We start from the raw sequence: 256070 nt of genomic DNA on the forward strand, positions 1-256070 counted from the left end.
TATGCACGATGGAAGTTGCCGTGGAAGTTAGCGGCTCGGAGACTACACTCCCCAGAAAACCTGCTTCCGTACGGTAGTTCACCGGAAGAGCCTCACATTGGCTTGCCCCGCCCTTCTCCATGATTTAGTTCCTGGAGACGGCCAAGACGCTGCTTCTGTTTACAGCTACTACCGGTAATTAGAAGTTCCTACTTCAATTGCTATCCTCTTGTGTTCTTACGGTTTCGACTCGGATTGTTTACTGGACCTTCTATTTGGAATTCCCTTACCTTCTGATTTGCCTTCCCGTGTACCGAATCTGTTTTCTGTCTCACGGACTCCGCTAGGAAAAAACTATCTGTCTTGTTATTGCCTCCTGGACTCCTATTCTGCACGTTCTGTTATAGTCCCTGTCAGCCAGTGTACCAGACCTTGCCTGTTCTTGACATTCCTGTTTCAAGAGTAACCATTCCGACTGGCTGCTCTGTATCCTGCCAGACCTTACCTGCTTTCAACCCACTCACCTGGAACTACCATCCCGACTGGTCGTCATCCTTATTCTTCGTTCAGCAGTGGAAAGACTCTTGCATCAAACGGAACATTTTGCTTTGTGCATTCAAGGACGCTCTGCAGCTGTGCACCACCCCGAATCCAGCGCGACCCTCGTGCCGCCCGGGTATTAGAACCCTACTAACCTTACCCTTTTTCTTATTTTATCCCTGTCGTTGAGTTCTAACAATTCAAGTACTCAGTCATTTCCCACTGGTAAGATCCTACCCACCTTTTTGGTTTGTGTAATTATTTAAACTAGTTAGATACTAAATCTTGTCCTGCTCTTAGGTGATTCCCGGGCTAAACCATTCATCTATCCTACGGGGGGAGGAAAACAAGAACCCAGGTACTCCTCAGTTAGTAAGACTTATAAGGGACAACCGTTACTTTTGTATTACTTACTTGTTGTTCTTTCCTTTACAGCCTGGTTCGTGGCGGTACAATTTCTCTCCGCCCTTCTGGGTGATCAGTCCCCTTGTCTGGTTTCATACAGCAAGTGGTCGTATCATTTTGAAGGTTCTATTCCCTCACAGAGAGGAGGCTTAGGTAGAGGCCCTACTTAAGCTCCTTCAAGCAACTTTCTGGGTTGGATACTTCCGGGTCCTTCGCACTCATCGCACCAGTGAGTAACAGTATCCATCACATGCATCCAACATGAAAATCCATGACCACTTGCATGTACACACTTGTGACTATTGATGCACTCAGGTGTGTGTGTGTCTGCTTCCAGTCAGGCACGCACTGTGTGCATTTCCAGGGTTCATGCTTTGGGGATGTGTTACTTGTCATCTGGCCAGTCAGTGGGTCCATTGGGTCACTCCTGCCCTGCTGGGGGGGGGGCATTGTGAGTGGGTCCATTGGGTCACTCCTGCCCTGTTGGGGGGCATTGTGAGTGGGTCCATTGGGTCACTCCTGCCCTGTTGGGGGGGGCCTTGTGAGTGGGTCCATTGGGTCACTCCTGCCCTGTTGGGGGGGGCATTGTAAGTGGGTCCATTGGGTCACTCCTGCCCTGTTGGGGGGGGCATTGTGAGTGGGTCCATTGGGTCACTCCTGCCCTGTTGGGGGCGGGGGGCATTGTGAGTGGGTCCATTGGGTCACTCCCATTCACACTTATGGCTTTGTACTATGTGCACTTACCAGCATGTGCAGGTGGGCTCACTCCTGCCTCTGCCTCTCCTATGCCATGGATGCCTTCGAGGTGCATGACACTGCTGCAGCGCTCCTCCCACGGTTGCAACTTGAGAGGTGATGCAGGGCATCCACCAGTGCCAGTGCTGTGTTGGCGGTGTGCAGTCATGAGGTTGCGCACCCGGAGCCTGAGGTCATCCCACCTCTTATGGCAGTCCTCACAGAGCGTGTGGTCACACCGACTGCTGTGCACTTTCGTGCTGCCTCCGCCCACACCTCCTTGCGCCGTTGCTAAATAGCGCGCCGCTGATCAGCACTAAAGAGCATTTCCGCATGCTCAACAATGTGGTCCACCAGAACTGTGAGCTCAGCCTCACTAAAGCGCAGCTTTCGCTGTCTGCGTGCTGGTATTCTGGATGCCATTTGATGAGTTGTCAGACTCAGGGAGGTAATCCGACCTGTGGTGTCTGAGGATGGCAGTGGATTGTGCTTTATATAATGGCCGCCTCTCTGTTTCCGTTTTTTTCCCGCGGTCATGCTGTTTCCGCTTCCGGTGTTGGTGTTTCCGCTTCCGGTGTTTCCGTGTCGGCAGGGGCGGACACAGGTTTAGCACCGTTTCCTGTGGCGTAAAGTCCATGTGCGTGGGTGTTTACATGACGACGATGACCCCGTTTCCGCCTCGGTGTGTTGCGCGCGACCCAAGTGCCGTAATCGGCCCATCTTTCCGCAACCTTGCGGTCGCAGGAGTGGAGTAACCGGCGTCACGGAATCATCGGATTCCGGCACGGCCGACTCGTAATGAGGCCCTATGTCCCCGGAAAGTGTTAAATTCTGTTTTACTATCTCTTAATATCGTGCTTTCTAGCCCAGCCTCATATGCCTGCTCTAGGAGGCGTAGGTTGCATTCGCTGGACAGAATGTCCCTTCGTATAGTTTTAAGTATACCAGATTCTGTTGCAAGGGCGATGACTCAAATGTAAACCATAAAGGCTTCCCAAAGGGTCACAATGCTGTCCACCAAACCCGTGTTTATGTCAAAGTATTCTTTTATATGTTTACTCATATCGGATGCAAAAATAGGGTCCGATAACGACTGTGGCTTGAGACACCACAGTCTGTGTTGTTTAACAATGTCCTGCAACAACGGTGAAATGGTGATGGGAGAATGATCAGAAAACGTCCAGGGCAGGATGTCTGTTTCAGTTAGGTGGCAAATCAGTGTGTCTGATACCCACCACAGATCAATTTTTTTTTTATTATTACTTGACTTAATTGTTTTTACAATTTTTGCAAGAAGAAAGAAGTTATCCTTAATCTTTTACTTTTAGAATTGTAATCTAATCTCTAAAACATTCCATCATCAATGTCGCGATTCAAAATGCTACCAATTGCTAGGTACTTCGTATTAGAAATACCTTGTTAACTTTCGGTGGATATTCTTTCCACTGCCTGCTCAAGTCCTATATTTTGGAAAAACTGCTACAGCAATCAAAAATGGGGTGTTATTTCCGCTCAGCAGTCGAGACCACCAAACCTCCTCTTCGTAAATGTGGAGGTCTTTGAAGAAATGTCCCATATAGACAACAGATGTCGAATCGTTTCTGGTGTGTCTTTGCTATTGCAATAGCGACAGCTATTACAGCTTGTCAAGCCTCTTTTGGCGAGGATTTCATTTGTCTTCAACAAATTCAGACACACTCTTAGGAACGTAGCATGCAACTTTCTGTCTGGAAATCTAATCAAATATTCCATTGGTTCGTTCGGTTTTTGCCTGTTGATAGGTAAGCATTTAGTTAATTTGTGCTTAGCTGCTGCTTCCAGTGTTCCAGTCCAATCGCGCTCTTTAAGTCGTTTCTTTGTTTTTTTCAGGATTAGTCTCCAGTTCCTCCTCCGAACTACCAATCACCTGCAGTAGTGTTCTGTTCTTTGTTGCCCATGATGACAGCATTTTGTTTTTGCCTCCTTCCATTTCTCTGTGAATTATTTCAAAGATTTTTGGCCGTAAACCTGCTTGGATTTTCCTGAATAATATCAAGCTGTTTAGGTCAACCGTGCCTTGGGGTGAAACCAGACTTAGCTCCCTTGTTACGGAGGCCATTGGTGTGGATGATGGTAAAAGCCCTCTAATTTTAACCAAGTTTTTTCTGGTATATATGGCATTGCTTCTGCCCCGTAGGAAATTGCGGGAATGACTCTAGCCTTGTAGTAGTCAATTGCGGGTTTCGCAGAAAAGTTCCCACATTTTTTATCCATTGTCTTTGTTTGTGCACCCAAGATTTAAATTTTGGCAAAGAGGGTAGACTGCATTTCTATCTCACATGGGCTGTTATTGAGAGTTATTCCCAGATATTTTAAATCTGTTACCTTTTCCAATCGTTCACCCACGATATACCACTGAAATCTTTCTTTTCGCTTAGTTGTTTTTTCGAGAACCATTATCTTTGTTTTTTCCATATTGAGTTCCAAATCATTTTCCTTCAGGTATGTGAGCAAGCCGTTTAACTTGCGTTGTAGTCCTATGACGTTCTGGTCCAGCAAAATAATATCATCTGCATAAAGGAGGCGGCTGACTTTCTCATTGCCTATTGTTGGGGGGAAGGTTCTTGATTCTTCTTCTTGGTCTTTAAAGTCCCCCATGTAGGCGTTGTACAGGGCCGAGGCAACCCTGTTTGACCCCTCTTGCGGCCATTATTTCTTCTGAAATTTGTCCTGCACCGCTTAGTCTAAAACTCATTGTAGTCCCAGAGTAAAGTTGTCTAATGAGGTCCATGATGACAGACGGACAATTCCATTTGATCAATTTGGTCCACAGTTTCTCCCGGTTGACTTCGTCGAACGCTTGGACTAAGTCGACAAAAGCCAGGAACACTCTGGGACTACCCTCCAGAATTTTAGCTTTTAGGGTACTTAGCAACATGATGTTGGATATTGTTCCTAGGTTCTTTACGAAACCTGTCTGGTAGGGGTCCTGGCAGACCAATGTTTTAGCTCAAATTTGGAATTTGTCCAACAAGAGGGAACCAAAGAGTTTTTCTGATGACGTCCAACAGAGCTATCGGGCGATAGCTCCTCGGGTTGTCCTTCTGGCCTTTTTTATAGATAGGAACTACATTAGCCGTTTTCCACGAGGCAGGAATAGAGTGCGTGAGAATGCATTTGTTGATTACGCCAGAAATAAAGTATGCCCAATCTTTTTAATTACTTTTCAGGTCCGTATTTGTTATCCCATCAGGTCATGGTGCTCTGGAGATCTTAAACTTGTTTATTTTGTTTAAGATTTACTCGATATCATGGTCAATTTCACATGGTTTTGACGTTGCCTTTTGCGAAAAGAATAGATACTTTGTGCAGTTTTTTAAAAGGGCCGTAAAGTAACTCACCCAGATCTGTTCCCCTATGCTGTTTTGCAGAGGCATTTACTAACACCCAAAAATCTTTAGAGTGTTTTCTGCATATTGTTCGAAGCATTGTCTCAGAGCCCATTAGGTACAGGGATATCTTATATGATTTGAGACAGTTTTTATAGCGAATGAGTGATCATTTAGCTAGTTCTTTGTTTTTCCAGGTTGGGGTCATTTTTGCACGTCTTTATTTTTGGCACAGCTGTCTCCGCTTCATCACCAGGAGCAAGTTATTTTTGTGCAAATTTTGTTTTAAATGATGGTTACTTTGTTTTAGTTGTTTCTGAATCGGCATCAGTAGAGGGTGATAATCTACCTTTAGTTGGTTTAAGGCGATGTCACCTAAGGAGTTTGCTACTTCGTATTGTTTGGTTATTTGCTTTATGGATTCTTTTGTTAACCTTAACCTTAATCTAGTGTCACAGATACAAAGTTCCACTGAGCAATCCATTTGTTTTCTGATTGGTTCTGCACGCGTTGGCCATGCTGCGATCAGTATGTTGTGATCACTATGTTGAGATCCTGTCACTTTAAATAATGTTATTAATGCAAGTAGGCCTCTCGACACGTATATATGGTCGATTGTCTCCCCCTTTCCTTTGCTTTCCCACGTGGGTATCAGGGAGGCGTATTGGTCCAATAACGAGTGTACATTAAAGAGGTCACTCGCTTTTATTAAAATGGACCACTTTGACCCTCTTTTTACTGAATCCAAGTTACTAGAAACTTTGTTATTTTTTCCTTTTGTTATTTTGTGGTTGCAGTTTTGCATCTTGTCCATAGTCCCCACATATTATGGTGTAAGTAGGTTCTTTTTCCGTGTGTAGATCGTCCATAGTTTTTGCCATTTTATGCAAGAAAGATCAGTCTGGTTGTGTCTTTGGGTTTCAATATGTGTTAATTATCAGGAGAAGAACCGGTTTGTGCTTTCCTATAGGCACCGCTTGGTTATTCCAAGAAACCAAGGTGGCCAATATCGATGGAGTTGAAAGAAGTTTGCATCAGCTGTAAGCCACTTCCTGATTGAATTGCTGTAAGGAGGTCTGAGGTGGGTCGCCCTTTGGATCCTTTTGTGGCTGGCAATCTCGTAGCCATCCAGGAGTAGGGCGTCTCATCAGCAGGTTTCTTGGATGCAGAGTAAATCAAAATCACCCAGATTTACATTGCCTGGCAATGTAAGATCGATAAAGTCACGGGTGTTCCAAGATCCCAGAGTTATTTTATTTCTGGTAGTCTGACTTATTACTCTCAAGATCTTTTTCGGCTGGCTGCAAGATACCAGGTTTAATAGCTAAGGTCTTAAGTGATTTGACAGCGCTTCCGGGATCCATGCCCATTTTTTTTGCTCCTTTTCCTTTAAGCTTTTGTGATGTGAGCTCATCTTCGATTCGCACTGAGCTTTTGAGTGATCTTAATCTATAGTTATTTTCAAGTTTATTGAAGGACCTTGTGGTATACGATTTGGATCAAGGGAAGTGTCCAGCTCTGTTGGTGAAGAGGCAGGTTTTTGTTACTCTATTTGCACCTCTACTTTCTGTCTGAGTTTCGGATTGTTTGTACTCGCTTCTTCTGTCCGTGGGTCTATGTGAGACTGGATCTCTTTTAAATGTGTAGCTATTCGATCCTCGGGTCCCATCTCTTTTAGACTCTTTATGGGGTGCGGTGCTTGAAGAGGATGGGTGGATGTGTCGCTCCAGTCTTCTGTGGGGCCATATTTCATCAGGCAGTTGTTCCCAATTTTCAGTTTCTCTAAGATCATATCCTAAAAGTTGCAACTTTCCTACCGCCTCAAGGACCATTGACTTCACTACAGGAGATTAAATGTGCAGGTAAATGCTGTCTGTGCAGTTGCTGTGAGCAAACTCAATGACATTCATGTCATCCGTCTGGAGTTGTCTTAACATCAGATTTTGATGTAATAGAGACATGGTTGTTTTCCTGTTTAGGATCCGTTTATCTCCTTGGTCCAGTATTCTTTCGAGTTTGAAGGTTCTTGTAGCCCTTGTTTTCTGATTCCGTGAGGTGGCTTCTTTTGATGTTCGCTCCTTATCCGCTTAACACGATCTTCGCTATGCAACCAAGAAAAAAGCCCTTTGTGCGTGTAATCAGAGTTATATCGGGGCTTTTTGTCTGGCCGTGAATTCTGGCTTGAAACGTCATGCCTTCCTTTGTTTCTTGCATTCTCGACATTTTGATGTTGCTGGACTGGTGTTTCTTTGTCTCTTTTACTTTGATATCTCCTAGCCGGGCTGTGTTCATTAGAATATTTAGGTTAAGGCAGCCTTTGGTCCCTCTTCTCCTTACTCAAGGCTTGTCGACGCCATTCATCCAACGTTCGGACCGGGGGGAATCAGATTCCAAGATCTTAACCTTTTTCTTTGGTTCTGTAAGTGAGGGGTCCGACGCTTGTGAATATGCTTTCCTCTTTCCCTGAGGTATTTCCAACAGCTCACTTTCGGAATCTTCAATCGTTTATTGACTAATGTCTAATAGGTCCGCTGAGGCTTTGTCCTCCTCTCTGGTGGAAGCGACTTGCTCTCTTTCCGCTATGCTTTTAGAGGATGCTGGTGCTGGAGGAACGAGCTTTCGAATTCCTCTTACGATAGTTCTGTGCTCAAAAATAGGGGCTACTTGTCTTGTGTTTGCGCCCTTAACCTTATGTTTTTTGTCCTGGCCACTGTGATAGATTTCGGAAGAATGAACAGGTTTGGGCTTTTCTTGGCCACTGGCCTTTTGCGGTCATTTGGTGTAATTCTTTGCTTCAGGGTTTCTTGAACCCTTTTGACAGATCATCTCCATACCTGAAGGAGAGAGTTCTGAAATTGTTTGAAATTATTTGTTTATTTGTAGCACCGTGCAGCCATTTCGCTTTCCTTCCCCGTTTTCCTTCTGATAGAGGGCAGTGTGAATGGGCCCCAGTTGTTTTCCGAGCCTCCCTGCTGCAGCCTTGTTCTACTGTACATTTCAACCCTTTTTGATTATCGAAAGAACAGTTGAAGGTACATTTGAGACTGTCGAATGCTTGGAATCCAGTTTCTTTGGTGTTTATTTCAGTTCTGCTGTTTGAGTTGCCACGGATTGCTTCAATAGATTTTCTTTGTTGCTTACCCTCTAAGTATGGTGATTTAGTGTGCATTAGGGCCGTCATTGTGGAATGATCGCTTATGGAGTCCTTAAGAGCTTCATACAATTTGCTAAATGGAGCAAGTGCTATCTTGACCGCAGACATGATGGCAAACAGGTCTGGCTTCTTGTTTTTTTTTCTTTTCGTGAGTTTGTGGAATCTCACTAAGTCTTTTGTTTCTTTAAAGCGTAGTTAGAGGGTGATTTGGAGGTTGAAATATGTGAGGGGATAAGGTCTTGTTAAGGTTCAGGTGTTCCAACTCATTCTCCTTCTGAATGGGCGTGGATCCGTTTGCTAAGACTCCGTTGGTTGGTCCAGGTTTGCTTCTTGAAGATTCTTTAAGGGAGTCTGGTTCAAGCCCACAATACCAGTTGTTTCGGCCGATGAAGGGGCTGTAGGTTGTGACAGTAATGGTGTTTTTGTACTTGCTGTAACGAGTGGTGATTCCAGTGTTTGCTGATATATACTTATATAAAGGTCTTTACTTATGACATCGGTTTGATGGTTGAAGGTTTCCCAAAGTGCCACCTTTTTGGTGTTGAAGAGTATTCTGGTGTCGTTAGGTCTTTGCCCTTCTGCGGCGATGCAGGGCGATGATGCAGATCCGATCTACTGCCATTATTCTCTGTTACCTCTAATACTCCCTCCAACAATTCGGAATCTGAAAGTTTGTTTCTTGAGATTAAAGTTGGTTTGGTGCCTTTGCTAAAGAAATTCTCCAATGAACCTGTCAAAGGGTGAGGCGGTGGTTTAATTTTTAGAAACTTTAGTGGGGATTTCAATCCAGCTTGTGTTTGATTAACTGGGTGTTGCAGATTTTTAACTCGATTTATATGGTGTTTTTGTTTTTAGTGGCCGTGTTTTTGGGGCCCGTCCGGCCTTTTATTTTTTATCTACCGGAGACTACTTGTTTCTTCTCAGGGTTTGTGGGCAGCCACCTCCGGGCTCGTGCTGTCCATGATTTGTTCCCTTCACTTCGCTTTTAATTGAGCCCTGCACTCCAAGTAGATGCTTATTCGATGTTGCTGTTAGAACTGTTTCTGCGGCATTTGTTTCAGTAGTGGCGTTTAGCGACCCTTCCGAGGATATTGAGCCACCTGCTTCAATGTATGAGTCTTCAAGGATGGATAAGACATTGCATGGACTTACTAGGTCTTCTCTTGCTGTTACAGGATGGATCTCCATTTCTATTTGGAAAGCTGCGTTAGAGCCTTGTTTGGGCAGTATCGTTGTCGACTTCGGGAGTCTGACTGTTGTGCGTTGTGGGGACCTGTTGTTAAGGCATCGACCCATTTTTACTCCAGTAACAAACAAATTGTTCGCAGCGATCAAGTTGATTCCTATTCGATCGACACTTTGTCCGTCTCATCTGTGCATAGGGGGCTTTGTCTTTAAACTTTGATAGTTTGGTTGGTAACCGTGGGGCTTGTACAGTACTTTCAAGTGAGGAGAGAGCGTCCATGCCCCGCCCTCCCTCATTGATTTTCTCTACGCAATTTCTCCCAGTGTGTGACCCGCAGCCCGACTCCAGTGCAACAGCCCCTCGGCACACCAGAGACCGAATGAGCTCACAAGTCTCCGGAGAGGTCCGACCTCGGCTGGCCTGAGAGAAGCCTCAGACGTGTTCGGGTGAGAGAGCGGAACAGGATTAGGGGTCTTACCACGCCTCTCCATGTCAATGGTACTAAGGTATGGCGGAAACGCTTTCTCCTCAGGCAGTGAGGAGACGGCCTCCCGATTCAAATCCAAGTCTCCCTGGAGCAGGTTCAGGGTTTTTGGCTCCTCCCGGCGTAGTCGGCTGCTCCGTAGGTAGAGACCATCTTCCTCCTCCGATGTCTGGATCTTTGTTGCTGCCAGCGCTGCCATGACAGTCCGTGGCCGCTCCGTGGCCCAGAAAGGTTGATAAAATGGGTCCTCCCACTTAACAGACACAGTGGATAGACTCTAGAACTCAGGAACTCGCAGAGCAAAATCTCTCGCTAACTGCGAGGACTGCAGATCTATTCAGATCTATTCAGGAATGCGAGTCATGGATAGTGGAATAGAATGAATACTTGCGCTGAGTAGGGTTGAGTGTTCTCCAGGCTTCCGCCATACCCCTGTCGCCCATGGCCTGCTGTAACATCTGGCCACATTTCGTGAAATGCCAGGGTCTGGAGCCGGACCTATCAAGGGTAACGTCCATTGTTAAAATCGCCTCTGAATATCACCTGGGCCATGGGGTAGAGTGCGGGTAGACCCAATAGCTCAGCATAAAACTCAGGGGCATCAATATTCGGGCAGTACGCATTGAGCAATACGAGTTCGCATCCTAGAAGGGTACCCCAGAGTAGCAGATATAGACCAGGGGGTCCAAGTGTGAGTTGATAGAGGTGAAGTGCAGCTATTTGTGGACAATGATCATGCCACCCCCACTTGGGAAGAGTATGTGGTGTAATAGTGCTGCATCCCCCAGCTTTTAGCAAATCTTTCGTTCTGTGCTGTCAATGCATGTTATTCTTGCAGAAATAGTATGTGGACTTTGTGCCTTTCAGTTTAGAGCTGGAGACAGCGCATCTTTGTCAGGTTACCCAACCCCTGCACATTGCAGCTCATAAACTGAACGGGATCAACTGCCATCCGGCCAAGGTTTCTTATAATGTTTAGGTCCCGACAGCCCGGCTCTAACCCTTTCATTTGGGCTAGGTATACAAATCTTGTGTTTGCTGTCAATCAGTCTGTGTATGTCAAGCACATTTTCCTTAACCAAAACAAAACTCCTGTACCCACCCCGACCCCTCTCCCAAACAGAGAAGTGATCATTCCCCTTAACACAACCGAACATCGACTGCAACATTGCATGGCGGGGCTGATAGCCAACTGCAGCCCGGAAACCGTTTAATTTAAAGTGTGTATTAATCATGGTGTTAGGGCCCGTTCCAAAACTATGGCACGTAAGCACTTTCTTTGCATTCAGCACTTTATTTCCTTGTTTAACAATTTGATATTTAGCACTTGTTTGCAATTAGCATTTTATCCAATTGTTAACTATTAGCTTTCTCTATAGCAATTCCATTTTTTGAACGAAATTCAAAAATGAGACAGCGATGTTTTTACCTTGATCAATACAAGGTTATGAATTGTGGCAACTTAATTGCGATTGAATGTTTCGAGGCATGAGATTTGATAAGAATTTTATACAAGAATTAATTCATCTATTTTATGGTTGTTTTGATGTTTATATATATTATGCTATTTTATAATGATAATAAAATAAAAATGAAAATGTGAATATTTATGTCTGGGCTTCCTCCTCTCCTTTGCCTCTATTTTTCATAATTGAGTACTCTAACTAATATAGTACTTTTCCATGTGAACCCTTTTTCCCCCTCGGGATTCTTTGTGCTACGTAATTATTAATTGCCAATGTCAACAACTAAGGTACAGAGGGTGTAGCTCTTTCCTTGGCAGTATAGTGATGGGATCTACGTATCAAGGTTAGTCCTCTGGCATGATGAAGTGTGCCTTTTTGCGGTATTCGATGCTCAGGTTTTCCAGAATGAGCACACCGTACTTCTCGTTGTGTTCGCAAGCCTCTTTTGGTGGTAATAAAGGTTTTACGCATGTTTCTATCATGGTATTGGGTGTAGAATCAAAGCTGTAAAGCAACCCTACTTGCTGCAAGTGTCAACAACTAAGGGAAAAGTGGGCTTAGACTTGTAGAGCACCTTACACAGCATTTTGGTAGTAGGATCTGCGTATAAACGTTAATTGCTGAGAGAACACGTTGATGGAAGTCAACCTGGAAAGTGTTCATCCATGCATCTCATTGCCTCTTCTTTGTTGCAGTGTTGAATTCTCAGTTTTGCCGGCAAGAGCATGGCATACTTCACGTTGTGCTGCATATTCACCAAGAAGTATGGGTACAAGTGGATCATGTTGGAGCCCAGTAGCAGCTCTGGCTGCTGCGTCCCATCTAGGTAATTAAGCACCTGAGCCATAATTGGGCAAGGCACCAGGTTTCGGCTTAGGGGCGAGCATATGGTGGGCTCTCTCGATGGTGAAGTGTGGAGACAGTTTGGGATTGTCAAGCAATGACAGTAGGGGGCGCTCTATAAATTCCTCCAGTGGTTCAGTGATGTTATCCTCAGGGGCCCCTATAACCTGTAGGTTGTTGCGTCTGGATCTGGACTCGAGGTCATCATACTTTTTACCAATTGTGAGCACCTGCTTTGATAGAGAGCCACCATCAGCTCTTAGTGTGCAGACCTCATCTTTGGTATTTCCAACTCTGAATTCCACTTTTGTGATTTGGGCGTCGGATCTATCCAAGCGTGCCTTGATTGTACTAATTGTGCCACTCATATCATCTAACTTGCCGTGGAGAGCGGTGAATCCCTTGCGCATGTACTCAATCATCTGATGCTGATCGCCGGGTTTGTGGTGAGTTGGTGTACTACATGATGCCACACCTGTGCCGGTGCTGTCTTCAGTGGCTTGGACAATGTTTTCGCGAACATGTTGATGGAGCTTTGTTTTGTCATAGTGTCGGCCAATGCAGCTGACACATGGTGCTTGGTCAAAGTTACAGGGGGCCCTTCCTCAGGGACCCAGGGCAAGATAGCCTTCGCAGCTGGAAGGGCAGCGAGGTAGGTCTTTGGTGCAGTTATAGGGGCTAAGTTAAGCACTGTTACGCTCACCTGGTCTCTGCGGGGGCGTTGGGGCACGGTTGGAGCCCTTCCTCGGCTTGGCTCCCCTGTATCGGCTGTCTTCCCCAGCTTCTGCGGAGTATGCAGAGTATGTTGTTCTGGAGGAGAGGCAATGAGGATGGCGCAGAGGTGTTATGAATTCCCTCGCCCCTTTTGTGCCAAAACAGAGTGTGCAAGAGTCTTCCCATGCAAGCTCACCTGTTATTTGTAATGCTGGGCTCTCCGTCCAGCTTCCATTCAGCAGGGGCTCGTAGAATAGGCCTAGTTGCTTCACTGACCCGCAAAGTGGCAATCCAGACCGGCTGCGACCAATCCACTTGGAGGGTAAGTCTTTGGTTATGGTTATTGTTCGTTTTTTAATCATACCTTTAGCAATGAGTCGACTTGATGGTAAGAAATAATGATTTCTTGCAATGTCTCTGCTCTTCCCTATAGGTGTGAAGATGATAGATCGGAAGCGTGGAGCGGATCCAGGGATTCCCCTGAGGATGATGGACTCTCAAGGTCAACAGGTAAGCTGGCCGTTATAATGGAAGTCAAGACTCAGGTATGATGCGGCCAATAGTTTGTTATTAAGAGGTTTTCTTTTCCCCTTGTAGAAGCGGTCCGACGGCGTGGAGCAGAGTCCGGATGCTTGAAGACAGTTCAGTGGCTCTGGAGGAAGATACCACGTTGAAGCAGAGAAGACGCAAAGGCTCCCGCGTCGCTAGAAGTCTGAATCGGGTGATATTCAGCCCTGACTCCGATGGTGATGGTATGCAGGTGGGGTACGCGCACAGCGATGGAGTGGCTGGAATCAGCTAAGCGCGCCTTCAGCGATGAAGCGGCTGGAATCAGGTAGGCGAGCCTTCAGCGATGGAGCAGCTGTAATCAGGTAGGTGCGCCTTCAGCGATGGGGCGGCTGGGATCAGGTAGGTGCGCCTTCAGGGATGGAGCGGCTGGAATCAAGTAGGTACGCCTTCAGCGATGGGGCGGCTAGGATAAGGTAGGTGCGCCTTCAGCGATGGAGTGGCTAGAATCAGGTAGGTAAGATGGCCTTCAGAGATGGAGTAACCGGAATCAAGGTGAGGAACAGCGGTAAGCGTCACGCTGCAACGCAGAGTAACATGAAGCGAGGGCATGTGGATGGGCTGGCCTTATATAGGCTGGCTCCGGCCCCTCCCTTTAGCCACACTTGTGGCTCCACCTTGCCCCACCCAAGGACTCCGGCACGTGCCTCCCAATGCTGTTCTATGGCCAGGCCAGGCCATGATGCACGTGCCTTAGGCACAGAGTGTGCAAAGCACACATTTCCATGAGCCTGGTGCCAGAGGCGCCAGGACTGGGTCCATGTGGACCCTGGGGGTGATGAAGTCCTGGGCCCTTGCCCAATGGCCATGACAAGCACACCAGGGCTCGCGTCCACGGATCACAGTAACTTTTTGTGAGTTGTCACTGCTTGTACCATGTGAGGCGGTTACACCAGTGGTACAAGCAGTCTTTGCCACGAAGACAAGGAGAGTGGAGTAGCGGTGATCAGGTGTCTGAGGTGGACCAGGTTGGGGGATACTTTGGCACTGCAGGCTCCCGGAGGGATTGAGCCGGCTGGTGGTCGGCGTTAGATCTGTGCCAGTTCCAGGTTCCATTTGCTGCACTAGTTGCTGGTCCAGTTAGGTGCACAAGTGTCACTTTGGCCAGCAGATGCACTTCGCTCTGAGTAGGAGGTTGAAGGCCCCAGGTTGATGCCAGGGTTCACCCCAGTTGCTCTGTGCCAGTTGTTTTGGTAGACTTCAGCATTCTAGCACTGTTGTCCCTTCCCTGCGGCAAGGGTGCATAGGATGTTCCTAGCAATGGGGCGTGGTTTAATAGAGGTGGAGGCCTCACCTGTGCTCAAACTGAAAGGTGCGGTAGAGTTGGATAGGGCTACCTTAACACTCTGGGAAATCGTGCCCTGATGAATCCAGTTTCTCCTAAGGTAAGTTGTATCCAGTTGGTCCTGGCTCGGGGGCTTGGGGAGTTTGCTTTAGTATCTGCAGTGCCAAGTGTGCAGAAGTTGGAGTTGGGACTCCATTAAGGAGAGTTCAGTGGCCACTTGCTGTTGATCAGGGTGGAGGGGTCGCCTGCTTAGGGCTGGTGCAGTATGTATCTCTGGCAAGGAGGGGCACTGATGGAACATGCAGAGTGTCGGGCAAGCCGCTGTTGTTGAACGGCAGTTCGGGTGGTCACAGTCAGCAGTATATCAGGTCTGAGGAGAAAGTAGCTATAGTTGTGTGACAGGTCGGCTGCTGGCTGTGAGTAGCTACTGGGGCTTATAGCTAATACAGGTCGGAGTGCAGGCTCTGTGCCGGAGGACTTGCCGGGGCCTCTTGCGGTGGCAGGTGCCAGGAAGCACAGACACAGAGCCAGGGTGTTCCCACTCCTTCCCACTCCGGTCCGGTCACCGGGAAGCTAGCTGAGAGGAGCGTGCCACAGATGGGATGTCGGGAGGGGGTCCTCCTTGATAGCGGATAGTTGCCTCGCCACTCGGGACTCACCGGGTTCTTCTGCATTGTCTGGAGAGGGCGGCTCTGGATCAAGATGCTCCCTCTCTGGTCTGGCCCGGGGGAGGGAGCAAGGAAATGCACTCCATAGATGGGGTGCCAGAGTGGGAGCCCGCGAGACGATGATGCATCCGGAAACCGATCTCAGAAGTCCTCGGCCAGGGCTGCCGGATCCTCAATCTGTATGCCGTGGGTGTGTCACAGGGTATTGTGGCCAGCATCAGTTCTCCACGGAAGCGGGGACAAGGCCTCATCAGGCCGCCTCAGGGGTAATGAAGGAGCAACGTGTTGCAGCAGTCTCTGGGCAGCAGATGCGGGTTCTGTGCTCTCACCTAGGGCTTGCAGCAATTTTATGGCGGTGTCGGCACTTTTAAACTGGTATTGTTGTGCAAAAGCGGTGACGGGCTGCAGAGCTTGGGAATAAGGCGCCCATTTTCCCTGAGCGCAACATCGCCACCCAAATCCCACTTCTTGAAAAATTCTTTTTTAATATTGAACTGTAATGAGGAGAATGATGTCACGTTGACGTCTCCATGGTTACGGGGGGGCCGGTCATGGGTAAAGGGAAGTGACGTTGGGGAGAAGGAATATGACGGATGGTGGTAGGAGGGATTAGTTAGTTGATGCTGGAAATTAATAAAGAACAGACGTATGCTGCACTCCTCCATGTCTGTCCCTATTGGCACGTGGGCAGGGCACAGCGACTGAGGCCCACCCACGCCACGACACTGGCGACGAGGCAGGTGACCTCCTGCAGGGCACACGTGGAGCAGAGAGCGAGGCGAGGGTGTATGCAAGGCTACGGCCCGTCGCTTATATGGCGAATGAAGAAGACCTCCTCAGCCGCATGCGTCGGAGCACATATAGAATGTCGGAGTCCGGCCTGGGAGAGGCCGTCCCAAGCAGCAGCTCCGGATCAATCCGAACAGTCCATTCCGGGCCGCGGTGGTGAAAGCTGAGGCTGGGGGATTCCAGCAAGCAGGCACGTGCCCCGGAAGAGGGGAGGAACAGCCTGCACATGGTAGGCCAAGGCAGCAGGCCTACCAAAGGGGATATCAGAGCAAGGTCCCACCCCACATGAACGCAATCACTCGGATGGTGCTCGTGCCCAGAGAGACGGCCATCCTGAGGAACTGAGAGAGCAGAGGCATCTCTCTCAGAAAGAGTGAATGGAGGGCTGGAAGCCCTGCAGGGTGTGGTGCTCGTGCCCAAGAGTAGGCAACGTCCCAAAGACAAGGACCAAGGTAAAGAAACAACCAGGAGGTCAAGATGTTCGGTCAGGACAATGATCAAGGGGCACAAGCCCAGGGCCAAGGACAAGGCCCCCAGGTGGGAGACCAAGTCCCATGTAGACTGCCTGATACGCCGGTGGCCCAGATGCCAGGGGCATTTGATGTCACCGATACCAGCAACATGGGTCCCAGATGGAGCAAGTGGATAAGGGACTTTGACCTGTACATGGAAGCCACAAGGCCCATAGAAGATGCTGGCCAAATATGCCTATTGAAGCTGGCGGTGGGTTCTGCTACCAGCGACATCATCGACGAGATGCTCCCCAACTCCACTAACTCTATCCAAGACATGAAGTGTGCACTAGCAGCATAATTCACCCCCCCACACCAATGTGGACTATGAAAGGCACCTGTTCCACAGAACCAACAACATAAAGGTGAGACTATGGATGCCTATGTCATGCGGCTGCGCACAAAGATGAAGCATTGTGACTTCGCAAATTATTCCAACACTGAAGCGCTAAGGTCTCAAATGATAGCAGGGTGCGAATCTCAGACGTTTAGGTGGAAATTACTACAAAAACAATGCACCCTTGAGGAGATACTTGCATTGGCCAGCGCAGGGAGAGCCATAGACTCACATGTGGAGAGCGTCAACAATCCCGCAACAGGAGAAAGCATCCACAGACTACAACCCGAGAGAAAGTCAGAGGAACTCTTTTGCTATAAGTGCGGTTTTGAGTACCCCCATGAAGGGATTTGCCTCGCCATCGGGCAACGGACTGCCACATGTGGCGAAGAAGGTCACTTTAAGTCGGTGTGTAGACTCTTCAGAGACAGAGGAAAGGATTGTGCAAGGAAACGCCACCCAGACACAAGTCGAGACCACAACCCTCCCCAGGGAGCCACCCTGGTCCCTCATCTCAAGGGCCATCTACTCAGGTGAACCCTGACTCCCGAGAACAAGACTCAGGGGACGACAAACAAAGAAGAGAGGGGAGATATAGAAGAAGATATGTAATGAGAGCGAGACCTGAACGACGATCAAGGCATCATGTACTCTATTTGGTGGAGCAATCATCATCTGACTCAGACCCCAGCTCCTCGGGAAGCGATCAGAAGAAGAAGGTATACGTATATGCCTTAGGAAATCCCACTGCCACAGCACACAGTCCCACTTTGATCATCAAGTTAAACGAACAACCCACTGAATTCCTGATTGAAACAGGCGCCACGGTGAACGCCATCAATGATGCCATCTTCAAGGAACTCCCTGCAATACCGAAACTGAGCTCCGCCATAGTAGACATCTGTGCTTATGGTGCCAAGGCACCCCTTAAATGCATAGGACAATTTGAGGGCACAGTCGATATAAGAGGCATGAGAAAAGAATACCTGACCACATCCTCGCAACCGAAACAGACAGTGGATGTGTGCTAAGCTTCAAAGCAGAGGCCAAGATGGGATTCAGCCAGATCCTATACAATATAATGGTCCACAAGTACATCGACCCTGTGGAAATGATCTCCAACCTCTATCCCTGAATCTTCTGGGGCATCAGAAAACTGAAGAACAGACCCATAAAATTACACATAGACGAGTCCATACATCCGGTGGCCCAACACTACCGAGGAATCCCGATTAACATCCAGAGGAGAGTGGAGGACGAATTACACAAGCTGCTCGAACAAGACATCATTGAGCCGGCCACCGGCCCCACCACGTGGGTATCCCTGATAGTACCAGTCCCGATGAAAGGATCAGAAGTGATCAGGCTCTGTGTGGACATGAGGCGCCAGAACCAAGCCATACAGAGGGAGAGACACCTGGCCGCACACATCACCGATATGATCCATCTCCTGAGCGGGGCCAAGGTATTCTCGAAACTGGACTTACGGAAAGGCTATCACCAACTGGTATTAAGCCCCGAAAGCCAAAACATAACCATGTTTGTTACACATGTAGGACTTTTCCGCTACAAAAGTTTCGGGGTATCCTTGGCCGTGGAAATATTTCAGACCGAGGTACTCAATGTCATCAAGCATATACCCAACTGCCTCAATTACAGCGACGACATCCTGGTTTTCGGCACTGATGTCAGTAAACACGATGAAGCCCTCATGAAAGTGTGCAAAGCCTTGGAAGCAGCCAACCTCGCCCTTAATCAGAACAAATGCAAATTCCGCAAGAGTACACTGAAATTCTTTGGACACATATTTTCAGAATCGGGCATGTCTCTGGATCCCGATAAAGTGACTGCATTAAATGAGACGGCACCCCGGCCAATGTCTCGGAATTACACTCATTCCTAGGGCGATACATCAAAGATTTTGCGACAGTAAGTGAGCCTCTGAGGCTATTAACCAGACAATATGCCACCTTCCAATGGACAGACGAGTGCCAAAAGGCATTCGAAGCCATCAGGGAAAGAGTCGCCAAGGCCGAGAACATGTCTTACTATGACCCCAGTCATCAGACAGAACTAACGGTGGACGCTAGCCCGGTAGGGTTAGGGGCCATACTGGCCCAGGTAGACCCAAGTGATCCCTCGCGAATGCACATTGTCGCATATGCCAGCCGGAGCCTATCGACTAGGGAACAAGCCTACTCCCAGGCAGAGGAGGAGGGCCTCGCCGTAATCTGGGCGTGCAAACATTTCCATCTTTTCTTGTACGGCAAACCATTCCGGGTAGTCACAGACCACCAAGTGCTGCTGTTTCTGTATGGGAACGGCTGGTGCAGGTACGAGATGAACTAGCACTCTCAGATGACCATCTTCTGATCAAGGACCGCAAACTAGTAATCCCACTAGACCTGCGAGCAAGGATCATCGAACTAGCTCATGAGAGTCACAGAGGGATGGCGTCACCCAAATGCATGCTGCGCCAGAAAGTCTGGTTTCCCAACATGGACTCCATGCTAGACGAAACCCTGAAGACATGCCCCACCTGCAGCCTTATCATGCCAAATCATCACCCGGAACCATTGAGGATGTCAGAACTTCCACAAGGGGTATGGGAAGCCGTGGCGGCCGACTTCTTCGGGCCCATCGAGGGAGGAAACTATGTGCTGGCAGTCATGGACGAGTACTCTCGATATCCGGAGACCCAACTCATATCCTCGACTGCCGCCCATCACGTTATACCCGCTCTGGACCGCATCTTCTCTGCCTACGGCATTCTGAGCGTCCTCAAGACTGATAATGGGCCACCATTCAACTGTCACCAGTTCACCCAGTTTGCAACCTAGCTAGGTTTTCATCACCGCAAAATAAAAGCTTTGGCCTCAAGCCAACGGGATGATAGAGCGCTTTATGGCCAACCTATAGAGAGCGCTCCAGATAGCCAAACTGACGGGGCAGCCACAGGGACGTCATTTAGGGGTCGCCAGAGGTAGCAACTGTGACCTCTGAGGTCTCCCTTGCGACCTCTGTGGTCACCCTTGCGACCTCTAGAAAAAAAATAGAAAAAAACGTTTTTTTTAGGTTTTTTTTTTAATGCAAACTCATGGGCTGTGGCCAGCACCATGTGGCTCTTTAGTTCTGGGGTGGCTGGCTTTCTTATTAAAGCCCCTTAAAAAAAGAAGAAAAAGAAGAAAAGGAGTGACACAAGTCTAACACTTTCAGCACTGACCCTAAATAAGAAATATTAGGAATGCCAAAAAATGTGTCTTTCTGGAATTCTATACAATAATTGCTAGACTCCTTAGAAGGATGAAAGGCTGAGTTGAGGCGTTTTAGAACAGACTAAATCAGTGACTCACCCCCTGGAGTGTGCCTGAAATAAACCTTTAATGAGTCTAGCAATTATTGTATAGAATTCCAGAAAGACACATTATTTGGTATTCCTAATATTTCTTATTTAGGGTCAGTGCTGAAAGTGTTAGACTTGTGTCACTCCTTTTCTTCTTTTTCTTGTTTTTTTAAGGGGCTTTAATAAGAAAGCCAGCCACCCCAGAACTAAAGAGCCATGGTCGCATGGGAGACCTCAAAGGGCGCACTCGCGACCCCCAAATGACGGCCCTGACTAGAAATATAAAAGGAAATTTAAAAAATCAGGTGCGGATCACTGACAAGGAGCATGTCAACCCCCACCTCTGCGAAATAGCTGCCACCGGCTTGCCCCAGGTCAAGTGTGCTACAACTGGCAGCCGCGATGGCTTGTTTTTACACACGCTTTTGCCAGGCCCGTTTTTCCAATCTGGAGTGTGGACCTACAAGACCCAGCATGCAAAGCGCTGGAGGATAAAGCGTCAACAAGACCGGGTAAAGGTGATCCTGATCACATGCAGCAAGTCGCTAGCGATGCAGATTCGCGGTGTTGGCAAGTGACGCTTTATGGTGGCAAGGGAAGGGCTGAGAAGAGGAATACGTTTGGGATTAAGGAAGGCATGTATATTGTCCTTTATTTGGGGCCTTTTGCCAGCTGCACCTTGCCCCTGGGAGCAGGTGAAATAACGCAATGCTTATTGGAGTGGGCGCAAAGCCAGCTGGCCTGCCTCACTTAGAATTGGGCGTTTAGACGTCTTCGCGAAAATGGTACAGTAATGTGCGCTTATTTAGAGGGGCTGCTCACCTCTTGCTGAACCTACCGACATGGCCGCAGCTGAGAATGCGGGTGTAAAAGGCGGAGCCCAACAGGTAATAGCCATAGGAGGTGCCATGGCACGCCATTAAAGGTGGTCAAAATCCCCAAATCCCACCCGCCTCGTCACTGCAGAAACCTCTCTCCCCAGCAGGACATTTCAGTCTGAAAATCGGGCATTTGAAACATGCTGCTGGGGACGTTGTTGCACGCTGTGTTATGATTTACGATCCGAAGTTGCACTTTTTTTTGAAATTTTTTTTTTAATCAAATTATTTCGGTTTGTAACTGTGGCAATCCAATGGCTCTGTGTCACAGGTGTCTTTCATGTAACAACCTAATGCATTCTGGGGGACGTAGTCTTGGATTGAACTATACACTCATCATTGTTTGACAATTGGTTGTGTAAAGGGCAGGCGGCACTACTATGGAGGCCCATGAACTCCCTTGAAGCCAGGCTGAGATGATTCCAAGTCACAGGAACACGTTCTTTCTCTGGCTTCTTCTTGCTGGTAGCTTTTATCCATCAGCTGTGATTTTTGGATACTGAGACTTGAGCCTTGTTACTCCATCTTCTCGGGTTGAGTATGTAGTCGTGGGCTAGGATTCTTCGTGGTCTGTGTGGACTTGTCACAGCAGGGCTGGTTCCACAGGGTCTTCGCTGCGATGGGCCGCGGTTAGTGGTCGAACGTGCAGACCGATGTAACTTTTATCTTAAATGTACTTACTATGAGAAGGGTGAGAAGTGTGATAGGTGGTTGGCTTATAGACTGAGAAAGAGGGATGCTGAAAGGGCAAAACCGGCGATTCGTGATGGGAATGGTAAGATTACATATCATCCTGGTGAAATAAATAAGGTTTTTCAAGACTTTTATGTGAATCTGTACAAGAATGATCTGTACAAGAATGAACCTGAAGTGACCGGGAGGGGTGAAGCTTTGATGGATAGATTGGATCTCTCGAGGATAGGTGACCGTGATTCAGCGCTACTGGAGGCGGATGTTACGGTTGAGGAAATTGAGAAGGCTATTAGTAAGTTAAATGTGGGGAAATCCCCCGGCCCTGATGGGTTTCCAGCTGAATTTTATCGATTGCTCCCTCAATCAGCACTTTGGCTCTTAAGAGACATGTATTTGGAGTCGTTTGATAATGGTGTCCTACCAGATTCTACTAGGCATGCTATGATTTCTGTTTTTCGAAAAAAAAGGAAAGGATGATACTCTGCCCGCGAGTTACAGACCTATTAGTCTTTTAAATGTTGATAACAAAGTTCTGGCTAAATTATTGACAATTCGGATTGAAAATCTGCTCCCGACACTGATTCATGTTGACCAATCTGGATTTGTAAAAGGTAGGAAGACCTCTAGTAACATTAGGAAGGTATTGAATACTATTTCAAAATTGGAGGGACGTCAGGGAGATTGTGCTATGTTGTCGTTGGATGCTGAGAAAGCTTTCGACCGAATAAATTGGGGATTTTCTTTTTTCGGTTTTGTCAAGGATGGGTTTCGGCGAGAAATTTGTTTCTTGGATTAGGCTGCTGTATGCTGCTCCCAGGGCTCAGGTTAACACTAATGGTTTGCGATCTGGGAGGTTTGTGCTGGAGAGAGGAACTAGACAAGGGTGCCCTTTGTCGCTGCTATTATTTGTGATTGCCATAGAACCATTAGCTGAGGCGATTAGGGAGGCGGATGAGGTGGTGGGACTTTCGAGTTGGGGTTTGAAACAAAAAATGTGGCTGTTTGCGGATGATATGCTGTTGGCTCTGGTTGATCTGGAGAGGTCTGTCCCGGCGCTTATAGGGATTATGGCTGCTTTTCAGCTGTGCTCAGGATTTAAGATTAATTGGACTAAATCGGAGGTTATGCCTTTGACACCTTTTGTGGACAAGAGATTTATGGTGGGCCTGGGATTTCGTTGGTGTCCTGATAAGATGCAGTACTTGGGGGTGTGGTTATCTCCCGTGGTTAGAGACTTGATCTCGGAAAATACGAAATCAGTATGCAGTGGGTTGAGGGTTGAGCTGGACAGATGGGGTTTATTGAATCTCTCGCTGTGGGGCAAGGTGAACGCCCAGAAAATGATCTCAGCCCCAAGGATTAATTATGTTCTGGGTATGCTTCCTTTGGTGTTACCATCTTCATTTTGGAAGTATTTGGACAGGATGCTTCAAGAATTTTTGTGGGATAAGAAGCCTCCAAAATTAAAGTTGTGGAAATTACAACTGCCATTAAATGAGGATGGTTTAGGGGTTCCTAATTTCAGGGCCTACCACTTGGCCTTAATGTCTGATTTTTTTGGTTCCGTTCGTGGATGAATTGCAGGATGTGTGGGTGGAGGCTGAGACTAGCTTTGTTGGACCGTTGACTCCGCGGGCGGTCTTGACTTCGGTTTCAAAAAAGAAGTGTGGGAAAGATCCGTTGATTGAGAATTTGAGGAGCGCGTGGAAAGGTATTTGTGAATGTTTGGGTGTGGATGCATTTAGAGAACCTGGTGCGTCGTTGTGGTTTAATCCTGCTATTCGGATCAATGGTAATGTGGTTTTTTGGGCGGATTGGTTTTTGGGTGGAGTGCGGTGGGTGGCTGATCTGTTTGAGAATGGTATTTGGATGTCTGCAAGGGAATTGTAGCAGCACTTTGACATAGAACATTTTAAGATCTCAGATTATATGAAGCTGAAACAGGCAATTGGGGTTGTGGACTTTGACAGTAAAATTGATCTGTGTTTGTTTACTAGGAAACCGATTGGGAGGGAAGGTGGCCGGGCCAGTCGAATCTATAAAGAGATTGTCGCACTACAATGGTAATGACTTGCTGAGAGAGGAGTGGGGTAGGAGAATTGGTTCGGATATTTCTGAGGATTCGTGGCACAGGATGTGTGAAAATGTTAAATTATGTTCTTTGGGGCTCACGGAGAGGTCGAGACAGATAAAGATTCTTAATCGGATTTTTTGGACACCGGAGAGAATGGTGAGTAGGGGGATGTCAGAGAGCTCGGATTGTTGGAGGTGTATTCATGTGGCAGGTACGTTGGAGCACATGCTGTGGGACTGCAGGTTGGTGAGGTTGTTCTGGGGTGAGGTTGGTCGGGTGTGCGATGTGGTGATTGAGGGTTTACCTGCTTTGGATTTCAAAATGGTGATATTGGGGGGGTGATGAGTCTCTGGAGGATCTTAATCAGAAGAAGTGGTTGTTCCGAGGGGCAATGATCGGTAAGAAAATTGTTTTGCGGAACTGGAAGTCGGTATTGACTCTGAATATTGAGACATGGTTGACTGAAATGCATGACTTGGTGGCTATGGAGAGGACACTTTACATAAGGGAAGGGAAATTGGTTTTATTTGAGAAAATTTGGGGTACATTTCTTCACCTATACTACACTTGGTGTTGTACTTATGTAATTAGGGGCTGGGGGAGGTGACTGGGGATGTGGTGAATTAGGCTGGGGGCTATGTGTGGTTATATGCTTCAATGTAATTAGTTTAAAAAAAAATGTTTTGATGGTTTCAAGTACTTTAAATGTCTTATGGAGTGTATTGTAATGTATGTGATTTTATAGTTTTGTAAATAAAGTTTAAAAAAAAAAGAAACACCATCTTTCCATCCAGTCTGTGGCTTTCACAGAACTCTCGGTGCGCACTGGGTATTGCAGTCTTGGTCTGCTTAAAGTGATGTAGATGTGACACCAACCTGCCTTGGATAATTTAAGCAGATGCTCACCCACTCCTGTTGTTTCTTTGCATTCTGGAACATGTAGTGCTTTTTGACCACAAGAAACCCTGGATTACAGGTCCCCTAATTCAAACAAAAGGTCATCGAAGAGTATCTTTGTCATACAAAGTCACCTTTCTATTTCTTAATGTTTCCGGACATGGGGGGAGGGGGGTGGGTGCATCACTTTTCAGCCCTCTTAATCAACTCTGGGTGGGGAAACAATGGCACCTTTTTTGTTGTTTTTTATTTTTTGGACCGTCCATACAGAGGTCGAAGTGGATGGGAACTAATGATGTGTTGGGAACATCACCAATCATTCCCTTTATGTGGCTAGGATAGGAAACTGGGCCCTGCTGGTAACACTCCTCTGTCGCATCTGAGAGATCTCGCTGCCGATGGATTGCTTTTTCATTTCGTGTGTACTGCAGAGCGCCTCGAAGCCCTGCTCGCAGTTCTCTAGGTTTGGCTTCTGCAATGAAGCCTGCATTGGGAAGATCTAAGGGTTATTGGCGATGAGGGGATCCGGCCAGGGATGGACACAGGCACGGCTATATGAGTCCACAGTTCTGGGCATGTCCCTCAGGTGGTGGGTGATTGGAAAGGGGAAAGGGTGTCTGTCATACAGCTGCATGCTGTGGGAGTCAATGATTGACACGAAAGGTGGTGATTTAAATGCCTTTGCTTTCACCTGTGTTCTAATGTCTTGTGCAACACAGCGTTGTCGAGCGGAGGCCCCGTTTATGGGGTTTGAATGGGGGTACGGGGTTAGTGAGTATGGGGGCGGGACAAGGCAGAGGTGAACATGGTTCTTTTTTATTCGTAACTATTTTGCCCCCTTTTTGCAGCCAAATCAACTATAGAGATTGTGTTTTTATAAGAATATTGTATGAAGTTTTTCTTAGGTATGATGACTTTTTTTTATAAAATGTGTTTAAATTGACTATGGAACAATAAATAAATGTTTTTAGGATAACCACACAAAGTACATTTGAACATTGTGTATGTAAGCTGAATACATTTACAGTAGTTATCCTAAAAACCGGTGTGGTTCGCGGGGGCTGCTGAACTTGGAACATTCCCCCGCCCTCTCTCCGGTCTAAGGTGGCACCAGATTCAAGCTCCCGAGTAATTTTTTTTTGTTTGTTTTTTTTCCGTTTCTTTTGCATCTCATTGGTATTGGGTCCTTAGGTACACATAGTTCAATTAAGTTAAACCGACTATAGCTCGCAGAATGCATGGAGGTGTTAGATGAAACCCCGGGCCCGCTACATAGCGTGGGTTCATTGTTATTGTGATAAGTTATCATTAAAGATGCATCAGGATAGCTTTGCTACTGCACTTAGCCTCGGTATTGCTCTTGCAGATTCTTGATACACTTAGGATGTATGTAGAGAGCCAAGGGCTTGCACTAAGATATGTGGGTAGCCTGATCTTGCACTTTGGAAGACTAGACCGTGTAGGTTAGCACATGTGTTGCACTTAGAAATCTGTGTAGGTTATCACATTTACTGCTCTTAGAAGAACCGCGGAGGGTGGCTCTCGGTTTGCACTCGGAGCCAATTGTGTGCGTTAGCAGATGCATTGCACAGAGAAGAGCTAGGTATATCTAGCACTTGTTTTGTACCTGAACAACTGTAAAGGGTAGCAATTGGGTTGCACACTCAATCCACACACCACCCAGTGCACACTTAACACGCAACAGCCACCTAGCTTTCTTCTTAGCCTGGTGCGCACACGCATCCTGTATGTAGCACATTTTGAGGGAAGGCGGTATCTTCAGTGGTCGAAACGGTTGGGAGCAGTGCTCCCCTGCCTTTTTTTTTTTTTCTTCCCTTTTAAGTTTTACTGTTCCTATACTTATATCTGAATATTAAGAAACTGTTCCGGTCACCAGTACTATGTGGGGTTCCGCAAGGGTCTTGCATTTCCCTCACCCTTTACAACGTATTTACTAAGCCACTTTTTGATATCCTTGACTATTTGGGTGTCGCCTACACTAATTATGCAGATGACACCCAGATTCTCATCCCTATATTTAGTGACCATGTATTTGATTCAAACGTGCTCAACAAGGTCTATGCAGACATCCAGGCTTGGATGGCTCACCATGGGATCTGCTTCAACGATAAAAAAAACTGAGCTACTCATCCTAGGTTCTCACTTCAGACTGAACAAATTGGACCCAGCCTTTAAGGCATTCAGCATTGATGGGAATACCATCAATGTGTCCAATGTTACAAAAGCCCTTGGTATCTATCTTGATTCCACCTTCTCTCTCAACAGACAAACCAATGCTGTGACCTCAGCATCAGTTTAAACATGCAAACTGTTCACAGCATGCAGACCTTTTCTCACTGCCACTAATTGTGTCGCCCTCGCCAGAACACTCATAATGTCTAAAATAGACCATTGCAATGCTCTGTACCTTGGTACCAGCCTCAGGAATATCAATAAACTGCAGGTAACTCAAAACAACGCCATTAGGGCTGCATTTAACATTCCTAGGAAATCACACATATCGGATACCAGACGGAACCTCCTTTTGGCTCCCTGTCGACCAAAGAATAGCTCTAAAAACACTCACTGACTCATAAGTGCCAAGCGAACTGCGCCCCTGAATACTTATCCAACCGCTTTTCGGTTCACACGACCCCTTAGATCTACCCAAGTCCATTCTCTGCGCGTACCCATATTTAAGCTGCAAATAGCAGGGGGGGCAGCTTTCCATTCCTGGAAGCCAAATTATGGAACTCCCTCCCTACTACACAGAGAATTGAGCCTTCCTTCCACTCATTCAAGCACAAAGTAAAGACATGGCTTTATGAGCAGGATTTAGCTGCTGTTCATCCTTAATCTCCTCTCTCTGTATTTCATACCCCAATAAGTATGCCACTTCTGTAAATTATCTAACTGTATATACCTTTTTGTAATTTGCATTCCTCTGTATGCACTACCAAGAACTGTTCATTTCTGCTGTAATATACGTAACCAATCTAATCACATTATGCGCCCAGATGCCTACAGGCCCGGCAGCGCTATACAAATAAAACAAATACAAATACAGTTTACTTTTAAAATAAAAGTGTAGGAAGAAGTTTAAACATGCACTTCGGTGCGCTGCACTGAACTCCCTTAAACAGCAGGTGTTTGTTTGGGGGTGTGGAGGGGGCGTGGTGATGGGTTTGTGGGGGCTGAGGGCAGGCCAGCAGAGAACCTAGTTCCACTACTTAATTTCATACACTTCGACCACTGGGTATATTACTCAAGAAAGGTATTGGGATAGCCTCCCTAGGGCATGAAATATGTACTGGCTTATCCCATCTATTGCGCCCGCCTCGACTGCGCACCTACAAGTTCCATGCTGTTGGCCTGTCTACTGCTAAGGATTTTTAGGGTTGGAGGATGAATGCACTTTAAAGATATTTGGTGTTGGAACAAAGTCCAGGATGTGAGCCTGTTTTTTACGCTTAGAAGATTTATTAGGCCAGTATGTTCTATTCCACCTGAAGACAAAGCAGGCTCTTCCAGGTGACCTTAGCACCCAATTATTTCAAATACTAGGCCCCGTCCGAGCCTCCATATGCATGCACCTCTTCAGTGAACCTCGGCCATAGGCATGGGTACCCACCCACACGCATTGGAATACACTGATGACTTCAACAAAATTCAGTCTTGCTGGACGTATACCGCTCTCTCCGCCCCCGCCCCAGCTTTAAACACAACTGTAACGCTCACCTGATTCCCGCAGAGGCGCCGGTCTTGACTGGGCGAATACCGTATCTTCAAAGGTGATGTGTAACACACGGTGGGCTCTTTGGGCTGGACCTCTGTGCACTGTATGTCTGACTCGAAGAGTAAGATGTCTACAGATAGAAAATATGGGATTAAAGAACTGGGGTTATTGGGGTTATTGGGTGTCTCTCTCTTCTTCCCTTTCTCTTCTCCTGTAGAACCCCAAAGGTTAATGCTCTCACCTTAGGTAAGTGAACGCCGAGCTCTCCATCTGCCTCGGGGCAGGGTGCCGTAACCAGTTTCTTCACTGGATAAGGGTGCAGACCTCTTGACCTCAGAGGACTGCTGTCCGTCGTTAACTGCACGAACGGTAAGTTCTGGGTACTTCAAATGTCTTTAAAAGTCTTTTGTAATGATGACTCTTGTTTTGCAGGGTTCCGGCGATGGCGGATGGCGGGCTGAAGTGAGTTGAGGATGGAACCCGTGTGAGGAATAGAAGCGCCTGGAAGCACGTAAGTAAGCGCTTGTTGCCTGCTTCACGATGCGCACTAACTGTCCTTTTATGTTGCAGGTACAAGTTCGGAGCTGCTGAAGGGTGCCGGAATACCCACTGGATTCGGCGTGGGAAGGAGTCATGGCACGTGAGTAATAAAGTTACCCAATGTCTTTAAACGCACCTTCTTTTGTCTTTCAAATGCGGGATGCAGCGCTGAAGGCCTCCGGAGCGTGCGAAGAGTTGGTAAGCTTTTGTCTTTCAGATGCCGGAATGCAGTGCGAAGACCTCCGGAGTATGCGAAGAGTAGGTAAGCCTTTGTCTTTCAGATGCCGGAATGCTGCGCGGGGCGTTGGTGACAGCCGATGGACCAGGTAAGAGATGCGCTGTCACTGTAGACCGTAGTGCTAACCTGTTCTTTCTTGTCTTTTTAGGTGTTGCTGAAGACCGGATTCAGGATGGTAAGCCTTTTTCCCTTAGGCCCAGGATCAGATGCAGAAGACACGATGAGCGTTCTGCTGCAGAGGATGCAGAATAACGCAAAGCAAGATTCATCCATCGGGTGTGGTTTAAATAGCCTCCTGTAGTGCTTAGGTGTCTCCTTCCACAGCCACGCCTAGGTAAGAAAAGAGTTCCTGCTTTCCAGAAGAGTTCCAGTGTTCTGAACCTAGGGAGTGGCTCCTGCCCCACCCAACAGGAAAAGTAGTCCCAAACAGAAGAGGATCAGAGGCTCAACTGGCAGGTAAGTAAGCAGCATGGTCTGCTGCAGGTAAGTCCACCCAAGCATTATGAGCCCGGCGCTTCCAGCGCTGGGACTGGGCACATTTATGAGCCTGGTGCCACTGGCGCCAGGACAGGGTCCCAAAGGGTCCCAATTGGAACTGGTTGGCACTCGGAACCTGGGTTATGAGTCTGCTTCCAAGGGAGTTGGGTAAGTCCTGACCTTTTGGAAGCAGAGATCATGACAGCACCCCCCCTCAAGGCCCCTCCCAAACCGGGCTTCTCCGGGGGTTTGGGCTTGTCAGGAAATGTTCAATTACATTTTTTGATTAGACGAGGAGCGTGGACATATTCTGCAGGTTCCCAGGATCTTTCTTGGGGGCCGTAACCTTTCCAGTCAATTAGGTAAAATAGTTTAGATTTGGAGATCTTGGAGTCCAGGATGCTTTTAACTTCAAACTCGAGTTCTCCATCAACTAGGATAGGTTTTGGAGATTTAGTTAGTCGGGTTTGAGGTTGCACGGGTTTCAATAGAGAGACGTGGAAGACCGGATGTATCTTCATGTGAGGGGGCAAGTCCAACTTGACCGCTACTGGGTTTACTATGGTAGTGATGGAATAGGGACTAAGGTATCTTGGGTTGAATGTGCGTGGTCCTTTTAGAGGTAGATATTTGGTGGATAACCAGACTTGATCTCCTACTTGATATTGGGGGGCTTCCTTCCGATGTTGATCTGTTCCTTTCTTGTATTGTTCCTTAGCCCTTTGAAGGTGAGAAACGGCTTCCTTAAAGGCTTGGGTGATTGTAGAATGCAGGTGGTCTACTGCTGGTGTTCCAAGATCTTGGAGTGGATCCAACTCCGAGGTTCGAGGGTGTCTGCCGTATAAAAGAAAAAACGGGGTCTTCCCAGTTCCCGAGTGGACAGAGTTATTGTAGGCATATTCGGCTATCCAAAGGATATCTTTCCAAGTTTTTTCAGTTTGTTGCAGCATGCAGCGTAAATACTGTTCCAGAGTTTGATTGGTCCTCTCGGTTTGTCCGTCGGTTTGAGGGTGGTGACTGGTCGAAAGTCTCACATCAATTTGAGCCGACCGACAGCAACTTCGCCAAAAATGAGAAATAAATTGACTACCTCGATCCGAAATTAGAACTGGGAAAACCGTGCAGTCGGACGATGTTTTCGAGAAATTCTCGGGCCAGAGTTGTTGCTGTTGGTAAGCCTTTGAGTGGAATGAAATGCGCCATCTTGGAGAATAAGTCCACGATTACTAAGATCGTATTGTATCCGGAGCATGGAGGTAGATCGGTGATGAAGACCATAGAAAGCGTATGCCAAGGGCGAGGTGGGATGTCAATAGGGCGTAAGAGGCCGGCTGGTTTTTCCTTTTGACTCTTGTTTTGGGCGCATACTCCACAGGACATTATAAAGTCTCTGATATCTTTTTTCCAAGACGGCCACCAGAAGTAGCGCTTGATCTTTTCTGAGGTTTTGGCTATACCGGGATGTCCTTCCATTAAAGAATCGTGATAACAAGTGATTACCTTTTTTTGTAAATCTGTGCTGGGCAGGTATAATCGTTCTTGGAAATACAATAAGTTGTCCTTCACTGCAAAGTCCTTTCCCTGCAGATGCCAATTCTGTATGTCTGCTGGAGTTACAAGTTGCCTGGCTTTATCCTTAACTTCCTCTATGGATTGTGTGGCGATTACACCCAGAATTCTTTGTTCGGGAATGATAGGTATAGGTTTAGGGTTGATCAAGTGTTCTTCCACTCCCATCCGAGAAAGAGCATCAGCTTTACCATTTTTTTGTACCAGGTCGATAGGTAATTATGAAGTCAAACTCGGCAAAGAATAGTGCCCAACCGAGTTGTCTAGAGGATTGGGCTTTTGCGGTTTTCAAGTATTGCAGGTTTCGGTGATCTGTAATCACTGTAACAGTGTGTCGGGCCCCCAGAAGATAATGCCGCCAAGCCTTAAAGGCAGACTTGATAGCCACAAGTTCCTTATCAGTAATGGTGTAATTGATTTCAGGAGGCGAGAATTTGCGGGACCAAAATGCCACGGGATGCAACTGATTGGTTACCGGGTCCTTTTGTGATAGAACTGCCCCCATGGCAAGGCTCGAAGCATCAGTTTCAACGATGTAGGGGAGTTCTGGGCGAGGATGTTTTAAAATTGGTGCAGAGATAAATTTAGTCTTCAAATTCTGGAAAGCTTGTTCCGCCTCGGTAGACCATTCAAAACATTTGTTTTTCTTTAACAAGGCGGTGATGGGCTGGACTATTCGAGAGAATTCGGGGATAAACCTGCGGTAAAAGTTAGCAAAGCCTAACATGCTTTGAACACCTTTTATTGAGGATGGTGATGGCCATTTGAGAATTGCATCGACCTTCTTTGAATCCATACGCACTCCGCTAGGTGATAATATGAATCCCAAGAATTCAACTTCAGTCACGTTGAAAACACATTTTTCCAACTTAGCGAAAAGTTTGTGTTGACGCAATCTCTCGAGGATCATTTTCACGTGTTTCCGATGTTCAGATTCTGATGAAGAATAAACGAGGATGTCGTCAATGTAAACAACAACACACACATCTATGAGCTCTCTGAGGACATCGTTCATAAAATATTGAAAGGCGGCCGGGGCATTGCAAAGTCCGAAGGGCATGACCTGATATTCAAATAGCCCATACTTGGTGCGGAAGGCCGTCTTCCATTCATCGCCCTCTTTTACTCGTACCAAGTGGTAGGCTCCTCTAAGATCCAGCTTTGTATATATGCATGCTTTTCTGACTTGGTCCAGGAGTTCAGGGATCAAAGGTAACGGATATCTATTCTTAACGGTGATCTGGTTCAGGGCGCGATAATCTATACAAGTTCTAAGGTCCCCTTCTTTTTTTGGAACGAAGAACAAAGCTGAAGAAGCAGGGGACTTGGATGGACGAATAAACCCATTCGCTAGGTATTGATCCAGGTATTGTCGGAGGTGAAGGTTCTCAGGCTCGGTGAGGGCATAAATTCTACTACAAGGAGGAGTAGATCCAGGTATCGGGTCTATCTGGCAGTCATAAGACCTATGAGGAGGTAGAGAGTTAGCCTGATCCTTCTGGAAAACTTCTTGGAATTCTAGGTATTCGGGAGGTAACTGGGGAGTCTCCGAAGAAATTGCTGCCAGTGCAACACCAGGTGGAGGGTGACAAGTAGAGACACATTCTGGAAACTGAACCGTTCTTGCCCGCCAATCGATCTGAGGATTGTGTTTCTCTAACCAAGGTATTCCTAGAATAATCTGGAACTGAGGGGCCTTGATCACATCGAACACGATCTTCTCATGGTGTCCATCTTGACTTACTAGCGTCACTTCTTGAGTGGTATGCGTTACTGGTCCGCAGGCTATCTCCGTACCATCCACCGTAGTAATGACGTCCTTTACAGCCTTGGGACAAAGAGTTAGATTCATCCTCAAAACCATTTCATGATCCACATAATTGCCGATGGCACCGCTGTCGACGTAAGCTTCAATCGCATGTAATCGATCCGGATGATCAGGGCTAATGAGGACCATAGGTATCACGAAATGCGAGGTCACGGAACTGGTTTTAACGCTCGGCAAGAGGACCTCTATTCTTATCGGGCGAGGTCGTTTCCCTGCTCAGAGTTTGTGACCTTGGTAACTGCAGCTCCTACTGCCTTCTTGGCTGGTTTCACCGGACAGTCTCGAAGAAAGTGCCCTGAGTTTCCGCAATAGAGGCATAATTGCAGCTGTTTTCTCCTTTCCCGCTCCTTTTGTGTTAGTGGTCCTTTCAGGCCCCCTATTTGCATGGGTTCCCCGGAGTCTACTCCTTTGGAAGGAGTTGGTGGTTTGGAAAATACTCGAGCATCAAACTTGGAACGATCGGCCTTCCTGTTCGGCAGTCTGTGATCTATTTGAACGACTAAGTCTATATAGTCTGAACAGTCTTGTGGGGGATTCACTACTTGGGCTAACACATCTTTGAGCTCTCCACGTAGACCTCTATAAAACAGCGTAATCCTTTTGTCCTCAGGCCATTGAGTTTCCACTATCAGTCTGTTGAAAGACGCAATATAAGCCAAAAGGTCTTGATTACCCTGTCGCAAAGAAAGAAGCTCATTGTCCAAGGCCTGCCCCTGTGAATGTCTTGCGAACAGTTTTATCATACTGAGCTGAAAAGCTTGAAAATCATGGAGAACCGGATCATCTTGATTAACTAGAGGGATCGACCAGTCTGCCGCATTGCCACTAAGGTACGAAAGCACGAAAGCTACTTTAGCTTGATCAGTTGGAAAGGCTGCTGGCCGGCATAAGAAATGCAACCGGCACTGATTAATAAATACTGCAAACCTCTTTGGGTCACCGGAAAATCGTTCGGGCGAAGCCAGAGGTACATTCCCAGGTAGGTTGATCTGCACTGGATTCATAGAGGATGTTGAAGGAAGATTTGCCCCTGATGCGGGTAACGGGGTCTGTCCGGCTTGTGACTGTAGCAATTGTCTAGCGAGATCGTCTGTTCGCTCCTTGGAAATAATCAGTTCCCTTCTTAGAGCGTTCGTTTCCTGACGGGCTGCATGCACTTCTGCTCTTAGTTCCCCAAGTAACTGGGCTAGTTGGTCGGTATCCGAGGTTTCCATAGCGCCTGGGCGGGAGTTTTGCAGTAGGCTTTGCGTTCTGTAATGCTCACCTGATTCCCGCAGAGGCGCCGGTCTTGACTGGGCGAATACCGTATCTTCAAAGGTGATGTGTAACACACGGTGGGCTCTTGTTGTTTGAAAAATACCCTCCTCTTCCTCCTCACCTGTACTGGGTTCTTCTGAGGAACCGTCTGTGTCGATGGCTCTCCTTTCTCTCCAAAGATCCAGTCCCTTCCTGGTGAGTTTGGGACGAGCTCCACTGGAAGCCACCCTGCCCGCTGGCAGACAGCAAGGCAGAAGGGGCTCGCAGGGAGTCCGCCCCCAATTCCAGGGAAAAGCGTGGTTGAAAAACCCTGGCGTGCTTGGATGTAGTAGCACGATGGATGTTTAGTCTGGAGGCTTTCCGTTGAAATCGATGAGAGGACTTCAATTCCCAGTAGACAATGCTGGAGTCGGGCTAGCACAAGTATCCTGAGCGCTGATTGGATGGATACAGTTGTAGCGGAAAGAGGAGGCTGGTAGACAGCTACGGTAGAACTGGTACAAAGTATGCTCAACAAGGGAGAGAAAAACACTTGAGCCGAAGGAGCAAGGTCCACAAAGTAGGGAGCCACAGAGGAGAGGAGGAAGTACCAAGAGGGAACAAGGATAAGGTGCTAAGAGCACAAACTGCAGACTGACAAGTGGAAGCAATGGAATACGAAGGAGGAAGGAAAAGCACTAGCGTACGAACCTGACGAGTAAAGCAAGGTTGCAACGCATCGGCTACCGCGTGTGACGCCTATTTATATGTGTCATGACGGTAACGTGCTGTGCGTGGGAGACTAGACCGCAGATGGAGGAACGGAATCAGACCTTCCATTGGTTCCATAACTTCCATGGAGCGCGAGTCATGACAGGGCTAGACCTCTGTGCACTGTATGTCTGACTCGAAGAGTAAGATGTCTGCAGATAGAAAATATGGGATTAAAGAACTGGGGTTATTGGGTGTCTCTCTCTTCTTCCCTTTCTCTTCTCTTGTAGAACCCCAAAGGTCAACACGCTCACCTTAGGTAAGTGAACGCCGTGCTCTCCATCTGCTTCGGGGCAGGGTGCTGTAACCAGTTTCTTCACTGGATAAGGGGAGCAGCCCTCTTGACTTCAGAGGACTGCTGCCCGTCGTTTACTTCACGAACGGTAAGTTTCGAGTAATTCTAATGTCTTTAAAAGTCTTTAGTAATGATGTCTCTTGTTTTGCAGGGTTCCGGCGATGGCGGATGTCGGGCTGAAGTGAGTTGAAGATGGAGCCCGTGTGATGAATAGAAGCGCCTGGAAGCACGTAAGTAAGCGCTTGTTGCCTGCTTCACGATGCGCTCTAACTGTCTATTTCTTTTGCAGGTACAAGTTCGGAGCGGCTGCAGGGTGCCGAAATACCCACTGGGTTAGATGTGGAAAGGAGTAATGGCACGTGAGTATTAAAGTTCCCCAATGTCTTTAAACGCACCTTGTTTTGTCTTTCAGATGCGGGATGCAGTGCGAAGACCTCCAGAGCGCACGAAGAGTAGGTAAGCCTTTGTCTTTCAGATGCCGGAATGCAGCGCGGGGCGTTGGTGACAGCCGATGGACCAGGTAAGAGATGCGCTGTCACTGAAGACCGTAGTGCTAACCTGTTCTTTCTTGTCTTTTTAGGTGTTGCTGAAGACTGGATTCAGGATGGTAAGCCTTTTTCCCTTAGGCCCAGGATCAGATGCAGAAGACACGATGAGCGTTCTGCTGCAGAGGATGCAGAATAACGCAAAGCAAGATTCATCCATCGGGTGTGGTTTAAATAGCCTCCTGTAGTGCTTAGATGTCTCCTTCCACAGCCACGCCTAGGTAAGAAAAGAGTTCCTGCTTTCCAGAAGAGTTCCAGTGTTCTGAACCTAGGGAGTGGCTCCTGCCCCACCCAACAGGAAAAGTAGTCCCAAACAGAAGAGGATCAGAGGCTCAACTGGCAGGTAAGTAAGCAGCATGGTCTGCTGCAGGTAAGTCCACCCAAGCATTATGAGCCCAGCGCTTCCAGCGCTGGGACTGGGTACATTTATGAGCCTGGTGCCACTGGCGCCAGGACAGGGTCCAAAAGGTCCCAATTCGGACTGGTTGGCACTCGGAACCTGGGTTATGGGTCTGCTTCCAAGGGAGTTGGGTAAGTCCTGACCTTTTGGAAGCAGAGATCATGGCAACAACTCTCAACACCTTTTTTCCATCAGAATGCAGCGATGATAACAATCCTGGACACTGTGAGAAACCAAAGGGTGTCTCACCTAGTAGTCCCCTGGGATCTCTCTCTTTCAGGTGGCCAGGGCACAGCCACCGCCTTTGGATCCAGACCCTGGGCTTGTACCAGTGCAGGAGGATCACCTGGGTGAAATGTCTTCAGGGGGTAGGTGAGAGGCGACTGATGGTGGGGTGCGGTATGCCCCCCTTTACCGTACACATGACCCATCCTGTTTTATAGGATTCTCCAACATCCCAACTCCCTCTTCCCCCTTTTTCACACAAACACTGGGACGAGGAAGAGGGAGACTGAGAGTAAAGCGGCCGACCTGCCTTACATATTTTATTTATTTTAACTTCTTTTTATTGGCAAATCTCATTGGACATGTCCGGCAGAGTCAGGCACTTGACTTTAAGTGCATACATCTGATACCAATTCACTCTCCCCACACGGATAAAAGCGGAACATAGAGACACACTCTGAGCAAGGATGAACACAAGCATGAGCAGAACCTCCGGGGCGAAGGCAAACCTACTGGAGCAGAGCGATGGACAGAGGGATGAGAGAAAATGGTTGAGGACCCCAGGAGTTCCCTGCCAGAGGTTGTTGCTTCTTAAAGGCCGTGAAAGACATGTAGCCAAAAAGACTGCATTGTGCTTCAAGGATGCCAGCTACCCTCCCGGGTGTACAGCAGAGTTGGGGAGGCAAGGCCAAGCCTGTGGTATTTTCCTTGATTCGTGAAATCGCACTACAAGAGGGGAACACGCACAGCCAGTGAGTTGGTGAGCGACATAAAAGGCGGTGTGTGTTAAGCAAAGATTGAAGTGGCAGTAATATAAAGCGCAATTGAAGGCTGCACATGTCTGGCTGAGACGCGAAGGAAGGCAGAACGAGGTGAACTTTGAATTACTGATGACTGTGAAACCAACGATATTGAATGGCGCAGTGTTCCGGCGAAATCAAGTAGCCCATTCGATGGGGAAAGGTGAAATGTTTTTGTTATGAAGTGAAGGCACGCCCCTGAACACACACCAGAGAGAATACAACCTGCTATAGAGGAAAGGCCCAAGTCGATTTTGTAAGAATAACAAGTTTTAATCTCGCACAAAGGGGAGAGCAACAGCAAAGAACTCTGCTGCCAATAACATTCTGCCGTAAAAGGGTACAAGCAGAGGCTTAAGAGGAGACACATCGTCATTGGGACGCAATACCATACAGTAGAATCCCACGCGGTTGGTTGGTGTGCGCCTATACAGCATCCGCCTACTCCATAAGGGATGCCAGGTCATTGGTTCCAGCCAATTCTTATACTGTGCACCTGGCTGCTTTAAGACTGGCACAAAGGAGGTTCTGGGGTACTCTGACCTCCACACACACACATTTCACTTACTCCCGTTCGAGCCATATGTCCATTCTCTTTGAACATTCAAGACTTGTTACTTTTAGGGTTGATGGTCGAAGGTCACCTGGTGCCACGGATTTCCAGGATCTTCAGGCTTAGTCGGTTATATTGGCTATAACTCATGGTCGCCTGGTGGTGGGCCGGGTCAAGCTTGGGCCAGTGTGAGATAAAATGCACACCAGGCACCTGTCTATGATCGCAGCCTTGTAGGGCACATTCCTTTTGGGTAGAAAAACATCTTTGCAACACTGTTGAAACGATGAATGAGCTTTATGGCGGTTGGGGGCGTGGGTTGTCCTCATGGGAGCTCAGGCATGGCTGGAAGTTTACCTTGCCATGCATTTAGGGGCTAGAGTATGAAATGCCAAAATTCGCTGCGCAGGTCTTGTCTCCTAACTATGGATACTAACATCTCAGCAAAATGGCACTCTTGCCCGTGCCCTGCGCTACACTATGTGGTTGATTATATTGAGGTTGGGTCCTACCAATGTCCCCCGTGGCCCATCCTAGTGCTTCGGATTTCACTCACCTTACTCTAAAGCACTTAGGGGGAGCGATGGGGTTGCCCCCTTCCCAAAATTCCCCCCTTTCATTACTTCTTCAGTAACAAACTGCTTAATACCCTTTTGCTCTATGCTGTCTCATATGGCTGTGTTCCCTTTATTGTTACCAAAGCCCTGCATACTGACCACAAACTCTTCCCTGCCCCATGCGCATATTCTTCAGGTGAGCAAGTCATACAGATGCATCCCCCGCCACATCCACCCGTACCTCTGTGTAGTTCTCTAGATCCGGGTTTGCAGTAATGATGGTGTGGTATAGGTGGTCAACTTAATTTCCATATGGGAGGGGGAGAATTTCATACTTGCTGTCACTTTGTGGGATATCGGTCTGTACTTCACTATCTTTTGTCTCGGGAGGTGCTTTTGAAACCCCAATTGATAACATAATTCTTGCACTATTGGGTGCCAGTGTACTCCGGAGACCCCTGGCCGGCCCATAGAGCCGAGGTTTGCTCCAAGAGTATTTTAAGACGAGATGGTTGCACCTTGAGATGGATGGGGGTACAGATTTATTACTCCAACACCAATCAATAAGGACAACTCAATGGTTTGGCAAAGGGAGTCTGTTTAATGACAAGTACAAAAAACGGAGAGTCATGGCAATCGGCAGTGATGCGATAGTCCATCTCGCTTCAACTCCAATGAACTTCGTAAAAAAACACATCATTTATACTGAAAATTCATCCTAAGTGACGTGTAACACTCCAAAGTTAATAAGCATTTCTATTGGTTCGGAAAAGGTAACTTTGATATAGGTGCTATATCTGTATATGGAAACGGAGTGAGGGGATTGGGTAAATACTGTCAGGTGGGCGTCCAAGCCCTTCCTTCAAATTGACTACTATAGACGTCACTAAAAGTACGATGTCCCATTGGTTCCACTACTATAGGACCCTACATTGTGTGGTCCATTATGATTGGGTTGGCACCAACCCCATGCATACATTTCCACTTTACTTAGCAACATGCAGAATGGTCAGCCAGGTGCAGGGTGCCCCCTCAGCTACCCGGCCTTCCTCCAATTAAGGTTACAATTAATCATCACTTCAACAACAATGTGTCAATTATGTTACTTTGGTTGGCCTCGAAACTGCATCTTTTGTCTGGGAAAGTTCAGATATCTCCTCGAGACAGGATATTCTGTTAGATGTAGCTACTGTTCGTTCCTTCTATTGGTATGACCTTGGCATGAGTTGCATCTGCTGAGTTTCGATTCAGCCGTCTCTTCTTATTTTGCTAGAATATGAATCTTGTCTTGTTTGGCCTCTAGTCACTTGAGTTGTTTCTGCTTTTCGTGTAAGGTGGAATCGCACTTATAATAATGTGCTTCGGTTTAAGGTAGATTATGTACAATGGCGCTTGCCACGCTATTCTTCTACTTAGCATAGCAAGCTGCAATGTTTTCTTAGCTTTCTTGCGGTTTCAAGCATATGTACAGGCGTTAGCTGCTTGAATATCTTGATCCTGCTTACAGCTTAACTCTCTTACGCTTTGCTACCTTTCTATCACTTTAAGTTCACAATCTCTTTTCTCATGGCGGTTCGTCTCCTTGTGTCATTCTTGGTTCGTCATTTGTTCTATCTGTGAGGCCATCCGTACTTAGGCAATCTTCATTTCGTCTCATTTGTTGGTAGGGTTTTCTCAATAAATACCTTACTGTCCATGGTTGTCTGGGTATTGGTACTTCAATAGGTGTTGCTCTTCTGTTGCTCTTCTGATGGGTACTGGGCAGAGCCCTACTGCGGATCTCTGCTGGTTTTTGTTCATCATACGTCACATATTTTGGTGTGAACGTTCCTGGTACTTAAAAATGGGCGATGGGAGTGCAGGCTTTATTTGGGACCTCCTCTACACTAACCCCCCCCGCCACCCTCTGGGGGATTCATTGACAACTTTCACCTCCTTCTTAGGATGCAATTCACTCGATTCTTCTATATTTATCTTCACTCCATAACCTGGGTTCATTCCTTCTTCATCTTCTGGATCTATACATGATGGTTTGAAGAAGTATCTATTTGGAGTCTATATTTTTATTACTCCTTTCAGGCTTCTGGGAAACTGTCTATTCAGGTCACTTTTCGGGATCACCCGTGCATATGCCTCCCCAGTGTCTTGGCAGTCGGATGTATGCTTTGGATCCACACGCCCAACAATGATCCATAATCACTGCAGTTCCATGTACCATTCCTGGAGTGTCAAAAACCTGTCCACAGTTCTGATTCTCTCCCATCTTCCTTGTGCTGTTATTTCTGAAACAGAACTTAGTGCCACTAGAAAGCCCAATCTGCAAGGGTCCTCCTCTGTCTCTGACCCATGTCAGTAGTTTTGCAAGTTTTGGCCATAATGACTTGCATCCGTTTTGCACTATGTTGATGGTGGGCTCGTAGTGAACGAAGACCATCCATGCTCAGCATATCACTACTCCTTTCTCCTATCTGTCTGATGAAAGCACTGTTCCCCCAATTTGCATTTGGCCTCGATTCTTCCATCTCAGAGCATCTTCTGGAGTTTTTCCTTGGACATTTAGCTTCTGATTTGCTTCTCTTCTGATCTCTGCTCCTTTAACTCCAGGCTTCTCATATCTGATCACAATGTGTTTCGTCTTTCCATTGTTTCTTGTCTTTATGTCCTGGACATGATCGTCTTCATTTGGATCAGTTGTTTCAGTTGCCCATTTCAGAGAGGCATTACTACCCATGAACTGGCCTCTTACGTGTGACATACAATGTGCTGTCTGGACATCGATTTCTACAGCTACGAAGATCTTGGACTTCCCCATGCTGTATGGTGGGAGTGCGCAAACAAAGCATTCCTCTTCTGAACTTCGTCTTCCAACTTCTCATGTGCTGGTACCAAATGTTGTTTCCCAGATGTGCTGTGCTGACCAGGTAGTCGGTCAGTTCATTGTCATCTCCATGCATGCTTCTCTTGATTCTTAGTGTTTTCCTGTAGTTGGATATGACTACATCCCTGAATGCATCTGTATGGCTTTTTCTTGCTGGAGGATTCTCGGGTATCCTGCTCCATGGTGCATGCCTCCTCATCAGCACCATTTGAGTGGACAATAGCCTGGCAGCTCTTTCCCTCTCCTCATACATCTTTCTCCTGCTGGTTACAAATGCCCATGCCAACCAGCCTGAAACTGGTCCGGTGTATGGTTGTATTGTAGAACTGGCACTTGTCCCTTGCGTTGGAACATACGTGCTTGGTAATACAGTCTCTGCGGTTTTGTTCTTCAGTTCGTCCTGTAGTTTCCTTGCTCTGGCTATGTGCGAAACTAATGAGTCTACTATCAGTTGTGTCCATGCAGAGAGTTTCTCAGAGTTGGCTCTTGTTTTCTTAAGAGTTTCTGATATAACTGCTTCTGTTGGTTTTTGTTTTAACTCTTCTTGTTGTCTCACATCTGCTGTGGAGTTTCTTACGGCAGGCAGTCTCTTCTTCTCTACTGCTTTGGTTTGTGGTTCTGCATTCATTGACACTAGGCCTGTTTTGTGTGCATTCAGTGTTTGCATGCGTGTAGTTGTCAGTGATGTTACTTCATTCATTCCTTGCCAACCCTGTCTCTAGCTTTTTTGTTTGTTAGTGACCAAGTGTGTATGTATCATTGCTAATCGCATCCATTTCAAGTTCATTCACTCCACCATCAGATCTTCTAGGGACTGGAATAACTATATAAGATCTGGGTGCTTTTGTGGGTTTTATGCGTGCATCATTAGGTGGGTGCACTGAATTGGGACGCTTTGTGCACCAATAAAGAATTCAGTTATGATTGTTAATGACTGTAAACCAATAATGAATATGATGCATAGGTACATTATGCCCCTGTAGGTCAGGTGACAGCATTTTCTTCCAGAGGAGCTGGGTTGCCTCTCTTCTTGTGGGAGGACCAGATTGCTGCTCTGGACCCCCCATCTCGATCATTCGCTAAATGTCAATGTTATTAGTCCCTTAATCAATATCGTCTTCCGAGTTCTGAGTTTAAGTGTCAGATGTTCCACAAGTTTCCCCCCCTCTCGCAAGTGACAAATTGTCTCTTATGTCAGGATACAGTTCCTTTGCTAGACTATGGGGAAAAACTAGAAATAAAATAACATTTTAGTGAGTCCCTTTACTGTGCATGTTCAAAATAGGTAAGCTCCCAATCCCCTCCTCGGATTTGCTTCAGTCCTGAGGACATAATGTACATTGATCAGTGCGGAGGACTAGGGAGAAAATAGCAACAAATTGGACATGGAGAGTTCTTGACACTGCTCCCTTGATCTGTTCCTCGGTGGAAGGCTTTTAGAATCTCCTCCGATAGCTCTGCTGATGGTTGGAGAGTTCCACCTGGAGCACGATTCCGTGTAGGAGCATTCCCACGTGCGCAATATTAGCTGGGTCTCTGATGAAAGTGAGGATGTCAACATCGATTGGTCTCCCCACTAGATCTGGAAAATCAGTGACCAGGCAAAAGAGAAAATTATGGGCCAACCTGGTGTCTTCTGGTGACGGGGGCATCCGTCCTGTCTTGCTGAGGTACAGGAATATATGTTTTCTCCTAAATGTGAACAATGTCTGCACTGTCCGGTCGCATGGAGTTCAACTAGAATTATGATTTTATTTAAAAGACGGCTTAAATGTTCTGTATTTGCTGGGTTTCTGAGGAATGTGAGTGTATCTGTTGTTCTCCGGATAAGAGTTGGAGAGTCCTCGATTATGCGAAAGAACAGTGTGTTGATGAGCTCATCTATTTTCGCCTGTGTTGGGAACTTTTGATTCTTTCTCACTGTACTCGGGGAGTAGGATACATTGTTTGGCAATGACAGTGAGGAGTTGTCTTATTGTCTTTTCGTTTTCAGGATCTTGTAGAAAGTCAGTGACACTGGTGAGCCTCCCTAACAATGTCAGGTATGATCTTAGCACTAGGTCAAAATAGGATGTCGGGTATGATCTTAGCACTAGGTCAAAATAGGTGACCACATCCGTGGCGATGTCGCTATTGCAGGACACCATAAGTGATTCCGAATAGGGTCTTGGTGTGGAACGAGTCTGTATACTGTGTTTGCTTCCAATGCAAGTGTCCTCGGTCAAAATTGGGCATATTCTTTTCTCAAAGCTTAAGTATACCTCAGTTCAAAGTCATCAGACTGTGTGGTGGCTTGTGCGTGCAATTTTCTTCCTCACCCTGCAACTAGGATGCCCAGAGTGTCTGTTTTGTATGTCCTTATCCCCTTTTTTGGTTAGCGGAAGTGTCCAATTTAAGCCACAATTTGCAAAAAGTTCTTTGTCTTTGTCTGGCTGGTCATGCGTCCTTCTTCCGCGTCATGGATCTCGTCTGCACTTGCTGTGGTTCTCTCCTGTTGCTCTTCGATTCCTCTCGTTGGGGTGCAGGCAGGGGGGCCTTCTCCAATGTAGGGTTTTATATCGCCGAGAGAAATCCAAGCTCCCCTCCCTTGTAGTTTCACTGCGGACGGAGTGCAGTCCTCCACTGTAAAAGGACCGTTGATCCTCGGCTCGTCCCACTTTTTCCTTGTAAGATTCTTCACAAGTACGACGTCTCCAGGGAAGACGGGTGGAACACGTAGACCTTGAACTTGGTCTGTTGTAGTGTCTCGTTCTGTGTTCTGTGCCACTCTGCATCCTTTTTGTCGTTGCTGCAGCTGGTCTGAAATTAAAGTAAGGCAAGATGTCATGCAGTTCAGATAGATTTGCATTTCAGACCCTAAAACCTCTCCTGTTGTCTGGGCATCGTATCTAGTTCTATCTCAGGGTGTCAGAGGTGTTTCTCATTCTTCTTCCTGTGGCTATCTCATGTGGTGTAAGATGATGGTGGGACCCGGGTTGGTTCTGAAGTGCATACAGTGCCAGTGGAAGGCAGTGCAACCATCACTTCTTCAGAGTAAGCTTCAACTTTCCTTTAACAAGCCGTTGAGCTTCTCACAGACCCCATTACCTTGTGGATGATACACCGGCGAGAACTTGTACTTTATACCAAGCAGCAAGCTAATCTGTTTGAATGTCTCGTTTACAAAGTATCTGATCTCATGACCTCGCACAACCCCCACCTGGGGAACACTTCTCTCACTAAAGATTTGGCCGCACAGGTAGAGTCTGGGTTTGTACATGGCCCTGCCTCAATCCATCTAGAGAATGGACACACCACAACAATTAAGTATCCGTACCCGTTACATACTTGAATCATGTCAACGTAATCGACATGCAAGTGTTGAAAAGGCCCATTTGGCATTGGGATGACTCCTCTCATTACTTTTAATGTGTGCCCCACTGTGAATTGCTGACAAATTATGCAGTTTACCATAAAGAATGTAACGTGCTCCGCTAAATTCTTCTGCGAGTGTTGCTGCTAGGTTCTCTTTTGTCATGTGCGCCGGGTAATGTAACAGCTCCAGCAACATTTTTAATGGGGATACAGGCATTACAAAGGGGTTTAAAGAACACTCTCGATGTTTCCACAGGTTCTTCTCTTCCTGTGGCGCCTCCCCTTGGAGTTCCATTAGCTGTGTTTGACCCAATTTACTGCAACTTTCAGGTGCAGTTCGTGTAACCATCATTCGCTCATTGGTATGGATAGCTTCCACTTCCATGATTGTTTCACTTTTGGATGCCATACGCTTGGCTTCCGTGTCTGCTGCTTGATTTCCGCGTGAGAGAAAATCTGTCCCCTTCGTGTGGGCAGCGCATTTCACGACCGCTATGCCTACTGGGAGCTGTAGTGCCTTGATCAGCCTGTCCAATAAGGCTGCGTGCTGCACTGGCGTACTGTCTGCTCAGAGGTAGCCCCTCCTTTTCCAGCACACTAAGCCTGCGTGCACTGTTGATGTCACATAGGCGGAGTCACTGTACACTGTTATTTTCTGGTCTGCGTGATTCTCAATGGCTAGTATTAACGCCAATAATTCTGCAGCCTGTACTGAATAATTAGATGGTATTTGTGTACTAAGAAGCACTCAAAACTCTCCAGTTGTGTGTTTCATCACAGCAACGCCTGTGTACCTTTGTCCATCATTTTGGTCGATCCTCGAAGACCCATCAATAAAGACGATCTCTCCTTCTGCCAAGGCATTTTCTTTCACCCTGGGGATTTCATCATAGAATTCTTCATAATTTGCACAGTCATGTGTGGGCTCTCCTTCAGTGACTGGTTCTGCTATGAACATAGCTAGGTTCACTATCTTACATCGGACTATTTTAATCAATGGATTTGATATGATCACTTCATAAGCAGAAGCTCTCTGAGATGTCAATGTGCCCTTTGGTTTCTCTAGAATGGCAAATAGCGAGTGCTCAACGTACAATGTCATTGAGCACCCCATTACAATGGTTGTAGCCTTCTCTATGGCGAACACTGCGGCAGCTAAACTTTGTTCGCACGGGAAATGACCCCTAATAACTGGGTCCAAGTTCCCACTATAGTATGCCAGGGGCTTGTACCCCAAGGTGGTTCTCTGTGTGAGTACTGCCATCATAACGCTGCCATTTGTGTGTGAAAACAGGTAAAATTCCTCTGCATAATTGGGGATCTCTAGAACTGGTGCTGTGCAGATGGATCTTTTGAGTTCAGCAAATCCTTTCTCCATGGTCTCAGGCCATTCGATCTTTTCTTTCATCACGTGGGCCTTCTTTAGGGCCTGAAGTAAAGGCTTGGTTTAAGAGCTGTAGTCGAAGACCCATGCCCTGACATGGTTGCATAGGCCTAAAAAGCTCTGCATCTGCTTTATTGTGTGTGGCTTAGCCGTGTTAAATATGGCTTCAGCCCTTTCTGGGGTCACTTTCTTTCCCTCATGTGAGATCAGCTGGCCTATGTACGGCACTTCTTGTTGACAATATTGTAACTTTTCTTTGTCAACCTTTTATCCTTTCTCAGCCAGTATAGTCAATAGCTGAACAGAATCGTGCCTGCATTGTTCTTCTGTTGTGCTACAACATCAAGATGTCATCCACGTATTGCAGGACAAGTGCGATATTGCTCAAATCCATCTGCAGGACTCTGTTAAAAATAGGAGACTCACAGTACCCCTGTTGTAGCCTCGTGCTTTTCAGACGCATTTGTCTGAATGTGAATGACGTCAGATCTTGTGAGTCATGGTGTAACTGGATTGAGAAAAATGCATTTTTCAAGTCAATCACTGTGAAATATTTTGACTCAACGGGTATGTTACATAGAATTGTAGACAGGTTAGGGACTAGAGGAAACTCTGCCTCAACAATATTGTTTATTGGCCTCAGATCTTGAATTAGCCTCCATTCACAGGGTAAACTGGCGTATTACATGATGACTCTGGCTTCACTAAGATGCCTTGCTCTATCATAGCAGAAATTGTGTTAAAAATCCCCTCGTCTGCCTCTCTGGACATGGGGATATTGTTGGGTTCTTGGTAGAATTGTTCCTGGTTTCAGTTTAACTTTCACTTCTCCAATCCCAAGAGGCCTACGTGATGGGGGCCTGTAGTCCATACTGAAACGGGCACCTTGGTTATGTCGTCATCAAAATATTCAAGACGATTTAGTGCCAAAATCATTCTCTGAGGTACTTCTCTTTTAATCATCTTTACTCAAAAGGTGAGACTCACTTCCACCATTGTCTCTCCTATATCTGTTTGTTCTTCAAACAGATCGTCATCAGTGACGTCAGTCAATCGATATCCTTCAATGGCGATTACTGCGCAACATTGTCGGCCCTCGTCGTCATAACCATCAAACAAGGCCACTCTCCCTTTCACAGCAGCTGTGTGTCTCATCAAGGGAAATACTTGCCCCTTCTCCTCATGCACCGGTATTCTTGGTCTGAATAAGAACTCATCAGGGGTTCTCATGATTTTGTCTGCAAGGCCTGGTAATCCTGCCATAAGCACACGCATACCATATGCGAAAATGTCTGGCTCTAATGGTATGGCCCTCATGGCTTTTGTCCTGAGTATGCTCTAATCATTTTGCATACATTTAGTAGTGCTTTCCTGGAGTGGAACATACTATGCCCTTCTCCGTGAACGAGATTGTCATGTTGAGATTTGTCATTAAATCTTGACCCAAAATGTTTACTGGGGTCTGCCGAGAATATAATAAAGGTACATTCATTTCACATTCTCCTATGGAGACTGGAAGTGCATTTGTGAAGGGAACACGACTGGTATCTCCTGTAAAACTGAGTATCTATGGCCTTGCCGGACAAGGAAAACATGCCTTCACGTATGCACGAGCATGTTGCACCCGTGCCAACTAAGAAGGAATATTCTTTATCCCCTATAACGACATCCACCCTAGGTTCCCTGTGAGGGTCTGGTGTCACTGATAGGATAGAACACATCAGGGTTCCCAGTGAGCTGTCCTAGTTTATATACAAATTTGGCCCACCGAGCTGTCCTAGTTTATATACAAATTTGGCCCACCGTGTGCTGGTGAATTTCCCCCATTCCCATTGTGACTTCCCATTCCAGGGTTCGTTGTCTGCCCTGTGCTCATCCTCTGCGATAGTTGCAGCGGTGCCTGTTGGCATTGTCCTTGTGGAAAATTCCCCATGCTTTGCGGTTGCACCCCTTGTTGCGCTCCTTGCACTTGTTGTTGCACCATGTGATCCTGTGCACCACCCTGCTGTAAAACTGCAGGTGGATTTTCCATGCCTGCTCCTGTTCCTTGGCCACTCTGTATCATGCCTTGAGTTCTGCATGTCCACGCCAAATGCCCTGTCATTCCACACAGCCAACATACTGGTGGTGGTCAGATAATTTGCCCATTTGACATATCTTGGTTACCATTTTGCATATTTTGAAAGCCTCCTTGATTATTTTGGAAACCTCCCTGATTGCTTTGCCATCCTCTTCCCTTTGGATAAAACCCTGTATTGCCCTGATTATTCTGCTGTGGACGAGCCACCTGCTGCATGCTTGATTCAGCTGTGCTAGTTATCATGGCTCCCTCAAGAGCATATTTTGACAATTTTTCTTTTGCACCAATTTCGCTTCCTCGCCTTTTCGAGTTGCTTCCTTTTTGCGATTCTTTTCCTGCAGCAGTCTACAATAATGTGCAATGGTCAACTGTATTTCAGCCCAAGGCTTGGCTTCAATTCCCACCAATTTCTTGAGTTGTTTCTGTACCGGCTCTGGCAGCCCGTGGCACAATATATGGTAAAACACAGGTATATATTTCGTCCAAGATTCATGAGTCTTGAGCACCCATGCGTCTTGAAAATTCTGTATGTAAGTTAACGGATCTTCAGACTCCTTCATCTTTTGCGTCATTATAGGTCCCATATCGGAAGTATCTGGGTATAGTACTCGTAGCGCTTTCCATACTGCGGCTCTATAATTGTTAAATGGCGCTCTGTCGTGCGCAGTATTGTGGTTACACCAGGGTAGCCTGCTCGTGCCCACACACCGTCTGCTCTCTCACCAAGTATGGCAATTAGGAGACCTTTGATGCCCCCTATGGCTAACGTGTTTCCTCCTGTCATTTTTTTTTTCTAACTCATGTATCCACTTTCCGGCTCCCGATGTCAGCATTGGAAGCTTATTTTTCAAATGTTCTCGATCCATGTGTGGCCATGGAATATATTGCGGTCTTACTCCCCACTTCTCGAGCAACGGAAATTGGAATGTGTAGCCCTCTCTCTCTTCTCTCATTGTTCTCCTGTCTACTGCAGGGGTAATATTCCTGCATCACCATCTACTTGGCAATGTCCTGAGCCTGTCTACATAGGGCAGTGAAGACCCCCCCCCCCCTACTGACCATGAAATACTTCTTCATGTCGGTCAGACTGTGTAGCTGACTCTGATACCCTCGGTGCATACTCTCTAGTGTCTGACCATCTTATTCCATTTTTCCTTGGGAGTCGTATTTTGCTCCGTTCCTTGTCTTCATTTTCCTTAAGCTCCTCCCTTTCGGAGTCGGACATTGTCTGTCCCCAACTAGTGCGACTTCTCATGTCGTCTTTGTTCCTACTTATTTCCAATCTATCCAGGGATAGCTCTCTATTACCACTACTTCGGGTGACATCCTCAGTGTCATACAGCTGAGTGCTCTCCAGGCACTCGTCTTGCCCGTCCCCTCGGGGTATTTGTTCTAGCCCCATTTTATCATATATTCTATCGATCGTTTCTCTGATGCTTCTGGTGTCAAAGTCATCGTCAATATTTGCCCTAGACGTGCCTGATACTGAATCGTACTCGGGAACAAATTCTTTGTCTTCCCAGTCTACAACTGGAGCAGGTTTTTTAACCTCTCTCCCCAGATATTCCAGATCGCGTGCTCTCTGTGTTCACTTACGTTCTATGTCGTCATCAAATTCTTTGCGTTTCCTCACCTCTTCTCTGACCCTATCTTCTTCCTTTCTCTTTTCATTTCTACATTCATCTGCCTCTTTGAATTTCCTCATCTCTTCGTCTTTTTATTCTTTTCTCACATATCCTTTGCTCTTCCTCTAACCTTTGCTGTTTCTGTCTGTCTTGGTCTGCGATCAAGCAGTTTTTTTCTTGCTCTTCGCGATATAGCTGTTCTCGCCTTTGTATGTCTTTCTTTCTTATCCTTTCATCTCAACTCCTTCTCTTTCCCCTTTCTGTGTCTCATCTAACCTCTTTTTGTTTCGCGTCATCAGTGACTTTGCCATTGAGTTTCAATAAAATGTGCCCTCCCATCCATTCGTCTTTTGCAAATGCTATCTCATCAGTTCTATCTTTGTTTCCCTTCCATCTCTTCCCTTCTCTCTTTGTCGAGATATGCGCTTGTCTGTGCCTGATCTCTTCTTCCGTCATCATGTCTCCCTTTGTCCCGTGGGATTGTGAAGGCAATATTCTTATCCTTATCTTTCCCTTTATTTTTGTCACTACTATGTGTAGGTGACTCATATGCGTGATTGCTGTACCCCGTGACTGAATTGAGTTCTCTCAGTGGGTATAATCCCTCGTCCTTACTTTCTTCAATTTTCGGGTGGGGCAGGTGGCGCGGTAGGCGTTTCACCCCCCTCTGTGCATACATTAAATATTCAATCTATTGGCGGCTCTTCCTCCTTTTCCGGTTCATACATTTTCCAAAACACAAACAGCAAGGCATTTTTCTAACGTCTTGCCTGTATATGTGGCATGCAAATATGTCATCATATGTTGTAAGACGGCTTTAGATAAAGACCCATTTTGTGGCCATGGAATAAACCTCTTTTGGGCAGTACCTTTAACCCACTCTGTACTATATTTCTTTAGCTTGGGTGCGTGTTTTGGCAACTGCTTGCATAAGTGTGCCAATGGAGTCATATCTTCCATGCTTAAATCTTTTCCCTTTTCTCTTATATAACACTTCAATGCTTTCATGTGGCTTAAACAACTTCTAACAAAATGCGCGAACATCAAACACTGCAAGCTCCAATCCAAATGTTCACATGTGGTGGTGCGAGTTATGGTTGCTTAGCTTACCATAATTGGGCAATGTGCAGTGTTTTTTGGTTTCAATGTAACATCCCTTTAACAAAGTTATTATTTTTATTTTTTTACTGAATGGACCTCTATATGTATGGCAGTGAACGAAAACAAAGGGGATAAACATGTGATGTCGTCAGTGATGTCATCTATGACATTTGTGATGCCATCTTTCATGTTCTGGGTGTTAGTTTTAGCAGTGCACAGTGGTGATGGCAGGTGTGGTGGCTTAGTTTACCATAACTGGCGAATTTCAGGGTTGAGGTGGAAAAGTGTGGGTTTTTTTTAAATTTTTAAAAAAAATGTTTTTAATTTTTTTAGTGCACAGGTTTTTGGTAGGGCAACTTAACCATAACTTCTCTTTAAAAGTTTTTTTTTTTTTTTGTAGTCAACTGTACAGGTTTTTGGAAGAGGAACTTAATCATAACATTGTGTTAATGAAGTTGATGTGCTGAATATACACTGTCATCATGTGATTTCGGGAGATGTGTAGTATAATGGACGTACTTGATATACATGTAACATACAGAACCCCCTCCCTAGTGATATTCGAAAGGGACGGACTGAGCGCCTGTTTGCGGACGGGGGGGGGACGAGGTCAACAGTACCCAAAGAGGCAGGGGGTATCTGAAAATGTACTATTCTCTTACACAAAAAAATGTTCAACGTAGAAAAAGGACACAAAGACATAAGTATTAATAAATAAATATGGAAACCTAAACGTGTGAAATGCAAATGACTAATTTAATAACCATGTTGTCAGAGCCTTCAGTCTTCTTCTCCTGGCGCAGAGGCAGCACAAACGCCTCCCTTCCCGTTAGGTCTTGGGGCCTGGAGATTACACCATCGCAGGCTTCCGCGACCTTTCGGGGAAAGAGGGTTAGGGTCCGTGGAATGGGTAGGCTGAGGGTTTTAGGATCACCGGAAAGAGGTAGAGGAAGGAGTTGTGGATAGGAATGGGGGAATTAGGGTAACATGCTCCTTGGCTCCTGCTTCCTTTCAGTGGAGTTGTGACCTGTCACTCCAATGCTCTTTACCACATCTGGTAAACTCGGGAGCCTTTGTGCTGGAGCTCCAACCAGTTTGGCCAACTGCTTCTGCAGAGCCTGTGAGGTTACAAATGTTATTCACAAACACCTACAAAACATTTCCCAGGTTATTGCATGCAAGATTCCCACATTACTGCATGTAGAAATAAGCGTTCCCCACATTGCTTCATGTGAGGGGCAATTCTGCTATACGTGACTCATTAGGCTCACTCTGTCATTAAAAGCTACAAGAAACATAAACTTGAACTTAGCTTCGTTTTCTGATGATCTGCGGCGACTGCCGTCTTTTCTGTCCTAGCACCGTTCCGCGGAGTCGTCTTCCTCTAGAAACAAACAAGGAATGTCAGAACGGATGCGTGCGCTAGTTCTACCCTTAAAGGGTTAATTGTTCTGAGATCGAGCGGCCCGTATCTTTCGTTTTCCCCACACGGGTCTTAGTAGTCTGGACCATGCAATGCCCCCCAAGGTGCATGCGGTAGTTATGCAAGCACTACCCATGCAGGATTAATAGTTTGTGCCCCAAGAGTTAGTTTCGTTTTGCACGCGACTTGGTTTTCGTGGTTTTCTTGTTAGTTTTATGAGAAATCTCTTCCATGCATTTAGCCGCTGCGCTTAGAACCTTGCGCTACTTATCTTAATTGTGACGCGGGGCCTGGGGTATGCTTTCAGGCGGGCTGGTGCCCCGCTGATGCTTGCCGACCGGAGCTCATCAGATACACGTCAGCTCAGGTTGCCGGTCAGGATTGCGAGCAGCGCTCGTGGGGCACGGCTCGCGCATGCGCCCTCGCGTGGGCGCGGTTCTCATGTGTCCTGCCGCCGGGGCCGCTGGGAAACGTAGTCTCTTGGCTGTTCTCCACCCCTGGCCACACGACCTGCTAAAGGGGTGGAGAACACGTCTTGAGAAGCCAGTTGGGTGCCGCAGAGGCCCCCTCCTCCCTCCACAACCCAACATAGGGGCCCTTTTCCCTGCCACCACCCCAACACTTGCCAGGGTCCTGACACATGTAGAATGAAATGGATGGAATAATTACTTCACAGAAACTCTGCAGCCTGGACCAACAGTGGACGCACGCAGTAGGATGAAGGGAAATAACATCAAAATATAAAAAAAAAAAAAGACGACCTTTTTACTATGTGTACTTTTTTTGGCATGTGGTGCAGAAATAATAATGCCTTTCTGTTGTTTTGACACAGAAATGACAAGTACTTTGGAGTGGTTGGAAGAGTACTTTCTGCATGGGGGAAATGTCGGAAGATGGCGATAACAATGGTACACAGCACTCTGCGTATGCAAAGTAATGGCCAGTATTTTATGGGCATTTAATAGATGTATAGTTATTTTTTACAGACCAGGAAAGAAAAGAAGAAAGGGCAACAAACGACACATAAGAAGACTGGCTGAAAAGGATTGAACTGAAAGTGGAGACACTGAATGAGAATTTTAAAATGTTAAGAGAATTTGTGGAGGACTGTGTGAGAGGAAAAGTAAGTTACCACTGTCCCACCTGTACCTGCCCCCCTTCTCCATTCCCTAGTGAACCATCCGCAAACCTTCAAGAAGAAAATAGACATTTTGACGACAGCCATCCCTTCTTCCCCTCACAAATCTTCCCCTCATAACCAGTCCGTGTTGAATCCTAATTCCCCTATATTTGTGTCAGTATCTGCTTCCTCCGGTATTTCTTTGGAATGAATTGTGCGTGTTTGTGTGTTTGGAATGTTTTTGTATAGTAGTTAAAGAGTTTGAGTAATACATTTTTTAAAAAAAAGAAACTTAAAATGTTCGCGAACAGCGCGCCTGTTCGACCTATCCGTAAGGAACGGAATGTAGATGTTGTAATGGCAGTACACCTACCCGTACTAATGTCAACTAAGATGGAATTGATGTTTGACAGCACCATCTGTGCAAGTTGTTGTGCGTAAAGATACAGAAAGCAGCGTCCTAAGGACATTATACCTCGCTGTACCGCTTACAAACGACATAAAACATGTTCGTAAAACACACGAGGTGTCCGGGATGTCTGTAAATGAGCAAAATGGGAGCGTGTTAAGGACACTATAACTGTCCATATCGTTCACAGCCAAGATGGTACCATCCGTAGAAAAGGCGCAGTGGCCGGCATGTTCGTAGTCAAACAAAATGGAGTTGTCCTAAGGGCACTGGACCTGTCCGTACAGTGAGCATATCTTGTACGCACATGCGCAGTACAACCAAAGTACAGTGAACATCGCGCCTGTCCCTAACTGTCCGTCTCACTTGTGTCACACTTTGAATTAGTTTGAGAACCCGAACACTGTCCGTAGGTCACTTGCGTGCATGCGCACGTTTGTTAGTCTGCATTTGCTGTCCAGCGGACACCCATTTCTGTCGCGAATGTGTTCAGGATGTCATCATGTGACCGCACCCACGCTGAGCGTGTAGACTAATTTGCACAGTTTGTGTGCTTCCGCAACAGTAGAAAAGAACTTGTACACACAAGGCAAATTATTGTACAGTATAAGAATATCATTTCACATATCGCAGACAATAGCTTACCTGTTGACGTGGTGTGTACAATATTTGGAATGCTTTTCATTGATGAAGATGGTGATGAGGCGCATCCCTCCACCCCTATGAATGGCCACACCCCCGAGTGCATCTTCATTGTATTCTGGCTATAGCAGATTGAGTTGTGCTGCCTTTACTGCTGTAGTGACCAATAGGAAAACTAATTGTTACGGCATCCATGGCTACTGTCGCTTCATTAGCCTCAGCAACACCCCCAAACCCTCCACCACCAGCTCCCCAAGGGCCTGTAGAGGGATATACGGGTGAGGATGTAGAGATCGATGGAAGAGGAGGAAGAAGAGAATGAGGTGGAGGAGCTGCGCACTACAAGCACTCACCGGGAGTCGTGGGTGTGGCGGTTGTTTTCCGTTTGTGGGAACGTACCAAAAGCATGTGCGAACCGGGTCAGGTGTTTCCAGTGCCAGTTGGTGCTGAGTCGCGGGAGACCTGGTGTGTACAGCTTTGGTACTACAACCATGAACAGCCACCTAACTTCGTTCCATAGTGCAGATGTTCGCAAGGTGGTGCCATGTGAAGAACGTAGTAGATTAAGTTCCTCCACAGCATCTTCTGTGTCCAAACCTCTCACCACAAGATACACTCCTGTGGGAGAGCGCCTCCCTCCAGCTGCCTCACAAGCCATTCGAAATGCTATTGACCCTTTTCTTTCAAAGGTGACAATAGTATGTATGTATGTATTGTGATGCAGTACTCTGCAGGGGGAGAGTTTTCGAAGTGCTTATACGGCTATGGTCGCATCAGAATAACTGCTTCCTACCCAAGTAAAGATCACCCTATAGCTTTCTCTCTCCAGCTGCCCCTTCTTATCCCCGTGGTTGGTGTCCCTTCCTTACCCTCCTTTGCCCTCCTCTCCTAGTGTGTTTTGTGCCCAAAAGCAGGAAAGTGGAAAACCAATAACAATTTTAAAAAAATGGCTCTTTTCAGAGCCGCCTTTCTCAGTTTAACAGTAGAACTAGCAAGTGACTGTTGTAGGGCCCCGCGCATTTTTGAAAAAGACCGCAGACAGTCGTAGGACCCAGAAATGGAGGGTGCACGCGGAGTAAAACCAATGGACTTTACGCTGCGAGTAAGTGGTGGCTCTGAAAAGAGCCTTTGGTGTTGTCTGCTTCAAAAACTGTACATTGGGAAAAACGGAATGGCAAATAGGTTCGTGTGATACCAAAAAAGGGCGCAATGCATTTTGTACATTGTGAAGAAAAATTTGGTTGCCACATATGTGAGATGGACCCCATCTCAGCGAAAAATGAAGGCGCTCCGAAATAAAATGTTTTCATTGTGGAATGAGGACATGCCAACATCTCTTAGAATAGCACAAACAGCCTTATTCACATTGTGTCTCGCTTTCTCCATTTGTGGACCAAATGCAGAAGATCGCAGCCATATTTGTCTTTGTGCAATACTGGGAAAATCTATGTGGCAATTGGGGAACATGTCCATGATCTGCGCAAGTCCTTCCTTCATTGCAAATTACAAAGAAATTCCAGAGACGTGGCCTAAACTGTTTCCTCCGTAATGAATGATAAGTATATCAGGATGTCACTCTGTCAGTAAAGTAACACAGAGAGGTACCAAGTCCAGCCATCTCATTCCATGCACGCCATGCCAGTGCAATTCCGCATGAGGCAATCCAAGATCTGTAGATACGACGGCAACTTTCTGCATGCACCTTCAACCAATGTATCCATGAGCCTTCCAAAATCCAGATAATCTGTTTTCGAGCACACAGAGCCATAGCTGAGTGGTCTCCTGTCAGGGAGAGGACGGTCTCACTAAATCTCGCAGTTCAGAACACACCTACTGAACTGTATTGACCAATCCCTAGCTGCGCTCCTTCTCATTTGCATGCGTCTCCACCCCAGAATCCCCGTTGGTGATATGCGCTGCCTGCAAACTACCGCCATGTCCGCAGACAAGTACAGAATCTGAGCGTGACGACTGTAGAGTTAAGTAATAATCCCATTTTCTCCTTGAAGGTGGGCTCTGAAAAGAGCCATTATTTTATTTTATTTTTTATTTTTTGGGCAGATGCCTTACAGACACCAGTGTGGTGTTTTTTTTGTTCTTACTTTCCTCCTACAACCATTACAGAACCTTCTCTAAGGCAAGCCGTACATTCCAAAAGAACATGGCATTTCCCAAAGAAGACAGTGCAACACCATCTGCTGCAAAATGATCCGCATTACTGAGATCAATGTTGTCGTGGCTGCAGAAAAACATACCAGCTCGTAACATGAAAGCACGCATGCCGCGATTGATGTTACACCTCCCAATACTTTGATCTGGACAGAAAACAGGACTGTTGTCCCATTTTCCTCTAGGTAGTAAACCGGAAAAAATTACTTTCGCAGTTGAAAAGATGTTCATGAGTGCTTGAACCAACTCTCTTAAATCTTCCAACAAAGTACGTGAACTCACGTACCCCAAATGGCAAGCACCATAGTGCAAAAGTACCACATGAGGAGAGGTCATCGTACGCATTTGTCTGCAAACTTGCAGAATTGGCGCAACATCGCCATCAGCCTCAGCACTCCACACCACCTCCACTCCTCTCACATCGAAATGGTGTGCCACATGCTTACTCTCGGCATAGTGCTGTAATGACAAAAATACCTCCAAGCACCAAAAACCTGACCCTCTCCACCTCTGCCATCTTCAGTATACGCACCGTCTTTCAACACAAAAGAGCAATGTGAATGTCTGATTGGCTCATGCCTACAGTCCCATTTTCCTTGCTGGATTTGCTGTAGAAACCCGTATGTGACACGCCCTACCGCGGACAAGCGTTGTCTACGTGCGGCACGTAACTCTTACCCATTCCTTCTACCCTTTCCACATCAGTCGCAAATCCAGTCCCTCATTGGACACAACTAAGCAGTCACACAACCATCCACCAATCACATTAAACATCACTAAATCTAACTCTGTCAGCAACATTGCACACTTCAAATTTACTATCGATGACTCTGAATGGAAGTCGCATATTGTTGAAAAGCACCTACCTCACAAACGACTGCAAATGTTGCAGATTTCTACGTACACACCCATGCATGTGCACATGCATGAGTATAGAGTACAGGTATGCATATTTTAATCAGAGAAGATGTGCAACCCTTATGATTTAATTTAAACAAATTAATGCCGCTAAATCTGCATAGGCAATACATACCAACGCTTCCCATTTTAAGTGCAAGATCTCCGATTTTTCATTGGCAAACCGCACTACCTCTTTTTGTCTCCCGCATAACCTATACATACGTTACAGGCATGCCTATTTAGCGCGAAACTCGAGTTTTCATTACAAAATGTCTGAGTTGTGTACTGTGTACGGCTTACAGTAATGCTACTTGCAATGCAATCGTATGGGAAAAATAAGCGCTCCCGATTGCTGTGGTGACATCTCCCGTTGAGGGTCTCCCGATTTTTCGGCATCATACTTATAATTTGAAAGTAGAACATTTTTTCCCATCTACTGTAATGTCCTATTGCTTACAGACCTCTCTCCTATAGATAAAATAGCTATAAAAAACAAGGCATTTTCATAACCTTAAAATTGTTCTCTCTTCTGAAGGACTTGGAAGTAATGTACTGCAAAGAACATACAAAGACAGCACATAGTGAAGTGAAATGCACACATGCACTGTGTTGCAATACGAAAGGAGAATACTCTGACAAATGATGCATAATTCATGTGTACAGTATCATCACTGCTTTAAACGCACAAAGTGAATAATTTTTCTTTTCTCCATCACAGTGAAGACTTCTCTCCTGGGAAGCAACAGCATCTACACTCCAAATGACCTATCCGAAGAAACCTGTTCTTTTTGCAAAAAAAAGTAAGTACAGTACTACCTTTATTTTCTAACTATTCCTCAATGAGGGTGCGTGGGTTATTTGTTAACTTTGGGAACCAAAGCAAACATTGATTTCTGCACCATTCTACTCACAAATCCCCATTTGTTAAACAAAGAACGGGCAGAATGGCTCACAAATCCCTGTGTTTTTGGAACTCAAATAACATACGGAATCTTTAGAATGTTAGTACTAGGAAAGAAATAGCTGTTTCAATTTTATGCCATTTCGTTTACAAATAATGCTTCTCGTCACCAATATGCCACTTTGTACTGTCATCTGAAGCACATTGTAGTGCTATATAAATAGAAAAATAGCCTTCCCAAATCATTGTAAGAGTCCAATGCACATTCACACACCACAACAAACAGCTTCCCCATCAAAAACATGCACACATGCATACAACACACACACATACATTGTACAACAGACCAAAGCATGCCTTCTTTTTTTCAACAGACACCAAAGAATGCCTACCATAAAGCAAGTCCGTAGAAAGGAACACAGAATTAGAGCAAATAAAAAGAAAAGTGTCCAATCTAAGCATCCATCTGTAGTAGAGTTTGTAGAGAACGTAGGAACAAACCAGCTAATACAGGCGTTTAGCAAAACAAAGGAAGTGTCAACTACCGAAACTTTACCTCCTCCATCAAAATGTGTCACAAAACACAAAAATCTTGGCAAACAATCGGCTACCAGTACAGCTAGCAATGCTCCTAATCATCCTGATATAGTAACAAGAACCCACAGTAAAAAAGTATTTTAGCAAAAATGTTTCGCCACAGAGTCCTTCAGAATCTAATAAGAAGAGGTCCGAAATCATCCTCAACCCATAAAACCTACCGTAGAAAACTCATCTTACAAGCTCTCGTGGACAGTGCAATCCTTCTCAAATGTAAGTTGTTTATATTAGTGTCAAGTAGGATGAAAGCACTAACAAAACTAAGAACCAAACTACAAAACAATAAACGGAATGTGAACAAAAATAATTTCTTAAATGTTTGTGTAGGTGAATGGAGTCACACGACAACCACATAACCATATTTTAATGAAGAAGCATACAAACAAAATCAAACAAACACAATTGCATCCATAGCAGTGGACGAGGGTATGAAAAAATCAATAATACCATCATGGAACAAGAAACACTGCTTACAAAAGTATCCCCTGAAAACTCAGAATTACCTCTCGATTTGACAAAACCACACCGTCCAGTATACAAATGGCCGTGCACATCAATGTGTGCCATTCAAAACAAATCTTTCAAATCTTTACGTCAGTTCCTCAATCAGTATGTAAAAGGTAAAGACAAAAGTAAAATGGAAGTGCTGGAAAATATGGATATTTGTCCAGTGTGCAAATGCACAGGACTACAAGGACATTCATTAGCCTGCATTCTGGGCCTATTTGTAAAAGCACCTTCCATGATATCAAAAGTATATCAGTACATCATTCAAATGTAAGAAATCTAGTGTATAAAATATACTATGCAAAAAGTCCAGCTTCAGAATTAGGCAATTTTAAATGATACTCTTCTGCATGGTACACACAAATACTTACAAGAAGAAATTGACCGTATTCAGAGAAAATATTTTGGAAGTGAAAGCCACTTATAAAATGCAATAGTTTTAGAACATAGTAGCAACAATTCTACACATAGCAACCTTCTATTACACACATACAGAAAAGAAATACTAAAATTTTAAAAGGGCATCGGCTGAAGTACCAAACCATGTGTGTGTGTTGGCGCAGAACATTTTACAAAAGGGACACAAAAAATATAGACATAGCATACAAAATAGAAAACAATGAAGATTCTAAATGGTTTGAATTAGCTGTCTACCTTTTAGCAGAAAACAAATGTGAACTAACTGAACGCCTAATATGTTGCAGTTACTGCAATACAAAATTAGACAACAACCACACTCCTTCGCGTGCTATTACAAATAATTTGGAATTGTTCCCACTACCAAAAATCTTGCAACAACTCAATTTGTATGAGAGCATCATAATTCAAACAGTTCACCCATTTCAAGCAATTATACGCCTTCATCCAAAAACGGCAAAATTACCTCCCTCTGAATTGGTGAAAGGCATTTGTGGCAAAGTAGTTTATTTGCCATTAGATCTAACCGAAAATGTACACACTCTAGGAGTGCAACGTTCAATAGAGCATTCTTTAATAGTCTTGGTAAATGGTGTACCAACAAAAGACAAAGGACTTACATAAAGTTAGACAAGCATTGCAATATCTAAAAGACAATAACGAGTACTACAAGGAAATAAATATTGAAGAAAGCTTAAGGGAAACGACTGAAATAATTCAAGAGCCATCAGAAACTGGACAATTCAAACTTCTGGATCCTGCTACAGTATCCACTCTTTTGGACCAGTACACAATTCATCCATTGCATTCCAATGAAAGCATAGATGATGCACTAGAAACTTACCAAATGCGACTAACCAAAGGTTCACCAATGAGTATATGGAAAAAAAGTATAGAAGCACGTGCTTTTCCACTGCTATTTCCTACTGGCAAAGGTGGAAGCTACGATGATAGACCCACTCAGATTGGGGCATCAGAATACCGCTCATTTCGGATGTATTTGCAAGATCCCAGATTTAGACAAAATGTGGAATATATATTCCACCTACTCTATGAAAGTGAATTAGCAAAGCTATGTTACAGAGTTGCACACATTTTGAAATCTGGAACCCACTTTCATAATGTCAGCTATGCAGTTAATACAAAAAGTACAGGAAAAAGATGAGGTTTTACAATCATGTATAACAAATTTGTTTGCAAAAATGAGTGGTACAAAGGAATACTGGTTCCGATGGCACGGAGACGTGCGTTGTATGATAAGAAACCTTGGACCACTGACTTGGTTTGTTACATGAAGTTGTGCAGAATATGCATGGAAAGGTTTAAATGAGTTCCTACGTATTCCAAACGGCAACAAAACCAAAAACAACATAGATATATTAACACCTGGGGAACTTTGCTCTCTAGATCCAGTTAATGTGTCAAGATATTTCCATCATCATTTCATTGCCATACTACACTTTATTTGCAATAAAACTGTTCCTCCCCTCGGAGAAGTGCAACACTTCTTTTGGTGAAAAGAATATCAGCGAGAGGAGCACCACATATTCACATGCTGTTATGGACCAAAGGTGCACCTAAATTTGGTCACAACAGTGATAGCACTGTTTTGCAGTTTATCCAAAAATATGTCACTTGTGAAATCCCTTCACAACAGACGCATAGAGAGTTGCATGGGCAGATTTTACAATTTCAAAGACACAAATGTGGCAAATATTGTCGCCGCAAATACAAAAGCAAAGGTAAATACTACACCAAATGCCACTTTGGTTTCCCTAGACCAGTTACAGAAACGGGTGAAGTAAACAACTTAATGTCTTCAGTTCGACATAGTGTTAAAGGTAAATCACCTAAGAACACGTGTTACATTAAAAGAACAGAAGAATCAAAATATATCAATGATTACAATGCAATCATTGCTCTCTTATGGAATGCAAACATAGATGTGCAGTACATTGCAGACAATTCAACTGCTGTTGCACGATATGTTACAGCCTACTTAACAAAAGCAGAAACAACAGAGCTTCAAGACCTCTGGGATGACCTAGCATCAGACAAAACATTATTACAGAAATTCTCATAGAGAATGTGGCACCTATGAAGCAACAGATCGTTTAACCGGTACTGCTTTGTATGGAAATTCAGACAACATGGTATGGCTAAGTCTTGGTCCTGCTAAATCTAGGAAAAGAGTGCTGAAATCATATGAGGACATAGAAACAATTACCAGAAATGATCCCAACAGCCAAGACATTCTAAAAAACAATTTACTGGACACATACTATCCGAACAGGAGTAGCACTTTGGAAAGCATGTGTCTATACCACATACCTCAACACTTGTGAGCATGGTCTCCAACCTAATGTTGGCTTTGATTCACCTCAGATTGCAGGAAGTACTTAAAAATAACAATGAAGAACTCTTTGCAGGGAAACACATTGTCGTTTTCAGAGATCTTCTACAATTGACACCAGTGAAAGGTGAACCTATTTTTGAAACCTTAGGCCACAAACTCTGCTGTAAAACTGTTGGCAGCATAGGAAATGTCAACCTTCGGCAACATTTCCAATACAGAGAATTAACAGAGAACATGCGGCAATCTGCAGATCTCACTTATGCCAACATCTTAAAGTATTAGATTTGGTGTACTATCACAAGAAGCACAAGTAGTATTGAAAAACCGGCACATTCATGCACTTTATGGCGATAATGCATGTGCAACTGATGTTATGGAACAATTAGTGCACAAAAATGTCAATTGTATGACCTTAATGCCAACTCTTGCAAGTTGTTTCAAAATTCAATGAAACAAAATAAAGAAATGCAACCAATAATGGAAATTAGGGCTACAGACAAACTACACGTACATGGTATGACAGTACCCATGTGTGAGCAAGACTAAAATAGTTTAGAAAATTCAATCTTCAACACAGCTGGGTTGGAAAAAATATTAAAATTATCCTTAAATTGTAGAGTAATTCTTAAACGTAACCTTGATATCGAGCAAGGGCTAGTTAATGGAGCACTAGGTACAGTTGTTGGCTTTCAGTCATACCCACGTGATAGCAATATTCAGTTTGTCAATATTCGCTTTGATAAACGTTCCTAGACAAAGCATTGATAGATATAGGAAACAGTCTTTAAAGAAGGCATGAGCTATGTAGCATTATCACGCTTACGTACACTTTAAGGGCTATTGCTAATTAACTTTGATGCAAGTAAAGTGAAAGCTGATATTCCTTGCATTCTAGAATACAATAGACTGCGTTCACTGTACCCCCCCCCCCCATTTGAAACAATATCCTGTTCCAGATAAAGTAAAACGTGGTAAAAGAAAACTAAATCAAACAGAAATGCAACAAAATCCAACACCAAATCCCTCAAAGAAAACAAAAGAAGCTAAAGATTCATCAATTACCACAAACAAAGAAGAACCTATTAGGGAATGTGAACCAGCTACGTCTTCAAAGAAGAAACGGATACTCCGAAAAGTGCACTCAGATGCAGAACTAGCTGGTCCATTCAAATTTGCAAATTAAACTGGGGTAAGTTGCTATGCAAATGTAGCAATGAATATTCTATTTCAATTGCCAATTGTTAACAATATTTACTTACACAGTACAGACCAATTGTGTTTGCAAATGTTAGTGCTTCATAGAAACGCAACAAACAATCCTGGCAACACGTACAGTGTGCATGGAATAAGGCAAGAATTGGACCACTGTGCTAGAATGGTGAGATTCACTATAAACTCACAAGAAGATCCACAAGAATGTCTAATGTACTTACTGCTAGTATTGGAAAACAAAAGCATACCTGTAAATGAAATCTTCCAGATTTCGTACATGTGGAAACATACATGCACTCTCTGTAGCAATGTGATACAGGAACAAATCCCAAATGAGCGTTTTGTGTATGTTTACATACCTAATTGTGAATCTATTCCATTTCAGCAACTTGTACAGAATGGAAACCATGGCAGATTATGTACGATTTGCAATTCAGACAATCGCTCCACCTTACTGATACAATCACATAGTGCCTACATAATACTTGTGCTTCTACGTTATAATGCAGATGGTACTAAAAACAACTGCAAACTGACTGGATTCACACACGGTCAAGTGGGACTTGGAAAGAAAACCTTTACAACAATAGGTATTATCTACAATGCAGGAGCTACAACCAATGCAGGTCACTACACTGCATACGTTAAAAAGAAATGTGGATGGTTCGAATGTAATGATAGCACCATTACTCTAAAGCAGAAATTGCCAGCTAAAATTACAAATGCATATTTAATCTTCTTAAAGCCAAAATTTAATAAATAATGTGTACTTCAAGATCACCCAAAAATTATGTGAAAGACTACAAACAGTTAGAATACGCCTGCAGGTATCGAACTGCCCAAGAGGATATAACAATGGCACAAATAAATGAATATCACAGATCTGTAAGAACAAATGCACAGTTAGAATACACCTACAGGTATCTAACTGTTATTAAAAATCAGCAGCATAGCAACAAACATAACATTAATCAGAAAGAAGAAGGAAGCACTCAAAAGAAAACAAGGAAGTAGTTGGTACCATAGCAAATAAAGTTTTTTTTTTTAATCCGGCAAGGATTTTTTTTCCCCACACCCAATGATTAGAAAAGCAAACACAGAAACTGAGCTGAATGCACAGTACACTGGTTTGTAAACTAAATATGAGGGTAAACAAAAACTGTCTATTATGCAATGTAGTAGGTTTTCATAAAATGCAAAGACTAACATACCTTTTTCTTTTATCACAGAAATTAAGAAGGGATACTTTCACAAGTACTAAAGGCATTTTAAACATATATGGATTCTGAACAAAGTAAGGCATAAGTATATTAGCAGTCATTTTGTACACATGCGAACCTACACGTCAAATCTATGGTAGAAATATGCTGCTGTGGCTGTAGGCTGGCCCTTGCATCTTGGTTGTGTAACCTACCACCTACACCTTACGACCAAGGTACAAAGAGTATAGTTCCTACCCACAACCATCGCTGCATATCAAAACCATGATCCTTGTAAATTAATTACTTTTTAAGTTAACTTTTGGGACCATCGTCTGCAGCCACGACGCTAGGACGTGTACACAACTACCGCATTACACCACACCCATATTCACTTATAAACCTACTGCTTATGACTTCAGTCTTGGGTGTATGGCCTTTGGGCATGCAGGCAACACTCTGAGTCCGGGGCAGAAACACCACAGCATATCGGAACCATTGTGCCTTGTATAATTTCACTACATATAAAGTTGGTTTTTGGAGCATGGCCTTTGGCCATGCTCCCAAAACGCTACGCCCTCCCCACAACCATCTTAATGATGTTGCATAGTACAGGTGTACCTATAGCTGTGATATGCTGCAGTAGTTTGTAGCCACAGGCGTGAGTGTGAGGCCATAGATTTATCAATTAATGGGTATACAGTATATAAAATCCATAGGTGCTTACAACTGCAGTGCGTATTACTTTGTTCAAATACTCTACATCCTGGGGGCATATAACACTACGTACAAATTTGCTTTTGGGGGCATGGCCTTTGGCCATGTACCCATAACTGCAGCCCTTCCCCACAGCGTCCTGAGTGATGCACTACCACACCATATCACACCCATTGTGCCTTGTAAGTACACTACATATGACTGCAGAACCTCCCCACAGCCACCTGAGTGATGTTCAATACTAGGGGTGTCTCTGTAGCTGTGAAATGCTGCAGTGGTTGTGGGCAGGGCCTAAAATCTTAGGTTGATGTCCATACATTTCAATATATGGATGTGAAGTGGCATATAACCCCAGTGCTTAGAAGTTTCTTCTTGGGTGCATGGCCTTTGGCCATGCAGCCTAGACTGTACACACTCCCCACAACCATCTGATCAATAATGAATACTACAGGTGTACCCATTGCTGTGACATGCTGCGGAAGCTGTGGCCAGGGCCTACAGTCTTGGAAGTATGCCGTCCGGCCTACGTCCATGCACCCAAGACTGTAGGCCCTGGCCACAATCACCACAGCATATTACACCCATGGTTGCATAAAAATCAGTAGCACACCCATAAAAGGAAACATTGTAAATGTAGCATGTACTGAATTTGTACCCAAAACTCTGGGAGCTGGCCACACCTGCCAGATACGTAATCGATTGTGTGGGTGTGAAGTATAAATGTGATAAGCTGCAGTGGTTGTGGGCAGTGTGTACATGCTTGGGCGTATGGCATACAGCCTGCAACCATGCGCCCAAAAGTATACATCTTGGCCACAACCACCACACTAGATAAAACCCATGTTGGCTTGTAAGTGAAGAGGTTATAACTTTGTTGTTGGGTGCATGGCCTGTGGCCATGCACCCAGAATGCAGGGTCTCCCCACAACCACCTCAGTGATGTGTGGTAGTTGGGGTTTTTTCTATAGGTGTGGTATCCTTCTGTGCTTCTGGCCAGAGGCTGTACTCCTAGCTGTATGTCCATAGATATTACATGGGATAGGTGTGCAGTGGCTTAGACGTCCATTGCTTATAACTTTTGGCCATGCACCCAAGTGTGTACACACTCCCCACAACCAGGCAATCGATACGCAATACTGCGGGTGTATTCATGGGTGTGACATGCTGCAGTGGTTGTGACCAGGGCCTGCAGTCTTGGAAGTAAGGACTTCGGCCGACGGCCATGCATCCAAGACTCTAGGCCCTGGCCACAACCACCGTAGCATGTCGCACCCATGGCAGCGTACTAATGAATACAATGCCCATAGAAAAAGTAATGCAATAACGGCATGTTGTCAATTTCAATGATTGCTAACACCATGCGTGTCCTTACAACAGTTACAAGTTGCCTATGCACTGCATGGACTGAAATACTACCGTTATTGGACCCCTCATTTTCTGTACGTACAAAGTGGCCATACAAAATACATCATGAAGACCGACCGCCAGAACAAATGCACTGATCACCCATGTCTTACTGTCTGAACCTTTTCCAACACCCGCCTATCGGCGGATCCAAGATGTCGGGCACATCCAAACAATCTGACGCAGAACACGTCTCGCTGCAGCCAATCGGCAGAGATGTTGCGTGTCCGCGGTCATGACGCCAGCCCCTTAGCCAATCGGTATCTTGTCCGTGGACCGAACAGGGAAGTGTGACCGTGAGGCAGACATAGATATCACTAACTTTTTCAGACCTACTTTTTGGTCATTTCTATGAAAAGTACTGCACGGAAGGTCACCAAATTTACAAAAGCATGCTTTCTGGACCCAGTACTGTGAAGTTTGGTGAGGATTCGTGCAGGCGGATATATATATTACACAGCCACTGTAGTGCCTGTGTAGTTATGGTAAAGTTGCTGTTTCCATAGGAAGAGCACTTTTTGGGCGGCCTATAACTCCGCTCTCCCTGGACGAATCCTCACCAAACTTTGCAAAAAAAACGTATATGGCCACTCTGATTATTTTTGCAAAGTTTAGTGATGTTTGGTCCAGGGGGGAAAAGTTATAGGGGGGGTCCCAAAACGTCTTTTTTTTCCCATAGACTGAATGGGGAAAAAACTTTGCGCACGCCTACAGCCCAAACCACTGGATGGATTTTCACCAAATTTGCGGCAGGAGCTTGGTCCCAAAAGGGTGTTTTTGTAAATTTGGTGAGAATCCGTCCAGTAGTTTTCTTTAAAACGATCAAAAAATATGTCTAAAAAAAATTAGTGATATCTATGTCCACTCCGCGGTCACACTTCCCTGTTTGCTCCGCGGACAAGATACTGATTGGCTAATCTGTAGCGTCATGTCCACGGACATGTGATGCGTTCACTGATTGGCTGTTGAAGAGCGTCAGATTGTTTCGATGCGCCCACCATGTTTCATTCGTGTTTTGGTGTACACGGCCATCGCTGCTAAAACATATAAAACAACACAACATTGCACTTGTTAAACTTATGAAATACTGTCTCGGAAGGTGAGGGTTAATGAGGCTGGGATGGGATGTGGCAGCAGGAAGTCAAAAAGTGGTGTTTTTTTGTCACCAAAGTCCTATGGTAAATTGGAAGTTGTTGCTCAATATAATGTCCGTAAAGTACAGGCGAAGATTTACTGTGTCTGTGTTACAATGTATTTAAAATAATATTGCAATCAGACTGGCGCCCTGGAGTTTGAAATCTGAGGCAGCCACTTGCAGTGTTTGATGGAAACAGCGGGTCTGCAAGTGTATGGAAGTATCAGTTCTCATGAATGCGTTGAGACATGTTGTTGCAAGTGAGAATGTATTTGGATTCTGAGTGAAGGTCACTTGCTTTGCTTTTTTTGGTTGCGAGCTCAGTAGGCCCACGCATCCGACTGAACCCATAAGAGTCAATTGTTTGGTTTGCGAAAGGGAAAATTCAGTAAGAATGCAGAGAGTGAAAGTTTGCAAAAAATACCATTTGATAAGGTTATGCATTCAAAACTTTTGTAATATCGGTTTCTTAATATTCTTTGGTGCAAGCACATTGGTGTCTGAGTTTCACAAAGACAATGGAGATGGTGAATATTGTGTAAGTTTGCTTTTGACGACTCGACACCGGAACGAGATTTAATTTTTTTATGAACATTAATTTTGGCAATGTAACTGAAGTATTATCTTTCTGTGTAGTTGTCATTTTTTTTATTTGTGGAGAGTACAGATTCTCTGCGTTTGTAGGCTATCACTAGAATCACCCATGTTCAACGTTAATATTTCTTTAAAATGTCATGTATGACTACATCGCTTTGTTTACCAGTTTCCATGTTCTTTTTGTCTTTTTTGAAATTGTTTGCTAAAGTTTGGGTGTTGATAGGTATTTTCTGTTATGTTTTCGAAGCAGCTACATCCTGCCTTAATACGATTGCCATGGATTCCAGATGCCAAGTGATGGATTTTTTACACGCCAGATGCACGTACTCGTGAACGGCTGCCTAACTGTGACTGTTTTGTGGGATGATCGCGCAGGACACATTTGTCCCTACGCTGCAGTGGCTATTAGGAGTAACATAACATCTTTTATGGTGGTCTAGGCCCAAGTTCATACTGACGTCTTGGAATTCACTGTGCGACCAAAGCGGTTGCTTTATCATAAACAAATATGTTGTGTATGGGAAAAGAACGTGTGCCTCATGATTAACATTTTCGATGAAGACCGAAGAAGCAAATTTACTATTTGATTGAACATGGGAATAGTCCGATGGGCTGGGAAAGTTTATTGTGAAATAAAAGTACTTTACAAATTGTAAAGTGTTAATGTTTTCTTTTAAAAACCACAATTATTTAAAAATGTGACATGCTACGTTGTACGTCGCTGTGTGTTCATTTTCAGGTTCTGCGTCACGGCACGTAGGTGCTTATGGGTGAATTTGGCTACGCTGGAGAGGAACGTCGTCCATAAAAGGTGTAGAATATCATTAGGGTTGGTTATTTGACGAGATGTGGGAGTGTTTTCGTATTCGACAAGTGTCGTCATGTAGTTAAAAGAAATAGCGATATACCTTTACTGACTGAGGGGTAGGCTGTAGCCATGGGGAGTGGGCAGAATGTCGGCGTCACGATATAAGGTCATGATCCGCACAATGTGGCTACTGGGCATGACCAGAAGGGAGAAAAGATAGGATTAAAGTGGCGATGTCCACCTGGGACTGGCTTTGTGGTAAAGTTGTTCGACATTAGGATACATTTGAAAGGGAAGAAAAAAGTGCTTGTGATAATATGTCAACAGGGTTTCCTTTTTGCTTTTTGCAGGCTGCCATGGAAAGCGAAGAGGGGCCCTGTATGGAACACCTGCCTTCCCTTTCTATGGTGGCCATCCTGGAAAAGGATTTTGTTTCCTAAACCGGGACGCCACAGGCATCCCGGTTTGGGACTAAAAATCCTCTTTTTTAGTAGCACGGGTTACTGCTTTGGAAATCTAGATTGTTAATGGCATTCATCCCCCATTTCAGGGGTAGAAGGGGTGGGGTAATCCAGTGATCGCGTTATGCACTCTCGCTTCAATTGGGCTGATAACTTGACCTGCTGGCCCTTTATTCACCGTTCAGGTTCCTAGAATGGAGGATGAACGCTACAATATTGCCATTAGCATAACACAAACTGCAAATGGAAATGTTGGAAAATCTTATTGCGTCTATGTACTTTACTGAGAAATATAAAGTAGATGGAGTCAATGCAGTAGCAGTGGTGCTGTTTCTTGGGGAGGAGGGATGGACTTAGCTCATGTCGTTTTCAGATAAATAGTACTTTTGCTAAAAGTATGTACTGTGTACTAGATTGTTAATGGCTGAGTACGAATAGGTGTTGGAGCTGTGCAAGGGAAATGTTGAAGTTGCATGTTCCTACATCAGTCCCATTTGTCCACTTTTATTTCCCCAATCTATTAATTGCAGACTGATTTCTAAATGTAATGTTACATTCATACTACTTTTATCTATTCTGCAAGTTAAAATATGTATTATGTTCCAATCTGTTTAATGAATGATTTTGGTTTTGATTTTCTTCGTTGGTTAATTATTGTCAACTTCTGTTCACTTCCTATTTAAACCCAAATTCTTCTCTAAGTCTGTAAATGATCTCGGACACGTCACTGTGCTGTGCGCCAGCATATGGTCATGTGGCATTCTCCGGAAGGTGTGCAATGAAGTCAGATGTTCGTTTACATTATGGTTACGTGCCACTACTAGAAACCTATGAACTTCAGTAAAAAAAGTTGTTAAAGGGACGTTATGGTTAACACCTATGAAATTCACTGAAAAAACGGGACGTTATGGTTCCAAGTAAAACTGAAAAACCCTTGACATTCGCCAGTTATGGCAAGCTAAGCAACCATATCTCGCGCCACCACTGTGCTAAGACTAACACCCAGGACATCAAAGATGACATCACATGTCTGGCTCACTCTTTTTTCCTTTACTGATATATCTAGGCCAGTAACAGTCAGGAACTACAAATTCACTATACTATAGTACAAAGTACTATATTCGTAGACTTATACTTCAAATATGTTCTTACAGTAAGTCACTTGGGGTCCACTCACAGCATATGAAACATATACAAAGGGGAAAACACAGCCTTGGAAGACAGTAATGCTTTCTACATATGAAGATGATTAGTAAGGTCATCAACACTGTCTTATAGTTCTGTTGTTTTTTTATTACTGTACTTTCCCTGTATATGCTCATATTTGTACACATTGCACTTACACTACTTTCTTTAGGGTCTAGTCACAATATGCGATAGTTATACATAGGGAAGTAGTAGCTTTGAAGCAGAGCAATCATATTCTGTGCATGAAGATAATCAGTTAGATTATGAAGATTGTCGGTTAATACTGCTGTTTTTTTGTTTACTTCACTTTCCCTGTATATACTCGTAATTGTATGTGTTTTCTGTTTGTGTTTTGTGTGCAGTAATGCAATAATGTAGTAAGTGGGTTTGATTAGGTACTTATTAAATGTTTCACAGTATGCAAGACTAAAGAAAGCATTTATAATTTTAGTATTTAACATGGCAAGATTATTAATATTGCATCTCCATCATGTCTGCTGCACACTATGCCACTACATGTGTACCTTAGTATATTGGAAACAACTTCATATTACAATGCTATTTGGATTAATGCATTACTTAATGGACTACGAACCTCATATTTATTCCAATGATCCTTGACACTTTTTTATTAACATTACAATAAGAATCCCTTGTACAGACTTTTCATGAAAGGTAAATGCACATGTGATGTCATCAATTACATTTGTGATGTAATCTTTGGTGTCCTGGGTGTTAGTCCTAGCATTGCACGGTGGTGGCGCAAGTTATGGTTACTTATCTTACCATTACTAGCGAATTTCAAGGGTTTTTCAGTTTTACTTGGAACTACGTTAACAAAGTTTTTTTCAGTGAATTTCATAGGTGTTTAGTAGCGTGTCATGATTCCTGCCCCTCATGTCCCCAGCCCTCCAAGATGTCAGGCTGGAGCCAGGCCACAATCACCTACATGGCCTCAAGGGCCTCTCCATCCCTCTAAGGACCCACTTGGAGTCAGACTTGGTGCTTGTGGCACCAGACTCACTCACTCCCATAGGATAACATTGGGGATTTGACTTGTAGTGCATTGATGGGGACAAGATGGATGCCCCCACATAGTTTGGTTCCCAGAACTGCATGTGCAGTCTAGTCTTTTGGGTGTGGTTCAGCCCAGAGACACCTGGGATACCTAGAGACTATTTAAGCCACGCCCAGGCTGAGAAACGTGCTTTGTGTTTTCTGCACCTGCAGCGTGACACTCGCCGTGTTCGGATCGGTCTCCAGTAGGCCTGCATCTGTCTTCTGCGCTCAGCTCCTGCAAGAACAAGAACACCCTTAGGAACAGCCTTACCTTGCGGCGCTTCTGCCCATCATTCATCGCTCCTTCTGTTCTGCGGGCATCTTCGGCGGTGTCATTCCCATCCCGCCATGCCGCTTCCTAAGGAAAAGGGAAAAGAACAGAAAAAAGGCATTAGTAAGCATTCAGCAAATTTTCGCTTATTTTTTAAAGACTGTACGAGCTTCAAACTCTTACCTGAATCCCAGCCGCTCTGGGGGAACTCTGTCTCTGGAACTTCTCATCCATCTGCAAGAGGGAAAAGACACTCCAGGTTAGCGTGGAAACATCTAGAGGCGCTGCATACCGCGCTTACTCACTGCAATCCTTCTTCATAACCGCCATCCATGCTGAAAACGTCACGGCACCTAAAAGACACATAAAAAGAACTCCATTCAATACAAATACGAAGGGTCGCAATACGCATTGCGCTCTTACTCACCTTCAGCACTACTCATCTCAGCAGCACGTCGCCATCCCTGGACGCCGGCCATCATCTAAGGAAGGAAAGGAACGAAGTTAGAGAATTGTTGTTATACTTACCTGTCGCACTCTTGCCAGTGAAGTAACTAGACAGCAACGAGCCCGCATCAATCAATGCGCCCCTGCGCTGAAAGCAGGATGGAGAGCACACTTTCCAAGAAAACCAGGCCCAGTCTCCAGTCGAGTAGACTCCAGGGAAAGGTTTGAGGTCGTAAGAGGTCAGAACAGGCTGAGTGACATCCCCGTGGATACCAGGTGAGCGTTACATAGCGGAACTTAACCATAATGTCCATTTACAAAGTTTTTTTTTTACTGAATAAATATATATTCTCTTCTTCTAACTATATTTCGTTTTTTCTTTTTCCTGCCTCCCTCTGTTACCTTTTCCCTTTTTCACTCACCGTTGGAATGGTTCCTCTCTGGACCCTCGACATCACTGCCTTTGTTACCACCTTCTTCGGTTTTTCGCCCATTCAGCTGCCCATAGGAATGGGAAGGGATGCATGGGGAACACGGGTCCCTTCAGGCCCTGTCTGCAGTCTATTTACACTACCATTGTCTACGTGGAGCTTCACAGTCTACTCAGCCGAATAGCAAAGGACCCGTGATATTGCCGAAGACCTAGAGTTACTTTATGTTGACCATCAATAGGTGTCTTATTCATATCAATAATCGATAACCATCAAATCTCTGCTACCAAGTGTTCTCAGGAGACCCCCCAGCCGGCCCATAGAGCCAAGGTTTGCTCTGAGTACTATAAGACGAGATAGCTGCACCTTGAGATGGATGGGGGTGCAGATTTATTACTCCAACACCAATCAATAAGGACAACTCAATGGTTTGGCAAAGGTAGTCCGTAAGTACAAAAAACGGGAAGTCATGGCAATCGGCAGTGATGCGATAGTCTATCTCGCTTCAACTCCAATGAACTTTACAAAAAACACATCATTTATACTGAAAATTCATCATAAGTGACGTGTAACACTCAAAAGTTAATAAGCATTTCTATTGGTTCGGAAAATGTAATTTTAATATAGGTGCTATATCTATGGTAACGGAGAGAGGGGATTGGGTAAATACTGTCAGGTTGGCGTTCAAGCCCTTCCTTCAAAATAACTACTGTAGACGTCACTAAAAGTACAACGTCCCTTTTGGTTCTACCAACTATAGGACCCTAGATTATTTGGTCCATTGTGATTGGGTTGGCACCAACCACATGCATACATTTCCACTTTACTTAGCAGCACGCAGAATGGTCAGCCAGGTGTAGGGTGCCCCCTTAGCTAACCCGCCTTCCTCCAATTAAGGTTACAATCAATCATCACTTCAACAATGTGTCAATTATGTTACAGTGGTTGGCCTCGAAACTGCATCTTCTCTCTGGGAAAGTTCCGATATCTCCTCCTGGGCGGATGCCAAGCATAGGTGTGAACTCGTGCTTCTCCTCGCTTGGATGGTCATGTGATGCGGACACCATGAATTTTCCTAGGTTCTCTCAATTTGTGCATTTAATTCTGATTCGGCTTGCCACCTGCATACACTTCCTTATCTTGACCTTTCAGAGACAGGATATTCTGTTCTTAAGTTTCAATTCGATGTAGCTACTGTTCGTTCCTTCTACTGGTATGAACTCGGCTCTCTTGGCATGAGTCGCATCTGCTGTATTTAGATTCAGCCGTCTCTTCTAATTTTGCTAGAATATGAATCTTGTCTTGTTTGGCCTCTAGTAACTTGAGTTGATTCTGCTTTTCGTGTAAAGTACTTATGTGCTTCGCTTTGAGGTAGATTATGTACAATGGCGCTTGCCGCGCTATTCTTCTACTTAGCATAGCAAGCCGCACTGTTTTCTTAGCTTTCTTGCGGTTTAAAGGATATGTACAGGCGTTAGCTGGTTGAATATCTTCATCCTGCTTACAGCTTAACCCTCTTACGCTTTGATAGCTTTCTATCACTTTTAGCTCACAATCTCTTTTCTCATGGCGTTTCGTCTCCTTGTGTCATTCTTGGTTCGTCATTTGTTTTATCTGTGAGTCCGTCCAGGCTCTCGTGACATCACCATTCGTCTTCCGTTAAGACCTTTTTGGTTTCTTCCGGGACGGTACTTAGGCAATCTTCATTTCGTCTCATTTGTTGGTAGGGTTTTCTCAATGGATACCTTACTGTCCATGGTTGTCTGGGTATTGGTACTTGCTCTTCTGATGGGTACTGGGCAGAGCCCTACTGTGGCTCTCTGCAGGTTTATTTGTTTATCATACCTTACATATTTTGGTGTGAACGTTCCTGCTACTTCAGAATGGGGGATGGGAGTGCAGGCTTTATTTGGGACCTCCTCTACACCACATTGGCAGAACATCGGAGTCTCAGTTGGCTAGTGCAGAAGATCACTAGGGTGAACACGATAATGGGCATCATCTTCATGATTGCTCTGAGCCAAGACTGGGCCCAGTTAAATGTTAAGATGAACCAGTAATTCTTCTGTACTCCTCCCTCCTTCATGCGAACACCCAGCTGATGGATGGCTGCAATGATGTGGAATAACACGTTCTCTGCATCCTCTGAAGGCACAAATGTGCAGCAGGAATCGCAAACCTTTTTGCAAACCCTGACTTCCATTGCTGTTAACATGTCCAGCACTTAGCGGTTTTGCATAGTCATAAGTCTCAATGCACGCAACTCAACCTTGATCATGTTGAACCCGTTCCCTGTGTCATTCGCGAGCTGGACCAGCAAACAGCGCACAATCTGCAGCCATTTGGTGGTTGGTGCGGCCTGCACTCCCTGCAACAGTAGAGATGCGAAAAAGGATTCTGCTGAGCTGAAGAGTCGGTGCTCCTGCTGGTTCAGCAAGTAATGTGGAGGAATCTCTGGATATGTAATTCAATCTTTTCTTCCTCTTTAGTTGTTGGAAATGTCCTTTCCCAGGCAGGATGTGGACCTCTTGTGGGGACAACAGTTTCTTTTCTTCTTTTATGAATACAGGGGTAGGGGCAGTTGGCTCCTCAGCATGCAATGCTCCTTCTTCATTTGTTCTTCTGAGATTACTAGTAGTGCTGAGTGCAGCGTGGGCTGGCGAACAGCCCCTCCATGATGGTGGGAGGTAAAAGTAAGCTTGTTTTCCACAGACCCAGCAGTAATCCAACACAGCTGCCATTCCTTTCTTCATGTCTGGAATCAGGAGTGTCTTATTGCAGCATTCGTTTGAGCCAACAAAGACTTTACCCTTGCTGCGAAAACAAAGTCCATATACTTCTTCCATGTACACTCGCACCAGCTTTTCCATTATTGCAATCCACGTCGGCTTTGTGATATGATCTGTCCATATTTGTGCACAGAAATTGTACACCCGTGTTATCACTTCATTGTTATATGCAGTCCTTCTGCCAAGCAAGGTAGTGTGGTGTCTTGCCATTTGTTGTTGACATGTTTATGCCCTTTCACCATCAAATGGGGTAGCTCCACACACTTTGTTTTATGGATCATGGTTGCACTGCACAAGATCTGGACCCACCATTTGCAGTTGCACACTGTGTGACTGGAACGTTCCTTGTATTTTGTATAGTGCAAGATTAACTAGGCATTGTGCTTCTATAATTGGGACTGCTTGCGGTACTAACACCTTGGCAGGCCCTGATGCATGTGGAATGAGCAAACGCACAACTTCCATTCACAACGTTTCTACCCACGCCACTCATGTCAGCATACTAACTGTTAGTAAACTCAGAGTGGCGTATATCCTCAATCTCATCCAAACCAGCCCTTGTTGTGTATCGTACTTCTTTTGTACTTCCCTTTTCATTATTCTATACACGCTCTCAGGGGTGTAGGCCTTAACATTGCTATTGAAAATATCATCCTATTGTTTTGAATTATTAAACAGTACTGGAATTACTGGAAACAAACTCTTTACTATTGCCAATTGTGCACATACGCTCGCTGTCATGTTGTTCCTGCTATAATCATCACTAATACTTGTATGAACACTATTGCTACTTCTATATGTATTTCCATTATTATTGTTAACTTTCATATTGCTACTAATATATGTAAATCCACTAACATTAACATTTATATGTACTGTCCTGTTTAAGTATACAGTTCCATTTTTTCCTCTTTATAGGACCTCCCCATAACATACTCTCCCCAACAAAGCCCCAACAATACCATCAATATCATACATAAACCTGCAATAACGGTCATTCCACAGAAATAGGCATAGACCCGTATATTATCATTTGTGCATCTACACTTTGGATCCTTACTTAACAAAACATTTTTTATTGGTGAGGTTCATCTTCTCTCCTGAAATGGAAGCATAACACCCAGAACAACGAAAAGGAGAGAGTGAGAGATCCCAAAAATAGAAAGATGCATAGCTAGTAGCTGAGTTTTTGCCCATTAGAGGAGTGTGCCACCACACACTTGCTGTGCCTGCACGGGCTGGTGAGGTAGACGGGGCGCGGGCACTGCTGCCACTCCTTTAAGATAACTGAGGTGCTGATGTGCTGTCTGGCACCCTGCAGACATCGGAGAGGTGGACCCAATAGCACAAGCCCTTTACCTTCACAGTGAGGGGGAGTGCAAAACACCATTTTGTAGGGCCAGTGGAACCAAGGGTGGTTCCACCTAAGCACAAAATTGTGATACAGTCCCCAGGCAGCAGCGGTTCTGTTCCAATGCACTCCGGATCAGTTGCCGTCACGGTTGCTACATCTGGTATGTCTGCTGTCTCAATTCTGGGAGGTGCAATCAGTCGGGAGACACATTTAATTGACTGAATTAGTGTGGTGAAATAATCTTTGAACTCGTCACCCAACACCGCTGCTGCCCTATGTGCATCTAAAGCTCTTCTTACAGGAGATACAGGGGTGTGCATCTGCTGACCAGTGACCACCTTGTGAGGTGACAACTGGCGGTCTTAGCTGGGCTGTGTGCATAAACTAAAGAGGGCTAGGGGCAAACAGTTTACCTAGTTCTTCTTCAATGTGGTATAGTTTGAAAAATGTACTTTTGTGGAGGCCGTTGATCCTCTCCACAACGCCATTGGCCTGTGGGTGGTAAATTGAAGGCATCCAGTGTTTAATGCCAAACAGTGCTGTGACGTGCTGAAACGGTGCATCGAAAAATGTGTGCCATTGTATGACCTTAAAGTCTCGCACACCCCATCTAGGGAAAACCTCACGTACAAAAAATCTAGAAGCATATTTGGCATCCGGATGTGCGCACAGTCATGCTTCCACCCACTTTGAGAAAGGACAAACCACGACTGGGATAACTGGAGCCATTGCAACGTTCCCCCATGTCTGCATAATCTACGTAGTGTCATCCCTGTACTGAAACTTTGTCATGTGTTGCAATGTATGACCATTTCTGTGATGCTCTCCTGAATGTTTGGTATGAACCATTCCTGCTGTATATCTGCTGAGATGTACTGGTTCTGCGAGATGGGTAGTGTAACTGTTCAAATGCTACTGCTAGCAGTTCCTGGGGCATTACTGTCTTACCAGACCTCTCCTGTCTCCAGAATAGATCTGTTGGGGATTGCTTTCATCCCCTTCTTGGCCTCAATTCCTTCTCCCTTTCTGGTACCCTTCCCTGTAACTCTATTACCTGGGATATATGCAATATGGGGTAAGGTGTTGGATGTTCACTTGCTGGTGAAGTGGTCAAGATGTTCTCAGCAGGCACTCAATTTGGCAGATCCGGCACCATTTTGGCTGTTGTGCCGGCAGCTGCGTTCCCCACTGATATTTCGTCAGTCCCGTTGGTGTGGACGGCGCACTTGGCGACCACCACAACAATTGGCTGGGATAATGCTTCTATTAGTGTTTCTAGCAGTCCAGCATGCTACACTGGAGACCCATCTGCCCTCTGAAACCCCCTCCTCTTCCATTGGGATAGACAGGCATGCACAGTTGTTGTGACGTACGCAGAGTCTGAATATATTGTGACATGGCACCCTTAGGACACTGAGCGCTAAGAGTTCTGCCGCCTATGCAAAATAATGCATGGGCAATTTTTTTCATAACCACTGTCTCGTAATCCCCTTCTTCAAGTCGGACCAGTGCTTCCCCTGTATGTCTCTGTCCACTCTCTTGGTTAATTGTGGATGACCCATCAATGACCAGTACCTCACCCTCCGTGAATGCACAATCATTCGCTTTGGGGATGTCATCCTCCTCCTCTCATATGTGGAACAGTTGTGCACTGTTAGATCTTCGGCAGTGGGCACATCTGTTAGGAAGGTGGCAGTATTGACTGTTTTGCAATTAAGCACATGAACGTGGGGATTTTAAATAATCTTGTACGCCAAAGATCTCTGTGTAGTCCGGGTGGATTTTGAACTTTCTAGGATGGCAAATAGTGTTCTGTATACAGCGTAACTGAGCACCGCATTACAATAGTAGAACATTTTTCTATTGGAAATGCAGCAGCTGCTAATGCTTGTTCGCATGCAAACTGCCCTTGTATCACTGAATCCAGTGTGCCACTGTTATAGGTCAATGGCTTATGGTCCATAGTTCTCTTCCGTGTCAACACTACGGTCATGAGCTGGCCATCTGAATGTGCGTACAAGTAAAATTCCTGTGTTTAGTCTGGGGTGGGGTGGCCAGTACAGGTGCAAACTAACTTCTTTTGGACGCTAAAACTGTTTGATCATATCTGCAGTCCACTGTAGCTTATGATCCTTTATTATGTGTGCTTCCTTAAGGGCCTGCAGAAGTGGTCTTGTGTATGTTGCATGATCTAAGATCCATGCCCTACTGTTACGCTCAGCTGGTATCCACAGGGACGCCACCCAGCCGGGTTACTCGCTGGTATGCTTCTCAGCTTTGCCCTGATGTGGTCTGCGGGGAAGGTTCTGCCTGAAAATACAAGAGGACTGTGTTCAAGACTGAGCGACTGGGGTAAGTACCCTCCCTCCACCCCCGTATGATTTAAGTCCCTCTGGCACCCTCTCCTCACCTTGTGGTAGAATTAGGCACGCTCTCCATCCTGCCTTCTTTGCAGGGGCGCGTTGTCTTTCATGGGCGAGTGCGGTCCAGTTACTTCACTGATGCCAGGCCCATTTGATATTGTTCAGGTAGGTCTTATTGCTGTTCTTTAGTTTTGTTGCTATCCTGCATGCCTTTCTTTGTTTAAAATGTCTCTTTTCTCCGTTAGGTAAGCGAAGCTTCAGGGCGGCAAACTGGCTTGGTTGAACTCCGCTGGTAAATGATGGCGCATTAAGAGCGCTATGATGCGGTAAGTAAGCGCTATGCACAGCGCAGCAAAGTCTTGCCTTTGCTAACCTGTGTTTTCCTTCCTTGTAGGTCGCAGTGTTCTTCAGCGTGAGTGGAATGTCCGGAGTGGTGCCAGCCGAGAGGCGACCGGAAGCTGTTCTCAGGAGCTGCAAGTGTTTAAAGATGAAGACTGCAGGTAAGATGATGATGCTGCTGCTGCTAATGATGTTCCTTTTGTCTCCTTGCAGGCTCTGCTTCTCCGAGGTTCGAGGGAATAGCTGGACACGGTGAGCGTCAAGTTGCAAGCTGCAAAGTAACGTGAAGCGTGTTGTCTTGCTCGGGTGTGGTTTAAATAGCCCCAACAAAATAGTCCCGGTAAAGTAGTCCCTAGGCTACCACACCCAAAATACTAGACCGCATAGCTTGGTTCTTAAGAACCAAGCTACGTGGATGCCTCCATGTTGGCTGACAATACAATAAAGTAGTTCCCAAGCACATTGTTTTTCATGGTGTATGAGCCTGGAGCCATAGGCGCCAGGACTGGCCCCATGAGGGCTTTTGAAGAGTATTGCAACTTAGCCTTGACAGTATTGCAACTTAGCCTTGTTGACTTTGTACCCCTTATAGCCAAGTAATTGTTGGAGTATAATGGAATCCCTTCGGCTGGGCTGCTCACTGGCACTACACACAAGCAGATCGTCCACATACTGGATAATTGTGCTGGGTACCTGAATGTTCCCTAAATCAGTGTGTGGTATTCCGTAAAAACACAGTACCCCTGAGGTAATCTAGTATGTTCTGAACAAATTTGGCCCTGTGTAATTAGGAACAACTGGAAAATCTTTCTGAACCAAATCATTGAGGTGGCGTAAGAATCACTCTTCAATTGCTCCCTGTGGATTTCTTGATGGGGTATATTGCCATGTTACATGGAGACATGGACAACACAATGATCCCTATGTCCAGTAGGGCCTGTAGTGTAGTTCTAATACCCTCCTCCACCACCCTTGATAACTGATACATTTTTACGCTAGGTAGCACCGCACCTGGCTTCAGTTTTAAACGTACTGGGGTCATGTCTTTCAGTAGTTCCACATCATGTGGATTTGTAGTCCACAAATGCGGAGGCACATGTTCTAAGTCTTAGTCAAAAAATGGAGGTGGGGATAGTACTGCCATCAGGGGCCACTGCACCCTTTGGTACTATACCTTATGCCATGAGGAATACAAATCTGTAATCTAGCTCCCCATTTTTGTCATTGTTCTCAAACCGCTCATCATCCGTCACTTCCTTTAACTGTTCTGTTGGATCTATTCAGAGCACCATGCGCCACTCACACCCTTCCTTGTCTATTCCGAGCATGACAACTCCTGTAAGTCTAGCAACACTATTGTTCCCGCCACCACCTCCGGCAACCCAACTGGACGAAAGATTAATCTGTGGGCACTCGCCTACACTGTTTAGCGATCTGAGGCACTGCCTCCGCAAGCACATTAATATCATAAATGAACATGTCCGGGTCCACGGGAGTCCCACGAATCACCACCACCTCCCTTTTCATCAGCATTGCCTTTATTGCGCACATCCCAGGCATGGAGCAAACTATACCATGATCTGTAAATGATGGTCCTGTTTAATTTGCTGAGCAGGTCCCTGCCCAGCAAATTAACTGGGGAACTTTCAGAATATAGTAAGTGCTGTGACCCATAATTATACCCCATTGCAGACCTGCTCCTGCATTCCCTTGCAATATGCCCCCGACTCAAACAATTACAACATTGTGATGGTCCCAACTCACCCCTTCTGGGTCCTAATCCCCCCAACCCCCTTGCTCCTCAGAAGCCCCCCCTTCTTCGCTGTGGTCCTCCTTGCTGCCACTGTGAGCCAGGCTACTTGTGCCTCGCTCCACTGTCCTTGTCCTCCTTCAGCCCAGAGTGCAGCAATGGTGGCGCTCGTGACCTGTTGGGTGCTCTCTGTCCCTTCCACCCGTACTAGCGTCAACACTGGTGCCTGGACATTGGTGCCTGGACAACAACTTTTGCCAACTTCTTTTCTACCAATTTCACTTCTTCCGTTGGACACCTTTGGGCTGTTTCCCTGTCCGGCTCTTTGATTCTTTTACAATGGTGCACTATTATACTCTGTATCCCTGGTCACACCTTTGCTTAGATACCCACAATCTTATCTAACACCTTCTGCACTTCCTTTGGCAAGCCCCTCTTAAATATAAATAGACAATTTGTATTGAATGACCCCACTGTAATTTAAGAATGAATTTAGCTGGATCCTCATCACCCATTGTACACTGCATCAGGGACTGTAAATTTGGTTTATCTGGGAAAGCCCTTCTTAGCGCAACCCACACCTGCGCACTAAGTCCAATGAACGATTCTCTATCGTGTGCATTGTCCCTAATTACAGCAACCATCAAGCTCTTGATATCACCCACTTCCAGGGGAACAACTGCTGTTTTCTTTTCAAACTCGTATGTCTATTTACTCGCCTGTGCCGAGAACTATGAGAGCCTTAATTGTTTTTAGCCATCTGGGGCCAGGGCACATACTGTGTCTTCCCTGCCCCCTTTATTTATAAAGGGCATCTGCACCTTCGCACCATGTCTCAATCTTCTCCATAATTCCCTTCTCTTCACTAACGCCATCTGGCTGACCCTGTTCCTCAACCTTCCCCCCCCCCAGCCACAAGCCTTCTACTGGGGGAGAGGGATGGGAGTGGGTTACTCTCAGCCACCTCTTCACCCCTTCCTCCTTCACCCAGTCCCTCATCAAACATTCCATTGTCATCTGTCCTCTCATTGTTTCCCACCACCGTACTTTCCCACCCCAAGAGTATCCACTCGCCCTTTCTTCCCCCCTTAACACATACACTTATTATTCCTTCATTATCTATCCTGAGGAAGAAGTCCCCTGATTTCCATTCTCCTGATCCTTGTTCTGACACCCTTGCACCTCTTGATGATGCCTGCATCTTGTCCAGCTCTGCTAGCAACTCTGCCAACCTTTCTTCAAACTCTCGACCTGACACCTACGGATTCTGATACTTCAGGCGGGTGTGCATATGGGGGTAGGGGGGGCAGTAGCCTTTGGTGTTACTGATGCTGAAGGGGTCCCTATCATGGTGGATACATACGTTGGATTTGTGTACCTGTATGCGGGACACACTGTCAATGTAATCCCCTGCGTTCTGCTGTCGCCTCGCCTCACCTTCTCCACTCCTGCACTTTCCTTCTTTCTGCATGTATGCCCCTGCTCTGTCCCCTTAGTCCGCAGTGTCCTCAAACAATCACCAGAGGTCTAAAATGTATTTTCTCTTTTGTAGCTGTTTCCTCTTATACTTGGCTACTAAAAAGGTAGAGGTATATTCCAGGACGCTCTTATTGTGCGAACCCTGCTCTGGCCACGGGCAGGGCATCCCGTCTCTGCGCTCTACTGCATATGGTATTTCTCCACCCTGCCACGATACACTGACAGGGCCTTGTACATATACTGTATTGGTGTTTCTCCCACCATGCTGGTGTTGTCTGTCTTACCGACCCCACAAAGCCCAGCTAATGCGCTGCGCACGCTACCACTGCTTGTAACAAAGAAAGGTAAATCAAACCTGCTCTTTTCTGTTCCCCCCCCCCACACACGCACACACACTACTTCACACAACCATCCAATTGTAAACCACGCCGCAACACACACTCTGAACGCCCCTCCTAGGGCCTGTTCTTCATCCAATAAAACATGAATACAATAAACTAAAATAACAAGCCCTCGGAAAGAAGAGACTTTGAAAGGCAAAGAGACTTGGGCACATAAGTCCCTGATGATAATGTTTGAACTGCACCCTTGGGCAGAAGAAGCCAGAGACTGTGCTAAGCTTGAGTGTGCCACCTTACCCTGTGCTCAAAATGCGGTGAAGGGAGGCCAACGGTCTGAATATCCAGACATATCAGTTCATGAACGCTTCTTTCTTTTACATAACATTGTTTCGCACCCTATTTATATTTAGGGGTAAGGATTGGCAATTGGTTTATTAGTATTGGGCCTTTTATTTTGATAAGACACCACTAGGGCATTCAATCTTTTATTTTTTTTGGATTACATGGGTGTTTTTCAAACCCTTTTTGAAGCTCGAACTGTGGTCACTTTTGTCAGTCTTACTGTTGATACCATGCCTTCCGTAAATGTGCTGTCAGAAGTGGGATGTTACTTAATTGAGACAAATTGGGGAACCCTAAAATTCCAGAAGCTTAGTCATCGATCCTCAGATCCCTCTATCGAAGGAATCCATGGGCTTTGATATCTTTTTTTTATTTTTAATTCATATAGCAACACAGATCTTTGTACAAAAACGCACACAACGCATAATTAACTCATGTACATACGGCTTAGAAATATCAACTTTGAGGCTAAAATATGCAATACAACTAAAAATCTTTCATCATTGCCACACGTCAACTTAAACCACATGTCTGCTTGTAATGGATATTGACCCATATTTGCTTATGTTCGCAATGTTCTTGTTCTCAAGATGTCCAACCTTTCACATCTACATAAAATTCCAATTAATTATTTCTGCTTAAATGACAATGGCGCTCCTCGCGTTTTAAATGCTTATATACTCCTATTTTTCAATAACCTCAGCCCGATTAAATTTGCACAACAGGTAGTTCTCATGCTTTCACTATTAATATAGGCATCATCAACATATGTACCTCAATTTGGTCTCACTAGCCAATATGCCATAAAGGTTCCACTATTAGACAACGATGCTAAATGTACTATATCTCTCTCACAATAATGCTCTTGCATGATGTTTTTACAGCAGTGTTTTTTTTAGCTAAGTGACATAGTGTATATATATATGTTCTGATTTTCAGTGACCCATTTCTCATGTTTCACGAAGAGCTGACCCAAGGTCCCTATCTGAATCGGGTTAGACATTTTCACAAAACTATTAATCATCCCACTCATAATGGTCTTTTTATTAAGACATTTTAATTTCTCGTACATCATAGACATTTTCAATTCATAGACTCCAGTGATTTTCATAAGAGACAGTTCTAGTATGAGGAATTCAATGGGGAGAGATGCAGACATACAATACAGCAGTCTCATAATCTTTGCTTCTAATTTACCTAGTTGGTTTGTGAATTTGTGAGCTCATACGTCCACACCATATAGCATACATGACGCTTTGTGAGGTGCAGGGGCGTTGCTAGGGGGGGGCTAAGGGGGCTATAGCCCCTGATCTTTTGGTTGTAGCCCCGGATAGAATATCAGGAGCTACAGCCAAAAGACTAGCTAGCCCCCAGTCCCAACAGTTCCGACATCAGCTTAGCCCCGGGTCTTTTCCAGACCTAGCAACTCCCCTGGTGAGGTGTATAACAATAGTATCATCTTAATTGAGATACCACTTTGTCAACATATTAAAATTGCTCAGTGTATATGCAATTGCCAAACATTTGCTCTCTGTGGCTTGCAGTTGTTTGTAACCTCTCACCTTTTACAATACCCAAGTAGCGATGGCTTTTTACTTGTTCAACATCTTTCCCATCAATTTTGTTTCCATATCACATTGGATTATTTTTCTCAACATACCTTTATTCAGAAAGGCTACATTTCTAGTTTTTTCAATATTAATTCGTAGCCCATTACTTTACCAGGTCAGCATTCGAGCAGTTGAAGATTGTCACCAAATTGTCAGCGAGGTATAGATTAAAAAGAGTAGCTGCAAGTATGCAGCCCTGTTTGACTCCCTGAACGGTTACAAAAGGGTCAGAGAGATGGCCAGAGTGGTCAGTTCTTACTCTCAATGTGGTATCCGAATACAACTGAATCATTTTTAACAGGCCATGAGGAACATTTCATGCAACTAGCTTGTTCCATAGTTTGTTCCTCATGACCGTGTGAAATACTGAACTGAAATCCTCAAAGGCAGCATACTCGGGTAGTTGACGATGCTCCCACGCATATTCTATTGTGGATAGTAAACATATCAAATTATGACTAGTACTAGATTTCGTTCTGAAACCTGTCTGATTGGAAGAATGGAATTATTTTCAATCCACCGATTTAGTTCTTTTAGTAAGACGCATGCAAACATTTTGGATGATTGGTGCGATGGCTACTATCTCTAGCATCACACGTTGTGGCAAATGATCACTTTCTGCGTGAAAGATTACCGACATATCTATAGTTATGATCTTAGCAGGTTCATTCATAAACAGTCTATTGTCGTAGCAGATTTACCACTAGTTCTAGTAAAAGCTCTAGTTGAATCACCATAACATTTACCATTAAGCATGGTGAGATTAAACTGGTCATCAGTGAGGACCACGCTTTTCCTTGCTGATCAGTTTTTTTTGTTTTAAGTACTGGACCAGTCTGTAGACTATTGTCAGAACAGACAATGTCATATATTTTCATCAACTATGAACCCTGGGATATTACGCTTATTAGAGTGCAATATTTGCTTCACTAAGCCACAGTTACCTTTTTGTGTACACTCGATTTGGAGGATCATATAGATTTATAATGATGATCTCTGGTGTGGTTGTGTTCTCTTTTCAGCTTAAACAGCTAATATCATTGCAGACAAGTGCAGAGTTTTTATTGACCAGGAGTGCCGTACAGAAGTAAGCAGTCCTCCCTTTGGTCTGCCTTTCTGAACTTTGGTCGCTAACACTTGTGCACTGCTGCGCCCATCAATCTCACATATATCCAAAATTCATGTCTCCTGCAACGCAATTATTTGGAAGTGGTTGATATTCTCTAATAATCCGTCGTCGGCAGACAGATGGTTAAAACCTCTTCTATTCCATTAGCACAAAAAGCAGCACCTTATGCTAATGTGCCTGCGAAGTGAGATTTTATTGCCAATACCTGTGTTTTTCGCAAACACAACTGCAGGGCTTTAAGTACTTGTTTTCAAGCTCGGAGGATGCTGAGGGGGTATGTTCTTATCTACTCCTTGTTTTTATTTTTAACTGCTATTTTATCTTTTATGCTTTCAATCGGATATTTATTCCTCAGCATATCAATTTCTTTACATCTATAGCCTATTTTATCGGCTCATTTTCATATTTTGATATATAGGCTATAGTTAGGTTTGATTTAAACCAGACTCGCGAGGCCACTTGATGTTTATCTTCAAGCTGATTGACAATCGAAGTGTCGTCTGATGTGATCATTCTGAGCGGTATAATAGTATGTAAAATACGCAAGAATGTTGTTCTGTTTAGGGGGGAGACGACTCTCAATGCCTAAATCAGATTTAATCTCTAGTGCTTTGACTTTGTCAGGTTGAGTTATTACTATCTTTATTTACAGTTTCTAGATTCAATGTGGGATTGCTATCTTTCAACACTGTGCTCTTCGCATTAGCTATGGAAGCATTCAGTGGAATGGTACTCTTTGTGTACTACAAGCTACCCTATAATAGCTATTTGAATACCTGTGTCAGTCTTGGCTGTGATAGCGTCGCTGATCTCAATACGACCAGGTATGTCTCGCTACTCCTTCAGATCTCTGTTCAATATGTTGGAATTGCGTTTCATCAACTAATGCACGTAAGTAATTACGAATATCCTTTTGATTAAGAATATCTTTGTCAAGATTTTCAGAGCAACATTTCCCAGGTGATCTATATCCATGTCTTTGGTCGAATCATCTCGTAATTTACTATTGGGGTGTCATCCCCCACTATGTCGATATCATTTGTCTCAACAGCAGGATTCAGTACCGCTTTGGTAGTTTCTTTTTCGGAGCTACCAATTGCTTTTCCCCTGATTTTTCTTGTGTGGAATACATGAACGCCTGAGAGTTTCGATTTGGGCTTCGTTTCATGGCCGGTTTTACTCTGTTCAATCTCTAAAATGGCCACCGCTATTTCCTCCGGTAGTGGGTCCGTGTTAGAAGTTGCATCTTTGCATAGTCTTTAAGACCGATTTAATGCTTTTGTGCAATAGTATGGATAGTATACCATTTTTTTTTTTCAAGACTTTCACGTTTCTCATTCAACCAGTAAAGAAAGTTCTTAATGATTTTAAACATACCATCAGAGGAAATGCTATCAACACTATTATTAGTGACATTTAGGTCTACGGTGGAATGACCAACCTGCATAATAGGTGGTGTCTCTGTTACCATATCATTTGTGGATTCATCAATCTCAACAGTTGCACCATATGTTTTCGTCATCACTCCCAGTTAAACTACTCTCAGTGTGACATCTTATTCATTGGTAGATTATCATAGGCATTACTGTCCAACATAGGTAATTTGCGCTAATGTGTTCACATTATTAGTTGGACCACTCAAATTCTGATGCAATATATTAGCTGGGTATGACTCCTTATAGGTAGCTGGAGAACATTCTAGATAAGCGTGCTCGTTAAACATGGCAGCTTTGCATTAACTCTTGTTCGATTTCTCTGGCTGCTATAGCTTTTTCCTTATTTGTCATCGTTTTGCTACGGTTTACTACATTAGGTGGGGATTCTATTACCGCCTTTATCATTTATACTTGCAGTTATGCTCAGATTATTTGGTAATAATTTGTCATTACCTTCATCTTGGTGGAACCACCTTCTGACATGGCCATTCCTCTTTTTTCTTCTCTTCCCCCCCCCCCCCACACTCCCTGTGGTGGTTATAGTCTTTGGTATACAGGTCTGGTTACCACGATGCTGATAATGTCTAATAGGAGAGGTAGCTGGAAACGAATTTGATGAGATGGAAGACAATTTTGGTATGGCTCAGTATTTCTTGACACACAGGTGTGGACAACCGTCTACTGCACCACACGGTATATCAATAAACTGATCTTCAAATGAGGTATTTTCTATTACATTCCTGACATTCGATTGTGGTATACGTATAAACGATTCTACTAGGTTGCCCATGGACACCACTAGAACTTTGGTTTCCTTGTTTAAACGGCTTCAAAAAACCAATACAGCCCTAGAACAGTTACTTGGCTTTTCTCAACTTGGTATAGGATGTACAATTCAAGACACTATTTTATTGTGGTGTTTATAATAGCACTCACTAAGGACACCCACACATATGCTCTGCAGTGACTATTTGGCTAAGCCAGTGTTGCTGTCATTAGTAGCTACCAGTGCCAGTGTTATCTTTAGGCTTATTATTGGAACAATCTGCTAAAGCTGCTCAGGCAGCAATATATCAGACTCCGCTAACTGCTACTATTTACTTCAACAGTCTGTATATTTATTCAAGACTTTGAGAGTAAAAAATCTGTCTTCAATATGAGGCCACGTAAAATTGCTCTCAAGTATTGGGTGCAAACAGGGACACGCTCACACCTTACTAGTCTGCTAGTGGGAATTATGAGACTAACACATAATGCACGCTCTGAAAATGGTACCTGCCGTTAACAGCTGTTTTCTCGCTGGTTTAATATCACTCAATGCATGGAAAAGTTCTATGTTATCCCGCACACAAATGGTGCGCACCAGCAACCTTCTTGCTAATATTAGTATCGACACAGCGATCCAGGGAACAACTCCTTGGCGCGCAGGACAGCAAGACAGCACTTCCATGCATGCGACCCCAGGATTATGTAGCTGTGATGTAGTAGATGGTGCAGGGCTTCACAGTCTGCTAATTACGCATGATATACTCCCACAATTGTTGTAGAGTTAATTCCACAACTCTATTTAAAGTCCCAAAAATTCACACACTCCTACAACTGGCGTTTGAGCAACACTTATTGCAACCCTCAGTTTGCATCAATCTCGTATTGTTGAAACATTCAAATTGCGGTCTATCAATTCCACCGGGAACTCTTCAACCCACTTCAAACGCCCTCAATCGCCATCTCAGTTGCTCTGTACGTTCGCCTCAGTTGCTCTGTACTTTCACAATATCTGTAGCAGCAGAGAAGCTGCTATGCCTCCAGAGAAAAGAGGACTAATTCCCACAGACTTAGTTTTGATACCCCCCCCCCCTTGGGTGTTATATAAGATTGGTTCCAAAATCTGGCCTGGACGTTTGGTCTAGATGTCCTAGATCCCGTGTTCCGGGGAGACATAAAGTTTCACTTACAGACCATGGTGCAATTCAATTTGAAGTACATTGTGGGGGCAAAATTGCACAGGGAATTCTTGAAAGGGCTCCATTTCCTCATTTTAGAGAGGGTGAACTGGTGGATACTGAGAGAGATACCTTAGGCTTTGGGGAAGCTGATGAACCTTCTACCACTGATGAACCTTCTACCACCAACGCAAAAAGGGAAGCAGAACCTACCATCCTTCCCGACCCAGCCTTCGTCCAGCAAAATGAGCACTCGCAGAGGCTTTCTTGCAGGTGATTCCTAAAGGAGGATTCCTGAGACCGGGATTACTGTACAGAAAGGAAGCATCCACAGAAGGCCTAATTAAAATTCAGTAATCCCCCAAACCCATCAGAAGATCGTATTAGGGATTGCACATTCAAATTTGACAGGGGGACACTTGGGACAATCTAAGACCCAGTCGCACATCATTGGGAGGTTGTACTGGCCAGGTATCCATGCTGATATAAAGAACTTTATTCAGACATGTAAAATATGTCAGAAGACCAACACTCGCATTTCCTTGCCCGCCCCTCTGAATCCTTTATCAATAATAGAAGTCCCTTTCTCAAGAATTGGGATGGATATCATTGGACCGTTGGAAACCTCTAGACTGGGTAACAAATATGTCCTCGCAATCGTTGATTACGCTACCAGATACCCCAAGGCATTCCCTATGCGGAACACAACCCAGCAGATTCTGAAACCTTTATCACCAGGGATGGTTTTCTTAAGGAAATTCCAACAGATCAAGGATCCAGTTATATGAGCAAACCCGTGGGTGAAGTGAAGAAATTGTTCCTTAACGCCACCTCAAGAACCTCAGTTTACCACCCTCAAACAAACAGATTGGTAGAAAGATTCAATAAAAAACTCAATCACCTAAGAAAGTTGGTAGATAAGGATGGGAAGGCCTGGACCGCATGATACCCTGGGCCCCATTTGAGGTGAGTAAAAACGCCTTAGGCATCCACTGGATTCTCTCCTTTCAAACTACTTAATGGTAGAGAACCCAGAGATGTCCTGGACATGCTCCGGGATACCTGGGAAATAAAAGGAGCGCCCATTCTGCTTTTGCAAAGAGCTACCAGATTGTGAGAGCATATGAAACTTGTTGGAGATCTAGTATATACTCGTATGGAAAAAGCTCAAGGGCAACAATGTCAAGAGGACAAAACAAACTTGTCTCAAAGTGGCATGTGCCATATGAAATATTAGAATTAACAGGGAACTGTTCCTATAAGGTAGCCCAAATTGACGGGAAAGAAAAGACCCATCTCTACCACAAACATCTCTCAAGAGTGAAAGGAAAATCCTTACCCCACCAATGCCACAATACTATCTAGTTTCGTACCAGAAGAAATAGATAACTTTGAATTCATTTCCCAAGAGCTATCTAGTCAACAACAAGGAGACTGAAAAGATTTAATTATCGCAATATTCCACAATGTATTCTCTGAGAAACCAGGAAGAGTGTGAGGCACTTAACATTATATCAGAACACCAAAGGGAAAAGTGGTCCATCTGAAACCATATAGACTCCCGGAAGCCCGTAGAACAATAGTGGCCGAGGAAGTAAACTCAATGCTAAGGCGAATATTATTGAACACCCTTCAAGCCCATGGTCCTCCCCTATAGTATTGGTCACAAAGCCTGACCATTCCTGGAGGTTTTGCATAGATTTCCGACAGGTCAAGGCCGTCTCTGACTTAATGCCTATCAACATGCCGCTCATTGACAAATTGATTAATAAACTCGGAAATGCCATCTTTCTATCAGCCCTAGACTTAACAAAGGGGTACTAGCTGGTCCCAGTACATGGACCCGATAAGGAAAAGACGGCTTTCTCAAAGCCCATGGTACTCATTCAGTTCAAAGTCCTCCCTTTTACTTACACGTGGTCCCTGCTACTTTTCAATGACTTATGGACAAGATATTACAGCCCTACTCCGATTTCTGTAGGTCTTATATTGACGATAGTCATTTATGGTAAAACTTGGGAAGACCATCTTTTGCGTCTCTTTACTATTATACATGCCCTCAGAGAAGCCAGCCTAATGGCCAATCCATCCAAATGCAAGCTGGCTCAATCGGCTGTGAAATACTGCAGCTTCGTTGTAGGGAATGTTAGTGTCCAACCTCAATGCAAAGAAGTTAAAGCCATTCTAGATACCCCCACGCCTACAACTAAGACCTCCATGCATTCCTAGGGTTAATTGGTTATTACCATAGTTTTATCCCTAACGTCGCGGACAGGACAGCTAGGCTGACTGACAAATTAAAGTACGCTGAACCTCAGAAAAACCATTTGACTGACGAGGATGATGTATGTCAGAACAACCTAAAACACCCTGTGCCAGAACACAATCCTAAAGACTTCTCGAAGGTGTTTGTGCTGGAAACAGACGCCTCCCTTGCTGGGCTAGGTGCAGACTTGTCACAAATCTGTGATGGATTGGAACACTCTATTCTATCGACCCTAGCCGCAAACACTTCAGCGTGAAAAGAATTACTCAGTGCTGGCATTAGAGGCCCTTGCCTTCGGGCCATCACCCACCTTAGATACTACCTCCTAGGAAGGAAGGAAGTTCACACTTGTCACCGATCATTCTCCATTAGTATGGATTAGCCAGTGAAAAGATTCTAACCATAGAGTCATGTGATGGTTCTTAGACCTGCAACCCTACTGTTTTACTGTGGAGCACCGAAAAGGCAAAGACCAAGGAAACGTAGATTTCCTTTCCCAGTTTCCGTGTGAAACAGATGTGGCTACATTGCATAGGGGAAGGGCATGTAAGAAACCTGAAGGTGTCTCATGCACTGGTCCCTGGGCATCTGTCATCCAGGTGGCCAGGACATGGCCATCGCTTTTGGATCCAGTTCCCAGGGGTGCATTAGTGCAAGAGGATCCCCTGGGTGGCGACTCTTTGGGGAGTGGGACACCGTGACACGCGGTATCCCCTTCCCTGTAACATATTTGCCCCATCCTACCAGGTAGGATATTTAGGAACTCCATTTCCCCCCCCTCCTTTCACAACACAAACACTTTCTCACAGACAGCTTGCTATGAGAAAATGGATTACACCCAAGCCATTTACCTAACATGTCATAATACAATGGTTGGGCAGGGGGATCCGGCAACAGCTAACGCACACGTGACTTCCATTGTACTTCCCTTTGTGGATAAAAGGCAGAGCATGAGAGCCCACTCTGAGCGAGGCAAAGCACACAAGGAAACAGAAGTTCCAAGATGGCAGTTTAACACGAGGAGAAAGACCACGAAACAGAAGGGGATCGCGAGGAGGGAAGTGCCCTTCACCTTTTTGATAAGGAACCGTTAACTTTAACAAAACCTTGAAAATACAAAGCGTAAGACCAGGAAACCAAGCTGAAGAATCCTGCATGTGTGTCGGAGGTACCCGGGCCCTCCCGTGTCGGTGATCAAGGTGGGGAGGATCGCCTGCTGCTGAGGTACTGTCCTTGGCTCCCACAACAAAGCAGCACCGGAGAAATTCAGTCAGTTATTTGGGGAGGTAGATACCAGACCGGTCTGTGTTGAATCCAAGGTTGCAAGCAGCAACATTGTATTTTGAGCGCTGAAGCGAACCGTGTATGACATGCATGTGATAACCAACACAAGTAAAATTGAACAACAGATGCGTGATTGAACTTTGAAACCAAGATACTATACCTTTTGACAGAGTGCTCCGGCACTGCTTGCGTGCTCATTCCAAGGTCTCTGTAAGGTATCCAACTGAGATGTGGCAAAGGATTGTGAAACAAATTGGTCCTGCATCAGGTCAAACAAAATCCTGCGCGCAATCAAGTCTTCGATCTTAATATAGTAAAGCAAGTTGATGACAAAGTAGATAAAGTTGGTCCGAGCCCGAACGAGGGAGATCAGTTGAAAGCTTTGGGTTAAAGCAAGTTTGTGTTTAAGTGAATTAAAATGGGTCTGAGCCCGGCAGAGGGAGACTGATTGAACATTGTGTTGAAATGGATCAGAGCCATCCTGGGGGGTGGGCGGTGTCCGGAGTGAACCGCGAATCCAGCAAGAAATTGGATACATGGAAATCATATGAGCATTGTGTTAAAGGGGATCTGAGCCCAGCTGAGGGGGATCTGAGGTGAATAGGGAATCGCCTGAGAAATTAAGTACGTGTGAAATCCTGGACTTCTTTATTATTTGTTTGTCACATCAAACCCTTTGAAAGGCAAAGAGAGCTGGGCACAGAAGGCCCTGATTCTAATGTTTGAACTGCACCCTCGTGCTGAAGAAGCCAGAGACTGTGCCGCCTTTTTCTGTGCTGTGTCGATACTAATATTAGCAAGAAGGTCGCTGGTGCACACCATTTGTGTGCGGGATAACATAGAACTTTCCCATGCATTGAGTGATATTGAACCAGCGAGAAAACAGCTGTTAACGGCAGCTACCATTTTCAGAGCGTGCATTATGTGTTAGTCTCATAATTCCCCCTAGCAGACTAGTAAGGTGTGAGCGTGTCCCCGTTTTACACCCAATACTTGAGAGCAATTTTACGTGGCCTCGTATTGAAGACATAGATTTTTTACTCTCAAAGTCTTGAATAAATATACAGATTGTTGAAGTAGATAGTAGCAGTTAGCGGAGTCTGATATATTGCTGCCTTAGCAGCTTTAGCAGATTGTTCCAATAATAAGAAACATGCGGAATGGAGGCCAATGTCCTGACATATTTCTTGAACACTTTTCTTTTACATAACATGGTTTCCCTCGCTATTTTTATTTAAAGATAAGGATTGGCAATAGGTTTATTAGTATAGGCCTTTTTATTTTGGCAAGACTCCACTAGGACTGCATTATTATTATTTGATGGTCATAGCTTGCTCCCATCTTTAGATTTAGGATTAGATAGGTGTTTTTGAAACCCTTGAACTGTGGTTACTGGTGTCTGTCTTACTGTTGATACCATTCCTTCCGAACACTTACCTTACCTTTGCCTTACCTTTATAATGCCTTACAGAAATAATCTATTTACAATGCAAATACCAATAAAAAATAACACAAACCATACCCATGGCACATCAACGACCTCGCTCTCCATGTGTACACACTTCTCATACTTCCCCATGCATCTGTCCCCTACTTGTTATCGCTTACAAGAGTCTACTCACATCCTAGCAATAGGGCAAAGTAGGAGTTATTCCAAACCCTGAGAATTGAATAAGGTTTTGTCAAATTGTACCTTTTCTGTCAAGTGTCACTGCCTCCCTTGGACCACTCAACAAATCTTTCTTAATAGCACACATACACCCCGTCCCATCCCCACTCAGCACCCATCCATGTGCTTCACTTCGTGGTTAACCTTTTGAAGCCTGGCCTGCTCTCATAACGCCTAATATTGGCCAAATGTACAAATGCATTCCAGCCTTTACACAACTGCTTACACCTTGGACTTCGGCCCCCCTGAGGGCGTTCCCACATGCACGCTGAGGCCATATTAATGGGTTAAAGGCGCTAAACAAATTACTACTACATGTTGCCCCATTCTTTTTGGGAAATGTTGGTAGTCCTGCACTGACTTGTTCTTTCCTGTCTGGGGATTGTAGCCCTACACTTTCCCATTATAAACCCAAGACTAGGAGTCTCAAAATCAAGAGAAAAAAGGAAGGAGTACCTCACTACTATACCCTAAATGTTATGGGCCTGTTGACACGCATGTGTTGCCCCGGTCATGAATATACTGGTATAGTAGAAAGCACAACCTGATAGAGTGGCTGCATCTCCGTTTAGACTAGGTTTCTTTAAGTGAGTGCAAATCGACAGGCTAACGTTTCATGACTAGGAACATGGTCAAAGTGCCGTTATCAACTACTAGCAAAAGGTACCCGTATTCGGCATGGGTTCTGTAGACCGACAAGATAACACACTTAACAATTGTTGAAATTCAATGATCATATGGATCGCTGTTCAGAAGTCGATTATCGCTTGATGTGCCTTGTACTCTGAAGTATACTGCACTGAGAGAGTTCCTAGTGATTGCCTCGACATCCAAAGCAAATTAATTTTTTTCGAGGCTTTTGCATTCAATGCTTTGTATTCGAGGGAATCACTGGATACTCACTGAGAATGGGTGCATGTGGCTGGCTGACGTACCCTGGAGCAGACATGGAGGGGAGGCGAGAGCTGGAGTGCTGCAGCATACTGCGACTTTATGTGCGTTCTCCCCAGCTGTTGCCTCACCCCCCGGCACAGTCCATTGCAGTGCAAAGATCTCAAACGGTGCGTCCTAGGTGCTTGATATGTGGTTGAGTTTTGTTCCTCACGTCAAGATGCTTAAAATCAGCTTTGTCTGGTCCTTCTACGACCACGTTGATGTGATGTTTCGCTGATTTCAGGGAATAGTCTCATGTGTGAAGGGGCCGAGATTCGGGGTGAAAGGGTGGGGTGTCCAAATACATGTAGCCAGTAATGTCTGAAGGGTCCTAACAGGTAACTGCAAAATTCAGTGCAGATTGTTGGAACGGTGTTCAATTGTATAGGGAACAAACAAACAGATTTTCGGATATATAGAGAGATTATTAATTGCAGCTTCCTTAATCAATTTAGATTTGCATGATGCAATTTCACGGTATGAGAGGAGAGTTTCTGCAGCACAGTTTCCTCTGACTTCATTTCTTAAAATGTGAGTGAAGCTGTGAGAATTGAGCTGACAAGGCATTCTCATTGTTAATGCAACGTTTTGTGCTGTTTAACCTGACTTGCATATGGAAAGTAATGTTGCTTATCCTGTTTTTGTTTTTGTTTTATTTATTTTTTTTACAGGTAGATTTACAGTACTACAACTCCTTTGTTCTCTCTAAAGATGGCTGAAGGCGACATGAAAGAAGAGAACCTGTTTCCTGAAGAACTGGTCAGTTTGTGGGGTGATTAGACGAGTCGGTGTCATTGGGACAGAACTTTTCCAGTTGAGATTTCTTTAGTTTACATAATGTCAGTCCTGGGCTTTGCTCTTACTTTAGTCTGGGTTATGAACTGAACTGATCCACAGCCACAACTCCCAGAAGGCAACCGATGAGGAAATGAAAGCCCAGGGCTGGGGTTTGGTGTCATTGGATAGAATTATTGTTAAAGTCACTGATAACTGGCATTTGTCAAACCCTTTTCATTTTCTGTTGAACCAACACATACAAGCCCCAGAAACCCTAATTAATAAAATGGAAGGGCAGGTTGGAAAGCTTTGTGTCTTGGAGACGCCTGGTCTCCCTGCTTTGTATTCTTTCCTCTTGTCATCTAAAGATGACCGCTTCACAAATTGGCCCTAAAATAGAAACCTGGGATTAGCACTGATATAAAAAAAAATTGACTCTGTTTGGTGCTGGGTACATAGCTAGGTAGTGGGGTAGGCCATTAGAGTTGTCAGTATCGGCTGTATATGCAAAAAAGAGCACCACCTTCCTGTGTACTGGGATTACAATATACCATTGTCGTACATGTCCATAATGTTCAGAACTGTATGGGAGACACAGGAGGCTATACAAATATAGCGAGTACCAGAATCCTTCTCATCCCAGTATTAAAGATGCAAGAAAGTAAAAAAGTACAGTTAATTACTGCCACAATCATATTGATCTCAGTAAGAGAGACAACTTGATGAATGGTGTGACAAAATGCATGAGTCCTAGGAATGAATATAATGATTTGCCCGCACATCCTACTAGTCCCAGTGAGGGAGTGAAAAGTCAAGAGACTGAATCATTGCTGGGGCCATCCTACTCTGTCCAGTAAGGCAGCAAGGGGCCAAGGAAGTGAGAATCATTACTGGGCACTTCTTATTCGTTCCAGTAATACAAGTGACCTGGAGAGTGACAATTATTAATGGGTTAATCACACTTAGCCCAGTGAGAGAGGGGACATTGTTACATAAAGCATCATCCTCATCCCTGTGAGGGGGGTCAAATAACCAGAGAAAGACTGTGAAATGGAACAATAAGAAGACTGGTGGTTCTATGTCTCAGAAGGTAAGTTCATACTAGAGAGGCTTTCAAAGTCATTTGAGAAAGGTGAAGTGAAGAACTCAGGCATAGAATCCTGGAAAACAGGATCTTGCAAAACCAGGAAAATGGGGTGCCAGGGAGTTGGAAATATCCCCTAAGTTAACTGAATGATTTAATGCAATGGATGGCAAGGAACTATTTGTCGATTCTATATTACGGCCGAGGAAGCCACTCGAAGAGAAGGGATTAATTCCCCTGCTCTTAAGTGGTTTTGCCTTAGGAGTAGGGTCAGTGTAGTTTGGTTTTGGACTGAGGACACACTTTACTTTTGGACTTCACAAGTTGACAGCGAGCACCCCAGTTAGTTTAGTTAGGCGGGGAAATCCATAGATTAGGGACAGTGAGACATTTTGCTTATTATTTAAATAATATCAGTAAGAATTACGAGATTTGGTCAGTCTCCCCCCCCCCCACTTTCTGACCGGCCACACCATCGACATTCAAATGTCTTGCTTTAATATAAAAAAAGGTTCGTAAAGAACCGTACCATGCTATATAACAAACTACCTGGGTGGTACGTTTTGAGGCTCTTTCTCAAGACACCAACACCAGTCAAAGCGAACCGTGTACGATGGTCCCCAACGTAAATGAATCCTTAGTCTTAACATACTCACCAGAGGGAGTAAAGGCAGCTATTTTAAGCCAACAAAAGGGAAAGACTCCGGGGCCAGATATGATTCTGGTGGATATCCATAGAGAAACATGAGTACCAAATCTGTGCTGGTTGTTTAACACTCTTACCATTCTGGGGGAAGTTCCAAATTCTTGGACAACAGAAAAAATGATGCCAATTTATAAACCAGCATTGACCATGCCTATCGTTTGGCGTTGACTGATGTTTGCATTTTGAATTTTTAGGCACCGGGGTGCAAGGAGAAGAGTGCAAAGTTTCAAAAGAGGATGTGATGAGGGGTGTAGAATGAGAAGGGGAATAGACCGAGGGAGGAAGCCATTGCTAGTGTGGGCCATCGATGATGAGCAAGTGAATGAGAAGGGGAATAAAGCAAGAGAGGAACCCATTTCGAGAGGGTGCCATTGATGATGAGCAGGGGAATAGAGCAAGGGAGGAAGCCATTGCTATAGGGGGCCATCGAAAATGAGCAAGGGAATGAGAAGGGGAATTGGGAGAGTGCATTGAAAAAAAATGTTCGATGAAATTACTAACATGCTGATCGATTTGTCTAGTCTTCCTGATCACAAATTTAGCTGCCGGCTTTACTTGAACTGTTTCACTTTCACACAGTCCATTTGAGATCCACCCTGCGCTCCACCATTTCACTCGAGCGGGCCCTCCACGTCTGAAATCATCTCCGCTCAAGTCCCATACAAATTCAGTAGCTCTGCCGTCTCTGCCTCAAAGCGTGATACAAACACACCTGCAGACCATGTACGATAGTAATGTAAATGTTGTTTCTGACACAATACCACCTGGATCCACAGATGTGAACAAATGCATTCCAACCTTACTGAATAGGCCAACTGTTGGCAATCTCTCACCCATTTGCATGGCCCACCCCTGTCCAATTGATTTATCACAGTCTCCCGTAATGTTCCCTAACTCCACTTCTACTCTTTCCATATCCTTCACTCACCCAACACCATGCAGAGCCATTCTCTCCCAACCACACTCCCTACCCCTTCTTGAATTCACACTTGAATCCGGCCCTTCTGTCCCTGTCAAATTGTTTGAAAACCTAGATGCAAAAGTTAATAACCAGACTTCCATGCTGACAAAATTATTAGATCACTGTTCACAAAACTCCCAGATTCTTTGTCCCCAGGCACAATGTACACAGACATTGCCCATTACTGATGAACTGCCTATTATTCCCATTGAGGACATACGGGAGGCACGTACGGAGGATGTCATCACCTCCCTGGCGCCTCTGAGGCAGCATTCTATCATCATAGTTTCTGATTCCCACCCTGCGGCTGATCTTTTGTTTCCATCTTTCTCCACAAAGCCCACATTTACAATCTTTACTAAGCCGAAGACCCTCGACAAATCTTCTAATTCTAAGAAAAAAACAAAAAACATGGAAGGGCACCTGGGCTCTATTCAATCAGGCACTCGTAAATTCATCAAGTCGCTTTCCTTACCTAGCAAACAAAGCGTAATAGCAAAAAACGCCATAACAAGGAAATATGTTACCATAAGCTCGTTCCAAAGAAGTTTTTCAAAAGTCTTCGGCGCCTGCCGACTACAAATGTTGATGAGCTAAATTATGAGCCACTAAATTTAGTAAAAGAAGTAGAGCTTTTAAACAGCAAGGTCGCTGTGCCTGTTTCTCCAATCTCCGAGACCCAGTCTGACATCGCACCCAGGGGTGGACCGGAGCCCAGTAGCCCTAAGAACTATACGTTTTTTACCCTAGAGCAAAGGTGCAATGAGATTGCAAAGTCGTTTGCCATATACGCTGCCTTGCCTTCTCCTTCCTGACAAAGCAATCCTACTAAACCTCCACCCTGCTCACAAACTAATCACAATCATTATTTACTGGATATGGAAAATCGGCAGCGGCAAGTGGTAAACTTTGGTGCTACCTTCAATCAAACTTCTAATCTGCTTTTCAAGCCACGGGAGGTGAGTCAACACTCTTTCCTGTTGTTGTTTACACAAGACAACCACCTCAACTGGTGGTTAGATCAGATGATGCAACTAAACCATCTCCTTCAGGAGCCCACCATCTTATCTGACAGTGTAGAGGGGGGGGGGGGGGCATTTCTAGTCTATGATCTAAACAAGACCAGTGTCCTGAACATCATTAGTGACATAGACGGTCTTGAGGACTTATGTTGCTCAGATATAGCTCAAGTAGAGTTTTTGCTACATGATGATCTATCAACTGTCTGATATGGATTCCTTCTGGATTAGTTCTAAATGTCCTCTGGCATGCAAAATCGCAATCATCAATTGGGCTTTGTACTCGCTTAAGAGCAATCTTTTCTCACCTCCACCATGCAACCAAGATCATGTGCGATCACTCGGATGAATGTTAACATTGCTATGAATATTCCCATGCTTGTCGCATGCACTCAGGGGGCATTTAACACCAATCGACAGGTAGACATCATGCATAAATCCAAATGCGCTGATCAGACCCAATTATATAAAACCTGAGCTAACAACTAACCTGCACTCTTGCAAGTTTGCCAGCTGGAACATTATGGACTTCAAGCATCTCCTGAACCCTACTAACAACTCACTCAGTGATTTCGACATAGTAGTCTTACAAGAAATTTGGTTAACGCAAGCCCCTTTGTAGGATGTTTACGCCATCTCACTGCTGCCAGCCAGTGGTCTTGTTGCTGCAAAAAATAACGAGGCTTACCACCCCTAACCTGTACATCTAACTGGTCAAAATTAGGATCCCCCCCCCCCCCTTGGCAGTGTTGGCCCTAGAAAATATATACTGGAATCACTCCAGCATTGATGCAGAGTCTTTCCTTCGAGACATGGTATATACACTAAATCTTGATGACCGCTCTATAACTTATGTGATTCTGCCGAGCGACTTCAACCTTCATTGCTTTACTAAGAGGTTGTACAAATTGCTGACCTTGTGCAGCGCTGGTTTGCCCTCCTGGATAAGAGGCAATTTATAATGCTCAATGGTGCCATTCAGGGAGATCTAACTCCCCAGAGTACTTGGAAGAGAGGACAACAGTCTGCTATTCTCGGCTATATCTTTACCCTCTTAAATGCCACCGACGAGCCGGCTCGTCGGTAAAAACCGCTCCAGGTTGCCACCGACGAGCCGGCTCGTCGGTGGCACTTAAGGGGTTAATGACGGGGGAAATGTTGGGCTGGTTTTGCGGTGTTTACTGCGATTTAAAAAAAAAAAAAACGTGGCACTGGGGGGGGGACAACAATGGCACTTAAAGGGTTACAGACTGAAATCTGTTCGCAAGTATTGAATCTTTTCAATTCATTCCCCAGCAACATATTGACCATGAACTCCTCTCCCTCACCTGGCGCTCCTCTTGCTCCTTCTAATTGCTATAAGTCTATTGTATCCCTCTCTGGTGGCAGAAATAGGTACAGGTGGTCCCCAGAATCACTGACACTTTTCAGTACTGTCATGCAAGATCATCACGATTCATTAGAGTCTAAAGTGATTACATCTGATGGTCTATATGTGGCTGTGTTACAAATCTCTAAGTCGCAACCGTTCATTTCAACCAAACTTACATATGTACACGATCATACTTATGATTATGAGCTGCATAAAAGGAAGACCTACCTGCACCTTTGTTTGGGAAATTGGATCAGTTTACCTCTCGTGTCTTAGATTTCAGAAGCCAAACACCTTAGAATACAACATACAAATTGGCTGAAATCTTGCAAAGCACTACTGTAGCAGAAAGACGCTGAGCAAATGCTTTGTGCTTTAGTTTAGAAAAACACTGCGTCCATTTGGGCTTTATTAAATCGCGACAACCATGCTACTCAGATCCCAATACAAATCAATGCGGTGCAAGAAGACCAATGGGAACAATATTGGATACTGTACGCCCAACAATTCACAGGTAGCTTTGTTGTTAGCAAGATGCAACATTAGACAGCCAGCAACCAAAGGCACTGTGCTCCATTTTGATAAAGGTGATTATCTATCGGATATCTAAACTGAGCAACTCAAGGGCCCCAGGTCCCGATGGGCTAACCAACATTATGCTAAAAGCCACCCTGATGCCTGGGCGTCTATTCTACTAAATGTTTTTGCCAATGTTACCGAAAATCAGATTCGGCCATATCATTCCCATCTTTAAAAAAGAGGACCGTGCAAGACCTGAGAACTATCGGCCCATAGCCCGGTTAGATGCCACAGGGAAGTTATTGGCTTGTTTGCTATTGAGAGCTCTTAAAGAAACGGATTATTAATGACCGGCTACATGATAAATTCCAAACGGGTTTTGTCCTGGTGTTCAGCACTGCCGTTAACATGCATGCATGAGCAGCAATTCAAACTACTACCACTACCACTCTATATGGATTTTGTGGATTTTAAAACTACATTCGACTCTTTATCACACCAATTGTTGAAAGATAAATTAGAAAGAGCAGCCTGCCCATCTCACATCCAGGCTCTGTTCTCACAATTAAATTCCAATACCTCAGTTCAAATACGCATGTTCCTCGACAGAAGATTGTCAATCAATTCCTACCTATATAGGTCTCAAGCAAGGCTGCATCTTAGTCTCTGCACTCTAAACATTTTTATATCCGATGTGTGCCAGCATCTTTCAAACACTGTTTCTGACTCTCCCAAACTATACCTTGGCTTCTTTATGCAGATGACCTGGTTCTGTTGTCCAAGACTAACAAAAGGTCTACAAAATTTTGTAACAGCATTTGAGCATTATGCTACCACAAATGAGTTGATATCATTTGACCAAAACAAAAATCATGATTTGCGCTAGTTCTCGTCAAATTACTAAATGCTCTTATTCATGGGAATTGCACGGTTCACCTTTGGAAGTAGTTAACGAATATCGCTAACTAGGCCTCAACACCAACAATCATCCCTCTGACTTGCTGTATTGTGTGGGACTGAGGCGTAAAATCTCAACAGCCATTGCCCAAGCAATCATTCAAAAGAAATATGGTAAATTTTCCATAGCACAACTAAAAAAGTGGTGCCCATTATTCCCTATGGTGCATAGACCAGGGCCTGGAAAAAATACTTTTGGCTAACATTACAGGGTCTTTTTGTTTTGGAAACGGTGGCTTCACTTGTCTGCCAGCCAACCAAAGAGCATAATAAGACACAAGTTTGGGGCTGCTCTCACTTGGCATCTCGTCTATTTGGAAATTGTGTAATCCATTCACGAAATGAGTATTTCTGAATGTGTTCTGAATCACTGAACATTTAGTAGTCCTTTTTGATAAGTCGAGAGCTAAGTCAGCTTTATTACAATTGAATGTTACCTGTATCTTAAACACATACCTCTGATGCAGACACATATGCTAACCTATAAACAGGATTTGAACTAACAGGTTACACAATGATCTCTGCAGCAGGGTTATTGACCAGCTGAGCTACCTTTCCCAACAGGCTGTTGACTTGGAAAGTCAAATGGGGTTAGGGCACTGGCAGTTCCATGTGAGGCTTGCCTTACATATGGCTTGTCAAAATGTCTTCGCCTGTTTGGACTATCCTGAATGAGTCAGTAGATTCATATTGAGGCTTTAAAATGTGCTCGATTTTTGGTAGTGGGACTCAGTAATGTGACATGGGAGAAGCGGAAGTTTTGAAAGCTCAAGACAGAGTAGGAGAGATTGAAGTAGGACAGCATTGCCATCACACCAGCTGAGGAGGGTGGTGGGAAGGATCTACATGAAAATGCCACTTTTCTTTACTGCAAGGTCAAAAATACCATTGTACTGCGAGGTTGGAAATCCTGTATATAAAACAATACATTTTTCTATATTTTTAAAGCAGGGGGAGACCGCTTGCAGCATGCCCCTCCCCATCTATTCTTTGGGGGCCATTTTTCGTTTTCCATGCAAGGTTTTCTACATCGCAGTAATCCAATTCGGGAACTTTGTAGTGAAACCGTTAAAGAGCTCAAACTGTTCTTGCTCAGTACTTTATCTAGCTGCAGAACATGCCAACACATATTCATGCTTTGTCATTACAGCAGCCCTTTTAAGAAATTCAGGTACTGTCCCAACGGATAGCAGTCCTGCAAAGAAATGTGGGAATGATGCAATCAGCCCTGCTGTGAATAATTGGCACTGTGCCATGACATGCGTATAGCAGCAGTGCTGATAAATTAGGCTACTTTGCCTGAATATATAGCAGTCCTGTTCAGAGATACCTGTACAATATGTGCCACTGAAAATCTGTATAGCACTGCTTCTACCTGCATCCATTATACCTGCTTGCTGTGGGTGGGTGGTCAGAAAGGGAGTTAAAGTAAAGTTCAGACTAAATGCCCAGCTATTTCTTGCTCTCCAAGACAACAAACTATGTACAGTGCCCTTTCATACCTGCACATGCACACACATACAATCTTAAGATTAAATAAAACGCATCTTCATATAGAACACCGAAAGCTTTTCCTTCTCACAAATGCCAAACAACTGCTTGCTGGGAGACTCTTCTAAAACTTGGAGACATCAAACGCAATTGGTGTGCTTCTGTGATAAAAAGAAAACAAAGTATGAAATGCCCATGCTGCTGCAACTGCACTGCCTCTATTATAGCTGATCAAACCAGAGGAAAATGAGGCAGAAATGCAGCACTAGTTTAAGACCATTTTCATTTTACAAAATACTACGTGTCCTAAAGCATGATCATGATTAAAAATGCTTCAATAACACTGTAAACTACAAAATGCAGGCAGTTCAGCAAAGTGAACAAAACACAAATTCCCATCTACATTACATCTTGTTAGAATTATTAACAGAGAGTGTTAAAATAAATAGACCAGTACTCATCCCACTTGCTTCTTTCAAGAAACTGTGTCCATGGCTAAAGTAAAAAGTGAGTTTGCAAGCTGGTGCTGCTAGCCTGTCACCAGTGACCGCCAAGATTTATGGGGGTGCTGCTATAAATGGCCTGTGTAAACTGTGCAAGGAAGAATGAAAAGGGCTGTATTGACAAGATTTCTGTGCGTAAAAAGGCCTGATACGCAACTTATGTGAGTGGCTGCCTGCTTGTACTGTGTGTTTGACACAAATATACATCCTGTCAATAGGCATGGTGTGAAGATGCACAAACAAAAAGGCATCCTGAAGATGCACTAAACGGTCTTAAAAGGAGTTTTGTGTCAGTTTGTCTTGGAAGCACTAAGGCACTCGCATGCACCTACATCTGTAGCAGTTCTACTCACACAAACCTTCACACTTCTTAAAGGAGCTTGCCAGTGACAATGGTCATGTTATTGATGGGTTCCCTTCTGCTACCACCAACTACAAATGAAGAACTACGCCCCCGCCCCCACCCACTATTATAAAGGCTCTGTCCATAAAAAGACATTAAACAGATGGGCAAGGCTCCCATGGCAGGCCATGCGGATGGTGCTGTGGAGCAGTGTTTGGGAATCGCCCACTGGTCCCTTTGCCATCATGACTCTGGCGTCGATTCACTCGGCATAATGGCCATTAAAAGGCAGGCGAGTTAGCCCAGTGGGTTAACTGGCTACTGCTGAAATTACTTAGCAAAACATAAGTACAGCGCTTCACCCTCCTGTGGTTGATGAAGGAGAATCGGGGATTTGAGGTAAAATTCCCACACTCCATTTATAGAGATTTGAAGCTGGGACCCTGTGGTGGTAAACGCTATACAAAGGAGCACATTGTTAAAAACGTCTCCACCAAATGGCCAATGCACGCACAGAAGGCTAGTGCTACAAGCCAGGACAGTAATGACTATGGGCATTCATGGGGTGGAAGCAAAGCAACCTCTAGCGATGCAGAGTAGTGCCTGGGCTATGCACAGCAATATGCAAGATCATACTGGGATACAGCTCTGCTTTCCCAGGTAGGAGCAGGAAATAATCCGGCAGCCTGGGTAACGAGAGTAAGCGAGGCAGCACTGCTGTCACAGGTGTTAACTTGAGAGATGACAGCAGTACAAGATGCAGAAACCTGCTAGATCAATGTGATGAGAGAGACCTGGACATGCTGTCACTGCAGTCAGCCAGCCACCCAATAGCCACAATTGCTGCCTGTGAGGAATCCGTAAAACCCAAGACTAGACCGACTCGCTGTCTAAATCCTGAGCATGAGCAGTCCTTGCAATGTGAAATTAACACGAGGGAATGATGGCCAGAGAGGAGGGATAGATTGCTTTTCTTGCAGTGTGTGGTAGTGTGCAAGTTTTTTGTGTGTAGTGTACAACAGTCCATGCCAAGTGTAGTCTACCCATCTCGCCGTTTGCTAGGGTCCCGGCGGGAGTGGGGTCTGTGCATCCAAGAAACACTAGGTAAATTGTGATGTGTGCGGCATTGCCTTTGTACTGTACATGCCTGAAATATAGAAGTGCATTTATACCCTTGTGAATAACTTTAAAAGTTGCTCAAGTGGTATTTATGGCAGAGGGATTCATAAGTTATCCCGCTTCCCCTACAATCCCATTCATCTAACGGTTGGAGAGCATACGGGTGCACCCATTTATCACAGTGCCCGCTGTGATGGGGCTTCCCGTGCCTCAGGCCGCCCTGTACTAGCATCCAAGCATACGCACACAATGAGACTCGTACACGCACGTCTGGTCGTTCCAGGGTCCCGGCGGCAACTGCCTCGCGGACCGGCTTTATTCATTACGCGCATGCGTGGCCACAACGAGGCTAGCGCATGCGTACATGCGTTACGGGCGTAACATCCCTTTTTTTTCTTTAAACAAAAGAAACAACAAATTACAACTGCAACACATTTACATGTCAACCATAACCGTTACCAACATTAACATTCTGAATAGTGTCTCATTGACCAAGGACAGTCACCTGTTCAGTCTCCTGAGTCTAGAATGTAATCTTTGAGCCGAACAGGTATGGCGCAGCCTTGTCCCGCCGGGTACCGCCGTTCCGCCTGCGAGCTGAGCGGTGGGGTTCCGACTGTCGGTGGTGGACCCACTGATGGGTCATCTTCCGGCATCTCCGTATCTTCCTCCTGCTGCGTAGGCCTCGTCGGATTAGCGTCTGGTGGCCGGCTGTCAATTTTTTTGAAAAAGGACTGATTGCGGGTGATGGTTCCCCGTGCATTCGCCACAGTAATCATAGACCCCTTGACATGGGTGACGACCCACGGTTGGGGTTCAAATGGCAGTGACAGTTTTCCCTCTGGCCTGCGGTTGCGTTCCAGTACCGAGTCTCCAACCACTATGTCCTTTTCTCGCAGTCCTCTCCTTTCGTTCTCCCTGGCATTGTGGGCTTCTCGTTCCCTTCTCACCCGGTCATTGTCTATGATCCCTGGCTCACGACCTTCCACCTCCGAGATGAGTCCCCTCAGACATCTCCCAAACAGAGCCTCGGCCAGAGCCACACCTGTGGATTGATGCGGTGTCGACCTATATTCTCGAAGAAACTCAAATAGGGTTCTCTTTAGTTCCACACCACTGTTGGCCACTATGCGGAATACCTTATTCAGTGTCCTCATGAGCCTTTCGGCCTTTCCATTCACCCTGGGCCACAGCGGCGACACCTTCCGATGTTGTATGCCCCTTTCTCTTAGGTATTGTGCAAATTGGGTCCCAGTGAATGGGGGCCCATTGTCCGAGCAGAGGATTTCAGGGAGGCCATGCGTGGCAAACATCTTTTCCAACGCAAGGATCGTATGATCTGTGGCTTGTGAGTCAACTAGTTCCACCTCTGGATACCTCGACCATTGATCTACTGCCACTAAAAAGTACATGCCCCTTCCAGTTGACCCAAAGTCAGTGTGGACTGTGCCCCACGGCTTTTCGCTCCGTTCCATGGAATTTATCGGGGGTGCTCTTTCTACGGGGCTGGCCGCCTGGCACGGCACACACCCTTTTACATGCAGCTCAACTAGGGCTTCCAGATCTGGGAACCAAACTTTTGTGCGCAGCCTCGCCTTAGTCTTCGCCACTCCCTGATGTCCGGTGTGAGCCAGTTCCATGACTCGGGCTCTTAGCGACCGTGGTACAACTATCTGCCGACCTCTTAGTAGCAACCCATCCTCTGAAGTGGAGAGTTCATCACAGATTTTCCATAGTGCTTGAAGATCCCTCTGGGCTCTATCCTCCCTCCTTGTGTTATTCTGCAGAATGCTTCTCCAATCGCCACTCTGAATTGCAGCTCTGATAATTTTAAACACGTCGTCGTCTGCCGACTCTTGTGCCATCTGATTTCTGTCCAACGCCACCGGCATGGCAACTGCCACGACATTGTGTATGAACTCTTTGCACTCTGCCACATCTCCCTGATCACCTTCCCTCTCCATATTGGGATGACGAGACAAGTAGTCAGCCGGACTGTTCGTCCCTGGCCGGTACACCAATTTGAATCCGTAATCAATGAGGGCGAGCATCCACCATTCTGTCCGGGGAGGAGGTTTCGAGGATACACCTGCTAGGATTGGAAGAAGTGGCTTGTGATCCGTGATGAGTTACCGGTTTCCCAAGAATGTAGAACCTGAATCTCTGCAGCCCCATAAAATGGCCAGGGCCTCTCTCTCTGAGAGTAGCGACGTTCAGTCTCCGTGAGGGCTTTACTCACATATGCGATCGGTAGCATTTCACCTCTCACGTCCTTCTGCATCAGCACAGCTGCTAAACCCACCGGACTTGCGTCTACAACCACCTCAGACTCGGCTTCCGGAATCAAAATGCGCCACTGTGTCCTGCTCTGACAATGCCTTCTTGATCTCATCGAACGCATCTTTGTTCTTTGTTACCCCAGACCCAAACCGCGTCATTTTTCGCGAGGGCCCGGAGGGGTTCAGAGAGTGACACCAACCCCTTGATGAAGCGGCCGCAGTAATTCACCATCCCCAGAAAACTGCGAACTTCTGTCGGCGATTGGGGGGGTGCAGCCTCGCGGATGTCTGACCTTTTCCGGATACGGGGATACACCGTTGCCATGAAACACAAAGCCAAAAAAAACAATGCGATCCTGAAGAATTCACATTTCTCCCGGTGTAAGGTGAGTCCAAGATCTTTCAGTCTCTGTAGGGTTGCTTGTAGACGCTTCAAGTATTTGGCATGTGTAGTGGCAAAGACCAAAATATCGTCACTACTCCCCTTAGACCTGCCAAAGCACCCCTAATGGCATTCTGAAACACCTCTGCTGCTGAGGATATCCCAAAGCTGAGGCGCTTAAACTGGTACAGACCCTCGTGCGTTGTAAAAGTAGTAATGTACCTTGAGTCCGCGTGCAGCTCCAGCTGGTGATATCCCGCTCTTAAATCTAGTTTCGAGAATATCTTGGAACCCTGCAGTTCATTGATGATATCATCTATAGTGGGTGTCAGGTGTCGTTCTCTTTTGATAGCAGCATTGGGCAACCGCATGTCCACGCAGATGCGAACCTTGCCCGGTTGTTTGGGCTTAGGTGCCACTACGATTGGCGAGACCCATGGAGTCGGCCCTTCCACCCTTTCAATGGTATCCATGCTGATCAGTGCTTTGAGTTCCTCTTCAACCTGTGACCGAAGATGAAACGGAATTTGTCGGTGTTTCAGTGCTGTTGGGCGGATAGTTTCATCTATGTGCAGTCGCACTGGTTCTGCTTTTAGTCGACCAATCCCGTGAAACGTACTCTCAAATCTCTCCAAAAGTGAGTTTATGTCCCCTTGGTAAACTGCACATGCAAAGTGGACCAAATCTAATGCTTCCTGGGCCGCACAACTCAACAGGGACCGCAGACTTACATCCGTGATGAAAAACCTTGCCTTAATCGTCTTTCCTTCACGGGCTACAGGAGCTACAAACACCACTTTGATTGGTAGGGGAGTGTCACCCCCAAACGTGAAGATCTTCGCCCTCGAATGGTCCAATGTAGTGGGGCCTGGGAGGGCTTCGTAATGTTCGGTAGCCAACACACATACTGAGGCACCAGTGTCTATTAGTACCTGCGTAGGGACCCCTTGAATGTTAACAACACACATCGGTTGCCTGCGTTTTCTCGCCCCGGTAGCCAAATCTTCCTCCTCCTCTGCGATATTGTCTTTGGACATCCTGTTCCACAGTAGCGACACTGCGTTGTTTTCTATATCCACCACTTAACCTCGCGGGTCCCCGCTGTGTGGCAACTGGGGCAGCAGCTCTGCACATTCTGGCATAGTGCCCTGGCATGTTGCATCTTCCGCAGGTCCTCGATTTGGCTGGACAGTCTTCCGAATGCGGCAAATCGTACCCACAATACTGACAAATGACTGCATTGCCTTGGAGATGTCGGTTCCTGCCTCTTCTGGCTCCACCTCGACTTTGTCTGGGACTGTCTCCCAACCGCAAAAGCTTCCTCGAGCTTGCCTGGGCATGCAGCAGCGTCCATTTTAGCCCCTCTACTCTCGGCAAGTTCGTATACCCTTCCGCTGTCCAAAATCTGCGCCAGCGACATACCTGGCTCTCTCAACACCTGCCTCCGCAGTTTCCCTGAGCTGCACCCTTGAATCAGTTGGTGGCGGACCATTAACTCAGCATCCGTCCATCTGCACGTGGTGGCTAGCTGTCTCAAACGTGCACAGAATTGATCTAATGTCTCCTCATTGTGCTGCTTTTCTCCACAAATGACAAACCTGTCAAAGTCCACGTTGAATAAGGGGATAAAATGATCCCCATGCGCGGTTTTGACCGCATCGTAGTTTACCACAGGTAAGGTGAGACTCATAAATGCGCAGTACCTTTGTGCCCGCCGAGTACAATAGCGTTGCCGCTTTGGCATCATCATCTGTTTCTCCAGTGGCGGCAAAAACATGCCAAGTTTTTTTATCCAGAGGAGCCATCTCGGGCCTAGTTTTGAATGGGGGCCCGAGGTGTCAAAATCTTGCATTGGTTGTAATGAGCCATGCTGCTTCCTCACCTCCGTCGCTGTCCGTCATGTTCACAGGTCGCATAGGCACCTCAGACCGTGTTAGAGGCCGCAAACCTGGCTACATCTGTGTCAGACGTACCTGACTTGGCGAAAGGGGCAGTCTCCCTTCCTAGTAAAACTGCAGAATGTCCAAAAATGTGGGGATTGTCTACCTCAGTGTTTAGACAGCGCACGAGCACCCTTGCAGGCCGCAACCGCCTTAAACACCATAAACCAAATGGTCGCCGTCACTCGTGTGAGGATCGTGACACACGTGAGATTAAATGCCCATAATGACACGTTTGTACGCCAGTGTGATGGGGCTTCCCGTGCCTCAGGCCGCCCTGTACTAGCATCCAAGCATACGCACACAATGAGACTCGTACACGCACGTCTGGTCGTTCCAGGGTCCCGGCGGCAACTGCCTCGCGGACCGGCTTTATTCTTTACGTGCATGTGCGGCCACAAAGAGGCTAGCACATGCGCACATGCATTACGGACGTAACGCGCGCCAGAAACACTATAGCCACTGGTGCCAGACAGTGGCTAGAAATCTCATTGCAAACGGAGCTGCATTTAAGTGTGAAGCCCTGGCTTGGAGCTCCACAAACGTTGCAAGTGTGCAGTGCACCAGCAACACACAGCCTCCTCAGACACATAGTGGATCATGTCTGATATTTCCTGGGAAGAGAAGCCTCTACTGACTGCCTTAGTAATGTAATTGAGTTGTTCGCAGCTATGCTGAGCTCAGAAGTTTCTTGCCTTTTTTAAATTCTAACATACCCATTGTTAATGTAGTAAGTACATCCAAATTTGGAACGAATGTTCTCAGCCTATTTGTGGCACAAAAAACTAATTTCATCCATCTATACTATCCTGAGCTTTTTTGGTTTCTAAACAGGCACACTTTTCACCTATGCTCTGTTGCAAAAATATATTGTCGGTGATTACTCCAGATCTGGGTTCCAGCTCTGTAAGAACATAATTGTTGCCCACTACTGTCGGATTGGGAATTGACAATTGACCGCCCCCTCCCCCCCCTTGCTTCCAAGGGGTGCCTTGATGTGCAAAGCTGCCCTATCAACAGGCGTTACAAATCACACATAGGGTGGCGTCATGTGCTCAAAGTGATGGATCTGTCACTCCCAGCTGGAACTCATTAAGCACTGAGCATTGTTGTTTTCAGGCGAAAAACGGTCAGGTGAGCTTCTCTGTCCTGCATGATGACATGTGTCCTTGTGGTATCCTTGTGGAACTGTCCTTGTGGAAACTGCTCTGTGGCTGGAATGTAGGGGTTGGTGGCGTTGGAAGCATGAGTGGTCATGCCTGGGGTGGCAGAGAAGGGACCTGCCTGACCTATTGCAGGAAAGGAATGCCTCGAACTGCTTGTAACAACCGGCACATAGAGTAGAGAGGCTACCAAAATAGGATTGCCCTGTCTGGTTGCCAGCAAGGGAGGCGTCCTCCTCCACCCCTCCCCAGCAAGACTAAAGCATGCCCAAAGATGGTCTGCGGCAGAGGGGGCGTTTGCACGCATGTAATGCCAGCAGCCTGGCTTTAATAGCAGCAGCACATCCATGAAAACGTAAGCCTCCAGGTATAACAAAAGCTGTGACAGCACAGTCACAGGAAAAGTATACAGGAATGCCTACAGAAAAGGACCGCACAGTCACAACATGGCTATCCCTCTTCGGTTCATCCTTCTGCAGCAGAGGTAGACCGGAGAGCCCACCCTTGGTGTGCTTTCACATGCTGTCTCTGGGCTTTCGTCTTCAAAACCGATAACTCTGCGGAGGACTTTAAAATTAGTCTGACAGGAGTTTAAGGAAAAGCAAGCATTGGTGCTTACAAATGAGAAAAATAACCGGCATATACTGAAGTGCAGTCATTTTGCTCCTATTCCGGAGCTTGCACAGCTTCCCCAACAACAGCAGCAGCAGGCCTGCAGACGCAAGCAAGAGGGGGGGGAAGACCCAAATGGTGCTCTAGCCAGGCATTGACAAGCTGCCATGACAACGCCACTGCTCCTAAACTCCCCTTTCTTTTTGACATTTCCAGTGCAATCCCTGCAAACTATAGGCACATTTCTTTGCTTGACTCCGCAAGGAAAACCTATGCAAGGGCAGTATTACAACACCTGCTACAGTGGGTGGCGGAGAACAACAACATAAGTAGTCAGGCTGGATTTAAACTGCCATTGGGTAAAATCTATCAGTGTTTTCATCTTTTTATCCTAGTACAAAATAACAGTATTCTTAGAAAAATAAACATCTATGTTGTATTCGTAGATTTAAAGACCGCATTTGATTGGGGGTATGTAGGCACAGACTCTGGCAAGGTTAGTCAAGGCAAAGATCCCAACTGCAATTTTAAACACCATTATATCCCTATACAAGGAGAATAAGGCAGCAGTTTGGTGGAACATTGAGGGTGGCACTTCTGCTGCAATTGATATTAAGAGGTATTACACAGGTGGGTGCTGACGCTGACACACTTCTATTCTGATGAATAAACTAGTTAGCCAACTGTGTGCCAGTGCTACTGATGCGCCCAGACTGGGAACTGATAAGATACCCATCCTTCTATCTGCAGCTAATGTGATTCTAATTTCAATGTCCCCTATGGGCTTAAAGAAACCAGTCCAGATCTTTCATTAGAATTGTAAAAAACGAGGTCTTGAAAGAAACCTCGAGAAAACTTAGACCCAAAAATGCCAAACCTGAATACTCATTGGAGGAAGTGCAATCACCCAGGTGGACAGCTTTCACTCCTTGGGCTTTGAGCTCAAAAGTGATTGCACAGGGGACGCCCCATTTTGAAAAAGCCAATGTGGAATATATTGGAGGATGTAATGCAATAGCTCGCTTTCATGCGAGCTGAGGTTGTTTTTTCTTTTACCCTAGCTCTTCAAGTTTAGAATGGGCACATTAAGCTGGTGATTATACAGTGCTGAGATATGGGGTTACCGCCATGAACTGAGACTGGTTGTAGTGGAATAAATATTTTTTTAAAATTGGATTGTTTAGTTGGTTTGTTTGTAGAGTGCACCTAACCCTGAAGTATCTGGGCGCTAGAGCTTAAGTACAGTCGTTAGAGGTAAAATGTACAGGGTTGGTTAGGCAATCAGCTGCTGACACGTGTTACATATCGGTCAGCAGGTGGGCATACATAAAGGAAATATGTACAGAGAGCCAGGGGACAAGATGCAGTTGAGGTACATAAATAGACCGACAGAGAGCAGGCAAAAATTCAAACGGAGCGGCATATTGAACTGTATTAGTTGTGCTGTTCATAAAGCCATGATTTTACTTTGGATCTTAAGGCCCAGAACGCAGGTTCGGCCCTGATGGCAGAGGGTAGTGAGTTCCAGAGCTTAGTGGCTAACACCGGGAAGCTGGACCCTCCTGCGGTTTTCAGATTGAACTTTGGCATGTTCAGGCAGTGAGAGTGAAAGGATCTGGTAGGTCTCGAGGATTGCTTCCTGGAGAACTTGTCGGCTAGATAGTCCGGCGCTGACTTTTTTTGTGTGATTACTGTTAGGGATAATTCTCTGAAATGTGCCAATTCCCTCCACCTTAGAGACCCCCAGCAACTTTGCTGGATTTTGAGGACTTGATTGTTTTAACCTAGAGAGAGTGAGTGAGACCCTTTTTCCCACTCTCATGTGTTTTATGTGAATTTTACCTCGGTTTCTTTTGGTTATGGAGTCTGACAAACTCCATAGGCATCATCTTTTACATTGCAACACACAGCACCTTCAGAGCGGTAGCACAGGGAAGTCTTTCAGATTTACCAAAGGTTTGACTACCTTCTCTAGGGAAAGTGAAATTGACTTTAATGACCATTGTAACTTTCTAAACCCAGCACACACTATCTTACAATAGAGTGCTGGAGGGGTTACTTAGTATCCCCTGTGTCCCCTGTGTCTGGTTTCTCATATAACATTATGTTATCCTGTTTTCACTGAATGGCTGGTAGCAGTGGTTTCGTTTGATATACCTTGGTATGTCTTTACCGTGGGCTGTGTTCGCAGCCACAGTAAAGCAATCGCGGGCGCCATCTTTGTCAAAATGTAGCCCAGTCTTTTTTTATTTGCCATGCCTGTGAAGAAAGGTCCTTCTAGAGATTTTCTCTGCGCGCAGAACTAGGTTTGGTCTCTTTGTTCATTTTTGCCTTTGGCAGGATTCACAAATGAAGCCCGCATCTGGCTCCAGAGTGTCTGGGGTAGGCAGGAAGTGAGGGCGGTGCCCGAAACTCCCTGTGCTTAGTCTCCTAGAAGACCCAAATACTCTCTGTGGTGATTGGCTGGCTGGCTGTCTGGCAAGGACAGTCACCCTGCTGGGTAACTGACAGCTAGGTTGGAATGAATGGTAGAGAACTGAATAAAAGGCAAGTCCAGACCACTGGACCGAAGGAACCAAAGAAGAGCTTGAAGAGGACGCCTGCTGCAACTCCTGGACTGTTGGTTTGCCCCGTGAAGCCCTGCCGCAGTTCCGAAATGCCAAGTTCGCATCGACAGAGAAGCCCCAGCAAGGACGACTTCTCCCTTTGAGTTGGTGGGGCCAATCGGCTCTAAAGTAAGCCACCTGGACATCCATCTCGGAGCTGGTTGAAGTTCCACAGAGTGCTGCTAGAAACCGAATAGCCAGGGAGAGGAACACCAGATTGTGTGCGTTGCTTTTAAGCTGCCCTAGAGCTTTTGGAATATCCTCCGGACTCCCAGGAAGCAGGACTGACCACGCCTGAGTCCCCTCAACAGAGTACGGGATCCCAGAAGCAAGGAAGGTCCATCTTGACAGCCAGGAATCGCGGTGTTGCTATTTGCGGTAGACGCGAGGAGCTGAAATACTGGACAGCCATTGAAAGTGAAGTTTGCGGGTTTTGTCCGTCCCAGTGCATTGCAGGAGTCCCCCTGACGTTCTCCCTCTTGTCCCCACGACTGAGGCCCAGGAACAGTGAGATCGGCAGAGCTGACAGGAACAGAAGTCGCCAGCTGCATCTTCTCTTCATTTCTAAGGTAGTGTAAAACAAGTCTAAGAGAACTCTCCTCTTACTGTAGAACTGCTTGAAACGTCTGCAACTCACAAGTCTAATCAGCTTGTGGCCCTACATTTGATTCTTCTTTTCATCAAAGACTCCTAAGAACTTGTGCAAAGACTATTTCATTTACTTACCAGAAGTGCTTCATCCTATCCAAGACTTTTGTCCATTGACTTTGGCTTAGCCTATTGAATTGTATGACTCTTCTTGGAGGGTCTAAAAGTATTTGCCTACTTAAGATATTTGTGATTTCTTGTATTTCTAATAATCTTTGCCTTTTACCAACTTTTAAAAGTATTCAAAATACCAACAGTAAGATATTAATGTCCTCAGTACCCTTATCACTGAAGTCTCCTGTGGGTGTAGGTTGTGTCCGTGGGCCATCCCAAATTGGTCTTTACTGATTTAGAAACGAAGAGTGTACAGTATTGAAGTGTATTTAAGTGTTACTGTTCCCTTCTGAAGATGGCTTTATAACTTACTGAATAAATTAATAATTGTTTATGCAAGAAACCTTGAGTGTAAGAGTTTATTTGAATACTTGTGACTGTAAATCTCTGTGTAACTCCACTAAAATTCACATTTCCCCTCTTGAGATCAGCCCGGCTGCTCAACACACTAACAAAACTGTGTAGTACAAGTGTATACCAAAGGTTGGGTGCCTATACCTGTAGTCAGAGTGGTTTGTAGTGTTCCCAGATGGTAGTGCATTCAAACTTTGCCTAACAATTACTAGCATGCGTAGGGAGATTCTATCTCACACTGGGAGCCAGAGAGTATCCCATCTTATGGCAGAGATGTGGTTGGACCGAGGGATGTTTAAGGCTTATCTGAGGGCATTATTCTATAGGATTTGTAGTCTATTCAGAATTTGTTTGGAGGAGTTTATGACCAGCATGTTGCAATAGTCCAACTTCGATAGGATCAAGGCTCTGGCGAGTGAGAGACAACTATTATTGGATAGGTAAGGTTTACATGAATTGATGACGTTTATTGGTGTAAGCTGTGGCCGAGGCTGTCACATTGACTTGTCTTTTGAGTGAGAGAGTGGAATCTAGATAAACCTTAAGTGTTTTGACATCACTGGCAACTTTAATAATATTCCTATAAATGTTGAAAGCTTTGTACAGAATGTCTAGTTTTAGGCGCACTTGTGAGCCTACGATAAGAAGCTCTGTTTTATCGTCATTTAGACAAAGGCAGTGGGAAGCCATCCAAGCTTGAATGTCATGGTATATTTTGTTTAGCATTGTCTTAGGAGCCAGTGAGAGGGATGAGGACTTGGGTGTTATCTGCATCATGAGTGTAGGTGACACCCAAGCTGTCAATGTAGTCGAAGAGGAGCTTCGTAAATATATTGTAGAGAGTGGGCGACACACACGAGTCCTGGGGGACTTCACAGGTAATGGGTACTGGGTCGGCAGATGTTGTGGGTACAAAGACCCGGGTTGTTCTGTTCGAGAGGAAGGATTAAATCCAGCTGGCGGCGTTCTGAGAAAATGAAGCAGCAGTGGTTAGTTAGTATTTGGTGATCCATGAGATCAAACGCTGCTTAAGGGTCCAGCAGTAGGTGGAGGTGGAGGTAGAGGTTTCCATTGTCTTTGGCCTCGTCCATTTGGATTTTTAGATGGAGGGCTGTTTCAGTGCTGTGCCTTGGTCTGAAACCGGATTGCCGCAAGCCTAAGAAGTTATTGTCCTGCAAGTGATTTTGTATTTGGAGATAGGCTGCTCTATCTCGAATTTTTAGGAGGAATGGGACTGTAGTGATGGGTCTATAATTAGTTGGAATTTTTGGATCTAAATTTGTTTTTTTTAAGGAGGGGCATAACCCAAGCCTTTTAAGATTGTTAGGGAATGAGCAACTTTCAAAAGAGGAATTGATTAGGGAGGCAATGAACGGCGCTAGCTCTTTGGCTCATTCCTTGATGACTGGGGCTGGGCAGATGCCTCCCTGACGATTGGATGGTTTTAGGCCGGCAATAACGTTTTCTACTTCAGATTGTGCCTCCCACCACCCACCTCACACTTTGAGGCATATGTTGCTAACAGAACTTGGCCAGAAATGTATTGTGGAAGAGGTATTAATATAGCTTTATAGATCTGCAGTAAGGGCCGTACCGGGCGTTATGGGCTCTGAATACCAGTTCACCTTTAACCAGGGATGAGGGACCATAATGCCCGGTACGGCCCGACAGCAGGTTTTAAAGCTATTAGACCCCACGGGCAAAAAAGAAAAAAGGTTCATTTAAAAATGTATCGTACAAAAATGTCACCCTCATTTGTGCACACCTGCAGTCACTGCAACTTTAGAGGCGCACAAAATGAGGGTGAAATTTACTGCGCCCAAGCAGAGCGGGGATTTCAGGGCTGTACCCTGCTTTACTTGGGTGCAGTAACGGGGGTTGCAAGGGTGTCCCCTGCTTACCATTTTGGAAAGCGGGGGACACTTAAGAAAAAAGTAAAGCACCCTGCAGCGTCGGCTCTAACCCACGCTAGTGGGAGGAGCTGAGGCCGAAGGGTTCGCAGAGTGCGGGCGGCACACGCAGAAGTGTGCCGCAGTAAAGGTAAGTAGGGTGGGGGGGTTGGGAGGGCTGGAATATTTAAGTTTTAAAAAACATGAAAAATAGCATGATAAAAAAAAAATAAGACATGCTTAATTATAGTAAGCTATTATTTTAACTAACAAACTATCAAAGGTAAAAAAATGACGGTATTCATGGGAAAATGTAATTTTCACTTTGTCCACTTGAGGGGGGCGAATCACTGTTAATGCTAACTTTCCATCTTGAAGAAAGCAATTTGCGGGCTATAATGGAACTGCAAGCTATGCCAGTTCTTCTAGCATGCATATTGGCCAATGGGAAAGTGTTATTCACTCGCCCAGGGTTCTAACAAGACACGCACTCTACTGGATTTGACTTTTGTCATTGCCCCATTTGGAGAAATATAGGGAGGTGGCTAAGGACCTAATAGGCCAACAGAGAGGGGTAAAAATCACATGGTGTAAACAGTCATGCGTAAACCTAGGTCTAATGCATTTCTGGACCAAAGTGCATGAAATAGATGGGAATGATATATGATATGGCATTTATAACTCGCCTATACACAAGTGTTTCAAGGCGCGACGAGGCAAGGGAGGTGAACAAAGGGAGGACGGTCAACAATCCTACTAGGCCAGGTGTCATTCAGATCGCGCAAGTGCATGGGAAGGGGGCAGGGACAGTGCAGCACATGGGGGTGGGGGGAGATAACAATAAGTAAACGGCCAGCAAGTGGAAAGTGCGGGCATCAGGTGTCAAGGGCTGGTAGGGGGGCTGTAGGGATACAGAAACAGCCCCAAAGTGCAGGGGTTGCCAGGTGGGCAGTGCAGGTGTGTGACGCTGGTGGGGGAAGGACCTGGGCCCGTGATCGGAGAGTGTCCAGGTAGCCAGTGCCGTTCCGGTTACAGCCAGGAGGTCAGCGAAGAGGAGGAGAAAAAGGAGGCCAGCAGAGAAGAGGAGGAGAAAAAGCAGAAGTAAAGAGAAAGGTTTTGAGGTGTCTCCTGAACCGGAGATGGTTCTCCTCAAGTTTAAGGGAGGCAGGGAGGCTGTTCCAGAGGGAGGCACCAGCCGAAGAAAGAGATCTACCACCAACTCGTTGCTTGGAGAAGTGACTGACCCTGAGAGAGTTGGAGGCGGATGAGCGAAGAGCTCGAGAAGGAACATATTTAGGAAGAGAGTTGAAGGTATTGAGGCCCCAGGCCCCAGAAGGCCTTGTGAACGATGCAGAGGGTTTTGAACGAATCCACTGGGAGCCAGTGCAGAGATTTCAGTCCTGCAGAGATACAATCCCTGGGCTTGAGGCCAAGGACAAGTCTTGCAGTCCTGTTCTGGATAAGATGCAGAGGGCGGAGAGTAGAGGCAGGCAGATTTAGAAAGAGGCTGTTACAATAGTCCAGCCTAGAGAGAACCAGAGCTCTGAGACACTGAGCTTCTGGGGGAAGGAGAGGAAAGGAAGAATACCTCTGAGGAGGTGCAACTGGTAGTGTGACATCTTAGAGACATCAGAGATGTGAGGAGCGAAGGAGAGTGTGGAGTCGAAGATGACCCCGAGGTTTTTGGCCTTACAGGAAGAGGGCTAAGAGAGGCCGGCCAGAGAGCTACCGGGAAGGAGGGAGCGTAAATGCAAAAATCATCACAAAAGAGACGCATGAACACACTAGAGGTTGATGTTTGACTCCTGGACTCCTAAACCTACCCTAGGAAAAGTAAGATATGCACATTTGATTGACCATCCTTCGGCTCGGATGTTGTATTTGGAATTTTGCAGATGGAGGCTCTTTTGAAGAAATTGAATTCTGAGACCTGTCATCACTGTTCAATATGCTCACAAACTAATGAATCCCTGGCACTTTTCGTATTCTTTTGTACTGGCTATGATAGACTACGATCATTTTATTTGAAACCCTTTAGAGAGGGGAACATCAGGACAGTAAGCAATGCAATTGCTCTTTGTAAATCTGCTGTGGATGGCATCGTCCTGTTAAGGGTAAGCATGTACATCCACAGAGCACGGCTTAAAAGGAGATGTGAGAAACTAGTAGGTGTCCCACACACTGGTCCCCGTAGATCTGTCATCCATGTGGCCTAGAAACTACCATCGCTTTTGGATGCTGTTCCTGGGGTGTGGACCAGTGCAGCAGGATCACCTTGGTGAGTGGTCTTCGGGGAGTGGGACACCGAATGGTTAGGCGCGGTATCCCTTTCCCTAGAACACCTGCACCCCTTCCTACCTAGTAGGATTTTTGGGAACTCAAACCTCCTCATCCCCCCCCCTTTTTACAACACAAACACTTTCTCACAGATAGCCCGCTATGAGAGAAAATGACCTTACACCTGAGCCGTATACCTGACGTGTCCCAATACAGTGGTCAGGCAAGGTCAGGAAATTACTGACCATCACATACACCTGACTTCCATTAAGCTTCCCCACACGGATAAAAGATGGAGCATGAGAGCACTCTGAGCGAGGCAAAACACACAAGGAAACAGCAGTTCCAAGATAGCAGTTTGAGAGGAGAAAGGCAGTTAAACAGAAGGGGATTGCAAGGAGGGAAGGTCCCTTAACCTTTTCTATAAGGAACCGTTGCTTTCATGAGCCCTCGAGATGGAAAGCGTAAGACCAGGAAAACTGGCTGAAGAATCCTACATTGTGTATTGGAGATACCCGGGCCCTCCCACCTCAAAATCAAGGTGGGGAGAATCACGAGCCGCCGTGGTGCTGTCCTTGGCTCCAAGAACAAAGCTGCGTCAGTGAAGTCAACCCAGCCGGTGAGTTGGGGCGACTGATACAAGACCGGTCTGTTGAAGCCAAGGTTGCAACTGGCAACATTGTATGGCCAGCGCTGGAACGAACATTGTTTGAAATGTGTGATAAAAGATGCAAATAAAGTTGAACTGCTGATGTGTGATTGAACTTTGAGTAATAGAGAATTGTGAATCGAAGTGGTCCTGCGACGAATCAAGCAAAATCCTGCACACATTCGAAAGGCTTAGATGTTCATAAAGAAAGTTTGTGGCAAAATGGATAAAGTTGGTCCAAGGCCGGCAGAGGGAGATCAATTGAAAGCTTTGTGTTGGTGGGTCTGAGCCTGGCGGAGGGGGAGCTGGAGTGAACAGAATCACCCGAGAATTTGTATGTGTGAAATCCTAGGAAGAAAGGAGCTTGGATGTTTGTCTTGTTGCATCAGGCCCTCTGAAAAAGAGACTTTGAATGGCAAAGAGACTTTGGCACAGAAGGCCACGAGGTTGAAGTTTTGAACTTTACCTTGTTGCTAGATAAGCCAGAGATTGTGCTAAGCTCGAGTGTGCCACTGTGTCCCATGCTGAACATGGGGAAGGGATCCTGACGTATCATTTGTTGAACACTTTTCTTTTGCATAACATTGTTTCCCACACTATTTGTATTTAGAATTGGGGTTTGTCAATAGGTTTAATAGTATAGGCCTTTTTATTTTGACAACACACCACTAGGACAGCAATATTATTATTTGATGGTTGTAGGTTGCTCCCATCTTTAGATATACGATTAGATGGGCGTTTTTCAAATCCAATTGAAGTTCAATAAACACCCTTGAACTGTGCTCACTTGTTTCTGTCTTACTGTTTGATACCATGCCTTCCTTACAGAGAGCAGTACTGAAGCAAACGTTCAGAAACCGACCACTCGAGTAAACAATGCAGATATCCATACGATGTAGATACTAGCAAAGTGCTTGCTTAGGAAGCCTTTCAAACGGTTGTGGGTGCCTTGAATTTTCGATTCTAAATGCTCTATGGTAGATGTAGCGCTCGGTGAACCTTGGGGAATTTTACTGTGTAGTAGAGTTTTATCAATATCTTGTATTCCTAAATGTAATCTTGCACATTTCCTGTTTACATGATGATGTTTTATATGAAATGTGTTTTATTTGTATTGATTTATATTTTAGAATTGGCTGCAAGACGTTTTGTCGAAATAAAGCAAAAAAATGTTAAGAAGAAATATGTCCATAGTTTTGTCAGGGTCCCTCAAGCTAGACCTAAAAAGCCATCTGGTTTACCCCATGGATTTCAACCTTTCCCTCCTTCATCAGCCCAACTGTGTGTCTCCAGTGCCATGCTGTGTCTTCTCTGTCGCTGATGTCAAATTGTGCTCTTAAATACTTCCCTTGACGGGGGTCCTCTAATAGTGAGCAATGTCTTCAAATGAATGGGGTTGTGGACAAAAGCATCATAGTTGTTACCAAAGAAACACTAACTGCATATCAAAATGTCCAGCCTAGTTAAATATTTATTTGAATATCTTTGCTAATGAAAATATGTCAGGCAATTGGTTTACCATGGAACAGAAAAATGAATTTAATCTAAACCGCTTTGCTTGTGTAATTTTGGTCTTTTTTTTTTGGACTACAATACGTCGCTTTGTCCTGTCATGGTGATGTATAGGTTGCCTTTTCTTGTGAAGCACATGTTATTGCTGGGTGGAGATGGGTGTCTGCTTGTTGTACTCGATTCGATTAACTTTATTTCCATGAAGGACCATAAAACTGATATCACAAAAAGTTCAAAAATCGAAAACCCTCAATTTTCATAATAGATTTTCAGAACCGATGTAGGCATTACATGTCACAATATTACACCCCGTAATCCACAAAGCAGAACGGTCCCTGTATGCAAAAATGGCACAAATTGAGCAAATTTATAAAAATTCATATAAAACTCCTAGAACTCAGCAGTTCCAGCCATCGCAGCCCTTTAAGATTCATGTTGCCATAACAATGCAATCACAAGAAGTGCCTTATGACTTGTGATTTAAGGCACTTTCCTCGTATTCCAGAGAAGGGTTAATCCCACCTGAGTCTCCCTCCTCCTCTGCTGCTGGAGTAGTGCAATTCCCTGTTTGGCGACCTGTATGACACTGGGCACCTGATTTGTCTACGCCTGTCTTGTTGAGTTCATTGTGCAGTTTCTCAGTCTCTCTCCCCCCCTCTGCCCTCTCCCTTCATGCTGCTTCTCCATCACCTTTCCCTACCTTTTTTGAAGCCTGGAAGGAAAAAGTTCAAGAACGATCTCCTGGTCTCTAACCCAGGCCTGCCCATCGCTGACACCTACGTCAATGCTTTGTCAAGGCAGACTGTCACTGACATCCTCTTTGTCGCTCCCTCTCTGGGCCTATGGACTCCCATTGTGGTTTCAGTCCTCTCCCCTTTCTCTTCTTTGCCCATTAATGGTGGAACCATATGTGAAGCACTTGGCACGCTTCCCATCCTCTAGATGCATCCTTAATGTCCACCAGAATGGCACTGTCACGGCCCAGGGCTCTCAGCCCAACCCCCCTCCTTCTTGATGGGCATCTTCTGTCTCATCTACTTCCTCCCCCCTCCTTCTGCCACCCCACCCCCCTGGCCTTTTCACCACCACCAACAGTTGTACCACATCCCTATACCAGCCCTGTCAATATTTTTGAAACACTCCTCCCTGAGGACTACAATTTCCTCTCTAAGGCAAGGCCTAACCGGTCTGGAGGCAGAGTGGCCCTGATCTTCCCTGAATGGGTCCCTGCTTCTATCATACCCACTCAGTCCTACTTTTCCTTCAAATGCCTCGTCTGCAGGCTTTGTGTCTCTCCTATCCTCTTGCTGAATTTTGCCACCATCTACAGGACCCTTTGTCCAGTCTCCCCCTGCGGAGTGGTCTGACCTCACCTCTTCTTTCCTGGCCTCTACCTCCAAGCTCCTCCTCCTCAGAGACTTCGCTATTCACCTTGAATCTCCTGATGCAGCCACTTGACTTTTCTGCAGCCTATGTGACTCTTTCCCTCACCATTCTTCCCTCCGGACCAACCCCCTCAGCCAGACACACCTTGGATGCGCTCAACTCAGCAGACATCCCGATTTCTAACCCTCTTGCACACCTCTCGACTAGTCTGACCATGCTCTCCTGTCCTCTCATCTGGATCTCTTGGGTCACCCGGCTAAGCCTCTGCCCGCACTGCCAGTGATTGCTTCCACTTTCATTCCCCCTCACACTCCAGCCACTGACTCCTACACTGATAAAGCCCGTACTAACTACTAACCTTCACCTCTTATCTCCAACACCCTAGACATCCTGGCCGCTCTCATGAGGATCTGCATGAAGCCTGCCTCCAAACTCAACACCTGGTATGACTCTGACTCTATGAAACCCAAGTGCAGAGTTGCAGAACGGATGTGGCAGGCTTCAAGCACATCCACTGACCAACTGGCCTGCCGCTTGGTCCAAAGGTAATACAGACTCTCCATTAATTTGAAGAGGAGGGCCCATATCCAAGCCTGCATCTCTGCAGCCACCAACAACATGGCTGAACTGTTCAAAATCTGCAAGGAACTCGCCAATACTACTGCAGTCTCCACTTCTCCTCTTCCATCCCAGGCCCTCTGCACTGCACTGGCCTCCCACTACACAACCAAAACATAGGACATCCTGTCCTTGCTCTCCTTTATTCTCCTCCCTCACCTGCTCTCAGGCTTCCCTTCACCCCCCCCTCTCTCTCTTCCTACTCTCCTCCTTCTCGCCCATAGCTCCAGATGAGGTCTCTAATTGCGTCCCCTCTATGAAAGTCTCCAACCAGATGCTCCCCTGCTCCTCAAGATCTATCAAGGACGCTATTGCCTCCCTTGCTGCAGTCTTGGCTGATTTCTGAAATCACTCCTTTGCCACTGGCTCCTTCCGACTACCACTCAAGCACTCACTTCTGCACCCTCTCTCTAAAAAGCCTTCTGCCGACCTTTCCTGCCCAGCTAACTACCGCCCTACCCCCATTACTTTATTATAATTCTTTTATAATGCGCCTAATACCAAGATTGGTTTCTAAGTGAGGGATCAGGATTCAAACCAGTGTTGTGCTGCATTGACCACACTGAATCTGTTGGCTGTCTCCATGACCACAAGTCTGGCTTCAGAGCAGCCAAAGGCATGGAAACTGCTCTCCTGAACACCTGTGAAGACTTGCTCTCAGATCTCGATTCCAACTCTCCTTCCATTCTCATCCTTCTCAATCTTTCCTCTACTTTTTTATACACTCAACCATGTCACCCTCATAAATCGTCTCTGTGATACCCTTGGCATCACAAACCTTGCAGTGGACTGGTTGACCTCCTTCCTTTCTGACCGACCATCCCAGGTTCAACTGGGCCCTTTCCTCTCCTCCCCCACACTCTCCACTTGTGACGTCCCTCAGTGCTCCATTCTCTCGCTGTGGCTCTTCAACATCTAACTTGCCCCTTTGGCCCACTTGATCGCCACCTTCTTTCCTGACTTCCAGTGCTATGCGGACTACATGCAATTCTCATTCAAGCTTCCCTTCACTGCCTCCTCTTCTTCCTCTCTCATTCCTGACTGTCGGAGTTTATGTGGCATGGTGTGCTGCTAACGATCTCTGCCTCAATGCCAGTAAGACTGAGATCCTTCTCATTAGGACCCATGTTCTTTCCTTCCCTCCTCCCTCTGGCCACCCTCCATGGGTCCCCTCACCCTCTGGCGAGGCTAAGAACATTGTCGTCCTCTTTGACTACTCGCTCTCCTCACATCGCAGACTTTGCCAAGAAGGCCGACTTTCATCCGCAGGACAATTTACAATTTTCATTGAATCAGTGAACCGAACACTGGCGTAATGATACTCGTTAACTTGCTCAACACGCTCCCTTTTTGGGTCCACTTTTCCAAAAAACCCTAGTTTAAAAAACATTTTTTATTTGTTTTCAACAATTATAGATCCAGTTTTTATCACAGAACTCTTAAAGTTCCAAATATTGCTTTTGTAGGCCAGATGGAGTCAATGATAAAAGTACAGCATCATCCGCAAAAATTAACATTGGGCACTTTTTTTTCCCACCATCTAAAACCGCTGCATCACATGACAAGGTCTTTAAGTTAGAAATTATACAGTTAATAAAAAGACAAAAGTTTAGGGGCCAAAACGCACCTTTTTTGAAGTGCTCCCATTTGAATGGCAATTTTCTTGGTGACCCTACCATCTGTACTCCATCTTACCGCAGCCTCATTCCCTGTATATCTACTTTGGATTCCCCCAAGGAGGGCTGGGCAATGCTCCTATCAATCGGAGTATTCCATAGCCTTGACCATGGCACCTTGTCGAAAGCCATTTTTAAGTCGACAATTGTGACATATAATCTCATTTTCCTCAGAATTACATATTTGTCACACAGTAGACCCAATCTGAGGCATTGATAGATGGAGGTGATATTGGCCCGGAAGCCAACTTTCAGATGGTATATGATATTCTTGTCTTCCATCGAGGGTTCCAGGTGAGCCAGCTTTTTGGCTATTAAGAACAATTGAAACTTAATTTAATGTTAGACTAAGAGGGACAATATCATCTTCACTGTAGCATAGTGGAAGGTATAATATGATATGGTATTTGTAACGCGCCTATACACAAGTGTTTCAAGGCGCGAGAAGCCAAAGGGCTTGTATCTGCAAAGACTCTAGATTCCGCATACAATAATGAAAAGTGCAAATACCAGACTGATTACGGAATGCTAGTTTGGATTTACTTTTGGGCTTCAGTACTCCCCGTCCCTATGAGACTCCAAAATCTCTAAGATGCATTTTAGGGGGGCATCCCATGTATCCCTGTTGTATTAGCACAACGGTTGGGTCCCAGCCAATTTCTGTAGAGCTAAAACTTGGCAAGCATCACTGGATTTCCTTGCTCATGTGTAAAAGCAAAACCTCGCTGTGTGAGATCCAGGCAGGGATCCAGGAATGATAAGTGAGACAACGGCGATGAATGGGGCTGCCTTTGTCATGCATTACGAGTGCATATAAATGTGCCGATCAGCTATATTTGTACAGCATTCGTTTCACATTACACCTCGCATGCAAATAGTTGCTTTGTATAGGATGGATTCAACAAACCAACAAAGTCCTCAAGGCTGGGAGAGCTGATCATTCAACATCTATTGTATGCAGATTACATTATTTGTGATCTAACCGCTATTGGTCTGCAAAGAGCTTTGAGGGCAGTAGGGGATTTCCTATATAGGCTGGAATTGTCATTAAACACAGTGATACTAAAAGGAGGCAGACAAAAATGCAAACTGATACCTTGGAAACTAAAAGCTGGTAAACTTGTCTGGTACAACAACGTTCCGAGCAGCCGGGGTGTTGCTAGCTAACGCCCCATCCCTTACCCGCTCCTCATTCTCTTCCTCGCATCCGCCTCAATGCTTAGCACCCGCCTGCAAATGTATTTTTTTTAAATGAAAATCAAACTTGCATTGCTGCGCGGCCCGCCATCCGCACTGAAAATTAAGAAGGTATTGAATAGTAGATTTAAGTATTCAGCGGATTACCGAATAGTTGGGCAAGTATTTAGCTGGAGCCGAATAGTTGCCTTTTTAATCAGTTTTATAGACAATAACAAGTTTGTAAATCAAAAACCCTTTAAAATATGTATATTGCTTTTCTTTGTTGTCTACGAAAGATGTTTGTGTAAACCATGAAAGGAATATATAATCAGAAAATAAAAGGTTAAATAACAGCACAATTTGTATTTTGGTGCATTCATAGGTGGCACTTGTTGCGCAGGGCCCAAGTAACTAAGACTAGCCCAGCAGTATATTATGCATGTATGCAATCCTTGTGAGAGGAGTGACTGAGATGTGTCTACTCGTGCATTAAAATGTCCCTTTTGGGCCTGCCCATCTTTAGTCGACTGGCTCCAGCAAGTCACTGAAACACAAAAGGAGTGATTACATCAATAAGCACCCTGCTGATTGATGAAGTGCTACTGAATACAAACATTTGGGGTGCTAAAGTTGTGCTTTCTACCTGCGTTACTGAGTGGGAAGGAGGCATTTGAAAAATGTATTTTCATTAATAGATAGTATTTTTCTATCTTTTCGGGTGAGTATGTTTTTGGTGTTTTGCGGCATAGTGAAAGACACTAGACAAAAAATGCTGAGTCCTCCACAGTTGTTGGCTGACCCTATAAGGTGCTGATTTTCAGATCTTTAAGTGCATGCGTATTTTCCCTATTTGTTTCACTCGTATATCCGTTTAGTCCAATGTTTCTAAATTGTAAACTTGTACCTCCTTGTCTTTATTACACAAATATCCCTAGTTTTTAACTATTGTTGGGAGGAATATTTCTGCTGCCGCAGAAGGGGGGAATTTTGTTTAAAAAATTGTTCTTCAGTAATCTCTCACTTTTACTCAATTCAAAAGGACTCATTTTGGCAACACGAGAAAGTTGGAGGGCAGGAATTGTTTTGATATTTAAAAGCACATCTCTACCAAAGGCAGATTTCCCACTGAGTTATCTCCACTTGCTTCATAACTTGGCCTCAATGCAGTTCTCTGCTGCAGGCACACTACAGCCAGAGCTATTTTACTCAGGTGCTGTCACTTACCGGGATCTCTGCAATAGCATATTAATCCACTTGATTATATTATTGGGATTGGAACCTGTAACTTTCAGATTTCCGACACGTCATCAGCAAATCCATAAGCGCCTAACACAAATACCATTTTACAATAGGGACTTCATAAACTATTTTTCCAGCTCGTTGGTTTTCAACTGCAAAATACAGGGGAGACCAGAAATCCATTCAATATATTGAGTTTTGCTTCATCTCACCCCTCAAACCACCAGATCAAAGTCTGTCCAGCACATGAAGGGCAGGGTCTTTGCACTTTAAAACCTCTGCTCTGCAATCCTCTAAAGCAAGAAAGTGACAGCAGCATTCTTTTAGTGATCCATTTAAAGGATAAACATGACATGCCTGAATGTTTCCAGGCACACATTAAAAGCAGTACTTAATGTATTTTGTAGGGGTAACTATTCGTGTCTTCGAGTGATAATTTAGAAAGTATTTGGCCGAATATCATTTTTAGCCAGAATTTGGTTGAATACTTACTCCAAGCCGAATTTTGGGAACCATGGTGCAGCGCCGGACAGCGCAGAAGAGTATTTTGTTTTTTATTTTTTTAAATCCCCCACCATTCGAACCGTGTAGGGAACTACATGGGTGCTAATGCTGATATAACCCACAGTGGCGGGCGGACCCTGTCGGTAACGAACTGCCCGTGTTCAGGGACGCTTGCTTCGCTTGGGCCCTTAGCACACCTGTTACCGACGGGGCCGGCCCACTGCCTTGTGTCATATCAACCCTGGAGTGTCGTGGCACATAAGGGAACAATGGCATTTGGGCAGTGGGTGGGGACACATGATTCTAGAACGCAGTTATCACAGTGGACCTCCTGAGTTTGGTGGTGACATTAAAAACATGCGGTATGTCATACCACCCGTTTACTGACCGTGGGATTACAATATGGATATTGCATGCAATATTTACTAAATGCAGATTAGATAATCTTTTGCATAAAGTACTTCCAAGAGGCTGCATGGGGAAAATGGTTCAGGTCGTTCCCTGAAAACCGTATGCAGTATTTACCATAAGAGTTTGAAAATGGTCTGGATACTGTCAAAATACGTTACAATTATTATTTTTTTTTAAAGTATTCAGATTTATGAAATTTACAGAATAGCAGGCAAGAACCTGTACACCGTCCTACCCACCACCCCAGTCCCCTCCCACAGTATCACAGATGTTATGATACATTTTTCACTAGCCAAATTTTGGCGGTAAAGGCATCCAGGTGATACTGCCAACCAAACTGATTATCTAACTGATGCATGGAAAAAGAAGGCACCCATCACCACAACCTCTCGAATGGCCAATCGGCGAGGGGTTGAGAGAGCCCAGTGCCCACACCAGTTGTACAAAAAGATCGATGGCATTCATCTGAAAGTTAATGAAGACCTACACAAAATGCAACAAGCAACCACTGGAGCCAATTCCTGCTATGCAAGATCAATCGAGGGCGATCTAAGCAATCTCATGAAAAAGGGCAGAGACCAAGAAACACTGTAGAGAAACTGATATGGGGATGGACTCCTGCACAGGCATGTGCAGGAGCGATGATGCTCTTTGATGGATCCATGATGGACCGCATGGAGGATGAGCGGAAACGGCTGGCCCTGCGGAAGATGAGTGAAAGATGGGGCCCCTTTTCCAAGACAATCAGCATTGAGAAAATCCTGACATGATAGACTGCACAGGAAGGACATCCCAACCAACCTCTAGAGGTCATGGAAATCACCATTCACATACAGACTACCATATCCTCCCCAAAGTCTGCTGCCAGTCCTGAACCTGTGGCAGGGGCACAGTCCAACGTACCACCAGACTACTGCATGGAATCTGACTGCCTGCGTTCTCTGTAGCTCTCGGCCTGGTCTTCGATGCCCTCTTGCCACATGTACATCTCTCCTCCCTGTGGAAATTTTCCACTCCAAAATCCTTGGTCCACTAATCTGCTGGGGTCACTAGAGCGCTCCCACAAATCCTTAATCCTCCAGGCCGCCCTGGACATGGGAGCAAGCTATCCCAGAAATGAAAGCAACAGCATGGCCTCAGTGACAGATCCCCTGCAGTGCTGCCCCATGCGTCACTCACTGATGTGCCTAGTTCCTCGGATAAACCCATGACTCTGTAATCTTGTACAATAGCACCCGGTCCCGGTTCATTGGGTTACTCGGCAACAACCCAACCTGGCTTATTGACAGGTGAAAGGGGCAACTCCTTATGATGTACACTTCCACACACCATTCCTCTCCACACTTGCACCCGCATTCTATGGTGTGAAATCTATGAGCAGGGATGAGGGGGTCTATGGTAAAAGACAGCGCCCCTGATCGCAATCTCATGTTAATCTCCCATCCATGACCCCAGAACCCAACATGAGGAGAACTATACATTCAGACATAGTCTGACCCATGCCACTGACATTTTGGCTTCTGAAGGTTTTGTTCTGTTGTCTATGTTTTACAGAAGATGTCCTGCAGTAGAGTTCGACAGGTGGTAAAGCTGGTCCTCCTGTGCTGCATGCTGCACGATAGAGCAATCTGGCACTGTGTGCCCATGCTGGACCTGGAGCAGCAGGATCCAGAGAGTGACCAGGAGGAGGAGGAAGAGGAGATATGATAGGATAGGTTATTTATAACATGCTTAATACCCAGAGGTTTCTAAGCGCGGACCCGGGGATCGAACCTGTGTTGCTCCATGTCGTCTTGCTTCCAAGACGATCACGTTGCCCCTGAGCTATCCTCCCAAGCTAGGAGGGTCCACCTGGTGCGAGGAATGGGTGACTTGTGAACAAGGAATTGTATGTACTCATGGAGACCTCACAAAAAGCCAATATTTCCCCATAGTGCTGCCCCACCACCCTCCTTCACTTGAAATACCCCCAAGCACACCAACTTAAATATGATTTCATTTAAAACCCAATCCCCAAAACTTTTCCCTCATTCAAACCCCCCAACACCCATACCCATACCCATACCCATCTAGAACCCCAATAACAATCACCTTGACCCATAAAACACACACCACCCACCTCCTTGCAGGAGGACATGACCTTTCGCCATACATATCCACCTAACTTCCATGGGCATTCCTTGTTTAGCCAGGTAGAGTTTCAAGGGGGAGACTGGCGGTCATCAAGGACCACTGGCATGGATTGGTGGGGGGAGTACTCTGTTAGTGAGACTGAGGGGGGTGGCATGTATCTGGCTAGGCTAGCCCAGGTCTGTTCAATCCTCTCGGTGGCCAGAGGGCAGGATGAAAGCAGAGTTCATGTGATCTGTGGCCTCCCTCCTCCTCTGGTACCAGAGAACTGTAGCATCCTTTGCATTCTCCTGAACCTTGCACTGCCCGGAAAGTTAATAGCCTACCTTCTTCAGTCTCATCACTTGCCTTAAGATGCCCAGGATCACCTCCACTGTCTGGCATTCCATCTGTTCATGTGCAGCTTGCCTCTTCTCCATTGCCTAGAGCATGTCCAGAACTGCTTGGGGTGGATGGTAAGGGGTAGAACCCAAAGCAGCACTAGTACGGGAGCTGCTGTGGTATCTAGTGATATCGCCAACAAAGAGGAAAAAAAATAAAGTACAAAATATCAAAACTGGTTAATGAAGAGGACACAAACCATCTACTAGACGTAAAAAATGTCAAAATACAGACTGGAATGTACTATTAAAGGTGTAAGTGTAAGTGAGGGGAAAAGTCCAATTAGACTTCGGTAAAAAAAAAATACATAAAAGGGAGGACAAAAAAGAGGGTTCACAGGTATAAGTGGTCACAGAGGTTCCGGGGGTGTCCCTTTTAAAGGGTATTTGCAAGGCAAAAGTAGGTCAAAAGTAATATGGGTTAGTGAAAAGACATGTAAAACCACAAAACCAGCATTCGAATTATTAAAAGGTCCACTATATGGCGGTCACACAATAGAAGCAGACTGCATGTAGCTATTGGGCTTGATGTAGAAAATATGTGGTTATTTTTTTAAGTTATTTAGGTTTCGTTATATATGTATTTAGATGCAATGTCAGCATTAAAAATACATATAACCGTCCGCTGTCTGGCTGCTTAATCTAGTGGCGCTGTGAAACAAGGCACATGAAACTGCATTCTCCTCCTCTGTGGTATGCTAGCCCTCATGATGATGAGGGGAATGACCTTGGATTCTGGTTCCTCAATATTGGACTGGCCTGTTGAGTGCCATTCTCTTCGTGCACTGGCTATTTGAAGAATTGCATCATATTCTGTTAATGGCTGTTCGCTGACGGTGCCTCCCCATCGAACGGAGGCTCCGTTGGAGACTCTATTTGCCGGCGCGACAGTGGCTACAGGCTACATGATCTCATCCAGCAACCAATCACAGGACATGTAACCATCGACTGGCAGATGAAGGCTTTCTGAACTGCATCTCGGGGCTTCTCAGTCTGTCAAACTTTGCATCTGATGTAAACTTCAGTGGGGTGATCTTTCTTCCCACCTGCAACAAATAGTGAACAAACAATGCACACTTGAAGTGGGATTAGGTGGAAGGTATGAGCGGCATACTGCCTGGCTATCTTCTGGATGAAGTACCAGCGATACACGCCAGACCAAACACAAACATCCAGATTCCTGTCTCAATACCTGTAGCTTATGAACATACGATACCTGAAGCAGTTTAACCGCAGGTAGGAAACCTAGTAGATCAAGAAGAGACCAGGAATACAAAAGGTAGAACTTCAGGGAAGCTGAGTATGCCAACCAAGCGTCTAATCCATTCATCCAGTAAACCAAAAACAATCCTCAATCCAAATCTGGGTCGACCCCAAAGAATAACTGTTCCAGTTCAACACTTATTAGGACAATCCAAAAAGTCCAGCTACACAGTTACACAACTGCAGTACACGAAAAGCATCCAAGAGGAAGATCACTATTCAAACGAAAAAACAAATGAACCCAAGGTAAGCAATCCAAGTGCAAAGTCTAAACAGCCCCACACGCAAAAGCAGAGTATTCGAAGAGTTGAGCCAAGGGTTAGAAACGGGCAAAACACTAGCTGTGGTTGAAGAGCCGGGAAAACAAAACGTTTTCACTCAAGAGGGACCAGAGCGCGGCATACACAACAAAGCTATGGCCAGCTAACCAACCCAGAGCTGTGGTTCTGAAAGCCTTGTTGATGGTTGCACATCCTGTGGTTGGATGCTCGCTGCCGCAAGCTTGTGGCATTGTCTCATGGGATCATGGGGACCTGTTGCACTGGTGAGTACTGAGTCTCTAACGGAGCCTCCATTTGGGTGTGCAGCGTCGGGGGTGAACGGGCACTACAGCATGGAGGCGCTGGGTTGCTGGTGTTCTCTTCCGTCGGACTGGCCATGTGGAGACTGTCACACTGCTTCTGTGGATCCTGGCCTTATCGCGGTTTACTGATCATTTGAGTATTCTCTTTTGTTACTGGCCTTTGGAGACTGGCATTTCTCTTCAGCCACACCGACAATGTGGGGACTGGCATTAACTTGTAGGAAAAATAGATATCCATCTCAGAAGAAACCTAAATTAAAAATAAAATGTCATGAATAGTAAATACTTCTCATTCCATTGGGTTGGTTTTTGGAGCAGTGTGAGGCAGTTTGATGACTAGTGCACCGAACAGGTGGTACTTTTAAAAGTGCTACTAACTGACGTTCTTTAAAATACACCGTTTCCCACACATTTTCCATGAATGCACCTGTAAGTAGCACTAGTTTTGTTTTCTTTCCGAGTTCAATCTTGCCAAAGCCTGTTTAGACTCCTCCCGTCTCCCAATAATGTCCACCCTACTAAGTCCTGGAGTGCCTCTTGGTTCTGTACTGTACTAACATGGAGAGAAGTCTCTTTGACTGCAGTTTACTTATGGTTGGCCACTGCCGACATGTTGTGAGGCTCACAACCTTGGCTTGTTCGCACTATTTCGAACCACTGTGCCGCCAATGATATCCACAGTACGCTAGCTTCTGTATGTTGTCTATTCCTATAATGAATGGACAGAGGTTGTGCTTTCTCTTTACTGTTTTTACTCTCATTATGGACGCAGTCAATGCTGTTAATTATGGACGCAGTCAATGCTGTGTATCGGAATGCGGTCTAGTGGAATCCCAGTTAGATATGGCAATGCACAACCAAACACTGTCCATGCTAGAAGGCCGTAACCGTGGACGTTTGGAGCTTCACAAATAGTCAAATTACAAAACAACCCTTTACCTACTGGGACTTCTATGAAAACACTTTTATTGCTGAAATGCCAGCCTCCTCATGAAATGTGTTGTAGGCTCCAAAGTCTGGTCGGGAGATTATATCTCTAATGGCGTGGAACTATTTGGCAAATATGCAAACGTTTCCCATTAAATGCTTTCTTAGTAAATAGATTTGTACTTATTTCCTTGATGCCTGACCGAATACTTTTTCTTCTCAGCCAAAGGATGAATGTGACCTAAAAAGCTTGGTAAGGACCATCACTGCTCGTCAGCAAGTCTTGCTTGAAAATCTCGTCACCTGTGATGAAATGCTAGTCCAGTTGTCCCGACTCAGGCGTGCAGTAGCAGTTGAGTATTGCTCAATTACTCTTCCTAAGGGCTATTAGTGCTGGCCAACGCAGCAGAATGAGTATGGTCCACTACATTCTCATTCATCGACTGGTGTTCACTGTGACTTTCTATGATTCTCTCTCCTCAAATGCACTGGGAATTGGTGTCTGTGGGCGAAGGTTATGGCGATAGATTGTTGTCTATAGTGAATCCAGTTGTGAATTTAAAATTGATGAACGGAAATGCTTCAACCAGTATTTCATAGTGAGAGAGGCTTTCTTCAAGTAGGAGTCCATACGTTCTTAGCTTTGTTTTGCCATTTTAGAAGGAGGCCAACAGTACTCCTATTAGTCTTGCCTCTGGTTTAAGAGGGAACAGCCCAGCCAGTTGCACTAGGGCCCATCCGTTCTATGTAGGAACGCAGGTAACCAGAGACAGTGTCTTGTTCAGCCTCATAGTCCCTTGCTGGGACCAGAGACACAGCAAGTTAGGGATCCGTGTCTGAAACAAGATCAGAGTGGTTTGTTTCTCACTTCGTGTCTGACGGTAACCCACAGAATCGATTATTGATGTGGCATTAACTGGTTGGAAAAAGCACTGCTCCAGATTCCCACAGTTGCGAGGACAGCTCGGGGGCATCGTCCCTGTCTTGGATAGAGGCTGGAATCTGTCATGAAGCACGATCTAAAATCCCCTTTTTGTGGTCTGTGGCACTGTGACCATCTATGGGCATAGAAAATATGACCCTATTTCTATGGAGCACTGCTAGGGTATATAGTGTAATGACTGAGGAACGTATGATTGAAAACCATTTTGATAATTTCTGTTAAATGTATTCTTTATTACATGGCTCGGAAATGTAAAACAAACCATAGCAAAGTTAGTGCATATATAAGAGGACGAGTTTCCTATCCAATTCTCGACTCCCTTAGGACCATACTCCTTAGTCCTTCTTTCACTCCCTTAACTAGGGTCAGACGCATGTAAAACCTGTTGTGGTCCAGTTGGACTCGGCTACCAGGTGCCACCACCCCCAGCACCGTTAGGCTCTCCCTTTGTGGCCTGACTCTGCATAAACAATTGAAGCCCTGGGTATGTACACTTTCTTCCTCCTTTTGGATTTTGAAAAAAATCCAAATTCTTTTTTAAAAAATTCGACCATTTGGTTTTCGACCAAATTGTTTCGACCAAATGTCCTGTGACCATTTGTTTTCGACAAAATGTCGGGTAACCCTTAGAAACCTGTGGGTATTAAGCACGTTCTAAATATCATATCAAACCTCTTGCCTAGTTTAAAATGGCTTTTCACACTTTTACTTCCTAAGGGTATGGATCCTCTTCCCCCTGGAATTTGCCCCTTTTGCCTGACTTCATTTTTCTACTTCTAGGTATCTTGGTGCCCACTATTTTCCTTCTCCTTGCGTGGTGCTTTGCCCTGACTTCTTTTTCACACTTTACTGGAATCTCCCGTCCACCTGCTTTTCTATTTCTCTATCCCTCCTCAGCCACCCTCCGAAGATGTTCCACCTCCTGGTCTTTCCCTCTTCTCAATTGCTCCTCCCCTATTCCTGTTATTCCTCCTTAATTCAATGTTCCTTCTATGCTCCTCTCCTACCTCTTTCCTTTAAAATTCTCCTCCCTCTCTTTTCATGCTTCTGCATTACCTCCTCTCCACCTTCTCATCAATTCTTCTTCTTCACCTTCTCACCCACCCTCGTTCTCTGTAACCTTCACCGCCATTCTTTCTTGCCCTTGCTCTTACCTCTCTCCTCCCACAGCTTATTTTACTTTACTTAAATAATTAATTTTGGCAAGCAAGCCCTAAATTACACCTCTTTCCTAAAGCAGCACAAAATATAACTAAAACACAGATGGCAATCCACAGATCAAATTGTTAGCAATTTCCATACAGTAAATGTAATTAGGGAGGGTTAAACAATTACCCTAAAATTGGGAACTACTATGCAAACTGGATAAAAGTCTCAAAATAAAAATGTAATCTGAATATAGACTATACACATGCATACAAATCGGCAATCTGAGAATTGAATATCGTAAGTTAATTAATCACATACAAGCCAACTAAGAAGGGGCTTTAGTAAGAAACTGAATCGCAGATATTGGACCAGGAAAAATTTAATTTAAAAGGGGCTAGCAAAATACAAATTGTTTACCAAGCAGCACCTAGGTACTTTACTTCCTTAGCTAGGCCTTATAAATATATCTAGCTACTTTAAAAACAAGTCTGTCCTCTTTATTCCGGGAGAGAGTATTACTGACTGGTTCCACCATTTCTAAAACATGGTCTTAGCCAGCTGTGCCTACTACGTGTATGGAGGACTCAGAAGCAAACCTTGCATTTCAGAAGCCTCCAAAGTTATACAACCTTAACTACCATTTGACCAGCCAGCTATTTTGGTGAAGTAGCGGGAGTCAGCTGTGTATGAAGATAATTCCTAAAATAAATTTGAGATCAAGTGGTTTATTGCAGAAAGCCTCTATCCAATTGAAATAATTTACCTAGTGAAAAGATGATTTGGAAAGTAGGTAAAACCGGCTGAGTGAGTGACTCCTACCTTTTAGAGATCATGTCTTGGATGATTGCCTGACTTTGTATCAAATAATTCAACTTTTTCTGGTTCATGAATCAAGTCTCTTTACCAATATCATGTCAAAAAGACTTATCACGTCTAATCCGTTGCCAAGAAAGTCAATGCGAGTGTGTCGAATACATAACGTAGGATTTATGTTTGGTCTACTGAAAGTTCCTTGGATTTTCAGAACCTTATCCAGAGTAAAACCCAGTTACTAATGTTTGTTTGTTTATTCATAAAGTATTAATTGCCAATAAAACCACACTCAAATATTAAAGCATTCTTTGGGGCTCCCCTGTGGTAATTGATAAAGTTGTCGGGATATACACTTTTTGTGTGCTCCAAATTTCGACCCCATAAACCTACTGTAACTTGTTCTTGAGCATAATGGACTTATTATCACAGAGTTTACAAAAATGCACCAGATTTCCTTTGGCAACACGATGGTGACACTAGTTCTATTAAATATAAACTGACTTTTTAAAATTTGTACTTTGACCCTTGGATAATCTTAAACTGGTGTGGTTCGTTTTTGTCCCTCCGCCGATAAGTTGTCGGGCATTGAATTGTTATTTTTCGGATTGAGTGGTGGCAGGCACAGAGGGACTTTTAAGTTCCAAAATTGCTGTGGGGCCGGGGGGTACTCCTGGTTCAAAAGTAGTAATATATCGTAATCTAAATAAAACTACACGTTCTACATGTCTGCTTGTTTTGCGTGCCACCTTGTGGGTCTCTTTACTGAGGGGTCATAAACATAGTTCACATTCTAGGAGGCGGGGCAGCTGTTCCTCCATGGCAGCCTTATCACAATACACAGAAAAGAGGCACTCTGTCACACTAAGAACTAGAGCTTCCCCATTCATAGACCCAAGCCTTCAATTTCTTTATTTGTAAAGCTTCCTGTGCAGAGTTTGGAGGTTTGGGTAGAAGGATAATTATTTATTTTTTTATGAAGTTCCAGGTTTTTGATATAAATACTAAATTGGTAGTGGTTTAGAATGGTGGAGAAAGGTGTATGTATTTAATTATTTTTAGTTTTTATAAGGAGCTAAACAGGTTTGCATTGTGATTTCTCCAGAAACTTTTTATTTTTATTTTTAGAATTATTTTTTTTTTTAGCTCCATTATCTTTACAAGGAAACATTTGTCGTTTAGGTGGGAAGATTAGTTGGGGCACACATGTTGTGGGGAGTGATTGTCGCCAACTTGGCATCTGTTTTTCTGTGTAGTGTCTACCAGGACAGTCGCGCTAGTTCTGTTGTGCTATGTGTTTGGGTCAGCTGTCGGAGCTGAGAAATCCCTCTGTTCAAGAGGGCACAGATGATGAGCCTTGCGGTATGTGTAGACGGTAGGGTAAGACTTAAAGCAGATGGTGTAGCTTGGTTCCATATGGATTTGCTCATCTCTAGGAAATTGAGGAAGGGCATGCATAGATGGGGATGGACAACCCTTGCTGGCTCTGTGGCCCACCAAAGAAAAAGGGTTGCTGAGCAGATTTGACTGTAGCAGTGTAATTTGCTGCAGAACAATGAATGGCCCGGGACATGGTTGGAATAATGGATGATTGAAAGGATCTTAATTTGCTTTCCACTCATACAGTGGGGACCAAAGTAGGATTCTGAGAGCAGGCTTATACATAGTTGTACAGTTGGTACGGTGTGCAGGTGAATAATCACTCTGTACCCTTGTCTCTTCCTGTCAAGACACCAGGCACACATACTTACTATTTGTGCAGCAGCTACATAGGATGGTGTTGACTTCAGACCACTTGTTGAGAAGCAGCAATGCTGGATGTGTTCAGAATGTTCAACTGTTCAACAGCTGGGGTGATAAAAAATAAAAAAAGAAATAGTACCTTCCACCTGTTTGACATGCTATGCCAGGAAGAGGCTTGGGCCGGGATGTAGATCAAGTTCACGAACATAAGTAGATAGGGCATCGACCTAACAGTCGGAATGGGTGCGATCATTGAGGATGGCTGTTTTAGCCAATTCTTCTTCATATTGTCTATTTGTAGCCGGCAACGATTTAGGTTTCTGGATGAGGGGCAGGGAATGGCAGGAACGAATTGTGAATGCAGAGAATACCTGAGTTGATTGATATAGAAGGAGGATTACTGATGGAAGAAAGAGCCCAGAAATCCTGTCTTCGTCCATCGGGTTCTTGTTGATCAAAGCTGCTTGATGTCCTTGGCTAACTGCACCAATTAGACTAAAGAATATGCGCACCAAAACCTATTTTTGTTTGTTTTAGGAGAATGAGGGGCCGCAAGATGCATGCACGCCAGACCAGGAACGCGAGCCCCCTACGGTGGAAGAAAGCATGGAAGTAATTTCAACAAAACACCCCTGAGGTCTACCAATGCCATGAACTGTAATCCAATGCATCACACAGGACTAAGAAATGTTGTAATTTTCATATGGAACCTCAAACATTTCAACCCGATCTGTTTAGGAAATGCAATCATAATATTGTAATACCAAAGTTTATATATTTACATAAAATTCCAGCAAATCCACGCTGAGAAAATCTTTACTTTGTGTGAATACTTGATTTCAAATGCGCTTTAAAAAAAAAATTAAATGTTTGTACTGTCAGATTTTGCCATGCTTGTGTTCAAATGGACATCCGCAATGTTGATAGCAGACACTATCTCAGTATCTTTTTTTAATTGACTGAAACTGCCATCAGACTCACTCATTTTGCCAATTGATCTGACACATGCAAGACTCCTCCTTCTGAGAAGCTGTTTATCAATTAATCATAAGAGGGCTTCTTGTCATTCAACGGGTGGGTTAGGGCTGGAGACCGGGCATACCCTGGCCATAAGGTACACAGATGAGGAGAGTGGTGTTGGCCTGCTTGGTGTACCTGTAATGAATTGTAAAATAGTGTTAAATCCTGTTGAACCTCCCATCAACTGGGTGAACTCCCCTCCAATCTGTTAGGACCCAGGGTCGATCACTCTGTTATGACCTTAAGTAGGGTCAACAGGTTAAAAGGATACTATCGATGTCAGGTTGAAATCTTCAAGTAGTTCCTTTAATTAGTTGACATCAAGGAGATTAGGGGAATCGGTTACAGGGAAACGGGGGGGAAAGCCCACTGGCTCCCACCACCCAGGCTACATCATTCTCAACTACCCGGGCTGGAATCTCACCCCACAGCATGCTACACAGTCACACCTCAAACATTCCATCCAAGACCTCATACTTCCAAGCACTCAGCATACATACAGGTAAGGAGACAAAGCAGATAACTCGGCAGCTTGATAGAAAGGACGACACCAATCCTAAAATACTCCCTCATTCCCCCATGTTATTTTGTCACTGTGTACAGTAGTAGGCACTTGTGAATGTTCTGTGGTTTGTGATTATCTTTTGATATTTATTAATAATTTCATGTTTTTAAAAAGGTAGTGGCGGCTTGTTTATAAAGGACGAGGGGGCGTTTACGCCCCAGAACCCTTGTCCATTATGGAGGAGTCTATGAACCTAGACAGTGCAAACAGTGAGCACTCCCTCTGCTGCTTTTTGCAGCAGAGGGAGCGCTCCAGGGCTGAAAGGGAAATGGGGGTTCTCTGACAGTTTTTGTTCCCTAGAGGGCATGTCCAATGCACCATGAAAGTCCTCAAACCTAAGAATGGTTATTCCCCTAACTTCACAGGCACCTGGGGCTAAACTACATCAATCTCACAACATGGTGCCTCGCCAGTACCAATTAAAAACAATGTCACAATAATTTCTCAATCTGGGCTAGAAAAGTAAACGCTGATCTGAGCAGGAAAATGTATAAATATTATTCTTTTATATTCCAACAAATTGTATCATTTTAAAATTACAATATAGCACACCATAAATACAACATATTTCATCAAAGAATGTGCAATAGTCGCATAAATCTTTTTTGGTATGGGAGCAATCCTAGTCTATAAACATTAAGCAGCCAAAAACCCCTTGTTTTTGACTTAGTCTCGACTGCTCAGAGTGATTAATCTGTATCTTTATAAATGTGTTTGAATTTGGTTTATATGGTGATTGTTCGCCCTGATGCAGTTGCTTTGAAGACAGACTATGAGTTTGTATAAGCTTAATGTGGATGGACTAGAATTACTTCCATAGCAAAAATATTTCTTGTAATATTATGTTTATTTGCGCACTGTATGCTTGTCTTTTGCACATTTTCTGACTTATGCGACTATTGCACATTCTTTGAATTTTATGAAATATGTTGTACTAGCTGGAGTACCTAGCGTTCCACGTGTCCTAATCGAGTGGTGTCTCATGTGCCCTGGAGGATGTTGCTCTTGTCAGCAAGTCTTGCTTCAGTTTGCTCTGGTGTCTCATGTGCCCTGGAGGATGTTGCTCTTGTCAGCAAGTCTTGCTTCAGTTTGCTCTGGTGTCTCATGTGCCCTGGAGGATGTTGCTCTTGTCCTCTTGTCAGCAAGTCTTGCTTCAGTTTGCTCTGGCATCTCATGTGCCCTGGAGGATGTTGCTCTTGTCCTCTTGTCAGCAAGTCTTGCTTCAGTTTGCTCTGGCATCTCATTTGCCCTGGAGAAAGTTGCCCTTGTCCTCAGGTCGGGAAGGCGTGCTGCTGTTTGTTGTTGTGTTTCAGAAGCTCTTGATATTGATTTTCGCTTTGCATCAGAAGGAGCTTTTCCAAGTGGTGATAGTTTTTTGTGTGGCATGTTTCAGTCACTTATTCTCTTCATCAGATTTGAGAAAATGTCCAAGAAAGATTGATTGTGCTCTCATCTCGTGAATGACTTTAAGTAAACTGTAACCTTGACATTTCCCATAAAATGTTTTTTTTTAATTCCCTTTAAAAATGCTTTAATAAACACTTTCGAACTGTATACAGTAGTGATACATTTCAAAGGAATACCAAACGCATTGAACATTTTGCTTCAGACACTTTTCCAAATTTTGCCTCTTGCTAGTACCTACTGTAGTGAATCGGGTGAGCATCAGTAAATGAGGGTGTTTACACAGTGCATGTTTTGCATCCAAATATAGACTACAATCTTTCCCCAGACAAATGAGGAATCCATGCACAATCTGGTAGACATGGGTTTGTATAGCCGGACAAAACATACACACATTCAGCTTTATATATAAAGATTTATGGTGTTCTTTTGTAATTTTAGAATTATAAAGTTTGTTAGAATATGTTAATAAAGGAATACTATTTATACATTTACCTGCTCAGATCCATCCATGTTTACTTTTCTAGCCCCGATTGAGACATTAATGTGACATTGCTTTTGGTTACTCACAAGGCACCATGTTATTTAATCAATGGACTATGCAAAGCCATGGGTGCTTCCCCAGCCTTAAATTGTTCATTGGGAATGCAAGCTAGGGAATTACATGTTTGTATGTGCTAGGGGGTATTCCTGCACCTCACCACACGTAAGAACATATTAGGGCTATGGCTCCTGGGTGCATCCCTGACCTGTTGTGTCGTTGTTCACCTCTCTTGATCAATCCCTTTGTTTCCTTCTTGTCTTTTAGTTTTCCTCCTAGCCAGTCACTGAAGAGGTAAGGTCTATCCTGACCCATCGCCACCGTGTTGTCTGAAGGGACAGGAAATGGCAACTGAAATGAGTAGACGGGATGAACCACAAAGAGGAAAAAGCCACAAAAGCGGGAAAATAACCTTAATGGAACTTGACTGAAGGTGTTGGTAAATGAGGATCCAGAGGACCGCAGTCTAGAATGGTATGCCATGAATGAAGGACGTAGCAGGACAATAACAAGGCATGGGAGCATTGGGGGGAACACGAGAGAGGCAAAGGTAGCAGAGCAAAAGGCTAAAGGTCGGCAGACGGGAACCAGGAAGAAATGGAAAGCACAACCAGAAGGAATACATTGAAGATCGTGTCTTATCCAGGAGCTGAAAGGGTTGCAATGCGAGGTGACCGTGTACTCCACTGTCTAAATGCTAGACAGGAAGCGTGGGTGCCATTTTGAAAGACTAGACTGGAGAATGAGCTACCGGATCTAGCGTGCATGTACATCACTGTTGCAGACGTCGGTGCTTCCACAGCAACCATTGCGGCGACATGACAGCATGAGCAAGAATGTATCTTTGCTTCTTGGTAAATGGTCGTCCTGCACGGGAGCTGGAGCACTTTCAGGGAGGAGGCATGCAGTGAGGAGTATCTGGTATGAATGAATTTTTTGTGTGTGTGTGTGTGTGTGTGTGTGTGTGTGTTCGTGTGTTCGTGTGTTCGTGTGTTCGTGTGTTCGTGTGTTCGTGTGTTCGTGTGTTCGTGTGTTCATGCGGGTTCATGCGGAGAAGATTATTTGGATGGGTGAAAGAATCATATTTATACTGGGAATCTATGATAAAATGAGCATGATAGTGCTGATAGAGCATGATAGTGTTATTGTGTGTCTAGACAGGCATTTTGGTGAAGCCAGTTTGGACATGTTTTCATATTGTGACATGGCATTTTTAATGACGAGGCCAAATGGAGTATGTTCTTAAATGGGATACTGCCATATATTGGCAAAACCTGCGTGGACGGGTTTTCCTGTAGTATGATTACTGGCACTATGCACAAAGCAAACAGTGTCCTTATATGGGGAATACTTACATATATTGGTGCAGCAGGCTTGAAAAGGTTTTTATACTTGCATACATTGTGGGCAAAAGCATCAAGAACATTCATTGGGCAGTGACCCTGTGCACTGTTGGTGACTCGCATCTATTGGATTTATTGATTTTTTCCACGTTGTCATTTAGTGTGCTGTAGAATGACCCATTATAGCCCACCGTTAAAGACCATGTTCTGTTGCGGATGACCGCCCCACCCAAAAATCCCCTTGGTTGGTTTAGGCTCCCTTGATAGGTTCAGTGGCCTTGGCATATTTGGGTGAAATATTTACGCACCTCCAATTAAAACAATTCACACTGTGCCACTGTTAAAATGTATTTTATAGTACAAAGTCATATTATGTACAGAACTCAGTTATCCTTGTTGCTTCAAACTGCATCTCCTGTCCCAGAAAAGGTTGCATCATGTGTTTACAGATATTACAAATATTGACTATCTAAAATAGATACCATAAGAATTTTAAATTCGAAGGCAGGACGGAGGAAGTCACACTAAGATACAAAAGAGGTTGAATGCTTGTTTGAAACTCGTGCTGTTTTTGTGGGGAATAAAGTTAGAAGGTGGACACGCTAGACCACCAGGGTGTGAGGCAAATATGACTACCTGAAACATGAGCTGTGTCTACATCCTCATGAAATGAGCTTCCCTACACCCCATAACTGGTGTAGGTGGGGGATCAGTTCCATAGGGCTGTGTGGGGTCTGCAAACTGAAACAAATGGGCAAACCCGCTGACTGAGGTGTGCAGCCCTGATGTGATAGCCTGAGCAGATGAGATGCGTAATAGAAGATCCCGCTGGAAGTGGGTGTGTGATGCAGGAGTTCACATGAAGTACTTGCCAACCAGTGGAAGAATATAGGTTATGTTATGTTACAAAAATGTATAAAGCGCACAGTCACCCGGAGGCATTATGGCGCTAGAGAGGGAGGCAAACGGTTAACAGGCCAATATAACTAGTAAGACTTTCAAAAAAGATATGTCTTCAAGGCCTTTCTGAATGCCAAATTATTTGACAGGTTTTTCAATGCCAAATGGCAGTCATTCCATAATTGGGACTCAGCCACCGAAAAAGCCCAGCATCTAATACGAGAGCAGCAAAAGAATGGTACCGCAACAAACCACGAGAGGCTGAACGTAATGTCTGAGTAAGAAGATAGCGGGTAAATTTGGCCTGGACATATTCTGCCCCTAGGTTGTGCAGCGCATGGTGCACCAAACAGAGTGCCTTAAACTAATGCGTTGAGCCACAGACAACCAATGCAGAGAGCGCAAAATGGAGGTCATAGGAGCCCCATAAGGGGATTCCTTTGCCGCACATGCAGCCAAGCTTTGTAGGTGAGACTGCTCCCACCAAGTGAACACCTGCTGCATCGGTTGTCAGCCAAGACCATAGCCCAGTGATCCCCCAAAGTGTAGCTCAGGAGAAACATGTTGCTCATGGCCAGAGGCTTGCTAGGTCGTCTAAGGGGCCTATAGCCCTTGGTCTTTTGGTTGTAGCCCCGGCTAGAAGCTCAGGGGTTACAACCAAAAAGCCTGAGTACTGACAGTCTTGACATTAGTCTAGGCCTAGCAACACCCCTCCTCAATTGTTGCTTGCCAATTATTATTATGGTATTTATTGAGCATGGACCTAGCTTTGAGAAGCAATGGAGCATTTTACAGAGGTATACACCAATAACGATATGTAACGGAGCGATTTATAGAGGCGTAAAACATTACAGATGCATAACAAAGAGATTTTCAGTGGTAACAGAACAGATATATGGCGGTGACAGGAGGGGTACAGCTGTACTCTGTGGATGGGAGAGGAGGGGTGGGCGGCGTCTATCAAGTCTGTGGGCGTGAGGGGCGACACGATGGCCTTAGTGTTGAGGAGAGACTCCTTCAAGTGGTGTCTTGAGTTCTTTTCTGAACTGTAGGAGCGTGGAGTTGAGTCTGGTATCGATGGGGAGGAGGTTCCATAGTCCTGGGGCATAGGCAGCAAAGTCTTGGTTTCTGCTGCTTTCCAGCAGCAGCGGATTTCAAGTCTGCACGTGTCCTGCCTTCTGGCGGTGCACTGTTCTCCGCATATGCAGCGTTTTTCTGCTAGGTAGCTCAGTGACTTGAGGGTGACTGCCTTATAAATGATGCAGCAAGACATGAAGGTCATTCATGCGTGCAGTGGGGGCCAGTGAAGGACGATGAGGGCTGTGGTGATGTGGTCGTATCTGTATAGACCCTTGATGAGGTGTGTGGCTGTGTATGGCACTTCTCAGGGGCACAAGTGTGGATGACAGAAGACCTTTGAGGAGTTAATTGCCCCCATCCAGGTGGGATAGTACCAGTGCTTCGATGTTTGGAGGGAGGAAGGGCTAGACTTTTCACAGGAGCGAGAGCTGTTACCAAGCTGTCTGAGTTTTCTTAGCTATGTGTGTCTTGAACGAGAGGTGTCTTTTTCGATGTAGAACCTGGGGGGGTGTCTTGGCGCAAGAGGCGAGCTTGGAGTGAAGCCCTCAGAGTTTATGGTTGATAGCCAGGTCTGAATGTTCAGTGTTGTTGTTAAGGAGTAGGTATTTGGTCTTGGAGGGGTTGAGCTTCAAGTATGCACTGGACATCCAAGAATGAATCGGCGAGAGGTAGGTTTTTAGCCTATGGATGTCCTTGATGGAGTTGATTTTGAGGTATAGCTCTGCGCTGTTTGTGTATTTGTGGATGTTGTGTGTGTCTAGGAGGGCCCCCAGCAGCTTCATGTATAGATTGATGATCGCTGAGGAGAGGCTGGACTCCATCTGAAAAAACTGCTTGTGGTTGGTGAGGTAGCACTTGAACCAGCATAGGACAAGGTTGCTGATCCCCATGCGCCAATTTAGGCTGTCCGTAATCTCCTGGTGGTCTACTGTGTTGAAAGCGGCGGAGAAGTTGAGTAAAACCTGGAGGAATGGGTGATTGCCATCAAACATGTTGAGGGCGTTGCCAACCACCTGTGTGGTTGCTGTCTCCGTGCTGCATCTGGGTCTGAATCCGGATTGGTAGGTTTGGAGGAGATTGTTTGTGTCGCTGTGTTGCTGCTGTTGTGAAGCTACTGCTTTCACGATTATCTTACCTAGGAAGGAAAGATGGGCGATAGTTAACTAGATTGTTGGGATCCAGTGTGGGTTTCTTTGGTAGAGGGAGTATTTGTCCTGTTTTCAGAGTCAATGGGAAGGTGCCTTGAGTTAGGGAGCTGTGATGATCTCCAGGTAGGGAAGGCAAGCTTCTGCTGGCTTTGAGTGTGGCCAGGGTTTCTACCAGGTCCTCTCTCTATCTCTCTCTTACTCTCTCTCGTGTCTTGAATGTTGTAGAGTGTGTGGAGATTTTGTGAGGAGTGTTAGGCAGAATCATATGCAGTTACCTTTAGACTACAAGTGACAGTACAAATTCACCTTTGTTACAAGCCTATACTACACAGTAAAGTGGTAGCTGAGCAGCCAGACTTATCGCAAGAGTAAAGTAAGCAGTATCAATAGTTACACAAAGGACAACAATTACTATGGTTCAAACAAACACTGACTCAAGGTTTGAGTAAAAGAATATACATTTATTTAATCATCAGTTGTGAAACAATTCACTAAAGTAAAGCAGTACAAAAATCACACTCTTGATATACTACACACCACCCGATAGATTCTGGGCAAGTTAAGCTCAAAATTAAAATGGCACTCCAGCAATTTAAAAAGGGAGGGAAAGAAAAGGTTAGACAAAAATTAAGCAGCACCAACAAGTAAGTAATCGGGGCAATCTAGAAAAGGCTACTACGGTGAGGAAATCAAATCAAGAGGCCTGAGCAAAAAGTCAATGGACCAGAGTCTTTGCAGAGGATCACACAGTTCAGAGTAGCTCAAGTCTTTGACAAGAGTTTGGAACGAAGTTGGTCGGAAGAAAAGTTACTTTAAAGAATAGAGTAGGACAAGCCCTTGGATTGGCGAAAGATTTCAAACATTTTCACTGCGGTCGAATGGATCGAAGAACCGGGTTAAACAGTAACTTAAATGAAGAAGAATGCTGTAGCTGAGGCAGAAGTCTCTGGCAGGTCCTGCAAGCTCATGGTTCCTGAAGCGACTGTCGGACTGACATGAAGTAGGAAGACTGGAGGGTCCTGCACTGCCCAGGGAAGAAACCAGCAGCAGTGCTAAGCAACAAATAAAAGGGGCGCTCCTTAAAACCCAAACCGGGTCCGGTCCTCCTGGCTATCCGGTTCACTGCAGCTGTGCACCGGAAATTCGACCAGTGGAGGGAGGCCTTGCTTTGTGTTTGGCAAACTGGTTGGTCCCACCAGTTCAAGGGAAGACGATTCCTTGCAGATCTTCTCTGTTGTTGAAGTTTGGAGATTCTGACCCGCAGCAGGGCTTCACCGGGAGGTTCAGTCGTGGTAGTGGTCCTCTTCTTCCAGCTTCTCTTTGGTTCTCTCGATCCAGTGGCGACTCTGCCTTCTTAGTCCCAGAGACCTGCTTTTTATGCAGTTTTCCCCCACTCACACAGTCTGGCTGTCACTGACACAGCAGGGTGACAGTCACCACAGCCAATCATACAGAGTGCGATATGGGTCTCCAAGGAGACCCTGTGCAGGGAGTCTCAAACCCCTCCCTCACATACTGTCCCCCTCAGACATTCAGGTGCCTAAGGAGGGCTTCTGTGCAGAAGCCCACCAAAGGACGGCGAACAAAGGAACCAAACCTGGTTTGGCGCGCAGAGTAAAACACGAGAAAGACCTTTACAAAAAGAAATGGCAAATAAACCCAGCCAGACCAAATAAAAGTAAATGGGGTCCAGCGGATTTAAGCTTGAGGCTACTAACTTAGCCTAAAACAGTACCAAGGCTATTTAAATAGACAGCGGTAGGAAAAATAGGGTAGATACCACTGGCACCAGCCAAATCTTAAAGGGGAACAAAATAATGTTCGGTGAGAAACAGACAAAAAGGGATAACTATTAACCCTTTCCAGAACTCTATGTAAGATAGTTTGTACTGGGTCTGTGAATTTAAAAAGACTAATAAAGTCAATGGCAACTTTACATGTTCTGGGAGACATTAGTCAGTCCCAGAAAATGGAATTTAAAAAGACTAACATTACTGAGATTAGTGTCCTTTCTAAAGGTCTGTCTTTTGTTCCAACCACAAGGGCTAAATCCTTTGAGACCGAAGTGGAACTACAAAAGATCTACAGATCAATACGTCTGAAATATTTCTTTAGAAATCCTACACCCTCAAGTAAAGAACTGACTATTAAAGGCTTGAAATCTCCTTCTAAATTCACTCCTACAAATGCAATGTTAAACCCGGCAATTGTAGCGTTTGAACAAAGAATCTCCCATGAAATCCAGGGAGTGATAAAAAACCAAAAATAATTCCAAAGACAACCTCACAAAATCTTAGAGAGAGGCTCTCAAAACCTTGCAGTTCAATGATTCTTTCATAATTAAGCCCGCTGACAAAGGGGGTGGGATTGTACTGTGGGATAAAGAAGCATATGAAATAGAAGTCATGAAACACCTTAAGGACAGAACTGCATATAGGGAACTGGTGTGGGACCCCACACCAAGGCTCCAAGAAGAGATTGAAAGTCTCATGAAACATCTATTTCAGTGATCACTGTTGACATAAGTGGTACACCAATCAAGGGCCGAAACATATGTCGACTGATGAGGGAAAATCTAATTTCTTTTTCCTATGTCTTGCACGCATATTTACAACAACTGTTGTGCAAAAAAGATTCATCAAGTGAGAGTACCCCTTTGATAGAATAGGAGCATGGTGATTGAATGGTATGATTGATGATCATTAGAAAATGTCTGTAATGTCGTCTAATGTGTTTTTATGAAAAAGAGATGTATATTTTGCAAAGTTGCTTTGCTTCAGTAATTCCCCCTATAAGGGGTTTACCCTGCTAATGAATCAAACAGGTTAACCTTTACCCTTACCTGCGTTACATACAGGACTTGAAGAGAGGGGTAGTCAATCTGTAATATATATTTTTCCTGTCTTCTATGTCTACATAACTCTGCCTGCATATTAATTTAGAAGGCAGCTTATGTATATTTTGGATATCTGCCTCTCTCCCCATTGGACAAGCCCTTGCTTTAAGAGCTATTTTGATTTGATCTAATGTGCTGAATTTAGTTATAGCCCACCCCCTACCCAAATGAACGGTGCCTTAAAACCCCCACAATCCTCGAGTATTTTCCGAGGCTGCAATCACACTTAAACTGAAATTCACTTTGATTAGCAGAAAATCCCAGATGTATATTTAAAAAATAAGTTACAAATCTTGATGGGGTCAACACCTTCAAAATGAACACCCCCATTTCAGCTCAGAAGGTTGCTACCTGGTGTACCTGGAGGGATACCTGCTATTTGACACGATCATTTGTTTTGCCGCCTCTCCAGGACATGATCATTTGAACCACCCTAGATTTTGCTGCCATAAAAATCATGGAACAGACCTTTGCCGTACATCCCACCAGGCACTTGTCCAATCTGAAGGCCCAAACTTGATCTAAAATCCCTTTTAATCATAGTTAATAAAACCCTTTCAACTGTTTTGTTAAAATGATATAACCAAGCACCGCTCTTGGAGAAGCGTAGGCTCAAATGAAAATGAGACTGCCTTCTCACCTCTACATTCATTTAAAAGCCAGCTAAAGTTTCTTGCTTTTCCCAAATGCCATCATTTTTGTTTTTTTTATATTTAATTTCAAACTATAGTTCCCAAATAGTATTTGTTTATAGCAGGCCGTGTGGCAGACCTGCCGGGGTTAATTCCAAAATAGCCATGTTATCGGCATAAAAGGCAGGCTATAAAATGCACCCTTCAGAGAGGGTGGATTAACTTTCCTAACTGTCCTCAATCAAAGTCTGAAAGGAATAAATTGGGGACAACTAACATCCCTGCTTTTCACATTTTATTGGTGGGGAAAAACAATGTACAATTCCCAGAGCTTGTATATCGGACAGACGCTGAGATGTCTGTGTATCATAGATGGATAAGATTTAATAAGAAATTGGGGACTCCAATAAAATGTACATTACAACACAATATGTTTCTATCCATGAAATCAAAAGCTTTCTTCAAATCTGAAGAAACCCCACAAATAATCTCCCTCCCTTAACCTTACCGTATTTCTCCATGATGATGCTTAGAGTGAAGCATCGGTCCACTGTACTAAGCCCGCCCCAGAAACCCGCCTGGGAGGGCTTGAAGATATTGTTACTTTGAGCCCACTCCTCTAGTTTGAGCAACAAACACTTGGAGAATAATTTACTGGCAATGCCCAGTAAGGAAACTGGCCTGTATCTGTGTGGGGCTGGGGTCCAAGGACTGCTTGTCCAAGGAGATGGCATAATGCTTGTCTCAATGCATTACAAAATAAAACAATTTGGTGTCATTCGAAAACGTGGCCTTTTAAAACTATAAATCTTCACAGCTGTGTACACACCACAGGACGAGATACCTTGTCCTTGGTACTTAAATGGCTAATTGAATCATGGTTATGTTTTCATACCACATCGGACCATGGGGCATTCCTTTCTATAACCTGGACCACCTGAACTGGGGGATGCCATTTGCCAACTGTAAGTGATTTCAATCCGGCACTTCACCTAAGTCAACGGCTGGCGTGTAATGCACAACTGAAACCCTTATTTATCTGTGTCTAAAAGTTCTTTTATTCTGAACGATGTAGCACTCATATCACGCCCCTCCCTTGGAACCCCCCACCCCCCGGTCACACTGAGCCAGGAATCCGGCTGGTTTTGCAAAGTTAAAATATTTAATTATGTATTCACAATTCAATCACACTGGGCCTCATTACGTCCCAGGCGGTAAGGGGTATACGGCAGCGTAAACAGCGCCGACCCTTACCGCCTGATTACGAGGTCCCTTAGCGCCATGGAGGTTTTAACACCTGCTTTTAGCAGGTGTTAAAATCCATGGCGCTAAGGGACCTTGTTGTTAATTACGCCACCGTAATTTACGGTGGCGTAATTAACGCCTTCCCCACTCCCATTATGCCCTATAGGGCAAAAATGGGAATGGGGAAGGGTAAATGAGGATTGGGGACTTACCGCCCCGCCAACCTCGGAATGGGGCGGTAAGTCCGCCAACCACCATGGCGTAAATGTAGTTTACGCCATGGTGGTAAAGGTACGACCCAGGCGGTAACTTACTGCCTGGGTCGTAATGAGGCCCACTATGTTTAATGGGTATACAATAATCACCAATGGGGTGATGTAACACTAAGCAATCTCTTTAATCATAAGGAGTAATAATGAGCAAAACAATTCAGCACAGAAATAATACTTTTGTGTGTGTGTGTTCAAATCTAATAGCAGCGTGGTTACTATTCCCCCCCCTGCACATCCCTCAACCCCCCAATAGGCAATGTAAAGAGATAGGAGGAGAGAGCAGGTATTCAGGAATGGCCGAATTCAAACAAAATAACAATCCCAATTTCCCCCCAGCAACACAAGAGAAAAACAGAATTGATTGGCAAGCTGTCAAAATGGTTTTTAAAGTTACCCAATCCATTCTCTAGATAAAACACTAAATATGGTTTAAATTGCTGAAATTGTTTAAATTCTTATGGGAGCCACTTTAGATAGTTGCAGACAAACCCTAGCAATGATTTGGCACTAAGAAGCAATGTGAAATCTTAAAACTGAGGTTGAGAGTAATCAAAGCTGTTTTACACGTGTCAAAATTCCCTTAAACAAAACAAAGTTTTAGGTTCTATGGAAAGCTGAGGATGTTAGCTACAAGCACACGTTGACATTTCATTTCTAGCACAACATTTGAGAAAGTTATGGACGTTTTAGTGGAGGTCGTTTTTCTGAGATAGGCGCAAGAATGGGAAAACAGGGATGCGCTTTTAAAAGACAAACGGGATTTCTTATACTAGATTATGACTATAGAAAAAAGAGAATGTCACACGTGAATCTCCACAGTCCTGGCCAGGGACCCTTCACGTGGTGGATACTCACTTTCTTTCCGGGATTCAATTGATTTATTCACAACACTAATGATTTATGATTTTAGAAAACAAATAAGAGAAACTTAGCGCAAGAGCAGTTCTGATAATTCAAAAGTACTCCTAACAATATCAGGTTCTGAAGACAAGATAGGATGGATTTAAGATTGGGATTGACTAAACAAGGTACATATGCTGGTAACACAGTTATATCTATTGATACTCACTATATGGGTTTCAAACGGAACCTCAGGGATTCTGGTCAGGGATTGGCAGCGTCAAGGCGAACTGGACACCGCACGGCACAACTGGACTGGATCTGATCTGCAATGGTTCTGGTCACAGCACAGGACTGGATCCGGTCTGTAATGGTTCTGGTCACAGCACAGCACAACTCGATTGGATCTTTTGGTTCTGGTAATAATTATTTTAGCAGGAAAGCAGTTACAGCACCGCCCAGCTGTTTCTTTTGTTCCCCTTACGTTTCTGGGGTGGGTTCTGGTTCTTTAAGGCCTGGCTGAAAATGGGTCAGCTATGCAATGAGCCTTATTGCTTGCCAAGTTCTTGGAGTCTTTAGCAAGGAAGATGGATGTTTCTCTAGCAGGGTGCTCCCCCAGCAATCGGTTAGTGGGTGAATCTGTGTGTATTTCTAAGTCCTTAGCTGTCTCTGTTTATGCTTATGATGAAAAGGGTGTGTGCTGGTGTCACGACCCTCGCCCAAAACCCCCTCTGGCAAACCCATTGGCCAGGTGGAGTCAGGACTCGGGCCTCTAGAGCCTGGCATCCTCTTCAAAAGCCCTCATGGGGCCAGTCCTGGCGCCTATGGCGCCAGGCTCATACACCATGAACAACAATGTGCTTGGGAACTACTTTATTGTATTTTCAGCCAACATGGAGGCATCCACATAGCTTGGTTCCCTAAGAACCAAGCCATGCAGTCTAGTGTTTTGGGTGTGGCAGGCCTGGAACTACTTTCCCTAGTACTACTTTACCTGGGCTATGTAAACCACACCCTGACTGCAGAACATGCTTCGTCTTACTTTGCAGCGTGCAGCGTGCAACGTGACGCTCACCGTGTTCAGCTATTCCCTCTAACCTCGGAGAAGCAGAACCTGCAAGGAGACAAAAGGAACATCATTAGCAGCAGCATCTTACCTGCAGTCTTCATCTTTAAACACTCACAGCTACTGAGAACAGATTCCTCGAATCTGCACGCCTCCCGGACAGAACAACCTGCAAGAGGAAGATGGAGGCAACATTAAAGAAGGCTGTAGAGACATTTACAAATTACGAACTGCTCAAAAGGCTTACCTGGCTGGTTGCCTCTCGGCTGGCATCACTCCGGACATTTCACTTCGGACGGGACATTCCACTTGTGCTGAAGAACAATGCGACCTACAAGGAAGGAAAACGCAGGTTAGCAAAGGCAAGACTTCATAGCGCTTACTTACCGCATCATAACGCTCTCAATGTGCCATCTTTTACCAGCGGGGCTCAACCAAGCGTGTTCGCCGCGCTGAAGCTCCGCATACCTAAGGGAGAAAAAAGAGACATTTTAAACAAAGAAAGGCATGCAGGATAGCAACAAAACTAAGGAACAGCAATAAGACCTACCTGAACAATATCAAACGGGCCTGCGTCAGTGAAGTAACTGGACTGCACTCGCCCATGAAAGACAACGCGCCCCTGCAAAGAAGGCAGGACAGAGAGCACGCCTAATTCTACCATATGGTGACTGAAAGCATACGGGGGTGGAGGGAGGATACTTAGCCCAGTCAGTCAGTCTTGAACACAGTCCTCCTGTATTTTCAGGCAGAACCTTCCCCGCAGACCACAGCAGGGCAAAGCTGAGAAGCATACCAGCGAGTAACCCGGCTGGGTGGCGTCCCTGTGGATACCAGGTGAGCATAACAGCTGGTTTATCGTAAGCGCACCCCTTAGGCAGGTGATTGCCTAGAATCTCTTCTCTACCTTGATGGGAGGAGAGAACTAGTGTGTCACCTTGATGGTGTGAGTTTGAGTCAGAGAATCCTCTCCTTGTCCCTTGGACACAAAATCTACTTTTAGTACTATATATATTTACATGTGTGCAATCTCTATAACACTAACATATATAGATTACATATTTTGTGTAGCAGATACTCCTCCAAACCTCGTCGCTGTAGGATCTTGTGTCTGCTTTCGAAAGAATTCTGCCCTTTTTGTCCAGAACACAATATCCAGTTTATCAGAAAATGTGTACAAATGTGCACATTGAATATGGGCATACGTGTATGAAGTTTCATGCTTTTGGCATAAATACATTTGATGTAAAACCATATTTTCCACAGTTACTTCCCAGAACATCTCAGAGTTCTGGCGCCTCTTAAAATGTGCCGCCAAAAATTAGATTCACAAATCTGTTTACATATTTTTCACAATTTTACACATTAATTTATAAGTCATTTAAAAATGTGCTTTTGGCCTTTGTTAAACAGCAAATGGTGGTTTGTCTCCGCCTCCTTCTTCTCCTGGCAGCTCAGAAGCAGTCTCCTCCCAGTTCCTTCGGGGAGAAGCCATTTATGACCCTTCACACTTCGCATTTCCTTTCAGCCAGAGGATGTTCATTGTCTCCTTCCCCTGCAGCCCCAAATTCTCCTCCCCTGATCTAATCATCACAGGGGTGTGATTTCCTGGCAGAGTGAAGCAGAAGGGAGATGCCTGGCCTCCGTGGGGGAAGCTGTTGGACTGCTTTGATTGCTTTTAGGCAGGCTTAATTTCAGTTTCATTCTTATACATTTTTTTTCTTGGTTTAAAACAAACTTGTAATTTCAAAACAAGCAGTTAGAACACTTATTTCAGCTTCTAAACCATGGGATTAAATAGTTACAACCTAGGTTGCTCTCAATAACAGGTCACTTCGTTTTCAGACATTAGATTTCAGTTGTACAAGTTTAAATTCTATGCAGGCTTCTGACAGCTGTCATACAGGCGGCCACGGGTACTGCGTCCAGATTTTGACAGATTTCAGAGGCAGGCACATTTTTGCTGTGAATGTTTTGATGACAAATTCAGCTTTTCAGGACATTATATGTTCATAATGATTTCTTGAACTAAGTGAATTGTAGCACCCAGCAAGAATATTGGATGTTTGCAGGTGCTTTGTACCGGCATTCTGCAGTTTCAGCAACCAACAAAAAGGATTTAAAGCAAGATTTTGGAATTCTTTCAGCAAAGCACCGCTTTTTCCCTCTGTGCTCCATTTTTACTTCTTGTGAAGCCCAGTGACATGTTTCAGGAGTGAGATCTCCGTTCTACCACTGACAACATGCATGGTAGATTTGGCAGCCATCTTTTCGTGTTGTAAAGCGCGATTTCCATGGGTTTTGGCGCGCATGAGGGTTTTGTGGCCATTTTAGGATTTTTGGCACCATAAGAACACAGTGATGCCGCAGGGCAGAGCATAAGTGGGTTAATACATCCCACGCAACAGCTCTGTCCCAGATAGTTTCAACCAAAGACTCAAACAAACTGACACTTTCCTTTTTGGCCTCTGAATTGTTTAACAGTTTTAAGAGAATATCTTTTAATTTCTTGTGGATTGGTCATTCTTTCCAATGCCTCACCAAGCATGGGCATCGCCAGCAACTGGCTGTTGGACATCGTCTTCGTAGTTGCTATCCCTTGTCATTGGAAAATTAACTCAAGAGGATAGTGATCACTGTCTATTCAATTGGCAATGCAAAGTTTCATAACATTCATGAAGAAAAAACAGTCTGCAATACTGTAATCAATGACTGAGTAATAGTATTATGGGTCTTGTATGCTTAGGAATGCTATTTACCACTAAAGGCCGCACATAATTCCTGGTCAGAACTGTGAAACACACCTGAAAATCAGTGCTTCGTTTGTGGCTCATTTTACTGTCATAACATTTGCACTTACTTGCTTTAAAATATTTTGCTCCAGAACTTGAAGCCCATTGTAATGTTTATTTAGACCTATTATATTTTTGAACAACTTGACTGGCCCTATCTGTCTAAAAACGTTTAACTGACCACATTGCCTGTAAACAACCACTTAATGTCAAATGTTAAGGGCCTTTACTAGAATTGCATGTGGTCTAGATAATTGAAGTACTGCAAATTAAAAAGTTCTATTAGCAGTCAAGTTTATTACATTTCTACTTTGTGTTGAAATAATTGTTCTGCCAATTGAGTGCCTATATTTTCCATTGAAGAACGGATGATGCTCACTCACCATTTCATTTGTAAATTTTGATCATTGCACAGAAAAGGTTGGGGACACCTGCGTAGCCTACCTCCATGATATTACAGAGGAGTACAGTTAGTTTAGGAATGGCAGTGTAGGCAAAGCAATAACGGCGGTGGTTTGGCCAGACAGAAGTATAGAGAGTTTGAAACACTGAAAATTAAACATGGCTATGTGGACTGTGGCAAGGTCTGGGCATAATGGGACAGCGTGAGTAGCCTAACTGAATTGGCACCCTAGCATACCATAAACACTTGTGTATAGGCGCATTTATAAATACACAATAAATAAATAATGAGATAGCTGGTGGTATATCTAAGCCACCAAAACAGTGGAGTACCAAAGCGCCTCTGACATCTAAACTAAAGTCAGTTGATGCCGTATTTGATGAACAACGAAGGGCAGGTAGATGGCTGGAAGGAGAAACTCCTTAAATGTATATACATGCCAAGTGGAACTAGTGGCAGTGAAGAGTGCAAAGGCTATATCGGAAGAATTCTTAATGCCACAAAACGGGACACCAAGGATACTTTCAATGAATTCAGAGCGATGTGGACTGAGATACAAGCCTAATTATCAGAGACTAGAGAGAACATTTTAAAAGTGGAAGATAGTTAAGGCTTTAGAGAATAACCAGTTATCCGCAGTTATTTGAGCTGCAATACGAGAAGTGACTGGATACTTCAAAGAAACAATATATAAAGTTGATGCGTACGCTCGATGTAAACGGAAATAGGGAAAGGTGGTGCAATATATATGTATTTGAGATGCCTGAAACACCAAATGAATCCCTGGCGAGCATGTAAAAGTCCAACAGTTTGTGGACATCATGTTTAAAGATATGGCTGTACAAGTGAAAATGGATTGAGCACATAGAGGAGGCAAACCAAAGGAGGGTGCACGCAACATATCTGTACTCAGTCAGGGATGAGATATAAGGTAAAGGAGAAAAAATTGAGGAAATTCCATTAAGTGGGATCCCTCGAGTTAAAGGGAGTAAAATACTCCTTATCCAGCAATGATCATCTTTCACTGTAGTGAAGAGGAAGGAGTACAAACTGCTGAAAATATGGCTTCAACAAAACCAGGTGAAATATCTATGGTTGTATCCATTTAACCAATAGGAGTTGATAGATATGCACTGAGGGACCTTGATGAAATTGTGCAAGCAATGGACAAACCTCTTGTTTGGGGGTGTTTGATCGAATTAAAAGAGTTGCGGCAAACTGATCGGAAACAAACAGCCCCCATGTGATCACTTTTCATATGATCAAACATGCTTAAACAACCCACCCTGCACCCACCATCCCCCTTCTCTACTTACCTCTTTCCTGCCTGCCTGGTGCACTTCAGCCCTGCGGCATCAGATCCGTCCCTCTAACGTGGGTCGGATCCGACACTGCAGGGTCCCTTTTTCTTTTCTTTTTTTTTCTTCAGTCCCCCGCTTCTAATATTAAGGAAGCAGGGGACACCCCCAAGAGCTCCCCAAGGTGATAAATAACAAACATAGGGAGCGGGGGACACCCCCGCTCCACATGCTCGATATGTATTAACCTAATTGTTTGGTTTAACTTGATCAAATGTTACTGACCAAAGTTGGTCAATGTAACATTTGGTCAAATAAAACCGAACAATTATACTAATACCTCTTGGGCCCACATGCAGAGGAGGAAGTATTAGAGAAAGAGACTTGCATCCGTACTAATTCGATGGAATCAGTGGGTCAAGTCAACAAACTGTAGATTGCAGGCTCCAGAAAGCTTGTGAAGTTGACCTATTCAGGAATGATGAAAGAAGTAAGGGGGAAATCCTGCAACTGAGTTCATTGGAGAAAACGGGAGGAGCGGTGATCCCTGAAGAACTTGAGGGGAAGGTGGTGCATTGGAACTGCTGAATAGATGTAAAGATGAGAGACAAAGTGAACTCCTGGTATAGATACGTACAGAGAGTAGCAAGTGGGGTGTATATCCCTGTAGGTGATGATGGGTGTGTGGTGTTTTTGGCTGTGGATATTGTGACTGGATTTGTAAAGGAGGGGAAATGACTGGATGGAGAGAGGACTGCTCCCGTTGAGCCTGGGGTCATGGCAACATGATCAAGGAAGTCTCCTTCATAAAATCCAGAGTATCATACTGGAGCAAGTCGAGATCAGGCCTATCATCATCTTAGAACATCAAGACACAGACAGGCAGCGGCTCACACTGGACAATATGTTTATGCATCCAATCACTGTGGGAGCGGTGGGTTATGGGTTTTAAATAAATAAATGCAGAGGAGAGTTAGATTGCATCTGACATTAAATCCTCTCTCGGAGATCTGTCGAGAGAACAGGGAGACTGAGAAGCTATCCACATGGGTATCCCTGTTGAGCTATTTGTGGGTGCTGCCTTTTTTGGCAGGCCGTGTTGGTCCCGACAGGTTTTAACTTTGGATTGAGGGTTGGGAAATTCTTAGATAGGAATGGGAGCAGGGAGGATCTATGTGTTTATATGTCAACATCCTGCACCTTGAATACTGCATCCAAAAAAGGCTGCTTCTTGCGGCCAATTTGGAACCGCTTTCTGTGAGCGGGAAATACCAATTTCTGCTACCTGCCCTCCGCACCCACCTTTCTCCCACATTGGTAGGAATTTCTTAGAGAGGTTTTTACAGCCTGGAACAATGCCCCCAGGCCCGTTTCACTCCCCTGCCTCCTCTCGCCCCATCACAGAAATTGCACTCCATACACACAGAAATACAGACTCAGTAACATACATGCACACTCTGCGCCGCAACCATTGTATCCCGTCCCCCCACTAACACAAACGCATACTTACCTGCTCTGCGCCTTCCTTCTTCCAGGCCACTGAGGAAGGGCCCATCAGCGCCTGTGTGCACTCAGGTGTCTTTTGCCATCGCATGTAGATCGTGGGCAAAAGATTGTAGACAGCTGGGAATAGGGAAGCTATACTTGCAGCTGAAAGGAATTCTTATCACAAAAGAAGTGGGAAAGGAAGATATTTATGGCCTCTACCATGCTTTGAAAGGGTATTAGATCAATTTTGAGGTAGCATGTAGCTAATCTCGGCAATGTATACATGTAAAAGGCTGGAAAGATTTAATCGTTAAATGGGGAAAAAGTATGGGGCTCGCTTTATCAGATAGGTTGTGGTCACTCAGGTGCGGTGCAGCGTACACGTCCTCAATCTGCAGGCCCTTAATGATGGGTAGTGGGTTAGGTTGTTAGTTGTGGCTGTTGTCTGTGTCAGCCTATTTAGATATTGTTCGGTCCTGAATAGATTGATGCTCATGGTTGGTTCAGCCTTGGATTGTCTTTAGTTATTGCGCGTGGTTGCCCTTCTCTATTGGTTCTCAATCTGTTAGATCTTTATCCTCTGCAGGTGCCTCCTTCTGGAACAGCCTCTCTGTCTTGTGCCAGAGCACCTTCAGTTCTGGAAACTCCTCAAGACCTTCCTCTACCCTGCTAACCTCTGTTCTTTTTTCCCCACCCTCCTTCCTCCTTCTCCTCCCTAACTCTGCTCAGTTTTTGCTGACAGGGTACCTGGTTCACCTCCAGAGCATTACAGGTCCCAGCCCCCCGCCAGTCTTTACACTTGCTTAAGAGCCACTGCACTATGTTCAGCACTACTGCACTTTCTGCCTACACTCTGAGCGAGGCAACCTCTTTGCACTTAACCCAGGGCCCTGTTGGACCGGACGCGTTTTTGCGCCGCCCCACCCCCACTTCCTCGCACTTCCGCCAGTACGCATCCATTAACTAAATGTACTAGGACTAGTTTTCTATTTAGATCATTTGGAAACTTCAAGGCCTAAGAATGATTACTGTATTCCCTTGTTCCATTCCCACCTTGAAGCGCTTTGAAGCACTCCACACATGTAGAAGCACTGTATAAACAATTACAAAGGACTTAGCAGCCCGCTCCTTGGACCGGCCGGGTGAGGCATGACTCTGCTTTTCTGCTTTGGGCATAGAGCAGAGGCCTTGGAGCTTAGCCACGCAGCTAGTCTACTGTGACGATCCTTGATTGTGAGATCTGCCGTGGGTTCTCCAAGAGAACAATCTCCTTCTCTGTGATCCAGGTGAAGACAGTAGAGGCATTGAAGGTGTTAGTCCTCCACAAACACGATCAGCAGTCAGCATCTGGAGCAGAGCTTAAAGGGGGAACTTCCCTCCCTCCTCCTCCATTATGGCTGGAGGTCAGGACTAGGCCTGATGACCTTCTGGAAACTTCGATGAAAACTCGTCGATCCTTACCCTTGGGGGCGCTGGAATTCACCGACAAACGGATCCCCGCTTGTCAGCCGATGGAGAGAAGAGCACACAGACTAATTTGACAAAAATAGAACTTTTCCCGTTCAAAAACTGTAGAATAGGTCACGGAGCAAAACTCGACTCTCAAAACTTGAACGTGCGGTAAACATCTGAAGATGGCTGCCAGAGGAGGGGCTTAGGGAGAGAGCAGCCATTGGCTGGGGGCAGTATGACCCACAGTGCGTGATTGGTTTAGAGAAGAAATACAGTTAAGTAAAACCTTTTTTCTTTTACTGAGGATTCCTGGCCTGACTGGGAATATTCATGAGCATGTGAATCCATGACAGACCCCATACTGGAGAACACTAACTTATTTTAGGATAACGGTTATACTCGAGGTAAGCAAAACAGACCAGCCTTTTCTGGCAAAGCCTTAAGAGAGGTCCTGTCAAGCTGGGGTTGGAGGAAACCGATAAAACAAAAACAAATGTTCTTAAACGGTCTTGAAACATTCGGAACGTGCAAGTGCTATAGTGTGAGAGCAGGGAGGCATGGGGACGAGGGGAAGTGCAAAAAGGGGAGGAAGGGATGTGAAAACAACAAAAAGCATTCTTAATAGGTTGTGAGATGATTTGGATCAAGCAGGTATTGAGACATGAAAAAGGGTAGAGAGGGTTGAAGGGGAGTGCAGGAGAGGAGGAAGGAGAGAGTTACAAAATGCAAAACCAATTTTTAAAAAGTGCAGGTTCAAGTAGGTAAACTGCATTATGGAAAAACCAGACATGCAATTATGACAAGCAGGTATGAATGAATTCAGACAGCAAAAGCCTTGCCTCTTGGCATGAGGGGCTACATCAGGCATGCACACAAGCAATTATTACAAGGCAGGTATAAATGACTGCAGACTGGGAAAAGCCATGCCTCGTGGATCGAGGGGCTACATCAAGTCTACAGAATTCAAGTGTGAGAACAGTCGGGTAGAGCAGTGGTTCAGTACGTGAAAACCAGTAAGGTGGAGCTGCAGTAGAAATCCAAGAAACAAATGAAAATTCCAGAGGAAGCAGGTATGATCACATAAGACACACCGCGTAAGGCTGAAGAAGTCAATCCAGTGGGTGTAGGTAGGAAGAATGCGAGACACAGCACAAGTTGCAGCAAGTCAAACAGGTGGTTACAGCTCACCAAATGTAAAGCGGCACCTCAGGGTGCAACAAACAGTATTAGTTGACGTACAGCAATGGGGGGTGGAGTGCTTGCAAGGCAGTAGATAGAACAACGAGTAGTAAGGTGGCACCATCAAGAAAGTTAACGTGTACTAGGTCAAGAGTAGAAGGTGGAAGTGGCTGGACAGGCAAGCGGGCAGGGGCAGGTGAAATGAATGGAGCAACGGCATCCCCAGAAGCCTATGAATGCCCCGGCTGCACCCAGAATGGAGAAGTGAAGCGGATAGGAGGGGGAAAGCAGGGGAGCGATGAGAAGACGTTGTAAAAACACATCCCAACAACGTGTGGAGGCGGCAGGCTGAACTGAGGGGCATTGATGAAGAGATTGTGAACTGAGAGGTGAAGTGAAAGTAAGCGGGACAGATTAGAGAATAAGGATAGCAGATGACATACAGGTTGCATGCTAAGTGAAGTGAGAAAGGAAGGAGAGAGAGATAAAGGAAAGTACAGAAAAGGGAACAGGGCGGCACCCTTACCATACGAAGAGGAGAAACTATTGCAGCAACATTGGTGTAATGGGAGAATCAAGAAGTGAGAGGGGTGAAAGACATCAATACCGGAGCTAGTAGCAGAGACAATGTAGATGACGGAGCACCGCCGTCCCCGCTGGAACCGGCCGAGACAGCCGAATGGCTTTTATGGGGGCCTTCTCTTGGGGGCGCCGGCAAGCTTTCTCATTCAGGCATCCTCCCATCGATGGCGCAAAAGGCTGCATTAGATGCAGCAGATGGTGAAGGAGTGTCGTGGGCCTCATTCTCCTGTAGGCTCGTTGGTAAAAGCAGGATCCGGTGGCCATCTTCAAGGGGAGCAAGTGCTCTAAGGTTTCATTGTCATTTACAGCATCCGCCTCCTCCTGCAATGCGCTGCAGGAGGGGCTCGGATGCCTCACTCCTGATGTTAATGGATAACGAAGAAGCTCTTGGACCATGCTACAGACCTACTGTGAAGGTAATGGAACTCATTGGCTCAAGAACAGACGTCCTGCCAGCCCTGCCTTCAAAAAGAAAAGGTATGGTCATCAAGTCTTCGTAGAGCACCTTAAGCCAGCCCCAGATGGTCACAATCCTGTTCCTGAGGGAGGAGACTCTCTATCTTAAAAACCTGACAAGCAGGCAAGAGTAGATGGACACATCATATTATTCAGTAACGCAAAGCGCAAGGTCCATCTGAAGGATTTTTGACCGTACCTGGTGCACCAAGAACTGTACAATTTTTATCTGAGCAGTAATCCTGTTCAACACTATTGATCACCACTATCAACTAACACTATTGACCATGTGACATTTCGTTTTACTTGTATTCATTGGCATTTGTGGTTAAAACAACAGTAAACATTATTCCACCGGCCCCAGCTTCTACTCTGAACCCCCCTCCCTCCCTAGAAACAATAGGAAGCCGGTTGAATCTTGCACACAGGCGCACGCGGGGTGGTCAATTGATGGCCAATAGTCACAATATCTGAGGGCTATATGATTCCCTATAGTCATCATGCAGAAACAATAGAACCTGCTCCCAGTCCGATGAGACCTTAGTGCCATCTCCTTGCAGTGAGTAAGTCATCCATTCCACCGCTTTGAAGTTCCAGACTTTTATGAACCTGTCTTGCTCGCTTGGGGGCTCTTTCGCTCTCCATTGGTGCGTTATGACCAAGAGTGCTGCAAGATTAAGATTAAGAATTACATATGCCTTCCTCCTGGGCTTAGGCCACAGTCTACCTTTGGGGGACCCCAGTCACAATATACATTCTCTGACCCCTCTCTTTATCTGAGTGACAAACATTTGTGTCATATTGCTGTTAACAGCTTTCCAAAAGTCTGCCAGATTCAGACAGGTCCACCATATATGAATCCAATCCCCTGCCCCTCTGCATTCACGCCAACCCACCTGCGATGTTCCCTCGCCCATTGAGTAGAGCCGCACTGGCCACTGAGTCATGATCTTGTACCACATTTTTTGTCTACACGGTCCATGCAAGCTTTGGGATATCCAGCCACAACTGTTCCCATTCGTCTGGTAGGTTTACCCGCTACCCCGTCCCATCAAGCCATGTACGCATTCGGTGGGGTGAGCATGCTTTATCAGTCAGCAGCTTATATATTGTAGAGACCAACTTTGTGTCGCCTAGGCTAGCAGTAAGGTCTTTCTAAAAATTAGTAAGAGGTCTGCTTGCGGACGCCTTGTTACTGGGGGCTAGCAGCCAGTGTCTTAGCTGGAGGTATTGTAGCCTATCCCTTTTGCTCAACCCCAGGTCCAATTTACATTGCTCAAATATTTTTATTTTTTGGTCCAAAAACATGTCCCCTCATTTAGTACAACCCGCGCCTTCCAGCTGGAGAATGTCCCCCTACACCATTCCCGTGAAGAATTGGGGATTGTGGAAGAGAAGGGTAAACTGAGATGAAAATGATGTTCCTCCATGCAGTTTAACAGCCTTGTCCCATGTGTCCCCGAGCAATCCTGTGATAACACTTTTATGCATATTCTGTTGGCTTTCCCCTTTGTTCAACCATAGGGCTTCACTCAGGGATATACCTGTTACCGCTCAGTCCATTTGGACCCACATTTTGTCGAGGTTCCCTACAAACCAATCCCAGATTACCCTCAGCTGAGCTGCTGTGTAGTAGAGAGAGAAATTTGGCAGCCCCAGCCCCCTTTGTGTAGAGGTGTCATGAGTATCTTGAATGCAACTCGTGGGGCATTGTTGTTTCACATAAAAGTTGTGAGCATCTGGTTCAGTGAGCATAAAAACTATTAGGCAATAGGAATTGGGAATGCGTGTAAGTAATACATAATCCATGGTTGGATCACCATCTTAATGGTGTTAAGTTTCACTAGCCATAAGACTGACAAGAGGCCCCTTTTGCGCTTAGATGGATTCCAGCAGGGAGCAGTAATTTGCCCGTACAGTCCCGCCAGCTTTTGGTAAGCATCACCCCTAATAGTTTTATACCTTGCGGGGCCCACCAGAACAAGGTGACCTGCTGAGCCCTTATCAGGGTGTCCCCAGTAAGCAAGAGATTGAGGATTTCTGATTTTGTGATAATCTGCCACTTTCCCAAATGCCTCTACTTCCTGCATCGTTGCTGGTAGGGAATGCTCCCGGTCTGTAAGGGTGAGGAGCATGTTGTCTGCAAAGGCCATTACCTTGTGCCCCCCACCCCAAAAGGGATACCCCAGATTGCCCCTTGCAACCTAATCCTAGTGAGAAAAGGTTCTAGGTGAATAGCATACAGAAGTGGGGACAGCCCGGCTTGGTGCGTTGCCTGAGCTGATGAGCTGCAACAGTTGCCATTGATTTGAAATTGCATGATAGTTATTGTAGTTGGCCCGTATCTTACGTAGAAAGGATGGCCCCGAAGGCCATCATCTCCATTGTGCGAAACAGGAAGGACCACTCAACGCAGACAAATGCTTGCCTGCTTACCCTTCAACTGTATGTTCTCAATTATGTGGCATTTCCTCAGTATGTTATCGAATCCTTGTCGCTGTTTAATAAACCCTGATTGGGCCGGGTGTATTAATTTTGGCATGACGTCTGCCATCCTATTTGCCAAGACTTTCGTTCATCCTCCTTGGAGCAAGCGCCCGGCTGCCCCATGGTCGGGTGGTGGTTCCTACATCGGGTCCTGGGCACTCACGCCCTTTCCCAGTACTTCCCCCTCTGGGTTGGATCAACACAACTGGAGCTTTGGGCTGCCTGCAATCCTCTGTGAGGTGTAAGATGTGCTTGCCTTCTTCGCAAGTAGTGAATCTATGCTGACGCCCGTCCCAGGTGAATAAGAGGCCAAAGGGGATTTGACATGTGGATGTGTGAAAGTGGTTTTGGTGTGGTTTGTGCTCGCATGTGGCAGATGTGAGACTCGGGAGTGGCAGTCCCGAGTGTGTGGTAGTTTGGCAGTTTTGTGTTGGAGTTGGATTGTTAGTTAAATGAATGTTGTTATGCCATGAGGGTTATGAATGTAGTTTGTGTTTGGTGGTTGATGTATGGCTGATGGTCATTGCGTGTGTGTTGAGTTTGATGTGGGATTTGGAGAAAGTGTGTTTATTGTGTGATGATGGGGGGGGGGGGCTGTGCAGTATAGAACTTGCAGTAGTACACCTATGCAAGCCATAGAATGTTAACCTGGCTGGAACCTTGATGTGCACTCAAGGTTCCAGCAGTGAAAGTTAGGGATAACAGGATGAGAGATCAACTAGAAAGGATGTGTTCAGTGTAGCTCCCTACCTCCCTTTCGATTCTGTACCATGCAACAATAAAAAAAATCACTTATTTATACATACCTGTGTCTACAAGTCTCCTGCTTACCTGCTCACCACCTGACACCGGACACTACAGGCCTCTCTATCCTTCTTGTCATATTCCTCTAGCATTTTGACCATTTCCTGTTCAATAGGATGAAATTAGTTTTCTCTCTCCATGTTGTCCTTTTGAAGCGTTTGCATCTCTAATATGGTGTCATCCTTGTCTTGCCTAATTATATCTACGACCCCCTTTTAATTGTATTAGTTCCTGGTCACGCTCCTCAAGCTGCCTCTTCTTCTGAGACAGCTGTTTTTCCAACTCACTATATTTAGACTGCATCCCTGTGTTAGACTGCTCTAATTCCAATTTTAGACACTTTACCTGCTCACTTGCCTAATGCAAAATGATCTGTAGTTTACTAATTACCTTAGAATCATTCTCCTGCAGTCTTAAAGACCGATTTAAGAGAAACCAAAGCTTCACACACAACCTTATTATGCAATCTCTCTCTGCATTTTTGTCTGAAGCTCTCAAAAGTCTTAATAGGCAGACCTGTATGATACTGCTCTCTTCAAAAATGTTGTATAATGACTCCTTTTGAACCTCTCCACATATGCGATCTCTCCACAAGACGGCATTGTCGGAGGACCACACCCCATGGGCAAATAGCTTTGCATCCAGGTAGTTCACCAGCTCAGAAAATGTGCTTCAATTTGGGACATAATGACACTTCGCGCAGCGCCACACTATCACCTCCCAGAATTAGTTCCCTTTTAAGTGCAACAAATGGCTGTGCTGGACACACTTACCATGCCCAGTAACTGCTTTGAATTTTGTTCCCACAGGCCAAGGCACCAAATTATGTTAGAGATTTTGTCAGAGAGCTATTCCATAATTTGGTGGTATTTTAGTACAGTGGTAAAATAGTGGTAAAATGTGGTAATGGTGATGCCCTATATGAGGTGACAACCTCCCACCCCTTATAATATTTGTATTTTTTTTTAATTTTTAATTTTTATTTTGATTGGCTGAAAGAATTCAACCTTACAAAAAAGACTTTGTTACAACATAATTTAGATATTAACAAAAGAAAAATGACATATTATTTACAAATTTACATCAGTTGCATAAGTTGCATAAACATACCAAAATACAATAACCCCACTATTATTATTATTATTATCATTGACAGCATTAAAACACACTAAAGGGAGAAACCAAAAACTAAAAGGAATGTTTAAAAATAAAATTTCAGTTTGGACCGATGTGTATCATTTCATAAAAAAGAATAATAAAGCACTTTGTATTTAGTAAACTACTTGTTAAAAAGAGCCTTAACCGAAAATGTATGGGGTTATCTTAGGACCAAAATTCATATGGCAGAATTGTTTTTATAAATTGCGTTAATGCAATGTGAATCACAGTTCGATTGCTTGTGATTAGAATCGTCCATATTTCACAGGTCGATCGATCGCAAAATATTTGCAATAAATTGCGAAAGTAAGGTTCTTGGAGCCCAGACAATGCACAACATTCAACTACTAAATGAGATAGTGTTTCCACTTGTTTGCAGTTTTTACAAAATCGGCAGTAATGATGATTTTTGGGAATTAATCCACGCCTAGCTAAGATCTGGTTTGTTGGATGAAGATTCAACCGTAATCTTAGCATTTCTGCACGAACATAATGTGCTGGACACTTCATGAGGTAATGGGCCATTTGTTTAAACTTTTTAGGGGGAAAAAGGTTTAAATCAAAATCTACATAACTTGTACACAGTTGATGCGTCACAATCCAATCATGCCAATAGATTTTTTTCTTGGCTTTGACGGGATTAGTAATTAACAGCTCAATTGAAATGTCAGCATCAACTAGCGAATTCAGGCTGACTTTTACCCACTGTTTAGGGAATGCATCATGAGATGAGCAAAGATATATTGCCACTGATCGCAAAATGTTGGTGTTATTAATTCCTAGCAAACATTTGCGATAGAAGTTACACATCTTCCATAGGACCGAAGCAGAAAGTGAGATCAAACCTAATTCATACCTTAATAGACAAATCGGGGTACACGACGGTAAGCAGAACACTGCTTTCCAAAATTTACCTTCAAGGTGATCCCAATATAATCTGAGCTGTGGTGTAAAAGTCTCAGCTCCGTAAGAAAGAATGGGGACGACTTTTTGATTGTAAAAAGTGACAACATGAGTAGATGTGAATTTTCCAAATTTGTGCAGTTTTATTCTTGCTTGAGATGTTAAAATCATAGTTTTTGCCTTTAATGTGTCTGCATAAATTTGATTTTTTACAGAGCCTGAAAAGGGAAGACCTAAATATTTGTAATTAGTTACAATTTTTAGAGGTACTTTCTGCAAAAACCATTGAAAGTTGGACATTGTTGTATTCTTTCTTTTTAGACAGGTCACTATCTGCGTTTTACTCACGTTGATAGATTGTTATTGCCAACATACTCTTCTAATTTATTTAGTAGTTCTTGCAGTCCTTTTGGGGTTTGTGAAATTAAGACTAAATCGTCGGCATACAAAAGCCATGTGATTTTTTGGGACCCTAACTTGGGAGCATCAGAGAGTGCTTCCTCAAAGGAGATTCCTATATCTAATAGGAAAAGATTGAATAATGTTGATGCTAAAATGCACTCTTGTTTTAGGCCTCTCAGTGTCGCAAATTTCGCAGTTAATAAACCCTCAAGAGATAGTCTCACTTGCATCGTTGTGTCTGAATGAAGCTTTTTGATTATGGTTAATACTGATGATGGGCAGCCATAATTTAGAAGTTTCTGAAATAGTAACATTCTATCCACCCAGTCAAATGCTAAACGAAAGTCTACAAATGCCATATATAGTGGTTGATTAATCTTGGCATATTTCGACTTTAGCATATTTAGCGTAATTAGATTTATCGAGGTCCCCAAGCCCGTCACAAAACCAGATTGAAACGGGTCTCGTTTAAGATCAGCTGAAGTCCATCTGTTAAGTTCTTGTAATATAATGCGACAATATAGTTTTCCAGGGGCATCTAATAAGGCGATGGGTCTGTAGTTCTCAGGTAGACTCCGGTGTCCTTTTTGATGGATAGGAACAATTAGGGAGTGTTTCCACGAGACAGGAATCCCTTGCGTATCATTTATATGCTCAAAAATTTGATACAAAATCGATGTCCACAACTCAGGATGATGTTTAAAATTTTTATTGGATAGGCCATCTGGACCCGGAGCTCTGGAATGGCTTATTTTGTTGATAAAATATAATATATCGGACTTAAATATGTCAATGTGAAATGGTTTATAAGGAAGTGTCCTAGGATATTGCATAGAGTTCGGTGGAAGAGCATACATTTTGGAAAAATAATTTACCCAACTCGCTTCAGGAACACTCTGAATTTGGGACATCACCTGCACAGGAGATATGGCGTTCGTTTAAGCTTTCCAAATTTGAGCCGAGTTCCTGTCTCAAGTGATTTTTAACATCAGCTCTCCATCGCGCTGGAAAAGTTTGCTACGATGGTGGCGCCGCCAGTTTCTGTATGTAGTTTTAACTTTGTGTAATGTTTCATATCCAACTCCCAGTGGAAGCTTTAGCGCATTCCTTTTTTGAAGTCGAAATTCTGTTTTTTTATTTTGCGCTTCTATGTCAAAACAATGTGTGCGCCTAGGGGTCAGTGTTTTATGAGTTCTGATGTCTGGAAAATATTGCATCAAATCATAATAGGGAGTATCAATGGAAGCTGGAGCATTCCGCGAGTGGCAAAAGGCAACTCGCAGAGAGTTGTCAAAGTGACTAAGACTAATTTCATTCCAATATAGACGATTTAGCTGGTTTGAGACGGACAATTGTATGGGGATCACCATGGAGTTATGTTTAGTGTGTGTGACAGTGGACAGCCATTTGATAGAGAGAATGCAATGGTCGCTATTTGCATTTGAGTCAATATTAAAGACTTGGATTTTAGAGAACAGTCTATCATCTGTGTAAATATAATCAATTGTGGCTTTTGAAGAGTTTTGTTGCCACGTATGATCAAGCACACCTATGTCTAGTCTGCTCCCATTCAGCATACAAAACCCTCTATTTGACATTATTTTTTCCCACAATCTTTGTCTCGAATTTTTCGTGGCCTGTTTTTCTTGTAGGCGGTGCAGATTGAGGTCACCAGCAACAATAGTATGCTGAATATTCGGAACTGATACAATAAAGTCCAGCATGGTGGAGAAATCCGTCAAAAACTTTCGATCTTCAATGCCTTTGGGATTCCAGTATAAGTTAACTATCGCGTACAAGATTTTCTCGATTACTATGACCATTAGTTGGATAAAAGAATTTGGAGAATATGTAAATAATATGCTGGTATTCAAGGTCAATTTGGAGCCCGTCAAAAGGCCAGATATCGGCCGACCTTTCTCTCCCTTCATTGCTGGCAAGAAATGTATGCAGTGATTTTCCCAGGAGGGAGCAGACATAAGCCAGGTTTCTTGTAAAAGAATCACATCATAGTTAATAAAGGGGTCTTGCGTGTTATTAAGTAGGTGGCGGAAACCCCTCGTATTCCATGAGGCAAGACTAATGGAACGTTCATTATTAACCCTGTACGGAATTTAACTTCTGGAATCACAATTACAATGGCATTTGACGGAAACATTTGTCACTGTTTTCGTTTCTCTATCACTCATAGGGTTCTTGATCTCCTTCAAGACGGATTCAATCCAGACATCTGCACTGTAAGGACCCTCAGATGGATTTGTAGGGCCCAATAAAAGAATGAAACCTAGCGCTAATAGTTGATCTTTGGCTTCCCATATGAGGTTCCTAATAACTCGGGATGTCAGCCATATGCACGCCGTGCTCACTAGGTTATCATTAAAGAACTCAACTTGAGCTATATCTGCAGACCCAATGTCTTGTAAGAGTGGTATATCAGAAAATACCTCTAAAATGCTATGACGATTTAGTATGTATTGAGGATGCGGCGCTGGCCGCCAGCCTAGCACTAAGGCAACATGATTCTCTTTGTTCACTTTCGTTTTCAGGATGGACTTTGAGGCAGAATGCTTCAGAGGAACTGAGACCAAAGAAGGCTCCGGATTTAGTGGCACAGGGCGTATCGCATTTAGCAAGGTGGCAATTTCTGCATTGTGACTAGGAGATATGGGGGAAGAAGCTACCGGTATCTTCTCGTGGCTGCTCTTAAAAGTGACCGAGTGTCTAGGCACAAGGGACTGGGTTGTAGGAGATTTGCACTTGCCTGAATCAAGTGTTGGGGCTTTGAGGGTCGGTTTAGATACAAATGCACTCATATAAGCGTCAACTTCCTTTCTGATTTCAGCTCTTCGGATTGCCAGCAAATCTTGCTCATAATCATCAGATGTATTAGATTGGGAAGTTAGCGTTAGATTCTTTTTAGAGCTTTTGGAAGTTCGATTAACAGTTTCTCTCAAGGTAGTCTTTTGTGGTTGGCTACTGACCACCCGCTCAGGTAGTTGAGTCTCGGAACGTTCTTCCTGCGTTCCGAGGTTTTTGTAATCTTGGGCTACTTGAACTAACAGGTCTAAAGGAGCATAAGGCGTGGCTGCTGTGATATTTTTGTTAGCACAGTTAAGCTTCAATTTTCGCATTTGGTTCAACTGAGAGTACTTTTTTGTAATGGCACTAGAAGTTGACTGGCTATGCTTTTTAGGGAGGGTGAGCATGTCAAAAAAGGGTTTGGAGCTTGGGGGCTCAGTTATTTCCGATTGCTTAACATTTTTAGATTTTTTACAAGCAACAACACCCTTTTTTTTTTGTTTAGCATTCTCACCAGAATCAGATTTGGATTCTACCAAAGCAGGATTTTTACGGAAGATTGAATAGGACACTTGAGTAGTAGCATTATTGGTAGAACCAACTAAACACTTATTATTATCTGGCATAATTTCTCTAATAATTTGACCAATATACGAAAGTGAGCACAAGATGCCTGAGTTATCTACCGTAATTGGTGACATTTGACTCTCAGCATGTTGGTGCAAGATTGAGTGTTCGACCGCTATTGGTAATACATTGGGAAAAGCAGGATTCGTGGCCAGAGTTAAGTCGATCATAGGTGCGGATTTGATAGGTGATACGCACTGGTCGACTGTCGTCTTTACAGGTATAGATATTTGATTTGTAAGTAACAGAGACTTTGCCCAAAGTATTTCTTGCTTCGCCTGCCAGGCTAGAACCGATAATAATTGGGCACTTTGGACATCCAATTTAGTGTTCAACGTATTAAACAATTACATATTGTTTGCATAGTTAGATTCATTGCTCCCAACGTTAATTCAACTACCTTAGACCCATTTTGTGGCAACTGCGGTTTCTCTGCTAAAGAGCATTTACGCGGGGTCGGAAGTAAAAAGGAATATGTTAAATTGGATTTTGTGCAACCTCCATTCGAATACAACTTTGGCGAGAAAGACAGATTGCCAAGAGTTTGTTGCAACAAGAAATCCGAGTCAGAGGAAGGTAAATCAATCACCGCTACATCTTCAGGATTTCTCACTGACGATGAGCTGTGTCTGTTTTCAGAGTTTGGAGCCATTGAGTCTCCTCTTAACACTGTGCTATCAGATAGAGATACATGCAATGTCGTACAACACTCTTGATCACTTATAACTATAGGCAGAGCAACCGGAGAATTTTCTTTAGTAATCTGCACAGTTGGATTTTGTGTCGCATGATCCGGGTAAAATGAACGTATATCCTTTGAACTTACAGATTGTTTCTTAAGGTCAGTGGCGTGAGAAATAATGCACTTATTTGGTTTCAGGGTAGGCTGCGCTTTAACACCTAAGTCTACCGCACGAGGAGTCGATACACAAGGAACTGCCTTCACTTGCATGTTGTTTGAGTTCAGGTTCATGTTCGTTGTGAGCAAAGAAGGCATTCCAGTGCGTAAGGTGTATAAATTTCGTTTCATGGTGCCTCCGGAAAGCGCAGGTCACAGACACTTGACCAGTAGAGATAAAACCAAAAGTCTTTGTCACGTCTACCACTGCACAGCACCAAGATCAAATATTTCTAAGCAAATAAATTGGTAAATCGAAAAGGGAAACTAGCGGATTTTCCCCAGAACTCGCTTTGCTCGCGCCGCTGCGGCAAAGCGGGACTTTACGGGACTTTGCCGGTGCGCGCGCGCGAGTCCTCTTATATAGTCACGCCCACAGAGGAGCTACAGAGCCTTATGGTTATTTGAGTCCGTAATGGTCCGTGGAGTAGATGGCGATCCAAAGCAAGCGTCAGTTGCAGGAAAGCAGCACAGAGCAGCGGGCAAAGTGGGACTTTACGGGACTTTGCCGGTGCGCGCCCTATAATACCTGTATTCTAGTTAGGGTCAACTCTAAACACAAGATAGCAAGCCTTTTACATTCAGGAACTCGAGGTGCTAACTGTATCTCCAGTCACTTATCTACAAGACTGGACTACTGTCTTAGACAGATTTGTTTAAAGGAGACTTTTCACATTACGAAAGATTCACCCATCACACATGGATCATACGCTCATAAACTTACTTGCTAAAATTGACAAACTTTGCCTCCTGTTATACCACCCATGGTAAATTGAGTTACCTCTTTTAACACACTGGGGCTCTACCCTGTTTTTTTCACACCCTCTTTGTCATTGAGAACACTTAGACACAGAAAACACAATCCCACTGATTCCGTTTTTAAAATGCTTTTCTTTTATATGCACAATTGTTTGAAAACATGTTATGCGGTAGAAACGTTAATACAAAATATCACCTCTACATTAGATTACATGACCAGCCTGTGTTCATAACAAAACATCTGCATTTCATAACTTACCCAGACATTGGGTCTCAAAGCAATTGGCAGACTACCCAGTCTAAGACAAGAAACAAAAAAAACAGCACGACAGTCTGCCAACTTTCTTTTTTTTAATGTTTGGGATTTCAGCGTTTATCAATTTCAACTGCTAAAATAAATACTGTTCATAAAGTGACCATTTAATCCTAACTGACTGTAAAGATAACTCAGTTATTCGTACATACTCCTCACTTTGACAGATACTCACTTCCAGTGTATGATGCTCTTGCGCGGTTATCATGGAAGTCCCTTCTCTGAAGTGGATTATCAGCATATGGGGTGTCATGAATTCCCCAGAGCTCCGCCACCCACGCAGCACAGCTCATGGCCCCAGCTTCATGGAAAGTCTTGCACTGCACGATTCTGCTCTCTGTCTGCCCTTCTGTCAGCTGCACTCCTGTTCTCCGCAGAACCACATCGCCCCCCACCTCTTCTCTGACTCCTGAATGTATATGCTAGCCCTGTCACTCTAACTGAAACCTACCTTTTTTTCTAACTTATACACATCATCCGAAAAACAGCCTTCTGCACTCCAGAGAGCCCTTTCAGTTTACCTTCCTGCTCTTTTGACTCCACCGAGCCCTGGACCCCTTCCAGAGGCTGATGGATCAAGTGCTTACACCCTCTGTGGTAGTCCAATACTAACCATGCTGGACTTTACCAAATAATTAATTCTGTAGACTGCCTCTACTGGTGGGCTATGAGCAGTCCTGTCTCAGCTCAAAATCGGGGAGGGAAAAACCAGTTCTGTATATTAGGTGGAAACTCCATCCCAGAGAGACCAACTAACCACTTAATAGAATTAGAGGCCATTGCAATAAAATGGGCTGTATACAGTTTGCGGTACTACTTTGCGGGAAGTCAATTCAGATTAATTACTGACCATGCCACAGTAGTCTGGATGGCACAAAAGAAGGATACCAATCCCCCCCACAACGCCCCCCCACCCCCGAGTCCTCAGGTGGTTCCTGGCCTTACAGCCTTTTTTGCTCAGTGTGTAACATCGAGCAAGAGTCAAACAAGGTAATTTTGACTATCTATCCCAGTATCCCTGGGAAGTTAGTAGATGCGAGGAGGAAGACGAGGAGGAGCACTTGGGAGAAAGGGTGGAGGTTTGTGACAAGCCAGCAGCCTCCGGCAATTAATCAGGTCTAACAAAACCCTAGGCCACAAGGCGAAATTGAAAGGATTAAAAGAACCCTTCCACCAAAGACAACCTACCTAGGGGGGCCAAGGCCTAGATGGCCAAGAGCAGATTCAGACACCCGTCTTCTGGGCTACAGTGGTACATCTGTAGCTGTTCAGTGTGGAGATCGTAGGCAGGGCATAGTCGTGTATTTCAAATCTCTGCTACCACATACATATCCCAAAAGAGGAAACTAGATCAACTTGTGCTAGGGACAGAGGAAGATTTAAGGGGGGTTAGGAAACAGGAAATTACCTGGGTGAGGTCAGTGGAGTTGGAGGTTGAGGACCAAGAGTCAGGCAGGAAAAAAGAGGAAGTGGCAGGTTCTGGAGGCACAGGATAGAGAAGGTGAGTCATTGGTTTAACAAGAGCAAGGGTTATGTGGTGTGAGGGAGCATGTGTGTAAAATGATTTACAGTCCAGTCATGGTAACGAGTGTTTGTGACGTGACAGAGTGAAAGAAGGGTGTCTTGTAGAGAGTTGGTAGAGTAATAGATGAGTAGCATTTGGAGGAGGAGATTATTAGTGTAGTGGGGGAGTAATGATGTGGAGGAGTAGTTGATTGGTGTGGGAGGAGAAGTAACATCAAAGGGCCGAGACAAGAGCTAGGAGGAGTGAACAACCGAGACAGAAGAGGGGTGGGTGACATAAGAAGGGTACGACAGTAAGAGTAGAAGGGAAGAGGTAAGCATGGGCATAAGTGAGCAAGCATGCATCCAAGTGAGCAAGTGAAAAGCCCTTCCCAACTCCCTTAGAACACTAACAACTATCTACGATAGGGACAACTTGGAAGTCCCTGGCGGGGTTTAGAGAGCCAGCACATTACGGAACCACCATTAGCCGAAGGTAGAGATTAAACAGTAGGGGTTACCGTTGGGTAGCACTAAACAGTGTTATGTACGCCATGGTAGAAGAGAGGGCCGGACCCAAACTTTAAATAAAAAAAACATTGAACTATCCATTGAGACAGAGTATTTTCTGTACCATCTATGACACCTTTTACATTCCAAGAAACATTACAAGTTATCATTGACTGTTGCAATCCCACGTGTCATGGCCTTAATCACTTATGGACGGCTGCACTTCCACAAGATACTTTCACTATTGAATAAAAATGCAACAGGCCATTGCAAGAACCCGCTATACGAGTAACTGAAAGAGTTCACTGCTTTTCTTTGCACTATCCTGCAGCTCTGTCCCAAGAAAACAGATTGGAATAAGATAAATGCCTGCAATGAGGCTAAAGGAGAAAATCCTGTAGACTACATAAAAAATGAAGGGATGTTTTGATCAGTTTTCAAGGATCCAGAATGCAGCAATTACGGCACAGCAATCCATGCTTTCAGCATTTATTTTGTGACTGCAGCCCAAGATTGCTGATGGAATGAAAGGAGCACTCATAGGTTGGAAAGTAAAAAGTTAAATAAAGTATTGTTAGCTGTGCAGCATTTTCATGGAAAGACAGAGAGGCCCAAAGAAAACACTGAAGCTAAGTTAATGGTGATACAAATTCAGCAGCTTCAACCCTTGCAGGGAAGAGTGGTGTTGGTGCAATCTTCAGAGGAAGAGGATGGTACAGGGGGAGAGGACAACACCCGGCCCATCAAGTCAAGGAGTATTGCAGGATAGCCAGACTTAATACATATAATTACCTTTGCAATTACTGTAATGGGTTTGGCATTTGACGTCCAACTGTCCAAATCATTCGTCTCTACAGTTCCCTCCTTCTTTCTCTCAGTCCTTCCTACCATGTAATATGTTGAACACACAGTAGAACAGATAGGGGGCCTGTAAAGTGGTTACTAATACTGCTTGATCCTTCTGCATTTTATGTTAACTGTGCCATCAGTGTCAAGAATGGTTTATAGTCAAAAAGTCGAAAACTTAATGTCGAATTGCAAAAATGTCGAAAAAAAAATGTCGAATGTAAAAAAGTCGAAAACACATACATATAATAGGAAAAGTCATAATTTCGAAAAAAAAATGTCGAAAAAAAAATCGAAAACCCAAAACACTTTTTTTTTTTTTTTTTTTTACCCAAATAGTAACATTTATTATGGGGGGGTCCCCCCCAATCCCCCCCCCCCCTCCTCCCCATCCCCCCCACCCCCCATAGATATACCTTTTAATTATTTTAAAAAAATCTTTATTATAATATTAAATAATTAATTATTTAAAAAAAACATCCCCAACCCCCCCCCCCCTCCTCCCCATCACCCCCACCCCCCATGGATATACCTTTAATTATTTTAAAAAAAAGTTTAATAAAATATTTATTATTAACACATAAAATCGAAAAAAATCGAAAAAAATTCGCCATTTTTGTTTTTCGACATTTTTGTTTTCGACTAAATAATTTCGACATTTTGTCTTTCGAAATTATTGCATTCGAAATTATGACTGGATACCGTCAAGAATGTTTCCCATCTTGTTGATACTGCAGTATTTTGCTCCACTTTGTGAGCCTCTGACGTTTCTTGTTCAGATGACGCGATAAATGCTGTAGAAACCATCCTGTAACTCTATTCCCATCTCCAAAAACCATACTTTCCTATTGAGCCCCTCTACACCTGGGAATTTATTGGGATTGGATTTGCTGTTTGAATTGGACCACACTGTATATTGTTTTCATGATGGTATCTATTGTGATGTCCCATTGCATAGAGAACTGGAATTCTTGGCTGTGCTGCAAGAGGTTGAAAATTCAAAAACGGAAACTCAGTACGCCACTCACTTGTTGTAACAGGGACTGTTGGACCAGGCCCCGCCAGAATTGTGGTCCACACATAGGAATGATGAGGGATGCAAGTTGAATGTTGAACCTGTACGCATCACTTTGTTTGCAGCCAAACCTCTTCCATACAGCCCTCAGTTTCCCATTTCCTAACAATCTGAAGAAGGCATAGGGCCTGTCATTGCATTATTGTACCGATTTGTAGTCCTTGTAACATCTCAATTTTGACACTCAAATACTAGTAAGGACACTTAGCATTTTGTGTAACATATGGGTGCTGTTAATGCTGCAGTTCTGCCCGATTTCCCTGTTATTCCTAACCCTCCTGCCACTGTGGCACACTTCACTGTGGTAGATCTGTGTTCTACTTTTTCTTCTGTGCCGTACACCCTGCCTCTCAGTTTGTATTCTCATTTACTTTAAAAAAATCTTTAAAATTCATACACATGGCCACCCAAAGGGGTATGTGGAAAGTTGCACGCTTCTCATAGATTTAAAAAATAGACCCGACTAGCTGGTGTTTAAAGGGCGATTCATTCTGGTCCAGCATGTTGATGATCTACTATTGGCATCTCCCTCATTAAGAGCCTGTGATAAAGATGTTCTAGATCGATCAACGCTCTTCAATTGTGACAAACCAGAGTTCATTATCTTGGTTATGATCTATCTGCTGGGAGAGACACCAGTCCAAAGATCATATTAATGTGCTTTTACAAGTACCCAGGTCTCGAATTTGAAAGCAAATGAGAATTCCTTGGGTTAGCCGGTTACTGGAGCCAGTGGGTCTTGGGTTCAATAACTAAGCTCTCCAAAATCTTGCCCTTGATTTGGTTCCTGAACCCCTGCACTCTGAAACTAAGAGGCTTTTGTTAAAATCAAGCAAGAATTGTCAGAACTGCTAGCTTTGGGTCTGTCTGATTATCAGATGTTTTTACATTGCTTTGTAATGAACAAGGAGTTTTTTTGCTAAAGGCTTGTTAACTCAAATGCATGGTGACAGACACTGCCCAATTGCAAATATCCAGTGCTGTACTGTAATATGCAATTGGGCTGTGTTTACCACCATGCATTTTAGTAGTACTACATGCTCTCCTGGCATTATTTCATAAGGATAAGACTAAGCACATTTAAAATTCTTAACTAAGTGTGATAAACTGCCTATTTCGGAATCAAATGCACCTATCAGCAGATGTTCTCTTTTAATCCCTGGCTTCATGAATGCAAATCCCTCAGATGGGGAACCTCATGATGGCCTGGTAGGGGTCAAACCACTGATGACTCCTAAAGCTGACCTGAAAAATGTCCTCTGCATTGATGGATCTTGTTTATGTAAAGATATGGGCAGTGTTTCAGCGGTTTGTGCATTATAAACTACATTAGTACCTGGCGAGAGTCAAGCAGAATGCAACACGCATTCTGATTGGCTCTCGCAGAGTCCTCACCCGGCCGCCTTGTCACCCCCTTTGCGCCCCCAGTTAACAACTTACCAGCTATTGTCCTGTTGCATCTTCGTTCCTCATTCCCTGCGGCTGTCGCCTCGAGCTCCGCCGGGCCGGCAACATCACCTGCAAGGGAAGAAAGCAAAAGAGCAAACATCAAAAGTGGAATGGACAGCAATACAAGACTTACAATACAACAAAAACAGATGAGGAAAGACAAAGGCACACAGGAACACTTACCTGAAGCATAGTGGCTTAGTCGCAGCAGGACTGGACTACCACGTGCAAGGGACCAGTGAAGGAACTCGGTCCAGATCATACAAACACCCCTGCCAGAAGCAGCAGGATGGAGTGCTCGCCAAAACTAATCAACATATGAGCTTTCCAGGGACAGCGCATCCCACAGGTACCACGGTTTGGGAGAAGGGATCTTGAAGGGGATCAGGCGCACAAGCTGGTATACTCACGCCCCCTATTCTCCACGCAGGAGCAGTCCCGAGCAGCATCACCTATTACCACCAGTCACCACATAAGCGCAGAGGGCGAAGTCGGACCTGAGTGACACTTGTGGAAGACCGCGCTTTGCCTGCTCAGAGCGCCCGCCACTGTGTTCTCCTCTCCGGCTAGATGTACCGCTGCTGGGGAGATTCCTTTTGAATTGCCCAGAACCAGAGTTGCATCGCCTCCCTGCACAGAGGCAGCAATCCTACACCCCCTCTTTTGTTGAGGTAATGCATGGCCACCGTGTTGTCCATCATTATCAGGACATTCTTCCCCCATACAGATGGCAGGAAAGGCTTCAGTACTAGCCTGATTGCTCTCAGCTCCAAAAGATTGATGTGTAGTTTGGACTCCGCTGGAGACCAACGGCCGCTGATGGTCAGATCGTTGAACTTACAAGGTGTGTCCGGCAGAGTGTGTCGGACAAGAGGGTAGAATGGAAAGAGGGAGAGAGTGTCGCAGAGGTTTCGGAAGAGCCCAGAGAGGAATTAGGAGCATCAAGGTTGATGTTGAGGTCTCTGAGGAGGAGAAGTTGAGAGGTGGAACGAAGAGGAGACGTCTTCCCACTCTGAGAGGAAGAGGGCAACCTGGCCAGGAGGCCTGTAGATGGTGGTTACAGTCAGTGAGAGGCCCGTAAAGATAGAGAGCCGGCATGCCAGATATCCAAAGGAGGAGTAGGCCCAACAGAAGTGGTAGAGGGGCCCGAGAGTGGGCAGAGGTGGTAGCATTGGGTGGCATAGTAGCCAGAGAGGCGCAGGAAGGTGCCAGAGAGGCAGTGGAAGAAGGAGGTGGCAGAGGTGCCAGCGATATGTTAGTAGAAGTAGCAGGAGAAGGAAGAAAGTTGATAAGGTGCAGGAAACACCTCTCGAAGAGGAGTAGATTGGTCTGAGGGCCCTGGACCAAGACTGTGCCATTCAGATAGACAATTATGGCCTTGGAAGATTAGAAGGAGGCCAAGTGCCATCATTAATGGGAGAGGAAGTGATAGGAGAGAGGGCCAAGACCATATGAGGGGTCCATGGGTCTGGTGAGGGAACGACAAAGAGGAGGTCGGTTAGAGTCTTTCTGGAGGAAGCACTGATATAGGTATCAGTCATCGGGAGGCCTATGTTGGAGACCAGGATGTCCCTCTTGAACTTCTTCCTTACAGACTTAGTGAGAGGGATAGGAGATAGAGAAGCAGTTACAGAAGATGGGAGAAATGGAAAGGACCTAAGAGGGTGCGGTGCGAGGAGGAAAGTAGGAGGAGGCGGGAGCGAAAGAGAGAAGGAGAGAGCACAGTCCAGCGTCACACAACAAAGGAAGTGCTGGGGGGGTCACACAGAAGGGAACACACAGGAGGAGCAAACAGGTGACACACAACAGAACAACGGTACCCTCAGAGGGGTGGGAAACTAGAGAGTGGGAGAGAGCATAGTGGGACACAGTTCACAGTGCAATGACCTTGCAGACAAATCAGAGTATGAGAAGGAGCAGTGGTTCAAAATATACTGTAAGTTGTATCCTGACACTTTGCAGTGCTCTCTGCATGGCCCCTTGGTAGTTCCTTGACTGATTCTTCCTTCTTGCATGATTGACAATGGGAGTAATGATAAGCATTGTGAATAAGGACTGTTTTGCTCCCTACTGTAGGACAGAATTATTGTGATAAACTGTAAAACTTTGTCCTTGTGCGACCAGCCAAGGAGAGTCCTTTTATGAATGTGCAGATGGATTTTATGCAGCTCCCAAAATGTCTTAATTTTCTATTTATTTTTGCCTAATTGTAGTTTATTTACATTGTAGGTTGAAGCCTAACCCTGGTGAAAGCCTGATTCTACTACTGTAGCAAAAGCACTTCTCACCAATATCATACCCACATTTGGTCGGTCTCCCTATTGTCATTGATAGTGATAGAGGTTCCCATTTCACAAGTGGATAGAGCTCTTGAGATTTCTCATTAATTTCATTGTGCATACCATTCTCAATCTAGCAAAACAGTTGAATGCCATAATGGGGACATTAAACTCTACCTTTCAGAGGTGCGTTGGGAGACATGACTCAGATGGCCTGAGATTTTTGTCCTAGTATTATTACACATGAGGAATAATACAAACAAAAGACATGGGCTGTCCCACACAAATTCATAACAGGACACACTATGCACCTGGGTACATCCCCTCCTGTGGCAGCAAACTGTTTGAACATTCACTTGGAAATTGAGAATGTTTTGAACTACTGTAAGTGCCTTGTGAAGGCTATTTGATTCACCGGTTTAAGATGTACTGCCAAAGCCTGCTGCTGGAACCAATGTCTATGGATAATTTTTTTCATTTTTTTATTTCTTTAATTGTTTTGCATGAATATTTTTTGTATAGAGTGGGGTGAGACCCTTGCTCACCCACACCTCTACCTCTCCCCCACCCCACACCCACCAATATTGCCTAACCCCACCTTATTATTTCCATGTTTGGCTGAATAATCAAGCCTAAGAAATAAATATGATATAAAAAAATGATCACTAGACCTACTTTCCTGGAACATTATACCTTTACAACTGGGAGATTACATGTACCATGAAAATCCAACATAGTTGGGTTGGCAAGGACTCTATATGGTCCTGCTCACCACCCAGATGGCCGTAAAGTGACAGGAACATCAGACTTGGATCCTTGCAACATACTGCCGGTGAGTTACACCTTCACCAGAAGCATCTGTAATGACTATAATATCATTCATGTCTGTCTCACAAGCTAATACTGGATAAAGGACATCAGCCAGCTCCTCCACGTACTCCACTCTATGGGTATGAAATAATCCTGAGACAATACCTGCAGCTGCTTCACCTTTTCAAGATAGTATTAAGGCTCCAGAGGAAGCTTTGTAGGCAGCTTCAACAAGGTGTGGATTTGCCCCACCAGTAAGTCCTGATATAAGCTCAATGGGAGAACAACTAAAGCATGTTTCTGCTCTCCGAGGTTCTGATTTGCCAGTTCACCATAGCTACAACCTCTTGAAGAGGGAGACAGGAATGTGGCCCTCATTGAACCGGTCCCACCCTCGGCTCGATGTCACAGAAATGGAAGGTGTACTTCGTTCCTGGCCCCTTCCACCCCATCACCGATGTACCGCAGATGTGAGAAACGCTCTTCAATCAAACATCCATTTAGACCCTATCCTGATGACATCACTGAAGAGACCCTATCCTGATGACATCACTGAAGAGATGCATTTACAGTCAATAGAGCAGGTGGACAGACTGTGGCCATGCAAAAGGCTGATGATCCCACAACTGAGACTATGGCAGATTTGTAGTTACTCGTAGACATAAAGAACATGCTTATGACCCACTTTAGCTATGCTGTAATCGCAAGTTGCGCAAGTATACATAGGAACTGCTTGCTGACGCTGAATGCAACTAACATCAATGGCCATGTAAATCAAGATGGAAGTCAGAGCTGCATTGAAATGAATGGAAGGCACTGAAAGGACTCGAGAATACAGAGAGAGGCCTGACAAACAGATTTTGCAGAGGCGTGCAGACAAGGCTGTCAGTGAAGCTATTGTGCACAGACTTGCCGAGGCACAGATAGTTTCACATTAGCAGAAGAGATAGGACACCTGCATGTGCAAAAGCTTAAAATCCTCATAAATGCAAGCAGGAAAATTGAGTTTGTGGTCCCTACACACGTGCTTTGAACCTGGAAGAAAAAGCCTATTCATTTGCGCCAGACAGAGACCGTTGTTCCCATGCAACTGAATACATGAGGATTCAAAAGTAATACCAGGTTGAAAGCTTAATGTTCTGTCTCAAGGCCTAAAAGATCGGAGATGGTAACTTGATGGGTACAAGCAGCACTTTTGGGGCTGTTCCTACCATCTTGAATAGCTGATCATGGGCTGCTAACTTTCCAAAGTGCCAAAGCTGAGAAGACCCTCTCTGACCAATCCCTACCCACCTTTCATGCTAGCTCACATTTTGTCAGCACCCAACGGCAGCACGTAAACCTCAATAGTTATCTGCAACACCACTGCCGGGTTGGCTCTAAAGGAAAAGAAAATATCCGTCCGTTTTGTGTAAGAAAATGTGCTACCTCTGACTGCAACACAAACATGCGCCGAGCCTGCGCTTACCCGCTATGTTCGTTTGTGTGGGAGCCTTTTTAATGTCGGTGCGTGTTAGTCACTTCACCCTCTGTATCGCTCCGACTTCTTTCGGCGGTGTGTAAACTGTAACAATACTTCCCGCTAGCCTAGTGAAATAACCCAAAGGTTGATGTCAGCTTCGGGGGGAGAGAAGACTTCAAAGACTCACACACTCCCGGTATTCATGTCTCACCTGACGAAAACTGCTTATTCTTCAGATCTCTCACTTCCTCTGGTTACGAGTCACCTGACTCACGGAAAGGCAGAGCAATCTTAAACCCGTGACGCTTACATTTACGTGAAACGTGATGACGTGTGATAGACACACAAGAGTGTTGTGGGAGCATACTAGTGAATGCGTCTCTACGCCCACCATCTTGGAAGGGGGATTACTCTATGTAAAACCGTGAGATAGCAGTTCAGAATGCCATCAAATTCTGGACTTTAAGACTATCAAATATATTTATGCAGACGTGTGATAGATACTCTTGAGCCTAAGGGGGGCTCGTGTCACGTTGTAAATACTTATTTAAGGCGTGATGACACCAGACATGTAGGACCCTTTCCTAGGGTGCCGTTGGTGACTGAAGACATCCATCTTTTGTGCCTCATACATTTACCTTATTAAGTAATCAAATATGCAGGTGGAAATGCAATTATTCTTTGTGATGGACAAACAGGACCCATTCAATGGAAATATTTAAACCGTCTTTGACGGTATTTAACGAACAAATCCATTTCTGTTCTGCCTGTCTCAACTTAGGATCTCTATTACCCCCTCTAGGTTGGGGAAGGATCATCTCAATTATAAACCAATGGATATCATCTGCACTGTGTTGAGCGGATTTAAAATGTGCCACCAAGGGTTTTTCTGCTACACAACCTTTTACACAGGACCTGTGTTCGCAGATCCTCTGCCGTATAGGTCTCTTAGTTTGACCGATATAAAGAAGTCCGCATGGACATCTTATGCCATACACCACCCATTTGGAATTACAGTTGGTGAAGCTTTTCAAATTCCATTTTCTACCTTTCAGATCCACACTCTTCATGTTGATTGTTAAGCAACACACAGAGCACTTACCACATTAAAGTGGCCTACTACTGGTGGTAAATTCCAGAGCATCGATTGAGTATTGTCACTTGTGTCCCTAGATGTTCTGTACGTGTGGACCAGTTTGTCTCTTAGGTTGGGCATTCGACGGAATCTTTAAGTATGCATCTGCGCAGGTCGTTACTATTGGGTGAGAAAGTAGAGACGCATGTAATCTTGTCTTCCTTCACTCGAGGTTGTGTTACCAGACAATCCTGTCTATTGGTATTTTTAGCTCACTGGGGAATGGAGCATTCCATTGAATGGGCCCTGTTTATCCATCACAAAAAAAAGTCGCATTTCCATCTGCATATTTGATTACTTGAATAAGGTAAATGTCTGAGGCACAACAAATGGATGACTTCGGTCATCAACGGCACCCTAGGAAAGGGTCCTACATGTCCGGTGTCATCACGCCTTAAATAAGGATTTACAATGTGACACAAGCCCCCCTTATGCTCAAGAGTATCTATCACACGTCTGCATAAATATATTCGATAGTCTTAAAGCCCAGTATTTGATGGCATTCAGAACTGCTATCTCACGGTTTTACATAGAGTAATCCCCCTTCCAAGATGGCTGGCGTAGAGACGCATTCACTAGTATGCTCCCACAACACTCTTGTGTGTCTATCACACGTCATCACGTTTCACGTAAATTTAAGCGTCACGTCACGGGTTTGAGATTGCTCTGCCTTTCCGTGAGTCAGGTGACTCATAACCAGAGGAAGTGAGAGATCTGAAGAATAAGCAGTTTTCGTCAGGTGAGACATGAATACTGGGAGTGTGTGAGTCTTTGAAGTCTTCTCTCCCCCCGAAGCTGACATCCATCTTTGGGTTATGTTACTAGGCTAGCGGGAAGTATTGTTCCAGTTTACACACAGCCAAAAGAAGTCAGAGCGATACAGAGGGTGAAGTGACTAACGCGCACCGACATTAAAAAGGCTCCCACCACGAACGAACATAGCGGGTAAGCGCAGGCTCGGCGCATGTTTGTGTTGCAGTCAGAGATAGCACGTTTTCTTACACAAAACTGACAGATATTTTCTTTTCCTTTAGAGCTGAGATTGCAGATCACTATTAAGGCTTCATTATAACAAAAAGAACCTGGCATTCGCAGTACCTGCAATGGTAATGAGCAACAACAGAGTTATTTTGCCTTAACCATGTGATAAATGCTAGATAGCAATAATTAGTGAACTCACGCATTTAAAGCACAAAGTGCACAGTTTGAGCCTCTTATCTGAAAGCGTTTGAACAAAGAATTGTAAGGGAAACATTCTATTATGGGTAATGATGATACCAAGAATAAACGAATCCTTCTGTTTAGAATTACATAGAGGTGAAGATGTAAAGGGTGCCATGATAGATCTGTCATGCTAAAAGTTGTAGTAACCATGTTTTTAAGATCAAATATTTGTTTGTTTTTGTAGAATGTTGAGAATATGCCTATAATCGTGTGATGTCATACGACGCAATGGGAACATATGAAAAAGATTAAGTGCCCTGAAGAAAGCACCAACAGGAAATGCATTTGGGATTGATTTGTGTGCATTTTCTTAACATTAATTTTGGTCCTAGAAACACATTTTGTGAGTGTAGGCACATTTTCTTGCCCTCATAAATTAAGGGGGTATCATCAGAAATAGTAGCGGTAGAGATATTAATCAGCTCTCCACCCAGGCATAGAAGGGCCTGAATTGTATGTTTTTCTACCATATGAGTTATATGTATATGTGTTGATGTCATTGTCAGAATGAATTTTGATCAGGTTGTTGTTTCTATACAAATGTATTGTCAATTGAGATTTTTTTTGTGATAAATATTAAAATATGTATATTTTTGGACAATACATGATCATTCGCCCTTTGTGATGGTTAAGGGGTGAACACGACTAGGTCCATAGGCATCTAAAAGCTCACTCTAATCAGAAAGAAAAGGAAGCTGTTTTGTGGGTTATTGTATATTTTGTGTTTAGTCGTCCTCACCCACACAGCCCCTAAAAAGAGGACTTTGAAGCTCTATATAGCTGATGAGCACGTAAACCTGACATGCCTGTAGTTGCAACATTTGGAAGGTGGTCATAGGAGGAGCCACCGGTACGGTTTAGCCAATAAGGGTATGTTCTATATGTAGACTACCTCACTAACCAATCCCATTTTACCATAGGTTTTGCAATGTATCATTTATTTTATGACGTCACGTTACCTTAAAAGTCCATGACAATCCTGTAACCGAGGAGAATCGTGCATTGTCCATAACTTGATCCCTGTTTGACAGCTTAAGCTTTGTCATATTTTTGGACTCATCTGTTTTTGAGTGCAGGGATTTCCCCTAGTCCAATTCCTCTTGCTTCTATTTGAGAAATTAAGAATCCCTCACCTTACTTCAGGTGGTAGCAGAGGCCGGTCGCTAAGACCCCTGGCGAATACCGTTTTTCCAGCCGTGTACCAGAAGGGATGCATCCTGACACACGGGGACTGAACCATTGACCACATGTGGAAACTGGGACGGTCATCAGGAGCGCCCCCTGGTGAAATTCCTGCCCGCTCCCTGTGGGACACCCAGCAGACAGGAAGGCACAGTGGCAGAGTGTGGTTCTTTTGGTGTCCGAGGGCTTTAGCGGATCTACAGAGTGTAAGTATGAGTCCAAATATTTGACAAATATTGGGGGGAGAATTGTTGTGTTGTGGTTCATTTTTCGTGTTATTTATGAGAAATTCCCTGTTTCTAGGCATTTTCTAGGTTACGGATGACGAGATGATTCCCTGTGGCTGGGTGTTAGCTTACATTGTGGAAGGTGGTACTTTATTGAATGTTACAGAAAAAATTCAAAGAAAAAAACTGGTTAAAGGATATCCTATGCTGCGGTGTAGAAGAAGGACCATGCCCCTGAGTGGGCACTTTTAGGAGATGGAGGAGTCCCCTGTGATTGAAAAAGCAGGATGATGGCCATATTTGTGGTGTATTTGTGTTGTGGTGTTCTAGTGTATTGTGGGATTTAAGAGTGCACTCAAACACTCAAGTTGTTTTGCATGCATAAAGGTTGGTGACGTCACAAAAGGTTAGTAGGACATAGTACATTGATTCAAAAGCAACATCCCACAGTGGGACACGGAGTTGGTGGTGAAGAGAAAAGGCATTGTTTTGTAGTGGTGATGAAGCTTTAGAAAACGAGAAGGTTGTTGTACCATTTGAGTGGGGCTCGAAGTGGACCTGGTAGTTGTGGCTTGGCCTTTGAAGGCAGAGATTAGAGCGTAGGCAGAATACACCCTTGTTGGTGAGCTGGAGAAGCTGTAGGAACAGATTGGAGGTTGTTTGGGAGAAGTCAATTAATTGTGAACAGCGATTGTAAAATTGAACTTGGCAAAACAATTTGAGGTCCAGTAAGTATCGGCAGAGAGTGACGTGCCATCATGGGGGATACCACTCTTAAACATTTGTGCAAGTTACTTCAGGACACAATCAGCAAGAATAGTAAGGAATGGGCTCATGATACAGAGGACAAAATGGTGATGCCATGACCCCAGGAAGGCAGTCTTTCGAAATGTCTGCCGCACCACATAACCACATATTTACATGCTGTGTATAAGGAAAAGAAATTAAGCAGCAGATTAGCAATATTGGAGTTATGTAAGATGTTTGAGGACAAGGAAGAGGACCCACCCAAAAGGAAATGGACGCTCAGCCAGCATGACGCATGGGGCGAAGCGCCCACAGCTCCTCCTCTTCAAACCGCAGACCCATCGACAGGAGGTCAGGTATTTTACCCCTTGAAGGAGTTAAGAGCAGCGGCAGGGTATGCTAACCCTGTGTATGTCCCTCTTAGATATAGTAGCGAAGACGCACTTCATGGCACTAAGATGGCAAGTAACAAAACAGGGACTATGATTGATGAACGAAAGGCACATAGCAACCAGCAAACGAAGTTGACGGGGGAGGAGACTAAATGGCTCAGGGACGTAAAGGGGACAATTAGGCGATGGTTCTACCGAATGAATGGGTAGGAGGACAGATATTGCTTAAACTAGGTGGAAGGAGTGTAACATAGCCCAGAGACCTAGAGGAGGGAGCAAAGAACCAAAGAGAAAGGGAGAAGGAGGAAGAGGACAGAGAATTGGCAAAGGTGAGGAAGAGAAGAGGAAGGAACAGTTGAGAAAGAGGAAAGGGAGAAGACAAAGAAATAGAGGAGAAAACAATGAGAAAAGATGTGGACGAAAATGAGAGGCAGTTGCAATTGAGGAGAAAAGAGGAACATGGAGATTGAGAGAATTGTCAAAGCACATCAGCGTAGAGAGGTTTAAGAAAGAGAGAGAAAAGACAGGAGTGGGGTAGAGCGAGAGAGACACCTTAAGGAGGTAAAGGATATTATGGCAGGCTGAGACTTTCAGATGACGACGAGGAAGCAGCCATACAGAGGAGGATTGGGATACTGTATAGGAGTAGGAGGGATAGCGCTTCTGCCCCTAAGGCAAGTAGCAGTATCGTGGGGTGCCTGCCGAGAAGGGGAGGCGTTGCACTGGAAAGAGTAGCAAAGAGACAACAGGGGTAAATGATGCTGAGGTAACTGCACTTTGAGGATGAGGGGAATGAAGGCACCAACAACAGTTTTGGGACGATGGGGTCAGATGAGGAACTAGGGTACAGCGGTGACAAAGAAGGGGGGAGGTTGTGACACTCCTACGTGGAGACAAACCCAGAGCAGGAGACACTGTGGGACAAAGAGGAAGATACAGAAAGGGGAAAGCTAGAACCTGGGGGGCACCTTAAGCGCTCCAAAGGCAGATTTCATTGCACAGACAAAGTTACCCCCTATGCGCAGAGGTTGAGAGTATTACCAAGATGAAATAGAACTAGCGTGATGGGAGCATTTACAGTTATGAAAGACATAGGTAAATATGACAAAGGTGTGGGGCTGATGCAGTTACCGCTGTTAGAAAACGGCGGCAGGAGACCACAATATATACTGTGGCAACAGATGGGCAATGATAATTTGAGCTGTCAGTTGCCATCATTAACTGCAGGAGCGAACAAATGGATTTATGAATTAGAAAGATTGACAGCAGGGCTGCCACTAGGTTACTCCCTGCCATTCTTGGAGAGGCAGCTGACAATGTTTGGGAAAAGGCAGGGTATACCTGAGTGACAGCGCAGAACACAGCACATGATTGGGTGCCGTTTAATAACTGCACGGCACCCATATTACAGGACCTGATGGTGAAGTACCTAGACACATCTGACATGAGCGCAATTATGGCACTCAAAATTCATGAGGATGAAGACACGCTTCAATATATTAAGGAGATACAAGAAGGTTGGCATCTCAAGAGGCGTGAACTGTGGGATACAGCTGTGGGTTTATTTGACCACATTCTAAGCCTGGTGTTACCAGAGCAGGTGCAGAAGCAATTGTAGAAATTAGTGGGGATTGAGGCGAATGCGTGGTCAGAAATTCTATTGACTATAGTAGATTATTGTCGACTAATGCAGGAGAACACGAGAAAGAAACGAGAGGCAATAAAACAGGAAGAAGCAAAGTTAATTCAGAAAAATTGTCAAAGTATACAATGGAAGTGGCGATGTTGACAAACAGAGAGGGAGTGGTTACCCATAACGCACAGAATCAGCAGAAAATGGCAGAAGGAAGTTTCACTAAAAGGGGGCCCACTAACCATTGGCCACGGGAAAGAGGAAGCATACCCAGGAGGAGAGGATCAGGGTACCCAGCGCAGCAGGGAGGAGACAGGTTCAACGGGCGACAGCCCAGACCCATGGGAGTTCCACCACAATGTTGGTTATGCAGAAAGATAGGCCGCATATCATGATTGTGTGGAAGCAGAGGGGGAATGCAACAGAATGGGGGCCGCCAATGTAAAATGCTGAGCAACACGACTATTATGCCCAAGATCACACGCAGATGCAGACATATGTGTTGCAAATAGTGTCAGCACAACATGCACTGGCCAAGTCACAAAAGCCCATGACAAATACACTGCAGGCACAGGTGAACACACAGCCATCGCAAACAGCAGCCGAAGTAATAGCGCAGCAAAAGGTTGTAGCCACAAGACACACGGATACAACACAGCAGACTCCTGCACAGAGACTAGGAGTTGCAACTGTAGTGGGAGGGAAGACCTTCACGGGGACGGGGATGACTTTATACCCACAATAGCACAGCCCACAGACTGACCTATTGGGGTAACCATAGGTGATGATACTTTTCTCTATTCTTGTTGATACCAGGGTGACTGGATCCTTTATTAGGAAAGGGAGATACCTCATGACAGGCATTGCCATGAATGCACAAGGTTTCTCTGCTGCTACACATTTTTTTCCGTTTACTGACGAACTATCAATTTCCATTGGGGAGCATGACCTTACCATGCTACTACTATGTTCCTGCCAGACACAAGTCAACATAATGGGGAGGGGCATGATGAGTAAACGTAACATGATCATTTCATTTCCCGAACAAGGGGTGGTGTGTTCAACCCCAGGTGCCACTATATGAATGCATTCTGCGGTCAGATTGTACAGAAGGGGGGTGACCTTACATTCTGATCTGTTTCAGTATGGGATGAAAGTGCTGTTAGCATGGGTTCCAGGGATACAAAGCAAGCTACTTTGCTTACCAAACTAGGTTTTGTTTAGACCAGAAATCCCCTTAGATGAAGGAGGACAGATGTTTCCACTAGAATTGGAGACAGTTAAAATATGGTATGAAAGAGTAATTATACACAGGACTGATGCTACAGGAAGAGCTTGGAGAGCAGTAATAGCAGTGTGTGAAGGCCACAGACAGACTGACTGACTTGACAGACAAAGAACTGTTTCGGGACAACTATTCAGAAATTGAGACAGCTTGTGGACCAACAGCCCATATGAGGTTGGCCTGTTGAAAGGGGTATGAGCTGATAAAATTAAGCTCAAGCCCAGGGCGATCCCACCAAGGGTAAAGCAATTCCCTCTATCTAGGGAGGCATACAAAGGATTTTTTTAGGCAATTTCCACACTAGTGCAACAAGGACTTTTAGTACCGTCAGAATTTCAATTTAACACAAATGTGTAAAACATGGGGATCATGGCGCCCTTGAAACAATATTGTTGAGGCAGAGTGTCCTTTAATTCCCAATCCAGTGACAATATAACATAGCATTCTGTCAGAAGCCATGAACTTCAAGGTGATAGACTTGAAGAATGCTTTCTTCTCATGAAGAATCACAGGATTGGACTACATATATATATACATATATAGAGAGAGAGAAGAAAAGGTGAAACACATGAGACTTCCACAAGGGCACTGTGAATCCCCTTCAAATGGACCTGGGAATGTATATTTAGATAGCACGGTTATTCAATACGTGGACGACATTTTAATATGTAGCAGTTCAAAGCAACAGTGTCAGAAAGAAAGATTCAGTGCAGCTGTTGACAGTTTTGGCAGAAAAGGGGTACAAGGTGGACAAGGCACATTTACAGTATTGGCAGGGGAGGTCTTATATATTAGACAGTTAATATCCCGAGAGGAAGGTGACCCCTGAAAGAGCAGCAGCAATTTTCAGAACGCTGCCACCAAAGACGTTGAGGGAAATGCAGCAATTCTTAGGTCTTTGCAATTATTGCAGGGCCTGGGTAGTCAACTATAGCACGTTCACTAGGCCTCTTAAATGGGCTCAAGGAGGCTCAGAAGGGGGGACAGTAAACTAACGTGGGCAGGAGAAATGACAGAATCATTTGGCAAACTAAAAAGGGAAATATGTACATTCCCAGTTCTAGGGATCCCCAATCACAGTGCACAATTGTATTTGTTTTCAAACACACATGGAGTAGTGATGGTGGCAGTGCTTACACAGAAGACTACCTTAGGGCACAAACCGATAGCTTACTACAGTGGGCATTTAGATCCATTGATAAGCGGCCATTATCCTTGTGAACAAGCATTGGCTGCTGCTGCCATTGCAGTAAATAAATCAGTGAGTGTCACAATGGGCTGTAACATCACTTTGTACATTGAGCATGCCATTTTTGCCATTCTTGAAAATCTTAAGAGCACATTGACCACACAGAGAGCATCCGGATATGAGGTGATTATCTTGAATCCAGTGATAAAAGTATTAAGGTGTAGCGTTGTAAACCCAGCAACATTTATAGCATAACCTGTAGAAGAGGGGGCTCTGTACATGACTGTACCACGTACACAGAAACACAAAATCTTATGGCAACTTCCCTAGAGAAAGCGAAAATAACCTTGGGGAGGGGAAGTACTCTTTATTGAAGAGTCCTTAACAATTGATCAGATGACAGGGGAATGATATACTGGGACAGCATTTATAAAGTTGAAATGGAGCAGGACATTTGAAGTAGTGGTGAGTGTGAGATTACCCTCGCATTTCTTAGCACAAGCAATAGAATTGGTTGCACTCATAATAGCACTAGACACATGAGGAACGGCAAGATCACAGTGTACTCCTATGTCAACAGTACATGTAGGACTGTCATGTTGGAAAAGGTGGTGCTTCTGACGTGTTGACAGTACTCCAGTACAGCACACACCCCTATTGGATAGGCTCATAGAGGAAGTACCGCTGCCATCAGCCATTGTGGTAGTGAAATTCCAAACCCACTCGAGGGGGGAGTACGTGGTTTACCACAGCAACAAAGCAGCAGATGCAGAAGCAAAATTAGCAGCCTATTTTAAAAAAAGAAATTAGTTTGACCATTATTGTTGGGAACAAGCAGCACCTCTGAGTCTGTTCACACTACCTTGATAAGTTGCTCCTGGGCTGGTAACTTTCCAAAGTGCCAAGGCTGAGAAGACCCTCCCTGACCAATCCCTACCCACCTTCCACGCTAACTCACACTTTGTTGCAAGACCCAATGGCAGGGCGTTGACCTGATATGCCTGCAGTTGCAGCATTTAGGAGGTGGTCACAGTAGGAGCCCCCCCCATATGGTTTAGCCAATAAGGATAATAACACTGTATATGTCCTATATATAGCCTACATCACTAACCAATCCCATTTTACCTTAGGCTTTGCAATGTATCATTTATTTTGTGACATCACATCACCTTAAAAGTCCATGGCAAGCCTGTAACCGACGAGAAAGTATTGGCGAGTCGTGCGTTGTCCATAACTTGACCCCTGTTTGAAAGCTTTCAATAAACAGTAAGCTTTTCATATTTTTGGACTGTTCCATTTTTGAGTGCAGTGGATTTCCTCTGGCTCAGTTCCTCTTGCTTGTAATTGGGGAAATGTACAATCCCTGGCCTTACTTCACTCTGTCCATGCAGAGGACGATATCCCGACTGAACTGTATGCCGATAAGATGTTTGCCATATTTTTTGTGCAGTGTTTCAATGCATTATTGCTCATATAGATCTTGAGGAAATTGGAGGGAACTCTCAGAGGAGCAACAAAAACATTGTTTGAAGTTTTTCTGCCTTTCTATCTACAACTAGGTTACTAACCTGTTTTGTGTGATTTTCTGCCTCCTTTTGGTTTGAGTATATGATCTCCTGTGTCTCTGCCAGAATTGAATAACCTTTCAGCATCAATTGTTTCCCGATTTGACTGACAACAGTTGTATTCTGGCTTTGCTGGTTCTTGCCTTATGTTAGGCAGTCTTCTAGAGCGCATCTTTCACCTGAAGACAACATGGCGCTAGAGAGAAACCAGTCGGAGGCAGCGGAAGATTAGAACGCTCATGTCTATTGATAGAGGACAGTTTTGAGTTGATGCCGGAAGGCCAAATGGTTAGTGACATTACGAAGTTTCAGAGGGAGCCTGTTGCAGGACTGTGCGGCTGAAACAAAGCAAGCTCTACCTCCTAACCTAAACCGGAGAACTCTAGGCACTAATATGTGAAAATATTGGTAGGAGCGAAGTGGGCGTGCTGGCACATAGTGTAACGCTCACCTGATTCCCACGGAGGCACGGGTCTTGGCAGGAAGCTGTCTGTGACTCGAAAAGTGATTTGCAGGGCTCGCTTGGCTTCTGGGGTCGAACCTCTTCGCACTGTGTGTCGGACTCGAAGAGTGAGGTTTCTGCAGGTGAAAGAATATGGGGGTTAATGGTCTGGGTTGTTGAATGTCTCTCTCTCTCTCTCTTCCCAGCTTTTTGTAGAGCCCCCAGGTCAACGTGCTCACCTTATATAGGTGAATGCTGGGCTCGCCATCTGCGTCTGGTGCAGGGTGCCGTTGCCAGTTCCTTCACTGGTGAAACATAGGCCTCTTGACTTCAGAGGATGGTTACCGTCGTTAACTGCACGAGCGGTGAGTTTCTGGACACCTTTTGTCTTTATAGTCTTTAAATGCGTGGCACGTTAATATTGAAGACTCTGTATAACGCTTTTCCCTTATGTATTGCAGGGCTCTTGAGATGGAAGATGAAGTGAAGCGCCTGGAAGTTCGTAAGTATGGCAAGCGCTCTAACTGTCTCTTTCCTTGCAGCTTAGTTCGTGTTAAAGAGACGCCGAATATTCGCAGGCGTTTTATTGCGACGAGCGTGATGGACGTAAGTAAATACCTGCTTAATGTCTTTTCTTTTGTCTTGCAGATGTTGGTTTGCAGCGCCGGAGTCCGCGGAATGCCAGTAAGTTCTTAGTGATACTTTGTCTTCACAGGCGGCGATGCGGAACAAAGAAATCCGGAATTCACAGCGTGCCGGTAAGTATGGCAATGCTTTTGTCTTTGCAGGTGAAGATGCGGCGTGAAGAAACGGCCGCAGCCGATGGATCAGGTAAGTAAGCACTGCGTGTAAAGTTCGCCTTGCTAACCTGTTGTTTCTGTTCTTTGCAGGTGCTGATGTTGTCTGGATACAGAAATGGTAAGTAGGATTCTTGCAGGTTCAGGATCGGAAGAAGAAAGGCCGGAGCAGACTCGGTGAGCGTTCTGCTGCAGATGCAGAATAACACGAAGCACGCTTCATCTATCGGGTGTGGTTTGAATAGCCTTGGAGTGATGAGGCGTCTTCTTCCACGGCCCCGCCTAGGTAAGAAAAGTGTTCCAGTTTCCAGAAGAGTTCCAGTGCTGTATCCAGGGAGTGGAGCTGCCCCACCCAGGTAAGAAAGTAGTTACTGTTCGCAGATGGCTTCTAAGTGGCTGGTAAGTAAGCAGCATGGTCTGCTGCAGGTAAGTCCACCCAAGCATCTTCACACCTATTATGAGCCCGGCGCTTCCAGTGCCGGGACCGATGGTTTTGATGAGCCTGGTGCCACCGGCGCCAGGACAAGGTCCAAAAGGTCCCAGTGGGGACCGGCTGGTGCCTAGGATTAGGGTTAGAGGCCTGCTTCCAAGGACGTTGGGCTGGTCCTGGCTCCTTGGAAGCAGTGATCATGACAGTACCCCCCCTCAAGGCCCCTCCTAAGCGTGTCTTCTCCGGGGGTTTTGGCTTGTCGGGGTGATTCAGATGGAATTTCTTGACCAGACGAGGTGCGTGGACATATTCTGAAGGTTCCCAAGACCTTTCCTGGGGGCCGTAACCTTTCCAATCAACCAGATAATACAACTTAGATTTGGAGATTTTGGAGTCTAGGATGTTCTTTACTTCGAATTCAAGTTCTCCATCTACTAAAACCGGTTCTGGGAGTTCAGTCAATCGGGTTTCTGGTTGTACTGGTTTTAATAAGGAGACATGGAATACTGTGTGTATTTTCATATGCGTAGGTAATTCCAATTTGACAGCCACCGGATTAATTATGGCAGATATGCGATAGGGTCCAAGGTATCTCGGGATGAAGGTGCGGGGTCCCTTTAGAGGCAGGTGCTTAGTGGATAGCCAGACCTGATCTCCTACAGCGTAGTGAGGAGCCTCTTTACGGTGTCGATCTGCTCCTCTTTTGAATTGAGCTTTAGCTCTTTGCAGATGGGCAGAGGCTTCCTTAAAAGCACGGGTGATCTCCGAGTGCAAGTGATCCACAGCAGGTGCTTCGAATTCTTGGGGAGGATCCAGGTTAGAGGTTCTAGGATGGTGTCCGTATAATAGGAAGAAGGGAGTCTTCCCTGTTCCAGAATGAATCGAATTATTGTAAGCGTATTCAGCGATCCAAAGAATATCCTTCCAGGGGTTTTCAGTTTGTTGGAGCATGCAACGTAGATATTGCTCTAGAGTTTGATTTGTCCTCTCGGTTTGTCCGTCAGTTTGGAGATGGTGACTAGTTGAAAGTCTTACATCAATTTGGGCTAGACGACAGCAACTGCGCCAGAAGTGTGAGATGAATTGACTTCCCCTATCGGAGACTAAAACCGAGGGAAAACCGTGTAGCCGAACGATGTTTTCTAAGAATTCTCGGGCCAATACTGAGGCTGAAGGTAGACCCTTCAGGGGAATGAAGTGAGCCATCTTGGAGAATAAATCCACGATTACTAAAATGGTAGTATACCCCGAGCATGGAGGGAAGTCCGTGATGAAATCCATGGACAGGGTATGCCATGGACAGGGAGGGATGTCTAGTGGCTGTAATAGGCCGGCTGGTTTCTCCTTCTGACTTTTATTCTGGGCACACACACCGCAGGAGATTACAAAGTCTCTAATATCCTTTTTCCATGAGGGCCACCAGAAATGTCTTTTAATCTTTTCCATGGTTTTGATAATGCCAGGGTGACCCTCCATTAGTGAGTCGTGATAACAGGAGATTACTTGTTTTCGTATTTTTTCACAGGGTAAGTGCAACCGTCCTCGGAAATATGGTAGGTCTTGATCCACTGAGAATTCTTTCCCCTTTAAATGCCAATCTTGCAAATCGCCCTGAGTTAGGAGTGATTTAACCGTGGTCTTGATGTCTTCAAAAGATTGAGCGCTGACCAAACCCAAAATTCTTTGTTCTGGGATTATGGGTATTGGTTCTGGATTGGTCAAATGTTCATCTACTCCCATCCGGGAAAGGGCATCTGCTTTTCCGTTCTTACTGCCTGGTCGATAAGTAATTATAAAGTCAAATTCTGCTAGAAACAGAGCCCAGCGAAGCTGTCTGGAAGACTGAGCTTTGGCTGTCTTTAGATATTGTAAATTGCGGTGATCAGTCATTACGGTGACTGTGTGTCTGGCTCCTAGAAGATAATGCCGCAAGGCCTTGAAGGCCGATCTGATGGCCAAAAGTTCCTTGTCTGTAATTGAATAGTTGAGCTCGGGAGGCGAAAACTTGCGGGACCAAAAGGCAACAGGATGTAGTTGGTGTGTGACCGGATCTCTTTGTGATAAAACTGCCCCCATAGCAAGACTAGAAGCATCCATTTCCACGATGTAGGGGAGTTCTGGGCGAGGATGTTTTAAAACAGGTGCAGAAATGAATTTAGCTTTTAAGTCCTGAAAAGCTTTTTCTGCTTCAGAAGACCACTCAAAACGTTTGTTCTTTTTCAACAGAGCGGTGATGGGCTGGACTATCCGAGAAAATTCAGGAATGAATCTGCGGTAAAAGTTAGCGAAGCCTAACATACTTTGAACTCCTTTTACAGAGGTTGGTGATGGCCACTTGATGATTGCATCAACTTTCTTTGAATCCATATGGACTCCGTTAGGTGACAATATGAATCCCAGGAACTCGACTTCTGTTACGTTGAAAACGCATTTCTCAAGCTTAGCAAAAAGATTATGTTGACGCAATCTCTCGAGAACCTTTTTAACGTCTCTGATGTTCCTCTTCAGATGATGAATAGACGAGGATGTCATCAATGTAGACAACAACACACACGTCTATGAGTTCTCTAAGGACATCGTTCATAAAATATTGGAAAGCAGCAGGAGCATTACGGTTCATAGTGATAATACCGAATTTAAAAATCTCGAAAACCAAAATCTCGAATGCAAAAGGCCGAAAAATAAAATATCGAATTTTTTTTCAATGTGTTTGTTTCAACACCCCTTTTTTTATTTTATTTTTTATTTTACCCCTTTTTTTTACTTACCTGACCCCAAAAATATATATAAATAAATAAATAAAAAATTCGATATTTTTTTTTTCGATATTTTTTTTTTCGGCCTTTTTGTATTCGAGATTTTGTTTTCGAGATTTTGACTGACCACCGAGCATTACACAGTCCAAAGGGCATCACTTGATATTCGAATAGCCCGTACTTGGTGCGGAAGGCCGTTTTCCATTCATCGCCCTCTTTTATCCGTACCAATTGGTAGGCTCCTCTGAGATCCAACTTTGTGTATATACATGCGTCTTTGACTTGGTCCAGGAGTTCAGGGATCAAAGGTAACGGGTATCTGTTTTTAACGGTGATCTGATTCAGGGCGCGGTAATCTATGCAAGTCCTAAGGTCTCCTTCCTTTTTCGGAACGAAGAACAAAGCCGATGAAGCTGGAGATTTTGAAGGACGGATAAACCCGTTAGCTAGGTATTGGTCCAGATATTGTCTGAGGTGAAGATTCTCTGGCTCGGTGAGGGCATAAATCCTGCTGCAAGGAGGAGTTGTTCCGGGTATCAGATCTATTTGACAGTCGTAAGACCTATGAGGAGGCAGGGTGTTAGCTTGATCCTTCCGGAAGACGTCTTGGAATTCCTGGTATTCAGGAGGTAATTTGGGAACCTCCTCAGAAGAGATTGCCGCCAGTGAAACATCAGGCCGAGGATAACAAGTGGTAAAACACTCTGGAAACTGAACCGTCTTTGCCCGCCAATCGATCTGAGGATTGTGCTTCTCTAACCAAGGGATTCCCAGAATGATCTGGAACTGAGGGGCCTTGATTACATCGAACACGATTCTCTCCCGGTGTCCATCTTGACTCACTAGCGTCACTTCTTGGGTGGCGTGCGTTACTGGTCCGGAGGCTATCTCCGCGCCATCCACAGCAGTGATGACGTCTTTAACTGCCTTAGGGACAAGGGGTAGATTCATCCTTGATACCATTTCACGGTCCACATAATTACCGATTGCTCCGCTGTCAATGTAAGCTTCAATTGCATGCAAACGATCCGCACGTTCAGGACTAATGAGGACCATGGGTATCACGAAATGCGAGGTCACGGGACAGATCTTAACGCTCGTCAAGAGGACCTCTACTCTTGTCGGGCGGGGTTGTTTCCCTGCTCAGAATTTGTGGTACAGGTATCCGCGGCTCCTACAGCCTTCTTAGCTGGTTTCACTGGGCAGTCCCGAAGAAAGTGTCCTGAGTTTCCGCAATAGAGGCATAATTGCAGCTGCCTTCTTCTTTCCCGCTCTTTCTGGGTTAAAGGTCCTTTCATGCCCCCTATTTGCATGGGTTCCACAGTGTCAGCTCCCTTATTCGAGGTCTGTGGTTTATAAAACACTCGGGTGTCAAATCTGGAACGATCTGCCTTCCTGTTCTGTAGTCTGTGGTCCAATTGGACAACTAAGTCAATATAGTCAGAACATTCTTGTGGAGGATTCACAACTTGCGCTAACACATCCTTGAGCTCTCCATGCAGGCCTCTGTAGAAAAGCGTTATTCTCTTATCCTCGGGCCATTGTGTTTCCACTATGAGTCTATTGAAGGAGGCTATATAAGTCAAGAGGTCTTGATTCCCCTGTCGTAATGAAAGAAGTTCATTGTCCAAGGCCTGCCCTTGTGCATGTCTTGCGAACAGTTTCTCCATGCTGGACCGGAAGGCCTGAAAATCATGTAAAACCGGATCATTCTGGGTGACTAAAGGGATCGACCAATCTGCGGCGCTGCCACTGAGATAAGAAAGCACGAAAGCCTCCTTGGTCTGGTCTGTTGGGAATGCAGTCGACATAAGAAGTGTAGGCGACACTGGTTGATGAACACTGCGAATTTCTTTGGATCACCAGAAAAGCGTTCGGGCGGAGACAAGGGAACATTACCGGGCAGATTGATTTGCACTGGATTTGAAGATGATGCAGAAGGATAACTTCCTCCTGGAACGGGCAAAGGTGTCTGTCCTGCCTGTGTTTGTAACAACTGTCTAGCAAGGTCCTCTGTTCGCTCCTTGGAAATTATCAGTTCCCTTCTTAGAGCGTTTGTTTCCTGACAAACTGCATGTACTTCTGCTCTTAATTCCCCGAGCAACTGGGCTAGTTGATCAGTGTCTGAGGTTTCCATTGCGCCTGGGTAGGAGTTTTGTGGTGGGCTTCGCGTTCTGTAACGCTCACCTGATTCCCATGGAGGCGCGGGTCTTGGCAGGAAGCTGTCTGTGACTCGAAAAGTGATGTGCAGGGCTCGCTTGGCTTCTGGGGTCGAACCTCTTCGCACTGTGTGTCGGACTCGAAGAGTGAGGTTTCTGCAGGTGAAAGAATATGGGGGTTAATGGTCTGGGTTGTTGAATGTCCCTCTCTCTCTCTCTTCCCAGCTTTTTGTAGAGCCCCCAGGTCAACGTGCTCACCTTATATAGGTGAATGCTGGGCTCTCCATCTGCGTCTGGTGCAGGGTGCCGTTGCCAGTTCCTTCACTGGTGAAACATAGGCCTCTTGACTTCAGAGGATGGTTACCGTCGTTAACTGCACGAGCGGCGAGTTTCTGGACACCTTTTGTCTTTATAGTCTTTAAATGCGTGGCACGTTAATATTGAAGACTCTGTATAACGCTTTTCCCTTATGTATTGCAGGGCTCTTGAGATGGAAGATGAAGTGAAGCACCTGGAAGTTCGTAAGTATGGCAAGCGCTCTAACTGTCTCTTTCCTTGCAGCTTAGTTCGTGTTAAAGAGACGCCGGAATATTCGCAGGCGTTTTATTGCGACGAGCGTGATGGACGTAAGTAAATACCTGCTTAATGTCTTTTCTTTTGTCTTGCAGATGTTGGTTTGCAGCGCCGGAGTCTGCGGAATGCCAGTAAGTTCTTAGTGATACTTTGTCTTCACAGGTGGCGATGCGGAACGAAGAAATCCGGAATTCACAGCGTGCCGGTAAGTATGGCAATGCTTTTGTCTTTGCAGGGGAAGATGCGGCGTGAAGAAACGGCCGCAGCCGATGGATCAGGTAAGTAAGCACTGCGTGTAAAGTTCGCCTTGCTAACCTGTTGTTTCTGTTCTTTGCAGGTGCTGATGTTGTCTGGATACAGAAATGGTAAGTAGGATTCTTGCAGGTTCAGGATCGGAAGAAGAAAGGCCGGAGCAGACTCGGTGAGCGTTCTGCTGCAGATGCAGAATAACGCGAAGCACGCTTCATCTATCGGGTGTGGTTTAAATAGCCTTGGAGTGATGAGGCATCTTCTTCCACGGCCCCGCCTAGGTAAGAAAAGAGTTCCAGTTTCCAGAAGAGTTCCAGTGCTGTATCCAGGGAGTGGAGCTGCCCCACCCAGGTAAGAAAGTAGTTCCTGTTCGCAGATGGCTTCTAAGTGGCTGGTAAGTAAGCAGCATGGTCTGCTGCAGGTAAGTCCACCCAAGCATCTTCACACCTATTATGAGCCCTGCGCTTCCAGTGCCGGGACCGATGGTTTTGATGAGCCTGGTGCCACCGGCGCCAGGACAAGGTCCAAAAGGTCCCAGTGGGGACCGGCTGGTGCCTAGGATTAGGGATTAGGGTTAGAGGCCTGCTTCCAAGGACGTTGGGCTGGTCCTGGCTCCTTGGAAGCAGTGATCATGACACATAGCTATGGATTTTTTTCTGCAAATATTTCAGGCCTCAACCATTGAAAGCATGATGGACTAGTCACAGTGCCTTGAACTCAATTCTATGAGCAACGAGAAGAGAGCCCACAATGCAAAGTGAATTATGGCTTTATGTTCAGATGTTGCATTAAACTGTATGAGATTGTGTGGCTTCCCTATTACTGGAGAGTGTAGTCGATGACACCACTATGTCCCTTTAACCGATTACAAAGGAGCAAGTGGCTATTTGTACTATAGTGCTGCAATATAGAATGATCTTAGACACCATACTGGCCTCCAAAAAAGGTGTTGGTGCCCCCATAGGATCAGCATGTTTTACATTCATCTCACATTTGAAAGTAACATCACTGACATCATTGCTCACATTAGAAAGACTGTGGCTATACTACACCAAAAACATTCTTATACTGGATGGTCTTTATGTTTCTGGTTGACAAGTTCAATTGGCTTATTAGAAGCCTCCATATTACATGGGATATTGTTGATTTGTGCAGTTTCATGTAGGGCTGTATTGCCTGTTCCTGTTTGCTAATTGTTTTTTGGTGTGGGGAAAAAGAAAGGGGAGAATGCATTGAATGTTAAAGAAAAGCTTCTTCGAATGAAAACCTCTGCCCTATAGGAAGCATGTGCATAAGGCTCTTGGCTGGTAAATTCCACCTCTGGGGCACTAGCCCACTAGCACTATTTCTGAGTCCACCAGATGCTGCATCCTAGACTCTTCAGAAATCAAGGCCTCAGGAACATTGATAGTTCTGAACTCCAGGCCAAAAGGAGGAGTCGCCTGATTAGTGACCTCCTCCGTCTGAAAATTTGAGGACTTAGTGCATCATTCCGAGGTCAGCGGTAAACACTGAATCCACCGTCTGACTTCTCAGTTCCACTGGGACATTACAAGTCCCAGCAGCGTGGTAAGTCAGGCGGCAGATTCGGTAACTCCCCGTTCCCATGAGGTCCCATAGGACTCCATGGGTGTGGGGAGATGGAAGCACCGGCACTGTTGCTAAAGGTGCAGGTGCTTCCGTGAAATGTCTGCCTGCCGGGCCGTTGCTACCAGCAGGTCTGACCCTGCTGGGCGCAACGGCCCCTGCAGGCAGACCTGTGGTGTGCAGGTCTGAAAACAAGGGTGCCGGTAAGCTTACTGCCACCCTTGTTTCCAGACCGTCACACTTGGAATGAGGCCCATAGACTTAAAAGGTATGTTCTAGGTAGAGGTTTGAAGGAGTAGAGGTGTGAGGCTTAACCTTTGGCTTATCTCGAGACTTTCGAAGGCTCCTCGAGAAGCTTCATAGATCTCAAAGGCTTCTTGACTGGGCACAAGGGCACGCAAGCAGCAATCTTAGTGGACTCCTTTTCAGCTCTACGAGGGGCAGAAGAAGCCGCCTTCTCAAAAACCTTCATAATTTGGAGGCGAAAGTCCTCCCATTCGACTTGGGTAGCCGACTTACCTGGAAAACTCCCTAATGGCAGGAGTCTCCCGACCATTCACCTGGACACTGTCCTTATAATACTCTTTAGAATTATCTGCGATAGAATTATACACATCTAAATTCTGTTGTTCCCACAACCCCAGGGACACTAAAGAAACACTGGCTGAGACTCCAATGGGATCATCAGCCAGTAGTAGAAAGTTTCCACTGGCCATTTGTACTTCCTCCTCTGGAGCAAAGGCTAAGGAGATAGTGTGGACCCCTGAAGGTTTACTCTTACATCTGGGATCCCCTTTTACATGGTCAGTTGAGCTACAAACATAGCATTTACCAAATGCTTTTTGGAATGGTGGCTTGTTCTGACCTCCTTCTAGTTTGGCACCAGAAGGTACACTAGCCTGATTTGGTTTCCCTTGTGGCTTACCCTTATTGTTTTGTTTGGGGCCCTCTTTGGGATTGGAATTAGTAGAATTCTCTTTGGAGTCCGTTTTAGGCTGTTTCCCCTCATCCTTTTTCTGAGTTGCCCCAGAGTCCTTGTGAGTAGCCCTGTTGGCAACCCACTCACAAGTCAGCAGCCTTAGCTAGCTTCTTGTAATCTAATTCCTTTGAATCAGCCAAGTGCTGTCTGAGCTCAGGAGAGCAGGCATCATAAATTGACTCCAACATCACAAGATTCTTCATTCCCTCATAAGTGTGCACCCTGTAACCCTAATCCATCCCTCTAAGTTCTTCAAACTTTCACTCACCCAGGTAGCCCAAAGGGGTACCATCAGTGCCTTAAGTGGCACTACAAATTGAGCCGGGGCCCATCGAGGGGGCGTGGCCTAACAACGGGGTCTTGATGGGCCGTTAGGCCACACCCCCTTGACGAGCCCCGGCTCAATGGGCTACTGGCACCCCTGCCAGGCAGCCTTTTGTAGAGATTAGCACCCTCTCCCCTATGGGGGAGAGGGTGCTGATCTCTGCATTTATTTTCTATAGGCTAACCTGGCAAGGGATAGCGCCTCGCCTATTCAGCCTTAATGGTGGTGCTGCCCCTCGCCAGCTGGGGAGGGGCAGCGTCACCATTAAGGCTGAAAGGGTGAGGCCACTGGAAGCAGAGGCCTTTTTCCTAAAGACTGAAACTCCCGCGAATCCGCGGGAGCTTCAGTATTTAGAAAGCAAGGCCTCTGCTTCCAGCGGCCTCACGTTTCTCCATAATGGTGGCGCCGGCCCACGTGCATCCCTTGATTAAAGGGATGCCTCGCAGGTGCGGCGCCACCATTATAGCTGAAAGCCATTTTTTTCTGAAGCCTGAAGCTCTCGCACACGAGCGAGAGCTTCAGGCTGTAGAAAAAAATGCCTTTCGTGTAGTGGCTGGGGCTGCCCGGGCAGATTAGTGGGCCCCGGCGGGGCCCCGCCTCAAAACGAAATTTCGGAGCCTGCCGGGTCCCAGCCCCGGCAGGCCCCGGCCCACTTAAAGCCCTGGGTACCATCATGCTTTTTGAGGGTCCTAAACCTCTTAAGGTACTGGGAAGGGGTCTTCCCAAATCTAGCTATTAAAGCTAGCTTCACACATTCATAATCCTTCTTATCCACCTCCCCCAACTCCATTACCACATCAGATGCAACAGGGGGGAGCCTAGAGAACAACCAGGGAAGTAACTCATTCCCCGAGATGTCCTGGAGCCCATGATTATACTCAAACATAGCCAACCAATCCAACACATCCAACTTAGGCTCATACATACATAGCCAACCAATCCAACACATCCAACTTAGGCTCATACGGTTTATAGTGATAATACTGAAAACCAAAATCTCGAAAACAAAAATGTCGAATCCAAAATCTCGAGAAAAAAAAATCTCGAACTTTTTTTTTAATACGTTTTTATTTCGAATTTTACCCTTTTTTTATACTTACCTGAACCCACAAATACATATAAATAAATAAATAATTCGAGATTTTTTTTTTCGAGATTTTGGTTTCGAGATTTTTGCAGTTCGAGATTTTATTTTCGGTATTTTGACCGACCACCGGCTCATACATACCCACAATCTCTTTAGGCATCCGGGGTCTTTTGGGGCTGGATTTTACGGGACACCTTGGACAATCTGTTGCAAGGGAGACCAGAAGTCGCCACAGGACCTAAAGAATCCGAAGAGGGGAGCAGCTGAGCCATCTACAACGACGATACCACCGGTGGAGCCCTGCTGTACGAACTCACCCCTTTCCTGACGAAAGAGGAGATCTTCTTCCAGGAGAGTCTTCTTCCCTTTGAGCTGGTGGGACTAACCAGTTCACCTTTTTCACCTTCCTGGATCTTCTCGTGGTCGAATCGCCCGTGCCAAGCACTGCGGCGGCCAGATAGCCACGCTTCACCACTGCCGCGAATAAGAGGGTCGTACCTTTTAATCGGGAATCTCCGTGGCTGGTTTCTTCCCTGGCAGTGCAACGACCTCCAGCTTTCTTCCTCGTCGAGATCATCTCTTCCTCTGGTTGAAGCCACGACTTGCACCCGCTGCCAGGAACAACTGTCCCCGCTGGAGCTTTCTCACCATTTCAGGTACTGTGTCCCGCCTGGTCTCCCTTGCAACAGATTGTCCAAGGTGTCCCGTAAATCCTTGACTTTCTAACTGGGTTGACCTCAGACCTGCTAACTTTTCCTTTCTGAACTGATCCAACCTCTTTTGACTTTTCTGCAAAGACTTTGAGTGCATTTCCACTGTGTGATCTTGGGCACATTCCGCCTTGCTCTCTCCAAGAGTGGGCCTGGCCTATGAACGTTTTGCTCTACAGTAGACCCTGCCTTTGCTGACTTGCTGTGGTTTCTTAAAAGTGTTGGTACTGTGTTATTTTCCTACTCTGCCTTTTCTCTCCCTTTTTAAACAAATTATTGGAGTGCCATCTACGGTTACGCGCTCACCTCCGTTTTGCTAAAAAAGTGGTGTTTTAACCTAGACATGTCGAAATAATTAATTAGGGAGGTGTATGTACTGATAGTGACTGTGTTTGAACTTGCTTGACATATTAGTGTGCGTGTAGTTTCATAAGTGTGTTTTTAAATAAATAATTATATACTTTTATACCGAAGCTCTGGTCAGTGTTTGCTTGTTCTACTGTATTTTTAGCCATATTGTGTATACTCTATATACTGTCTAACTCTTCTTGAGAGAATTCTGACTACTCAGCCACAGCTACCAGGTAAATCTGGGTGGTGCAGACTGCTACCAATTGGGTTTACTGCTTACTCCTGTAGTCTTAAACTTTTGCAGTGGTCCCTAGGGGAACTGCACAGGTTTCTGCCTAACAGTGGTCGAAGGGGATTTTGAAGAGGGCCTACCCAGGACAAGCTTCCCCTTCCTCTCCCTAAAGGCCTTTCCTGTCAGACTGACAGGAACCGCTATCATCAACCTTGTGATCAATTCCAAGGCACCAAAAGCAGATACAATGTGGGTCGGTGATCGACATCTTCGATCCACAATCTGCATACCTTTTGAAGCCAGTTTTAGGAGTAGAAATTTTTGAAGAAAAACACGAATACGCAGTGAAATGAAGCGCCCTAAGAGTGCTGTACATGCGTAAAAACAGAACCAAGGCTACGGGAGCAGGGCATGCTATATATACCAACGTAGACATCATACTCGAGAGGTGTACGGAGGCCGCTGAGGCCACTGAGGGACACAAGATCCACAACGCTCAGCGCACTTTGCTGTGAAACATTTTCTGAAGCAGCTGACACTGGATGGGACTACATCAAAGATGAGGAATACGTGAGAGGTGTGAGGAAGGCAACAGTAGATACAGGCCAAATAGATGCAAGTTTTGAACATCTTTATTTTGTATTTTACTGCGAATAGTGAAATTCCTAACTGGCCCTAACTCTAAAATGGGAGTAACCCCGACCATAAAATAAAACAAACAAGTCCAAATCACTCTAGTCCAAATAAAGGCCTATATTAAGAAAACCTAACCTTGCCCTCCTTCTCAAATAACAAATGTGTAAAGGGAATACAAAAAGGAAAAAGTAGCGTCTCAAAAGAAAGGCCACAATGGCTTACCCACGTTCGGAAGCACATGGGCTCGAGAGTTTCTTAAAAGGGATGGGTGGAAGGCATAGTTCTATCAGTCTTGCACACTGTGGCTTGCTGGTGCAATTCAACAGTTCAGGCTTGGGTGACAAGCTTTTGACAGTGTAATTGCTTTCTAGCCACTTAATTCAGCCATTTTTAACAGTTACTCCATTCTTATTGGCATACATTATGGCTTAGCAAATTTTCTTCTTTATTTTTATTTGCTTTGTACTTTTTTTTGGTTTTGATGCTTTATTTGTGTTTTATTATTTTCAGAAGAATTATTCTGAGCCTCTATATCCACCATATCAGAAAGTGTGGGCGCCCGAACCACTGAATTATCCGATATACACTCACAACCACACTGCAAATCTAATTCCCCCACCCCCGCTCAGCCTCTTTGGTCACATCTCTGTTTGATTGTCTCCTCTCAGTGTTAGTGCTACAGGGGTTGATTCATGGAATTTGTGCGCCGAAAACGGGGATTTGTGGGCCATTCTGCCTGCAAATCCCCATTTGTTAAACAGGGATTTGCGGGCAGAATGGAACACAAATCCCCATTTTTAGGCGCACAAATTCCATGAATCAGGACCATAGTCTCTAAGAGTTCTTCGAGCAGGATTGATACTTTTATGTAATAAGACTGACTGCACATCCAGTTTATTTTCCAACCGCTCACATTTAACTACAGTGCAGTCAAAAGATTCTCAAATACCACAAACATGGCGGTGGAAGAAATACTGACAGTACTAACACTGGATTCATCGGAGATATCCAGGTTCGTGTCCATATTTTGCACCACCTCTTGCAAATTAGGCCCATAGCTTGAAGCATCCAACAGTACAGGCACTAAGGCGGTCTGGCAGCTATCAGAAGCCAGGCCCCCCAATGCTGCATCCAGCCCGGAATATACACTACAACCAGATTCAGATTGTTCATTGTATTCGTATGTCAGAGTGGATGTAATGGTGCCCCCCATAGATCCCCTCACCCTTTCCCTATCTTTCCATGTCACCATCAGTTGCTAACCCATCTATACTTTCGACTGTTGTGTCCCCGACAACCATAGACAGGTTATCATTTGATCTTTTCAAACAAACACCATCCTTTGCACCACTACATGGGTCTTCAACATCATCGTTGGATACAACATATCCATTACTTGAGCTAACATCTTGCAGTACCTCTTGATTTGCCACCATTTTATCAGACACTTCAGCAGTAGTTATGGGGCACATGACCTGCGTGTACAGTTTTGTGCCTAGACACAGTAATGAGGCACTTAACTCGGACACAATCTCCTGAGGTGCTAACTCCTCCTCAATTGCGTTAAGACCATCTATTTTTGGATAAAGGTTTGTAATTATTGCCACTCTATCTTATCAGGCATGCTAATTGTTTTCAGTATACACGTTCTACTCACACGCCGAGGACATGCTCATATAAGAAGCGACCGAGTTAGATCCACGCGTGTTCCATCAAGGTAAGAGCTTTTGCATTCACCATTTGCTGCGTCTTCAAGCACTTCTACCTCCCCAACACCCACAGCATCCATGTTAGCCATTGAACACCTGATTTATGAATCACTCTAGATACTCTTGTGGGCCGATTAAAACATGGCTCATCCCTCAACCAGTTAAAAGCCAACAGCACTTCTGAACACTTCCTTGATGCGCGCACACAAGTGCGCGGCCAGCTCAATTTAATGCTATTTCCGGTTTAGAGGGGGGAGGGGTCAAGACGATCTAAGGGAAAGGGAGAACAATGGCTTATAAGTGAAAGTATATAGTTATAAGCTAGTTAGTCCAAGTAGCCATGTAGTCCAATAGTCCAAACTCTCACAAGTTTAGAAAACGTAAAAGATGAAAGAATTCTCCAGAGAACCACACACAAGAACAGCCTTCCAGTACGCCCAGCCATGACAGCCAACAGCACAATTTAACGATATTTCCGGTTTAGAGGGTGAGGGGTCAAGACCATCGGTTATTCGCGATAACTCGTGTGTGGACCAGCAGGGATTCATTCATTGAACGGACCAACCAGTCTAATCAATTCTTTAGGTGTCATCCGTCTTACCACAAACCTAGTTCTTCTCTTGGCTTTCACTTTGACACTTTTCAACACAGGCTTCCGTCTGCTGAGCTCGAACCGGTCTTTCTCCTTCACATTCAACTCTTCACTTCATCGTAGTTCAGCACAGACTTCCCTCCACTGGGCTTCAGTCTGTTTTTTTTTGTATGGGTTCCATTCCCCACCTTCTGTCCTTCACACATAACTTTCACTTTACCACAGTTCAACACTGGCTTACCTCTGCCAGGCTCGAGCCTGTCTTTCTCTTTTACTGTCAAAGAATTTTGAAACTGCAAGTATTTTACATAGACCTCTGCATGACCACTTGGGCCTCCTTTTAAACAATTTGACATAAACAATCTTCACACCGATGCTTCTTGGCACTTGTAGTTTCTACTTTTGCCATCTTGGCATCTTTCAAGGTTCATATTCTTTTTACTTTTGCCCTCTTGGCGATATTCAAAGTTCATATATTTGCTTTTCACTCAATCAACTCTCATTCAGGATTGCCATTACTTTCTTGCCTTCATTTCCCGCTTTCTATTGCTTAGAACATTTCACAGAGACTTTCGAATGTCCGTCTCCGCATCGCATGACCACTCTATTACTTTGTATACTTTTCTCAGCATTCAATCATTGTTGACTTCATTATGCGTTTTATCTGCACACACGCAACCTTCAACTTGCTACATGTCTCTTTTGCTCTTAACACAAACCAGGCTTTTGTTTGCCTTTGATAATTCAGCGGTCATGTTAATTAGGCTTCTGTCTTTAATGCTTTTCCCATAGCAGTCAAGACCATTACCAACGCCTCCTGTGCTCCTCCCCAACCCTGTCAAGCACTTTGAAGGTTTTCTTCTCTGCTACCTCGTTTTCAGTCGTGGAACGCTTACAGCTTCCCGAAAGGATAGAATTATTGCCATTACCCCTGTCATTCTCCACAGCAGCTGACCAGCCCCTTAGCCTTCCAACTTCCATAGCCTGGTTCGCATAAGCCCTGAAAGAGCTGTTGCTTCTTGCATCCAGCCTCGCTCAGAGTGTGCCTGTGCGTGTCACCTTTTATTTTCACAGGGAGTGTTAACAAGTGGCAGGTGTATGGAATTCGTATTACGTGCCCGACTCTTTCTGATCTTATTAGAGGGACAGAGCCATTGCAGGTCAGTAGAGGTAATCCTCCTGGCCTTATTCCTCATCTTCCTCGGCTCAGTAGTGTTGTCAATGTGAAGTGGGAGGAATTAGGGGTGTTGTAGTTTCGCAGGAAATTAGCAGGTATAGGGGTTAGATGGGTTAAGAAAAAAGGGGGATACCATGTCTCACCATCAAGTGCTTCAATCCCACTCCCCGAGTACGCCCTACCCAGGTGATCCTCCCTCGCTTGTCTACCCACACGGTCGGGATCCAAAAGCGATGGCCTTTCCCTGGCCACCTGAGTACAGGATCCCGGGGACTAGGTTGTGAAACATCCTCTGGTTTTTCACAGAGGACACAAACAATTCAAATTCTTTGTCTAATGAAACCCTCTGAAGAATGACTAAGTTGACACTTAGGTATATTTGAGCAGTTTTCCCAAAATATTTGACATTCTTATGTTTTCTTAGTTTTGATAATACTTCTGGAAATACCTTGGGAAGTGAGTGTAAGTTTGTATTTACTTCAGTTAAATTATACCACCACTTATCTAAGTCAACATTGACTTGCTCTAGATTGGAATGGAAATGGGCCAGCCTATTGCCTTGACTCAACACCACAACCAAGCCCCTCTACATGGGCTCTTCAGTGCTCTTAGGGACCGAAGGGCTCAAACTCAGCTGCAGCATCAGGTGTTCACTAAGACTCATTTATATTATGTCAAATACAACCACCTCTTCCACCCTGAGGTTTTTTAGGAAAACAGTAAATTGTAGAGGATGAAAAGGCATTTGCCCGTGTCGGGATCTCAGATAGAACTCCTCCCAAGAGCTCACTGCTCGACACATCTCGATATAATTTTCGACCAGATCCGACTGCAGTTCGCCTTTGCCAGTAGGTGTGTGGATGGAGAGATACCAGAAGTCTCTTCTAAATCATCCCACCCTCCCTCCGTTATCACAGACTTACAATTAATCCCCCACCAAGACCACCGCTCCCTCAGGATAGTCTTCAAGCCAAAGTGTTAGTACCCTATCAATGTGATATAGAACATCATCCACTTCCATAGTCAAAGGGCTGAAGTAAATGATAATCATCAGAGTAGCAGCTTGTTTACTATTGATACTAGTGTTGCAGATCATAACTGGCAAGATAGCTTCAGAACTTGTGGTATTCAACCTCACCTTTATTGATTGGCCATCACTTTCCCTGACAAATTCTCCCCCCGCTGTAGAAAGTCAGTCTTGGATTGCGCTGCATTTCTTGCAGCAGCAATGATTTTCCACAAGCATTTCCTGGACCCTTTCTTAGCGGACTTCAGTTCTGATCTCATATTTTCTTTTTCCTTTGTGGATTTAGACTGAAGTCTTTGCTAATGGAGCAGTCGACTACAATTACCTCAGCCTGTTGTGCCTCTGTCTTAGACCTCCGAGTTTGCGTTGTTGGCATTTCGTTGTTGATTCTGTTAGGTGCATTATAGGCTAGGGCCAGCGTTGGGCTCTTAGTGGTGCACTCTTGCTGCTTAGCTCTGCTCTAAAGAAGTGTCCTTATTTCTGTCAGAAGCCCTGATTTCATTCTTACCTCATACGCTACCATATCATGGAAGCTTATGAAGGATTGCAGCACTATATTTCTAAAGGGTCATTGAATGATACGTTGTTGCCCTCGGGCATAGATTCCAAAATCGCCGATATCTCAGTAGAATTACACATGTCTGATACAAAAATGTCAGGAATCCCTTCCACCGGGTTTGTTAGGTTCCAAAAGAGGCCTGGAGTGGCACTCAGACGGTCCCTCAGACCTTCAATTGACTGTATTATCTGTTCCAGGCGCACACATGCTTCAAATATGGATAGGTTTGACTGCTGTTCCACTTGTGATATGACTTGACCTGAAACATCACAGTCTGTAGAATCCTTGTTCATTTCTACTGCTGACATGTTGTCAGCTCCCCCCACCCCCTTTATGAATGGCCTGTACATACATTGCCCGTTGTTTCATGGGAATAAAAGCAGAGATTTTACCCAAATCCTTGTCAACTTTAGCAGGCCCTTATTTTGGTGTTGTTATTGCTGCACACAACAACGGTGCATGCAAACCCTCACTCCTCAGGGGGTATCTTATTTTTTCGGTTCCATGTGTTAATATCCCCGCAAAAATATTGGCATACAAAAATATCACCATATTTTTGCGCGATATTAAGGCATGGAACTTGCGAGGGACACCCCAGCAACCCCCGCATTATTTTTAAAGGAGCAGAGACAACCCCACAACCCCCGTTCCCAAAAATTATCCCACCCCCAAAAAATATTGCCTATGGCCTTTCCAAATGACCATATATACGGCAATATTTTTGGTGGGGATATTATGTAGTGATACTATTTTTTCCTTGCATATTGAGGTTATGCTATGCAGCAGATCGGAGGGATTATCCCCACAGTCTCCGCTATCTTAGACAGAATCAAAGTGCTTGGTGCGACTTGGAATAGTTTCTACAGTAACGCTGATGCTGGAGCACCCAACACAGTTAGATTACAGTCCCTCCATTAGGGCTCCCACGGAAGTACAGACTCACCTTCCCTTGGTAGTCCCCTGCTCGTACCAATGAATTCCAGCGTCCCATCACCAAAGGAGCCTGTCCTAGACGGGCTTCTGTGACCGCGACTAGAAGACCGCCTGTTGTCGCCTGTGTGCAGAGACCATCGTTTGAACTTGCATTCCCCCATTCTGTGAATTGTCCCAACGAGACCCGCATCCGTGGATCTTGCATTTCCCCATCGCCTGGGGTTGCATCCTGCAGCTGTACCCAGCCAGAAAAATCCTTGTACCCGCAAGCTCCTGGACACCTCTCACTGGACCCAAGGGCAGGAAATCTAATTTCCAGCGACCCTCCCCCCCCGGCCCCGAAGTTCCACAATGTAATCAGAAAAACAATCGGAGTCGGGGGGTAAGTAAACGCAGTGTATCTGTGCCTCCTATCCTCTATAGAGTAACATTGGGAACAAGTCTCCTAAACTTCCATTCCTCTGCCTTTTGGTCGTCAAACCTCAGTACTTCTGAAATACAAAAGAGCTGGAGTATTTTGATTCATCACCAACACAATTAAATTATACATTACCTACAGACACTCCATTCTGGGGAGACACATTGTGGCTCCTGTGACGTTTGGGAACAAGGCCCCATTCTTCTTAGGGTTCGGACTGCTTAAATTAGGCAATTAACTTGTGATCTGGTTCCATCATTGACTACATTTCATTTGCTTAACTGCTTGCTGAATATTTTAATGCATATATGAACCTATGGTAAATGTATATATTTATATAGTAGAAGTATTATTGAGAATACCACTTGTCAGTTTCATTTTTCAGTGTGTGTGTGGAAGGCCTAGAACAAAATAAGTGTTTTTTTTTATACTTGTCATGCTGTAGTTTTCTACTTTTAGGCAAAGGGGCCTCAAGACAATGAAGAAGACTGCTTATTCTTTGAAAATAGCCTGGCTTGAAAGGTCTTAATGGAAGGTTGAAACCCTACCTTGTTGGAAGATCTCAGGAGGATAGCTCAGGAGCAACGTGCTCGCCTTGGAAGCAAGACGACACGGATCAACGCAGGTTCGTTGCCCAGGTCCGCGCTTAGACACCTCTGGGTATTAAGCACGTTATAAATAACCCATCACATCATATAGCACTAACTGACTTGGCAATAACTACTCCAATCTTGCATGTTGGAAAGATGTCCTTAGTAGATTGAAAAAAAGTTTTTTCCTCATCAAAGGGTGAACCTGTTACCTTATGTTAATGCCTGTATGAAAGGAGATCTTAAAGTAGGCCTGCTTCCTCATGCACACCATGCAATTAATGGCTGTAGTGCTAACAGTATTCTGGTACTACTTTTGTGGCAGAATAACTAGGTAAGTGAAAGCAAATGCACATTATCGCTTTGCCCCTTTGTTGCTACAACAGATATACAGATCATAAAATGGAGGACACACAAAGCAAGAATAATGCTTGCAAAAATGTGGGTTAGGTAATTCTAGGTGGAAAATAGGCAGAAGACAAAACATTAACCATTAAGAACATACTTTACTTCTGTAAAAACTATGTCTCCTTTGATTGCTTGCATGATCACAGCTAGAGTAATTACTCAGCTGAGGGCTTCTCAGACTCTCCCTAAATTCTCTCTCAGCCCTATTGATGTATCAGACATGGAAAAGCTACTCTCCGGTATAAAACCCACGTCGTGTGCAGAAAACCCCTTTCCACCAAAAATCATTCTCAAGCATAGAGCCATCATTGCCCCTTTCCTGACACAGTTTGTCAACGCCTCCTTCCGAGATAAGCAAATCCCACCCTCCATCAAGGTGGTTACAGTCACGCACTCCCCAGAAAAGTAGGCCTCGACCCCAGGGATCCACCCAATCTTAGGCTAATAACAAATTGCCATTTTCTTTTGAAGATACTAGACAAACTGACTACGGCTCAACTTCAATCTTATATCAAAGCCAACAACCTCTTGCATGGGGCCAATCAGGTTTCGGGCCAGCACATAGTACAGAAACAGCTTTGATAGACTTACAATCTCATATGCTGGGGATCATTGAGAAGGGCAAGACAGGCCTACTGGTTCTTTTGGATCTGTCTGTTGCCTTTGATCTGCTCAAACACCACTGCCTTCTTCATAATCTGGAAACGGTTGGTAACTGCTCCAGTGGAACAGTCGCATGGCTCCAATCCTTCCTGTTGCATCGCATCTCCAGAATCCATTGGTGAGATGCCTTTTCACCTTCAGCACCCATCCTCTACGGAGTTCCACAGGGTGCCAGTCTGTCGCCAGTGCTATTTAACATCTATATTCAGCCCCTCTGCTCCCTATTAGAGCCCCTTGGCGTATTATTTACTAACTATGCTGGCAACACTCAACTGGTGATGGAACTTTGAGGGGACCACTCCATGGACTCTTCCAAACTGCATTCATTCCTCGGACATATTGAATTTTGGATGTGCATTAATGGAGGGAAGATGGAGTTGCTCATCATCAGCTCTTCCCAGGCTAGGGATAAGCTCAGTGTACACTATGATAGCTTTGACATCAATACCATCAACATCCCAGTCGAACATGAGATAAAAATGCTCAGCGTCACCTTGGAAGCCTCACTCAACTCAGATGAACACACCAATATGATAAGTCAAAATAGCAACTAGCACCTTCAACTCCTCAGAAACCTAAGACCATTCCTGACTGAAAAGAATGCCGCCACCATCGGCCACACCACCAACCTATCAAGACTTGGTTATTGTAATGCGCACCTCTTTGGGGCTAACACCACCAGTCTAAAATGATGTCAGTGAATCCAAAATGAGGTGGTTCAAATTATATTATATGATATGGCATTTATAACGCGCCTATACACAAGTGTTTCAAGGCACGACGAGGCAAGGGAGGGAAAACAGAGGTTGGACAGAGACAGCGATCCTACTAGGCCAGGTGACATTGAGATCACGCAAGTGCAGGGGAGAGGAAATGGGAAAAGTACAGGGGAAAGGGGACAGTGCAGTACATAGGATAACAATAAGATAAATAAGGACAATAAATAAAAGTGCGGCTAGCTGGTGGCAAGTGCAAGTGCAGACATCAGGTGTCAAGTGCTAGTAGGGGCTCAGGGGATACAGAAACTGTCCCCGAGTGCAAGGGTTGCCAGGTAACCAGTGCAGTTTCAGCCAGGAGATCAGCAGGAGAGAGGATGGGAGAAAGCAAAAGCAAAGAGGTAGGTCTTGAGGTGCTTCTGAAACCGGAGTTAGTTCTCCTCAAGTTTCAGAGAGGCAGGGAGGCGGTTCCAGAGGGAGGCCCCAGCAGAAGAAAGAGATCTACCACCAACTCGCTGTTAGGAGAAGCAACTGCCCTGAGGGAAATGGAGGTGGATGAGCGAAGATCTCAAGAGGGAAGACATTTAGGAAGAGAGAGTTGAAGGTATTGAGGTCCCAGGCCCCAGAAGGCCTTGTGGACAATGCAAAGGGTTTTGAACTTAATCCTCGCTGCCACTGGGAACCAGTGCAGAGATTTCAGTCCTGGAGAGATACGATCCCTGGACTCGAGGCCAAGGACAAGTCTCACTGTGCTGTTTTGGATAAGTTGCAGAGGGTGGAGAGTAGAGGCAGGCAGATTTAGAAAGAGGCTGTTGCAGTAGTCCAGCCTAGAGAGAACCAGAGCTCTGTAGACAGTGAGCTTTGGCGGGAAGGAGAGGAAAGGGAGAATACCTCTGAGGAGGTGCAGCTGGTAGTGTGACTTCTTAGAGATGTCAGAGATGTGAGGAGAGAAGGAAAGTGTGGAGTCGAAGATGACCCTGAGGTTTTTAGCCTCACAGCTGGGAGCAAGAAGAGGGCCAAGAGAGGCCGGCCAGAGAGTAACAGGAAAGGAGGGAGCAGGTGTGCCAATGAGGAGAATCTCGATCTTACTGGCATTAAGGCAGAGATCATTGGCGGCGCACCACTCCTGGATGGCAGACAGTCAGAGATGAGAGAGGAGAAAAGGTGGCGGAAGGGAGCCTAAAGAGGAGTCGAGTGTCACCCGCATAGCACTGAAAGTTGGGGCAGAGAGCGGCAATGCAGTGGGCAAGAAGTGCCAGGTATTGGTTGATTAGCCATTGAGAGAGGTTAAACCCCTGGGGAACACTACAGATAGAGATAGAGGAGAGGAAGGACCCAAGTTGGACCTGGGAGGGTCGATCGGAGAGGAAGGAGGCCAGCCAAGCCAGGGCCTGATCAGTGATGCCCAGGTTATCACGGAGAGGGTTGAGCAGGATGGCATGGTTGACCATGTCAAAGGCAAAAAAGAGATCAAGTAAGATGAGGACACAGGGGGTGTGGGAATCGAGGTTGGAGAGCATGTCTCCATGGATGTTCAGGAGAGCAGTTGCCGTGCTTCTGGAAGCTTTGAAGCCAGACTAATGGTCATGGAGACAACCAACAGATTCAATGTGAAGATTAAGCCGGGCAGGAAGGGTAAGCAGAGAGTTTTTTAAGAAGAGGGTGCACAAGGGAGTGCTTCAATGGGGAGGGGGAAGACTACAGTGGTGAAGGAGTGGTTGCAGAAATCAGCCAGAGCAGGAGCCAGGGTGTCAATGTGGTCCTTTATGGTTTTGGAGGAACTGGGGTGAACCAGTTTTGACGAGACTTTCATAGATCGTACTTGTCTGGAAACCTTGTCTGAGGAGAACAGGGGAAAGGCAGAGAAGGAGGGCGGAGAGGTGGCCAGAGAAAGAGCAGGGAGTAGAGGGAGGAGGGGCAGAGGAAGAGAGGACAGGATGTCCTGAGTTTTAGAGATGAAATGAGAAGCCAGGGCCGTACAGAGGGCCTGGGAGGGGACAGGAGAGATATAGACTGGAACAGGATTGGCCAGCTCCTTGCAGATTTTAAAGAGTTCTGCTGAGTTGTTAGAAGCCGCGGAGACGCAGGCTTGGATTTGGGCTCTCTTCTTGGTGCGGACAGAGAGCCGGTATTGATCGGGCAGCAGGCCAGTTTGTCAGAGGATGTACCGGAAACACGCCATTTTCTCTCAGCCACCCTGCACTTGCGTTTAAGGGTGATGAGGTCTGAGTCGTACCAAGAGTTGCACTTGACTTTGGGCTTCAAGCCGATCCTCATGACAGGGGCAAGAACATTGAGAGTATCAGATATAGCAGAGTGGAGCATAGTATGGGCTGTGTACGGGTGTGAGTCAGCCAAGGCGGGAAGAGGGGTGTGAAAGTGGCAGCGAAAGCCTCAACTGACACATGCTTCATGGGTCGGATAACCGAGAAGGTAGGTGGCACTGCTGGAGTTGGCTTGGCCTGTGGGGTAGAGAGGGTGGAAGTAGCACATCTCAAAACATCGGAAAGACCTGCACTAGCTGACCATACAGGACCGCATTAAATTCAAAACTTGCACCATCATCCACCGTTGCCTCTTTGGCAACGCCCCTTCCTATCTCAAATCTGCGGTGACCCCCCTACTTACCCAGAAGACGTCTTCATTCATCTGACCTGGCCCTGATCTCCTCCCCGTCCTTCAAAAGGGATAAGGGCCTTGGCTGTTCCTTCCCTGTCCGGGCCGCCCAGTTGTGGAATTCCTTTCACCGGAACCTGAGATTGGAGAATAATCTGTCCAGTTTCAGGAAAGCACTCAAGACCACACTTTTCAAGTAGTAGCTTCAGGAGTCCAATTGACTGCTTCCCCACCCTGTCCCGTCTCTTTTGTGGTCCTTGTGTACATGTGCGCCCTGATGCTTGCGGGCTCCTGGCACGTTACAAATAAATAAATACTCTATCAATGCAGATAAGTCTCCCCTTTCCAGACACTTGTGTTACACCAAGTAAGATGCAATACCATAGGGATATACAACCACCTTCAGAGTGTAGAAATAAATTAAAGAACCTGCAATGTCCCAATACTTAAAGGCCTTATGGTCCTCCTCGTCAATCATGGCTTAGCTTCTCATTCTCTTCTTTCTGCCTTTTAAAGTAAGAGTTTTCCAATTTGCCTACTATATTGTTAACTCTGATATTAAACTTTGAATCTTTCGGGGTCCCACTGGCCAATTCATTTACACACGTTATATTGACATCTCAATTGAGTCAACTTAGCATTAATCGGTGGGGTAGGAGAATTGTAGAATTGCTTTTGCCTAGTCTTTATTTCTTGTAATATTGTGAAAGACACAGCGTACACAAGTATTTTCCATTATGCCATGAATCTAATTATTTGCTCCCCTAGCCTTGCCTTAAAGGCACACTCTCCTTAAGGTTTTGAAATGAAAGGAAGGACTGGAGCATCTTCTCAAACAGTTCATCAGATCCGTGGCTTAACAGGGAAGTGTTGAAGTGCTATCGGATGCCTCGGGCTCTCAGCTACTGCATGTCAAGCATTGCCATTATTGATGCGGGGTCAGAAATAACCATTGGTTTATTAAGACATGCTATCAAAAAGTTATTCACAAACATGTAATCAATCCATGTTGCTGACCAGTGAGCACCCGACAGGAAGGTGGAAGCTTTCGTTGTAGGGTTGCAATATATCAAGTGTAGCAGCGACCTCTCTCTTGAATAAAATCATGTCATTTTGCCGACGGCATTTACTTCAAAGTAATTACTTCGAAAAATCACTTGGATTCTTTTTTTTTATTTTCCCTCCAAGTCCCCCCCTATTCCCCTACACTTCTGGCCCTACCCCAAACACCTCCACACCCCTTTTGACCCCTTAACCCACAACCCCCTATACAAACCACGGGATACCCAATGAAGGCACTCTCTCCAAGACCTGAAGTCCATAAACATACAATAAGGCTGGCCCCAATCAAATTCTTACCATGGATTCCCAGGAATCGGGGTCTGCCATTGTCAGCCCATACATATGAATCCCATTAACAACCTATTATTCTACTTTAAAGGTGCAACAATTCCTCCACCCTCATTGTCTGCTTCATGCTCAATTGTTTGTCCTTTGAAAGATTGATCAATATTGCAACCCCATTCTTCTTGCCAGTTTCCACTGAGTTGGAAACCTCACAGAGCCGCTGCCATTTCAAATGTCTGCTTTTAGTGCTGGACCAATGGGTTTCCTGCACACATACTACCTCAGCTTTAAGTCTAATTAAATGTTACAGATTCTGCCTTTTTTCCATCGCTAATAATGCTCTTATAATCCCATGAAGCCACTTGAAATGACATCACACTGGACAGTGCGGATAAGCACGAAAATGGAGTTTACCCAGTCTACCAATCATAAAGCCAACATTCAGTGAGGTGGGCATTCAAAAAGGAAAACAAACGCTGAACTAGAAATAGAATTATGTGCATGGATACTACAAAAAGATCCAGAAAGAAGACCTTTGCTATTGTTCAGAGTTTAAGCATGGATCTGTGTGGGGGCAGGTAGGAGAAATGGGGGAGGGCCTAACCAGGGAGGGAGCAAATGAGCATCTCAAAGCTTGCTTGACAAACTTAATCAAACACCTGTAGCGGTCCGAGGGGAAGGTGAGGACACCAAAGAAGGTCATCCCAACCATCAATTCTCCAAAGTAAAATATGCTATGTAAGGAAGCTACAAGATGCATCAACACAACTACTGCTTATCGACTGGTGCGCGCCAAGCATGTGCTGGGATAGATCCATATGTAAAACATTCCCTGAACTTCACGGGTCCCTCAATGCCATTGTTTTCTCGGTCGGCACAACTTTAAATATACAGGGGTGGACTATCCCATTTCTTACATCAACTCTGGGATAAGAGCGAGTAAAGGCTTTATTCTCATGCTCCTCTCAATTTCTTTAGGACTAGCTGCACCTACAAGCAATATAATAGCAGGAATAGGAGTGGCAATGGTATCCTCTACTAAGTCACATGTGAAGGATGCAAACCTACGCTGCGCGCCCACTGAATGTTCAAGAAGCAGCAATTGGATGTAAGCCACAGAAGCTTGGTGGGAATGTCTGTAAAAACCTACAGTCTTCCTTCTCCCTCTATTTTGGCAGCGAACGTTCCATCTTTTGCAGCTCAGGTTTCTCAGTGTGTGTCTACAGCGCCTTAACCTCCTGCTCCAAGGTCTGCACCCCAGGTTTGCAATCTACTGGCAAGTTAATCCGCTGTTCGATCTCTTCTAGCTGTGATCCCTAGGATGACCATCGATCAACTAATTGTTACAGCTGAGCATTTGCCACACAGGGCTTCACAACACGTAATTCCTCTAGCGCCTTTCAGAGGTCTGGGAGGCACAGGAGAGCCACAATCTGGCCTTTTTGGTGTAGTGCCCAATGCTGTGGCAAGGTCTTTGATGAGGCACTACAGGATCCGGCCATGGATACCCTGTTTTCCTCTAAACCGATTAGGCTTTGCAGTGTTTAATTTCCAATTTACACAAAGGGGGTTTGTGTGGGATCTCCTTCTGACAAGATCATGCTTTACAACTGTTCTTTGTAGTTTTCCCACACTGCCCTAAAAGGGTTTCTGGCCCTTTCCAGGCTATACCAGCTCTCCATCCTTCTATATTTACTCCAGCAAAATTAAGTTGCGTTAATGTCAACCTGTCAAGCTCGGTATTTGCTCTGAATAGCACCAGTGCAAACCTAACATTAGTAGCATGGTGAGAAGCTGCACCCCATCGCAATCAAGGATATAAAGTATGTTCAACCATATAATATGCAGTAAAGAGGTCCAGAGGTAGGAGTGCAGAAAGTTGGCTGTCATCTAGGGTCCGAACACAAGTCTCATGTTCTCTGCATTTGGCGCGGTACCCTGGTAGGATGGAAATCTGACTGCCAGTCAGGGGTAGCCCCTTTGGTTTTGTTTTGGCTTGTACCAGCACAACTCATTCCAGTCTGCTTGCTTCTAATGAAAGGCGAGAGACAGGGCAGTAGTTGGGGAGGGATGCAAGGTCCGGGTCAGCATTCTTTTATTGGAACAATCATTCTTTGATTTATAGGGGAAGGCAAGGACCCTGAGAGGGCAAAATGCTGCAGTGGAGCTCTGAGAGAAAGGTCTTTCATGAAGCTAGAATGGTGCAGGTCAGGTGTTGGAAAAATATTCCACAGATATCCTCCTAAATGGTCTGAATGTTCAGGAGGGATGCTATGCTGCTATATGGTCATTAATCCTAGGTTTTCCTTTTGTTTTAGGGCAAGAGAAGCAATACAACAGTAACCAGCCACAATTCCAGTGATGTCAAGCTCAATAGCTTGATTGAAGCCAAACATCAATTTTAGGGTGTGATCCTGAAAATAAGCTGGCCACGTCACGCATTGTGAGAAAGGGGGAGATGAAGTCATCTACCTCACAGTTGGTACCCAACTCAGTTCAAATCTCCTATGATCAATAGTTGGTGGCCGTAGTCGAGCAACTATTAGCTTTACCCAAAATGTCCAATATACACAATTCATCTACAAGATCACCATCACTACACCTACCAAAAACTTGTAAACAAAACTTTAAATCTAGCTAAAGCGCCTTGTGCATATATGGACTAAATACATTATTCTACAGTATAACAAGAATATCAACAGGCGTTACTGTAGACTTCAATGTCTTCTATAAGAGTGTTCTATAAGAGTAAACTATCCAAGAATCAAAGGCTATCTGAAAGTCAATGAAATTAATATAGATCGTAGCTTTCCTATGAATAACCTATTTTTAGATCATGTACAAGCAGCATGTTTGCATGTTTGATCTACAGTTGGACACCGACTCCAGGGCCTAACAGGAGCCACTGTATCCACAGAATTACCTTATCGACCTACAGAACCCCTCAGGGGGCACTGGACCACATATCATAGCCTTGAGAAGGACCTACGGGTCGAAACATGTGTCGGCTGACTGCATGGGGATATATGAACCCCAATTGTACCAACAAAGGATGTACACAAGCTAATAAACCAAATAAATGAACGGTTTTCACAACAAACTGTGTGAAGAATATAATTCTTGTAACTATCAAACTCAAGGTCTCAAGGTTACAACCTTCTCTATATTTAAAGTATAGATTCAATTAATCTGGCACTCAACATTGACACACGCCACCTTCTGTGTGGCACACCCTTAAACTTCTTTTTACATAAATGGATAACAGAGGTGGGTTTGGAGAACCCAAATCACAATCCTTTCACCCCTCAACCTGTATCTACAAAAACACAGCCTGGGATTGACTTTTTACTTTTTAATAACATGTAGCCTAACAGAACCTGGCAACATGACAAGCTGCACGCTTTAGTTTATGCGGATTGCTATATGAATAATAATCAACACTTGTCAATCAACAAAATCAATTCACATATGCAGTGCTGTGCATGTTCGATTTTCCTACACCCTTACAAAGCACAGCAGTTTGGTTAAACTTGATCACACGAAAACAAATTTAGACTGGCGCAGCGCTCTTAGCAATGCTTCACAGTTCTTACTTTAACCCACTTTTAGTAAACAGCGCGCTTTTCCAATCAGAAGCTTTATTCAATTTAACCTTTAGAAAACACTTTCTACCTCAACCCCAAAGTTATTTACCGCACCCTTCTACTGAGATGCCATGGTTAAAAATGGGGACAGTTATTAATTTTATTTTTTAGACCCCCCTGCACTTAAGGGCCCGTCTTGGGAAATGTGGACAGTTCTGAATGTCTTTTTTTGGGGCAAAAAGTACCCCTTTGTTAGATACAATGTTTAAAGAGTGATAACCATTGGATATTGTATTTGGTGGCGAAAACGGCTTTTAGCTCTAAAGGCAGGATAGGGGAATGGTGACATTTATCAATTTTGTTTTGGTGGCGAGGACAGCAGAATCACTTTACTTGACTAACAAATATTTCCGTTTAGAGAGAGGGTGAACACGTTTCGAATTCTTCCAAGCTCTGCGTCAATCTATTTGGGAGTTAATAAAATTAATATATAGTCAAATATGCTATTCCCAGCCACCCGCTGATGGAAGGGAACAGGTTAATTAAATAGATCCCCTCACGGAAATTGTATTGGAAAATCTACTTAATTCTGGAAGTCTTTGGGCTTGTCACTCATGGAGACTGAGCAGGCCTTTGCTTTTTGGGGAAAAACAGGATTCTGGCCAACACTTCAGTCAATGGGATCTGTAAGGAAGGCATGGTATCAACAGTAAGACAGACAAGTGACCACAGTTCAAGGGTGTTTATTGAAGTTCAACAATGGTGTGATAAACGCCTGTCTAATCCTTAATCTACAGATGTGAGCAAGTTACGGCCATCAAATAATAATAATGCGGACCTAGTGGAGTCTCGTCAAAGTGAAAGGGCCTATTCTAAACGAATGATTGCCAATCCTTACTGCTAAATACAAATAGTGTGGGGTAGTGTTTATGAAAAAGAAAGAAGTGTTCACAAAATGATATGTCAGGATGTTCAGGCCATTGGCCTCCCTTCCCCATGTTTCCCGTACGGGACAAGGTGGTTCACTCAAGCAAAGCACACACTCTAGCTTCTTTGGCGCAAGGATACAGTTCCATTACCAGCGTCAGGGCCTTCTGTGCCCAAATCTCTTTACTTCAAAGTCTCTTGCTTCAGAGGGCCCGATGTACCAAAACTAAACACAAAGTTCCTTTCCTCTTATAGTACTCAATTCATCTGATTAAACCTGGATCCCCCTCAGCTGGGCTCAGATCCCTTTTATATCACAATCGTTACTGTGGATCTCCCTCTTCCGGGCTCAGATCCCCCTTTTTACAATGATCAGAGAATATTCTCTCTCGAGTGACTCTAGGTTCACCCCGGATCCTCCTCTGATGCAGACCGACTCAGATCCTTCCTTTTACACAATTAGTCTCCCTCAGACGGGCTCGGCCCAATTTCAGTTCGCATTAAACTATCGAAGACTTTCGAAAGTGTACAGGGTTAGCTTCCCCGATTGCATGAACACTTTGATATCAAAATTCCTTTCCACAGTTGTCAACCAGTTGGATACCTAATAGGGACCTTTGAAGGAGCACCCAGGTCATGCCGGACCACTCTGTCTACAGTATCTTTCTTGGCCTCCAAAGTTCAATCACTCTTCTGGTTTTCAATTATATTTGTGTCGCTCGTACTTTTCACACATTGTTCTCTTTAGATTTCTTCATACAATGATGCTGCTTGGTTCTAACACAAGCTTGTCTGCTATCAGTCTCTCTGGCTCATCGGCTGTTCTGTCTTTACTGGCGCTGCATTGTTGTAGGAGCCAAGGACAGTACCACGGTGGCAACCGTTCCCCCCTCATTCGTTATCGATCCAAGAGAGCTCCGGGTATCTCCAACACACAATGCAGGTTTGTTCAGCTTTAGTCCCTAGTCTTAAGTTTCTTATTTTCAAAAGTGCACAAAAGTAACTGTCTGAAAAGGTCAAGGGCACTTCCCTCCTTGCAACCCTCTCGGGTCTTGCCGTCTTTCTCCTCGTATTAAACTGCCATCTTGGAACTGCTGCTTCCTTGCCCAGAGTGTGCTTTCATGCTCCGCCTTTTATCTGTGTGGGGAAGTGTGATTGATGTCAGGTTTGCGCAATGATCAGTAATTGCTTGACCTTGCCTGAACATTGTATTGGGACAGGTCAGGTATACGGCTTTGGTGTTAGTCCGTTTTTCCTCACGGTGAGCTGTCTGTGAAAAAGTGTTTCATGTCAGGAAAGAGTAGGGGGTGGGCGTTGAGTTCATAAGTATCCTACTTGGTACAATGGTGAAAAGGTGTTACAGGGAAGGGGATACCGCATCTCGCCGTCCGGTGTCCCACTTCTACTCCCCCAAAGACCCCTCATCCAGGTGATCCTCCTACACTGGTCCAACCCCAGGAACTAGACCTAAAAGTGATGGCCGTGTTCTGGCCACCTGATTGACAGATCTCTGGGGACTAGCGGGTGAGACACCTTCAGGTTTCTCGCATATCCCACAGCAATCATCCCTCTATGGCTCCTTGTAAGTGTCACAGCCTCTGTTTTTTGGTTGCATCTCCAACCCTCTTCCAATATTTCCACCCAGATGATTTTTCAGCAAATCTCCTTTTGCGATTTCTAGGCAGCTGTCCCTTTTCCCATAGGTCAAGTCCTTTATACTCTCTAAAACCCTCCCATGGAAAATGAATATTAGGAGGTGTTAACTTATGATCTTGTGCACCTGATCTGTCATTTACTTCTCTCCTCACCCCGACAGTCAGGCCCCTGTCTACAGATAGGTTCTGGGGGTGGTGACATTTAAATTATGGAAAAAGGAAGCAAGGCGATAAATCCACTGTCTGGAGTAGATTTGTTTTTAAATGTTACTTTACAGAGTTTCACCTAAAAAGTCCCTACATGGAAAACATTTTCATTTTACAAATAATCATCATAAAACATATATATATATGTTCCTCTCATCATGACAGGCTTGAGGAAATTACTCCCATGTCGGCACCATGTTGTACAGGCACACTATAGTTTTTCGCCCTTTACACAAAAAGTATAACCGTTATGATTATAAAATGTAATATCCAAATACCTAATTTAATAAGCTATCAGCCCCCAACTTTCACGTTTTGAATATTTTCTGAAAACGGAATTCAGATAACATGATTTCCAAAAATCACATGTAGATCAAATTCACATAAAACTTACCAGCTCGTTACTAGCTTTCAAATGACATAAGTCTCAACTCTAAGTATTGTGGTTCACAAGTTATTTAGTAAAATAACGTTTCCCATATAAGCTTATAGCCATATCTTTAATATATGACACATTTAGTTTAATTTTTCCAGTTCAGTTTTCCGTAGCTCTGCTGGTTTCTATTTCTTGGAAACCACATGATTCAGAGTATCTGTTCTGGTCTCCGGGCACCATGTTGACACAGTCTGCAATCAATCCATTAGCTTTGCTCTGTCCATATATAATGGTCCTTTTATTACTTCTGCCCGAGGCGAAAGCTCAACGTTCTTTGATCCCTGCATGGTTGCTCTGCCCAGCCCCAACTCCACCTGCAGAATCTAAACTTCCAGTGTTGTCTTTTTCCAGGCCCACACGATATTTACATGTTGAATATGAAAGAAGTAGCCTCCTCAATGGTCCTAATTGTTTTTCATAGGCAGCTTTTATTCTTGAAATGTATTTTACTTATCATGTGTCACGACTCTGGGCTGTCTACCTAACACCAGCCTCAATTCCACAGCATCCATTCACACACATAGCTCAGGGTCTTTCCTTGGGACACGTACTCCCCAAAAAGGCCACTGGGTCAGGGGACAGATAAAAGTGGGTTGGGTCCAGGCTTTGTGCCTCTGGCGTCATGTACATCACCCTTTGGGTGAATAGAATCCAAACACTTTGTTTTCCTCCAACATGGAGGAGGAATAGTCTAAGACAGAACACAAGACTGCAGTCCTGCCTTTTGGGTGTAGCTGGGTGTGGCTGGCAATATAAGCCACACCCAGGCATGCAGTCCCTGCTTCACATTACTCTGCTTGATGGAGCGTGACACCCACCGGCACAGCTCCTGAAGATACTTACCCGAGGACTCCGTGCAACTCTCCTCTGTTCCGCTCCAGCCTCGAATGAACCGCAGTTGCAGGGATACTCACGCAGCTTCATCCAGACGACCGGCATCCAGCTCCTGTTATCACAGCTTCATTGGCGCCAGCACAGCTTCAGGGTTTGCTCCGCTTCAGCAACGCGACTTCGGCAGACACCTGCAAAGAAAAGGAACAGTAAGCAAAAGTTAGACAATACAGCATTGCGCATATTTACAAACACTGCACGCATATTCAAGAACATTACCTGTCTCTGGTCACAGCTGTGGATCCTCTCGGCATGATCATCACGAGTCGGCAGACACCTGCAAGGTAAAGAACAGGCCATAACAAACACCGCGGGCATACAGAAAACAAAGCGCTTTACAGAAGCATTACCAGACTTGTTTCACTGCTGCACGCACTCGTTTACTCCATCATCTCGACACCAGCAGACCTGCAATTGAAAAAACAGTGCATTAAAGGGACAATAAGTGCATACAGACAAAAAGTGCAGAAAAGAAGGCGTAAACATCACATTGAAGCGAGAAGGACATAAAAGTCAGACATAAGGTAAAAACATTTACTGAGGAGTATCCTCAGTGATATATAAAGACTCACCCGAAAAAACATTTATCCACGCCGCAGCTGGACTGGGCTTGGGAGATACGAACCAGTGACATAACTGGTTCCAACCCTGAACAGACTTGCGCCCCTGCCTGAGTTAGAGCAGGACGGAGAGCCATCCTTTTACATATATCTGGTGAGTTAACCAGCAGTCAAATCTGGGAACACTAGGGGTGGGGGAGTAGAGGCAGTCCCACACACACCCGAGTTCTACCCTTGTCCAATATACACATTCATAGGAGCAGCTCCAGAGAACCCAGGCCACGCCACAGAGAAAGAAGCTCTGGGTGCTCCTGCAGAGCTAAGGTGAGTGTAACATCATGGTTCCATTCGCTTTTGAATCAGGGGATTTTTTTTCTTTGTATACAGTATTGGCTTTTCATTGGAGCATTTTGAAAGTAAAGGGATATTACAGTGCCCTCTGGTCACTCATAATGTGCATTTCCATTTACCACAATGTGAGCTTCTGTGTTGGAAGGTGGGCCTTTGTCCCTTTAAATGAACAATATTACCTGGCTTTAACTTTCACATGCAAGGCCCATTTTCCCTTAATTTCCTGTGTACACAGCAATTCTATGTGTGGCAGTCTCAAGGAAAAATGCTGTTTTTTGTCTCTCAGCCAACACTGTGATGTGCCTTTTCTATTTGCAATCTGATTTTACTCTCCAGCCTACTTTGTGCTTTAATTGTAGAAATACACACTTTTCTTAATACACAGTTCCTTGTGTCATCTTCAGCAAGATCCATGTGTTCCTTTCCTAGGCCCTTTCGCTGTGTTAAGGTTTTAGGCCTGTAATTATTTTTAGAATGCCTGGTCATTAGATCAAAGTAGTTCGCAGTAAGGCCTAACCTGGCCTTCCAGTTACATCAGTTGAGACAGTCATTTAGTTCCACAAGCTGGAGTTTTTTCCATAGTCATACTGAAGTGGGTAGCGAATTGGCCATAGCAGGATTGGGTCAACCTGGAGCTATTGAGAATTTGTTCCTGCTTAATATAAATGTGTTGCTTGATTTATCATTTCTCAACTTGAAAACATATGTTGAAATGATCAACAGAATATCTGAGTATATCACCTGTAATATAAGATTGGATAAAAGTAAGGCATTTATAATGCATAAAGCTAGTCATCCTCATTGTTTGAACTCTGAGATATGTGATGCTAATAGGAACTTGAGACAAGACCTTAGGCAAATGGGTAGTTGCCCCCTACACAGGCTAAATCTCATTAGGGAAGTTAGCCACCTGTAGTATAGGTCTTTCTGCGAGACTACTGCAAGAGAAAAAAAACATGAACGCTGGCAATCACTAATCACTGCTGCGAGAAGTAACACAGGCTATTTAGAAAATAGTCAACTCCTCGTACCCATCTCCTGATATCATGCGAGTGCCTTAAATGAGGATTTGGAAAAGCTCATTGTAAAAACAATAGGAAACAAAATATCTGATGAGCATAAGTTTAACAATTTCAACAAGAGGTGGTTTTATAATTGCCAAGTTCAGGATCTTGTCTTGATAATGACATCTTTAAATAGCTGTTCTGCTCTAGGCCCTTATGGGCTATCTAATGCTCTCAGTGAAATGAATCCCTGATGGTGGACAAAACAGCTACATGTACTGTTTAGTGGTGTAAGCCTCTGAGGTTCAATTCCCACGACATACCGGCACTATAATGTTCTGTTAGTGCCGGTATATAAAAAGCAGCTGCAAAATAATCATAAAAGCTACAAAATATTGTCAAAGCTTGATGCTCCAGCCAAGATTTTTGCTGTGTCCTACTTATGGAAATCAACAGATAGGCATTGGAAAATATCATCTAACAATATAATTAAAGGTCAGATGTATGTTTGTCTCTATATGTTTATTTGATGCAGTAGCTTCGCCTGTTGTCACCACTAGAGGGAGCTGTTGGCTTAGGATATATAGTGGCTCTACTGTGTCAATGAAAACCAACAGTTTGGCCCGTGTATAATCAGACGGGCGTCTGATTTATTTGGATGAGTTTCCTAATAACTGGCTCACATGTGAAACCTTTGGAAGTTATGGGAGCTACGAGGGGAGGAGCGGACACTGATGACTGTACTGTGAAGAGTCAGGAATGAAACTCAGACAAAAGTCAGCCATGCTTTTTGTTAAACACTTTTATTGAAAATAAAAGGGCTGGGAAAATGCCTCTCTGACCCTGCTCTAGGAGGAATTTCCCTACCTAAACCAAAACTAAGGATCTGTCTGCGTCAGGATGTCAAAATCAAAACTGCCCTTGAGTCCAAAAGTTGTATTCTAACCCTCACATCATTACTGAACTAAACAGGTGAAAAGGGAAATGTCTTGACGGGGCTCCCTTACCGTGGATTTCTCTTCAACAAAGTTTGCCATAAAACAGTTCCTTTTATCTTTCTTGGGTCACAATATCACTATCACACACAAAGCTCTTAAGCTTTGTAATTCTATTTCTTTCAGAATTTCTGGTTTCCTTATGTGCCAGGACTATACTTTTCATCACCCGTTCAACACAGTTCTGATATTACTTTTCTTAGAATGTCTTGTTCCCACACACTTGTAATTGCCGGTTATACTCTCCGGTCAGGGCTTCTTGCATTCAGATGAGGTTTCTATCCATCTCCACAGTTGCATATTTGCTTGGTTGGATAATATATCCTCTTGATATAATATTCGATTCAGTGTGCTCATGTATTTGCATTCCACGCAATCACATACTGGCAAGGTTTTGATTATCGTCCCCTTTGCTCTCTTTCTTTCTGTTGTATTAAATGTTATTTGTGATCGCTGATATGCCCCGGTGTCCCCACTGTCTTTGGGTAGACTCACTGGCTCTTGCTGGTGTTCTCATGCTTGTTCGCAGTTAACCGCTGAAGATACACCATCTGCTTTTCCTTTGCGGCTGCTTTCTCTTCGTTCTCCCATTTACCGCGGCGTCTCTTCCACACGCCGCTTTGCTTCAAGGCTTCGGTAAGTAAGGTATTGCTTTCTGTGGTCAGCGAACACCCAGGACTCTTCCACCAGCTCCTGGCATTTCAGCAGTGCTCGCACTCTTGCAGCATCTCCCTTCTTCCTGTATGGTGAGCCGCCCAGTTCCACCATGCTGTCTCTGCTTTTTGGTTTTTCAAGCCTCACAGAGTGGTGAACTGTTCTTTCACCGACAGCAGACTCTAGCATTTTGCTTCTGTTCTTTACATTTCCTTGGCACACGTGTTTGAGGGAAACAACTAGAGAGCTCGCTGGGCTTGTGGCTTCTTCCGCTCTGCACTGCCCTTTCCCTTTTCCTCGTCCCAGTACATGAGTGTTTCTGGGACATGAAGTCCATTGTTGGTATTTGATTTGCAAAGCTTACACAATCACTTTCAATGGTTCTGAATGGTAAAGCAGTTTTGGATGGTGGAAAAATTGAACTGCAGAAGGTGGTCTTGACATTTATACAAGATAGACCAAAGTTGGAGGTTTGGTATATAAGCTTTGGGGAAAGATTTTTTCTCCAGTTTTCCCTAAAGGGAGGGGTAGACATATGACAATAGCCAATGAGGGTCTTGGTTAGAGGAGGATTATCTTCAAGGGCAAATGGGGGATACCATATCTCATCCAATGAAGCCATGACGTCTCCCCGGAGGTGATCTCCTCCCATATAGCAGTCCCCAGGGTCAGGATCTGGTAGCGGCTGCCGTCCCCTGGCCACATGAGAGGAGGTCTTTGCCGGGGGATCAGTGATTACGCCATCAGATTCATCAGAGTACACTATGTGGTATGCATATTTTAGAGACAGCCAAACACTTAATTCTTGACTGTGAAAGTCTTGTTTTGATACAGACTAAGTTTTTTTTTGGCATATGGAAATCCTGTGGTTAGCTGGTTCCCTGGAGTTATTATGGAGGTAATAATGTACCGCAAATATATCATGTTACTAAATTGGGATGCATCATTAAGCAAATATTTGAATTTCTAACATTTAAATTAATAGAACCATGTTGTACATTTGATACTTAATCCTCCAATATCATGAAAATAAAGGGGTAGTTAGCTCAGAAATGTTATTGGCCCAATTGTCCGGGCATGTGTTTTTGAGCAAACATCAATCGATCTTTAAAAAAAAAATCCAATGCATCTTACCTTACTTTTTCTCACATTTACACACGCGAAACGATGTGTCGGGTACCGCCATCTTACGCTAATATTATCCGTTGATCCTTCGCCCTAAATTCAACTGCCCTTGCAACAGTAATTCAGATCACCCGCCCCTAAACCTGACATCACTAGTCAAAACAATATGCTCCACCTATTTTCATGACGTTTGTTGGCAGTGTAGCCAAACATACCCTGTCATCACCCACATCATAACGGTACCGAGCGCAGAACCAGGAACATAAACACACACATCCACATACAACGCAAATGTTTTGTTTCTTTTCACAAAAAGGAGACAAAAGATATATTTTGAAGAAACCGGCAATAGTCAGGAATTTAACAAGTACTATTATTTTTGACATAACGCTCAAAAGAGAAGATTATGTCCACAAAAACATTGATAACTTTTGCCAATAGAAGTTATAGCTGGCAAGCATCACATGCTTCTCATTTGTTCTATAACAACGTTCATCATATAATGCTGATTGCGTTAATCGATTAATGCCAGTATTTAATTTTTTTAGTGAAAATTCAGAGTAGACAAATTTTATGAGCTTATGTTCCATCGCCGAGGTTAGTTCGACACACTTGGTGTTTCATTAGCGATTTCAAAGGAGCAGTTTCACTTTCAAATGCAATACTTTCAAATATGCACGTTTTCAGACCCTAAAGTCTACCATGTTGCTCTTTATTACTGGTACTGCTAAAGGACTGATCAGTGTCTGGCGATCGTCCCAGATAATGGTTATCACAGATATGTTGTTGACGATAATTGTCCAATTACGGTTGAAGAAGATTGAACCCATGGCAAGCTCACATCGGTAGAACGTAGCTATGTAAATTAGAGAATGCAAAAATAAATGTCAGTACCCAGTTTGTAAAAGAATATACAAAGGACATAAATATGTTAGCTATCAATATATGCTAAAATGAACACGTGCATTGTCTATACTTTGCGTCAAATTAAACATTCATCCGTAATCAAGCATACAGCACACATGCCTTCCTCAGTCACCTAAATTATGTAAAATTATGTTTACATCATTTGAGTTTCCATTGTCTCTATGTGACGGTGACCAACTGCTTTGAACGACAGATCTCAGTAATAGAAAACTTAACTTTCTTGTGTCTGCTTTCAATATATTGAATCTTATCAATTCTTTGTGGATATTTAACGCATTGTGTCTTGGTAGAACGGTTGATTCAAGGACAAATAATGTTGTCAGCCAGCCATGGGTTGGTTTAGTTTTAGGAAAAAACATGCCACAAAAATGCACAATATTATTTTCTGATTTCAATGGAAAGCTCTGCAGTGAAACACAATGAAATATTGTGGCTGCCTTTGACTACATGAGGAAACTTCACCAATGGCCACAATTCCTTCTACGTAATTTATGATCACATTTAATCATTTTGGTAATCTCTAGCAGGCAGCAGACGAATGGAATGTATTTTGGCTCCCTTAATAGCCAATCGTCCGGCAGGTTTGTGATTCGATGGTGGTGGACAATCCTCCACACTATGAATGAAGTCCAGATCATGAGCACAATCATCTATCAATTGCGTAAATGCTTCAGTTACTTTAGTCTGATATTTCTGGATTTTTCACATATATTGGGGAAACCGAGAACTTTGTCTCTTTCTTCGATTGAAATTCTTTAGAGGGTGTGGATTGGGTGAGCAGGTCTGTAAGCAATTCCAGAAACATCTTCTGCCTTGTCTGTCTCTTCTGGGTGATATTGTGTGCAGTAACAATTATTCATGTTTACTTTCCATTGGTCACTGGTGACATTCCATTCAAATTCCGCCCACTGGATATCTGTATCATGACTGAATTTTGAGAGGACCACGCTGAGACTCAAAATCTAGTTAATCCAAAGTAACATTGGTTGGCAAGCGACACCATTAGCTTGTGTTGTTGTCTGAGTATTTATGCTCCTCTTCTTCCGTTGGCCTCAAATTGATATTATTTGAAAACATGCTTATTTTATAGCACACTGTGAGGCACCTGAGGGTGTCCTCACTTCTTTTCCCCCTGGATTGTCCTCTCAGGTGGCCAGGGAAAGGCCATTGCTTTTGGATCACGATCCAGGGGGTGGATATGCGAGGGAGGATGACCTGTGTGGAGTGAACTTGGTCAGAGAAGATCCTTTGATACATGGTCTCCCCCAATCCCTTTTCAAAATGAATCTTCCATCCCTCAAACCTTTGTAGGCTATGGTCAGCCCTTTCAATCCCCCCAAAATGTCCCCCAAAACACCACCACAACACTAGGAAGAAGGAGAGACGAACAAGGAAGACACAACCTCAGTGCAGTGGGACAATCACATATCAGCTCTATAATGTTCATAGAGACACACATCTGTTAGGTGCTGGGATGAGGAGGGACCAACACAGAGTTATGCACGCTTCCTTTATTAAAACAAACGTTCCCAAAAACCCTTTTCGCACTGGGACAAAGAAGAGGAGTCCGGAGTTAATGCAGACAACATGTGACTTGTTTCAAGGTGAGCGGCCTATAATGATCCCAAGCCTCAGCTTAATTGAGATCAGGAGAGGAAGGCAGAGAAGGTAAATCAACTTCCTTGACCGTAGCGGAGAGAGCGCGCCGTGGCACGAGAATCGCTAGAGAACCAAGACTGGGTGCAAAGTGAAGGCAAAGCTGTTGGAAGGGAGAGAACCCAGGTGAGCTGGGAGGAAAAACCAGTCACCAGCTGGGGGACACAAGCTGAGAAGCCAAACCCATTGACAGCACGCCGACTGGCCGAGCGAAGCCACGGCAAGCCACTGCATTGCTACAGCGAGACATCCAGAGGTAAAATAAGACTAAGGCTGCCTGGGACCTCGCAGAAGTGCTGTGAAAGATATCTGATGAGTCCGCCTGAGAAAGGGTGCCCAGACACGGCAAGAAGGCAGTTTTGTCCATATGTAAAATATATTCATGCAACCTGTGAGCTGGGAACGTACCAGGCAATTATAAATGCTGAAACAAGTATTTTTGAATACCAAGCCAACTAAACAAAGGCATTAAAAGCATTTTTGAATGCCACCCAGAGCAAAAGAAAGTTGTGAGCACTCATGAATGGAGTGAAAACAAATTGGTACATGTGGCAGATACCACATAATGTGGTGTTTGTGTCATGATCACTGCTTCCAAGGAGCTAGGACCAGCCCAACGTCCTTGGAAGCAGGCCCCTAACCTTCATCCTAGGTCCCCACTGGGACCTTTTGGACCTTGTCCTGGTGCCGGTGGCACCAGGCTCATCAAAATCACTGGTCCCGGCACTGGAAGCGCCGGGCTCATAACATGTATAAAGATGCTTGGGTGGACTTACCTGCAGCAGACCATGCTGCTTACTTACCAGCCATATGGGAATCCTCTGCGAGCCGGGACTAGTTTCTTACCTGGGTGGGGCAGGCTCCACTCCCTGGATACAACACTGGAACTCTTCTAGAACAGGAACTCTTTTCTTACCTAGGCGAGGCAGTGGAGGAAGACGCCTCATCACTCCAAGGCTATTTAAACCACACCCGATTGATGAAACGTGCTTCGCGTTATTCTGCATCTGCAGCAGAACGCTCACCGTGTCTGTTCCAGTCTTCTTTCTTCCGATCCTGAACCTGTGAGAACAAAAGCTTACCATTCCTGTATCCAGCCTTCAGAAGCACCTGCAAAGACAAGAAACAACAGGTTAGCACGGCAACCTTCACTCGCAGCGCTTTCCTCACCTGATCCATCGGCAGCTACCATCTCTTCGCGCTGCTCCTCCGCCTGTGAAGACAAAAGCATAATTATTCCTGTGGGGAATTACTTACCGGCACTCCTCGAATTCCGGGTTTCTTCAACGCTGCATTCCTGCACCTGAAAGAGAAAAGAAGAGACATTAGGCAGGTAATTTACTCACGCGCCATCGCGCCCTCCACAATAGGGCGCCTGCAAATACTCCGGCGTTTTCCAGCGTCTCTTCAGCATCCGAACTCATAGCTGCAAAGGAAAAGAGACAGAGTGCATTTCGAAAGCAGGCAACAGGCACTTACTTACGCACTTCCAAGTGCTTCATTCCTATGCGCTGGCTCAAAATCCGGCTCTCTTCAAACCACCATCTTCTAGCTCAAGAGCCCTGCAAGACAAAAGGTACCATTAGAAAGAACATTATACAGAGCCCTATTCCATACTAACGTGCCCACGCACCTAAAGACTGTAAGGACATAAAAGGTGCCCGGAAACTCACCGTTCGTGCAGTTAACGACGGTTAGCAATCCTCTGAAGTCAAGAGGCCTACGTTTCAACCCAGTGAAGGAACTGGTAACGGCACCCTGCACCAGACGCAGATGGAGAGTCCAGCATTCACCTATCTAAGGTGAGCACGTTGACCTTGGGGCTCCACGGAAAAGTGAGAAGGGAGAAGAGAGAGAGACACCCGACAAACCCCAGGTCATTAACCCCATATTCTTTCACCTGCAGATATCTTACTCTTCGAGTTAGACACACAGTGCGAAGAGGCCCAGCCCCGGAAGCCAATCGAGTCCTGCACTTCACTTTTCGAGATACAGTTATCATCCTGCCAAGACCGGCGCCTCCGTGGGAATCAGGTGAGCGTTACAGAACGCGAAGCCACCGCAAAACTCCTACCCAGGCGCAATGGAAACCTCGGATACCGATCAGTTGGCCCAGTTGCTTGGGGAACTAAGAGCGGAAGTACATGCAGCTCGTCAGGAAATGAACGCTCTAAGAAGAGAGCTGATTATATCCAAGGAGCGAACAGAGGACCTCGCTAGGCAATTGCTACTAACGCAGGCAGACAAACACCTTTGCACGCTTCAGGAGGAAACTATCCTTCAGCATCCTCCGCAAACCCAGTGCAAATCAATCTACCCGGTAATGTGCCCTTGGCTCCGCCCGAACGCTTTTCTGGTGACCCAAAGAGATTTGCAGTGTTCATTAACCAGTGCCGCTTACACTTCTTATGTAGACCAGCTGCCTTCCCAACAGATCAGGCCAAGGTGGCTTTCGTGCTTTCTTATCTCAGTGGCAGTGCCGCAGATTGGTCGATCCCTTTAATCACTCAGGATGATCCGGTTCTTCATAATTTCCAGGCTTTCCAGTCCAGCATGGAGAAACTGTTCGCAAGACATGCACAAGGGCAGGCCTTGGACAATGAACTCCTTTCGTTACGACAGGGTAATCAAGACCTCTTGACTTACATTGCATCATTCAATAGACTTATAGTGGAAACTCAATGGCCTGAGGATAAAAGAATTACGCTTTTCTACAGAGGCCTGCGTGGAGAGCTCAAGGATGTGTTAGCTCAAGTTGTGAATCCTCCACAAGAATGCTCAGACTATATTGACCTAGTTGTTCAATTGGACCACAGATTACAGAACAGGAAGGCTGATCGTTCCAAATTTGATACCCGAGTGTTTTCTAAACCGCAGACCTCTGCTAGGGGAGTTGACACCGTGGAACCCATGCAAATAGGGGGCATGAAAGGACCATTAACCCAAAAAGAGCGAGAAAGGAGAAGACAGCTGCAATTATGCCTCTATTGCGGAAACTCTGGGCACTTTCTTCGAGACTGTCCAGTGAAACCAGCTAAGAAGGCTGTAGGAGCTGCAGATACCTGTACCACAAATTCTGAGCAGGGAAACGACCTAGCCGACAAGTGTAGAGGTCCTCTTGCCGAGCGTTAAAATCTGTTCCGTGACCTTGCATTTCATGGTGCCTATGGTCCTCATTAGCCCTGAACGTCCGGATCATTTGCATGCAATTGAAGCTTACATCGACAGCGGAGCAATCAGTAATTATGTGGACCGTGAAATGGTATCAAGGATGAATCTACCTCTTGTCCCTAAGGCAGTAAAAGACGCCATTACTACTGTGGATGGCACGGAGATAGCCTCCGGACCAGTAACTCACGCCACCCAGGAAGTGACGTTAGTGAGCCAAGATGGACACCGGGAGAAAATCGTGTTCGATGTGATCAAGGCCCCTCAGTTCCAGATCATTCTGGGAATTCCTTGGTTAGAGAAGCACAATCCTCAGATCGATTGGCGAGCAAAGATGGTTCAGTTTCCAGAATGCATCTCCACTTGTTATCCTCGGCCCGACGTTTCACTGGCAGCAATCTCTTCTGAGGTTCCCAAACTACCTCCTGAATACCAGGAATTCCAAGACGTCTTTCGGAAGGACCAAGCCAACTCCCTGCCTCCTCATAGGTCTTACGACTGTCAAATAGATCTGATACCCGGATCTACTCCTCCTTGCAGTAGGATTTATGCCCTCACCGAGCCAGAGAATCTCCACCTCAGACAATATCTGGACCAATACCTAGCTAACGGGTTTATCCGTCCTTTAAAATCTCCAGCTTCTTCGGCTTTGTTCTTCGTTCCGAAAAAGGAAGGAGACCTTAGAACTTGTATAGATTACCGCGCCCTGAATCAAATCACCGTTAAAAACAGATACCCGTTGCCTTTGATCCCTGAACTTCTGGACCAAGTCAAAAACGCATGTATATATACAAAGTTGGATCTCAGAGGAGCCTACCACTTGGTACGAGTAAAGGAGGGTGATGAATGGAAGACGGCCTTCCGCACCAAGTATGGGCTGTTTGAATATCAAGTTATGCCCTTTGGACTATGCAACGCTCCGGCCGCCTTCCAGTATTTTATGAATGACGTCCTCAGAGAACTCATAGATGTGTGTGTAGTTGTCTACATTGACGACATCCTCGTCTATTCATCATCTGAATTGGAACATCGGAAACACGTTAAAGAGGTCCTCGAGAGATTGCGTCAACATAACCTTTTTGCTAAGCTTGAAAAATGCGTTTTCAACGTAACTGAAGTTGAGTTCCTGGGATTCATATTGTCGCCTAACGGAGTCCATATGGATTCAAAAAAGGTCGATGCAATCATCAAGTGGCCTTCACCAACCTCTGTAAAAGGAGTTCAAAGCATGTTAGGCTTCGCTAACTTTTACCGCAGGTTCATTCCTGAATTCTCTCGAATAGTCCAGCCCATCACCGCTCTGTTAAAGAAAAACAAACGTTTTGAGTGGTCTACAGAGGTCGAACAAGCTTTTCAAGACTTAAAAGCTAAATTCATCTCTGCACCTGTTCTGAAACATCCCCGCCCAGAACTCCCCTACATCGTAGAAACAGATGCTTCTAGTCTTGCTATGGGGGCAGTTTTATCACAAAGAGATCCAGTTACACACCAATTACATCCTGTAGCCTTTTGGTCCCGCAAATTCTCAGCTCCCGAGATCAACTATTCTATTACAGACAAGGAACTTCTAGCTATCAGTTCGGCCTTTAAGGCCTGGCGGCATTACCTTTTGGGAGCCAGACACACAGTCACAGTAATGACAGATCACTGCAACTTACAATATCTGAAGACGGCCAAAGCTCAGTCTTCCAGGCAGCTCCGCTGGGCTCTGTTTTTGGCTGAGTTTGACTTTATAATTACTTACCGACCAGGCAGTAAAAACGGAAAAGCAGATGCCCTCTCCCGGATGGGAATAGATGAACACTTGACCAATCCTGAACCAATACCCATAATCCCTGAACAAAGGGTTTTGGGTTTGGTCAGCGCTCAATCCCTTGAAGACATAGAGACAACGGTCAAATCATTCCTAACTCCGGCAAAATTACAGGACTGGCAATTCAAGGGGAAGGACTTCTCAGTGGATCAAGACCTACCATATTTCCGAGGACGATTGTACTTGCCCTGTGAGAAAATACAAAAACAGGTAATCTCCTGTTATCATGACTCATTAATGGAGGGTCACCCTGGCATTACCAAAACCATGGAAAAGGTCAAAAGACATTTCTGGTGGCCATCATGGAAGAAGGACATTAGAGACTTTGTAATCTCCTGCTTTGTGTGTGCTCAGAATAAAAGTCAGAAGGAGAAACCGGCCGGCCTCTTACACCCACTTGACATCCCTCCCTGTCCATGGCATACCCTGTCCATGGATTTCATCACGGACTTACCTCCGTGCTCAGGGTATAATACCATTTTAGTAGTTGTGGATCTATTCTCCAAGATGGCTCACTTCATTCCCCTAAAGGGCCTACCTTCAGCTTCAGTGTTAGCCCGAGAATTCTTAGAAAACATTGTTCGGTTACACGGTTTCCCCTCGGTTTTGGTCTCCGATAGAGGAAGTCAATTCATCTCCCACTTTTGGCGAAGTATCTGTCGCTTAGCCCAGATTGATGTGAGACTTTCAACTAGTCACCATCCCCAAACTGACGGACAAACCTAGAGGACAAATCAAACTCTGGAGCAATATTTACGTTGCATGCTCCAACAAACTGAAAACCCTTGGAAGGATATCCTTTGGATCGCTGAATACGCTTATAACAATTCGACCCATTCTGGAACCGGGAAGACTCCCTTCTTCCTATTATACGGAACCCATCCTAGGACCTCTAACCTGGATCCTCCCCAGAAACTCGAAACACCTACTGTGGATCACTTGCACTGGGTGATCACTCATGCTTTTAAAGAAGCCACTGCCCATCTGCAAAGAGCTAAAGCTCTATACAAAAAAGGAGCGGATCAACACCGTAAAGAGGCCCCTCACTACTCTGTGGGAGATCAGGTCTGGTTATCCACTAAGCACCTGCCTCTAAAAGGACCCCGCACCTTTATCCCGAGATACCTAGGACCCTATCTCATCTCTGCCATAATTAATCCGGTGGCTGTCAAATTGGAATTGCCTTCTCATATGAAGATACACCCAGTATTCCATGTCTCCCTACTAAAACCAGTACAACCAGAAACCCGATTGACCAAACTCCCAGAACCTGTTCTAGTGGATGGAGAACTTGAGTTCGAAGTAAAGAACATCCTAGATTCCAAAATCTCCAAATCTAAGTTATATTACCTGGTTGATTGGAAAGGATACGGCCCCCAGGAAAGGTCTTGAGAACCCTCAGAACATGTCCACGCACCTCGTCTGGTCAAGAAATTCCATCTAAATCACCCCGACAAGCCAAAACCCCCGGAGAAGACGCGCTTGGGAGGGGCCTTGAGGGGGGGTGCTGTCATGATCACTGCTTCCAAGGAGCTAGGACCAGCCCAACGTCCTTGGAAGCAGGCCCCTAACCTTCATCCTAGGCACCAGCCGGTCCCCACTGGGACCTTTTGGACCTTGTCCTGGCGCCGGTGGCACCAGGCTCATCAAAATCACTGGTCCCGGCACTGGAAGCGCCGGGCTCATAACATGTATAAAGATGCTTGGGTCGACTTACCTGCAGCACACCATGCTGCTTACTTACCAGCCATATGGGAATCCTCTGCGAGCCGGGACTAGTTTCTTACCTGGGTGGGGCAGGCTCCACTCCCTGGATACAACACTGGAACTCTTCTAGAACAGGAACTCTTTTCTTACCTAGGCGAGGCAGTGGAGGAAGATGCCTCATCACTCCAAGGCTATTTAAACCACACCCGATTGATGAAACGTGCTTCGCGTTATTCTGCATCTGCAGCAGAACGCTCACCGTGTCTGTTCCAGTCTTCTTTCTTCCGATCCTGAACCTGTGAGAACAAAAGCTTACCATTCCTGTATCCAGCCTTCAGAAGCACCTGCAAAGACAAGAAACAACAGGTTAGCACGGCAACCTTCACTCGCAGTGCTTTCCTCACCTGATCCATCGGCAGCTACCATCTCTTCGCGCTGCTCCTCCGCCTGTGAAGACAAAAGCATAATTATTCCTGTGGGGAATTACTTACCGCCACTCCTCGAATTCCGGGTTTCTTCAACGCTGCATTCCTGCACCTGAAAGAGAAAAGAAGAGACATTAGGCAGGTAATTTACTCACGCGCCATCGCGCCCTCCACAATAGGGCGCCTGCAAATACTCCGGCGTTTTCCAGCGTCTCTTCAGCATCCGAACTCATAGCTGCAAAGGAAAAGAGACAGAGTGCATTTCGAAAGCAGGCAACAGGCACTTACTTACGCACTTCCAAGCGCTTCATTCCTATGCTCTGGCTCGAAATCCGGCTCTCTTCAAACCACCATCTTCTACCTCAAGAGCCCTGCAAGACAAAAGGTACCATTAGAAAGAACATTATACAGAGTCCTATTCCATACTAACGTGCCCACGCACCTAAAGACTGTAAGGACATAAAAGGTGCCCGGAAACTCACCGTTCGTGCAGTTAACGACGGTTAGCAATCCTCTGAAGTCAAGAGGCCTACGTTTCAACCCAGTGAAGGAACTGGTAACGGCACCCTGCACCAGACGCAGATGGAGAGTCCAGCATTCACCTATCTAAGGTGAGCACGTTGACCTTGGGGCTCCACGGAAAAGTGAGAAGGGAGAAGAGAGAGAGACACCCGACAACCCCAGGTCATTAACCCCATATTCTTTCACCTGCAGATATCTTACTCTTCGAGTTAGACACACAGTGCGAAGAGGCCCAGCCCCGGAAGCCAATCGAGTCCTGCACTTCACTTTTCGAGATACAGTTATCATCCTGCCAAGAACGGCGCCTCCGTGGGAATCAGGTGAGCGTTACAGTTTGAGACCCAAGCAGGAGCAAAAGTCAAGAGAATACCAAGAAAGGTATGAAATGAGAAACCCAAGTATTAGGCTAAGCTAAAAGAGCTCAAGGAACTTTAGGCAAAAAGGAAACCTGTATTGGTAAAGCCAGAGGAATACAGAACAAGAGTAGCATAGTGCATGGTGGCCTAGCAAGCCACGGAACAGTGTTAAAAGAGTGTGGCACTGATGAAAGAGCCAAGCTGCAGTGTCAAAGGAAGGCAGTGGTCAATTGTTCATGGAAAGCAGTCAAGAAGGGGCACTGGTTGCGCGACTTGTAATGAGTGGACCGTGTTGTCCAACAACTGTGCCTAGACCGAATGCCCCACTGTATGGAGAGGCTAAGGAAAGTATCCATAAAGAAGCTTGTGTTTTGCAGCAGATGCTTATGTGATTTGAACATTTAGAAACAGACGTAGCTATACAAGCCAGTGAAAATACGGATGTCGCAAGAGTGGTGAAGTGTCCCAAAGCGTTGTGGGGTTTTGTTGAAAGCCGAAAACGTGAGCTCTTGGGGAAGGAAACCCCTTTTGTTGTTTTGTTGCAAGCTGGAAGATTTGAACACTTGGGGGAGGAAACCCCTGTGCTGTATGAACTACTTTGAACTTGGGGAAGGGTAAATTATTACAAGCCAGAGCTGGAGGACGCTCAGAACTTTATTTCAAACACTATTTATTTTGATGCGGACATCCCTACACATTGTATTCAGTTATTTGTGAGGGCAAGTACAGGATTTGGACACAGACGGTTACTTCCTGATGCAGATTTTGATTTGTTTTCTTTAGGTAGGGAAATCCCACCATAGAATATGGCAAAATAGGCATTACACCACCCTGCGTTTTAAAGTTAAGAAAAGATTATCAAACTTGAACCTGTTGTCTGTGCCTTCACAACACATACAGAATATATGTATTACAACCTCAAAATGTAATATCAATAAAATAACTTCTGAAACTTTAAAAAAAAACTTTTATTATTTACCCTTAGTTTCATAATTTGCCTTGAAAGAGTTCATTTTGACTTGCCGACTACAAGACCAAGCTGAAAAACAACAAAATTTGAATATGTATAAACCAATTAATTTACTCTTCCGCTTCCAAGAATCATATATACATATAGAACCTAATGTATGTATGGAAACCATTTAAACATTACAAATTATATGAAAAGAAAAATTGGATAACTGACATTTTACAATATCTTACGTACACATCTGGTCCATGCGTCTTCAAATTTCTACTGCTTCAGTAGTACATTCCTTGTACATAACAAATTCAACTTCAATTGTTAAACAATATAATGTTAAAATCTTAGATCTCACAAAGTACATCTTGAGAAAGTTGATTTAATGATTGTCGACCTTCCAAAATCAGTTAAACATTAAAAAAGGATACAGTAAATCATTGTATATACAATTTATACATTCTTATTAAGATAAAGTCAGACATTGTATACATGTAACGTTTTAAAAAGACATATTTGAAATTGTACCGAACAACCTTCTGAAATGTCACAGGGAGTTGGTGTGAGATCATCCTGCAAAAGAGTGAGTTAATTGTTGCTGCCTAAAGGATGTTTCATTGTAATGTCTTTTTCAGCTTTGGGTAGGCAGCTAAAGTTTATGAAAACAAACCATTCATATAGTGAAAGGTTCCATGTTATTCAGTTACATAGTAAGTTTTTGTAATGGTTTAATTTCATTGTTGCATGTCTTTGGTGATAACTACAAGGTTGTTGATCTAATGCTTTGCAATTTGCTGAGAGTATTGTAAATTGTCAACAAATTATCACTTATCTTAATTTTAAAGAAAATATTGTTAATCAACAATTATGAATACACATTCTTAATTCTCATAGCTCATCCTCCATACCGGTTGCAATAGATGATAGAAGTAGAAGTTCCAGGATCCCTCTATATCAAAGTAATTGTTGTAATAAGGATGTAAAAGCAAAATAAAATAAAAATATTAGATGCAAAAGATGATCGATTTTGACATACAATCCTACATGCCACTTTGTATCAATAGCTTATATTATACACAATGATCGACATGTTTAAAGTTGAAGTTAAACATAGAAAATATATTATGTAATCTCATCTGAAGGGTTATTATTAAAGAAATTACTTGAAAGGTGATTGATGATGATGTCGACTCCTGAATAGTGGTCAATGTTTCGATGTGTATATTCATAACATTGTTCAATGTAAAATGTACATTAGTGTTATAATTTATACCACATTAAACGTTCAAAGTTTACGTGCATGTTGCTTGGCCTCACCATTTGGATATTTGATCTGTCTGTGGTTTCCTCTGTGGTAACGCTCTGTACTTCCATCAGTGTGGTCTATGTAAAGACAGACGTGGTAATTAAGACATTTAACAAAATAACCTATTTTCTGAGTACTCTATAAAAGTTTTTGAAAGGCTCCCATTGCACTGAACTTATTGTGCATCCCTAAAGTAGGTAAAATAAACGAATGTAATTTGTGTCGCAAAGGAAACTTGTTGTCATGCGCCAGAGTAGTTGGCGGTTGCTGTCGTGTTGGCGGCTCCCCCACCATAGACTGTTCCGTCACGTTCCTTAACGTGGGTAGGTAGCGCTCTAGTCTTTTTTCATCATGGTCGCCGCTGGGAGGTACATAGCCTTTGTACTCCCAGCGGACGGCGTGTTGCAACCGTTAGGCTACCTTTCCTGCGTGATTAACACGTTCTCAGTTCTATCCTCTCTGCTTCACACTGAGGCGTTGCTTTCCTCCTCTCTTTTTCTTGTCCTCCTGGCCACGTCCCCTTCCATTCTCGCAGCCCTCTTACCTTCCATTCTCTTTGCCGGTTTGCATCTCGCACTCTGGTTCTTTCCTGCTTTTTCTTTTTCTGCCGTGTCTCTTCGGGGCTCGGTTACTTGCATGGGGTTTCTGGCTCCCTCTCCGCTTCGGCTTTTGCCGTCTTCACTAACCTGCGGCTCGTTTCTGTCTTCAGAAACAACTTCCTCCCTTCCTCTGCGATGGGTCCTCCCCGAGGCTGCCGGCGCTGTACTCTATTGCTAATCTCATTTACAGAGTCGCCTCTACCGCTCCTATTTGGACACTGCTCTGAGATTGAGTCACCATTGAGATTGAGTACCATCATCCTTTCACCGGCAGCAAGGAAGACTGCATCTCAGCTTAACGGAAGGGGTTTTTTCAGCCTTTGGGCTTTTTCCCTGTATTTCGAGCCTTCTCCCGGGACAGGAGCCACAGGGCTGCAGCTTACAGGCGGCGACTGTGGCTTCTACCCGAGACAGGCAGATACCTCAAAAGAAAGAAAGAAAAGGACTACCTCTCACAAAGGCACCTGCTGCAAGACAGCTCAGAGACAAATAGCTCAGGTGAGGAGGGAGCGGAAGGGATCAGGTTAGGGGAGGATCAAGTGGAATTGGATACTTGCTAATAAAATACAGATGAAAATATTCCTGAAAACCTCCAAAACCTATCATGTTACCTTTTGACACACTTTTTCAATAGATTGTGTGATCATTTATAAAACATATGTATACAGACCAATTGAATAGGAACATGCATAAATATTTCAATGTCCACTACTCACCCCAGTCAGTGTGCGCTGAAATTCAGTGGGCACTGCATTCAGAAGTAATTTGCAAAGGTGTCTGGGGCTACGCTATTTAGTGTACTTTGATGGTTCTTACATAACTTCTGAGAAGTGCATGCTACAGAATCGATTTACCCTTGCGTCATACAAGACGTCCTTGGCTTTGCTTCCGATCTCGGCAATGGAAATCCACAGTTCAACAGCCATCTTCTTATTAAATTCAAACCATTATGAATTACATGCATCACTTTACCGTGCATTTTGACATGGCTGATATTAGGGGAACCAAAAACGATGCATGAAGACATTGTCTGATTGTCCAGAAGATCTGTAAAATAAATACAAATAAATATTACAATGAATAAAGTATCACGGAGAACCATGTGATGGTTGATTTACTCACTGTGATATTTTATATGCTTTATAGTAAACCTTTTTTTAAGATTTAAAAAAATCCCCTGTAACCGGGTCTACCCATCACGGCAATCAAATTAGTCAAAAATCGTTGGTCTACCACAAGCAGAAACATATTACTTGTACATTGAACAAACTATGAGCACTCTAAAGAAAAAATGGATTGCAAAACATTACATTTGGAAACAATACACTGCAATATTATCTCTGGAATTGAGCTAATTTGGTGATTGTTAAGAAGGATTTCTGAACTCTGACCAGGAGGGGCAGAGGTTCAGAAGGCCAACCTAGTTTCTTGGAACAGGGTAACCTTTGGACAAGCCAGACCAATCAGGGTAGAACCTCGTGGCATAGCTATTTTGGAGCCAGGCCACCTATTTGTGCCAAACGCAGTTAACATAGCAGGAAAGTGTTAAAAATAATGTGAAACGATAGCTGCCACCAGTCCTGTCCATGACACGTCTGCACAGTTCATAAAAAGTCCAGCGAGAGTATCTAGGTCCTTTGGAAATTACTATAGACCCAAGTGTGCTGTATGGTAAGATACATTGCACACTTGTTACATGTTGCACAAAAGTTGCAACATGAGAAAAGGACTAAGGGAAACAAAGTCTCCCAGTACTGACTGTCTTAAGGGCATGTCAGTTTCCCCATAAAAAGTGAGCGAAAGCCCAGAGGAGTACAGCTGAAGGCTGTGCTTCTCTGGCAAAGTCAGTCAATGGTGTCTAAACAGCAGCAAAAAGTTTGGGGGTTGACACATGGAGGGAAAATTACATACAACTATGAAATCTTTCCTAACAGTGATGGTGAAGTCTTTCAGATAAATTAAAATTAGAATACAGTGAACTTTGAGTATAAAGCAATAGAAAGTTGCTGAGCTGAAAACGGTGACACTCCAGAAACCAATAGTTGACTAACCGTTACTTGGAAGAACAGATGAGCTATTTTGTATTTTATTTATTTATAAAGCGCAGAAACCAGGCCCAGAGGCAACCGGGCGCATACTCTTAGACATGTTACAATAAACAGTTACACAGTACATTACAAAATATACAGCATATATACATTTACCGGGGGGTACCATTAATAGAGTATAAAACAGTACATAGCAGAGAGAAGAATATATACATGTCCTGAATCACACAGAGGGGCTGGACAGAGTAAAGGTCTCATAGATCTTGGGAGAACAGCCATGTTTTGGCATTGTTCTTGAAGGAGTGGAACGATGGATCAGTTCTAATGGGCGTGGGTAGGGTGTTCCAAAGTTTGGAGGCTAGGACAGGGAAGCTCACCCCACCTGCTTTTTGGAGTTTGCATCTAGGCACAGTAAGGCTGTGAGTTTGGGCTGCTCTAATGGGTCGAGTGGATGTGAATAGTGTGAAGCGAGCGGACAGGTAAGGTGGGGCGTTGTTGCTCAGGCATTTGTGAGTCAGGGCTAGGGTTTTCAAGACAATTCTTTGTTTTACCGGGAGCCAACGTAGGTCCGACCTGATGGCGGAGATGTGTGCGCGTCTCGGGATGTTTAAGGCTGCCCTTAGGGCATTATTTTGTACCGTTTGTAATTTGTTAAGGTTAGACTGACTAGTACCCAGGTAGAGAGCACTACAGTAGTCGATTTTAGCCATGACAAGTGTTCTGGCGAGGGTGATGCAGTTGGAAGAGTTTAGGAAGGGTCTACAGGCGGTGATGAGTTTGCAAGTATAAACCGAGGCTGACCTAACTGCGTTTGTTTGTCTGTTCAGGGAGAGTGTGGAGTCGAGATAGACGCCTAAGGTCTTGGTGTCTTTGGAGACTTTAATATTGTTGCCGTCAATGATGAAGGACTTGTAAGATTGATCTAATTTGTTGAGCCGATGGTTAGATCCTAGAAGTAGGAGCTCGGTCTTATCATCGTTAAGGCAAAGTTCGTGATGTGCCATCCAGGCCTGGATGACCAGGTACACATCGTTAAGGGCTTTAGAGTCAGCTGTGTAGTCTCCCGTGATGGGGATGAGTATCTGGGTGTCGTCCGCGTAGTTGGTGTAGGAGACACCCAGATAGTCAAGCACATCGAAGAGGGGCTTGGTGAATACGTTGTACAACGTAGGGGATACACACGAGCCTTGAGGAACACCACATTGAATGGGGGAGGGGTCCGCAGCGGCCATGGGTGAGAAGACCCTCATAGATCTGTTGCTCAGGAATGAATGGATCCAGGCATTGGCAGAGTCAGAGAAGTGGGCTGCAGATTTGAGATGCTGGCAGAGTATTTGGTGGTTGACCAAATCAAAGGCCGCGGAGAGGTCGAGGAGAAGGAGAAGAGCTAACTTCCCCTTGTCCTTTAATGTCTCCATCTGAGTTTTCAAGTCGATCAGAGCAGATTCCGTACCATGTTTGGGGCGGAACCCTGATTGTTTTAGGCCCAGAAGATTATTTAGTTCAAGGTAATCCTGAATCTGCAGGTAAGCTGCGCGGTCCAGGATCTTAAGTAGGAATGGGACTGTAGTGATTGGTCTGAAGTTAGTTGGGATATTAGGGTCAAGGGATGGTTTTTTGAGGAGTGGAATAACCCATGCATCCTTTAGGTTGTCGGGGACAATACCTGTTTTGAAAGAGGCATTTATGAATGCTGTGATGAACGGGGCTAACTCATGAGATGCATCCTTGATAATAGGTGCAGGGCAGGGGTCACCTTGGCAATTAGATGGTTTTAAATTGTTTATGATGCCTTCTACTTCGAGAGTGGTGAGCGGGGAGAAGGAGAATGGTTTATGAGAAAGCTTGGCTGGGTGTGTATTGAGAGTAAGTGTGGTCAGTGGTTGGTCGAGCTGTAGGGATTTCTGTTTGTCTCTGATTTTGGATTGGAGGGTGGCAATTTTTCCCAAAAGTGCTGACTGAATATTAGTGCACCAGGTGCTGTCTTTAGTGCAAGAGTCAGGGGGGGCTGCAGGTGTCTCCAGTTCCTTAAGAATATTAAAAAGTTCCTTGGTGTTAGATTGGGCTGATATGATGCGGTTATTGTAGGAATCTTTTTTTGCCTGGAGTACAGCTTCCTTGTAGTTAAGGGTGGCTATCAGAAGACCGTCCTTGTGGGCGTCCGAGTGGTGACTTCTCCAGCGTGACTCTGCAGTACGTTTCTCTTTGCGTAACACTCTAAGCTGGGGAGTGAACCACGAGTTAAGGTGTGCTCGTTGTTTGGGTTTCCTCAGTTTGAGCGGGGCAATGGAGTTGATGGCTGCAAGCATTGACTGGTTGTATATGTCGGCTAGGGTAGTTGGGTCTGCGCAAGTGACGGGAGCATTGTTTAATGTGGGAAGGATGAAGGGGAGTAGTTTTCCAGTCGTGATGTTCTTTTTATTTCTAGTGAGGGTGGCTGGGGCGACCAAAGGCGTGGGAGGTGCGGCTGCCTCTATACTGAAAGTGATGACGTGGTGGTCCGACCAGATACAAGGGGCATTGGAGAGTACGCTAATGTTGCAGTTTGTGTCACTGAGCCAGTCAAGGGACCGCCCTTTAATGTGGGTGGGTTCCTGTATGTGGTGTGAGAAGCCTAAATCTGTTAAAGTGTTTGCAAGGTCGAGGGCCGCAGGATCATTAGGGTCTTGGTGTCCTAGATTAAGGTCACCAAGAATGATGGTTTGAGAGTTGGGTTTAGCATTGTTGAGTACTAAAGTAGAAATGTCATCCACAAAGGATGTGGGTGGACCAGGGGGTCTGTATATTAGGTAGATAGTGACCGTTTGGTTGGCTGAGAGTCCGAGTTTGACAGAGAGAAACTCTGCGGATTCTGCCTTAGTGCTTGGGATGGCTCTAAGTTCTAATGAGTTTCTAAAGATAAATGCAATACCTCCACCTCTCGAGGTGCGATCACATCTGATGATGGAGTAATCTGTGGGAATGGCCAGAGAGAGTGCCGGGCCAGATGCCGCGTGCAGCCATGTCTCAGAGATGGCGATGAGGTCGAGTTCCTGAGTCTTGATAAGATCGGCGATGTCCAGAGCGTGTGCGGCTAGGGACCTTGCGTTAATCAGGGCGGCTTTAATTAGACCAGCGTTACTTGTTGGACCTGTGTTTTGAGGGTGATGGAGCGTGGGTGAGATGGGCGTTTGTGGAGGCGGGCTGAGCTTCTGTGTTTTCAGATGTGGGCTCAGATACATGGGGTGACCCTTCTTACCCATAAGTCTGGATCCTAATCTTAGGTTTCTAAGAGAGATAGAGCATGGTTGGTTAGGTGAGGGTTTTTTGGCAAAGTGGTCGAGCCATAGGGCCGGATCGTTGAGGTAGATGTTGTGGTTTTGCGAAGCGGTGCTTGGGTGGGTATTAGCAGGTCTGTAGGTGATGGCCATGGATGAGGTGTACAAGAAGCTAGGTGCAACTACGTTGGATGGTGGTAAGTGTAGCGACCAAGTAATAGCCCACACTAAGAGTGGTACTTGTAATGATACAAGCAGTGGCCTTAGGGAAGACAAGCGTGGTAACATGTTACTGAAATTCGAGAGGAATAGGGGCACTGGGTTTGTGGTGCAATTGTAAGAGTTGCAGGCACAATTTGGCTAGGCAGTGCGTACTCAATGAGAGCAATGTAGGTTCAGATGTTATAATACACGGCAGCCAGGTTTAGACTACTTAATTAGGAGTCGATTTAGAATACACAGGCAGGGCAAGTAACAGGGCGCATACAATAGCATATTAATCAGAGAACAATGTAGAGTGCGTGAGGCATAATGGTGGCGGTGCAACAATTCTGTCAGGACAGGCACTCTACTGTTAGCAACAGGTATTGGTAAATCAGGTGGGTGTCAAATTAAGGCACGGTCGAGTAGGCATGTACCCTAGAAATTAGCTTACAGCGTGTGGGCATGTCTCATGCGGAGCAGTACAACATGTGTAGGCATAGATCAAAAGGTGAGGCGCAGCAAGTTAGGCAATGCATAGTGAACATATCAGGTAAATATATATATATATCATGGAGCTGACAAGTAGATCAATGTTGTAATTTTGAGCGAGAGCTCAATCATTTCACAAGCGAGCAAAGGCTGGCGGCAGAGCAGTTTCAATGCAAGCACAGGCGAGCAGATCAGCAAATGACGTGGTCATTCAGTGGACGAGTACAGGCTAGTGGCAATGTGTGACAAAGATGAGCAATGCAGGCAATTTAGGCACTGCAGAGGTATATTTACTATAAGGTAAGCAGTTGCAGGGGTAGCGACTACTAACTCAGATATGCAGTCGGCTCAGTTGTTGTTAGACAACAGCAGAACAGTACAGTTAGCGGGTATGCAGGCACAGGAGAAGCAACCAACAGGAAGGCATTAGGACCAGGCTATGTGTACTACACAATAGAAGGATAGGTGCGGAGCGTGAGGAGGCACTGAGATACAGCCGACACAAACACGTCATGGGTATGTTGAACAGAGATGCAAGATGAACAAGTAGACGAGACATACATACTCGTACATGCGAATGACTAGCAGTTTTGCAGTTGGAAGCAGGCAACAGAGGGCTCCAGAACCCAGAAAGGAGTTAATGCATGTAGCGGCGGTGTATATGATGAGGTCAGAGTGGTCGAGTAAACAGTGTAAATGTACCTGTATTGCACTACAGAGTGGTGCTGATACCGCGTATAAAACGGCCAGGGGTCCGGGCTGACGGCTGGGCAGGCATGGATTCAGCATGGATTCAGCAAACAAGGTAAAGAGTGAATCGATTACTATATCCGTTGTAGATTGTATTTATGTTTTCTTGCTAACTTTCAAGGTGTTTATAAATGCTTACAAAGGTGGGTGTGTATGTGAATGTCTGACATGTTCATCCCCACCCACAAAGATTCTTATGTGAATGTGACGTCCTCGTTCCTGCCAGCTCAGCCCCCTTGTGAGCGCATGGTCACAGGTGCGTACTGCAATTGATATCAGAGAGGGGTGGATGCGGATGCAGATGTGGATGAGGGGAGCGCAATTGGTCCGGAACAATCTTCAAGGGACACATACATATGTTGATTTCAGGGATGGGGTCTTCAAGGGGAATATGGAGACACCGGGTCTGGGGTGGACATGTGGCCAATGGTCCCCAT

At 44.8% G+C, this 256070-nt stretch overlaps 1 long non-coding RNA gene across 1 annotated transcript; it reads left to right on the plus strand.

The window, feature by feature from the left end:
• The first annotated feature begins 21104 nt into the window (after positions 1-21104).
• Positions 21105-141542, plus strand: LOC138504672 (uncharacterized). Its single transcript, XR_011279891.1, has 4 exons — positions 21105-21262; positions 97178-97265; positions 136302-136430; positions 141261-141542. It is a non-coding gene; the product is annotated as an uncharacterized lncRNA (long non-coding RNA).
• Positions 141543-256070: the final 114528 nt, after the last annotated feature.

Source organism: Ambystoma mexicanum, chromosome 11 (assembly GCF_040938575.1).
Source record: "Ambystoma mexicanum isolate Mex_15411 chromosome 11, UKY_AmexF1_1, whole genome shotgun sequence".
In the NCBI taxonomy this organism is placed as follows: domain Eukaryota; kingdom Metazoa; phylum Chordata; class Amphibia; order Caudata; family Ambystomatidae; genus Ambystoma; species Ambystoma mexicanum.